A 243985-nucleotide genomic window follows, 5' to 3' on the forward strand; every position below is an offset into this window, starting at 1 on the left:
ATGGTGCGATTTTTACCCTTCTTTGCTGGGAGAGGGGAGAGGAACTCACCTGGCAAAAGGGAAGGTGGAAGTCCTGCCACTGCCACCCCCAGCGATTCTACTTGGAGAAAGCAACTTTAAGATTTAGCTGGAACTCCACAGCAGCCCTCCCATCCCGGCTGCTCAGAACAAGTACTGAATCAGTACATCTCCTGGCCAGTAGTCCTCGCCCTCTCTGGGCAACTCCATATAGTTCTGGCCAGTCAACAGCTAGCTCCAGGCCTGCTCAGGTGAATCTAATGTGGTGTCTTTCTCCATGTGTTCATGTGAGAACACTGTCAGATCTCAATAGACAACTAACAATAATACACCTCTACCCCGATATAGCGCGACCCGATATAACATGAATTCTGATATAATGCGGTAAAGCAGCGCTCCAGGGGGGTAGGGCTGCGCGCTCCAGTGGATCAAATCAAGTTTGAGATAACGCGGTTTCACCTATAACGCGGTAAGGTTTTTTGGCTTCCGAGGACAGTGTTATATTGCGGTAGAGGTGTATGTAGACTTTTCGTACCATACTCCTGAACTTATGGCATCACAGTTCCTTCCATCGCATGATTGGGATGAAAATGGAGTAGGCTCCTCAATGCAGGACCAACCAGACGAAAACAGGGCCTGCATGGAAGAAATGCTCTGAATAATAATTAATTAGTAACAGAGCTGGGGAATAACTCAAGATTATACTAAAAAACAACTGCTTCATTTCAATGTTCTTTTTACAGCTGTGCCCCAGTGTCAAAGTTACACTTTAAAAGATTCCCACAAGGCAATTATTTGTTAAAAGTAATCACTTCCATATATTGCCTTACTAACGCCTAGACCCAAAAGGGCTGAGATAACTAGTTCTGGAACAGCCTTGATACAGAAAGGCCTAACTGGGGTTTTACATCTGAAATCATAATGTCATGTTAATACAGTTATGTGTATTTAGGTTTCTTTTTATAATGTCATCTTAAGCATTGACATTTCATCTGACTGCTACAGTCTCAGCAGTAATCTGCACAGACAGTGTTTGGAGAAAGTCCTCTACCTAAACATTTTCTTTCTAAAAAAAAAGATTTTCCAAAAGCATCAAAATAAATAATATATCCCATTTGTGCAGCAGTTTTCATCCTTAGATCTCAGTGTTTTTTTACGAAGTAGGTTACCCTAGCAACATCAACCCCATTTTGTAAATGAAGAAACCAAGGCACTGGGTAGTTAAGTGACCACTCAAGGTCGGGCAGTTTGTACGAGTCAGGAGCAGAAGTCAGTTCTCCTCATACAAAGTCCTGTGATCAATCCATTAGATCACAACTATCCCAGAAATGCACCTTACTTACAAAACCCCCTGTTGTTACAAATTTTGCAACTGTGATTATGTTTCATATCAAGTATTTCCCGGCAATTATTTAAATCTCACATTACAATCTTATAGCTGAAAAGCAGAAAACAAGACAATACATGCACATGCATCTAATTATCTGATTTAACTGGTGTTGGGGGAAAAGAGATGTGTGCATTATTTTCATTATTTTTGTCAAAGCCAATGAATTCTCCAGTTAAGAGAAAGGTTTCCCAGCATTGCCTGAACTAGGATGTTGTGACTTGATAGAATTCAACATTTTATTACTTCAGCAGAAAATAGCACTTTGCATCATGTCTATTGGGCATAGTATTGCTTTTCCAGTCACAGCAGCATCAGAAAGCTCTAATGGGACTAAAGAGCATAGTAGCTGGGTCACAAACCAAGCTGGCTAATATATTATTACCAAGAGCTGCTATACCAGAGGATGGCCCACTTTGTACCTCCCCCCCTTTTTTTTAAGTTGCCTTGATGATTGTGACATCACAGACTTCAGACTGTAATAACCTCCAATCATTCCAGCAGGGGGAGAGACCAGGAATAGCATACAGGGATGGTTGTAGGCCTAAACTCCTCACCCACTCCAGAGATTACTGAGAGGGGGCTGTCTTCTTCTGCCTTAAATTGCTAGCTGGGGGTGCTATGTTTCTGACAGAGTGGGATATGTCTGTATCAAATTGTGAACTCCATTTTGTTTTGTGACCTCATTTTTGGACCCTGTCTTCCATTTTGCGTTTGGTGTTGAAAAGCCAACTTAACCTGGACAAGGTCAGTCAATTCCAGATACTGCCCTGCCAGGGAGGGGTGTGGGACACCTCAGAGAAGACCATCAAGAAGAGAGCTATCAAGGATCTTTGAATGACTCTCAAGCACTGACCCTCCTCAGGGGCACTACTCTTTTTTCCATGTGTGACTTGCATCGAGGGGTTTGGAATTTTCCAGCTGAGGTACAAGGCACACAGAGTCATAAAATGGATTTAAGGAGACAGCGTCTCCACTGTCACATACCAGATGATGGGGCTGGAGGGAGACAAGGCATGATGGACTCTACCTAGCCTAAAATGCTGATCAGCTCTTGGACTCACAGAACAGGTGAGATCAGATGGTGGAGGGGAATCTCAGGACTGTTATTTTACAGAAAACTGTAACCATCTAGTGCTTTCTTGAGAGTAACAGTGTCTGTAGGTAAGAAATCCCTTTACTAATCCTGGGTTCCTTGCTCGCTTGCCATGGCATCCATGCTGGGGTTAAGCAAGATGCTCAAAGCACCCACGATGAAGTGGGAATCTAAGGGAACACACATAAACCACTGGTGCTCGTGAGGGCAGAGGCACTGGTTTTGGGGTGTCAGGTGGCCAGGCTGGAGAGCCCCACATCCCAAAGAAGGCTGGTACCTGTGTGTGCCTTAGAGACCCAGAGTTAGGAACATGGATTTCCACTCCATATGGCTAAATTTAGTGCCTTGCGTGGGGTCAGACAGAGTTAGGAAAAGTGACCCAGCTCTCTTCCGACCCAACTGGGTTTACTCACAAACAACTGGTGTCAGACCAAAGGGGAATTGGGCCAAGCTGTGCCAATGCTGACTACAATAGGCCTCTATTCACCACAGCTTTGATCTGCATCCCCCTCACCTTCCCAAAACTATAGTTTCCCTTTAGTTTGTGCTGCTCTACTTTACTGCCAGATAGTGCGCAGGAATTTCAGGTGAAGCTGTGTAACTTGCATGACCCAGATCCCTTTGAGAAACGGTGAGCCTCTGATCTTTGCCCCCTTTCCTGACTGTTCAGCTCAGAACTAGGCATAAACTTCCTGCACGCTGCACTTCAGTTTCAATGATTGTCAGTCTGTTACTTTTCACCATCACTACATTCATTTTAAATTTTAATGTGGGCACATGTATGTGGCTAGTTTATAAAAAAGAACTAAATTGCAAAGACTTGGCATGTGCAATAAGTTCTATAGATACTCTTCTTATCTCTCTTCTGCCAGAGAGCCTGCCTCAACTGGGAGCACTTCTTTATGATGCCACACAGAAAATGAATCCTCCCCTCGGGGAACAAAAAGTATGAACTACAAAGGAGATGACAAAAAATATACTCCTTTATTACAACAGAATCAATATGTGTTAAGCTTACCTGGGTGTTTGGTACAGCACTGCCACTCATAACTTCATGTATTTAACACAGGCAAGAGAGAGACAGTGCAGAAGAAGTCAGTAATTATATAAGATTGAAAGGACTGACATATTCTACCTTTTGGAAAGTAATTACATTTAATGTAACCATTGTAATTCTCATGGTACACTACACATGTCAACATGCCAAAGAAAGCCACTAAGCGATGCAATCAACTATTTTAAACTTCCACAGTTTTAAAAACCCTCTAGGAAACCAGCAATTTAAAATTCCTCAATCTGCCAGCAGATGTACATAGTTTGTAGCCAGGCCAAACTTTTCAAAACATGGCCTCTCCGTGCATGTGCCTAATGTTGCACATGCAGTCTCTGGCGGGTAGACTATTTTGCATGCTACCACCTGTCTCTGTAAAGGATGGAACATGTGGACACAATTGATGTATAAGTTAAATGTGAGTGGGATATGTGCATACAGACCACCAATTTACTATTAAACTGCTAAGTTGTGGAATAACCTCACAAGAGAAGCAGTGGAAGCCCATTTGGTTGGGATATTTTAAAACAGACTGGGCAAACTACAAGAAAAATAACAGAGAACAATGCTTGGCAGTGGGATGGACTGTATGCTGTAACAGATCTTTTCTATCATAGATCAAGGAATTTCATGCTTTTTCATATCTTAATAGACAGCGTCTAATAGACTACTTTCTCTCCCATTTGTGATCACATCTGGCCCATGTGCTCACAACATCCCCGCTGCAGCTATATACATGCACAACTGACATTGGGAAATATTTAAGACATCAAACATCACTAAAAGTATGATAAAGCAAATGGAAAGAAGGAAGGGTCAGCACTATGTGACCAGCCAGTTCGACAAAGACCACCAGCAAGCACTCAGCAGACCACCAATGATCCATGGACCACAGTTTGGGAACATCTGCTCTACATATTATGGAGACAGTCATTCTGCAGGTCAACAATGAACTACAACAAGACAAAATATGTGCAATGGGCTCCTATTCTGATTTGGCAGCATTCTACACCCACTTTATACTGGTGGTGTCAATTACTATACAATGTGTAGGCCAGGACAAACTGGGCTTGCACACAGAGAAAGGCTGGATTGAGGCCTCTGTGAAAATCTGGCTTGTAATATTCAGAAGTGTTTTTAAGCACACGTTTAACACGTTTCTAGCTCAACAGTTTGAAAAAAATCAGTGAGTTAACAAAGGAGACTAATGTTTAAAAATATCAAAAGACCCACATTATATTTTAAAAAAATAAACCAAACCCAGTAAAACACTGTTCTTGGGGGAAAGGAAACTAAACTAATTTAAGAGAAAATGTAAATTCTCTGTTTTAAAGGGTAATGTAATTAAATTGTAACAAGAACCTACTGAGAAATAAAATTGTTAATGGCAAGAAAAGATGAGCAGTGAAATAAGGAATCTTAACAGAATCACTCTGAATTCCAGGCTAATTAATTATATAGGAAATTCAAGTGTCAAACGAATATTTGCCCAAACAAATTAACTTTCTAAAAAACACAGGAAGCCCTGCAATTTAAAGGTGTTTCAAAAAGAGAAATAAATGAAAGGAACTGCCCTGGTAGTTGTACAGTGCTGACTGTCCTGCCAGCTGATAAAGTATCTTGAACAACAGCACTAAACTAGCAGGAAATGCAGCACTATGCACACAGGGTGTCAGGTTCCTCTGTGGTTGGGCAAAAAGTAGAACTATTGCAGCCAGTGTTATGGCATGGTCTATTAGAATGTGGGCTGCTGGGAGCAAGTGGCTTCTGTTATGCAGGAGGCTGGGCTAGATCATCATAATAGTCAGTTCTGGCCATTAGAGTTATTCCTCTTAAATGTGATTTTCTTTCCCTAGGTCCCTGGGGCCTCATTCTCAAACCCCATCGCTGCTCCTGCTTTAACAAATCAGCCTGATGGACAGTTAGTTCCATCCACTGATTGTTCTGTGTGTAAAACAGTGATTCCTCATGCATCACTTCCCACTGATACAAATATATTTATTAATTTGATCATCTGATATGGTGTAAAATGACAAAAGTCCATGTTACCACTAGGATTCAACATGTGCTCAAAAGCGTCCTCCCCCTCTCCCAGTGTACAAAGATTTAGGTATGGGCTTTTATACCCACACTTCCGGTCGATCCTTGGACAGGACAGAGAACCTGTAATTACTGAGATCTCCCACAGGAACTGCTAGTGCTGAACACCCTCAGGATCATGCCTTTGAATTTTACCCCATTTATTCTGCAAGGAGTTTTAGGATACAGTTTATATGAAAGACTGGCTGAGAAATGTTACATTGTACAATGGAGAGCAGAGACACGGCATTGCTGCTCACTCAGGAGAGATGTTTGGAGCCTATTACTCATGTGAGGTGAAATTGTGATGAGTTACGATGCTCCTAACTCTTTGGCTGAAACAGTGATGATAAATATATCCACTGCCTGGCTTTTTGTGTGTTATTTATACTGCAGTTGTCAAGGGGAATGACAAAACCAGAGTTCTAGAAATCTTCCATTTTGTACCTCTTGAATATTGCTCACTAATAGCCAGATTCAGCTTCCAATGAAGTCAACCAAAAGATTCCCACTGACTTCAGTGGGAGCTGCATCAGCAGTAGGGTAGAAACTCAGCATCCAGCTTTGATTTAGTTAGTAACATCCTGTGCAATAAAAAGGGTCCCTGCTAACTGAAGTTTGTCACTAGCATGAATGTACATCATGTTCCCACCTTCCCTACTGTATCTTATCTTTCCTGATGGGGAGATGCTATAGTGGCATTTACAAGGCTCTTGCCAGAGTAAGCCCTCAGGAGATGGGATTGGCGTTAATTTTGATGTTTCCTATTCCCATGAAAGAAGCAGACAGGCATCACAGTGAAGGCAAATGCTATGTGAATATACATCCATACAACCTCTGCACTACCCCGCTTCTAGGACACCAGCTTTGTTTTTGTAGTGTTGTTTCCCAGGAAAGCCGTTTTAATTTAAACGACATTGCAGACATGATACCAAGATCAATAAATTCTCAAAAAGTATAGTAATATAGAGCAAAGCAGAACACTTCCAGTAAGGCACAGTAAGTAAAACACGGGCCCATCAGCCTCAGGAGTGCCATTTTGGAGTTTTGTCTCTGTATGGCAGTAGCCCTTAATTAAAAGTGATCAGGTGTTTCAGTGAAATCCTCTGCTCAAAATGGAATGGCAGTCAATAAAGCAAACAAAATGCTAGTATGGATAAAGCCCAGGGTGGAGATTAATACTGAAAACCAATGGACAGCCGCAATAGGAATGCTGTGTTTGGCTCTGATCACTCAGTGTAAAATCATGGCCCCAGTGAGAGTTTTGATATTTTTTCGCTGGGGACAGGATTTCAGACTTCTACATGAAGCGAGGCTGAAGAGACAGCCTATCTAGTTTAGAGAGGAGATATGAAAAAGGTATGTAGCTTATGTCCATGTAAAAGAGTTAATGTTTTCGGTGTATGTCTATGGGTACGTCTACACTGCAATAAAAACCCCACGGCACTGAGTCTCAGAGCTCTGGTTAGCAGACTCAGACTCGCAGGTCTCAGGCTCTGCGGCTATAAAACTGCAGTGCAGACATTCGGGCTTAGGCTGCAGCCCAGGCTCTGAGACCCTTCCCTCTCCAGCCCAAGCCTGAACGTTTACATTGCAATTTAATAGCCCTGCAGCCTCAGCCCTTTGAGCCAAAAGCCATGTCTACGCTAGCATTTATGTTGGCAAAACTTTTGTCACTCAGGAGCATGAAAAAACCACCACACTGAGCGATGTAAGTTTTGCCGGTATAAAGACGCTCTCCCGCCGACATAGCTACTGCCACTTATTGAGCTGGTTTTATGATGTTGACAGGAGAGCTCTCTCCTTTCAGCATAATGCGGCTACATGAGAGCTTACAGCTATGCTGCTGTGAGCTTGTAAGTGTAGACATGGCCCTAGTCAGCTGACTCTGGCCAGCTGCGACCATGCCACAGGTCTTTTATTGCAGTGGAGACATACCCTCAGTGTATGGAGCCTTCCTGCCTGCCTGCAAGGCCTGGTCCACACTACGCAGTTAAACCGATTTTAACAGCGTTAAATCGATTTAACGCTGTACCCGTCCACACTACAATGCACTTTATATCGATTTAAAGGGCTCTTTAAATCGATTTCTGTACTGCTCCCCAACGAGAGGAGTAACGCTAAAATCGATATTAACATATAGGTTTAGGGTTAGTGTGGTCGCAAATCGAAGTTATTGGCCTCTGGGCGGTATCCCACAGTGCACCAGTGACCGCTCTGGACAGGTGTCTGAACTCTGATGCACTGGCCAGCTATACAGGAAAAGCCCCACAAACTTTTGAATTGCATTTCCTGTTTGGCCAGCGTGGAGGTCTCATCAGCACAGGTGACCATGCAGAGCTCATCAGCACAGGTAACAATGCAGTCTCCTGAGAACAGAAAAAGAGCACCAGCATGGACCGCACGAGAGGTACTGGATCTTATCGCTATATGGGGAGAGGATTCAGTGCTAACAGAACTCCGTTCCAAAAGACGAAATGAAAAAATATTTGAAAAAATTTCCAAGGCTATGATGGGAAAAGGCCACACCAGGGACTCAGTGCAGTGCAGAGTGAAAGTTAAGGAGCTCAGACAAGCATGCCAGAAAACCAAAGCAGCAAACGGAAGATCCGGGTCAGGGCCAAAAACATGCCGCTTCTACGCTGAGCTGCATGCAATTTTAGGGGGCTACGCCACCACTACCCTCCCCTTGTCTGTGGATTCCGAGGTGGGGGTTATAATCTCAACCATGGCTGAGGATTCAGCGGAGGGGGAAGACGAGGAGGAGGATGAGGAAGAGGAGGACGACCTTGCAGTAAGCACACAGCACTCCGTTAGCCCCAACAGCCAGGAGCTTTTTGTGACCCAGACGGAATTACCCTCCCAGCCCTCCCAAGCCACTAAAGCCATGGAAGCGAACTCTGGTGAGCGTACCTTTGTAAATATAAAACATGGTTTAAAAGCATGCGTTTTTTAATGATTGATTTGCCATGAGGGCTTGGGATGCATTCACAGCCAGTAAAGTTACTGGAAAAGTTTGTTAACATGTCTGGGGATGGAGCGGAAATCCTCCAGGGACATCTCCATGAAGCGCTCCGGGAGGTACTCCAAAAGCCTTTGCAGAAGGTTTCTGGGCAAGGCAGCCTTGTTCCGTCCACCATAGTAGGACACTTTACCACGCCACGCATGTAGCAAGTAATCAGGTATCACTGCATGACAAAGCATAGCTGCGTATGGTCCCGGTGATTGCTGGCATTCAAGAAACATCCGTTCTTTATCTCGCTCTGTTATCCTCAGCAGAGTGATATCGTTCATGGTAACCTGGTTGAAATTAAGGAATTTAATTAAGGGGACAGAGATGGCCATTTTCCTACTGGGCTGTTGCTTAAAAGAAAGCCCTCCTTGCACGTAACAAAGTGGGGGGAGGGGTGGGGTAATGGCGCTGAACTTTTTAGCGTTTGGCCAGCAGGAATCTTCCCAGCTACCAGCCACGCGGTGGGGCGGGCGGGAGAAAGCGGAGTGATTAGCAGTGATCTTCCATGATACCAGCCATGTGGTGAGGGGAGGGGTAAAGCAATCCTAGAGAATTGGATTGGGGAGGGAAGGGGTTGGCATCTGCTGCTGCTTGTTAACAGGAAAGAAGCATCAGAGGGCACTGTGTATATGAAGGCTGGAGAAGCTGTGGCTTACTATGACCGCATGCAAGCTGAATTGTGATGCCTGGACCTGCGTCTCTGAGATCTGTAACACCAGAGCCGCAGGCACTCAATATTAAAAGTTTCCAAATGCGACCTTGTAGTGAAATCACATGTGCTATGTAAGGTGAATAGTGTTGTTCACTGTGAAAGAGAATAACCATTGTTCTGTAAAATGTATCTTTTTAAATCCTTCTCTCCCTATTTTCCCTCCCTCATGCAGCTGCACATTTTTCAAGCCTCCCTACTCCATCCTGAAGGCTAGCTCAGATAAGGCGGAGGAAGAACAGGACGCGAGATGAAATGTTCTCTGAAATCATGGAAGTAACCCGCAATGAAAGAGCTCATCTGAAGGAGTGGAAGGACGTGGTAGCAAAGTACAGGAAAGATGCCAGTGAACGTGAGGATAGGAGGGACGAACATGAGGACAGGAGAGATGCTCGAGATAAGAGGTGGCGGCAGGAAGATCAGAGGTGTAGGCAGGAAGATCAGCGGTGGTGAGATGCAACGCTGGAGCTGCTGCGTGACCAAACTGATATCCTCCGACGTCTGGTGGATCTTCAGGAAGAGCAGCGGGATCACAGAGTGCCGCTGCAGCCCACGTTTAACCACCCTCAGTACTCACCATGTTCCATATCTTCCTCACCCAGACGTGTAAGAACGCGTGGAGGAAGGCTTTGTGCACCCACCCACTCCACCTCCATGGACAGTCCAACTAAAAGGCTGTCATTACATTGAAATGTGTTTAATGGTCTTTTCCTTCCCTCCTATCCTCCTTCGAAACCACACCTGGGATACCTTGTTAATTCTCTTCCTCTTTTTATAATTACATGCTTTTTAAATGACAGTGACTTTATTTCCTTAAGCAAGCTGTAATCGAAGGGGGAGGGTGCTTTGCTTACAGGGAATGACTTTTAATAAAGAATACATGCTTTTTAAACGATAGTGACTTTATTTCCTTAAGCAAGCTGTAATTGAAGGGGGAGGGTGGGTTGCTTACAGGCAAGGAGTCAATAAAGTGGGGGAGGTTCATGAAGGGGAAACAAACACAGCAGTCACATCATACCCTGGCCCGTGATGAAACTCGTTTTCAAGGCTTCTCTGATGCGCACCGCTTCCTGGTGAGCTCTATTAATCGCCCTGGTGTCTGGCTGCGTGTAATCAGCGGCCAGGTGATTTGCCTCAGCCTCCCACCCCGCCATAAAGGTCTCCCCCTTACTTTCACAGAGACTGTGGAGCACACAGCAAGCAGCAATAACAAAGGGGACATTGGTTTGGCTGAGGTCTGAGCGAGTGAGTAATGTGCGCCATCACGCCTTTAAACGGCCAAATGCACATTCTACCACCATCCTGCACTTGCTCAGCCTGTAGTTGAACAGCTCCTGACCACTGTCCAGGCTGCTTGTGTTATGGCTTCATGAACCATGGCATCAAGGGGTAGGCTGGGTCACCCAGGATAACGACAGGCATTTCAACATCCCCAACTGTTATTTTCTGGTCCGGGAAGTAAGTCCCTTGCTGCAGCCGTTTAAACAGAACAGTGCTTCTGAAGACGCGAGCGTCATGAACCCTTCCTGGCCATCCCACGTGGATGTTGGTGAAACATCCCTTGTGATCCACCAGTGCTTGCAGCACCATTGAAAAGTACCCCTTGCGGTTTATGTACTGTGTGCCCTGGTGCTCTGGTGCCAAGATAGGGATATGGGTTCCATCTATCGCCACCCCACAGTTAGGGAATCCCATTGCAGCAAAGCCATCCACTATGACCTGCACATTTTCCAGTCACAACCTTTCGTAGCAGCAGCTTAATGATTGCTTTGGCTACTTGCAGCACAGCAGCCCCCACAGTAGATTTTCCCACTCCAAATTGATTCCCGACTGACCGGTAGCTATCTGGCGTTGCAAGCTTCCAGAGGGCTATCCCCACTCGCTTCTCCACTGTGAGGGCTGCTCTCATCTTGATATTCTGGCTTTTCAGGGCAGGGGAAAGCAAGTCACAAAGTTCAAAGAAAGTGCTCTTATGCATGCGAAAGTTTCGCAGCCACTGCGAATCGTCCCACACCTGCAAAACTATGCGGTCCCACCAGTCTGTGCTTGTTTCCCGGGCCCAAAATCGGCGTTCAATGGGTAGAACCTCCCTCATTACCAGCAGGAGATCCAAAGCACAGGGGCCCGCTGTTAGGGAGCATTCAGTGTCCTTGTCCTCATCACTCTCGTCGCCGCGCTGCCGTAGCTGCCTCCTCCTTGTCTGCCTTTGCAGTTCATGGTTCACCATAGACTGCACGAGAATGCACGAGGTGTTTACAACGTCCACGATTGCGCTATTGATCTGAGCAGGGTCCATGCTTGCTGTGCTATGGCATTTGCTCAGTTCACCCAGGAAAAAAGGCGCGAAATGGTTGTCTGCTGCTTTCAGGAAGGGAGGGGTGAGGCTGTACCCAGAACCACCCGCGACAATGATTTTTGCCCCATCAGGCACTGGGATCTCAACCCAGAATTCCAATGGGTGGGGGAGACTGCGGGAACTATGGGATAGCTACGGAATAGCTACCCACAGTGCAACGCTCCAGAACTCGATGCTAGGCTCGGACCATGGATGCACACCGCCGAATTAATGTGCCTAGTGTGGCCACGTGCAATCGACTTTATAATATCTGTTTTATAAAACCGGTTTATGTTAATTCGAAGTTATCCTGTAGTGTAGACTTAGCCCAAGGTGTGGTTAATTCAAATGGGCTATTACAAGGTGAGTAACTTGTACTGTCTCTTATTGAAACTTTATGGGCACGGTTTCCAAAGCACTCGGCATTGACCTAACTGCTCCCACTGAAGTCAATAAGCATTTTAGTAAGCATTTTTGAAAATCTCATCCTATAAAGGAAAATGAATAAACAGAGAAAAAACATATAACCTAACAGTCAGCTACACTGAGAACTATATGCTTTGCTCTTGCATGTGGAAATCATAACGCTTATGGTATAAATGCTCACAAGGGAGACCAAGGGAACATTTTAAAGAAACTCACATACTGGATTGGACAGCAGCGTAATATTGACACTAAGGCACATGGACGCAAATGGACTCACGCACACTAGAATGGCCAGTGGAACTATCTGCAAATGACCAGTAAATAACAGAGTGACGTTCTCACAAAAGAGCCACCACCATGACCACAAAGCGCAGCGCCGAAAGCATCTACACCCACCACGACATACGGTACAGAAGCCTCAGCAGCAATATGGCTGCCCATGCCTGTCGGAGGCCATTTTGGTTAACAAGCATGACTCAAGCCATCAAACCTGCATCATCTGTATTAGATGTGCAATGAAGGCTATCTTAAGCAATCGATTGGGGGTCTAACACAACCTGTTTGCTGAAGAGGGATAGTCTTCCAATATAGTTGGAGCAGAAATGTACTCCATTCATTCAGGGATCCTTTGAGACAGACAGTCTCTAAAGACAGGTAGCTGCCTATGGTAGAGGTTTTAGTATATTTGAATGAACTAAATGCCATTTACTGCTTGATGAGATGAAGAGGAGAATTATAAATTTACCACACCAATCCTGGGAATGACTATAGTTTGTACTCAAAATAAAATTCTGAGTCATTTGTTTATTGGAATTGCTGCTTATCTATCTAGCTGAAGACATTTTATCTCATTACCCTTTTAAGCTCTCGTGTTCCAGTTACAGTAAATCCTATTCAGTGTGTTCCTGAGGTTATTTGAGACACGTGAATTACCTTGCAAGTGCAAATGAAAACTAGCAAAATTAAGCAATTAACTTAGCTGGCCGCCTGTCTAGCTCATTTATTTATATTAAAACACAAACAACTTGCAGCTGTCGGAGTGCTTACTGACCTCTAGGGGAACAGACTCCATTCTTGCAAATAAGCTGACACAGCATTTTCTAAAAAGTATTTCCTAGAGGGAATGGGTTATAAATGAATCCTGTATTTGCAGTAAATCTCCTATCCTTCATTCCCTATAGCTTTTAACTAGAGCAGTTGTTTGTCATATAAAATCGCATCAAAGTATTTTTCAAAATCCAAATATTGTATATTAGTTTATATGAAATAGTTCAGGGGTTTGAGCATTGCCCTGCTAAACCCAGGGTTGGGAGTTCAATCCTTGAGGGGGCCGTTTAGGGATCTAAGGCAAAAATCTCTCTGGGGATTGGTCCTGCTTTGAGCAGGGGGTTGAACTAGATGACCTCCTGAGGTCCCTTCCAACCCTGATATTCTGTGATCGGCTATTGCCAATCTGGTTTCAAACTGACTCCAAAAATCAAGAACAGCAGCCAGATTTGTATAATTCAGTCTAGATCATTACTATATTCATTGATATACTGTACCATACACAATTATTTTGCTTATGAATTAGATGATTAAGATTGTAAATTCAGTAACAAAAATCCATAAATATTATAGGGGGAACTGGTAGTGACCCATATGTGTTGGTTGCCAGCAGTTTCCATTAAAAAAGATTCTTGGGGCCTCTGAGAAACTCTAACACCTACTCGATTTGCTACAGCCTCTTGAAAAGTGACAGGGGGAAAGCTCTTTGGCCAGAGGAGTACCTTTCTCTTTGTCCCATGAAATTCCACTCAGACTTTGTTGAGATATAAACATTTTTAAATCTCTATTTCCCTTATCTCACTCACAGCAGCACAGAATGACGTCCTGGGCAGAGAGACAGCCAGTGCAAAGGTACCTCAAGCTGGGGTGGGGACTCAGAATTTGCCTGAAGGGAACAGCTAGAAAAAGCTGTTAGAGGAGGAGGGAAGGAGAAGAACCTAGATGCTCAGCTAGCAGATAAACCACAGCTGGGGTAGGAGGTGAGGTGATAAAATAAAAGAACGGGGGAAGAAAAGCAGGGGACTTGGAAGTGAGATGGAGAAAAGAAGAAAAATAGGAAAGGTTTCAGGTCAAGAGAAGCAGAAAAACATAGACCTGGGAATGTGAGCAGACACTTTTAGGGAAGAGAAGTATTGGTAAATAAAATCTATGGATGTACTAGAGTATATCAAGGAAAAAACCAAAGGAAATATAACTGGTGAAAATGGTAATTTATCAAAAAGCTGAGAGAGATGAAAACAGATCCTGAAAAGAGAGAAGCCCACCCACAAAGGACCTAAAGTACATGAACTGAGAGAACAGTTGTGGGAACATCTATTCAAGGAATACAGTTCTAAGGTACTTAGTGTACAAGTGAGGGCCCACTAGATGAAGATAAACTTGGTGAAAAGAGGTACAGCCACAGGAACATTGAATCTAAGGCCTGGCCTAAGGCCTACAAAGTTACGCTGATATAAGCCACCTTGTGTCAACCTAGTTGCTCATGGTGCCTACACTTAAATTTGTCTCTAAGTGCCCTATTTTGCCGACATAGTAACACCAGCTTCCTGAGTGGCACTGAGCCAAAGTTGATGTACGAAGGTCAACACAGCACAAGTGCAGACACTGTGTTACCTATGTCAACCCTAACAATCTTCCAATAGCTGTCCCATAATGCCCAACACTGACCACTCTGGTAACAATTGTGAACTCCACTGCCGAGTTCATGGAGACTGGAAGACTTCCCTCCCTCACCACCAGCAGCGCTCTCTTTGCCTTTGTTACCCTCAGGAGTGAAATAAGAGATTATCTCACCATTATCTGTGGAGAACGGTGCCAGTATTCAGTGCCCCTGAATATTCAGTTTCTGGCAACGGAGCAATTCCCTGCTCATTCTCTGGTGCGTCATATTTACCTTGAGCCAAGAGTGGCACCAGGCACAAGCAGGCCAAAGCAGAAGTGTCAACAGCATGTCTTGTTTACCACTTGATGGGAGCAGAAGAAGGTGGAAGCCCTGAATCTTAAGTTTTCCCTTCCTACTATACTGACAGTGGTACCTCTGAGTGTTTTATCTATAGCTGTGGCTACTGTGGAGTTGAGGGATTCCCTCTCCACACCCAAACAACTGATCCAGATAAGGAGGAGAACAAAAAAAAGACAAAGAAGGACAGTGAAAAAAGCTAACAGGATGTTTGGAACCATTAGGAAAGGCACAGATAATAAGACAGAAAATATCACATTGCCTCTATATAAATCCATGGTGCGCCTCACCTTGAATACTGTGTACAGTTTTGGTCACACTATCTCAAAAAAATATGTTAGAACTGGAAAAGATACAGAGAAGGACAACAAAAATTATTAGGGATATGGAACAGCTTCCGTATGAGGAGAGATTTAAAAAGACTGGGGCTTTTCAGCTTGGAAAAGCGATGAGTAAGAGGTGATATGAGAGAAGTTTACAAAATCATAACTGATGTGGAGAAAGTAAAGGAGGAAGTGTTATTTACTCTTTCACATAACACAAGAATCAAAGGTCACCCAATGAAATTAATAGGCAGCAGGTTTGAAACAAATATAAAGAAGTATTTCTTCACACATTACACAATCAATCTGTGGAACTCACTGCCAGGGGATGTTGTGAAGGCCAAAACTATAAAGGTGTCATAACTATAAAGGGAAGGGAACAACCCTCCTGTGTACAATACTATAAAATCCCTCCTGGCATGAGATGCCAAAATCCTTTTACCTGTAAAGGGTTAAGAAGGTCAGGTAACCTGGCTGACACCTGAGCCAAAGGACCAATAAAGGGACAAGATACTTTCAAATCTTGGTGGGGGGGAGGCTTTTGTTTGGGTGCTCTTTGTTTTGGCGTTGTTGGCTCTTGGGACTAAGAGGGACCAGACATCAATCCATGCTCTCCAAATCTTTCTGAACCAGTCTCTCATATTTCAAACTTGTAACTAACAGCCAGGCAAGGCGTGTTAGTTTTATCTTTGTTTTCTCAACTTGTAAATGTTCCTTTTTGCTAAGAGGATTTATCTCTGTTTGCTGTAACTTTGAACCTAAGGCTAGAGAGGGTTCCTCCGGGCTCTATGAATCTGATTACCCTGTAAAGTTATTTTCCATTCTGATTTTACAGAGATGATTTTTACCTTTCCTTCTTTAATTAAAAGCCTTCTTTTTAAGAACCTGACTGATTTTTCCTTGTTGTAAGATCCAAAGGAGTTGGATCTGCACTCATCAGGAACTGGTGGGGTGAAAGGAGGGGGAATGGTTAATTTTTCCTTGTTTTAAGATCCAAGGGTTTGGATCTGTGTTCACCAGGAACTTGTGGAGAGGTCTCTCAAGGCTACTGGGAGGGAGATAGTCTGGGGGGAAGGTAGACAGAGTTTCCCAAATAACTTTTAAAGGATTTGGGTGGTGGCAGTAAAACCAGATCTAAGCTGGTAATTAAGCTTAGAGGTTCTCATGCAGGTCCCTACATCTGTACCCTAGAGTTCAGAGTGGGGAAGGAACCTTGACAAAAGGGTTAAAAAAGAACGGGATAAGTTCACGGAGGATAGGTCCATCTGGTGTATGGCTTCATGAGGCTGGATCCCCCAGAATGACTACTGGCATTTGAACATCGCCAATGGTAATTGGCTGGTTGGGACAGAATGTCATTGCTTGTAGCTTTCTGAACAGTCCAGCGTTCTTAAAGATTTGAGCGTCACTCACCTTCCCTGACTAGCCAACACAGATGTCAATGAAGTGTCCCCGGTGATCTACCATCACTTGCATAACCATGGAAAAGTAGCCCTTTCTGTTGATGCACTCTGGGGCAAGGTACTCTGGGTCCAAAATAGAGATATGCATGCCGTCTATTGCTCCACTGCAGTTCAGGAACCCAACAGCTGCAAAGTCATCGACTATGTCCTGCACATTGCTGAGAGTCACAGTCCAGCACAGCAGAAGATGATTAATGGCTCTGGATGCTTGCCTCACAATTGCCCCAATGTGGATTTTCCCACTCTAAAATGACTTCCCACTGACCAGTAGCAATCTGGCATTGCAAGTTTCCACGGTGTGATTGCCACTCGCTTCTCCACACTGTCAGTGCAGCTCTCATTTTGGTCTCCCTGTGTTGGATTGCTGGGATGAGCTCAGCACACAGATCCAGCAATGTAGCCTTGTGCATTCAAAAGTTCTGTAGCCACTGCTTGTCATCCCAAACCTACATAACAATGCAATGCAATCCCACCAATCAGTAGTTGTTTCTCGGGCCCAGAAGTGTCTGCAGCTACTCCATAAGTGCCAGTAACAACCTTGAATTGGTTCTCGCTACGTCTCACCACAAACTGACTGCCAGAAAATAATCATGTTCCCCGTGGTACTTCTTGCAGCTCTGCAAATACCAGAGGATCGTGCATCCTGTGTTTGTGATGCTCATGACAATCATGCAGAGCTGTGCAGGCTATATGCTTCTGTCAGAGATGGTGGACAGTGACAAATCCCATGTGAGTTTGTGGGAAAATGAAAATACGTGTGAAAACTACAAGATACAGATGATATTACGGGATGGAGAAATACTGCATTATGGGAAGTTGACTCCTTTTAGTCACCCTAGTGCGAGTCATTCCTGCCCCATCATGCACTGCCAAAACAATTCAGAAGTTAGTGAGCTGAATGGTGGCGGGTTGCATGCTGGGATACATACCCATTGTGCACCCAACTGTGCAGTGACATGCAGCGGCAATGCAAGGAGCAGGTATGCACATGCACAAGCGATATACTAACTTCAACGGCTGTGTGCCGACATCACTTGCATTGGTAAAACTTTGTAGAGTAGACAGCTTAAGGCTCATTTCAAGCTGAAGCAAAGAAAACAACAGGCCAGCAAGAGTGCAGCTGGACTTAAAGCCAAGGAGAGGAAAAGTTGATTCTTCTCTGAAGTGACACAGTGTATTGTTGAGTAATCATGTTTGTTCTTGGTAACAATGCATTCGGTATTAACTACACAGAGTAAGGAACAGTAGCAGGTACAAGCTCACAAAGGTTAATGTGTCAGTAACCCAGGGCACGTCTACACTACCCGCCGGATTGGCGGGTAGAGATCGATCTATCAGGATTGATTTATCGCGTGTAATGTAGACACGATAAATCGATCCCTGATCACTCTCCTGTCAACTGCTGACTCTAGCTTGGCGAGAGGCAGAAGCAAAGTCAACGGGGGAGCCATGGCGCGCCGCGAAGTAAGTAATTTTAATTCAATCTAATATATATCTACTTCAGCTACGCTATTCTCGTAGCTGAAGTTGCATATCTTAGATCGATTTCTCCCCCACCTCCCCCCAGTGTAGACCAGGCCCTAGAATCATGCATCAGACGAAGTGGGTATTCACCCACGAAAGCTTATGCTCCCATACATCTGTTAGTCTATAAGGTACCACAGGACTCTTTGGGTATGGCTACAATTGAAATTTCAAAGCGCTGCTGCGGCAGCGCTTTGAAGTGTGAGTGTGGTCGGAGCGCCAGCGCTGGGAAAGAGCTCTCCCAGCGCTGCACGTAAACCACATCCCTTACGGATGTAGCTTGCAGCGCTGGGAGCCACGCTCCCAGCGTTGCGGCACTGATTACACTGAGGCTTTACAGCGCTGAATCTTGCTGCGCTCAGGAGGGTGTTTTTTCACACCCCTGAGCGCGAAAGTTGCAGCGCTGTAAAGTGCCAGTGTAGCCAAAGCCTTTGTCACATTTTACAGATCCAGACTAACATGCTTACCCCTCTGACAATAGAATCACAGAATCATAGAACTGGAAGGGACCTCAAGAGGTAATCTAGTCCAGTCCCCTGCACTCAAGGCAGGACTAAGTATTATCTAGACCAAGGGTCAGCAACCTTTCAGAAGTGGTGTGCTGAGTCTTCATTTATTCACTCTAATTTAAGGTTTCACGTGCCAGTAATACATTTTAATGTTTTTAGAATGTCTCCCTCTATAAGTCTATAAACTATTGTTGTACGTAAATTAAACAAGTTTTTTTAAAATGTTTAAAAAGCTTCATTTAAAATTAAATTAAAATTCAGATCTTATCAGTTTAGTGCAGTGATTCTTAATCTGGGGTGCACGCACCCCTGGGGCAGGGCCACTGCAAGGATATTTTGTGCCCTAGGCGAAACTTCCACCTTGCGCCCCCATCCCTGCACATCGGTTCATTGAGGGGCAAATCCCAATGAGCCTTTATAGACTCCAGGGGCCAGCCTACCCAGGGCTTGCTTCCCAGACCAGGTCCCCCCTCCCCGCCCCTGAACTCCCCTAGAGGGTGCACAGCTCCCCCGTGAGCCCTCCGCACCCCACCTCGGTGGCCCCTGCCCTGAGTACACTCAGAGGCTTTGCTGGGCCTGGGCCGCTGCAGCAGCTTGGCAGGGAGGAGCCGCCTTCCGGAGGCAATGGAGAGCCAGAGCTTGCTACCTGCGGCAGCAGTGAGCCCCAGCCATGGAGGAGCCGGCGCAGTGCAGGGGGGCAACAGCCCAGCAAAGGCGGAGGTGGCGATAGCGGGCGGGGGTGGTGGTGCTCCCCTGCCCAGGCTGCAGCCCAGCACCCCACCCAGGGGCTCCTACAGGCTGCAGTGGATGTATGTGGGTGCCAGCCCCCATGTGCCCCCCGGCTTACCCCTCGCTTAGGGTTACCATATTTCAACAATCAAAAAAGAGGGGAGAGCCCTACCCTAGCCCGGCCCCCATCCACTCCCTCCCACTTCCCACCCCAACTGCCCCCGTCAGAACCCCCAACCCCCTCCTGCTCCTTGTCCCCTGACTGCACCCTCCTGGGACCCCTGCCCCTGACTGCCACCCAGAACCCCACTCCCTACCTAAGCCTCCCTGCTACTTGTCCCCTGACTGCCCCCTTCTGAGATTCCCCCCACATTAACTGCCCCCCTAGGACCCTACCCCCTTCCTGTCCCCTGACTACCCCAACCCTTATCCACACCCCCGCTCCCAGACAGGCCCCTGGGACTCCCACACCCCATCCAACTGCTCCCAGTGACCCATCCAACTCTTCTCCTGGATTCCTCGTACCATGCCCTGCCAGTCAGGCAAAACTCCACGTGGAGCACTAAGGCAGTGGGAGGGGACAGTGGTGGCTCACGCTTCCGGGAGCCACAGAACCCGAGAGCAGTGAGGAGGGTGCCAAGGGGTGCACCTGACTGGGCTACAGCCCAGTGCCCCCCCCTGGGGTGTCCCGCAGCGGATGCATGCGGGCGGTGGTCCCCGTGAGTCCCCCGGCTCGCCCCTTGCTGCGCTTGGCTCTGTGGCTCCCGGGAGTGTGAGGAGCCGCCGCCACCCCTCTCGCAGCTCACTCAGGGCCCTGCGCTCCAGCAGCTCACACTCCTGGGAGCTGCAGAACCTGAGCATGGTGAGGGGGGAACCGGGGGGCGTGCCTGCCGCTGGTCTGGGGTCCCGACTGCTGGCCCCACTCAGCCTCCTGCCGGCCTGGGTTTCCATTCACTCAATCAGCAGTGGGCTGAGTGGGGCCAGTGGCCGGGACCCCGGCAGGCAGCCGCATGCCAGGCAAAATCTGTTCATGTGCCACCTTTGGCACGCATGCCGTAGGTTGCCGACCCCTGATCTAGACCACCTCTGACAGGTGTTTGCCTAACCTGCTCTTAAAAATCCCCAATGATGGAGATTCCACAACCTCCCAAGGTAATTTATTCCAGTGCTTAACCACTCAGACAGGAAGTTTTTCCGAATGTCCAACCTAAACCGCCCTTGCTGAAATTTAAGCCCATTGCTTCTTGTCCTATCCTCAGAGGTTAAGAGGAACAAATTTTCTCTCTTCTCCTTGTAACAACCTTTTATGTACTTGAAAATGTTATCATGTCCCACCTCAGTCTTCTCTTCTCCAGACTAAACAAATACAGTGTTTTCAACCTTCCTTCAGAGGTCATGTTTTCTAGACCTTTAATCATTTTTGTTGCTCTTTGCTGGACTTTCTCCAATTTGTTCACACCTTTCCTGAAATGTGGCACCGAGAACTGGACACAATACTCCAGTTGAGGCCTAATCAGCGCGGAGCAGAGCAGAAGAATTACTTCGCTTTTGCATACAATACTCCTGCTAATACATCCCAAAATTATATTTGCTTTTTTTGCAAGAGCATTATACTGTTGACTCATATTTAGCTTGTGATCCACTATGACCCCCAGATCCATTTCTGCAGTACTCCTTCCTAGGCAGTCAGTTCCCATTTTGTTTGTGTGCAGCTTTTCGTTCCTTTCTAAGTGGCGTACTTTGCATTTGTCCTTATTGAATTTCATCCTATTTACTTCAGACCATTTCTCCAGTTTGTCCAGATCATTTTTAATTTTAATCCTATCCTCCAAAGCGCTTTCAAACCCCTCTCCCAAGCTTTGTATTGTCCGCAAACTTTATAAGTGTACTCTCTATGCCATTATCAAAATCACTGAAGAAGATATTGAACCAATCCCTGTGGGACCCCACTCGTTATGTTCTTCCAGCAGGACTGTGAACTACTAATAACTACTCCTTGGGAACAATTTTCCAACCAGTTATGCACCTACCTTATAGTAGCTCCATCTAGGTTGCATTTCCCTAGTATGTTTATAAGAAGGTCAAGCGAGACAGTATCAAAAGCCTTACTAAAGTCGAGATATACAACATCTACCACTTCCCCCATCCACAAGGCTTATTACCCTGTCAAAGAAAGCTATCAGGTTGGTTTGTCACGATTTGTTCTTGACAAATCCATGCTGACTTATTTATCACCTTACTATCTTCTAGATGTTTGCAAGCTGATTGCTTAATTAATTGCTCCATTATCTTTCTCGGTACAGAAGTTAAGCTGACTGGTCTGTAATTCCCCGGGTTGTTCTTATTTCCCTTTTTATAGATAGGCACGATATTTGCCCTTTTCCAGTCTTCTGGAATATCTCCTGTCTTCCATGACTTTTCAAAGATAACTGCTAATGGCTCAGATATCTCATAAGTCAGCTCCTTGAGTATTCTAGGATGCATTTCCTTTGGCCCCAGTGATTTGAAGACAGCTAACTTGCCTAAGTAATTTTTGACTTGTTCTTTCCATTTTAGACTCTGATCCTACCTCATTTACACTGGCATTCACTATGTCAGACATATAGTTTTTTTTTTATCATAAGTGAGTGAATACTTGGTAATGTTGTATAATATTTATAATCCTGGTACAATTTCCCTTATAAAGTTCTAAAAAATTGTAATTATTCCTTTTGTCTTGGTTTGCCTCTACCTCTCTTCCCAGTTAGCATATACTAGACTAGCCGGGTCACTGCACTTGTAACTGCAATCTGTGCTGAGGAGCTGACGGTTCAGGATTCAAATCCTGCTGTAAATGATGGAGGGATTGTTACGGTTGTACATAATAGAATTTGTTGTAAACATTTTCCTTTAAAAACCTCTAAGAAATAGTATTTTTTTTAAAACCCACACCATATGTTAAAAAGAAGGATATTTAAGTTGCAAAGTCACATGCTATAAATTTATAGTTGCCCATACAACCTTAATTCTGCTCCCCAAGTGCATATGATCACATATTAATTTTTCCACAAGATTCCGTGCCTTGTTCAGTACACAGAAATAGATGCATAAGGGAACAGAATTATGGTTGCAAGGGCAACACTGAATCTGACTTTTGACTGCTCGACTTTGCACTTAAACTGTAGACATACGAAATACACACACACTCACAGAAGTTCCACAAATGACCTTAACTCTTATTCCATTTTTCCATTCAGCCTCCACCTAATGAAGAAAGCCCACACATATTATAACAGGTTTAGAAATGTTTTACATCACTGACTGTAGGTGACCATGTAAAATTCTATGCATATATCATAACTGGCTTTGGCGATTATGGAACTGTAGTGTCAGTTTAGATCAGATGGAATAAAAGTACATTTCAAGCCATTTCCAGAAGATGAGATCTCAGAGCTTTATGAGGAAGATATAAACTGACTTCAGTGGTAGGGTTGCCAGTCGTCCAGTTTTCGATCGGCTGATGGCTCCGGTCAGCACCGCTGATCGGACTGTTACAAGTCTGGTCAGTGGCGCAGCTGGGCTAAGGCAGGCTCCGTGCTTGCTCTAGCTCCGTGCAGCTCCCGAAAGTGGTAACATGTCCGGCCCCTTGACACAGGAGACAAGGAGGCTCCGCGTGTCAGCTCTGCTCCCTCAGCTCCCATTGGTCTGGGAACCATGGACAATGGAAGCTGCAGGGGTGGCACCTGCGAGCACGAGCATTGTGCACCTCTCAGAGCTGCCTGGCCGTGCCTCTGCCTAGGGGCTGGGCATGCCGGCTGCTTCCAGGAGCAGCGCAGAGCCAGGGCAGGCAGGGAGCCTGCCTTAGCCCTGTTGCGCCACCGACCTGTAGCCACCTCAGGTAAGTGTCGCCTGGTCAGAGTCTGCACCCCCAACTGCACCACAGGTCAGAAATCCCTCCTGCACCCAAACTCCCTCCCAGAGCCCGTACCCTCTTCCACACCCCAACCCCCTGCCCTAACCCTGAGTCCCCTCCTGCACTCCAAACACCTTGGCCTAGTCCAGAGCCCCCTCCTGCAACCCAACCCCCTCATCCCCAGCCCCACCCCAGAGCCCACACCCCCTGCTGGATCCCTCATCCCCTTCCGCATCCCAATCCCCTGTCCCAGCGTGCAGCCTCCTTCTGCACCCTGAATCCCTCATTACTGGCTCCACCCCAGAGCCCACACTCCCAGTGACAGAGGGACGGGGGCTGGAGCGAGTGGGGGCAGAGCCTCAGAAAAGGGGCAAGACAGGGGTGGGGCTTTGGGTAAGGGTGTTCCGTTTTGTGCAGTTAGGAAGAACCCTATTCAGTGGCCTAACATGTTTATATATCTTGTTGAATCAGGGCCTTAATTCTCTGGAAAGTCTCTTTACGGTGAACTTTGCTTGATCAAAAGGGACACTGAGAACTTGTTTAGGTCTCCAGATTTACCCCTCTGTTAAAGAGAGGTAAACTCCATACGGTCTCTTTGGAGGACAACAGATGATATACTTTATTAAATATATTATGTATTTTCAAAAGACTAACAGCTTTCAGAAATGTCTCAGACAACTAAGGACTAAAAAAGTTTTATTTATACGTAAAAAAAATAAAGTCTCTCTCTCTAAACTTTAAACCCAAAATTAATTCTCTAGGGATGTCAGATGATTTTACTTAAGCCCCAGTCCTGAAACTGACTTTGCAGGGAACTGCACTGAAGTCTACGGGCTGCTCAGCAAGGGTGCCTGCTGGTGCCTATGTGGATTCCATTGTAGGATTAGAGCCTTTGATTGGAAGCCCTTGGGGGGCAAGCATGGCCTTTTTAGGATGCGCAATGTGGCTCTGTCACCCAGTGAGGCTGCAGGTGCTACCAAAATACAAATGCATAATTAAATGATGCATCCTGGGTTTAGAGAAGATAATTATTGGAGCATATACACATTGACATGGCCACTGAAATTATTTAGAGAAGATTAAAGAAATTGCTGCCTTGGAAATATTTTCTTTTAAAAGTCTAAAATCAGGCAAGCATAACTGCTGATTTAGTCAGCAGAAAAAAATAGTTATGAAGGCAAAAATTCTCCATGTAGCATTAATTCTTCGGGGGAGGGAGGCAGACACACATTTGTGGAGAGACCTCTTGGAAAAGATCAACTGTAAAAGGAAACTCAGATAATGTGCAGGCAGTCACTGCAAGATTAGTTAGCTGAGCCAACCGTGTTACTAATCTGCGGTGAGCTGATGCTGGTGAGCTGCCGGCAGACATGCTGAAGAACAGAAGCATGGAAGATGGATGGAGAGCTGCATGAATAACTGGTCTGTATTATGAGAGAACATAAACTGTTGAGCACCCACTTTTGGGCTCAAACCACAAATCCAGATACCAAACACTCCAATTTTGGAGATTGCTATGAGTTGGGGTTTTGGTATATATCATTATAAAAGAGCAGGAAGCCATGCGAAGAACGTGAGAGATATTTGTATTATTTTTAATAACTATTGTGTGTACCCCATCTATGGTTATACCTGCAGAACTGCTGGGAGGTGTAATTCCCAGTTCAGGTAGATGTAACATTAGTTCTCTTTGAGCTAGTACCTAAAAATAGCAGCATGCTTGCAGTGGCACGGATGTGCCTTGGACTAGCCACCGGAGTACAATCCCACCAGATCCCCTGGTGTCCTCAGGTGGCTAGCCCATACTGCCGTAGCCGCAGAGCTATTTTTAGCATGCCAGCTCAAGCAGAGCTGGTGTATGACTGTCCACTGGGCTGGGAATTAACACCTCCCAGTTGCAGTGTAGAGGTATCTTTAATGAATATGATCATGCTGTCTGTCTCTTTGGGTACAAAGAATTAACATAGTCCTGGGGGAGGGGACTAAACTCTTTTGCAGGATGGTAGACAATGACTAACTCAATAACTGGTGCTTAATAGACAATCCACTGCCAGAAGTCTACTTCCTACCCTAATGGGGTACATAAATGGCAGACCAGTGTCATGGTGCCAGGACAGCCAAGGGAACTTGGAATGGATAAAAGATGGCCTGTCAATTCAGAAGGGGGAAACGGTGAATGAAGATCAGACAGAGACAGAGGCTGCAGTGGTGCAGATTGTCTTGCCCTGCCCCAGTACTGGGGTGCCTGGGACAAGTGGAACCTACCTAAACTTGCAAAGAAGAGCTAAGATTTAGTTAAGATAATACACATCTGGGCCTTTTGTTGTTTTAACCCTTCCTCTCTATTTCTTATGTTCCAATGGATAAATTATACTTTGTTTTGAAGAGGCTGGTCCATGTCATTGTATTTTCCACTGATCACAAGCTCTCTAAGGGAAGTTTATAGCAGGGCCCAGATGGAGCTGCTAAGGACTTATGGTTAATGCTTAAACTATGTCATGGGGGTCACAAAATCCATGACTTCTAGAGACCTCCGTGACATCTTCCACTTCAGCCCCAGGGCAGAGCAGGGATGGAGCTGTCTGCTGGCAGGGTCCTGCAGCTCCCAGCCACCATGGACGGCGGAGAGATCCCAGAGCTCCCAGTCAACAAGGGCGACCCCTGCAGCTCCCAGCCATTGTGGGCAGCGGGGGGTCCCAGAGCTCCCAGCCCCCCCGGTCCAGCAGCTCTCAGCTGCCACAGGAGGTGGGAGACCCCAGAACTCTCAGCTACCACAGGCAGTGGAGAGACCCTGGCATTCTCAGCTGCCCCTGAGTGGTGGGGAGACCCCGAAGCTGCAGCAGCGGTTGGTGCTGGACCTCCCTTTCCCATTTCGTCAACTTGTTTTAAGTCAATGTCAGGGACTGGTCACGAGCTTCCGTGAATTTTTGTTTATTGCCCGAGATCTGTCTGTGACTTTTACTAAAAATAACCAAGACAAAATCTTTACTTTACTTATGATTAGCAAACAAGGCTTGTGACACAGAGACCCCTTGGCAAAGGATCCCCTGTTCTTTGCAAACAACTCACATCTCAGAGCTGACAAACTCTCTACACCAAAGACATGTCTAACAGGATATTTATCCACAAAGAGCAACAAGTAAGGTATCTACAGAAAGCACGTAACTTGGCATTGCAACATGTATGTACGGATAATATTTATGGAATAATGTATTTTATACTGAAAGTACACTATGTGGACTTGGAGTAAATATTAGGCACCACGGGTAACGTGTCTCAGCGATGACCCACTCCAGCAAGAGGGAGCTGTAACCCCTCCCTAGTCAGCAGGCAATGGTAATGCAAGGTTCTACAGCCTACCCTTGCCATAATCCCAGAATAGTCAATGGAAAACCATCAAAGACAAATGCAAACAATCAAAACCACTTGGAGGTGAAAAAAAACATTGCAGCAGGCAGGAAGTTGCCCTGGTTCTGAACAAAGACAAAATAGAGGTGCAGTCCTGTCACTTGAAAGGGGTGTGCACAGACAAGCTGAATGAGAGGTGGAAAATACAGTTCACCCTGGGACTGTAACAAGCCATTTACACAGTTTAGATCTGAATTTTGAATGCCCCCAAACTGGGAGGTGTTTGGATCTAGGATTCTGGTTCAGGCATGGGTCTGCTTGGAAACACTGGGGAATCAAGTGAAACCTCTCACTTGAATTCCTGGTTTGGCCGAAGGTGAGGGAGGGTGAAGATTCAGCCTTTATACTGAAAGATTGGCTGGCAGAAATTCTTCCAATTGCTCTGATGAGAACTCCTAAAAAAAAATCTTTAAAAAGTTCTTTCATGTTTCAGCTAGAAGTAAGGTCATACAGAAACTGACAAGTTATAAAGGTGACTGTTCTAAGCAGCAAAATACTCTCACAAACTAGGTTTTTTTGTGTGAAATCTTTCAGTCATATCTCTTGCCAGTAATCTGGAGGGTAGAATTGATGATAATGAGAAGAGAATGACACAGAGCTGAAAAAACTTTCAAACTTGTAATCGTGAAAGTGAGTACCTGGGTAACTTGTGCCTAAGTCTGCTATGGTTGAAAGCTTAGAAAACAATGAATGTGAATAATGCTAACTTCTTATATTTCAATAGCTCCTTTCCTCCTGAAGGATTCCAAAGCATTATTCCACCCTGTGAGGGGAAACACAGCTGGCTCTTTAGCAGTGAATAGCAGCATGCAGCCATTTAAAACAAAAGTGAATGACACTTTATCTAATGTAAATTTATGAGACTATTTTGCACTTACATAGCTGCTGGCCTCTAAAGATCTCCCAAAAGGTTTATAAATATTTGAACCTCACATCAGCCCTCTGAGGTAGGCAAGTATTATTATCCCCATGAAGCAGACGTCAGGAGATCAGGTGATTAGCCCAAGAACAAAGAAGGTGAAATGCACCCTTACCATTACAAGTTCACTACTTGTCTTACACTTTTGCATAGGCTAGGTCTACATTATGAGTGCTACAGCAGCACAGCTATGCCACTGTAAAGCGCCATAGTTTAGATGCTTCCTACATCAATGTAAGGAATTCTTCCATTGACCTAGCGGTGTCTACATCAGGGGTTAAGTTGGCTTAGCTATGAAGTTCAGGCATGTGAATTTCTTCACATCCCCGAGCTATGGAAGTAGGTCAGCCTACATTTTAAGTGTAGATGAGGCCATAATGCTGTTTACTGTTGAAGAGTTGCTGAGTTTCACCCCAGGGGTATAGTACTATGGACTAAAAATGGGACTTAAGTGATCCACAGGGTTTTGACATGACCTTTGCTCGGAGTGAACTTCACCCACAGTGGAGCCGTGCCAAAGCTGGGGGGACAGCCCAGGATTCTCCTTTTAGTTTTTCTCAATAGGCAGAATGTCAATGGCCAGGGCACTGGGTTTAACACTAATACAATGCACAGTATCAGACTTTGGGAATTATCTGAGGAGGACATAGGGATTTCAGTAGCTACTTATGGTAGGCCACTGCCTGGGAAAGACTTTGCATCTTAAGAAGAGCTTCTCCGAAGCAAGCAGAACAGCCTCAGACATCTCCCATACTGTTCTCTTTATCTCTGATCTCCTGTTTATTTCTATTGTTTGTGAACTTGACTCTGAGCTCTTCTTTGGCTCTCATGTCTGCACATCTGCCAGTTACCTTCTCCACAAATCTATCCAGTTCCAGTACTGCCTTAGACTATACCTCTGACACAATTCTTCATCCATGCATGCATCTCCTCTCAACTTGAATACTTACTCCTTTCTCAAGTTCCTACTCTCCAGCATTGGGCACGTACATAAATCTTGCTGCCTACTTTCTCACATGTATAAATACGATAATTGTATGATGAGTGGAACTGGAAACTAGCATTACATTTTAGGAGGGATATATTTTGGTGTGAGACTAGAAGCTTAGAGGAGTATGCCTAAGATGGGGCGGGCAACCCCTCATTCCCTGACGACCCCTTTGGGACCCCTGCCCCAATCCACACCCCCCAGCTCCCTGTCCCCTGACTGATCCCAGACCCCCGCCGCCCCATCCAACCCCTCCTCTCATTCCTAATGGCCTCCCAGGACCCCTGCCCCATCCAACCACCCCTTCTCCCTGTCCCCTGATTGTCCCTAGAACCCCTGCGCCTGACTACCCTCTGCTGCCCCATTGAACCCCCCGGGACCGCTGCCCCCATTCAAACCCTTTTCCCCCCGACCACTATCCACACCCCTGCCCCCTATCCAACCCCCCTACTCCCTTACCGCGCTGCCTGGAGCACTGGTGGCTGGCGGCGCTACAGCCACGCTGCCCAGCTGGAGCCAGGCCACACTGCCACCGCCACCACACAGCACAGAGCACTGGGTCAGGCTGGGCTCTGCAGCTGTGCTGCCCCAGGAGCTCACAGCCCAGAGGATTGCGCCGGTGGCAGAGTGAGCGAGCTAAGGCTGTGGGGGAGGAGGGACAGCAGGGGACGGGCCGAGGGCTGGGCAGGACGGTCCTATGGGTCTGATGTGGCCCATGGGACATAGTTTGCCCATCCCTGGCCTAAGAGCTACTCCTGATAGTGGCACAATAAAAAAACAGCAGAGCCTAAGTATAACACTAGCCTCAAAAGTATATTTAAAAAAGCATTGCTTCTTACAACTCAACAGTAAGAGATAAAGCAAGCAATGACCATGTTAATCACATCTTCAAACATCTTCATTGTTTCTTCACTCCTTCCACTCATGTGATGCTTGCTCTTCACCCATTCATATCATCTCATGAGAGCAGGTGAAAAAGCCTTCTCTTCCATTCCCATTTCCTCTTGCCAAATAAAGTAGCTTTCCTCCTTCTCTAAGCCTCATCATTTTCAAAAAGGACCTGAAAACTACTCTCCTTTCTCTTACTTTTGCCTCAATTTCTTTCTCTCTGTTAGCTTTGTAATACTATTTAACAAAACTCTATAAAGCAATCTGAGGATACAGTTTAATACAATGCATTAAAAAAGTTACATGAAATATTGTTATAAACACAAGAATGTCTAGAAAGATATACTAGGACATATTCTTTTCCCCAGTGAGCCAAGTGGCCATCTTCAAATTATCCAAGCCTAGATACAAAGATTGACGTCAGAAAGCAACACAATTTTTCAATCCAAGAGGATTTTCCTTTCCTGCTAACTATTGCCCTACAAGGTGAAGTGCTAGGCCCTGGTCCTAGTGGGTATCTCTACACAGCAAAGAAAAACCCACATCTGGCCCATGCCAGCTGACTCTGGCTCTCGGGGCTTGGGCTGCAAGGTTGTTTCATTGCTGGAGCCTATGCTCTGGGACCTTCCCACCCCTCAGTGTCTTATAACCGGGGCTCGAGCCCAAGCCTGGAATTCTACACAGCAATGAAACATCCCTGCAGCCCAAGTCTGAGTCAGCTAGCATGAGCCAGCCACGGGTTTTTCTTTGCTGTGCAGACATACCCACTCAAACACATAACGTAGAGGCAGTGATTCTTTTCCCAGCAAGACAATGAATTAAATAACTCTGCCTGTGAGTTTATTTATACTGGGGATGCAAGAAGGGGTAGAACCAGTGAAACACAATTTATAGAGAATTGAGAAATCAGAAAGAAAAAATGTGCCAGTTTTTTGGCACACTGAATGATGACTTAAAGACTCACCTGCCATTTCGTGGTAGGAGAAGCTTAGATTAACTTTGGTTTGACAGAGACATTTGATGTTATAATTAGCTTGGCCTCTGTCTTGTCTTCTAGTGATTATATACATCCTAATGCTATTGGGGATGTTTTGTGGAGTGTGCAGCAGCAGTACAAATACCACAGAAAAGCAGCACTGTTTAAAACTGCATGTCTCAGTTGCCTACTCAAACTCTAGGGAAGTTCCACTTTGGACCCAAAGTTGACAGCTGGACCAAGATAGCAGCATCTGGCTCAGAACCCTTTGAATCTTGGGGAAATTCACACCTGGACCCAAACTCTGCAGCTCAACACAATTTGAGATCTTTGCAATAGCCCCTCCTTCTCTTGCATCGTGGGATATCAGTAGGGATAGAACTCAAGATTTTCAGGGGCGATGGCATTAGCCTCTACCTTCTGGGCTGAAGGAATAACTCCTCAAACTATTAGTAGTAGTAGGCTCTGCTCTCTGCGTGCCAACCATTAAAAGGAAAAGGATGTGATCACACAGACTTACTAGCCAGTATGTTACGCACCTCTGGGGGATGCAATTTCATTAGTGGCCAATTCAGGAGATTCTAATAATATTTAGGTTTAAATACTGTAAATAATTTTTTACTGGATTTTAAAAATCATGTGGAATGCCATGTGCCTCCTTGTTGTTGTAAATATGAATACTAGTAATTATTATTATGCACCAGTACTGTCTACAGTCCAAAAATCAGGATCAAGGCCTCATTATGCTATGGATACGAGATATATGATAAGAGACAGTCCTGGACACAGAGTTTACAGTCTAATTCAGGATGAGATACAAGTGAGTGAAACACAAATGAAAGGGATGCATGCTAGCTTATTAAATATTTTTAGGAGCAGGCAGGGGAAAATAGTTTTCCCTTTTGTGTCAAATGTAGTTAAAATGTATAAAATGAAGTCAAATTATACTTTGGCTTCATTTAGTATAGGGAATCTACACTGATTTGGGTTCAACCTCTGTCTGCAGTAACTGACCGCTTCAACAACAGCAGCCTGTGCAGCTCCGAAGGCAGATAGAGACACACCTCACCCCTAGGAATATTGTAACTGGAGAAGCAAGAAGGGGGATCCCGAAAATGACTGCAGAATTAAAAGATGGGTTAGGTGATTTTATCTGTAGCATAGACAAGTGCTGTAGTGTGAGAGATTGATTGGTCTTGCAGTTAGAGCACAGGACTGGTAGGCAGGCATCCAAAGTTCTGTTCCCAGATCTGCCTGTACTATTTAAAAAGTGGGGATATTAATGCTTCCCTATCTCTCAAAAGTGCTGAGATGCTAAATTTGTTCTTCATGAAGCATGGAAGAGAGTCTCAAAACAGAGTTTTTTTTTTTCTAAAACTGCAAATATTATTTTAATTACACTCTTCTGCTACATTATTGCTGTTCAGAGCCCATGTCTCTGCCTTTTAAAATTCTTGCTTTCCAGTATTACAGATGCCCTTAGCTTCATTTCAAATGTATTTATGTTCACCTTGTTTTTCCTCTCCGTGAAAAGCATGTTACATCTCCTCTGGAGTCAAACATGTGAGAAGGCTTTGATTTGTGCTTTAACAAATCAAAAACAGCTGCTACATGGCATATACGTAGAAAGTGAGAACACTTTCTAATAAATGCTAGAGGAGCAAAAGGTGACGTATGATAATGCGTGCAATGAGAACACCTAGCAAAGCAATACGGCCTGCAACTGTGTAGAGGGAAAAGAACTGTTTGAAAATTGTGGTAGTAAGACCCTTTAAACACACGCACAAGACATTTTGGGACAGGAAATCTAGGTTCACCTCGAGATGGGAGTTCCTGCATAACCCACCCATGAGTTTGTGTGTAAATTCTTGCTGCTCTTCTTCCAGAAAGTTGAATCTTAAACTTCTGAAAATCCAGAAATACAAAGCTTTAGTACATACCAGCCCTGCACCTTAATTCTGCCCCCTGGAGCTGGCAAGAATTATACTGTATGTTTCAGCTAGGGTGGCCCTATAATAAGTGACTTGAAGAATAACTACAGCCTTGTCTACACTACACAGTTATGCCAACCTAATTATGTCAGTTATTACACTACAGCCTTGCTCCCACTGACATAAGTGCCCTACTACACCAGCATCATAACTGCACCGCCAAGAGAGGCATAGGGCTCATGTCAGCGCAGTTAGGGCAACAGTTTCTGTGTAAAGTATCAGAGGAGTAGCCGTGTCAGTCTGGATCTGTAAAAGCGGCAAAGAGTCCTGTGGCACCTTATAGACTAACAGACCTTAGTCTATAAGGTGCCACAGGACTCTTTGCTGCAGTTTCTGTGTAGACACTGCAGGTTACTTACATGACTGTTGGCTGTCATTATTGTCAATTTAATGGCTTTAGTGTCAATTTCACATGGTAGAGCCATGAAATTGACAAGAAAACCTGCTTCTGGCTCCCCATTGGACTGCTGCTCCAAGCTGAGCTGCTGCCCAGCCTCCACACTCAGAAGCCTGGGGTCGCAGCTCCTCACTGCAATCTGGGCTGCCTGCTTCCCACTGTCAGCCTGGCTGCACCTGGTGGGGAGATCCACACCCGGAGCCCTGGCAGCTGCCAAGCTCCTGGGAGGGAGTTGAGAGGTGGGCGGTGTCAGCCAGCCTCCTGGTGTAGAACCAGGCTTCCAATGAGGAGCCAAGTGCCCAGGGAAAGCTGGGCTCCCAGTAGGGAGATCTGCACCTGGAGCCCAGGTGGCTGCCGTGAGTCAAGAATCCAGGGGCATCTGGGCTGCAGCTGAGAGCCTGGGCTCTCAACCCCCCATGCTGCCCCTCTTAAGTCAGTGAAAACGCTCCGGGTGAGGATGTTCACCACCAACAGAAGGATGGTAAAGTGGACATGAACCACTGCAGTAATTACTGCAGTAGCTGTAACTCGACTTAACATAGGTCAACTTATGTTTGTAGCGTAGACATGCCCTAAGTAAAGTTCTGAGTTATATCCATCAGCATTGTGTTCCCCATTTGTGTTCATGCACTCGGACTGCTCTTCATAGTGGAAAGTGTGGCTGTACTGACTGGTACAGGGGTTACTTGTGGCAGGCTGTCACAGCTCATACTGCAATATGGAGAAGGGTGTATCTGCACCCAAATGGACCAGGGACACCATGTTTCTGTTTTGAGTTATGTCTATTGGGCAAGCAGAGGAACACAGTAGTTTATTCTTGCAATGGGACATTGTTATTGGGGCATTTAATTCATTGGACGAGGTAACCACATGTGACAGGCAAGTGTAGGACTCATGTGCGTTGTGGGGGTATTGATCATCGTAGCAGTGGCGACACATCTACAAGTTTTGCATCTGTTGTTCTGGCAGGGTCTGGTGCCACCTTTAGTTGGTGTGTCCTGGTCTGTGGGCAGCTTAGTTCTGCTGATGAGATTGGAGAAGTTGGGGGTTGTTTGAAGGCCAGAAGCGGGGGGGATCAAGAAAGATGGCCTATAGGTATATCTTCACTGCTTCAATAATCAACACCCCTCCCAACACACCTTTCAAGATCCATGTGTCCTATCACAACCTGTGGTGTTCCTCATCCAATGAATTAAATGCCCCAACAACAACTGGATAGGTAAAAGAAGACAATCACTATGCTCTTGAATGAACTTGCGCAGAAAGATGATAAAAGACAAAAACACCATATCACCTGTAGGTGAACACTTTTCACAATCACTTTATATCTGACCTCTCAGTTCTCATCCTCAAAGGAAACCTGCACAACACCTTCAAAATGTGCGCCTGGGAGGTTAAATTAATAACTTTGCTAGACACTAAGAATTCTGAACTGAATAGAGACACTGGATTTATGGCTTGTTACAACAATCTATGACTCATTTAAGCTCCCCCTCCGATTTTTTTTCCTTTGCCCCTTATGACTGGAGATGTGTTAATGGGCCACTTCACCTTGAACGATCCCTTTGAAATGTGTGTTAACTACTTATGCTAAACAATTCGTTCCATCTTGTGTTCCACATGTCACAGCTACATGCATTTCCCAGATCTGAAGAAGAGCTCTGTGTAAGCGCAACAGCTTGTCTCTCTCACCAACAGAAGTTGGTCCAATAAAAGATCTCACCTCCCCCACCTTTTCTCTAATATCCTGGGACCAACACGGCTACAACAAAACTGCCTACAACATATGGGGACTTGTAATAGTCTAGTGGCATATATGAGAGTGCACTGCAGAGCAAAGTGCAGGTAATATTACAGAAGGAAGCCCTGGAAGAAAGGGAATCTGTTTACCTCTGGCAACTCTGGTCTTGGTCTGTGCACAGTAGGAGGTGAAGTGGTCGAGTACAGGCCAGGCATAGTCAGTTTGGGTTCACTAAGTCCACCCTAAATTTGCTTTTTTAAGTGAGGACATGGTCTAATAGTTTCTCCGATTGCACCCAAGTCCTAGCTTTCTACAGAGCTCCATCCCATGTGGAGGGACAGAGTGCTACTGGATGGATGGCTGTGTAGGAGGGGTGGGGGAGAGCATAGCTTAAAGAGAGCAGAGTTAAAGTTGCAAGGTGGGGGCGGTGCGGACCTTAACTCTGTTTCCTGGTTTTCAGAGTTAGGTGCACTCAGTGTTCTAGAAGAGTAGAAGGAACTGCTGGTCAACCTGAACCCTGCATTAATCAAGTTTCGGAGCAGTGAATTTCCCTTGTTTTTTAAGAAAATTGAGGTAGTGCAAGGGACAGGATTGTGGAGCACAAGGAGGATTCCTGGCAACACCTCACTGCCAATCAGACACTAGCTCTGCCCCTCTAAGGCCCCAATAGAGCTGGAGGGACCATGGGGAGAAGAGAAGTGGTGAATGATCAGTTGCTACCTGAAAGGACCACATCTACCAGCTAGAGGCAGCAAGAGGGAGTGGAGTGGAGCCCCAGTCTTTGCACTTCACTTCAGGGGCTAATGCAGGGGGAAGGGGCTCTACACAAGCCACTACAACATAAGAGGACTGCATATGAATCAGAACATTCAATGGAGATGAATACAATCAGTCACAATAGCTCTGAGAGCTGTGAACTGGCCTATTTGTGTCAATGGGGGTTCTCATCCCCACTCTGCCTCAGCCCCTGTTGTACCATACCAATTTTCAAGATAACGTCATCATGTATGTGGATTTTACAGCAATCTGAATACACCTCTACCTCGACATAATGCTGTCCTCAGGAGCCAAAAAAATCCTATTGTGTTATAGGAGAAACCATGTTATATCGAACATGGTTTGATCCGCCGGAGTGTGCAGCCCCGCCCCCCAGAGCACTGCTTTACCGCATTATATCCGAATTCATATTATATCGGGGTAGAGGTGTATTAAAATCATTTCCTTATTGGGGGTGCTGTATCTGATGAACCCTGTTAGGATATAGATACTCAAGTCTGTCTGCAAAGGCTTATACTTCAAGAATTTAGGTGTATTCTTATCACTCAGCTAGTTATAGAGATATAAAAGAATCTAAATCATTGTCTATCTGTGTAAGGGCCTTCTCTCACTGTGACAGTCTGAGGCCTTGTTTAGTCATATTGAAATAAGGCAATCTGGGGCTTTTAGGAAGGTGATTCAATCTGTCACCTCCAGAGAAAGGGAAGAGCCTAAAACATGTAAAAGGAAATTTAGTTTGATAGTTTTCTGTCTGGTAAGAACTCACTTATCAATAGACACAGCAGGAGAACCCTTATGTCTGTATAGATGTAGGCCTGGTCCACACTACGCAGTTAAATCGATTTAAACAGCGTTAAATTGATTTAACGCTGTACCCGTCCACACTACAATGCACTTTAAATCGATTTTAAGGGCTCTTAAAATCGATTTCTGTACTCCTCCCCAACGAGAGGAGTAACGCTAAAATCGATATTACTATATCGATTTAGGGTTAGTGTGGACCCAAATCGACATTATTGGCCTCATTCTTTTACAGTAGCTACCCACAGTGCACCGCTCCAGAAATCGACGCTAGCCTAGGACCATGGACGCACACCGCCGAATTAATGTGCCCTAGTGTGGACGCATAAAATCGACTTTATAATATCGGTATTATAAAACCGGTTTTAGTTAATTCGAAATTATGCTGTAGTGTAGACATACCCCCAATTGTAAAACCCTTAGGTCTCTATAGATGTAGTTGTGAAATCCTCACTGTTGTATTGTTTTGTATGTTACTTGCATGGTCTCTGTCTGGTTCTGTGAGTGTTTCTCTCTGCTGTATAATTAATTTTGTTGGGTGTAAACCAATTAAGGTGGTGGGATATAATTGGTTAAATAACCATGTTACAGTATGTTAGGATTGGTTAGTTAAATTTCAGTAAAATGATTGGTTAAGGTATAGCTAAGCAGAATTCAAGTTTTACTATATAGTCTGCAGACAATCAGGAAGTGTGTGTGGGGGGGAAATGGGAACAGGGACTGGGGATGGGGATGGAGGAATTGGGATCATGTTTTGCTAAAGGGAAAAATGGGAACGGGGATGGGAACAGAAACAGGGACACAGGCAAGGCTCTGGTGTCAGAGCTGGGAAGGGGGACACTAAGGGAAGAAAACTGGAATCATGCTTGCTGGAAATTCACCCTAATAAACATCTAATTGTTTGCGCCTTTGGACTTCGGGTATTGTTGCTCTCTGTTCATGCGAGAAGGACCAGAGAAGTCAGAGGGTGAAGGAATAAGCCCCCTAACAAACCCCTTGACTAAATGACCTCAGCATGCCTCACCCCGGTTCTAATGTGGCAAAGCAATAGTACAGTGCGATGGTTACACTACTCCAGTGAAGGTTGCACCAGGATTTCCATTTTAAGGAGTGAAAAAAGACCTTTAAAAAAAACTCTCTCTTTTGGGGTACAGTATCACTTTGAAAATATTTACTGCAATTTGTGGACAGCTTGGTTTTTCTGTAGCAGTTTGTGGGGGGTGGGAATACCATTTGAGGGTTGTTTTACATGTTTTAAAAACAGCCATATTACCACATTTCTTTCAATGTCTAACACTTTCCTTGGATCCCTTTTTAACAGAAACAATAGCACTTTGAGGGGTGAAACTGATAGGCATGAATAACTTTTGAGACTATCCAACCAAGCAGGTGGATTTTAGAACACTTAGAAAAATTATCTGTTAAAGAGTAAAGTAGTCTCAACCTTAAGTACACCTCTACCCCGACATAATACTGTCCTCGAGAGCCAAAAAATCTTACCGTGTTATAAGTGAAGCCACGTTATATTGAACATGCTTTGATCCGCCAGAGTGTACAGCCCCCACCCCCACCCCAGAGCGCTGCTTTACCGCGTTATATCTGAATTCATGTTATATTGGGTCGCATTTTATTGGGGTGGTGGTGTATAATGGAGATAGAGAGAGAACATGTAAGAGCAGCTTGCGGGAAGAGAATGTTCTGATATTATTAACCATTTTTACTGAGGTAGCACTCATTGGCCACTAGCAGGATCAGGGTCTCGCTGAGCTAGTACTTAGACCTACGAAATAGTGGGGATGTACTTGGGAGTTGGACTGCTCTTAGTCACATTGTGTTGATGACCTGGTACTTTCCCTGCCTGTTTGACAACTAATGCTACAGAAAAAAAAAAGGAAGAAATTAAAGCCTACTCTACACTTATGTTTTGCCAACATAGCTATGTTGGGGTGTGACTTTTTGCTGAAAAGCCACAGTCTAGATGCAATTTATAGAGTTAAAAAAAAATTATTTGAGGCAGTTCCCCAAGCAAAAATATCAGCACATGGACTCTTTTGGCAGTATAAACTACACCTGCATTAGGAGGGTTTGGTAGAATAGTTATACCACCACAGCTACACCAACAAAACTTTTTAGGCGAAGACAAGGGCTAAATCCCTCTTGACCTTATGGTGGTAAGGAAAATCTTCCAAATGCAATCTGATGCAGTGATCCCTGCCAGAGTCTGCAGACATCCTGAAACAATAGCTCAAAGAGGGTGTGAACTTATATCACTAGTGTGTTGATTCTGAAGCCTAATAGTGGCAGTCTGTCACCACTTAACTTCTTCATGGCTGATCAAGCATATAAGAAAGAGGGACAGTGATATTATCAAAAGCTGTACAATCTAGATATTACAATTGGGCATAGTATTTTGGACAGTGTCATTGCTTACTCTCCCTCCAAGCCTTTATGTCAACCTGAGAAATGGGAGGCCAACTAATCAGGAGATAAATCCAACATGATATTCAGTTATGTTTTTATGGCGAATGATGATCAGTGCTCCTATGCTGATCACAGAGGAATGGCGCAGGGCAACAATTACAGAAAAGTACAGCAGTGAAAGCTCTATTCAGGTAATATCGAGATCTTGCTGAAGCCCCTTTGAAGCACAGGCAACATCATGATTTTTAGCAGAATTAGCCCTCTAACCTACATGGCCAGACCTGGATTTGAAGGCTGACAAGGTGTCTCCATTAGCCCAAGGTGTCATATCTGGTTCTTTAAACTAATCTGACCTATACTGAGACACGTGAACAGTTCTCTGTAGACCACAGTCGTCATATTTCAAGGTCCTAATGCTAACCAGTGACTAGCAATTTAAATTAAAAGATATCTGCATCTCCCAATGACTCACAAACCAACACAATATTTTCTATAAGACAGAGAGAAATTGACAAAACCTATCGAACACCAGATAAAATGACAAAAACTATTCAAAGGAAACTACTAAGTCAATACAAAGATTAAGAAATGACAATACAGTAACTACAAAAAGGAAAAAAGTCTTGGTATTGAGAACAAATGTCACGGTCAACATAACAGAGCTTACAGACAGGCAGCTTTCAAGATTGTTTTCCTATTAAAAGAGGCTAACCTGGGAATTTACTGTAGTTTGCGGGGGGGTTGCTTCCGTTTTATTAATAGAAAAACATATCCTGACAGCTTGGCAGGATGTGCTGGAGACAAGCCATAGTGGAGGAAGATTGAAAAGCAGCTTCTTCTCCTCCTCCCCCACACCTTCCAGATTCCCTGCTGCCTTTTCACTTTTTGAACTGCTGATTTTGGATCCGTTTACCAGCTCCTGATTCAGCTTTACCAAATATGAAGGATTCAAGCATTCTCACGATGAGGCAAGTGCTGTTCGAGACTGGCGCTCCAAGGCACTTTGCTTAGGAAGATGAGAGTGAAAGCACCTGGACCATCACAGAGGTGCTGCTGGATGCAGTGGCCAGGAGCAGATTTCAAAAGCAACTATGGCCCCACCATTCCCAGCTGCGACTCTCCGGGGGCTTCCTAGCTGGGTGGATATTTTGAATTTGGCTTCCTTTCTGAGAAGCTGAATCAGAACCCAGGCTGTTCAAGTTGGTATGTCCAGTACTGCCAACCGCAGGTGTATAAAGGACATGGGTTATGCCCCCACTTCAAAATCACGAGATAAGCACCCCAAATCTCATGACTTTTAAGCCTGTTAACAGCCTGCAGGTTTTTGAGCTTAAGAGTCATGTTTTCAAGTCTTTCCCCACAACAATGAAGGGTAGAAACTTAGTTTAGAAAACGATGACGTTCTTGTGGAATTGCTTGACTTCAAGAGCTTTAAATATGATCAAATATCACAAGACTTGCAACAGAATTCACAGGAACTGGCAACATTAACTGGGCTCCTGGAGGAATCTGGGAACTGACAGCTGGGTGGGAGAGATCTAGAGGATTTGGCATGCACCCACTGCAGGAAGGGAGCTTGCATGTCAGAGGGAGACTTCAGAGAGGCTGGTGAGCTAGGGTGACCAGGTGTCCAGTTTTGGAGCGGAACACCTGGTTGAAAAAGAATCCTGACAACTCCAATCAGCACCGCTGATCAGCCCATTGAATGTCCGGTTTGCAGCGCTGCAGTGGGGCTGACAGGCTCCTGGCAAGTGCCGCGGCACCTGGGTCTGGAAGCAGCCAGCATATCCAGTTCCTAGCCTTAGGTGCAGCCCCACCCCCTTGCCCTCAGACACAGCTCTCATTGGTTGGGTCAGGACAGGAGAGGAACTAGTGCCACTCATGAGCCCTCAGCAGGTGGCTGTTGAGGGGTTGCGTGACATGTGCTTCTCGCGCTGTAGCCTGGCCCTCTTCTCGTCTTGCTTCTCCTGTGGCTCGGCTCAAGCTGCGATGCATGCCCTGCTGCGAACCGTGGACTGTCGCCCCATCACCAGCACCCAGGAGGTATGTATATCCCTGTTTCTGAGTGATGGAGTTGGAGGTATGTGTATCCCTATCGCTGAGTGCTGGGAATGGGGCTGTACCCCCATCCCTCCCATCATTGCATCCCTCTGTGTCCCAACCCCCTCACACCCCCATCCCCCATCATTGCTTCCCTCCCCATCATACCCCCCCCACTCCCAGCCCCCTGTCATTGCATCCCCATCACTGCCCCCCCTGTGACTGCATCCCTCCCCATCCCAATCTCCCCTGCACCCCATCCCCCATCAGTGCATCCCCATCACTGCATTCCCCCCCACGACTGCATCCCTCCCCATCCCAATGTCCCCTGCACCCCCATCCCCCGTCATTGCATTCCTCCCCGTCCCAACCCCCCTTCCACTCCCATCACTCCCCGTCCCAACCCTTCCTTTTCCCCTGCAAGGAGTAGCTGGGGATGTGTCAGATCCGCCCCGAGAAACCTCTCCTGGCAGCAGAAACCTCAGCATCATTCCTGCAGGAAGGGTCACTGTATGAGGAGCTGCTTTCCCAATCCCTCTGCATGCAGACCTCCCATACCCAACCCCTATCCTCCACCAAACCTCACCCTGAACACTCAGACCCTTCCCCAGCCCTCCATACCCGAACTCCACCCCACTGAACCTCAACTCCTGCAGCTGGAGCCCGCCTGCAACCAGACTCCCTGCCCCAAGACCCCCACCTCTATATCCAGACCACCACCATTGTGCTCCCTGCACTCAAACTCCTATCCTGATGAGCCCCTACCCCCTCCACCACCCTGAGCTCCCACTGACTCCCACTTCTCCCTCCCTGGTGTTTACCCCCTAATGTATTTATAGAACACAACCAGATCTCCTCCCTACCTTCATTTTGCCAGAACAGTAGTTAGAAAAATAACACCATTTTACTGCCATACTGAGGAGATTTTCGCTAGAAATCGCTGACACGCAGTAAACATGGAGCCCGACTGCGCTATTTACACAAAGTCACTTTTCAGAGCCGGGCTACACTTTAAGCTGCAGCCCCATAACAGGCTGCACTGCAGCATTGCAATCAAGGTGATGAAGACATGAATAACTGTAGCACAGACTACACCTAGGAGAGAAAGATGCGCCCATCTCACCGAGCATAGGTAGGGAAAATGCTCTTCGATGAGGTTAGGAACACAAATGCCAAACCAGAAACTTCAGTACCAAGCACCATGCACACGGCATCAATCGAGGAGGCTAACAAAGACTGTCTACACTAGCACTTTTGTCGGTAAAACTTTTGTCCGTCAAGGGAGTGAAAAAAGACACCCCTGAGATAAGTTACATGGACAGAAGCACCCGTGTGGACAGCGCTAATTAAGTGGGAAATGTTCTCCTGCTGACATAGTACTACTGCTTGTTGGGTGGTGGTTTAATTATGCCGATGGGTGAGCTCTCCGGAGCCCTTTAGCATAGAGCAGCTACACGGGAGACCTTATGGCCTCCCAGTGAAGCAGTATGGTTGTGCCGCTGTAAGACCTCTAATGTAGACATTGCTATAGTCACTCATTTCTTCCAGCTGCTTCTGCCAGTTACCTCAATCTTGTTATTAACTTGCACTTAGGCATCAGGTCAGTGAACTAGGTGTGAAACTAAGTCTCCGTACAACAGTGTAGGGAATTAACTCTGCAAACTGTCAAATGTAGCACCAAGGAAGGTGCGTGCAAACACAGGGACGTATTAAATATTTTTATTCCAGTAGGGCTCTGAGGCCCCATTGGGTTAGCCACTGTTAAAACATACAAAAAGTTACCAAAACCCTTGACACTTATGTCTCATGGATGTGCCATAATCTGAGCTTTCCTTTCAAAACAAACAAACAAAAACGTCTATACTTCACTAGCAGAAAAGCTCTCTATATCCCAAAGGGGAAAAGGGTCAAAACCTCCAGGAAGTCCAGTAGGGCCCTTCATATTACCGGGACCAAACTTTAAGAAACATTGCTAGATAGTAATAATATCCTCTCTAATACACAATTTCAATTCAACCACACTACCACTCAGTGTGCACAAAGAACGGGGAAAAAAATCACACTGAAAAATACAACTGTTGCTGTTGTTATGACTCTAAAAATGACACAAAGTTTTGACAGTGCAGATTGTATAGTTGATTACTTTAAAGCAGTGGTTCCCAAACTGGGGTTCACGAAATTTTACAGGAGGTTCTCGGGGAAAATTCCCTAATGGCCGATAGAGCTGGCCCTAGGGACCTCAGGCAGCATGGGGCCAGCAGCCCAGAGCCCCTAGACTTCCAAGAACTAAGCAGATCAAAGCAAGTAGATCTATCACACAGGAGACTTCACTTCACTTTCCATTTCTTATAAGGAGTCTTTAAGGTTGATATTTTTTGCTGTTTTTAAAATTAAATAGGCAGCTAGTATTTTTTTTTAAATTATTATGAAGAACAAGTTTAAGCTGTGTTGTAATGTGCTTTCTTTGCCTGGACTACTCAAGACCTGAATGCTTATGTAGGAGGAACTCTTTGAGCTGGCTTCTTAAATACCTTTATGCTGTTTCACATCTGACACTCCTTGATGAAACATAGGAGCCTTGTCCTATAACAGGCTTATTCAAAGTGATACAAGCTACGAAAGTGAGATCTTGGAAAAGTGTTGCCGTTTTCATAATGCAATACAAATACTGTAATGATAAATAATTAATAAATAATACACAGTATGTAATAAGAATGTCACAAAAACAAATTTTATATATCCAAGATCACGGCTTTTATAATTTATACTCAGGTAAAGGAGAAAATCTCTGAAAATATTAATTTTTAAGAGGAGGTTCACAAGACTTGACATTTTAGTGAAAGGAGTTCACAGGTTGTTAAAGTTTGGGAACCATTGCTTTAAAGTCATCATGCAAAGGAGTCAAAGAGTGTATTTAAATAAGATAAGAAATTTTGAGTGTGTAATCAACTACATTTTTTTCTTGTCTGCTATGATAGTAATTAAAAAATATTATAATTATTATTAAATTATTAAATACTGCAGTACTGGAAAGTCTGTGTTCAGATTGTACAATGCACTGTGATTTTCAATTCTTCCGTTTGTGTACTGTTGTATTCTTTTCACAGTTGGAAAATAGTTCTCGCTTCTTTGGTCCCCCCACAAAGAGACCCGATGCCCAGGTCTGGAGAAGTTTACACAGCTACAGGTTGACATTTCTAATTGAAACTTGAATTAGATCCCTTGCATCCTCTCCTAAGTGCGTTGAAGAATTAACTTTTGTTGGGGCCAAAGGATGCCAAACAAGCTAGTTACTTCTCAGGACAAGGAAAAACCTCTCTCAGCTGATCCATGTCACGGTGCAGCTCCCAAAAGCCATTCGCTGCTCTCCCCTTACAGTGAGACCCCTCAATATCCCTCCTCCCTTCTCTGGTCATGGCTACTTGACCAATTCCAGCATTTTACTGATCTTGCTAGAAGTAACTTCTAGACTGAGGCCATGGCTACACTGGAGAGTTGCAGCGCTGGTGATGGGGTTACAGAGCTGCAACTCACTCTGTGTCCACATTTGCAAAGCACGTCCAGCGCTGCAACTCCCTGGTTGCAGCGCTGGCTGTACACCTGGTCAGCCTGGGGTGTAGCGATTCCAGCGCTGGTGATGCAGCGCTGGTCATCAAGTGTGGACACCAACAGCGCTTTTATTGGCCTCCAGGGTATTAGGAAGTATCTCAGCATACCTTTTCAGCCACTCTGCTCATCTTCTCATCTTTTCACACTCCACTGCCCTGGGCTCAGGTGACCCGCCCTTTAAATGCCCCAGGAATTTTAAAAATCCCCTTCTTGTTTGCTCAGCCAAGTGTGGAGTGCAATGAATCAATCAATCACTGACCATGCCTCCATGCCTCAAAACAAGCCCCAGCATGGAACACTTCCAAGCTGCAGGACCTCATCAGTGTTGGGGTGAGGAAGCTGTGCAATCACAGCTGCGCTCCAGCCATAGAAATTATGATACCTGTGGGCAGATATCAAAGTCCTTGCTGCTAAGGGGCCACGAACGGGACACGTTGCAGTGCAGGGTTAAAGTAAAGGAGCTGCGCAGTGCCTATTGCAAAGACCGTGAGGGAAACCGCTGCTCAGGAGCTGCCCCTACGACCTGCCGTTTTTACAAGGAGCTGGATGCCATACTTGGGTGTGACCCCACTGCCAATCCAAGGAGCACGATGGAGAGTTCAGAGCAGGGAGAAGTGGGGGTGGGTGTAGAGGAAGCCGAGAGTGAGGCTACTGGGGTGGAGGGAAACACCCCGGAGTCCCAGGAGGCATGCAGCCAGGAGCTCTTCTCAAGCCAGGAGGAGGCTAGCCAGTCGCAGCAACTGGAACTTGTTGGTGAAGAGGAAGCAGAGGAGCATGTTCCCGGTAAGCAGATTTTATTTTTTGGATGGCAATGTTTTGTGAGAGGAGGGTGGGGGTTATGGCTGCCTGCATGCATGCCTAAATGTGGAATAGCCCATTGATTTGGTCTATCACGTCTCTGTAATTGGCCTCGGTAATCTCTTCAAAAGTTGCAGCCAGAGCGTGGGCAATGTGCTTGCGCAAGTTTATAGAGAGAGCTACCGTGGTCCTTGTCCCGGTCAGGCTAACTCATCCGCGCCACTGTGCCGTGAGGGGTGGGGGGACCATTGCTGCACACAGGCAAGCTGCATAGGGTCCAGGGTGGAATCCACATTGCTGTAGTAGACCCTCCCTCTCTTCCCATCCCATTTTGGCGCTGTGGGTTGCGGGAAGGGGACGGAAGGGTGCGGGTCTTTCCGCTTCCTGTTCCAACGCCCCGTGGTGCTTTGCTACACATTCCAAGCAGTTTGGCACCATTCTGAGTCTGCAGCACGATTTCTGTTACAAATGGAGCCCGAGCTGCTGAGGACCTTGCTGATGAATGTTTCCAGCACATCATGCATGGCAGTTGAGCTATTCCTTCAGCTCCAAAGTGACAATGAGGAGTCAGACGATGATATTGATTCGCCTGACGCGCAAGACACTAAATTGTTTGTTGCAGTAATGGACGTGCTCAGCACCGTGGAACGCCACCTCTGGGCTCGGGAAACGAGCACTGAGTGGTGGGATCACATCGTCCTGCAAGCCTGAGATGATGAGCAGTGGCTGCAGAACTTTCGGATGAGAAAAGCCACTTTCATTGGACTCATGCTGAGCTCGCCCCTACCCTGCGGCGCAGGTACACGAGATTGAAAGCTGCCCTGCCGGTGGAGAAGGGGGTGGCTATTGCAATCTGGAAGCTGGCAACTGCAGACAGCTACCGATCGGTGGTGAACCAGTTTGGAGTGGGAAAGTGGACCATTGGAATAGTGTTGATGCAAGTTTGCACGGCCATTAATCGCACTCTGCTAAGAAGAACCATGACTCTGGGGAACGTGCAGGACTTGTGGATGGCTTTGCACAAATGGGTTTCCCTAACTGTGGAGGGGCAATAGATGGGACGCATATTCCTATTCTGGCACCACCCCACCTGGCATCAGAGTACATTAATCGCAAGGGGTATTTCTCTGTGGTTCTCCAAGTGCTTGTGGATCACTGTGGGCATTTCACTGACATTTATTCAGGATGGCCTGGAAAGGTGCATGATGCACGCATCTTTCGGAACAGTGCCCTGTTCAGGAAGCTGATGGCTGGGACTTTTTTCCCAGACCGCAAGATCACAGTAGGGGATGTCGAAATGCCCATTGTGATACTTGGAGACCCCGCTTATCCCGTAATGCCATGGCTCATGAAACCGTATATAGGGAAGCTTGACAGGAGCAAGGACCGGTTCAACTACAGGCTGAGCCTGTGCAGAATGACTGTGGAGTGTGCTTTTGGCCGTTTAAAGGTGCGCTGGAGGTGTCTCTACGGGAAGCTAGATTTGGGGGAAAGCAGTATCTCCGCTGTTATATCCGCGTCATGTACCCTCCATAATATTTGTGACGGGAAGGGTGAAAGACTCAGTGAAGAATGGGCCTCCGAGGTTTGACGCCTAGAGGCTGAATTTGCACAGCCAGAGAGCAGGGCTACTAGAGAGGCCCAGCAAAGGGCTTCAAGGATTAGGGATGCCTTAAGGGAGCAATCTGAGGCTGAAAGCCAACAGTAATGTTTGGTGCCTTTGCTGTGCGCGTTTTTCCCTTGGGGTACAGTATTTATCACTTTCTGCAATAATAAAAAATGTTTTAAAAGCCAAGAAATCATTTATTCAAAATACAGTACATAAAAGGGCAGGGGGGTAGGGTAGTGGACTGTACATTCAGAGGTTTGAATATGTCCTGCTTGGATTGCTGTTCAATGCCTGCTGCACTTCAGGATTAATATGCTGCATCATGATGGGGGTTGAATGCATAGGGTAAGGGTTGTAGTTCTCAGGGCTGGTAGGTGAACATACAGGTGTTGGGGGCAGCTGGTGGTGGTAAGAACCAGGCTGCTGGAGAAAGGTTTTTTGTGCAAACACTGGGGAAAAAGGGAAAGTGCTTTGGGAGGGGTGGGGTTGCCACGGTACTGATCTGCCTGCATGGCTCTGAGAGACTGCATACAGTCAGTTTGGCGAGCCAGGAGGCTTATCAGCTGCTTTGTGCTTTTTCTTCTTCCTTTCTCCTGCTCTGTGTTTGCCTTCACTCATGCATTTTCTCTCTCCAGTCCTGCAGCCTCTTACTGTCTCCGGCGTACTGATTCATAACTGCTTTGATCAAATCTTCTTTTGATTTTCGAGGATTTTTCCTCAAGTTCTGTAGTCTTCACGCAGGCGGTGACAGGGCTGGTGTATTCAAGGACACTTAAAATAACAGAAATAGAAACATTTAATACAGAGGCTACATTGTTTGTTATCACAGTGAAGGAGTTTGTAGACTTTTTGTAGCATCATTTCCACATACCAAACATAGCACAGAGAGGACACAGCAGTGAAGGCATGGCGAGCAATGGGGTGAGTGTTTCTCCCGCGACTTCAACCTGGGAAGGGTAACTGCCAGAGGGCTGGGGGTTCTGTGCACTGGGGAAAGCAGAGAGCAGGTACTTGGGGACCTGCACTGGGGAAAGCAGAAGGCAGCACATTGGGGACCTCCACTGGGGAAAGCAGAGGGCAGATACTTGGGGACCTGCACAGAACAGTCATCAATACATTTTCAACAGGATTTTCTACTGCCAGATATATCACTGCTGCGTGTTACCTGGGAAGAGAGGAAGGGTCTTGTGCAGCAATCTGGATTCCGCCCTGGTCCCTATGCAGCTTGCCTGTGTGCAGCAATGGTCCCCCCACCCCTCGCGGCACAGTGGCGTGGATGAGTTAGCCTGACCGAGACAAGGACCACGGTGGCTCTCCTTATAAACTTGCGCAAGCACATTGCCCACACTCTGGCTGCAACTTTTGAAGAGATTACCGAGGCCGATTACAGAGACGTGATAGACCAAATCAATGGGCTATTCCACATTTAGGCATGCATGCAGGCAGCCATAACCCCCACCCGCCTCTCACAAAACATTGCCATCCTAAAAATAAAATCTGCTTACCGGGAACATGCTCCTCTGCTTCTTCTTCACCAACAAGTTCCAGTTGCTGCGACTGGCTGGCCTCCTCCTGGCTTGAGAAAAGCTCCTGGCTGCATGCCTCCTGGGACTCCGGGGTGTCTCCCTCCACCTCAGTAGCCTCACTCTCGGCTTCCTCTACACCCTCCCCCACTTCCCCTGCTCTGAACTCTCCATCCTACTCCTTGGATTGGCAGTGGGGTCACACCCAAGTATGGCATCCAGCTCCTTGTAAAAACGGCAGGTCGTGGGGGCAGCACCTAAGCGGCGGTTTCCCTCACGGGCTTTGCAATAGGCCCTGCGCAGCTCCTTTACTTTTACCCTGCACTGCAACGCGTCCCCTTCATGGCCCCTTAGCAGCAAGGACTTTGATATCTGCCCACAGGTATCATAATTTCTACGGCTGGAGTGCAGCTGTGATTGCACAGCTTCCTCACCCCAACACTGATGAGGTCCTGCAGCTCGGAAGTGTTCCATGCTGGGGCTCGTTTGGGGCGTGGAGCATGGTCAGTGATTGATTGATTGATTGCACTCCACACCTGGCTGAGCAAACAGGAAGGGGATTTTTAAAATTCCTGGGGCATTTAAAGGGCGGGTCACTTGAGCCCAGGGCAGTGGAGTGTGAAACAATGAGCAGAGTGGCTGAAAAGGTATGCTGGGATACCTCCTAATACCCTGGAGGCCAATAAAAGCGCTTTTGGTGTCCATACTTGATGACCAGCACTGCATCACCAGTGCTGGAATCGCTACACCCCAGGCAGACCAGGTGTACAGTCAGCGCTGCAACCAGGGAGTTGCAGCACTGGCCGTGCTTTGCAAGTGTGGACACAGAGTGAGTTGCAGCGCTGTAACCCCATCACCAGCGCTGCAACACTCCAGTGTAGCCATGGCCAGAGAAATGTGTCTGCACACAGAGTTCAGGAGGCCTGAGCAAAGTTCCAGTCTGGTGATGAGTCTTGGGTGCTCCGGGTCGTCTTCGGCGCCAGTGAACTCTCCCCAGCAAACTCCTCCGGTGCCCTCTTCTGCCGCTGTCTGCAAAACCACACAGAGCAACCACCTCCCCACTTAACTATCTAGCAACATCCCTCCTTGTTCCCAGTGCAGAGTTACACGCCCCAGTACTCAAAGCCCCACGCAGCTCTGGGCAGCCGTGATACTGGGTCCAGCTCCGGCCTGTCCTTCTCGAGCGATTCCCACCTGGCACGGTGCTCCCCCTGGCTCCTCTCCTGAGCTGCCCCTGATTGGGCCTGTCCTCCTCAGGTCTCAGGCAGGTTCTCCCTGCTTCCTTCTCCCAGGGCCTGCAGACTGCCTCTCTACCTCCCTGGAGCTCCAGACCCACCCCCTGGAGTTTTCCTCCTTTTTTCTTACTCTCCCCCTCCCCCCTGGGAAAAAGATTTAAAGGGGCATGCTCTCTAAACCCCAAAGGGGTTACACAAGACTCCCAGTATGTCAGGTCAGTACAAGTTGTCTTCAAGCTCCGAAGTATTGTCTTCAGTCTTTGGGGAGGGCATGCACTGTGACCCAAAAACCTTTTAACCGCATATGTTTTCTCCCACTCACCCCCAAGGCAGTAACTGTGCAGTTATGTACCTATCACATTTCCCAAATCTAGATGGTTACTTTGTATTCAATTAAAATATATATTTAAATGATCTAAGACACATATAAAACTGTAAAAAGCGGCAACATTTGGAAGGAAGAGGAAGCTGCAGAAAGGTAACAGTGAGCCCCAAGATAGAGCAAGAGGTTTGTGTGGGCAGTGTAGCATGGGGTGACGGGGCAGAGATGCCTGTAAGTGGCCTTTCTATTTAGGAAAAGGGGACTTTGCAATGATCAACTAGGAGTGTCTGAGGCCTATCCAGCAGCTATTAGCCAGAGCCATCTGAACTGCTAAACACTGCCTGAACTAGCTAGACCTGTGGTGAACCAGCATGAACTGATAAACACCAGGAGGAGAGTCCTCAACCAAAGGTTTGCCGGAAACAAACACACAGTGATTAAAAAGAGATAATGACTGAAAACAGAGAACAGACTTTAGTGAACTAAACACAACGATCACATGATTAATAAGAGCTGTCTAAATAAGTCACCTAGTTATAAAGTTATACAAAGTAAGCTGAGTGGAATCAGACAGTTTTCTGTTTTTTACATATATTGATTTATAAAGGCAGGCAGTCGCTCTGCAGGGGCCCATCCTCCACTCTGGATGCTCTTACATCTGTTGTCCCAATCTAATATAAATATAATTGTAGCTCATCACCCCATGATGTTCCCAACAGAACTCTGAAAAAATTATACAAATTACTCCTTTCCACCATCCCCAAACGTCTTCTCCTCAAATTTCTGCTAGAAAAACTGGACCTTGCAGCATGTCCTGAAAGTTAAAGAAAGGCTCTGGGGGGAGGGGTGTCCAAATCCCAGGGCTAATGGGGCCTCAGAGATGCCAGCCACACTGTCCCATAGAATCACAGAAATGCAAGGCTGGAAGGGCCATGGAGGGGTCTTCAAGTCCAGCCCCGTGCACTGAGGCAGGTCAGGTGACCTGTCAGGGATGATCTAGGTGTTTGTCTAACTCATTCTTAAAATACTCTGGGGATGGGGATTCCACAGCCTCCCTCAGAAGCCAATTCCAGATCTTAACTATCCTTGTAGTTACAAAGATTTTCCTAATACCTAAGCTAAATCTCCCTTGCTGCATATTTAGCCCATTACTTCTTGTCCTACCTTCAGCGGACATAGGAACAATTGGTGCCTGTCCTCTTTATAACAGTCCTTAACATATTTGAAGACAGTTGTCAGATCCCTAGTTAGTCTCCAAAGCTATATGTAAGCGTGGGAATGGTCCCGCTTTTGTGGGGAACTTTCCTGGCTTCTGCACTACCCCAATGAAGTGAGCTAGTGAAAGGATCTGAATCCTCGCTCCCACTTCCTTTACCCAGAAGCCTCCCTGCCCTTGAGGACTCCCCTTTCACTTTCCCGTCTGGCAGATCCTCGTAACCCCGAGAAGGCTGGGCCCAGGATTGCTGGAGGGCTCGACCCCCAACCCTATTGTGGTCACCCAGGACAGGTGCTAGAGTGTTCCCACTCCAGGGTACTCTCTCTGCACTGGGCACCCGCCTGACCCACTGATCATTTCATACAATTTAAAGCAAATACAAGTTGTTGAATTAATAATTAATTTAAAAAAAGAATAAGGAAAAATGGGAAAAGTTAAAGGAAAACATCACCCTGCTCTGTGGCAGGGAACATCACAAACAGTGTCTCTGGTATGTCAGGGCCATTCACAGTCTGTTCCTTGTAGGTCCCAGGCCCCCTTCTCAGGCCCTGGCTGTGCTGCAGGGACGCTACGGGTTGGACACTTGCTCTGGCAGTGGCCACAGGCTCTCAGGCTCTAGGTGGCAGGACCGTTCTTCCCAGCATCGCCCCTGCCCTGTCAGGGTTACAATCCCCCTCCAAGTCTGGCCTGCAGAACCCCTTAGCTGAGGCGTCTCCCTGTGCTGGGCCCACTGCTCTCCCCAGCTGCTCACCATACCGGGCTCCACACTGCTCCAGCTCCAGCTCCAGCTCCACACTGCCTCAGCATGGCTGCTGCTGCTGCTGCTCTGCCTTCAGCTCCCTGGGTTGCTTCTCTGGCTCTGGTTGCTGCAGCTCTGCTCCCAGGGCAGGTCTGCTTTGCAGGCTGCTTCTGTGACTCTGCTCCCAGCTCTGACCTGCTTCTTGGGCTGCTTGTCTGGTCCCTCTGACTGGTTGCTGCAGCTCTGCTTCCAGCAGCTCAGCTTGGGCCCCTGCTCACTCCTTAGCTCGGTCCCACTCTGTCTGACTCAAGCAATTCTGGCTCACATGGAGGATGGGATGTCCTGGCCTCCTGACTCCTTTATTAGCCTGCCTGCCCTGTCAATCAGGCTGATCTGGAGCACTGGCCTCTCCGCATTGTTCCTGGGGGCTGTTACTCTCAGGCCCCTGATTTCCCATCGACCCTCCCCTTTTAGTGCCGGGAGCTAGCAACCAAAACACCCCTACCGAATGTTAGTAAGGGGGCAACAGTCTACATGCCCAGTTTTCCTAACCTGTCTTCACAGGTCAGGTTTCAAAACCATTTTTGCAGCTCTTCTCTGGACTCTCTCATTCATGCAGAGTACTGGGTCCAGTTCTGGATGCCACATTTTAAGAAGGATGTGGACAAATCAGAAAGTTTTTCAGCTCAAGAGCCTCCACTAATCTCAACTGGGAAGCGTGGCTTCCAGATAAGTAGGCCTCAAACCATCCAGGGCCTTGACGAGCAAAACCAGCACCTTGATTTCCATTTAGCCCAGGTTCTGAAGCACTGATGTAATATCCTTTTGATACACATGTGGGGCTGGTTTGGAAAGGGAATATATAAAGAAATAAAGACAGGAAAGGCAAACACAGTAAATATACAAATAAAGGTTCACAGGAGTTCATTCCTAGTTTGATAATGTCAGGTAACCTTTGCTACTCAGGAGTTAATCTTGTTTATCTCGATGAACTGAGAACTGCTATTTGCCATTTGCCTGTCCCCCTTTTTTGCAGTGTATTCTAGATTCTGAACCACAAAATAAATTCTGTGCTAGAACCTAGAATATAACCTCTGGGTTCTAACATAAACTATTTTTTCCTGATGGTTTGTCTCTCCGCCTTCTTTTCTTTTCAGCATGGAGAAAGATGTTTGGAAATGGGAAGCTACCACCAGGCCCTGTCCTTCTTCTCATCCTAGGGAACCTGCTGCACCTGACTACTAAGAACTTGCCCCCAAAGTATAGAGAAGATAAGCCGTAAGAGTCCTTCTTAGCTATTTTGTCGTAAGTGGGCATAAAATTAAGTCTGATGCAAGTAGAACTGAGACATTTCCAGCGTTTGCACAGTGGCAATCCCAGATAGTCCAGCTCATCGTATTTCAGGCTTTAAAAAAAACAAAACGGTTTTCACAAACATCCTTCATCTTGACTAAATAAACTGTTAATGCTAATATAATATTTGTATTACAAAAACATACGAGGAGTCTGGTGGCATCTTAAAGACTAACAGATTTATTTAGGCATAAGCTTTCATGGGTAAAAAACCCACATCTTCAGATGTATGGAGTGGAAATTACAGATACAGGCATAAATATACTGGCTCATGAAGAGAAGGGAGTTACTAACATGGCTACCCCCCTGATATTTTATATTTTATTCACAGTTAGCCCAGAATACACCCTCTCAGCTTTGCTCCAGAGTCTAAGACCTTATCTACATACGAAAGGTACATTGATTTACCTAGAAGTGGACTTTTCTTTTGAAACTGATTTAAGCTGGTGTAAAACCTGGAAGGTAGAGATCTATGGAGGGCGTGGGCCCAATTCCCTGTTGCATTCAAGCTGGTTTACACCCCCTGGGGTAGCATCAAGGGGGCTATAAAGGCAGCATGAACCCTTTGCATTGCCACAAGACTGTGAAGCACCCTTAGTAGTGAGTCAGGCACCTAATGTCTGTGTGCACCCAGCAGTCCTCAGTAAAGGATCCCTTTTGTGTTTATTAGCCATCAACAGCTTTAGGCTTGAAATTAGATGAAAGTTTCTAGCCACCAGAGGAGTGAAGTTCTGGAACAGCCTCCCAAGGGGACCAGTGGGGGCAAAAAAAAAAACCTAACTGGCTTCAAGACTGAGCTTGATAAGTTTATGGAGGAGATGGTACAATTGGACAGCTACAGTGGCATGTAGCCAATCTGTGACTGCTAGCAGCAAATATCTCCAATGGGGAGGGCTCTGAAGCATTACAGAGAATTCTTTCCCCAGCTGGTGAGTCTTGCCTACATGCTTAGGGTTTAACTGATCCATCATATTTGGAGTAAGGAAGGAATTTTCCCCCTGGTGAGATAGGCAGAGACCCTGGGGTTTTTTTGCCTTCATCTGCAGCGTGGGACACAGGACACTTGCAGGTTTAAACTAGTGTATATGGTGTATTCTCTGTAACTTGAAGTCTTTAAGCCATGATATGAGGCCTTCAGTAACTCAGCCAGAGGCCAGGGGTCTATTACAGCAGTAGGTGGGTGAGGTTCTGTGGCCTGCAATGTGCAGGAGGTCAAACTAGATGATCATAATGGTCCCTTCTGGCGTTAAAGTCTGTGAGTCTTATTACACTTGAGACTTGTCTTTTCTTCACAGCAAGGAACACTGCACTTCCTAGCTCCTACATCAATAACAATAGTAACAGTTCTGCCAACCCTAGTGGGTCCTCAGCAACACCTGTACGAATTCCTCCTTCTTCTAGTTGTGCCTTGTGCAGCCCAAGTGCTGTCCATGGAAAAGCACAAGTCACTCCGTGTAGCTCAGTAGACAAATCTTGCTCATAATGTTATTTGGAACAGACTGTAACTTAGGGTACATCTACACTACAGACCCTGCAACTGCAGCTAACTTGCTGTAGCAGAGCCTTGGGTATGTCTTAATTGCTTTGTAAACCTGGGTCTGTAGGACCCAGGCATGTGGACCTGGTGTTTCTACACCCACACTTGAGTGTCCACATTGAATGTAAACCTGCGCTTCCACCACTAGACTCAGGTATCTCAGCCATGCTAACGTGTCCATACTGAGCTCCGCAGACCTTCCAACTCAAGACTTATGGCTTGACCTGTGTCAGCAATTCCCATCAGCGTAACTGAGAGCCTTCTGGTGTTCAGTCCTTTTGCAAATCAGGTCTCTTATTTATGTGCTTGAATGGTGCACCAGTACTGGGGCTCCTCTACTACAAGCTAAAATCACTAAAAGAGCTAAATTTACTGAGCTGAGTGCTGTGTTAACTAGGGAGGGAGCCTGAAGATATATCACTAAGCGGCTGGCAAAGCGGAGCAGTTTGCAGGATGGTGGGAGTGGCCCAAGGAACAGGGAATCGAGCTGAGTGGAGTGGAGCTGAGCAGTTTGCAGGATGGTTGGAGCAGCCCACAGAACAGTGAGTGGAGCGGAGCTGAGCAGGTTGTGGGATGGCTGGAGCAGCCCACGGAAGAGCAAGCGGAGCAGAGCGGTTTGCGGGTACGGTTAGAGCAGCTCACGGGTCTGCTGGAGGAGCAGAGCGGCTGGTGCAGTGGAGCCGTTCGTGGTGAAGGCTGCAGCAGAACTCCACGGAGAGGCAGAGCATCGGCCTCAGACCACGTAAGGTGCCCCTTAACACCCTGTGTCCCCCCCACCATTTCCACCCAGGCTGACGGGGCGGTAAAACTCTGCAGGTAAACTTTTGAACTCTGGGTTGGCATTGACCAGGGACAGAGATTTTTGGGTTGTTGGACTTTGGGGTGATTGGACTTAAGACCCTAAGGGGCAAAGGACACTGCCAAAACTTACTTGGTGGGTCTTTTGCTCATGTTTTACGTTATGAATCTTGTTTGTGGTGTTTCCTCAATATGATGCCACATTGTTTCCCTCCTTTATTAAAAGGATTTTGCTGCACTCAGACTCTGTGCTTGCGAGAGGGGAAGTATTGCCTTCTAGAGGCGCCTGGGGGGGTGGTATGTAATTGTCCTAGGTCACTGGGTAGGGGCTCGAGCTGGTTTTGGATTGCATTATTTTTGTTTGGGAGATCTGAAATTGGTTTGGGTGCATGTCAGACATATTTTTTGGAGGGCTACTGAAGATATGTTTCTGGATTCTGTATATATCTAATTGCTAGCCCCAGCCCCATCATTTATTCTAAAAGCAGCAAAGAGTCCTGTGGCACCTTATAGACTAACAGACGTATTGCAGCATGAGCTTTCTTGGATGAATTCCATACTTCGTCAGATGCATGAGACGAAGTGGGTATTCACCCACGAAAGCTCATGCTCCAATACGTCCGTTAGTCTAGAAGGTGCCACAGGACCCTTCGCTGCTTTTACAAATCCAGACTAACACGGCTACCCCTCTGATACCTGACACTTATTCTAAGTATATGCTGCCGAAAATACCCACAATTCCCTCTCATGGTCCTCACTAGACTAAGCAGAACCCACAATGAACAAAGGGTTATTTTTAATATTATTTCACTTGGGGCCCTCAGGTTCTTAAAGGTCTTTAGAAAATACAGCAGAACCTCAAAGTTACAAACACCATGGGAATGGAGGTTGTTGGTAACTCTGAAACATTTGTAACTCTGAACAGAACTTTATGGTTGTTCTTTCCTTTTATTTAGCAGTTTACATTTAACACAGCACTGTACTGTAGTTGCTTCATTTGGGGTGGGAGGAGGGTCTCCGCTGCTGCCTGATTACATACTTTTGGTTCCAAATGAGGTATGTGGTCAGTTCATAATGCTGGTGTTTGAAACTCTGAGGTTCTACTCTATGGGAACATGATGTCCTTTTCATAGAGTCATTTATCTGACCAAGGTGTTTCCCTGCCGACTGTTTATAAAAATAAAATACACAGAACATCTTAAATGCAAAGCTTAAATGCAATAGGTCCCAGCAGGAGACTGACCACTTTACCTTCCAGAAGTTTGCCACCAGATGGCATTGCTATCATCTACGTTAATGAGATCATGTCCCAGGCAGGAACCAGCAGATATCCTCCCACATCTTAATCCTTCTAAGTAACTTGACATCATCCCACACTATCTTTGTTAGCAGTGTTGTCACTGTGTTGGTCCCAGGATATTAGAGACACAAGGTGGATGAGGTAAATAAATAATAAAGGTAAAAGATAATGAGACAGTAAACGATATTACCTCGCCTGCCTTGCCTCTACTTTTTTATATGTCACTGGTTGGGCACTGTAACCAACAGAATAAAAACCAAAGTTATTTTTTTCATGTACATCACCTCGGGATGATTTATACTGCTCCACAAAACACTTAGCTCAGAGTTAGTTTAATCAGAGGCATTCTTTATCAATGCAACTGGTAAAAATCAAGGAACTTACCAGTTGCAACATTCACATCCACACTCAGGGAAATTCAAATGCTTTAACTCCCAAGAAACAGAACAACAGAATAGGATCATGCAACAGGCTGCAGTATTGTATATAAAACCGAAAGGAAGACACTGTTCTTGCCCCAAGGAATTTACAATACAATGGCCAGGCCTCTTGGCCTCATTCATGTGAACACTGACAGTGGCTCTACTCCAGTGAATAAGCTGCACAGACCATAGCTCTAAAAGGACAATCCACACAAAACAGGCACCAAAAATTGTGGCCTGTGCCCACACCCACAGGTCAAACAATGACCACCTTCTTCAAGGGAAGCCCGGCCTGCTAATTCCCTGCAATATTTAGCAGCAACAACTTCAGCACAATAAGTAAACTAAACTGTTCACAGTCATTCTCCAATTCTCACCTGTTTTTTTTTAAAAAGATGGCAACACTGAGCAGTGCTCCAAAGCCCTGCAGAAATGCTCATGTAACCGCCAGATTTAGGTGGGTTTGAACAAGTTGCCATGCCATGGTACTCCTGAGTGAACACAAGGCAGCCCTGCAACCCAGGTCCATCTCCTCATCAAGGAGCTCCTGAGATGAACTCCACACAGGCTTTTTTCCTCTGTTAATGTCCTTCTCCCAGGGTCTTATTTAATGGCAAAAAACAAAAAACTCAGTTGCCAGGCTTCTCATCTCCCCCCAGTCTGCTCTCTACAGGAATTCCCTGCAGTCTCAGCCCCAGGACCCTCTGCTGGAGCCTACTCACTATTAGTAGCCTCTGATCCCCCTCAACAACCACCCACCCCTTCCTGCTGCTCTTTGTAGGGGACTCAGGGGACCTCTGCTCAAATGTGCTTCCTTAGTAATCAGGGTTCACTGACCCCAGGCCTCTAGCCTGCAAGGGGCAAGTCAGCCCGTTGAAGTGGGCTACATATTGCTGAGAAAATCAGACTTTCTTTTTTGCTCATGGGATTAAATTCCTGTAGGTTTAAACAGGGCCAGCTCTAGGCACCAGTGGCCCAAGCATGTGCTTTGAGCAGCACTTCACAAGGGGCGGCATTCCGGACTTTGGGGCGGCATCTTTGCTTCAGCAGCGGCAAAAAACCAAGAGCCGAACCTGGGTTTAAAGCCAACAATCACAAGGCTGTCCCATGCATTTCCACAGAACAGCCAGCTGGTCTTTTATGTCGATGACTTGGTGAGAAGCACATTAGACTTATTCCTCATGGGAACGGGGACAACCAGCCCCACCCTGAAATATGGACTCCTGATCCTCCTGAAATACCCAGGGACTGAAGGTTAACACACACACATACACACGCAGTCTGGCATCCACACCTAATTGTGAGTGCTGTGGAGATGTGGGTATTGCATGGTGCAAGAGATCATCTCCAGAGCAGTGTTCAAGGGGAGGGGATGTGTGTGCTCATGCAAGAGAAGCTTGCAGTGGCACTACCTGAGCTGTTCCTGTTCTGTAGATAACAGGTACCTTCACATTGTAGGGCTGGCAGATGGGCACCTTCACTTCAAATAAAGGCAAAGTCCATTCATCTTTGGATTTAATCAGCTTGTAGGTGTCAGGGTCATGAAAGGGTCTGAATCAAAGCTCTGCCCATGCTGGAGGCTATTCAAATTGCAGCAAATTCTCACCTCATAGGCTTCCTTCAATCTCAAGTTGATGTTTGGCTTTAAGACTCTTTTGCTTTGCAGTTAATGTGCACAGGCAATGACATCACATTGTGCTCTAGTCTGTAATATAACCAGGCATGAGTCATTTCACTGCCCCGTAATTGCATTATTGGCACTTTGTTCTAGGTATCATAGATAGTAGTTTCTATAACATAAAATTAGCCAGGTTTGTATTATTGCCTGTCTTAATCTGCCTAAGCAGATATTTTGCAGACAAAGTGGCAAAAATTTGGGCAATTTGCTTGGAAGTTTGTTCTTTACAAATTGTCTTAAATGTCATTAAGAGGTTGACCGTGTGTTTGGCCAAATGCAAATTCCGTGCATAGCAAAGCAAAGCCAAATAGCCTGCATGGACACCACGGTACATGAGATTGAGGTTCATCTCTGTTGCCCCCCTGGACATTCCATGTGCTTCAGTGAGAAACACCCAGTTCAGACAATACGTTATCCCCAAGGTCAGTTCTCCTTATTCTAGTAGTACCTAGGCACCTGTCATGGGTCAGGGCCCCATTGTGCTAGGTGCTGTACAATCATATAACAAAGGGAAGCACCTGGCTGAGAAGAATTTACAATCTGAATGTCTACATTATAGAGTCAATGTGGGCACAACTAATCCTGAACTGATGGTGTCAAATTTGCAGATGAACTGAAGCTCAGCAGTTTCTCTTTGAAGTCTGGTCCTGAAGTTTTTTCGCTGCAGGATGGCCACCTTAAGGTCTGCTATAGTGTGGCCAGGGAGGCTGAAGGGTTCTCCTACAGGTTTTTGTATATTGCCGTTCCTAATATCTGATTTGTGTCCGTTTATCCTTTTCCGTAGCGACTGTCCAATTTGGCTGATGTACATAGCAGAGGGGCATTGCTGCCATATGATGGCGTATATTACATTGGTGGACGTGCAGGTGAATGAACCAGTGATGGTTTGGCTGATCTGGTTAGGTCCTGTGATGGTGTCGCTGGTGTAGATATGTGGGCAGAGTTGGCATCGAGGTTTGTTGCATGGATTGGTTCCTGAGCTAGAGTTGCTCTGGTGCGGTGTGCAGTTACTGGTGAGAATATGTTTCAGGTTGACAGGTTGCCTGTGGGCGAGGACTGGCCTGCCACCCAAGGCCTGTGAAAGTGTGGGATCATTGTCCAGGATGGGTTGTAGGTCCCTGATGATGCTTTGGAGAGGTTTTAGCTGGGGACTGGATGTGATGGCCAGTGGAGCCCTATGGGTTTCTTTCTTGGGTTTCTCTTGCAGTAGGAGGCTTCTGGGTACACGTCTGGCTCTGTTGATCTGTTTCCTTATATCCTCATGCGGAAATTGTAGTTTTGAGAATGCTTGGTGAAGATTTTGTAGGTGTTGGACTTCAAAGAGAAACTGCTGGGCTTCAGTTCATCTGCAAATTTGACAACATCAGCTCAGGATTAAACAAAGACTGTGAATGGCTTGCCAATTACAGAACCAGTTTCTCCTCCCTTGGTTTTCACACCTCAACTGCTAGAACAGGGCCTCATCCTCCCTGATTCAACTATCTCATTATCTCTACCTTGCCTGCATATATATACATGCCCCTGGAAATTTCCACTACATGCATCTGACGAAGTTGGTATTCACCCACGAAAGCTCTTGCTCCAAAACGTCTGTTAGTCTATAAGGTGCCACAGGACTCTTTGCTGCTAAATCAGCATAGTTGCATCTGCACTGGAATTTTCGCTGGCATCACTGCGCCAACTAGGGCATGTGATTTTTTCACATCTGGCTGAAATAGCTATGCCAGCAAAATTTTGTAGGTAGACAAGTCTCAATCTCACTGGGTGGCAAGGGGACCCCCCTCCCACACACACACTGCAGCCCAGCCATGGCAGGCAGCATGGGAGGGTAGAGGGACCCCCCACAGCAGCCCAGCCACAGTGGGTGGCAAAGGACCCTGCAGCAGCCCAGGCATGACAGGGGGGACAGAGGGGCCCCCGTCACACAGCAGCCCAACCATGGCATGTGGCAGGAGCCCCCCCACCAACAGCCCAGCCATAGCGGGCAGTGGGGGAGGGCAGGGGGATCCCCCTGCAATAACCCAGCCACAGCTAGTGATCCCGCCCAGCAGCCCAGCCATGGCAGGTGGCAGGGAGACCTCCTGCAGCAGCCCTGTCACAGTGGGTGGCGGGGGAGGGCAGGGGCACCCCACAGCAGCCTAGCTGCTGTGGGTGCTGGACCCTCCTCCCTCCTCATTCTGTCAAGGATATTTTTAGTAAAAATCACGGACAGGTTATGGACTTCTGTGAATTTTTGTTGATTGCCCATGACCTGTCTGTGATTTTTATTAAAAATATCTGTGACAAAATCTGAGCCTTAGTTATCAGTGGTTCACAGTCAAGCTGGAAGGGCATAGCCAGTGGGGTCCAGTTCTGTTCAATATCCTCATCAATGATTTATATAATGGCATAGAGAGTACACTTATAAAGTTTGTTGATGATACGAAGCTTGGAGGGGTTGCGAGTTCTTTGGAGGATAGGATTATAATTCAAAATGACCTAGTGTGATGCAGTAGGGAGCGGGGCGGATTGACCTGGGAATGTTGTTTAGTTTTACTGGAACTGACTGCATGGGGGATGGGAGAGCAGGGGATGACTTTAAGTGAGAGACACTACCTGAGCCTGTAACCTGAGCTGCAAGGAGGGTGGGTCCAGGTGACACCTTGGCCCGGGAAACTGAACAAAGGAAGAGGAGGAGCCGGGGGGAGGCTAGTGAGTTGGCTGGAGGGAGTTTTGTTTTCAGTTTAGGCTGGCTGAGAAGAAGCAAGGAACTCCACGTCTGGGGTCTAAGCTCCCTGCCCCAGAGGTACCTGGCTGAGGGGTTCTGGTTGTACCTTCAAGCCCTGCTTGGGACCGTGTTCCTGTCATCTAATAAAACTTCTGCTTTACTGGCTGGCTGAGAGTCACAGTGAATCTCAGGAAGCCAGGGGTGCAAGGCCTGGTCTCCCCCACACTCCGTGACACCTGGACAAACTGGTAAAACGGTCTGAAGCAAACATGATGAAATTCAATTAGGACAAATGCAAAGTATTCCACTTAGGAAGGAACAATCTGCACACACACAAAATGGGAAATGATTGCCTAGGAAGGAGTACTGCGGAAAAGGATCTGGGGATCATAGTGGATCACAAGCTAAATATGAGCCAACAGTGTAATGCTGTTGCAAAAAAAGCAAACAACATTCTGGGATGTATTAGCAGGAGTGTTGTAAGCAAGACATAAGAAGTAATTCTTCCGCTCTACTCCACACTGATTAGGCCACAACTGGAGTGTTGTGTCCAGTTCTGGGTGCCACATTTCAGGAAAGTTGTGGACAAACTGAAGTAAGTCCAGAGATGGTCCAGAGAAGAGCAACAAAAATGATTAAAGGTCTAGAGAACATGACTTATGAGGGAAGACTGAAAAAATTGGGTTTGTTTAGTCTGGAGAAGAGAAGACTAAGGGGGGACCTGATAATAGTTTTCAAGTACATAAAAGGTTGTTCCAAGGAGGAGGGAGAAAAATTGTTCTCTTTAACCTCTGAGGATAGGACAAGAAGCAATGAGGTCCCCGCAAAGGTAAGTTGCTCAGGTTTGGTTTCAGCCCCAGATGGCAGGACTTCATATTTCTGCCCTGGGTCCCAGCAAGTCTAACACTGGCCCTGCTTGGCGGCCCCCCTGAAGCCTGCTCGTGGCCCCCTAGAGGGCCATGGACCTCTGTTTGAGAATCACTAACCTATCAGATAAAAGCCTGTGCATACAGAGATAGATAGAGAGATTTTTTGTATTTAGAGGGTTATATTCAGTTAAGTATAGCTAGCAGTAAGTTATAGTGTGTGTGCTTGAATTTTTTTTTTAGTATATATTTTCTTCATATATTTAATGTGTAAGCAGGGTCTGAATGAATTCTTCCCTGACAGCTCGCTGGAAGGGGAAGAGACTTCAGGAGCAAACTGTATTTACATGAACATATCTACTCTGCTTAGATATCCAGTAGATAGAGTGGTGTTGCTCAAAGTAATCAACTTTGGCTGGTGTTGGGTTACAAATTACTTTGGTACTGAATGCAATGGAAGTGAAATGCTGTTACAAATGTTGTTATTATTGTATGAATAAAGGGGAGCCGAATTGTGTTTAACCTGTCCCAAATGAGTGGGTCACCCTCAACTGAAAGAACCTCATTGAGGCCGGGGCTCAAGTAAAAGGGTGGGGATAGGTGCTCCAGCCAGTGAATGTGGACACGCCCCAAGGGTTGGTGGTCTAGGTATAACCTGTTTCTCCCCACTGCTCAAAAACAGAGCTAAATAGGTTTACATTGAGGAGACACTTTGTTATTTTAAATGCTCAATTAGAGTTGAAATCCGCTGTGGTGGGACTATGTATCTGCCCAGCCTGCTAAGAGCTAAAAATCATGAACAGACTGACCTGCAAAGGTCACAGCCAAGAAGAAGGTGACTGACAGGTCAGTGGGAGCAGCAGGCAGCCAGCAGGAGTGGCCAATGGGAGCAGTGAGCCAGCAGGACCATGGCCAGTGGAGTGACAAGCTGGCAGCCAGGGCAAACACTCAGATACCAGAGCAAGCAAGGTGTCTTCTTCCCTGGGTGGGAGGTGAACTCACAGAGATTTACCTCTGAACCCTGCATCCTCACTGACCAAGGACAACTCACTGTGAGTGGGGTCTGGTGAGGAAGCAGAAATGGGTACAGTAAAGAAACTTTTGGTTGTAGGATTCAAGAACATGAGGCAGAAGGCACTGCCCCACACACTCTGGGGTGAGTGTCCTGCTCACACTTTTATCTTTAATGAATCCTGCTTGTGGCACTTTCCCCAATTAATGTTGGGTGACTTCTCTCCTTTCATTAAGTTTCTTTTCTACACCCAAACTCTGTGCTTATGAGTGGGGAAGTATTGCCTCTCAGAGGCACCCAGAGATGATGTGTAATTTTTCTAGGTTACTGGGTGGGGACTCGAATCAATTTTGTGTTGTATTGTTGAAAAGGAACCCCTAGATATTGAACGTGGCCCTGGTTACTGCTGGCTCCACCTGGCAGAAGGGTTAAAATGTTATTCTAGGTAGGTGGAATCCAGTTCTCTTTGTTCCGGTTTTAATAGAATTCCTGTTATATTATTCTTTTTTTATAACCAGTTCTACTATCTTGCCTACCATTAAACAACCTTTTATCACAATGCAACCCGCTCTTCCCAGTTCTCAACTGCTGAGTAAATTATACCACCTCTGTGATGGACCATTACTAAATCTTGGTCAATGGTTTGGGGATAGGGTGCCCTTTGGATGTATTTCAAACTATAACAAGAAACCTACTCAGAGGTCAGTTTACACAAGGCGGGGGTTTCGGTGTCAGCGCCCCCTGTACTGGGAGGAGCAGGCACAAGCTAAGGGACATAAGCTGTTGAGTGGGGGCAGCAGGGGCTCTTGGGGAGAGAATGAGGGGTTAATGGGGGCAGGGGGGACTCTTGGGAAAGCAGAAGTTGAAATGCGGGGTTAGGCTTGGACAAGGAACTGAATTTAGAGGGTTGAGGTGCTGGAGGGGGCAGGCCCAGGCTATAGGGGTTGATTGGGGGAGACTAACAGGAAGCAGAACAATGGGGAAGACTCCATCAGACCCTACTCACCTCCAGGCTTCCCTGGGCCAGTTTTAGGGCAGGTGAATAAAGTGGTTGCCCTGGGCACCAATTTCTGAGGGTGGCAGCACCATACCTCTGTGCTGCTCAGCTGTTTTTTTTTTGCCCCTACCACAGCTGCTCTGAGTAGGGTTACCAGACATCCTGATTTCATCGGGACTGTCCTGATATTAGTCCCATCTTCCCATACCCTCTGTGTATAATGTAAGTGGGATTCTTTCCTTGCATTAATCCTGTGAAAAGGGGTTGATGAATCATCTCTCTCCAAAGTGATCTGTTCAGTGCCATATCCTCTATTACACCACATGCTAACATGCCTTCCTTTAGGACATCCCATGACTTCTTCTTGGGTCAGCTTCCTCTCTTTTCCTTTCAATCTTGATCTCTTGGACTTTCTTACCTATATAGTTGTCAGGACCAACCCATCAGAGCCTGAACTCCCTCATTTTTCATTCATGGATGTTATTTTGAGCATGTCTAACATACACATTCCTCGAGTGGTCTTTCTCACTTAGACCACTCATCCAGCTCAACATTTACATTTCTCTGGACTGGATCATTAGCTCATATTTCTTCTTTGTTGCCCAACACTCACAGCTGTGCAGTAAAAGTTGATGAACCAGTTTTAGACACCTTCTTTTTTAATCTTACTGGTATCTTCCAATTGCATATGATGCCCTTATCTCTCTCCATTTGAAATCTATATGTTGTAAAACTGGATTAAATAGTGACATAAAATAAATACTAGTAGCTGAAAGTCTGTGCTGTCGTACAGGTATAATTCCTAATGTCATGTGTGCAAAAAAGCCAAAAAAGTCTGAGAACTTAAAAACTGCACTGTATCAGGCTGCACATCCAAACAATGACTGAAAGTAGAGATACTCTAAACATCAAGAACTCTCAGCCATGCTTGTAGCTGTTTCCTTCACTTCACACTGACTCTACAGACATTCTGGGCTTGGATGTGATGTTTGCAGTTATTGTGTATGCTGGTTGTGTTGCTGTGTTGATTTGTGTGTGGTCGTGTTGTGTTGGGAGAGCTGTGTGGATTTGCACAGGGGGCATCTGGACCTTCGGGTGTGGCAGCTGGTCCAAGTAATCCACCCTCTATGCAGTCTTCCTCATACAACCAATGAATTTGTTGCATGCAAGTTAGCTGTAGAAAAAGGTGGTGACTGGTTGAGTTTCCCAGGATATTACAATGGTCTAGGATTCTGGGCAGGGCCTAAATACATGCCTTACTGTACCTGTGGGAGTAATTCATCAGTTCAAGATGGCTGAGAACTTAAAAACTGGATGGTAACAAACCAAAAAACCTAATGATTATTCCACCGGGTGATATTTTGAACAAAAGGAGCTCAACCATGCTTGTTGTCACTTCCCTCCCTTCCCACTGAGTGACACACAGACGGACATTCCTGGAATCTTATTTTATAGATTTAAGATGCCAGAGATGAGTTACAAAAATTATAGGAAGAATCTGTATGAAGAGTAAAAGATTAATCCTACTGAATTTATCTGAACCTGCTTGGATAAAGTGGGGAGTGGGAATTCCAGTTCAGTCCCCCTACCACAGAAACTCTCCCCATCGAAGCAGAACATCATCGTCATAATTCACTATCATTGGCTGAACAGACCTAAAATGCTGGACATTGTTACTAGCTCCTTGTGAACAGAGCAGCCTTTACAGCTGTCAAAGAAGCTTTCACGTTTGTCAACTACACCACAAATGAACTGAAAACATACCCAGCATACGTTGAGAATAAATTCACACCTGAGCCCATTTGAGAACACTGCAGGATTATTGTACCTGCCATACAGTTATTTTATGGTATAACACTTAATTTTGTTAAATCTTATTTACTTAAAAAGTTGACTAATTTGTCTGTGCATTTCACGGCAATTAGTTAATTTCTGTCACTGTATTAAGGAGTTCAAGATCACAGACCATCAAATTAATCACCTCAGGATATGGAGGTGACTTTTCAAGGTATTTACTGAGGAACAACAATGAGCTGGTAGGACACTGGGATATTTGAGGTGAAACTCATTGGAGTTATATCAATATCTTTGGGGTCAAGGGGAGACTTCAAGGTAAAGTTCTGCAAAATCGTTGTCAGTAGCAAAAATAGCTCCATCCGAGCCAGAGCCTCTCCCAAGCAACTCCGTTTCCCTGCAATGAAAATGGAATATTGAAGAGATATTGGAGATCTTTCTTTGCTGCACTTTACATGCTGTTTCTATGGATGGAGGATAATGGAAGTCACTCCGAGTTCAGGATGGTAGGAAAGCATTTTGAGCTTAAGAAGCCATTCAAAGATTGTTTTAAGGTTTGAGTTCCATATATAAAGCGGTCTTTTTAAATCCAGTTTAGGGAGAGGGTTGGGAACATGTTGGATTTGAGGAATAGCTTATGCGCTCCCCAAGTTGGCTAACAAGTATTAAAGGGAGAGTAACGTGGTGGTTATTGGGTAACAAGTAAGGAGGTGCAGGCAGGATCATGAATAGGTGGATGAAGGAATAATTGATCATGGATTCATTTATGCCAGACAGACACCAGAAAAGCATGAAGTTGCCAAGCAGAACAAAGAGAGGAGTATGTCGAGTGCATCCGAAAAGTCACTTCAGACAGCTAGTGGGAAGTAACACGGTTTAAAGACTGATAGATGTTTTACTAGCGTGAGAGACTCTGCTTCATGGACCACCTGAAAACCCTCTGCAGACAGTGTGAGCCAGCAGAATCATTGAGGCAAAGCTAGAAGATCTGAGATCTGAAATAAACATGGATATCTTTACCTATAGAAAACGGCATGAAGAAGTCACTCTTCTTGAAGGCACCATTTTCATCCAAGAAATGCCCTGGGTTAAATTGCTCTGGGTTTGGAAATTCCTTGCTGTCATATAGGACTGACCACAGCACAGGGAATATAGTGGTGCCCTAAATTAGTAAACATATAAACAGAGTTAAAGTGGATACTATCCAAAGCAGAGAAACCGTCAAAATTCAGAGCTGGACAGTGGGTCCCATCTTGATTTTTCTTCATTTCCTTGCAGTTCCTGAACTTCATGTCTTCAACCAGAAGCAGCAATATTAAAATTCCATGAGAAGAGCTAATCCCACTGAAATCCCATCCACAGGGAAATCCTCTTCAGAGAGGTTGATCCTATCTGATCATTATCCTGAATTCAACATAGTTTGGGGAGAGTTTGGCTAAGATCCAGAAGTTTCACTTGCACCTCTGAGCTGATGCTCCGAAGCAGCTGAGGTTTCCTGGTCAAGATACTGTATTCATCACACCAACAGTTTCCCTGTAATTCATAATTAAACTAAGAGCCCCATGCAATTTTACAGTCAAACTCACAGTCAGCAACCCCGCCCCTGAGTATGGTGAGTTCTGGTGCATTTTAACAGCTCAACAGGTTCAGAGTTTGGTGGAGATTAAAACTGGGTAAATTTTATCAGACAAATACAGTTTATCCAGCAGAAATGCAGTTTCAGCTGATCTGAAACTATCTGCAAATTTGACCCAATCAGTTTTGTCTGGGAAAAAGTGCAGAAAACACATAGGAGGAGGGGTGTGTGTCTTCCTATAACTTTTAGGCCAGAGGCTAAGGTACTTGGGATGTGAAAGATGCAAGTTTGAATCCCCAATTTGGAGCAACAATTTGAACTCAGATCTTCCCCCCATCCAAAATGAGGATTCTAACCTCCAAGCTCTCAGATATTCCAGGATAGGCTCCTTTCAATCTGTCCTTATGAAGCTGTTCCACTTTTTATTAATATTTAAATATCCACTGAGCCAGCGAGAATGAGAAAGGCACTCACCTGGGAGGCAGGAGATGTGGATTCAAATCCCTCCTCTGAATCAAGCAGAGGGAAGAATTTAATTCACATTTCTTAAATCCCAGATTTTTGGCCTAATGAAAATACAAAGTGGAACAGCTTGACCAGGAGGACTTGAGAACAAAATAACCTAAATGCTGGTGATTAGGGCACTCAGGGGGAAGAACTGCGCTTGAGTCCCTGCTTCACTGAATATTTAAGTATTGATATGAAACAGAATAGCTTCTGCAAGAGAGATTGAGGACTCACCCCAGCATAGTCTGTAGCCTGGTGCTTAGGCTAATCACTGGAGAAATCTGAGTTCAAGTCCTGGCTCCAGAGTGGAGGTACAAATCTAGGTCTCCCACATCCCAGGAAAGTGCCCAATCCACTAGGCTAAAGCATTAAAGAAGGGGGATAAAACCCACATCAAGATTCCTGAAGTAGACCAGATTTTTCCAACTTGCTGACAAATTGCGAATATTTTCAGAAGCTAAACGAATATTTTTCTGATTTTTTTTTGGCTTGCTGGCTGAACTGAGCTCAGTAACTGGCATCATACGACTAACAGTAAAAACCCGACTCAATTTTACAGAAACCTCAGCCTTGAAACGTGGTTTGTTTTGTGGTGTGTATTTATCTGTACTAGTTTGCATTCAATTCCAGAAACGGGCAAATGTGCGGGGAGCTCTGATCCTTTTTAAACCTATTCATTCATTACTCATTTTCATGCACTACTTTGTTTTGATTTGACCGAACAGTATCAAGAAGTTTCCCCAGAAACACCCCCCTTTGGCCCAAAAAAAGAGGGGAATGATTGCATGCATTGATGTGATACCAAAATCTTAGCTGCACATCACTGCTAAAGTTATTCGCTATTCCGTATCTTACTGCTATGCAACTAGGCCCTAAAACCTTCTTTTGGATGGAAACCCTAACCTGCAGACTATGAAAGTCTGTTCAGCTGCAAACAGAGGCTTAGAAAGTTTCAATATAATTGGTACATTCCTGGCAATTATTTAAAATTCCCACCACATAAAAACTGGCCACACTATTTCTATCACGAACGCAGAACTGGCTCTTTCACCGAGAACTGACCTTGGGGATAATGTATTGTCTGAAATGAGTGTCTTTAGTCACAGCACGTGGGACACCAAGAGGGGCAAAAGAGATGAATCTCTGCATGTCATGTACAATAGCATCTGTGTAGGGCATCTGGCTTCGATATGCCATGCAGGGGCTTCGGCTTCGGCCGATCACACGGTCAATCTCTACATGAACCTTCTCTGTCATCAAATTAATGAGATTTAACACCAAGACTAAAGAACAGGATTCCCATGGATTTGCCCAACAGTCGGTTGCTCGGCCCCCAAAACACAAGTCTCAGCAGATGGACACTGGGAATATAACAAAACAGGTAAAATTTTCTGTTACAGAAACTACTGTACTAGGTATCTATGACAAAGGGCCAACAATGTGATCACAGGGCAGTGATATTGTTTATACCTGGTTCTGTTACTAACTAGAGCACAATGTAAAATTATCACCAGTGCATCTAAATATCTACTAAGCAAGAGAGTCCCAAAGCATCTCCCCCAACAAGACCATTTGCTAATGTGCAGGGCTGTCCTTAACCATACACAAAGTATGCAGGTGTGTAGGGCACCAGAAAATTTGGGGCACCAAATTTCCTGGTGCCCTGCACAGCTGCGTGCTGCTCCATCCCCTGCTCTGGCTCTTCTCCAGGGCCCCTGCCTGTGCTCCGCCCCACCTCTTCCTGCCCCAGCCCCGCCCACACTCCCCGAGGACTCCAAAAATGGTCGGGGCCTGCACTCACCGGTGAGTGGAGTGACCCGGCCCCAACCTGCTCTGCTCCTCTGGCTCCCAGCTGTGCCACCGGCGAGTTCTGGGGGGCAGTTCCCCCCTCCCTCCAAGCCTGGGAACCAGGAGAGCAGAGCAGGCTGGGACCAGGTCACTCTACTTCCTGCAGGAAGTGGTCAGCCCCCCTCTCTCCCATCCCCCATGGAGGCCTGGGGCCAACCCACTCCCTCCCGTGGAGGCCTGTGGCAGGGCCCCACACAGCCTCCCCCCACCCCGCGGAGTCCTGGGGCCTCACACAGCCCCCCTCAGAGGGGCTGCATAGGGCACCAAAATAGCTAGGGACAGCCCTGCTAATATGAAGTTGGAATTAGCACTGGATACAGAATTTTTTTTAGCACTAACAGAGCTTTGATTTAAGCCCTTACATGATCCTGTCCTCTACAAGCCCACTAAATCCAAAGGCAAAACATCTTTGCCTTCATTCAGGGGGAAGGGGCCCGTTTGACAGCCCTGCAATGTGAAAGCATCTGTTACGCACAGAACAGACACACCCTGGTCAATGGCAGGGCCAGGAGCGGGGCCAAGGTGCTAGGGCGCCCTAGGTGGGGGTCCTGCGCTCCCGGTCGTTGGTGGCAATTCTGTGGCGGAGGGGTCCTTCCATGCTCCCGGTCTTCGGGGCACTTCGGCGGCGGGTCCTGGAGCGAGTGAAGGACCTGCCGCAGAATTGCTGCCGAAGATCCAGAGCGCGGAAGGAACCCCCGCTGCCGAATTGCAACCGAGGGCAGCAAAATGCCACCCCCCCAAATCATGGTGCCTTAAGCGACCGCCTAGGTCACCTACATGGAAGCGCCAGCCCTGGGCAGGGCAGGCTTCTCTTTTACAAACACTGCAATTAAACACCCATGGCTGGCCATGTCAGCTGACTCAGGCTCGCAGGACTCAGGCTACAGGGCTGTTTAGAAGTTAGGGCTCAGGCTGGAGCCAAGGCTCAGGGACCTCAGGAAGAGGGAGGGTCCCAGAGCCTGGGCTCCAGCCCAAGCGAAAACATCTACACAGCAGTTAAACAGCCCTGTAGCCCAAGTCCTGTGAGCCAGACCCAGTTGACCCGGGCCAGCCACGGATGTTTAATTGTAGTGTAGACATACACATGTACTTCCCTTATCAGAGAACCTGAACACTGATCTGGGTTTGGGAGAGGAATTCAATCACAACAGCCCCATTCAGCCTTTGGATCCTCTCCTCAGATGGCCAATATGGGGACAAGTAATACCCACTGTACTGGTGCTTTTTGGATGAGAACTTCTGCCTGCAGGGAACTGGAGTAAGAAAGTCCCCCAACAATCTTCAACTCACTTCACATGAACCAAAGAACATCCACCGCATGGCAGTCATGCAGGTCATGCAGGTCACTGCCAACCCAGGCCAGATGTGATCTGATGATTTAACGAAAGAGGCTCTGCCTACATGTACTGATCTATAGAGCCAGGTTCTCCTCACATCTCCCGAAGACTTAACATTTTGTGTGTGTGTGTCACTGTTACCTTCGATTTCTGGGTATTTCATAAGAAGCTTGAGTCCACGTTTCAGGGTGTCACTGGCTGAACCTGTTCCAGCAAAGAATAAGCCTAATGTTCTGTTTAACAAGCTCTCAGTGGTAAATTCCGACTGGCTGTTATGTTGCTCCTGTAAAAAGGTTTGGTACAGATGGTTGATAATTGATTGTAAAAGCATTCGATCTATTGTCACAAGCCAAAAAAGTCTCATTTTCTACCCAAAATGTGACCCACCTGGCATCGTTATACAAATCCTACAGTAATGGGCCATAGTACTGGAGATTACAGCAGTATTATTGCAGTGCTTTGGGCTATTTCTGTCCACTAATGTGCTTTTACATGAGTGAGGAGAATAGAGCTTCCCCGTTTATATTTCAATTTCCTTGTCTCCCTTTAGGGTCTTCTGAAAAGCCACGTACTCTGTTGTTCCTTGGCAAATAAATACCACTGATATGTATAACCCACTCCCTAGTAAAGGGGAAGGGCTGCGGCTAGCACCTACTTGTTTTACTTTGATGAGGAAAGCATCGATGAAGTCTGGAGGGCAGCTGGGCTCCAGGGACTCTCTGTGCATCTCCACTCTCTCCAGAGCAAACTTTCTCAAATCCTCAAAATGTTTAAAGATTCTCTGGTGAGGCCCAGGGATGTAATGCATGAGAGTCAGGAAAAAATTGTACAGCTGTAAAGATTGAAAGAAAAACACATCTTGGTTTTCCTGGGCAGAGAAGCTTCCTTCATAGTATTTACTCAAATGACTTAACTATGGCAGCACAGACTCTTCTGTGACATCTTATTTTCTAAATGGATTCTGAAGAACTTTGAAAACTTTACCAACTCCCATTACCCAATGCATATATATATCCCACAGAAAAACTTCAGGGACATTCAGTTACATTAGCTAAAAGGCTCTCCATTATTTTCAAAATAGACACATCTTGTTTTTGACAAATCACCCTCTGAACACAGATTTTCTTAGCAAGTGGTAGCACATTATAGATTTTCAAAGGGAAATTTACTTTAGTCGTGCTGAGGTTGAATTTAAAAGACTCACATTCTTTGCCAATGTAACTCCATTGATTTCGAATGAGTTATGCCAGCAGACAGTTTGGCCCTTCATTTGGTACATTTAGTGAGGTTTTCAGGAAGGGGCATGGAGGTAAGTGGCTGTGAGCTGGATTGAAAAAGAATTTATTTTGGAAGTGAGAAATGTGATCACATTCACTGTCATGTTGCTTATGTGATAAGGCATGTGACATGTGATTGGTGTGGACATTAACATTTTAACTGGCAACTTCCTTGATTTTTACCAATAATGTTGATAGTGAATATCTTTAAGCAAATTTAATTCTAAGCTAATGACGTGTTTTGTGTGGGAATTTAAACAATACTTAGAAACAAGTTTGAGGCTGGGTTTGGTAGTAGCTGCAACCTAGCCAGAAGGAGACCATTATGGGAATCTGAAATAACACTTGTTTATGGAAAATTAATAGTTAAAGAAAGAAATTTCTGTTCCCTCCCCCAATAGAAAGGAGAAGAATAGAATAAACCCCTGATCATACCACTGTCCTGGGAGAGCGCGGGAGCTTATTAAAGTCACAAACTTCTTATCTTCATAGTCAAAACGGTCCCCAAAGATGATCGAGCAGATGACATTGGAGACGGCATGGTTGAGGAAGAGAGTGGGGTCAAAGGGCCGCCCTGGAGAAAAACCAAACTTAAGAGTCAGTTTTAATTTAGTGTCTTCACCCTTCGCATCAGAGTCACTGGCAGCATGGAGATGTTGTGGATCTCCATCCATAGGGAAAGACTCAAGGTAGGGCTGACAGCAATATTCCCTGAGGAGGATGGGTTAGGGCTGCCCCAATCCCTCCCTCTTAGCTCTCACATGCTAAATTAAACACTTGCCACTTTTTTTTCTTGGCAATCAGTTTAAATCTGTCTGCTCTGCTGCTCTCTGCCTGGCACACTCTGGTCTGACCAAGGGCCATCAGTGCCTCTTTGACTGACACCCACCTGTCTGACTTGGATCCCATTTCACAGGAAAGATCCCAACCCTTTCACAACAGGATCGTGCTCAGAGGGCTCTGCCTGAGCCACTGCTTGTGTTGTTGTAGCATCATCACTAACTCCCAGAGCGCAGCAATCTCCCCTTGGCACTGCCAGCCTGGGCCATACAGTGCAAATACACAGTTGTTGTGCTAGGGAAGGAATAAAGGCTCCCAGTACAACAGCAGGGGGGATAGGTCTGCTTTCCACCTTCAGAGTGCACTAAGCAGGCCCCACAGCTCAGCTAATGCAGCTGGAGAGGCTGAATTTCCCACTGGCACACCAGTGACATCTTAGCTTCCGTTTCAGGTTCTCCCTTCCCCATAAGCCCAAGGAACACATGGGGCTGGTAACTGAGAGCTAACCTGGGGCTGCAGCGTCAGAGGGAGCAGCACAACATTCCTGGGAATTATCGGCAAGAGTTCACTCCTCTAACCTGAGAGCACAGTGCTCATGGGGAACATCCAGAAGCAGCATTTTCGTCATGCACCAGACTCCTGCTCGTGTCCCTCACCCATCGATTCTCTTTGACTCATTCCCAACAGCAATAGCTGCCCCTTGGCTCAGGGTGCACAAGCAGCAGCAGCAGCAGCAGCAGCACTAATGTAGTACCAATGGTGGGGAAGGGTCTCAATGCATTCTCCTCTTCCACTTACAATTCACCAGATGGGAAGAGCCAACTTCAGTTTAGCCCTTATTGTTGCATTAAATATTGCAAGAGGCAGGATGGTTTGCTGCTAAGGCCTGGGTCTCAGGAAATCTGGGAACAATTCCCAGCTCCGCTGCAGACGTCCCAGATGTGACCTCAAGCAAGTCACTTCATCTCTGTGTCTCAGCTTTCTATTTCTTAAATAGGGGAAACAATCCTTTAATTATTTGGGCTCCTTGGAGCTGGAGTACACCAAAGCCCCAAGGTACTAATAGTGCCCCAGGCATACTATGATTCGGAGGCAAGCACTTTAGGTCTTGTAGGCGCTAGCCCTAGTGGGGCTCAATAGCCACTCAGACACACGGCTCAGGGAAAGGGAATTGGGTCAGGGCTCGCAGCAAAGGGTTCAGATACAAGTATCAGAGGGGTAGTTGTGTTAGTCTGGATCTGCAAAAGCAGCAAAGAGTCCTGTGGCACCTTATAGACTAACAGACGTTTTGGAGCATGAGCTTTCATGAGTGAATACCGACTTCGTCAGATGCATGTAGTGGAAATTTCCAGGGGCAGGTATATATATGCAGGCAAGTTAGAGATAATGAGGTAGTTCAATCAGGGAGGATGAGGCCCTGTTCTAGCAGTTGAGGTGTGAAAACCAAGGGAGGAGAAACTGGTTTTGTAATTGGCAAGCCATTCACAGTCTTTGTTTAATCCTGAGCTGATGGTGTCAAATTTGCAGATGAACTGAAGCTCAGCAGTTTCTCTTTGAAGTCTGGTCCTGAAGTTTTTTCGCTGCAGGATGGCCACCTTAAGGTCTGCTATAGTGTGGCCAGGGAGGTTGAAGTGTTCTCCTAAAGGTTTTTGTATATTGCCATTCCTAATATCTGATTTGTGTCCGTTTATCCTTTTCCGTAATGACTGTCCAGTTTGGCTGATGTACATAGCAGTGTGGCATTGCTGGCATATGATGGCGTATATTACATTGGTGGACGTGCAGGTGAATGAACCGGTGATGGTGTGGCTGATCTTGTTAGGTCCTGTGATGGTGTCCCTGGTGTAGATATGTGGGCAGAGTTGGCATCGAGGTTTGTTGCATGGATTGGTTCCTGAGCTAGAGTTACTATGGTGTGGTGTGCAGTTACTGGTGAGAATATGTTTCAGGTTGGCAGGTTGCCTGTGGGCGAGGACTGGCCTGCCACCCAAGACCTGTGAAAGTGTGGGATCATTGTCCAGGATGGGTTGTAGGTCCCTGATGATGCATTGGAGAGGTTTTAGCTGGGGACTGTATGTGATGGCCAGTGGAGTCCTGTTGGTTTCTTTCTTGGGTTTGCCTTGCAGTAGGAGGCTTCTGGTACATGTCTGGCTCTATTGATCTGTTTCCTTATTTCCTCATGCGGGTATTGTAGTTTTGAGAATGCTTGGTGGAGATTTTGTAGGTTGTCGGTGTTGGTCTCTGTCTGAGGGGTTAGAGCAGATGCGGTTGTACCTCAGTGCTTGGCTTTAGACAATGGATCGTGTGATGTGCCCCGGGATGGAAGCTGGAGGCATGAAGATAGGCATAGCGGTCGGTAGGTTTTCTGTATAGGGTGGTGGTAATGTGACCATCACTTATTTGCACGGTGGTGTCTAGGAAGTGGACCTCCTGTGTAGATTGGTCCAGGCTGAGGTTGATGGTGGGGTGGAAGCTGTTGAAATCGTGGTGGAATTTTTCCAGAGACTCCTTCCCATGGGTCCAGATGATGAAGATGTCATCAATGTAGCGTAGGTAGAGAAGGGTCGTGAGTGGACGAGAGCTGAGGAAGTGTTGTTCCAGGTCGACTATAAAAATATTGGCATATTGTGGGGCCATGCAGGTACCCACAGCTGTGCCACTGATCTGGAGATATATATTGTCATCAAATTTGAAATAGTTGTGTGTTAGGATAAAGGCACGGATCTCAGCAGCCAGTTGTGCTGTAGCATCATCAGAGATACTGTTCCTGACAGCTTGAATTCCATCTGTGTGTGGGATGTTCGTGTAGAGAGCCTCTACGTCCATGGTGGCTAGGATGGTGTTTTCTGGAAGGTCACCAATGCATTGTAGTTTCCTCAGGAAATCAGTGGTGTCACGAAGATAGCTGGGAGTGCTGGTGGCATAGGGTCTGAGTAGAGAGTCCACATATCCAGACAGTCCTTCAGTGAGAGTGCCAATGCCCGAGATGATGTGGCGTCCAGGATTTCCGGGTGTGTGGATCTTGGGTAGTAGATAGAATAACCCTGGTCGGGGATCTAAGGGTATGTTGATTTGTTCCGGTGATAGTGTAGGGAGTGTCCTAAGTAGATGTTGTAGTTTCTTAGTGTATTCCTCAGTGGGATCTGAGGGAAGTGGCCTGTAGAATTTGGTGTTGGAGAGCTGTCTGGCAGCCTCCTTTTGGTAGTCAGACCACTATACACTATACACTAGATACACTAGATACACAGAGGCTTAAACAGTTACAAATCCCAGTGAGGCCTAGTGCTTGCTGTTTGGCCCTGGGGCAGTACAGGCGAGAGTCAGAGTCCTTCAGAGCTCATGCCTGGCTCACCCTCTCTAGCGCAGTCTCTGTGCAAGCAAATAGGAGCTTTCAGGTTTCCAGGCCAGGCTCCGTTAGTGTCTCTCCTTGGGTCCCTCTGCATTGGCTCCCTGCCCAGCTGCTGTGGCTCCCTCATCGACTAGGGTAGCCAACTTGCTAATCATACAAAAAAATGAACACCCCTGCCCCGAGGCCTCACCCCTGCTGGCTCCAACTCCCCCCCACACCCCTGTCGCTCACTCTTCCCCACTCTTACTCATTTTCACTGGGCTGGGGCAGGAGTTTGGGGTGTGGGAGGGGCATGAGGGCTCTGGTTCGGGGTGCGGGCTCTGAGGTGGGGCTATGGATGAGAAGTTTGAGCTGCAGGATGGGGATTAGGGCTGGGGCAGGAATGTGGGAGGGGTTTCGGGGTGCGGCGTCCCGGCAGCACTTACAGTGGCTCCCAGGAAGCGGCCAACAGGTCCTTGTGGCCCCTAGGTGCATGGGTGGCCAGGGAGACTCTGTGCACTGCCCTCGCCCCTAGTGCCATCTCCTACTTTTAATGGCCCAGTCAGCACCAGCTACCAGGGTCCCTTTTCGACTAGGAATTCCGGTTGAAAACTGGACGCCTGGCAATCCTACCAGTGACCTGCCCCCAAATGTAATGTCTGGCAGCTTGTTCCATATGGAACTCTGTCCACAGTTGCTGGGGGTTCCTCTCTGCATACAACCTCTCCACAGCTCCTTTCTTGCCATGTGGCTGCTGCTTTCCAACATAACCTGGCCACATCCTGGTTCAGGATCTTTCCCCCTACCTGACCAGGGGAAAGGAAACGTCAAGTGCAGTTGGGAGGTGGTCAATGGGACTTCTTGTTCCCTGCCTAGCAGACCCATCTCTAAGGAAGTATGCATCCTCACACATAGTGCTAGTCCATGTGGCAGTCTTGGTGCCAGCAGAGGGCTCTGTGCTCTTCCTGTGGCCTCAGGTCCTCCTATAACGCTGGGTCATTTGTGTTTTGCTCACTCATTGGCTCGCCTCAGCCCAGACTACAGAATTCCTTCCCTGGTACTGGTTCTACCATCTCTGTTATAAGTTCACCTCCCACTGTTGGTGGTTCTCTTTGTCATCCATTTCGGTTCCTTCTGATAAAGCCACACCTGGCTATGCCATATGATGGTTTGCCACTACTCAATGAGACACATGCTAATGTTCACCCTGGTCTGGTCCTCTCCACTGCTCTGGTAGTCAACCTCTTAGCTGACTGTGGCTCTCAATTATTCTATTGGCCCTGCTGTGGGAAGTTGATCATATCTTCAGCTGAGTAAGGACCCAAGTAGGTTTTAGCCTGTTGTAATGGAGGACAAAATTGTTTCCATTGAGGACAGTGGATTGTGCACAAAACACCTCTGACGCCTGGCCGACCACCCTGTATGAACGCCTGTACTTTTGCTGAAACTTAGCACTCAAACTCCTTTCCCTTTTGTGGACCCAAACCAGTTCATCCTCCTGGTATATCTGGGCACTCCCCCTTAAATCTCAGGGCTCCTTCTGTCTCTAGGTGGCCCTGGTGAGGCTTTATTGCTTGGGCAGCAGTGCTGAGGATGCCTGTCAAGTGCTAGGTACTCTGTGGGACTAGTATACTCATCTGTCTTGGCTATCTCATCCAGCAATTCTGCTAGAGGGTGGTCACATGCCCAAACATCACCTTATATGACGTGTACCCCAGGGACGACTGCACATTAGTCCTGTAGGCCATCATGACCTAGGGAAGAAAACTGTCCCACTTCTGTTGACTGGCATCTACAACATAGCTGCAAATGTACAGTTCAGACACTCCACCTGGCAGAAACCTGGGTGTGGCTGGTCATGCCAGAGCAGGAGTTGGTAGCCAGGATTAGGAGAGTAGGAGACCAGGGTCAGACCCAGAGGCCAGGTGCCAGAGCCAAAGTCAAAAGTCAAGAATTGGAGCCAAAGGTCAGAACCAGGTTACTTGGAATGAGGCAAGGCAGGAGCAGGAGCTATCACAACCATGGGCAAATGCTTTGAGCAGCCGCCAAACTGTTGCTGCAGCTGGGCTTAAGAGCTGGTCTGCTGTCTCTTCCCACCAGGCAGGTGGTGTAGCTAATCAGGCAGCCTACCACAGGCCAGCTGCCCTTGTTAGTTTTCCCAGAGACCGACTCTCCTGCAGCCCCTGATTCCTGACACCAACAGCCTGTCTGACCATGGGTAGTAAGGTGTAGTACAGGTCTTATTTATCTCAAGGAGGTCACATACCCCTTAGAATAAGTATGATTCAAAATTTTCACCATTGGTCGATATGCAAGGAGTGAGGTTAGCAACCATTTGTGCTTCTCGATCAGGCAGTTGATGAGCCTCTACCTACTCAGAGAAGTAGCCTGATCTCACAAGGGTGTACTGACTGACTCTCCCAGAATAATCATAGCTACCATTTACAGAGGGTGGCTTGTCTGAGTGGTAACCAGGGATACTCTAGGAGTAGGATGATCTGTCTTATGTCCCCATAGGTATAAGAAGACGTCCGTGGTCCCTAAGTGACCTGCACCATCCAGGCCAGTAGCATCAACTTCAAATCCTTTGGCTAAGCTTCTCCATCCCCAAATGTCCCTTTAATGGGGTCAGGAGTGCCCATTTTCTCACAAGTGCTCCCTTTTCTCTGGCCAATATGCCTGTGATCACAATCTTTTTTCGGAGCAGCACCCTCCTCTTGCAGGCGGCCCCCTTTGGTTGGTTGGTTGGTTGGTTTGTTGGGTGTGAGCCTGCTTTTGGCTTTTGTTCTTATCTCAGGGTGGCACCCGCCTCTCAACTGCCCTCCAGGCTCAGTCTCATGGACAGAGCATCAGCATCCATGTACTATTACCCTGGACGGTGTCTTGTCTGGTATGGAACTGAGCCAGTTGTCCCAATCACCAGCACAATTGTCCTTGGGCATCATGGAAATTATGAAGCCCCCTGCGGGAACCATGATCTGTTCTTCACAGGAATCCTTTCCACAGCAGGAAGTGGCAAACATATTTTGTGAAGGTCACCACTGCCAGCAACTCTGCATTAGCCACAGAATAGGTCTGCTCTGCTTTGTTCAGCATCCTGCTGACATATGCAACTACTCTTTCCTTGTCTCCATATGGCTGAGTCAAAACAGCACCAATACCAGCTTCACTGGCATCTGTATCTAGAATGGATGGTAGCTGGGGATCTCAGTAGGCCTGTATTGTTACAGACATGAGCCTCCACTTTAGTTCCAGAAAGGCTTCTTGGCAGGTCTAATCCACTCAAACATCCACCTCATCTCTGCCAGCTTGAACAGTGACTGTGCAGTTGTGGCAAAACAAATAATGACTCTCGAGTAGTATGAAACCAGACCAATGAAACGCTGCTCCTTAGTGACAGGACTCGGCACTGATCAGGATTGGACAGCTTCACCATCAACATCCCTTGAGATCAAATGCGCAGGTAATTTACTTTGTCACATACAAAAATTGCATTTTGCTGAATTCACCTTTAAGTTGGCTTGGAGTAGCCTCTCCAGTGCAGCTCCCAAGTTCTGCTGGTGCTTCTCAAATGACCTTCCAGTGATGATGCCATCAAAATACACCAGGCAAGATGTTTCCTGCATGTCTGCCAGAATGGCATCCATATAGTCCCCTGCTTAGCAGATCCATCACACTACCTTCCTCCACTTCTTATTTTTCATGTCTATTTCAGATGTATGCTGCTTGCAGCACAGAACAGTCCTTCCTATCTGTTACTATAGCATACACACAATAAAGCCCCAATTTTGGTATCTGTACTCACTACTGCAATATAAATAGTAATAATTAGTGGGTCACTTATAAAGCATTGTCCATTTACACGGTGGTTTCCAATCATTCCTGTGGGAGCCCATCATTATGGAATGTAGGTGTCAAATTTGTATCAGACGTGTAGCAGAGATGAAAATGAGAAGAAGCAACTCTAAGCTTGGGTGTCTCATTAACGCAGCAGACTGAAGATAAATGGATCCACTCTTACCTGGTTCACTGTCTTAGCTTCTGCCAACTCTAGACAAACCTTTTCCATTTGCTCACTGGCCATATATCAGTGGGTAGGGAACAACAGCCTGAAAAGTTCATCTTTAGACCTTTGCCCACCTACTTTTCTATTATATTAACACACTTAGTTTTATGTGCAGCTAAAGGCTTTAGTTAGAAGATGTTTGAACCAATATCAGTGTCTGAGCCACTGCTCAATATTCAATAGCATGAAAAACAGAAAGACTTTGACTCTTCAGTTGTAATTTCCAACAGACAAAGTTGATCCTCACCGTGAGTGTTTTTGAGCCTTTCCACCAGGAAATGGGCTTCCTCTAGGATTCGCTCTTCAGTGCTCTTCTTCCCCATCCCCAAATCCCTCAAGGTGGTGAGGGTAAATCGAAGTAGTTGCTTCCATGGCTCCCCACTGGCCATAGCAATACCTGAAAAAGGGAAGAGAATGGGAAAGAAAGGAGGGAGGGACCAGACTTTCAAACCCACTCAAATGTTGTTTATTCAAAGTTTCATAGGAACATAAGATTGGGAGACACTGAGTCCAGTCCCCTGCTATAGCAGTCAACCCTGTCATATAATCCTGTTCTCAAATTTTATTTGTATCTGTGTTCTGCTTGGGAGACTGTTACACGGTCATCACTCTGTACTTAATCTATTTGATATGTTTATTTACCACAATATCCTACATATTAAACTCATCGCAGTTTCAGAGCAATTATGAGGAAGAAAAATAATTCATTACTGTAATGAGGTGCAGCTAGGCCCCTCTAGCTTCTGCTCCTGCTGTGCCCACAAACCAGCCAGAGACCTCTGCATTGGTGTAATCACGGGTGCTCTTTATTTACAGTTTACTTTCCCACCACCTTGTAGCTACAAACAGCTTCTGTCTTGCAGCCAGCAGTGATGAGTTCTCCCTCTCTCTATTCTCTGGCTCCTACCCTTTCCTTCTCCCTTTGGCTTCCTTCCTGCCAGCCTTTATGCAGCCCTTAGCTAATGAGGCCAGCCAGGCCTGGGATTACTCAGCCCGTTCCAATTCCCCTTTCTTGATTCGAGTGGATATGACAGAGGCCTGGCTCTGAGTTTCTTAGCCAGGGTTTAGTGCGAGGGAGGTCAAACTAGGACCCGCAGGCCAGATCCGGCCTGTCAAGACTTTCAATCTGGTTTAGTGGCTAAAATAACGTAACATTTTGTCTTCTCAGCTCCTTGTGTTGACCATTCTATGCATGCGCCATGTTCACAAAGCAACTCAGTATGCTCTATTCCAGGATTAGAGGGGAAAGCCAGACTGTCCCTCTAATTGCAGCTGGGGCGGGAGGTGGAGTCAAGGAGACTGTAACTAAGAGCGGGCGAAGGCAGAGAAGCTTGGGTCTGATTGGGCCAGGAGACTGGGACAGAGAGCTGGGAGGAGTGACTGGGACTTGGAAATGGCCAGGGAAACAGGAGGGATTGGGACCCAGTTGGCAGGGATGGAAGGAGAACTCACTCAGATCAGATGAGGAACTGGGGGATGAGCAGGTGCTGTGCAAGGAGACTGGGACCATGAATCAGTGTGAGAGAGAAAAGGGGAGATGGGCAACCTATCTGAGAAGGAGGCAGGGTGCAGGGGGAGAACTGGGACTGGCTTGGCAAAGAAACTGGGAAAAGAGTCAGTGAAGGGGGAGACTAGGAGAAGGAACCTGGATGGATGGGAATGATGAGAAGCCAGAGGGGGACATTGGGACTGACTGGGCAAGGAGATGGGCTCTGGGAGTAGGGAGAAAGAGGAAGAGTTAGAATCAGGGCAGGGGGGAGACTGGGCCTCGGACAGGGAGCCCAGAGGGGAGAAATAGGATTATCTGGGCAAGGAGACTGGGGCTGGGCTGAGAAATCTGAGTAAGGAAGGCAAGGAGAACGGGACTGGGAAGAGGCGCCAGGGATGGGATGAGAAAGGACTGAGGACAGGAATATAGACTGGAAGGGACAGGGCAAAAGTGGTCAAGCTTGGGAAGAACAAGCAGAAGGGTCTGTAATTACTAGAGAACATGCCCCTTAGAGACTGGAAGGGAACCCGACATTCCTGAGAATGCAAGTAATGCAAAAAACCTACAGGCCTATATCCTGTATGACATTAGCTTCAGCAAGTTAATATAAGGTTTGAGGTCTGTAAACTTTGCACAGATAAACGGCCCAACAGAAAACCCGAAGTATTTGAGGAGTTGAAAATAGAGTTTAAAGGGAAGTTCTGATCTCAGGTAAATAATTCAACAACAGGAGTGTCCTGGCAATTAACCTGCATACATAACAGGTACACGAGATACACTTAAGGCTAGCCTGCTTGCTTGCCTATATATCTTTTCTTATACATTTCTCATTTCTTATGGGTTTGATTATTTGTTTTATTATAATAGGTGTATATTAGAGTATATTTTGGCTGTAACACAAGGGACCTGCAGGCCACATCCTGTATGTTGAGCTAGGGCAAACTTATCATACATATGTTTGGGATCTTTCACCTAGATAGATGGTGGTGAGCCAAAGCATAAGGTCTATATATGGCTTTGACCTTTAACATAGAGGATGCATTAAAGCAGGTTGGCAAAAGGGCTTTCCTAAGCCCAGAGTCTTTTAAACTTAAGAGGTACACCACAACTTAGAACTTGGAAAGAACCAAAATAACCAGTTAGGACAAAAACAACAAATGTGATACCTAACCACAAGAGGCCATGGTAATGAATGGACATATATGATAATAAGTTGAGATCATTGATGTACCAAGCTATACGAAAAAGTCACCCCAACATTAGTAAGATGAGGAAATACAAATAAGGAAAAGGGAAGAAATCCCCTAATGAAAATGCATCAAACATAGCGGCATCAGCGTAACATATTATAAAGGTGGCATCCCAGCCTAGGGGCAGTAAGAGAGAGAGCGAGATGTAGCCGTTGGGAGGTGCCAGAATGATGGTCACCGGTGATGATGAGGGAGGTGATGGTGAGGAGGAAGATGATAGCTAACATTTCAGGTTATTCTACAAGGGATGGTGTGAGTATATGGATGTGCAGATGTACATTCTGTAGTATCTATATCTACCTTACTGAGCTGGGGTGTTTGTGACAGGGCTAAATATATTAATAAACAATATTGGAAATATAGAAGAGTTCCTATTGTGTGAGTGTTGCAACTGTGCACATCAGGGTTCCCAGCTATATAATCTGGAGGATGGCATGGACTGCACCCTCAGCAAGTTTGCAGATAACACTAAACTGGGAGGAGTGGTAGATACACTGGAGGGTAGGGATAGGATGCAGAGGGACCTAGACAAATTAGAGGATTGGGCCAAAAGAAATCTGATGAGGTGAAGGTGAAGTAGGTGAAGGGCTGGAGGGCCAGTTGTTGAGGTGTTATAGGGTGAGTGGGGAGCAACAGTGAGCTTCAGGGTGAGGGATTGAGGGCAAATGGGGTGAGTTGTGAGAGGTGTGGGTGGAAATAGGCTATTTGGGGGGTGATGAGATGAGTTGTAGGCTGGGATGTTGCCAGGGAGGGAGGAAAGTTGTGGGCTATGGCCTGTGATTGGAAAAAGGGGCTCCTAATCTATTCTTGGACCAGGGCCCTCTGGGGCCTTGTTACACCACTGAGCAGGGGAAGAAGTGGATTGGCCTCTCCAGCTCTGGTCTCCTGGCTGTATTCTCGCCCTTCTACTGTGCAATGGCCTAGTCGCTGCCTCTCACTCACCTGTAGTGAGATGTTACGAGCATTCAGGTCAGGGAGCAAGTGGAGTAAGAGGGAATGGAACCAATCTTTGCTGCTGTTCTAAATGAAACTCCAGCTACTTCCCCTTTTGTTATCTCAGTTGTGTTCCCCACATACAGAGAATATCAGCTCTATATGCTGATGTTACTGGAAATTTACCTTTTTTGTTGGGCAACCTTTCAAATACTGGCATATGTCCTCTGTCACTGAACTCGTCCCCTTGATCAATCAGCGCTTCCTTCACAGCCTCCTGTCCATACAGCACCACAACTCACTCTGAGCCCAAATATATTGTGAAAATCGGGCCGTACTTTTCCCTGAGCTGTCAAAGTTAACACATAAAACCAGCAAGTTTTAACATAAATCCACTTAATTAAGAATAAGAATGTGAGCAGATCAAATTACAAATTAATGAAAGAGCTCATATGTGGCTAAGATAATACTAGTCAGATTTGGGAACTGCCTGACTTATGCTTCAGTTTCTAATCTTGATGTTCTGTTAACGCTGTGTTTTTCCTAAAAGGAAAGAGTGAGAGTGAAAGAAGGATCAATCTCTCTGTGTTATTTAATTTTCTCATCCTGCTAGCAGCTGGAATTAATGCAGGTCCTTTCATTTGTGAGCTCTAGCAATTTGCACTATTTAACTAATGACGATTCAGTTCTATTCTGAAAAATGACTGTGTACAAATGATACTTCTAACACCACAGAACTCCTGCCTCCATTTATTCATAGTAACATCTGCTGTCTTTATAATGACAAGACAGTTTTTCCTTATACCTGTCAGCCCTGCAGAGCCAGAGAGAGAGTGGAGTGAGAGTCTGTTTCCCCTTTTACATTACCAATAGACTTACTGCCTAATTTCCAATCCATTACACCTGTGCAAGTCAACCACAATGGTGTTACATATCTGTAACTCTTTATGGTAGGATTTGATAAGAATGAGGGTGAACAGATGTAACTGGGGGCAGAGTTTCTCCTGCTTAACTTTTATTATTTGCGATGGTGAGCCAGAAGGAAAGAAACCAACTTGGCTGTCAGATCCCAGGCTGTGGATTGCCATTCGCATGTGAGATGATGGTATTTGAGATGATAATTACAGTGAAACAATAGCATGGAACAGAACAAAGCCATTTTTTCAAAGCTGACCTACAGCTGACACCTTACCATCTCCTTGAGAAACAGGCACATATCATTACAGTAATTTTACAGATGGGGAAATTGAGGCAGAGAGCGCTTAGGTGACTTACTTGGATGCACCCATGGGCTACATCTGCACTTGGGGCTACGGGTTTGATTCCCAACTTGAGCAGACCTACTCATGCCAGCTCTCATTGAGCTAGCCCACTAAGAACCATAGCATAGCCCGAGAAGCACAGAGAGTGGCGTGGCTAGCTGTCCCAAATACATACCGAAGGGGTACAAGTAGGTTTATGCTTAGGGTGGCTAGGTCGTGCTTCCGCAGCTATTACTATTTTTAGCACACTAGCTTGATGGCATAAGTCTGTCCATGTGAGCTGGGAATCAGACTCCAAGCTCCAAATGTAGACGGAATCAAAGTCTGTTGCAGAGGTAGGAATAAAAACCAGGTCTGACTGCCCTTTCTTGACAGAGCCCACTAGACCACTCCCCCACAATGTGATTGTCTGTACATCTTGCTGTGAAGCTGGGCAGGTATATTCTGGATTTCCTGTGACTTAGACACCTATATTAAAAGGCATAGGTTAACATAAACAGTTTATATCTAGCATTCAAGATTGATTATTTTTGTGAGGGAAGAATTAAGATTGAAATATGAAGAGTTGAGTGACATGGGATTGGCACTGTGTAAACGCCAGACATTTCACGGAGTTCTGCTTGAGCTAGGCTCCGCTTAACCTCCACCTAGAACCAAACAATAGATGAGAAACAAATATTTTTACCTCACACATAGATTGGGACAAGTTCTTCATATTCAGCTGCAGTGCATTTCCGATGATGGGAAAAGCAACAGGGCCAGGTGGCAGCTTCCCACTTCCAGACATCTTTTTCCATGCTGAAAGGAAAAGAAGGCAAGAGATGCACACTGCCAGGAAAATAGTTGTTGCTCCCAGAGGCTCCATTACAGAGTGTAGCAATTATTCTGGGTATTAGCAGGGAGTTCACTAGTATTTCAGATTCCACACTTTATATATGGTGTGGTGGAACAGAGCATGCAAGCCAACAGCCTCACAGTTCTGATTGGTAAACTAGATTAGTCATTGTCCAGCAAAAGAGACCTGATATCAAACTAGGAATGATCTCCCTTGAATCGTTATTTATATATCATGTGTGTTTTCCCCTCCAGCCTTTGTTCCCTGTGTATTTGTCCATAGAGGATGAGAGTTAATCACTGATGGGGGCAAATTCTTTGTATTCAGCTGCAGTGCATTTCCTGTGATGGGAAAAGCAACAGGGCGAGGTGGCAGCTTCCCACTTCCAGACATCTTTTTCCATGCTGAAAGGAAAAGAAGGCAAGAGATGTACACTGCCAGGAAAATAGTTGTCGCTCCCAAAGGCTCAATTACAGACAGGGCCGGCTACAGACCACAGCGCGCCAAGTGCGTGCTTGGGGCGGCATGTCGCGGAGGGTGCTCTGCTGGTTGCCAGGAGGGCGGCAGGCGGCTCCGGTGGACCTCCCGCAGGCTTACCTGCGGAGAGTCTGCTGGTCCCGCTGCTTCGATGGAGCATCCGCAGGAACGCCTGCGGGAGGTCCACCAGAGCCACGGGACTGGCGAGCGGCAGAGCGCCCCCCACGGCATGCCGCCGTGCATGAGGCTGCGAAATTGCTAGAGCTGGCCCTGATTACAGAGTGTAGCAATTATTCTGGGTTTTAGCAGGGAGTTCACTGGTATTTCATATTCTACATTTTATAGATGATGTGGTGGAACAGAGCATGCAAGTCAATAGCCTCTCAGTTCTGTTTGGTAAACTAGATTAGTCATTGTTCTGCAACAGAGACCTGATATCAAACTAGGAATGATCTCCCTTGAACCTTTACTTGTATATCATGTGTGTTTGCCCCTCCAGCCTTTGTTCCCTGTGTATTTGTCCAGAGAGGATAAAAGTTAATCACTGATGGGGGCAAATTCTTTGTATTCAGCTGCAGTGCATTTCCTGCGATGGGAAAAGCAACAGGGCAGGTGGCAGCTTCCAACTTCCAGACATCTTTTTTCATGCTGAAAGGAAAAGAAGGCAAGAGATGCACACTGCCAGGAAAATAGTTGTTGCTCCCAAAGGCTCAGTTACGGAATGTAGCAATTATTCTGGGTTTTAGCAAGGAGTTCACCAGTATTTCAGATTCCACACTTTATATATTGTATGGTGGAACTGAGCATGAGAGCCAACAGCCTCTCTCAGTTCCATTTGGTAAACTAGATTAGTCACGGTCCATCAAAAGAGACCTAACATCAAACTAGAAATGATCTCCCTTGAAACTTTATTTGTATATCATGTGTTTGCCCCTCCAGTCTTTGTTCCCCATGTATTTGTCCAGAGAGGATAAAAGTTAATCATAAAGTGAATCTCTCTAAAGCTGTCTAGACTTCCATGGACTTCTTCAGTTTTGATAAATATTGCATGGAGGCAGGCTGTTAGCTGAAATATTACATATTTATACTGACAAAAAACTTGGTGAGCATATAGTTAAGGTTGTCCCAAAGTATATTGTTGGAGGCTATGTAATATGTAGCATGTATATTTTAGATGTTGGAACATGTGGAAAGATACCAACTTGTCTGGCAAGTAAAGAGAACAGCCAGGTGAAAAGCTGAGCTAGAAACCTGACCAGGTGACCACTCGCATCAGAAAAAAACGGAGTTTGCAAACTAATCATAGTGTTAGGCAAGAAAGTGGTTACAAATATGTAATGAATAGCTTTGTAACAATGTATGTAAGGGAAGCACCTGGAAATGGGATGCACTTGCATTTAACCCTCTGCTATGCCCTATTTCATGGACTGGTCACTAACTGAAGCAACAAATAAATGACATACTTTCTTCAGCTCAAGAGTCGGTCTATGTAGCTGTGCGGGCTGGATAGTGGGGAAAAGAACCAGTGACCAATTGTGTCCTTCTAGAACACTGAGTTCAGCGAAACTTAAACTTCTCAAAAACCAGGCACTGAAGGGTTAAGGTATTTTAGATGCAAACTTGTGAAAACCAGGTAATGTAGAGTTAAGGTATCACCCACACAATGGTAGCTGCCTCTCTGGAGCTGGGAATCATCTGTATTCGCTCCAGTTGCATTCGCTGAGGTGTATGGAATTGTGGAAGAGTTAGTTGGAGCAGCTGGCCAGAGCAGTGATTGTGGTATGAAGTGAATGGAGGGGGGCGTGCAAGCCCCATGTGGGTGTGATCAAAGCAAAGCAGTGCATGTGTACCTTGAGAGTGGCAGTATGCCTCATGTTAGCACTGCCTTGTGTAGACTGTGGCCATGTCTCTGCTACAAATTTTGCCAGTGTGAGTTACATTGGTGTACAGCTGAGAGTTGGTACGTTGATTATGCATGTGCGTACTTGGCTTCCTGTGTCAGCACAGTGTGTACTAGCCAAGAGTGCTTGTGCCAGTGTACAGGGTAATGAGCTATAGGCTGGTCTCCAGCTAAGCAATCTGCCACTGTTCAGCGCACTGTTGTTTGGGTAGTTTTTGCAATGCATGGTGGGGCATAAACAAGTCATATACAGGTGACTGGGCACAAGGCAACAACATCCCATAATGCTGTGATCTCCATCCCTTAATATCATCTCTATCCCTATAATTTTCATGCCTAGTTTCAATTTCCCACAAACTCGTGTGGGACTGGTCGCTGTCCACCAGCTCTGACAGAAGCATGGAGCCTGCACAGCTCTGAACGATTGTCACGCACGTTGAACGCACAGGACACACAATCCTCCAGTATTTGAAGAGCTGCGTGAAGTACTATGGGGAACTGGATGATTTTCTGGGAGTCAGTTTGCGGTGAAACATAGGGAGAACTAATTCACGGGGATTGTTAGTGTTCATTGAGCAGCTGCAGATGGTGGCGCACCACTTTTGGGCCCAAGCAGCGAACACTAGCTGGTGGGATTGCATGGCAATGCTGGTTTGGGATGACAAGCAGTGGCTGCAAAGCTTTCAGGTGTGCAAGGCCACATTCCTGGATCTGTGTGCCGAGCTCACCCCAGCAATCCAACACAGGGACACCAAACTGAGAGCCATAGACAATGGAGGAGCAAGTGGTAAGCACACTGTGGAAACTTGCAACACTGAATTGCTACCAGTCAGTGGGAAGTCATTGTGAAGTGGGAAAATACACTGTGGGGGCAGTTGTCATACAAGAGTGCAGGACCATTAATTGTGTCCTGCTATGCAATATGAAAATTGAGAGGTGGATAAGGAACTGGTTAAAGGGGAGACTCCAATGGGTCATACTGAAGGGTGAACTGTCAGGCTGGAAGGAGGTTACTAGTGGTGTTCCTCAAGGATCAGTTTTGGGACCAGTCTTATTTAACCTTTTCATTACTGACCTTGGCACAGAAAGCGGGAATGTGCTAATAAAGTTTGCGGATGACATAAAGCTGAGGAGTATTGCTAACACGGAGAAGAACCGGGATATCATACAGGAAGATCTGGATGACCTTGTAAACTGGAGTAATAGTAATAGGATGAAATTTAATAGTGAAAAGTGCAAGGTCATGCACTTAGGGATTAATAATAAGAATTTTAGATATACATAGGGGACACATCAGTTGGAAGCAACAGAGGAGGAGAATGACCTTGGAGTATTGGTTGATCACAGGATGACTATGAGCCGCCAATCTGATATGGCCGTTAAAAAAGCTAATGCGGTTTTAGGATGCATCAGGTGAGGTATTTCCAGCAAAGATAAGGAGGTGTTAGTACCGTTATATAAGGCACTGGTGAGACCTCATCTGGAATACTGTGTGCAGTTCTGGTCTCCCATGTTTAAGAAGGATGAATTCAAACTGGAACAGGTTCAGAGATGGGCTACTCGGATGATCAGAGGAATGGAAAACCTGCCTTATGAAAGGAGACTCAAAGAGCTTGGCTTGTTTAGTCTAGCCAAAGAAGGCTGAAGGGGGATATGCTTGCTCTTTATAAATATATCAGAGGGATTAATATTAGGGAGGGAGAGGAATTATTTAAGCTTAGTACCAATGTAGACACAAGAACAAATGGGTATAAACTGGACACTAGGAAATTTAGACTTGAAATTAGATGAAGGTTTATAACCATTAGAGGAGTGAAGTTCTGGAACAGCCTTCCAAGGGCAGTAGTGGGGGCAAAAGACATATCTGGCTTAAAGACTAAGCTTGATAAGTTTATGGAAGGGATGGTATGATGGGATAGCTTAATTTTGGCAATTGATCTTTGATTATCAGCAGATAAGTATGCCCAGTGGTCTGTGATGGGATGTTGGATGGGATGGGATCTGAGTTACTGCAGAGAATTCTTTCCTGAGTGCTGGCTGGTGAATCTTGCCCACATGCTCAGGGTTTAGCTGATTGCCATACTTGGGGTTGGGAAGGAATTTTCCTCCGGGGCAGATTGGCAGAAGCCCTAGAGGTTTGTCGCCTTCCTCTGCAGCGTGGGGCATGGGTCACCTGCTGGTGGATTCTCTGCAGCTTGAGGTCTTCAAACCACTATTTGAAGACTTCAATAACTCGGACATGGGTTAGGGGGTTGTTATAGAAGTGGATGGGTAGGGTTCTGTGGCCTGCTTTGTGCAGGAGGTTAGACTAGATGATCATATTGGTCCCTTCTGACCCTAAAGTCTATGAGTCTATGAGACTGTGACTCTCAGCAATGTGCAGGACATAGTGAATGGCTTTGCACTCTTGGGTTCCTGAAGTACAGTCAAGGCCACCCAGAGGATTCAGGGGGCCTGGGATAAAGCAATTTCAGGGGCCCCTTTCTTAAAAATAAGTTGCAATACTATAGTATCATGTATTTGGAAATGTCAAAAATAACCAGTGAAATACATTCAAAAATTAATTTTTACTGATTTGAAAATACACAAAATACATTATATAAAAAGATTAGATGCTTTAATGGTATGTATACATTTGCAGTTACATAATGGGCTGTAACTGGGTGATGGTTGGTGCCAATGGGCTGTTGCTGCCTGGGGGTGGTGCTGCTGTTGCCAAAGGCTGGGTGGGGAGCTGGGTTCTGGGTTGGGGGGTGCTCGGTTCACAGGGGCTGGGTTCAGAGCTGAGGGTCAGGGCTGTGGCGGGATGGGGTTGGAGGTTGCCCAGCTCAGAGAGACTGGGCTCGGAGCTGGGGGTCAGGGCTGGGTGAGGGGGAGGTCAGGGAGTCCGGCTCAGAGGTGTTTACCATGCTGCTTACTCCCGACTCCCCCCTCTCACAGAGCCTCAGCGTGCTGCAACCAGGAGCAGCCCTGGACAGTGCTGCAGTGGCCTGCCTCCATGGGACCTGAGCTCACAGACCCATCCCCTTACCATGCAGCTCTGAGCAGGAGGAGCTCAGGCCCTGCCCCCTTACCACGCGGCTCTGAGCGGAAGGCACTCAGGCCCTGCCTGAGCCAGGCTGCTTTAGCTCTGTCCAGAGCTGCTCCTGGACGTAGTGCACTGAGGCACCGGGGATGGGGGAAGGCGGAGGCAAGCCTTGGACATTCTCATGTGGGCCTGGGGAAAATTGCCCCATTTGCGCCCCCGGGCAGCCCTAACTACAGTGGAGTAATAGACAGCATGCATATCCCTATTTTGGCCCTAGAGCACCTTGCCACAGAGTACATCAACAGAAAGGGCTACTTTTCCATTATCATGCAAGTGCTGATGGATCACTGGGAATGCTTCACTGACATCTGTGTTGGCTAGTCAGGGAAGATGAGTGATGCTTGCCTCTTTAAGAACACAGGACTATTCAGAAAGCTACAAGCAGGGACATTCTGTCCTGACCAGCTGATAACCACTGACAATTTTGAAATTGCAGTAGAGATCCTGGGGGATCCAGTCTACGTCTTACTCCCCCGGTTCATGAAGACATACACTGGCCACCGTGAGAGCCTCAACAACAAGCTCAGCAGCTGCAGAATGACAGTTGAATGTGTGTTTGGTGTATGGAAAGGACGCTGGTGTTGTTTACTTATTGGATTGGATCTGAGCGCAAAAAATATCACAAAGGTTATAGCTGCCTGTTGCATCCTGCATAACACCTCTGAAGCAAAGAGGGAGAACTTGCCTCGGGGTGGAGGTGGAGCAGCTGTTTGCTGAGTTTAAACAGCCGGACACAGGAGCTACCAGACGAGCTCAATGCAGAGTTACATGACTTAGGGAGGCTTTGAAAGGGCACTTTAACAGCAAACCAGAGTAAAGTGCTGTGGTGCAGCACAACCTGACACTGCAGTCTGGGAGCCTGTTAGTCTGCAGCCTGGGAGCCTCCACCTCATCCTCAGTGCTTAACAGTCCCACTTCTTTTTTCCTTGTTTTCTAATTATTATTATGGCCAAAAAAACCTTTTACTATTGGTTTTAATTCCCTTTGCAAGGTACAACTCTGCTTAACTTTTGGCAGTTCTCACTTTATCCCTACAATTTCTGACCTCCAAGAGGTAGCTTTCCTTGCTGATCCAGCCTATCTTCCATTCCTTGTACGCTTTCTGCTTTCTCTTAATCACTTGTTTGAGATGCTTCCTCATCCAGCTTCGTCTGGAGCCCTTCCCAGCAATTTTTTCGCCCCTTTCTTGGGATGCAGCCTTCAGATAGTTTCTGTAACGTTGTCTTCTCCACATTCAAATCATAGAGTTCTTCAGTCCAGTCCACTTCCCTAACTAATTCTCTTAAGTTTTTAAAGTCAGCACTTTTGAAATCCAGGGCCCTAGTTGCAGATCAATTTTTGTTTTCCCATTCATTTAGTTTAAACTGAATTAGCTTATGATCACTAGAACCAAGATTGTCCCCTACAAACAGTTGTTCCATGAGGTCCTCAGTACCTCCCAATACCAAATCTAAATTGGCATCATGTCTTGTTGGTTCAGTGACTATTCGGTGAATGAATCTGCACCTCCCAGCTTGGTCCTAGCCCTGGAACATGTATCACAAAACTACATAAATATGAAAATATATGGAAGTGTTGAGATGAGTTGGAAAATTATGAGAAGCAACTTTATTAACACTGTGCTTAATTAACTTGCATGAACGAGCAGGGGAGGGAGAACTTTAGTTCAGTCCAATGCCACATAAACTCTGCCTATCAAAGTAGGCTATTGAGCCAAAAGCATTACATCATCACAATTTATTCTCATTGGTTCTTGTTAGAAAGCTTATTCCTTCACTTTCCCACTTCCCTGGCCCTTCTCGCATGAACAGAGAGCAACAATACCCGAAGTCCGAAGGTGAAAACAATTCGATGTTTATTGGGGTGAACTTCCAGCAAGCTTAAATCTAAGTTCCTTTTTCCTTATTTTCAAATTCCAACTTACTTCCTGTTTGTCCCTAGTTTATATAATAATATTCTCAGCTATACCTTAACCAATCATTCTACTAAAATTTACCTAACCAATCCTAACGTATTGTAACATGATTAGCTAACCAATTATATCACACCACCTTAATTAGCTTGCACCCAGCAAAATTAATTATACAGCAGACAAAAACAATCACAGAACCAGACAGAGATCATGCAAATAAACATAACAAAGTGGGAACTATAATGACAAAACAATACAGAAGTGAGGATTTCACAACCACATCTATACCGACATAACGGTTTCCCAGCTGTGTCTATTAAAAAGTGAGTTCTTACCAGACAGAAAAGTATCAAAGTAAATTTTCTTTTACATCTTCTTGGCTCTTCCCTTTCTGTGGAGGTGATAGATTGGATCACCTACCTAACAGCCCCAGATTGCCTTATTTCACTGTGCCTAGTTTAAAATGTAAGGATGTGACTGCACACTTCCCAGCTTATGGCTGCCTCTGCTGTTTAGCCAGAGCCTTTACAGCCAGGCTTAAATATCTATATCCTAAAAGCTGGACACAGTTACCAACTCTTTGTCAATAAAGAAGCCTTAGAGCTTCCTAACAAAGTTTCCATAGTTGTCAACCAACTCACAAATGAACTAAATCATACCCAGCTTCTGTTCCAACCTGAGCCTGTCTAGAAACTCTGCATGATTATTCTACGCGGCTTTTTGAGTCAATTGTACAGTTCTGCAAAATCGTTGTCAGTACCAAAAAGAGCTCCACCCGAGCCAGACCCTCTCCCACGCAAATCCGCTTCCCTGCAATGAAAAAGGAATTTTGAGTCGATGCTGGAGATCTTTCTTTGCAGCACATTTTAAATATGGTTATTATGGGAGCAAAATCTCAGGATTAAAGTTACATGCACAGAGTGATTCAGGGCAAGTGCATGGAGGATAATGGCTGTTTCTCAGAGTTCAGTAAGGTATGAAAGTATGAGGGTTTAAGAAGCCGCTTACAGATAATTTGAAGAACTGAGTTCCTTATATTGACGATTTAGAGGCAGTTTGGGGTGAAGGGTGGGAAGATGTGGGGGGCAGCAAGATGTGGGGTTTGAGGAATACATTATCCACATTCCAAATGAGCTAAACAGTTTTTTGGGGCAGTGACTATGGTGGTGATTGAGTAGAAGGGGAGAAGTAACAAGTACGGAGGTGTAGGTGTCCTGAGTAGCAGGATGGAGGAAGAAGGCTGAAAGGACACTGTTAACAGAGTGACAGGGAAGCTCGGTAACTTAGATTCAAGTAGAGAAGTTATGTAGCCCCTTGATGAGATCAAGAAGGCTGAGGTATTTAATGCCCCTTCTGCTTCAGTCTTCACTGGGAAGGTGAATGGTGACCACATATTCAACACATTTAATGTAAATAACAAGAGGAAAGAAATGCACTCCAAAATAGGGGGAGAACAGGTTAAAGAATATTTAGATAAGTTAGACATATTCAAGTCAGCAGAGGCCAATGAAATTAAGGGACTAGCTGAAGCAATCTCAGGACTGTTAGCAATTATCTTTGAGAACTCATGGAAGATGGGTGAGGTCCCAGAAGTCTGGAAATGGAAAAACATAGTACCTATCTCTAACAAGTGGAAGAAAGAGGACCTGGGGAATTATCGACCAGTCAGCCTGGAAAGATACTGGAACAAAGTATTAAATAATCGATTGGTAAATACCTAGAAGATAATAGGGGTTATAAGGAATAGCCAGCATGGATTTGTCAAGAGCAAATCACTGCCAAAACAACCAGATTTCCTTCTTTAACAGGGTTACTAACCTAGAGAACAGAGGGGAAGCAGTAGATGTGATATAACTTTGTTTTAATATGGCTTTTGACACAGATTCTCATGACATTCTCATTAGCAAACTAGGGAAATGTTTGCTAAAGATGAAATTACTATAAGATGGGTTCAGAACTGTTTGAAAAAAAAATGTACTCAGAGAAAAGCTATCAATGGTTTGCTTTCAGACTGCAAGGGTGTGTATATACTGGGGTCCAGGAAGGACCTTTCTTGCGTCCAGTACTAGTTAATATTTTCATTAATGACTTGGATAATGGACTGGAGAATATGCTTATAATATATGAACATTTATACTGCACAACTATAAAATGGGGACTAGCTAGCTAAGCAGTAGTACTGCTGAAAAGGATGCAGGTGGTGGAAGGGTTATAGTGGTTCACAAACTGAATATCAGTCAACCATGTGATGCAGCTGCAAAGAAGGCTAATAACATTCTGGGGTGTATTAACAAGAGTATTGTATATAAGACACGGAGGTAACTCTCCTACTCTGCTCAGCACTAGTGAGGTCTCAGCCGAAGTACCCTATCCAATTCTGGGCACCACGCTTTAGGAAAGATGTGGATAAATTAAAGAGAGTGCTGAAGAGAGCAACAAAAATGATCAAAGGTTTAGAAAACCTGATCACTAAGGAAAGGTTAACAAAACTGGGCATGTTTAGTCTTGATGAAAGAAGATTGAGGAGGGACCTGATAACAGTCTTCAAATATGTGAAGGACTGTTAGTAAAAGAACTGGGATCAATTGTTTTCCATGTCCACTGAAGGTAGGACAAGTAGTAATGGGCTTAATCTGCAAGAAGGGAGATTTAGGTTAGATATTAGGAAAACTTTTTTAACTATACAGAGAGTCAAACTGTGGAACAGGCTTCCAAGTGAGGTGATGGAATCCCCATCACTGGAAGGTTTTAAGAACAGGCTGGACAAATATCTGTCATGGATGGTCTAAATTTACATGGTCCTGTCGAGGTCCCTTCCAACCACGCATTTCTAGGATCTCTCTCCAGCTGTCTATGCAGTTGGCTTTGTCTTACTGTATGTTTGGTACCCCCTTCAATTTTAGTGTTATCTGCTTGTTTGATCATGGATTAATCTGTACCCAACAGACACCACACAAAGCAAGACACAAAGTTGCCAGGCAGAACGCAGAGAAGGGAGTGTGTAGTTAGTCAAAAAACTCATTTCAGACCAAGGAACGGAAAGTGACACTCTTTAAAGACGGATAGATGCTTTGCTAGCAGGACAGACTCTGCATCATAGGCCACGTGAAAAAAAAATGCACGAAATAGTCTGAGAGACACTAGGAAGTTCAAGGGAAAGCCAGAAGACAGTCTAGGATTTGAAATACAATGGCTTATTTTATGTACAGAAAAAGGCAGGAAGAAGTCACTCTTCTGAAAGGCATCATTTTCATCCAAGAAATGTCCCAGGTTAAATTGCTCTGGGTTTGGAAATTCCCTGCTGTTATATAGAACTGACTTGAGTGCAGGGAATATCATGGTGCCCTGAATTAGCAACTGCAGAAGAAAAGAGTTACAGTGGATACTATCCAAAAGAGAGAAGCCTCCAAAATTCACTGAGCTGGACTGCAGAATCCATCTTTGTTTTTCTTCATTTCCTTGTGTAAACAGAGTCAAGATGAGCTCTACCCTAACATCTGGTGGTGAATTATGGCGAGTGTGGAAAAGAATTTCAGGGGCTGATCATGTTTGCATAGGCACACCCATCCCGCATGGCATAGCCCACAGCAGCCTGGGATGGTTGCTTTGGCAGCTGTGGGATCCCCAGTTTCTTTGTTGTTGGGGCGGGAGGAGTGGAGTGTTGTCACCCTGATTGTGTGGATGAGGAACTGTGAAACTGCTTTGTGACAGGGAGTCTCACCATCAACTGAGTGGCACTCGCTAGACAAAGGAGTGGGCTCCTTGTGTGAGACAGAAGCATCAATTGCACCTCCTTCTCTCTCCACTGTTGAATACCAGAGCTGATTTTTGATCTCCTTAAGAATCTAAGTTACAGGTTCCTGAGCTGAACTCACTAAGAGCTGAAATCACTAAAGAGCTGTACTAACTAGTGATGGAGCCTAAAACTATATTGAGGAGCAGATCAGCTGGCGGAGCGCAGCAGTTTGAGGGACAATTAGAGTGCCCATGGAGCGAGCAGAGCTGAGCAGTTTGCGGGGACAGCTGGAGCAGATCACGGGATAGCTTGTGGAGCAGAGCAGCTGGCAGGGTGGAGTGGAGCAGAGCTGAGCAGTTCGTGGGGAAGGCAGAAGCAGAATCCCACAGAGAGGCAGGGCAGTTGGCCCCGGACCACGTAAGGTGCCCCTTTCTACCCAGGCTGGCAGGGGGAAAACCTCTGCAGATAGACTCTTGAACTCTGTGGCTGCACTGACCCGGGACAGAGACTTTTGGGTTGCTGGACTTTTGGGACTGTGGGTGATCTTTAGGTTGCTGGACTCTAGGGACATTTGGGGTATTGGACTTTGGAGTCTTGGGTTGATTTTGGGGTTGCTGGACTCAAGAGCCCAGGGAAGAGGACACGGCTCAATATCCTGGGGTGGGTCTTTGCTCATGGTTTGGTCTATGAATGCTAGTTGAGGTGTTTTCTCAATTTAATGCTATGTTGTTTATCTCATGTTATAAAACATTTTCTGCTACACCGAGACTCTGTGCTTGCGAGAGGGGAAGTATTGCCTCTTCGAGGCACCCAGGGGTGTGTAAGATTTTTCCAGGTCACTGGGTGGAGGCTTGAGCTGGTTCTGCATTACATTGTAGGGAAGGAACCTCTATGTATTGAACCCGGCCCTTGCTGCTATCAATTCGGCCTGGCAGAAGGGTTACACTTGCATCTCCTGATCATTATGCTTTCAACCAGAAGCAGAAATATTAAAATTTCATGAGCACAGTTATACCCACTGCACAGCAGTTCACCCTTTGTACTACTCACTGGCAGATCTAGAATACATTGAGTGACTTTGGGAAGTCACTTTTGGTGTCAGAGCTCCTGTTGCCCCCCTCTGTAAAATGGGGATAGCGATACTACCTCCTCTTGGTAAAGTGCTTTGAGATACAGCAGATAAGTATTATTATTCAGCATATCAGACCCAGCAAAATACCCCTGCCAGTGAGAGAGAAGCTACATCAAATAAATTATTTCTGGGAAGTCCTCTGGCCTATGTTATACAGGTCAGACTAGATGATCACAATCGTCCTTGCTGGCCTTGTATATCTGTCCACCAGTATCTTTGGAGGATGTTAAGCAGAAGCTACTAAAGTTAGATATTTTGAAATCAGCAGGTCCAGGTAACTTGCATTCGAGAGTTCTAAAAGAGCTGGTCGTGGCACTTGGTGGACCATGCTGATTTTCAATAAGTCTTGGGGTAGTGAGGAAGTTCCAGAAAACTGGAAGAAAGCCAATGCTGTGCCAATTTTTAAAAAGGGTCAGTGGGATCAGCTGGTTAATCACCGGTCTATCAGCCTGACATCGATCCCAGACAAGATAATAAAGCAGATATTGTGGGGCTAGATTAATAAATAACTAAAGGAGGATAGTGTAATTAATGCAAATCAATATGCGGTTATGGAAAATAGATTCTGTCAAACTAACTTGATATCCTTTTTTGATGAGATTAGAAGGGTGGTTGATAAGGGTAATAGAACGACATACTTAGGCTTTTGTAAGGCATGACTTGGTATCGTATGACATTTTGATTAAAAAAACAGAACAATAAAAAATTAATATGGCACATATTAAATGGATTAAAAACTGGCTAACTGATAAATCTCAAAATTTAATTGTAAATAGGAAATTGTTATTGAGCAGGTCTGTTTTCAGTGGGATCCTGCAGGGACTGGTTCTTGGCCCTATGCTATTTAACATTTTTAACAATGACGTAGAAGAAAACAGAAAATCATCACTGATAAAGTTTGCAGATGACACAAAACTTGTGGGAGTGGCAACTAGTGAAGACAGGTCACTGATTCAGAGCAATCTAGCTTGCTTGGTAAAATGGGTGCAAGCAAACAATATGTATTTCAATACAGCTAAATGTAAATATAGATATCTGGGAACAAAGAAGGCAGGCCAGATTTACAGGATGGGGCCTTTATCCTAGTAGAATAATGACTTTTCAAAAGATTTGGGGGTTGTGGTGCATAAACAGCTGAACGTGAGCTCCTACTGTAACGCTGTGGCCAAATAAGCTAGTGCTATCCTGGGATGCAAAACAGGGGAATTTCGACTATGTATTTGGCAGTGGTGAGACGCCTGCCGGAATACTGTGTCCAATTCTGGCGCCCACAACTCAAATGACTAAAGAATTAGAAAACATGTCTTATAGGGATATGTTCAAGGAGCTTAATCAGTGACTTGATAACAGTCCATAAGTATCTATAAGTGCATGGTGAACAAATATTTAATAATGGGCTCCCCAATCTATCAGAGAGAGGTGTAACATGATCTAGTCACTGGAAGCTGAAGCTAGACAATTTCAGACTAGAAATAAGGTGGAAGTTTTCAACAGTTAGAGTAATTACCCATCGGAACAATTTCTCAAGGGACGTGGTGGATTCTCCATCACTGACAATTTCTTAAAATCAAGATTGGATGTTTTTCTAAAAGATCTGCTCTTGGACAAGTCCCATGGCCCATGATATATAGGATATCAGACTAAAGAATCACAATGGTCCTTAGAATCTATTAGTCTATTTAATATAAATCTAAGTCTATTTTTCATTATTTAGTAAACAAAAACCAAGAATTAACTGTGTAAGCTTGGCTCACTATTAAAAATACCTTAAGCTTGAAGTGTAGTTTTTTGTTTTTGTATTTGTATTGATTGGCTTGCATTCAGTTCCAGAAATAAGGTTGGGAGGGCTCTAATACTTTTTAAATATATTCAGTCATTTCCATTTTCTATGATGTTCTGCGTGTGAACTAATTGTGCCAAGAAATTTCCCCAGAAACAAAATCCCTTCGGCCTCAAAAGAAGAGAATGTTTCTGCCTGCTAGTTTGATATCAAAACCTTAGTGATTACCATTGCTAAATGCATTTTCTATTCCATATCGAAATGCCACAGCTAGAATCTGAAACCCTTTCCTGGACTGAAAGCCCAGTCTGCAGACTGCAAACTGCTGATCTGATTCATGCAGAGGCTTGGAGGGATTCAATAATAATTGGTATAATATTGGTAAATCAGCAACAAAAAAACCACCACACAAAATCTAACTGAAGCATTTCCATTGCGAATTATTCAAAATTAAGAAGAGAAAAAGGTAAAAGAACTCGACCCTTCACAGACACATTGAGAACTGACCTTGGGAATAACATACTGTTTGAGATGAACATCTCTAGCCACAGCAAGTGAGACACTTAATGGGACAAGAGCGATGAATCTCTGGATTTCATGTACCACAGCATCTGTGTAGGGCATCTGGCTTCGATCCACCATGCAGGGGCTTCGACTTTGGCCAATCACACGGTCAATCTCTTTGTGAATTTTCTCTGTCATCAGATTAATGAGGCTTAATTACAATGGTAAAGAAGAGGATTCCCATAGATTTGCCCACCATTGTGTCACACTATCTGCAGTTTGGGATTATAACAAACCTGGTCAAACTTCACTGATCTGGACTGAGAGAGGAATTCAATCACAACGGCCTATTCAGCCTTTGGATCCTTTGCTCAGACTGTCAATACGGGGACAAGTAATATCCATTGTAATGGTGCTTTTTGGATGAGAACTCCTGCCTGCAGGAAACTGGAGTAGAAACGCCCCCCCCCCCAAACACATCTTCAACTCACTTCACATAAACTAATGAGCCACCACCATGTTACAGCAACAGGCCAGGCATGGTGCATTTTGGTGACTAAAGGGGAGATGTCTATATCCATTTACTGGTCCATGCATTCCTCACATCCCCCGAGGACCTAACATTTTGTGTGTTTCAGAAAGGAAGACTTTTACCTTCTATTTCGGGGTATTTCAGAAGAATAAGAGTCCATATATCAGAGTGATGCTGGTTGTCCCTGTTCCACCGACAAATAACTCTATTGTGCTTCGTGCCAAACTTTCCACATTAAATTCTGACTGGATAGTCTTTTGCTCCTGAAAAAAGATTTGGTGACAATCTTTGATTCTTGATGGTAAAACTGTAGGATATATTGAGATATTCAGATATATATCCTTCTACCCAGCAGGTGACCCACCTCTGATCATTATAAAAATCCCGCAAAAGTGGCCCATAGCACCTGATATTACAAATGTATTATCGTGGTGCATTGGGTCTTTTCTGTGCAATACGCTGACTTTTTTTTTTTTTTATACATGAAGGAGGAGAGCAGAGTTTGACCATTATAATGTATCTTCCTTGGGCAGAGAGCATGTCTTCCCTTTGGGCCTTCTTCAAAGCCATGTCCTATGTTGTTGCTTAACAAATTAATCCCGATGATATGTATAACCCACTCCACAGGAAAACAAAAGGGCTACTGCCTTCACATACCTCTCCCATTTTGACGAGGAAAACATCAATAAAGTCTTGAGGGTAGTTGGGATCCAGAGACTCTTTGTGCGTCTTCACTCTCTCCAGATCTTCTGAACTCCTGAGCATTTTTTAAATATCCTCCGATAAGGCCCAGGGATGTAATCCATGAGAGTCGGGAAAAAAGAGCGCAGCTATAAAGGATGAAAGAAAAACACAGTTTGATATATCTGGGCACAACAGTCATAGTGTTCACTCAAATGAATCAAGTACAGCAGAACGATACAACATTTCTTTGACACCTTCTTATGAAAATGGATTCCACAGATCATTGCAAACTCCACTAAGTAATACTATCAAACATACATAAATTCCTCACAAAAACAGCAGTGACCTTCAATCATATCAGCTAAGGTATGCTCCATTTTTTCCCCACATAAAACCAGCCCCAGTACACACATCCTTTTCTTGAAAAACAAAACAAAACAAAACACTCAAGTACCCAACCTTAGCTCTGATCACAAATTTTCTTAAGCAGTAATAAACCATGTAGCCTTTAAAAGGAAAATATATGTTAGACTTCCAGAGGTGGCAGTAAAAGGGTCACATTCTCTGCTGTGGTGTAACTCCCTTTATTTTAACTGAGTGATGCCAACAAAGAGTTTGGCCCTTCATTGCGCAATTAGCGAGGTTTTCAGGAATGAGGGTGTGTCTGGTGGCTGGCTGTGAGCTGGAAATGAAAGGAAGTTTGCTTTGGAGGTGAGAAATATCTTCAGATTCACTATCATGTTGCTTATATGATAAGGCATGTGACATGTCACTGGTGTGGATGTTAATATTTTAACTGGCAACTTGCTTGATTTTTACCAGTAATATTGACAGTGAAAGTCCATAAGCAAACTTAATTCTGGGCTAATGAAGTGTTTTGTGTGGGATTTTAAACAAGACTTAGAAACAAGTTTGAGGCTGGGTTTCGCAGTAGCTTCATCCTAATGAAGAGAATAAGACCATTATGGGAATCTGAATTAACACTTGCTTAAGGAAAATTAATAGTTAAAGAAAGAAATCTCTGTCCCCTCCCCCAGTATAAATAAGGAGAATGGAATAAACCCCTGAACATACCGCTGTCCAGAGAGAGCTCTGGAGCTTGTCATTTTCCTGTATGAGATTAATTAAAATAACAAATTTCTTATCTTCATAGTCAAACCGGTCCCAAAAGACAGTGGAGCAGATGACATTGGAGAGTGCGTGGGTAAGGAAGAGGGTGGCGTCAAAGGGCCACCCTGGAGCAAAATAAAACTACAAAGAGTCAGTCAGGACCGGCGCTAGGGTTTCACGCGCCCTAGGCGCACAGCCATTTCACTGCCCCCCGCACTGATTCCGTGGCTCCGGTGGAGCTGCCGCAGTCATTCCTGCGGGGTGTCCGTTAGTCCGTGGCTCTGGTGAAGCTGCCACAGGCATGCCTGTGGGAGATCTACCGGAGCTGCGCGAGCAACCAACTGTCCGCAGGCATGACTGCGACAGCTCCACCGGAGCCGCGGACCAACGGACCCTCCACAGGAATGCCTGCGGCAGGTCAACCGGAGCCGCCTGCCGCCCCCCCGACAAAATGCTGCCTCCCGAATAATTCTGGTGCCCTAGGTGATTGCCTAGGCTCAGGACCGGCGCTAGGGGTTTGAGCGCCCTAGGCGCACGGCAATTTCGCCGCCTCGCGCGCTAGTCCCACGGCTCCGCTGGAGCTGCCACAGTGGTGCCTGCAGAGGGTCCGGTGCTCCGTGGTTCCGGTGGAGCTGCCGCAGTGATGCCTGCGGGAGGTCCACCAGAGCCGTGGAGCACCGGACCCTCCGCAGGCACCACTGCGGCAGCTCCACCGGAGCCGCGGAGCACCGGACCCTCCTCAGGCTCCACTGCGGCAGCTCCACCGGAGCCGCCTGCCGCTTCCTCAGGCAAAACGGCGCCTACCAATTCTTCTGGTGCCTAGGCGATTGCCTAGGCTGCCTAAATGGTGGCGCCGGACCTGGAGTCAGTTTCAATTCAGTGTCTTCACCCCCGGCATCAGAGTCACTGGCAGCACGGGGACATTGTGGATCTCCCACCTCAGGGCAAGGTGGGGCTGACCGCAATAATCCCTGAGGAGGGTGGGTTAGGGCTGCCCCAATCACTACTCTTACCTCTCACATGCTAAATTAAACAAACACCACTTTTTCTGCTGGCAATCAATTTTCACTCTGCTCTGCTTCTTAGCACACTGTGGTCTGACCAGGGGCCATCATTTTTTGGTATTGCCACCCGTACTTCTGCACTGCTGCCTGCAGAGCTGGACCCTCAGTCAGCAGCTGCCACTCTCCGGCTGCCCAGCTTTGAATGCAGCAACGCGGAAGCAAGGATGGCATGGTATAGTACTGCCACTCTTACTTCTGTGCTGCTGCTGGCAGGGCGCTGCCTTCAAAGCTGAGCTCCTGGCCAACAACCACTGCTCTCCAGCCACCCAGTTAAGAAGGCAGTGCAGACGTAAGGGTGGCAATATGGTGACCCCCCCTTAAAATAACATTGCGCCTCCCCTGCAACTCCCTTTTTGGTCAGAGCCCCCACTTTGAGAAACACTGGCCTCCCCTGTGAAATCTGTATAGTATAGAGTAAAAGCACACAAAAGGCCAGATTTCAGGGGGGAGACCAGATTTCACGGTCCGTGATGGGTTTTTCATGGCCGTGAATTTGGTAGGGCCCTAATTATCACTAAATCCTAGAGCACAGCAATCTCCTCTTGGCGCTGCCAGCCCGGGCTGTGCAGTGTAAATACACAGTTGTTGTGCTAGGGAAGGAATAAAGGCTCCCAGCTCAACAGCAGGGGGGATAGGTCTTCTTTCCGCCTTCAGAGTGCGCTAAGCAGGCCCCACAGCTCAGCTCACACAGCTGGAGAGGCTGAATTTCCCACTGGCTCACCAGTGACATCTTAGCTTCCGTTTCAGGTTCTCCCTTCCCCATAAGCACAAGGAACACATGGGGCTGGTAACTGAGAGCTAACCTGGGGCTGCAGCGTCAGAGGGAGCAGCACAACATTCCTGGTAATTATCGGCAAGAGTTCACTCCTCTAACCTGAGAGCACAGTGCTCATGGGAACATCCAGAAGCAGCATTTTCGTCATGCACCAGACCCCTGCTCGTGTCCCTCACCCGTCCATTCTCTTTGACTCATTCCCAACAGCAATAGCTGCCCCTTGGCTCAGGGCGCACAAGTAGAAGTAGCAGCATTACTGTGGTACCAGGGGTGGGGAAGGGTCTCAGTGCATTCTCGTCTCCCACTTACAATTCACCAGATGGGCAGAGGCAACGTCAGTGTATCCCTTAGTGCTGCATTAAATATTGCAAGAGGCAGGTGAACTTATGGCTAAGTTCCCCGTCTCTAAAATAGCAGGGAAAATCATTCATTTCTTAAACTGGTTTCATTCATGTCTATTTAAGTTGTACGCTCCTTGGGGCAGTGATTGTCTCAAACTATTTCTTACAACAGTCCATACACAAATGAGCCCCAACATCAGCTGGGACTGTTAGATGTTACTGGAATATAAATAATAATTTAGGAGTGTAACTGGCACTGACATAGAAGAGCTCTGATAGTTCACATATCTTGGCAGCATCACACATACAACAGGTAGAACAGACAGACATTAAAGCCAGAATAGCAAAAGCCAGACATGCCCTTGTAACTCTAAATCTGATCTGGAGAAATACAAATCTTACCTTCCCAACCAAACTTGAAATATTTAGCATCATTATAAGGTCAGTCTTACTACATCGTGCTGAAACTAGGAAACGTGTTGAGACCTTATATCTATACTCCAAGTTCTTATAAACAGCTGCCATAGACAAATCCACAATATCAGATGGGTAGAAAAAAAAACAAAGGAAGATGAAACAAAAACTGATGGGACAGGAAATTCTGGAACAAAAATAGAGATGGCTAGAACATATGTGGGCAAAAGACTTGAATCACATAATAAGACAGGAGTTGGATTGGAACTCTCATGGCAAGAGGCAATAAGGTAGACCTTGGAGAACATGAAATGCACAACAGAAGCAGAATTGTTAGTTATCAAATTGAGATTGGAAGAACCTAAGACTGCAGGACGAAACCAGCAAAGATGGAAGACCCTGGGGAAGGCTCTATGTCGCACAAGGAACAGAGAGGAATAAGATAAATGAGAGTCATTTATGAAGTATTGTAAATTTACACCGTGATTCCAAACATTCCCATAGAGCCCATCACTACAGAAAAGTGGTTCTCAACTTGTTATCTGGGCTGTAGGGGCCTGGTGGCAGCGAAGCGGCAGCAGGGACCTGACCCCAACCCTGGACCCCTGCCATGCAGGGCCAGCCGCCTGCCTGCCCCAGACCCTGGACCCTCGCCGTGTGGCTTCCCCAGACCCCAGAGCTTGCAGGCCAGGTAGCTGCCTCTGACCCTGCTGGGCTGGCCAGGAGCCCCAGACCCCCAAAATCCGTGCCAGCAGCCCTGACCCCAACACACTGACTGACGGGGCAGCTCAGACCCCTCCGCTGGGCAACCAGGAACCTGGGGGACCTGGTACGTGGCCGACCTTTAGGAGACAGCTGAGCTGGGCTGCAGCTGTCCCCTAATTGGGCTGAATGCAGCCCGCGCTCCACGGGTCGAGAACCACTGCTATAGAAGGTAGGTGCCAAACACGTATCATAAGTCTAGCAGAGAAAAAAAGAAATGAGAAGAAGCAAACTGTAGGCATAGGTGTCTTTTTAACCCAGCACACTGGAACTAACCTGCTCTAATATGGCTCACTGTGTTTGCATCTACACACTCTAAACAAATATCTTCCATTTACTCATTGATCACAGATCAGAGGGGAGAAAATGTGAGAAAGAAACAGCCAGAAATGGTCATCTGTGGAACATTTCACCCATCCTTTCCCATTACATTAACACAGGTTGTTATATGTGCAGTTAATGGCTGGAGTAATAAGCCGTTTGAACCAAACAATTAATATAATGAAAAACAGAAAGACAAGAGTCTTTGACTCCTCTGTTTCCAACAGACGTGAAACAATCCCCACCATGTGTGTTTCTGAGCCTTTCCATCAGAAAACAAGTTTCCTCCTGGATACCCTCCTCAATGCTTTTCTTCCTCATCCCAAAATTTCTCAGATTAGTGAGGGCAAATCGACGGAGCTGCTTCCACTGCTCCCCATTACTGAAAATAATACCTGGAAATGGGAAGAGAACAGGAATGAAAGGAGGGAGGACCAGACTCAGTTCGCCTATTTGAAAAGATACCCAAACATTGATGAGTCAAAGGTTCAGCTTCAACATCATTGATATTGTGCCTGTTTTCTACTAGGGAGATGACATTACCGCTACATTGCAATTAGTTTACAGTATTGCTGTTGCCATGTTGGACTCTGGATATGGCTGAGACAAGGTAGGTGAGGTAATATGTTGGATCAACTTATGTTGGTGGAAGGGACAAGCTTTTGAGCTTTACCAAGTTCTTACTCAGGTCTGTAGCAGTTAATTAGCACCTCCAAGCTAAAAACAAGGTGGAACAGACTGCAAAAAAGGTTCTCTCTTAAAGAAACACTGTTTTTATGGCCTATTACAATATTTATTAGGCCTGGTCTACGCTGGGGTGGGGGGGGGGTGAATTGATCTAAGTTACATAACTTCAGCTAGACTAGATGCGATAGATCGATCCCCACTGGATCAATCACTGCCCGCTGATCCGGACGGTAGTGAAGACATACCCTAAGGCACCCTGGTGACTACTAACCCTCCATTATTCCACCACGGCAGAGGTTTTAATTGGCCATTATAGGCCACTTAATTTTCAGTGGTTTCCTACAATATGCCGAAGTTACAAGCCTTTGAAGAGACAAATCACAGTTCACACATGCTCAGGTGAGACTTCTTAGAATTTAGCAGCTAAAATCTCCAAAGGTTCTGTCTTCACTAGGCATGCACCAGCACCTCACAGATCCTAGCCATATGGTGCCAGTCCACATGCAGTCCCCTGGGTCAGGGTGCTGCCGGAGGGGATGGCAGGCAGCTCCTGTGGAACTGCCGCCGTGGTGCCTGCAGGTGTTCCGGTGCTCCGCGGCTTGGGTGGAGATGCCGCAGTCGTGCCTGCGGATGGTCGCCTCTCGTGTGGCTCCGGTGGACCTCTCACAGACACCACTACGGCAGCTCCATGGGAGCTGCCTGCCACTCCCTCCAGCAGCGCCCTGACCCAGGGGACTGCATGTGGACTGGCATCAGGATCTGTGAGGTGCTGGTGCATGCCTAGTGAAGACAGAACCTTTGGAGATTTTAGCTGCTAAATTCTAAGATGTCTCACCTGAGCATGTGTGAACTGTGATTTTTCTCTTCAAAGGTTTGTAACTTCGGAATATTGTTGCAGGGGGCAACAGTTGGGGTTCATTTGCCCGGTGTGTGTATCCCCAATGACCACACTGGAGTGGCGAAGCGAGTCTTTATTTGAATTCAAATAAGGTGCCGGGAGATATACAAATCTCAAATCCTGCACACCCCGTTATCTTTTGCCATGTCTTATATACCCTACTTGTTTACAAAGATGTTCACAGGTGCCACAATTGCTCATTTACAATTCATTAACTACCGGATTCTTTAATTAACTACATCCTCTTCCCACAATACAGAGCCCCCTTTGATTAATCACATTTTATACCATAAACAAAAGAACAAAAGAAAATGATAAATGATTACATGTACTCATGCTAGCTTCAAAGGAACATATTGATTAATCTAAGGGGCAATTCGAAGGCGATAGCAGGCCTGAGAATGTAAACTTTTAACCCCATGCCATATTGCCAGTTACTTGGGGCCTGGCCTCCCCCCAACAATCCCCCCTTTGAGAATACTCAAAGGCCTTCCGTTGAGTTTTCTCATATTCATTACTTAGAACAAGGTTGAAAGGTAGGCCACCCAATGTTGGCAGTGAGACTGCCCTAAGGGGGTACATTTCTGTTGGCTGACGGAGGGCAGAAAGACAACTTTTACAGCAAGGAACTCCTATCTGCAGACCACAGCAGAAGAGCAAACCAATCGCTATCACCACTAGCAGAGAGGTAAAAATGCTTTTAAGCCACCCAAACCAATTACCAAAACCCCAAGAACCCCACCAATCATTGTCACTATTTTGCGTTATGTGAATGACAATGTCATGCAACTTAGCCAGTCTATTTTCAATACTTTGGCTGTGATCAGAAAGGTTAAAGCAACAGAGACCCTTAAATTCCTCACAGCCATGATTATGCCTTAAGAGGAGGTAGTCTACTGCAGCGCGATTTTGGAGTACCCCTTCTCGGACCCCTGTGAGTTCCGAGGCCAAGTCAGAGATTAAAGTGGAAGTTAGGTTAATGGACTTGGCGAGGGCACAGGCCACTTTAGCAAGCTGGAGCTCTGCATCAAAGGCCAGGCTTGGGACTCCAACCAATGAGGTAGCAAGGGCTATGGCCTGAGATTTAGACACCAGATTTACCTTAGAATCACATGTTTCGTCCAGAGGCAGGCCACGCCGAGCCCTCTGGGCTCGGGTAGGTCCAGGTGTCCCTAAAACTAGAGCATAGCCAGGGACAACCCTCATGGTTAATTGTCCGAGAGAACAAGGGCCTCCCGAACTGTTAGCTGGGACATAGGTAAATGCGGTTAGTCCGCAGAGCAAAAACCACCCACGGGGAAGGTATAAGTGAGCATACAAATAAGAAGTTGGGGTTGGAGAAACAGAACAATTCATCTCATGGTTGGTTAAATTAGTACCAAACTTTTGTGCCCCTACAATAGTAAAACAGGAAGTAGCATTTGAGGACACGGCCATTAGTCTAATTTGAAGGCGATGCTGATTTGTATAGGGCTTAAGATTTGAGATAGAGCCAAACTTAGCCAGATGCCCAGCTGTCAATTTAATATTGAAACCAGCAAGTTCAGTATATTTGTGAATTTCTTGCAAGGGCGTAGCCACCCTCACAAAACAAGTAGTAAATACAGACCCTAAAACGTAACCACTCCCTACACAAAAGTGGGAAGAATTAGAGGCTGTGACAGCTAAAAGGGCCCACCAGTTATTTTCCGGGGAGCGGAAGGATGAAGGGGCCAGCTGTCCAGAAACAGGAAACACCCATACAAATATTAAAAACATGGCAAATTAGAGTTATTTGCATTTAAATAATAACTTGAGTCCCAAATTTTCCGATGCTCCAGTTCCGGTAGGCTGAACCGTCCACTGCTCAGGGTCTGGATTGTGCGGTGGAGGTACAGCTTTTAGTCAGGAATAGTGAATCCGCTCTTGTGTCCCTCTACCTTAGCCGCTGTGTGGGAAACCAGTAAGATGAGATAGTGTCCTTTCCACTTTTCCTGGGGTTTGTCCTTCCAGGTACGGATGAGGACGAAGTCACCAGGCTGTAGGGAATGGACAGGTGCATCCAAAGGGAGTGGCTGAGAGTCCCTCACGTACCTGTGAAGGGAACATAAAACAGCAGACAGAGAACACATACACTGAGACAAATGTCCACACCCAACCTCCCATTCCCCTAGCAGGACTGGAGTACCGTTCATAGGCCATGCCCTTCCAAACATAATCTCGAAGGGGCTTAAACCAGTTCTACCCTTAGGAAGAGCCCGAATGTGGAGTAAAACCAAAGGTAGGGCATCGGGCCACTTTAAAGACGCTTCCTGACATATTTTGGCTAGGTGCCTTTTCAGTGTCTGATTAGTGCGTTCTACCACTCCACTGGCCTGTGGCCTCCAAGGGGTGTGAAGTTTTCAGTTGAGCTGGAGGATGTCCGAGACATTCTGGACAATCTTTGAGGTGAAGTGTGTTCCCTGGTCAGACTCCATCCATCGAGGTAGGCCAAATCTAGGAAAAATCTCTTTAATAAGTTTAAGAGCCACAGTCTTAGAAGTGTTATTTCAGCAGGGAAAAGCTTCAGGCCACCCACTGAAACGATCCACCAGGACAAGGAGGTATCTATACCCCTGGGCTCGAGGAAGTTTGGTAAAATCGATTTGCCACACTAGCCTGGGGCCCGGAGTGGGTTCTAGGGTAGCTGGTATAACTGGATTCCCTGGTCGAGGATTATTTTTCTGGCAAGTAAGGCACTCAGCAGATATCTGGGACGCTAGGGGCCAAAGTCCTGAGGTGATGAAGTACTTTTGTGTGAGCTGGGTCAAAGCTTCCCTGCCCACATGAGAGGTCTGGTGTAGTTTTTGTAATACTGGTCATCTATAACCTCCAAGCAGTCATGTTCTTGGCCCTCTGTTTCTGGCAGCAGAGTGGCCGGGTTAAGGGAGGGGCAAGCCTGCAGGGTAACTTCGGGGTTCTCTAAGAGCTTAGCCTGATACTGGGCTACCCAAGCTTGGGTGAGCCAGAGACCCCCTTTTGTGTCCAGTAAGGCTTGAACCATATGAGAAGTAAAGACTTGCACAGCCCCTCCCCAAAGTCAGTTTTTCTGCTTCCTCTCACACCAGAGTTGTAGCAGCAACTGCCCGTAAGCATGCTGGCCACCCCTTAGCAACCTGATCCAATTGTTTGGAGAAATAACCAACTGGACATTTCCAAGAGCCCAATAACTGTGTAAGGAGTCCCAGGGCCACCCCTCTTCTTTCATGTCCATACAATTGAAAGGGCTTAGAAAGATCAGGAAGACCCAGGGCTGGGGCTTCCATCAGTTTTCTTTTTATTAAGGTAAAGGCATTATTTGCCTCTGTTGTCCAGTAAAATGGTTCCTGATCGGTCCCTTTAACACATTCATACAGTGGCTTAGCTGGCAATCCAAAATCTGGAATCCACATGCGGCAAAATCCTGCCATTCCCAGGAATGCTCTAAGCTGCTTGTGATTCCGGGGAGTAGAGACCTGACAGATAGCCTCAAGCCTCTCCCTTGAGAGCTGGCGTTCCCCTTGTCTGATCTGGAAGCCTAGGTAACGTACTTCAGGGAGGGCAATTTGGGCTTTATTTCTTGACACGCGATACCCCCGCAGCCCAAGAAAGTTTAAAGGACTTACGGTTGCCTGGAGACATACTTCTAGTCCCACTGCTGCTATTAATAAATCATCAACATATTGCAGGAGAAGGGCTTTGTTCTCATTTTCCCATTCTTCCAAGTCCCGAGATAAAGCTTGGCTGAAGAGAGTGGGGGAGTTCTTAAATCCTTGTACCAGCACCGTCCAACACAGCTGCCTTTTATTCCTGTTTGCGTCTTCCCATTCGAAGAAGAAGATTTCCTGGGACTGGGGGTCCACCGGAATCGTGAAGAAGGCATCCTTTTAATCAAGAACTGAGAAACATGAATACTGTCCCACCACAGAGGCTAGCAGCAGGTGGGGAACGGACAGAGAAAAGCGATTGCAGCAGTAGTGAGGTCTCAGCCTGTGCTTTAGCTAAAACCTGGTCCCGCTCCACCTCAGAGAGGAGAGTTCATAAAAGTACCTGGCAGTCATCCCAGTCAGGTTTATGACTAACCAGACAGCCTTCAAAAACTGAGATAAATTGGGAGAGGTTGGTTGAGAATTTCCCTGCCTGCACTTTAAAAGCCGCTAGATCCACAGGATTAAAAGGAACATGGGCGTACGCCTGCATAGTGGTTGCATCCTGAGTACCCGTAGCATTGCGAGTAATTTGGATTTCAGTAATCAAAGGGTACAAATCTGTGGAAGGCTCAGTTGGCGGGGCTGAGGGGACTTTGTCACCATACTGTGGGGGTGCTGTGGCTGAATGTGACCCCGCCCCTGCTATTACAGTGGATAATGAGTTTGGAACATTTTCACAACTCTTTCCTGAGCCTGTTGGAACCAAATTACACTGCTTCAAAATATGTGTTCTGTTCCATAACGACATAAATATCTGACCATACATATGCTCATTCCATTTACCAGTTCGCTGACAAATTAAAAGAAATTGGAGGATCGTATTATAATTAATCGAACCCTCCGGTAGCCACCGTTCCTGGTCCTCCAGCTGGTATTGAGGCCAGTCTATTGTACAGTATCTTTTTAGTTTACCTTTAGTTAGTGGATCCATTCCAAAGATTTTCCAATTAACCAGAATGCATTCTAAAGGCGTGCACGCCACCTTATCTTGTGACTGTCCCTGTCCCATTTCCTTACAGGGAGACCCTGGGCGTCCCCAGGTCCTAACAGGTGACAGATTAAACCCTTTAACTTATATCCTACCTTATCCCCGAGACTGGTTCCTCACTGTCACTCGGGACCAAAGCTTCTCCACTTTCTGGGGCGTTGCACCGTTGTGCCTCCCGGGATCGACTGTACCAGACTTCGCCGAGGCCGCCGGTGAAAGCACCGGTGCGCACTGGGCATCAGCGACTGTCTCAATCCATCGGCCACCAGAGAGGGTACGGGCAAAGCTAATTTTCAGCCTCGGACCTCCTGGCTAGCTCGCCAAAGCTGATGCAGGGGGCAATAGTTGGGGCTCGTTTGCCCGGTGTGCGTATCCCCAATGACCACACCGGAGTGGAGAAGCAAGTCTTTTACTTGAATTCAAATAAGGTGCCGGGAGATATACAAATCTCAAATCCTGCACACCCTGTTATCTTTTGCCATGTCTTATATACCCTACTTGTTTACAAAGATGTTCACAGGTGCCACAATTGATCATTTACAATTCATTAACTACCGGATTCTTTAATTAACTACATCCTCTTCCCACAATACAGAGCCTCCTTTGATTAATCACATTTTATACCATAAACAAAAGAACAAAAGAAAATGATAAATGATTACATGTACTCATGCTAGCTTCAAAGGAACATATTGATTAATCTAAGGGGCAATTCGAAGGCGATAGCAGGCCTGAGAATGTAAACTTTAAACCCCACGCCATATTGCCAGTTACCTGGGGCCTGGCCCCCCACAATATTGTAGGAAACCACTGAAAATTAAGTGGCCTATAATGGCCAATTAAAACCTCTGCCGTGGTGGAATAATGGAAGATTAGTAGTCACCAGGGTGCCTTAGGGTATGTCTTCACTACCGTCCGGATCAGCGGGCAGTGATTGATCCAGTGGGGATCGATCTATCGCATCTAGTCTAGCTGAAGTTATGTAACTTAGATCAATTCACCCCCCCCACCCCAGCGTAGACCAGGCCTAATAAATATTGTAATAGGCCATAAAAACAGTGTTTCTTTAAGAGTGAACCTTTTTTGCAGTCTGTTCCACCTTGTTTTTAGCTTGGAGGTGCTAATTAACTGCTACAGACCTGAGTAAGAACTTGGTACAGCTCAAAAGCTTGTCCCTTCCACCAATATAAGTTGATTCAACATATTACCTCACCTACCTTGTCTCAGCCATATCCAGAGTCCAACATGGCAACAGCAATACTGTAAACTAATTGCAATGTAGTGGTAATGTCATCTCCCTAGTAGAAAACAGGCACGATATCAATGATGTTGAAGCTGAACCTTTGACTCATCAGTGTTTGGGTATCTTTTCAAATAGGCGAACTGAGTCTGGTCCTCCCTCCTTTCATTCCTGTTCTCTTCCCATTTCCAGGTATTATTTTCAGCAACGGGGAGCAGTGGAAGCAGCTCCGTCGATTTGCCCTCACTAATCTGAGAAATTTTGGGATGAGGAAGAAAAGCATTGAGGAGGGTATCCAGGAGGAAACTTGTTTTCTGATGGAAAGGCTCAGAAACACACATGGTGGGGATTGTTTCACGTCTGTTGGAAACAGAGGAGTCAAAGACTCTTGTCTTTCTGTTTTTCATTATATTAATTGTTTGGTTCAAACGGCTTATTACTCCAGCCATTAACTGCACATATAACAACCTGTGTTAATGTAATGGGAAAGGATGGGTGAAATGTTCCACAGATGACCATTTCTGGCTGTTTCTTTCTCACATTTTCTCCCCTCTGATCTGTGATCAATGAGTAAATGGAAGATATTTGTTTAGAGTGTGTAGATGCAAACACAGTGAGCCATATTAGAGCAGGTTAGTTCCAGTGTGCTGGGTTAAAAAGACACCTATGCCTACAGTTTGCTTCTTCTCATTTCTTTTTTTCTCTGCTAGACTTATGATACGTGTTTGGCACCTACCTTCTATAGCAGTGGTTCTCGACCCGTGGAGCGCGGGCTGCATTCAGCCCAATTAGGGGACAGCTGCAGCCCAGCTCAGCTGTCTCCTAAAGGTCGGCCACGTACCAGGTCCCCCAGGTTCCTGGTTGCCCAGCGGAGGGGTCTGAGCTGCCCCGTCAGTCAGTGTGTTGGGGTCAGGGCTGCTGGCACGGATTTTGGGGGTCTGGGGCTCCTGGCCAGCCCAGCAGGGTCAGAGGCAGCTACCTGGCCTGCAAGCTCTGGGGTCTGGGGAAGCCACACGGCGAGGGTCCAGGGTCTGGGGCAGGCAGGCGGCTGGCCCTGCATGGCAGGGGTCCAGGGTTGGGGTCAGGTCCCTGCTGCCGCTTCGCTGCCACCAGGCTCCTACAGCCCAGATAACAAGTTGAGAACCACTTTTCTGTAGTGATGGGCTCTATGGGAATGTTTGGAATCACGGTGTAAATTTACAATACTTCATAAATGACTCTCATTTATCTTATTCCTCTCTGTTCCTTGTGCGACATAGAGCCTTCCCCAGGGTCTTCCATCTTTGCTGGTTTCGTCCTGCAGTCTTAGGTTCTTCCAATCTCAATTTGATAACTAACAATTCTGCTTCTGTTGTGCATTTCATGTTCTCCAAGGTCTACCTTATTGCCTCTTGCCATGAGAGTTCCAATCCAACTCCTGTCTTATTATGTGATTCAAGTCTTTTGCCCACATATGTTCTAGCCATCTCTATTTTTGTTCCAGAATTTCCTGTCCCATCAGTTTTTGTTTCATCTTCCTTTGTTTTTTTTTCTACCCATCTGATATTGTGGATTTGTCTATGGCAGCTGTTTATAAGAACTTGGAGTATAGATATAAGGTCTCAACACGTTTCCTAGTTTCAGCACGATGTAGTAAGACTGACCTTATAATGATGCTAAATATTTCAAGTTTGGTTGGGAAGGTAAGATTTGTATTTCTCCAGATCAGATTTAGAGTTACAAGGGCATGTCTGGCTTTTGCTATTCTGGCTTTAATGTCTGTCTGTTCTACCTGTTGTATGTGTGATGCTGCCAAGATATGTGAACTATCAGAGCTCTTCTATGTCAGTGCCAGTTACACTCCTAAATTATTATTTATATTCCAGTAACATCTAACAGTCCCAGCTGATGTTGGGGCTCATTTGTGTATGGACTGTTGTAAGAAATAGTTTGAGACAATCACTGCCCCAAGGAGCGTACAACTTAAATAGACATGAATGAAACCAGTTTAAGAAATGAATGATTTTCCCTGCTATTTTAGAGACGGGGAACTTAGCCATAAGTTCACCTGCCTCTTGCAATATTTAATGCAGCACTAAGGGATACACTGACGTTGCCTCTGCCCATCTGGTGAATTGTAAGTGGGAGACGAGAATGCACTGAGACCCTTCCCCACCCCTGGTACCACAGTAATGCTGCTACTTCTACTTGTGCGCCCTGAGCCAAGGGGCAGCTATTGCTGTTGGGAATGAGTCAAAGAGAATGGACGGGTGAGGGACACGAGCAGGGGTCTGGTGCATGACGAAAATGCTGCTTCTGGATGTTCCCATGAGCACTGTGCTCTCAGGTTAGAGGAGTGAACTCTTGCCGATAATTACCAGGAATGTTGTGCTGCTCCCTCTGACGCTGCAGCCCCAGGTTAGCTCTCAGTTACCAGCCCCATGTGTTCCTTGTGCTTATGGGGAAGGGAGAACCTGAAACGGAAGCTAAGATGTCACTGGTGAGCCAGTGGGAAATTCAGCCTCTCCAGCTGTGTGAGCTGAGCTGTGGGGCCTGCTTAGCGCACTCTGAAGGCGGAAAGAAGACCTATCCCCCCTGCTGTTGAGCTGGGAGCCTTTATTCCTTCCCTAGCACAACAACTGTGTATTTACACTGCACAGCCCGGGCTGGCAGCGCCAAGAGGAGATTGCTGTGCTCTAGGATTTAGTGATAATTAGGGCCCTACCAAATTCACGGCCATGAAAAACCCATCACGGACCGTGAAATCTGGTCTCCCCCCTGAAATCTGGCCTTTTGTGTGCTTTTACTCTATACTATACAGATTTCACAGGGGAGGCCAGTGTTTCTCAAAGTGGGGGCTCTGACCAAAAAGGGAGTTGCAGGGGAGGCGCAATGTTATTTTAAGGGGGGGTCACCATATTGCCACCCTTACGTCTGCACTGCCTTCTTAACTGGGTGGCTGGAGAGCAGTGGTTGTTGGCCAGGAGCTCAGCTTTGAAGGCAGCGCCCTGCCAGCAGCAGCACAGAAGTAAGAGTGGCAGTACTATACCATGCCATCCTTGCTTCCGCGTTGCTGCCTTCAAAGCTGGGCAGCCGGAGAGTGGCAGCTGCTGACTGAGGGTCCAGCTCTGCAGGCAGCAGTGCAGAAGTACGGGTGGCAATACCAAAAAATGATGGCCCCTGGTCAGACCACAGTGTGCTAAGAAGCAGAGCAGAGTGAAAATTGATTGCCAGCAGAAAAAGTGGTGTTTGTTTAATTTAGCATGTGAGAGGTAAGAGTAGTGATTGGGGCAGCCCTAACCCACCCTCCTCAGGGATTATTGCGGTCAGCCCCACCTTGCCCTGAGGTGGGAGATCCACAATGTCCCCGTGCTGCCAGTGACTCTGATGCCGGGGGTGAAGACACTGAATTGAAACTGACTCCAGGTCCGGCGCCACCATTTAGGCAGCCTAGGCAATCGCCTAGGCACCAGAAGAATTGGTAGGCGCCGTTTTGCCTGAGGAAGCGGCAGGCGGCTCCGGTGGAGCTGCCGCAGTGGAGCCTGAGGAGGGTCCGGTGCTCCGCGGCTCCGGTGGAGCTGCCGCAGTGGTGCCTGCGGAGGGTCCGGTGCTCCACGGCTCTGGTGGACCTCCCGCAGGCATCACTGCGGCAGCTCCACCGGAACCACGGAGCACCGGACCCTCTGCAGGCACCACTGTGGCAGCTCCAGCGGAGCCGTGGGACTAGCGCGCGAGGCGGCGAAATTGCCGTGCGCCTAGGGCGCTCAAACCCCTAGCGCCGGTCCTGAGCCTAGGCAATCACCTAGGGCACCAGAATTATTCGGGAGGCAGCATTTTGTCGGGGGGGCGGCAGGCGGCTCCGGTTGACCTGCCGCAGGCATTCCTGTGGAGGGTCCGTTGGTCCGCGGCTCCGGTGGAGCTGTCGCAGTCATGCCTGCGGACAGTTGGTTGCTCGCGCAGCTCCGGTAGATCTCCCACAGGCATGCCTGTGGCAGCTTCACCAGAGCCACGGACTAACGGACACCCCGCAGGAATGACTGCGGCAGCTCCACCGGAGCCACGGAATCAGTGCGGGGGGCAGTGAAATGGCTGTGCGCCTAGGGCGCGTGAAACCCTAGCGCCGGTCCTGACTGACTCTTTGTAGTTTTATTTTGCTCCAGGGTGGCCCTTTGACGCCACCCTCTTCCTTACCCACGCACTCTCCAATGTCATCTGCTCCACTGTCTTTTGGGACCGGTTTGACTATGAAGATAAGAAATTTGTTATTTTAATTAATCTCATACAGGAAAATGACAAGCTCCAGAGCTCTCTCTGGACAGCGGTATGTTCAGGGGTTTATTCCATTCTCCTTATTTATACTGGGGGAGGGGACAGAGATTTCTTTCTTTAACTATTAATTTTCCTTAAGCAAGTGTTAATTCAGATTCCCATAATGGTCTTATTCTCTTCATTAGGATGAAGCTACTGCGAAACCCAGCCTCAAACTTGTTTCTAAGTCTTGTTTAAAATCCCACACAAAACACTTCATTAGCCCAGAATTAAGTTTGCTTATGGACTTTCACTGTCAATATTACTGGTAAAAATCAAGCAAGTTGCCAGTTAAAATATTAACATCCACACCAGTGACATGTCACATGCCTTATCATATAAGCAACATGATAGTGAATCTGAAGATATTTCTCACCTCCAAAGCAAACTTCCTTTCATTTCCAGCTCACAGCCAGCCACCAGACACACCCTCATTCCTGAAAACCTCGCTAATTGCGCAATGAAGGGCCAAACTCTTTGTTGGCATCACTCAGTTAAAATAAAGGGAGTTACACCACAGCAGAGAATGTGACCCTTTTACTGCCACCTCTGGAAGTCTAACATATATTTTCCTTTTAAAGGCTACATGGTTTATTACTGCTTAAGAAAATTTGTGATCAGAGCTAAGGTTGGGTACTTGAGTGTTTTGTTTTGTTTTGTTTTTCAAGAAAAGGATGTGTGTACTGGGGCTGGTTTTATGTGGGGAAAAAATGGAGCATACCTTAGCTGATATGATTGAAGGTCACTGCTGTTTTTGTGAGGAATTTATGTATGTTTGATAGTATTACTTAGTGGAGTTTGCAATGATCTGTGGAATCCATTTTCATAAGAAGGTGTCAAAGAAATGTTGTATCGTTCTGCTGTACTTGATTCATTTGAGTGAACACTATGACTGTTGTGCCCAGATATATCAAACTGTGTTTTTCTTTCATCCTTTATAGCTGCGCTCTTTTTTCCCGACTCTCATGGATTACATCCCTGGGCCTTATCGGAGGATATTTAAAAAATGCTCAGGAGTTCAGAAGATCTGGAGAGAGTGAAGACGCACAAAGAGTCTCTGGATCCCAACTACCCTCAAGACTTTATTGATGTTTTCCTCGTCAAAATGGGGGAGGTATGTGAAGGCAGTAGCCCTTTTGTTTTCCTGTGGAGTGGGTTATACATATCATCGGGATTAATTTGTTAAGCAACAACATAGGACATGGCTTTGAAGAAGGCCCAAAGGGAAGACATGCTCTCTGCCCAAGGAAGATACATTATAATGGTCAAACTCTGCTCTCCTCCTTCATGTATAAAAAAAAAAAAAAGTCAGCGTATTGCACAGAAAAGACCCAATGCACCACGATAATACATTTGTAATATCAGGTGCTATGGGCCACTTTTGCGGGATTTTTATAATGATCAGAGGTGGGTCACCTGCTGGGTAGAAGGATATATATCTGAATATCTCAATATATCCTACAGTTTTACCATCAAGAATCAAAGATTGTCACCAAATCTTTTTTCAGGAGCAAAAGACTATCCAGTCAGAATTTAATGTGGAAAGTTTGGCACGAAGCACAATAGAGTTATTTGTCGGTGGAACAGGGACAACCAGCATCACTCTGATATATGGACTCTTATTCTTCTGAAATACCCCGAAATAGAAGGTAAAAGTCTTCCTTTCTGAAACACACAAAATGTTAGGTCCTCGGGGGATGTGAGGAATGCATGGACCAGTAAATGGATATAGACATCTCCCCTTTAGTCACCAAAATGCACCATGCCTGGCCTGTTGCTGTAACATGGTGGTGGCTCATTAGTTTATGTGAAGTGAGTTGAAGATGTGTTTGGGGGGGGGGCGTTTCTACTCCAGTTTCCTGCAGGCAGGAGTTCTCATCCAAAAAGCACCATTACAATGGATATTACTTGTCCCCGTATTGACAGTCTGAGCAAAGGATCCAAAGGCTGAATAGGCCGTTGTGATTGAATTCCTCTCTCAGTCCAGATCAGTGAAGTTTGACCAGGTTTGTTATAATCCCAAACTGCAGATAGTGTGACACAATGGTGGGCAAATCTATGGGAATCCTCTTCTTTACCATTGTAATTAAGCCTCATTAATCTGATGACAGAGAAAATTCACAAAGAGATTGACCGTGTGATTGGCCAAAGTCGAAGCCCCTGCATGGTGGATCGAAGCCAGATGCCCTACACAGATGCTGTGGTACATGAAATCCAGAGATTCATCGCTTTTGTCCCATAAGGTATCTCACTTGCTGTGGCTAGAGATGTTCATCTCAAACAGTATGTTATTCCCAAGGTCAGTTCTCAATGTGTCTGTGAAGGGTCGAGTTCTTTTACCTTTTTCTCTTCTTAATTTTGAATAATTCGCAATGGAAATGCTTCAGTTAGATTTTGTGTGGTGGTTTTTTTGTTGCTGATTTACCAATATTATACCAATTATTATTGAATCCCTCCAAGCCTCTGCATGAATCAGATCAGCAGTTTGCAGTCTGCAGACTGGGCTTTCAGTCCAGGAAAGGGTTTCAGATTCTAGCTGTGGCATTTCGATATGGAATAGAAAATGCATTTAGCAATGGTAATCACTAAGGTTTTGATATCAAACTAGCAGGCAGAAACATTCTCTTCTTTTGAGGCCGAAGGGATTTTGTTTCTGGGGAAATTTCTTGGCACAATTAGTTCACACGCAGAACATCATAGAAAATGGAAATGACTGAATATATTTAAAAAGTATTAGAGCCCTCCCAACCTTATTTCTGGAACTGAATGCAAGCCAATCAATACAAATACAAAAACAAAAAACTACACTTCAAGCTTAAGGTATTTTTAATAGTGAGCCAAGCTTACACAGTTAATTCTTGGTTTTTGTTTACTAAATAATGAAAAATAGACTTAGATTTATATTAAATAGACTAATAGATTCTAAGGACCATTGTGATTCTTTAGTCTGATATCCTATATATCATGGGCCATGGGACTTGTCCAAGAGCAGATCTTTTAGAAAAACATCCAATCTTGATTTTAAGAAATTGTCAGTGATGGAGAATCCACCACGTCCCTTGAGAAATTGTTCCGATGGGTAATTACTCTAACTGTTGAAAACTTCCACCTTATTTCTAGTCTGAAATTGTCTAGCTTCAGCTTCCAGTGACTAGATCATGTTACACCTCTCTCTGATAGATTGGGGAGCCCATTATTAAATATTTGTTCACCATGCACTTATAGATACTTATGGACTGTTATCAAGTCACTGATTAAGCTCCTTGAACATATCCCTATAAGACATGTTTTCTAATTCTTTAGTCATTTGAGTTGTGGGCGCCAGAATTGGACACAGTATTCCGGCAGGCGTCTCACCACTGCCAAATACATAGTCGAAATTCCCCTGTTTTGCATCCCAGGATAGCACTAGCTTATTTGGCCACAGCGTTACAGTAGGAGCTCACGTTCAGCTGTTTATGCACCACAACCCCCAAATCTTTTGAAAAGTCATTATTCTACTAGGATAAAGGCCCCATCCTGTAAATCTGGCCTGCCTTCTTTGTTCCCAGATATCTATATTTACATTTAGCTGTATTGAAATACATATTGTTTGCTTGCACCCATTTTACCAAGCAAGCTAGATTGCTCTGAATCAGTGACCTGTCTTCACTAGTTGCCACTCCCACAAGTTTTGTGTCATCTGCAAACTTTATCAGTGATGATTTTCTGTTTTCTTCTACGTCATTGTTAAAAATGTTAAATAGCATAGGGCCAAGAACCAGTCCCTGCAGGATCCCACTGAAAACAGACCTGCTCAATAACAATTTCCTATTTACAATTAAATTTTGAGATTTATCAGTTAGCCAGTTTTTAATCCATTTAATATGTGCCATATTAATTTTTTATTGTTCTGTTTTTTTAATCAAAATGTCATACGATACCAAGTCATGCCTTACAAAAGCCTAAGTATGTCGTTCTATTACCCTTATCAACCACCCTTCTAATCTCATCAAAAAAGGATATCAAGTTAGTTTGACAGAATCTATTTTCCATAACCGCATATTGATTTGCATTAATTACACTATCCTCCTTTAGTTATTTATTAATCTAGCCCCACAATATCTGCTTTATTATCTTGTCTGGGATCGATGTCAGGCTGATAGACCGGTGATTAACCAGCTGATCCCACTGACCCTTTTTAAAAATTGGCACAGCATTGGCTTTCTTCCAGTTTTCTGGAACTTCCTCACTACCCCAAGACTTATTGAAAATCAGCATGGTCCACCAAGTGCCACGACCAGCTCTTTTAGAACTCTCGAATGCAAGTTACCTGGACCTGCTGATTTCAAAATATCTAACTTTAGTAGCTTCTGCTTAACATCCTCCAAAGATACTGGTGGACAGATATACAAGGCCAGCAAGGACGATTGTGATCATCTAGTCTGACCTGTATAACATAGGCCAGAGGACTTCCCAGAAATAATTTATTTGATGTAGCTTCTCTCTCACTGGCAGGGGTATTTTGCTGGGTCTGATATGCTGAATAATAATACTTATCTGCTGTATCTCAAAGCACTTTACCAAGAGGAGGTAGTATCGCTATCCCCATTTTACAGAGGGGGGCAACAGGAGCTCTGACACCAAAAGTGACTTCCCAAAGTCACTCAATGTATTCTAGATCTGCCAGTGAGTAGTACAAAGGGTGAACTGCTGTGCAGTGGGTATAACTGTGCTCATGAAATTTTAATATTTCTGCTTCTGGTTGAAAGCATAATGATCAGGAGATGCAAGTGTAACCCTTCTGCCAGGCCGAATTGATAGCAGCAAGGGCCGGGTTCAATACATAGAGGTTCCTTCCCTACAATGTAATGCAGAACCAGCTCAAGCCTCCACCCAGTGACCTGGAAAAATCTTACACACCCCTGGGTGCCTCGAAGAGGCAATACTTCCCCTCTCGCAAGCACAGAGTCTCGGTGTAGCAGAAAATGTTTTATAACATGAGATAAACAACATAGCATTAAATTGAGAAAACACCTCAACTAGCATTCATAGACCAAACCATGAGCAAAGACCCACCCCAGGATATTGAGCCGTGTCCTCTTCCCTGGGCTCTTGAGTCCAGCAACCCCAAAATCAACCCAAGACTCCAAAGTCCAATACCCCAAATGTCCCTAGAGTCCAGCAACCTAAAGATCACCCACAGTCCCAAAAGTCCAGCAACCCAAAAGTCTCTGTCCCGGGTCAGTGCAGCCACAGAGTTCAAGAGTCTATCTGCAGAGGTTTTCCCCCTGCCAGCCTGGGTAGAAAGGGGCACCTTACGTGGTCCGGGGCCAACTGCCCTGCCTCTCTGTGGGATTCTGCTTCTGCCTTCCCCACGAACTGCTCAGCTCTGCTCCACTCCACCCTGCCAGCTGCTCTGCTCCACAAGCTATCCCGTGATCTGCTCCAGCTGTCCCCGCAAACTGCTCAGCTCTGCTCGCTCCATGGGCACTCTAATTGTCCCTCAAACTGCTGCGCTCCGCCAGCTGATCTGCTCCTCAATATAGTTTTAGGCTCCATCACTAGTTAGTACAGCTCTTTAGTGATTTCAGCTCTTAGTGAGTTCAGCTCAGGAACCTGTAACTTAGATTCTTAAGGAGATCAAAAATCAGCTCTGGTATTCAACAGTGGAGAGAGAAGGAGGTGCAATTGATGCTTCTGTCTCACACAAGGAGCCCACTCCTTTGTCTAGCGAGTGCCACTCAGTTGATGGTGAGACTCCCTGTCACAAAGCAGTTTCACAGTTCCTCATCCACACAATCAGGGTGACAACACTCCACTCCTCCCGCCCCAACAACAAAGAAACTGGGGATCCCACAGCTGCCAAAGCAACCATCCCAGGCTGCTGTGGGCTATGCCATGCGGGATGGGTGTGCCTATGCAAACATGATCAGCCCCTGAAATTCTTTTCCACACTCGCCATAATTCACCACCAGATGTTAGGGTAGAGCTCATCTTGACTCTGTTTACACAAGGAAATGAAGAAAAACAAAGATGGATTCTGCAGTCCAGCTCAGTGAATTTTGGAGGCTTCTCTCTTTTGGATAGTATCCACTGTAACTCTTTTCTTCTGCAGTTGCTAATTCAGGGCACCATGATATTCCCTGCACTCAAGTCAGTTCTATATAACAGCAGGGAATTTCCAAACCCAGAGCAATTTAACCTGGGACATTTCTTGGATGAAAATGATGCCTTTCAGAAGAGTGACTTCTTCCTGCCTTTTTCTGTACATAAAATAAGCCATTGTATTTCAAATCCTAGACTGTCTTCTGGCTTTCCCTTGAACTTCCTAGTGTCTCTCAGACTATTTCGTGCATTTTTTTTTCACGTGGCCTATGATGCAGAGTCTGTCCTGCTAGCAAAGCATCTATCCGTCTTTAAAGAGTGTCACTTTCCGTTCCTTGGTCTGAAATGAGTTTTTTGACTAACTACACACTCCCTTCTCTGCGTTCTGCCTGGCAACTTTGTGTCTTGCTTTGTGTGGTGTCTGTTGGGTACAGATTAATCCATGATCAAACAAGCAGATAACACTAAAATTGAAGGGGGTACCAAACATACAGTAAGACAAAGCCAACTGCATAGACAGCTGGAGAGAGATCCTAGAAATGCGTGGTTGGAAGGGACCTCGACAGGACCATGTAAATTTAGACCATCCATGACAGATATTTGTCCAGCCTGTTCTTAAAACCTTCCAGTGATGGGGATTCCATCACCTCACTTGGAAGCCTGTTCCACAGTTTGACTCTCTGTATAGTTAAAAAAGTTTTCCTAATATCTAACCTAAATCTCCCTTCTTGCAGATTAAGCCCATTACTACTTGTCCTACCTTCAGTGGACATGGAAAACAATTGATCCCAGTTCTTTTACTAACAGTCCTTCACATATTTGAAGACTGTTATCAGGTCCCTCCTCAATCTTCTTTCATCAAGACTAAACATGCCCAGTTTTGTTAACCTTTCCTTAGTGATCAGGTTTTCTAAACCTTTGATCATTTTTGTTGCTCTCTTCAGCACTCTCTTTAATTTATCCACATCTTTCCTAAAGCGTGGTGCCCAGAATTGGATAGGGTACTTCGGCTGAGACCTCACTAGTGCTGAGCAGAGTAGGAGAGTTACCTCCGTGTCTTATATACAATACTCTTGTTAATACACCCCAGAATGTTATTAGCCTTCTTTGCAGCTGCATCACATGGTTGACTGATATTCAGTTTGTGAACCACTATAACCCTTCCACCACCTGCATCCTTTTCAGCAGTACTACTGCTTAGCTAGCTAGTCCCCATTTTATAGTTGTGCAGTATAAATGTTCATATATTATAAGCATATTCTCCAGTCCATTATCCAAGTCATTAATGAAAATATTAACTAGTACTGGACGCAAGAAAGGTCCTTCCTGGACCCCAGTATATACACACCCTTGCAGTCTGAAAGCAAACCATTGATAGCTTTTCTCTGAGTACATTTTTTTTTCAAACAGTTCTGAACCCATCTTATAGTAATTTCATCTTTAGCAAACATTTCCCTAGTTTGCTAATGAGAATGTCATGAGAATCTGTGTCAAAAGCCATATTAAAACAAAGTTATATCACATCTACTGCTTCCCCTCTGTTCTCTAGGTTAGTAACCCTGTTAAAGAAGGAAATCTGGTTGTTTTGGCGTGATTTGCTCTTGACAAATCCATGCTGGCTATTCCTTATAACCCCATTATCTTCTAGGTATTTACCAATCGATTATTTAATACTTTGTTCCAGTATCTTTCCAGGCTGACTGGTCGATAATTCCCCAGGTCCTCTTTCTTCCACTTGTTAGAGATAGGTACTATGTTTTTCCATTTCCAGACTTCTGGGACCTCACCCATCTTCCATGAGTTCTCAAAGATAATTGCTAACAGTCCTGAGATTGCTTCAGCTAGTCCCTTAATTTCATTGGCCTCTGCTGACTTGAATATGTCTAACTTATCTAAATATTCTTTAACCTGTTCTCCCCCTATTTTGGAGTGCATTTCTTTCCTCTTGTTATTTACATTAAATGTGTTGAATATGTGGTCACCATTCACCTTCCCAGTGAAGACTGAAGCAGAAGGGGCATTAAATACCTCAGCCTTCTTGATCTCATCAAGGGGCTACATAACTTCTCTACTTGAATCTAAGTTACCGAGCTTCCCTGTCACTCTGTTAACAGTGTCTTTCAGCCTTCTTCCTCCATCCTGCTACTCAGGACACCTACACCTCCGTACTTGTTACTTCTCCCCTTCTACTCAATCACCACCATGTCACTGCCCCAAAAAACTGTTTAGCTCATTTGGAATGTGGATAATGTATTCCTCAAACCCCACATCTTGCTGCCCCCCACATCTTCCCACCCTTCACCCCAAACTGCCTCTAAATCGTCAATATAAGGAACTCAGTTCTTCAAATTATCTGTAAGCGGCTTCTTAAACCCTCATACTTTCATACCTTACTGAACTCTGAGAAACAGCCATTATCCTCCATGCACTTGCCCTGAATCACTCTGTGCATGTAACTTTAATCCTGAGATTTTGCTCCCATAATAACCATATTTAAAATGTGCTGCAAAGAAAGATCTCCAGCATCGACTCAAAATTCCTTTTTCATTGCAGGGAAGCGGATTTGCGTGGGAGAGGGTCTGGCTCGGGTGGAGCTCTTTTTGGTACTGACAACGATTTTGCAGAACTGTACAATTGACTCAAAAAGCCGCGTAGAATAATCATGCAGAGTTTCTAGACAGGCTCAGGTTGGAACAGAAGCTGGGTATGCTTTAGTTCATTTGTGAGTTGGTTGTAGGGGACAATCTTAGTTCTAGTGATCATAAGCTAATTCAGTTTAAACTAAATGAATGGAAAAACAAAAATTGATCTGCAAGTAGGGCCCTGGATTTCAAAAGTGCTAACTTTAAAAACTTAAGAGAATTAGTTAGGGAAGTGGACTGGACTGAAGAACTCAAGGATTTGAATGTGGAGAAGACAACATTACAGAAACTATCTGAAGGCTGCATCCCAAGAAAGGGGCGAAAAAATTGCTGGGAAGGGCTCCAGACGAAGCTGGATGAGGAAGCATCTCAAACAAGTGATTAAGAGAAAGCAGAAAGCCTACAAGGAATGGAAGATAGGCTGGATCAGCAAGGAAAGCTACCTCTTGGAGGTCAGAAATTGTAGGGATAAAGTGAGAACTGCCAAAAGTTAAGCAGAGTTGTACCTTGCAAAGGGAATTAAAACCAATAGTAAAAGGTTTTTTTGGCCATAATAATAATTAGAAAACAAAGAAAAAAAGAAGTGGGACTGTTAAGCACTGAGGATGAGGTGGAGGCTCCCAGACTGCAGACTAACAGGCTCCCAGACTGCAGTGTCAGGTTGTGCTGCACCACAGCACTTTACTCTGGTTCGCTGTTAAAGTGCCCTTTCAAAGCCTCCCTAAGTCGTGTAACTCTGCATTGAGCTTGTCTGATAGCTCCTGTGTCTGGCAGTTCAAACTCAGCAATCAGCTCCTCCACCTCCACCCCGAGGCAAGTTCTCCCTCTTTGCTTCAGAGGTGTTGTGCAGGACGCAACAGGCAGCTATAACCTTTGGGATATATTTTGCACTGAGTTCCAATTTGATAAGTAAACAACACCAGCGCCCTTTCAATCCACCAAACACACATTCAACTGTCATTCTGCAGCTGCTGAGCTTGTTGTTGAGGCTCTCACGGTGGCCAGTGTATGTCTTCATGAACCGGGGGAGTAAGACGTAGACTGGATCCTCCAGGATCATTACTGCAATTTCAAGATCGTCAATGGTTATCAGCTGGTCAGGACAGAATGTTCCTGCTTGTAGCTTTCTGAATACTCCTGTGTTCTTAAAGATGCAAGCTTCACTCATCTTCCCTGACTAGCCAACACAGATGTCAATGAATCATCCCCAGTGATCCATCAGCACTTGCATGATAATGGAAAAGTAGCCCTTTCTGTTGATGTACTCCGTGGCAAGATGCTCTGGAGCCAAAATAGGGATATGTATGCTGTCTATTACTCCACTGTAGTTAGGGCCGCCCGGGGAGGCAAATGGGGCAATTTTCCCCAGGCCCCCACGAGAATGTCCGAGGCTCGCCTCTGCCTTCCCCTATCCCCGGTGCCTCAGTGCACTACATCCGGGAGCAGCCCTGGACAGAGCTAAAGCGGCCTGGCTCAGGCAGGGCCTGAGCGCCTTCTGCTCAGAGCCGCGTGGTAAGGGGGCAGGGCCTGAGCTCCTCCGACTTGAAGCCGCATGGTAAGGGGGTGGGTCTGCGAGCTCAGGTCCCATGGAGGCAGACCACTGCAGCGCTGTCCAGGGCTGCTCCTGGATGCGGCACGCTGAGGCTCTGTGAGAGGGGGGAGGCGGGAGTAAGCAGCATGGTAAGCCCCTCTGAGCCGGACACCTCCCTGACCTCCGCCTCCCCCAGCCCTGACCCCCAGCTCCGAGCCCAGCCCCTATGAGCCGTGCAACCCCCAACCCCACCCCCCCTCACAGCCCTGACCTCCAGCTCTGAGCCCAGTCCCTCTGAGCCAGACACCCCCTGACCCCATCCCCCTGCAGCCTTGACCCTCAGCTCTGAACCCAGCCCCTGTGAACCGGGCACCCCCCAACCCAGAACCCAGCTCCCCACCCAGCCTTCGGCAACAGCAGCACCACTCTCAGGTAGCAACAGCCCATTGGCACCAACCATCACCATCACCCAGTGACAGCCCATTATGTAATTGCAAATGTATACATACCATTAAGGCATCTAATGTTTTTAAATAATGTATTTTGTGTATTTTCAAATTAGTAAAAATTAATTTTTGAATGTATTTCACTGGTTATTTTTGACATTTCCAAATATATGATACTATAGTATTGCAACTTATTTTTAAGGAAGGGACCCCTGAAATTGCTTTGCCCCAGGCCCCCTGAATCCTCTGGGTGGCCCTGACTGTACTTCAGGAACCTAAGAGTGCAAAGCCATTCACTATGTCCTGCACATTGCTGAGAGTCACAGTCCTGCATAGCAGGACACAATTAATGGTCCTGCACTCTTGCATGACAACTGCCCCCACAGTGTATTTTCCCACTTCATAATGACTTCCCACTGACTGGTAGCAATTCAGTGTTGCAAGTTTCCACAGTGTGCTTACCACTTGCTCCTCCACTGTCTATGGCTCTCAGTTTGGTGTCCCTGTGTTGGATTGCTGGGGCGAGCTCTGCACACAGATCCAGGAATGTGGCCTTGCACACCTGAAAGCTCTGCAGCCACTGCTTGTCATCCCAAACCAGCATTGCCATGCAATCCCACCAGCTAGTGTTCGCTGCTTGGGCCCAAAAGTGGTGGGCCATCATCTGCAGTTGCTCAATGAACACCAACAATCATCGTGAATTAGTTCTCCCTATGTCTCACCACAAACTAACTCACAGAAAATCATCAAGTTCCCCATAGTACTTCACACAGCTCTTCAAATACTGGAGGATTGTGTGTCCTGTGCATGCAACATGCATGACAATCGTTCAGAGCTGTGCAGGCTCCATGCTTCTGTCAGAGATGGTAGACAGCAACCAGTCCCACACGAGTTTGTGGGAAATTGAAAATAGGCATGAACATTATAGGGATAGAGATGATATTAAGGGATGGAGATCACAGCATTATGGGAGGTTGTTGCCTTGTGCCCAGTCACCTGTATATGACTTGTTTATGCCCCACCACACATTGCCAAAATTACCCAAACAACAGTGCGCTGAACAGTGACAGATTGCTTAGTTGGAGACCAGCCTATAGCTCATTTCCCTGTGCATTGGCACAAGCACTTTTGGCTAGTACACACTGTGCTGACACAGGAAGCCAAGTACGCACATGCATAATCAACGTACCAACTTTCACAGCTGTACATCAATGCAACTCACACTGGCAAAACTTTGTAGCGGAGATACGGCCACAGTCTACACAAGGCAGTGCTAACATGAGGCATACTGCCACTCTCAAGGTACACATGCACTGCTTTGCTTTGATCGCACCCATGTGGGGCTTGGTTACCCCCCTCCATTCACTTCATACCACAATCACTGCTCTGGCCAGCTGCTCCAACTAACTCTTCCACAATTCCATACACCTCAGCGAATGCAACTGGAGTGAATACAGATGATTCCCAGCTCCAGGGAGGCAGCTACCATTGTGCGGGTGATACTGTCACCGAAATATCGGGTCTGCCTAGCTGAGAGCCAATTAACAGCCTGACAGGGATAAGGAAAAATGCTTTATTCTGCAGAAAAAGGAGAGCCTGTACCTTGGTACAAAAGACTCTGTCTTACACAAATTTCACAAACCTTTTATACACATTCAGACAAAGACCCTTGCGTGTTAATACTTGATTGGTAAGTGTAAAATCTCATGTTCCCCTTGTTGGGGACGCACTTGGTATAACCCAGGTAATTCGGGAGAATGGAAGGCCATGAGAGCCGATGAAGTTCCCTTGTTCTGAGCCGTAGTGTACCAGCTCCTCCATTTTGAGTTTTACTCCTCCATGTTTGACCTCAGGTTGCCCTTGTTGGAAGGGGCTACTCTTACTCCCTCTGTTGTTGGGCAGTTTTAACCTTTGGGCGGAAAACTAGGCAGACTTGGCCTTGGGTGGGGACTGTGTGAGTGACAGATCATGTTATAATGTGTATCAGTTTTGGTTCCGGTATAAATAGTTAGGTTAGCTTTTTGTTTCGCGCGCTTGATCTGAGTCCTGTGTGGCTCCAGGCGTCTTATTTGAGCTCAAATAAAGTTGGTTACTTCTCCACCCTGGTGTGTTTAATTGGATGCGAAGCACACCGGGCAACGGACCCAACCATTGCCACCCTCGGGCACTCTGTGCCGGCAACACCGTTATCTGGCTAGTACTGACTGGTTTGGAGCAGGATCTTCCTGCTTTGAGGCAGAGGAAAAGAGATAGTGAAAAAGTTCAGGCTACTGTGTCCATGAGCAGTACTCACCCCTCCCACCTACTGGCCGCTTGTAATCTATTAAGGGGGGTCAGCCAGCTTTCACAATACCTTAACCCTAAATTGCCTGGTTTTCACACATTTGCATCTAAAATACCTTAACCCTTCAGTGCCTGGTTTTTGAGAAGTTTAAGTTTCGCTGAACTCAGTGTTCTAGAAGGACACAATTGGTCACTGGTTCTTTTCCCCACTATCCAGCCCGCACAGCTACATAGACCGACTCTTGAGCTGAAGAAAGTATGTCATTTATTTGTTGCTTCAGTTAGTGACCAGTCCATGAAATAGGGCATAGCAGAGGGTTAAATGCAAGTGCATCCCATTTCCAGGTGCTTCCCTTACATACATAGTTACAAAGCTATTCATTATATATTTGTAACCACTTTCTTGCCTAACACTATGATTAGTTTGCTAACTCCTTTTTTTTCTGATGCGAGTGGTCACCTGATCAGGTTGTTAGCTCAGCTTTTCACCTGGCTGTTCTCTTTACTTGCCAGACAAGTTGGTATCTTTTCACATGTTCCGACATCTAAAATATACATGCTACATATTACATAGCCTACAACAATATACTTTGGGACAACCTTAAGTATGTGTTTACTAAGTTTTTTATCAATATAAGTATGTAACATTTCAGCTAACAGCCTGCTTCCATGCAATATTTATCAAAACTGGAGAAGTCCATGGAAGTCGGGACAGCTTTAGAGAGATTCACTTTATGATTAACTTTTATCCTCTCTGGACAAATACACGGGGAACAAAGGCTGCAGGGGCAAACACATGATATACAAATAAAGTTTCAAGGGAGATCATTCCTAGTTTGATGTCAGGTCTCTTTTGCTGGACCATGACTAATCTAGTTTACCAAATGGAACTGAGAGAGGCTGTTGGCTCTCATGCTCACTTGCACCATACAATATATAAAGCGTGGAATCTGAAATACCAGTAAACTCCCTGCTAGAACCCAGAATAATTGCTACATTCTGTAATTGAGCCTTTGGGAGCAACAACTATTTTCCTGGAAGTGTGCATCTCTTGCCTTCTTTTCCTTTCAGCATGAAAAAAGATGTCTGGAAGTGGGAAGCTGCCACCTAGCCCTGTTGCTTTTCCCATCACAGGAAATGCACTGCAGCTGAATACAAAGAATTTGCCCCCATCAGTGATTAACTTTTATCCTCTGTGGACAAATACACAGGAAACAAAGGCTGGAAGGGCAAACACACATGATATACAAATAAAGGTTCAAGGGAGATCATTCCTAGTTTGATATCAGGTCTCTGTTGCAGAGCAATGACTAATCTAGTTTACCAAACAGAACTGAGAGGCTATTGACTTGCATGCATGACTTCCACCACACCATATATAAAGTGTAGAATCTGAAATACCAGTGAACTCCCTGCTAAAACCCAGAATAATTGCTACACTCTGTAATCAAGGCCAGCTCTAGCAATTTTGCCTCCCCAAGCATGGTGGCACGCCGTGGGGGGCGCTCTGCCACTTGCCGGTCCCGCGGCTCTGGTGGACCTCCCGCAAGCATGCTTGCGGATGCTCCACCGAAGCCACGGGACCAGCGGACTCTCCGCAGGTAAGCCTGCGGGAGGTCCACCAGAGCTGCCTGCTGCCCTCCTGGTAACCTGCAGAGCACCCTCCGCTGCATGCCGCCCCAAGCACGCACTTGGCGCGCTTTGGTCTGGAGCCGGCCCTGTCTGTAATTTAGCCTTTGGGAGCAACAATTATTTTCTTGGCAGTGTGCATCTCTTGCCTTCTTTTCCTTTCAGAATGGAAAAAGATGTCTGGAAGTGGGAAGTTGCCACCTGGCCCTGTTGTTTTCCCATCACAGGAAATGCACTGCAACTGAATATGAAGAATTTGCCCCCATCAGTGATTAACTTTTATCCTCTTAGGACAAATACACAGGGAACAAAGGCTGGAGGGGCAAACACACATGATATACAAATAAAGGTTCAAGGGAGATCATTCCTAGTTTGATATTAGGTTTCTTTTGCTGGACAATGACTAACCTAGTTTACCAATCAGAAATGTGAGGCTGTTGGCTTGCATGGTCTATTGCACCACACAATATATAAAGTGTGGAATCTGAAATACTAGTGAACTCCCTGCTAAAACCCAGAATAATTGCTACACTCTGTAATGGAGCCTCTGGGAGCAACAACTATTTTCCTGGCAGTGTGCATCTCTTGCCTTCTTTTCCTTTCAGCATGGAAAAAGATGTCTGGAAGTGGGAAGCTGCCACCTGGCCCTGTTGCTTTTCCCATCATCGGAAATGCACTGCAGCTGAATATGAAGAACTTGTTCCAATCAATATGTGAGGTAAAAATATTTGTTTCTCGTCTATTGTTCGGTTGTAGGTGGAGGTTAAGCGGAGCCTAGCTCAAGCAGAACTCTGTGAAATGTCTGGCGTTTACACAGTGCCAATCCCATGTCACTCAACTCTTCATATTTCAATCTTAATTTTTCCCCAACAAAAATAATCAGTCTTGAATGCTTGAAATAAACTGTTCATGTTAACCTATACCTTTTAATATAGGTGTCTAAGTCACAGGTAATCCAGAATATACCTGCCCAGCTTCACGGCAAGATGTACAGACAATCACATTGTGGAGGAGTGGTCTAGTGGGCTCTGTCGAGAAAGGGCAGTCAGATCTGGTTTTTATTCCTACCTCTGCAACAGACTCTGGTTCCGTCTACATTTGGAGCTTGTGATCTGATTCCCAGCTCACACGGACAGACTTATGCCATCAAGCTAGTGTGCTAAAAATAGTAATAGCTGCGGAAGCACGGCCTAACCACCCTAAGCATAAACCTACTTGTACCCCTTGGGTATGTATTTGGGGCAGCTAGCCATGCTACTGTCTGTGCTACCGGGGCTACGCTACGGTTCTTAGTGGGCTAGCTCAATGAGAGCTGGCATGAGTAGGTCTGCTCAAGTTGGGAATCAAACCCGTAGCCCCAAGTGCAGATGTAGCCCATGGGTGCATCCAAGTAAGTCACCTAAGCGCTCTCTGCCTCAATTTCCCCCTTTGTAAAATTGCTGTAATGATATTTGCCTGTTTCTCAAGCGGATGGTAAGGTGTCAGCTGTAGGTCAGCTTTGAAAAAATGGCTTTGTTCTGCTCCATGCTATTGTTTCACTATAATTATCATCTCAAATACCATCATCTCACATGCAAATGGCAATCCACAGCCTGGGATCTGACAGCCAAGTTGGTTTCTTTCCTTCTGGCTCACCATCGCAAATAATAACAGTTAAACGGGAGAAACTCTGCCCCCAGTTCCATCTGTTCACCCTCATTCTTATCAAATTCTACCATAAAGAGTTACAGATATGTTACCCCATTGTGGTTGATTTGCACAGATGTAATGGATTGGAAATTAGGCAGTAAGTCTATTGGTAATGTAAAAGGGGAAACAGACTCTCACTCCACTCTCTCTCTGGCTCTGCAGGGCTGACAGGAATAAGGAAAAACTGTCTTGTCATTATAAAGTCAGCAGATGTTACTATGAATAAATGGAGGCAGGAGTTCTGTGGTGTTAGAAGTATCATTTGTACACAGTCATTTTTCGGAATAGAACTGAATCGTCATTAGTTAAATTGTGCAAACTGCTAGAGCTCACAAATGAAAGGACCTGCATTAATTCCAACTGCTAGCAGGATGAGAAAATTAAATAACACAGATAGAATGATCCTTCTTTCACACTCACTATTTCCCGCTAGGAAAAACACAGCATTAACAGAACATCAAGATTAGAAAGTGAAGCATAATTCAGGCAGTTCCCAAGTCTGACTAGTATTATCTTAGTCACATATGAGCTCTTTCATTAATTTGTAATTTGATCTGCCCACATTCTTATTCTTAATTAAGTGGATTTATTTTAAAACGTGCTGGTTTTGTGTGTTAACTTTGACAGCTCAGGGAAAAGTACGGCCCGATTTTCACAATATATTTGGGCTCAGAGCGAGTTGTGGTGCTGTATGGACAGAAGGCTGTGAAGGAAGCGCTGATTGATCAAGGGGACGAGTTCAGTGACAGAGGACATATGCCAGTATTTGAAAGGTTGTCCAACAAAAAAGGTAAATTTCCAGTAACATCAGCATATAGAGCTGATATTCTCTGTATGTGGGGAACACAACTGAGATAACAAAAGGGGAAGTAGCTGGAGTTTCATTTAGAACAGTAGCAAAGATTGGTTCCATTCCCTGTTACTCCACTAGCTCCCTGACATGAATGGTCGTAACATCTCACTACAGGTGAGTGAGAGGCAGTGACTAGGCCATTGCACAGTAGAAGGGCAAGAATACAGTCAGGAGACCAGAGCTGGAGAGGCCAATCCCCTTCTTCCCCTGCTCAGTGGTGTAACAAGGCCCCAGAGGGCCCTGGTCCAAGAATAGATTAGGAGGCCCCTTTTTCCAATCACAGGCCATAGCCCACAGCTTTCCTCCCTCTCCAGCAACATCCCAGCCTACAACTCACCTCATCACCCCCCAAATCCCCTATTTCCACCCACACCTCTCATAACTCACTCCACTTGCCCTCAATCCCTCACCCTGAAGCTCACTGTTGCTCCCCACTCACCCTATAACACCTCAACAACTGGCCCTCCAGCCTTTCACCTACTTCACCTTCACCTCATCAGATTTCTTTTGACCCAATCCTCTAATTTGTCTAGGTTCCTCTGCATCCTATCCCTATCCTCCAGTGTATCTACCACTCCTCCCAGTTTAGTGTTATCTGCAAACTTGCTGAGGGTGCCATCCTCCAGATTATACAGCTGGGAACCCTGATATGCACAGTTGCAACACTCACACAATAGGAACTCTTCTATATTTACAAATATTGTTTATTAATATATTTAGCCCTGTCACAAACACCCCAGCTCAGTAAGGTAGATATAGATACTACAGAATGTACATCTGCACATCCATATACTCACACCATCCCTTGTAGAATAACCTGAAATGTTAGCTATCATCTTCCTCCTCACCATCTCCTCCCTCATCATCACCGGTGACCATCATTCTGGCACCTCCCAACGGCTACATCTCGCTCTCTCTCCTACTGCCCCTAGGCTGGGATGCCACCTTTATAATATGTTACGCTGATGCCGCTATGTTTGATGCATTTTTATTAGGGGATTTCTTCCCTTTTCCTTATTTGTATTTCCTCATCTTACTAATGTTGGGGTGACTTTTTCGTATGGCTTGGTACATCAATGATCTCAACTTATTATCATATATGTCCATTCATTACCATGGCCTCTTGTGGTTAGGTATCACATTTGTTGCTTTTGTCCTAACTGGTTATTTTGGTTCTTTCCAAGTTCTAAGTTGTGGTGTACCTCTTAAGTTTAAAAGACTCTGGGCTTAGGAAAGCCCCTTTGCCAACCTGCTTTAATGCATTCTCTATGTTAAAGCCATACATGGACCTTATGCTTTGGCTCACCACCATCTAGCTAGGTGAAAGATCCCAAACATATTTATGATAACTTTGCCTTAGCTCAACATACAGGATGTGGCCTGCAGGTCCCTTGTGTACAGCCAAAATATACTCTAATATAAACCTATTATAATAAAACAAATAATCAAACCCATAAGAAAATGAGAAATGTATAAGAAAAGATATATAGGCAAGCAAGCAGGCTAGCCTTAGATGTATCTCATATACCTGTTATGTATGCAGGTTAATTGCCAGGACACTTCTGTGGTTGAATTATTTACCTGAGGTCAGAACTTCCCTTTAAACTCTATTTTCAACTCCCCAAATACTTCGGGTTTTCTGTTGGGCCGTTTATCTGTGCAAAGTTTACAGGCCTCAAACCTTAAGTTAACTTGCTGAAGCTAATGTCATACAGGATATAGACCTGTAGGTTTTTTGCATTACTTGCATTCTCAGGAATGTCAGGTTCCGTTCCAGTCTCTAAGGGGCGTGATCTCTAGTAGTTACAGACCCTTCTGCTTGTTCTTCCCAAGCTTGACCACTTTTGCCCTGTCCCTTCCAGTCTATATCCCTGTCCCCAGTCCTTTCTCATCCCATCCCTGGCGCCTCTTCCCAGTCCCGTTCTCCTTGCCTTCCTTACTCAGATTTCTCAGCCCAGCCCCAGTCTCCTTGCCCAGATAATCCTATTTCTCCCCTCTAGGCTCCCTGTCCAAGGCCCAGTCTCCCCCCTGCCCTGATTCTAACTCTTCCTCTTTCTCCCTACCCCCAGAGCCCATCTCCTTGCCCAGTCAGTCCCAATGTCCCCCTCTGGCTTCTCATCATTCCCATCCATCCAGGCTCCTTCTCCTAGTCTCCGCCTTCGCTGACTCTTTTCCCAGTTTCTTTGCCAAGCCAGTCCCAGTTCTCCCCCTGCACCCTGCCTCCTTCTCAGATAAGTTGCCCAACTCCCCTTTTCCCCCTCACACTGATTCATGGTCCCAGTCTCCTTGCACAGCACCTGCTCATCCCCCAGTTCCTCATCCGATCTGAGTGAGTTCTCCTTCCATCCCTGCCAACTGGGTCCCAATCCCTCCTGTTTCCCTAGCCATTTCCCAGTCCCAGTCACTCCTCCCAGCTCTCTGTCCCAGTCTCCTGGCCCAATCAGACCCAGGCTCCTCTCCCTTCGCTCGCTCTTAGTTACAGTCTCCTTGACTCCACCCCCCGAGCTGCAATTAGAGGGACAGTCTGGCTTTCCCCTCTAGTCCTGGAATAGAGCATGCTCAGTTGCTTTGTGAGCATGGCGCATGCATAGAATGGTCAACACAAGGAGCTGAGAAGACAAAATGTTATGTTATTTTAGCCACTAAACCAGACTGAAAGTCTTGACAGGCCGGATCTGGCCTGCAGGTCCTAATTTGACCTCCCCTGCACTAAACTCTAAGGTCTCTACTGAGTATGTCCAAACCTTAATGTTCTTTTAACATAGTTTTTGGTGTGCAATTCTCTCGGCTTTTAAAATAGCAAATTGAAAAACCAGAATTTCCTTCATATGGCATCATATTGACACCTGCATGAGTCACCAGCAGGGCTGGAACCTTTAGATCCACTGCAAAGACCTCTGCCACTTGAGTTAATGGAGTAACTGATAACAGCAGTAGATTGTCATATTTATATGCGGCCCAGCACTAGGAGCTGAGTGGTGCTGGTGTATGTGCAGTGATGACAGTATCTTTGGAGACTTTAGCCACTAAATTCTAAGTCTCCACTGACAATGTGTGAAATGTGATTTTTCAAGGGCTTATAGCTTAGTGACATTTGGGTAGATTTTCATGGGAATAGCAAAGTCACACATTGACACACGGGCCAGCCCCTAGCCAAATTTCAAATCCCAGCTCTGACAAATGGGAGTGCTAGAGTTTCTCAAAGAAAAGGTCCCAGCATTTTTTATCATGGGCAGAAAATATATTTTTCCCTCACCTTGTTTGTGGAAATGGCTGAACACTTTGGCTGAAATATTCAAAAAACTTTCAGCTTGAGGTACAAAGATAGAAATTTTTTAGCCCAAATGGTTACAATTTGGCAAACTAATGTGTTTCCCAGTTTACTTCTAATTTGTAGTTTGTGCCAGTACATATACTTTGCGCTAGTTACTGTGACTGGAAGAATTCTCATTGCTGTGATGGGCCAAGCTCTGTTAGAGAACAAACTACAGGTATTGGACATGTTAATTGTGGCAGGGTGCTGGTTAAGAAACTCTGAGCCAGGCCTCTGTCACATCCACTCTAATCAAGAAAGGGGAATTGGAACGGGCTCAGTAAGCCCAGGCCTGGCTGGCCTCATTAGCTAAGGGCTACATAAAGGCTGGCAGGAAGGAAGCCAAAGGGAGGAGGAAAGGGTAGGAGCCAGAGAATAGAGAGAGGGAGAACTCATTGCTGCTGGCTGCAAGACTGAAGCTGTTTGTAGCTACAAGGTGGTGGGAAAGTAAACTGTAAATAAAGAGCACCCGTGATTACACCAATGCAGAGGTCTCTGGCTGGTTTGTGGGCACAGCAGGAGCAGAAGCTAGAGGGGCCCAGCTGCACCTCATTACAGTAATGAATAATTTTTCTTCCTCATAATTGCTCTGAAACTGTGATGAGTTTAATGTGTAGGATATTGTGGTAAATAAACATATCAAACAGATTAAGTACAGAGTGATGACGGTGTAACAGTCTCCCAAGCAGAACACAGATATAAATAAAATTTGAGAACAGGATTATACGACAGGGTTGACTGCTATAGCAGGGGACTGCACTCAGTCCCTCCCAATCTTATGTTCCTATGAAACTTTGAATAAACAACATGTGGGTGGGTTTGAAAGTCTGGCCCCTCCCTCCTTTCTTTCCCATTCTCTTCCCTTTTTCAGGTACTGCTATGGGCAGTGGGGAGCCATGGAAGCAGCTACGCCGATTTACCCTCACCACCTTGAGGGATTTTGGGATGGGGAAGAAGAGCACTGAAGAGCGAATCCTGGAGGAAGCCCATTTCCTGGTGGAAAGGCTCAAAAACACTCACGGTGAGGATCAACTTTGTCTGTTGGAAATTAGAACTGAAGAGTCAAAGTCTTTCTGTTTTTCATGCTATTGAATATTGAGCAGTGGCTCAGACACTCATATTGGTTCAAACATCTTCTAACTAAACCTTTTAGCTGCACATAAAATTAGCTGTGTTAATATAATATAAAAGTAGGTGGGCAAAGGTCTAAAAATGACCTTTTCTGGCTGTTGTTCCCTACCCACTGATATATGGCCAGTGAGCAAATGGAAAAGGTTTGTCTAGATTTGGCAGAAGCTAAGACAGTGAACCAGGTAAGAGTGGCTCCATTTATCTTCAGTCTGCTGCATTAATGAGACACTCAAGCTTAGAGTTGCTTATTCTCATTTTCATCTCTGCTACACGTCTGGTACAAATTTGGCACCTACATTCCATAATGATGGGCTCCCACAGGAATGATTGGAAACCACCGTGTAAATGGACAATGCTTTATAAGTGACCCACTAATTATTATTATTTATATTGCAGTAGTGAGTACAGATCCCAAGATTGGAGCTTTATTATGTGTGTGCTATAGTAACAGATAGGAAGGACTGTTCTGTGCTGCAAGCAGCATACATCTGAAATAGACATGAAAAATAAAAAGTGGAGGAAGGAAGTGTGATGGATCTGCTAAGCAGGGGACTATACGGATGCCATTCTGGCAGACATGCAGGAAACATCTTGCCTGGTGTATTTTGATGGCATCATCACTGGGAGGTCATTTGAGAAGCACCAGCAGAACTTGAGAGCTGCGCTGGAGAGGCTACTCCAAACCAACTTAAAGGTGAATTCAGCAAAATGCAATTTTTGTGTGTGACAAAGTAAATTACCTGGGGCATATGATCTCAAGGGATGTTGATGGTGAAGCTGTCCAATCCTGATCAGTGCCGAGTCCTGTCACTAAGGAGCAGCGTTTCATTGGTCTGGTTTCATACTACTGGAGAGTCATTATTTGTTTTGCCACAACTGCACAGCCACTATTCAAGCTGGCAGAGATGAGGTGGATGTTTGAGTGGATTAGCCCTGCCAAGAAGCCTTTCTGGAACTAAAGTGGAGGCTCATGTCTGTAACAATACAGGCCTACTGAGATCCCCAGCTCCATCCATTCTAGATACAGATGCCAGTGAAGATGGTATTGGTGCTGTTTTGACTCAGCCATATGGAGACAAGGAAAAAGTAGTTGCATATGTCAGCAGGATGCTGAACAAAGCAGAGCAGACCTATTCCGTGGCTAATGCAGAGTTGCTGGCAGTGGTGACCTTCACAAAATGTTTGCCACTTCCTGCTGTGGAAAGGATTCCTGTGAAGAACAGATCATGGTTCCCTCAGGGGGCTTCATAATTTCCATGATGCCCAAGGACAATTGTGCTGGTGGTTGAGACAGTTGGCTCAGTTCCAGTACCAGACAAGACACCGTCCAGGGTAACAGTACATGGATGCTGATGCTCTGTCCAGGAGACTGAACCTGGAGGGCAGTTGAGAGGCGGGTGCCACCCTGAGATAAGAACAAAAGCTAAAAGCAGGCTCACACTCAACAAACCAACCAACCAACCAACCCAAGGGGGGCCACCTGCAAGGGGAGGGTGCTGCTCCGAAAAAAGATTGTGATCACAGGCATATTGGCCAGAGAAAACGGGGCACTCGTGGGAGGCAGGTGCTGACCCCATTAAAGGGACATTTGGGGATGGAGAAGCTTAGCCAAAGGGTTTGAAGTTGATGCTACTGGCCTGGATGGTGCAGGTCACTTAGGGACCACGGACGTCTTCTTATAACTATGGGGACATAAGACAGATCATCCTACACGTAGAGTCTCCTCGTTACCACTCAGACAAACCACCCTCTGCAAATGGTAGCTATGGTTATTCTGGGAGAGTCAGTCAGTACACCCTTGTGAGAACAGGCTACTTCTCTGAGTAGGTAGAGGCTCATCAACTGCCTGATCGAGAAACACAAATGGTTGCTAACCTCACTCCTTGCATACCAACCAATGGTGAAAATTTTGAATCATGCTTATTCTAAGGGGTATGTGACCTCCTTGAGATAAATAAGACCTGTACTACACCTTACTACCCATGGTGAGACAGGCTGTTGGTGTCAGGAATCAGGGGCTGCAGCAGAGTCGGTCTCTGGGAAACCTAACAAGGGCAGCTGGCCTGTGATAGGCTGCCTGATTAGCTACACCACCTGCCTGGTGGGAAGAGACAGCAGACCAGCTCTTAAGCCCAGCTGCAGCAACAGTTTGGCGGCTGCTCAAAGCATTTGCCCATGGTTGTGATAGCTCCTGCTCCTGCCTTACCTCATTCCAAGTAACCTGGTTCTGACCTTTGGCTCCAATTCTTGACTTTTGACTTTGGCTCTGGCACCTGGCCTCTGGGTCTGACCCTGGTCTCCTACTCTCCTAATCCTGGCTACCAACTCCTGCTCTGAGCAGTAGGCATGACCAGCCACACCCAGATTTCTGCCAGGTGGAGCGTCTGAACTGTACATTTGCAGTTATGTTGTAGATGCCAATCAATAGAAGTGGGAAAGTTTTCTTCCCTAGGTCATGATGGCCTACAGGACTAATGTGCAGTCGTCCCTGGGGTACACATCATATAATGTGATGTTTGGGCATGTGACCACCCTCTAGGAGAATTGCTGGATGGGGTAACCAGGACAGATGAGTATACTAGTCCTACAGAGTACCTAGCACTTGATAGGCATCCTCAGCACTGCGGTCCAAGCAGTAAAGCCTCACCAGGGCCACCTAGAGACAGAAGGAGTCCTGAGATTTAAGGGGGAGTGCCCAGATATACCAGGAGGGTGAACTGGTTTGGGTCCACAGAAGGGAAAGGAGTTTGAGTGCTAAGTTGCAGTAAAAGTACAGGTGTTCATACAGGGTGGTCTGCCAGGCGTCAGAGGTGTTTTGTGCACAATCCACTGTCCTCAATGGAAACAATTTTGTCCTCCATTACAACAGGCTAAAACCTACTTGGGTCCTTACCCAGCTGAAGATATGATCAACTTCCCACAGCAGGGCCAATATAATAATTGAGAGCCACAGGCATCTAAGAGGTTGACTCCCAGAGCAGTGGAGAGGACCAGACCAGGGTGAACATTAGCATGTGTCTCATTGAGTAGTGGCAAACCATCATATGGCATAGCCAGGTGTGGTCTTATCAGAAGGAACCGAAATGAATGACAAAAAGAACCACCAACAGTGGGAGGTGAACCTATAACAGAGATGGTAGAACCAGTACCGGGGAAGGAATTCTGTAGTCTGGGCTGAGGCGAGCCAATGAGTGAGCAAAACACAAATGACCCAGCGATATAGGAGGACCTGAGGCTACAGAAAGAGCACAGAGCCCTCTGCTGGCACCAAGACTGCCACATGGACTAGCACTATGTGTGAGGATGCATCCTTCTTAGAGATGGGTCTGCTAGGCAGGGAACAACAAATCCCATTGACCACCTCCCAACTGCACTTGACACTTCCCTTTCCCCTGGTCAGGTAGGGGGAAAGATCCTGAACCAGGATGTGGCCAGGCTATGTTGGAAAGCAGCAGCCACATGGCAAGAAAGGAGCTGTGGAGAGGTTGTATGCAGAGAGGAACCCCCAGCAACTATGGACAGAATTCCATATGGAACAAGCTGCCAGACATTACATTTGGGGGCAGGTCACTGGTAGGATTGCCAGGCGTCCAGTTTTCAACCGGAATTCCCAGTGGAAAAGGGACCCTGGCAGCTGGTGCTGACTGGGCCATTAAAAGTAGGAGATGGCACTAGGGGCGAGGGCAGTGCACAGAGCCTCCCTAGCCACCCATGCACCTAGGGGCCACAAGGACCTGGTGGCCGCTTCCTGAGAGCCACAGTAAGTGCTACCGGGACCCCGCATCCCAAACCCCCTCCCACATTCCTGCCCCAGCCCTGATCCCCATCCTGCAGCTCGAACTTCTCATCCGTAGCCCCACCCCAGAACCCGCACCCCCAACCAGAGCCCTCATGCCCCTCCCACACCCCAACCCCCTGCCCCAACCCAGTGAAAATGAGTAAGAGTGGGGAAGAGTGAGCGACGGGGGTGTGTGGGGGAGTGGAGCCAGCAGGGGTGGGGCCTCGGGGCAGGGGTGTTCATTTTTCTGTATGATTAGCAAGTTGGCTACCCTAGTCAATGAGAGAACAGCAGCAGTTTGGCAGGGAGCCAGTGCAGAGGGGCCCAAGGAGAGACACTAACGGAGCCTAGCCTGGAAACCTGAAAGCTCCTATTTGCTTGCACAGAGACTGCGCTAGAGAGGGTGCACCAGGCATGAGCCCTGAAGGACTCTGACTCTCGCCTGTACTGCCCCAGGGCCAAACAGCAAGCACTAGGCCTCACTGGGATTTGTAACAGTTTAAGCCTCTGTGAATCTAGTGTATCTGAACCCTTTGCTGCCAGCCCTGATCCAATTCCCTTTCCCTGAGCCGTGTGTCTGAGTGGCTATTGAGCCCCACTAGAGCTAGCGCCTACAAGACCTAAAGTGCTTGCCTCCGAACCATAGTATGCCTGGGGCACTATTAGTACCTTGGGGCTTTGGTGTACTCCAGCTCCAAGGAGCCCAAATAATTACAGGATTGTTTCCCCTATTAAAGAAATAGAAAGCTGAGACACAGAGATGAAGTGACTTGCTTGAGGTCACATCTGGGACGTCTGCAGCGGAGCTGGGAATTGTTCCCAGATTTCCTGAGACCCAGGCCTTAGCCTCAAACCATCCTGCCTCTTGCAATATTTAATGCAACAACAAGGGCTAAACTGAAGTTGGCTCTTCCCATCTGGTGAATTGTAAGTGGAAGAGGAGAATGCATTGAGACCCTTCCCCACCATTGGTACTACATTAGTGCTGCTGCTGCTGCTGCTGCTGCTGCTTGTGCACCCTGAGCCAAGGGGCAGCTATTGCTGTTGGGAATGAGTCAAAGAGAATCGATGGGTTAGGGACACGAGCAGGGGTCTGGTGCATGACGAAAATGCTGCTTCTGGATGTTCCCATGAGCACTGTGCTCTCAGACTAGAGGGGTGAACCCTTGCCAATAATTCCCAGGAATGTTGTGCTGCTCCCTCTGACGCTGCAGCCCCAGGTTAGCTCTCAGTTACCAGCCCCATGTGTTCCTTGTGCTTATGGGGAAGGGAGAACCTGAAACGGAAGCTAAGATGTCACTGGTGAGCCAGTGGGAAATTCAGCCTCTCCAGCTGCATTAGCTGAGCTGTGGGACTTGCTTAGCGCACTCTGAAGGCGGAAAGCAGACCCATCCCCCCTGCTGTTGTGCTGGGAGCCTTTATTCCTTCCCTAGCACAACAACTGTGCATTTACACTGTGTGGCCCAGGCTGGCAGTGCCAAGGGGAGATTGCTGTGCTCTAGGATTTAGTGATGATGCTACAACAACACAAGCAGTGGCTCAGGCAGAGCCCTCTGAGCAGGATCCTGTTGTGAAAGGGTTGGGATCTTTTCTGTGAAATGGGATCCAAGTCAGACAGGCGGGTGTCAGTCAAAGAGGCACTGATGGCCTTTGGTCAGACCAGAGTGTGCCAGGCAGAGAGCAGCAGAGCAGACAGAGTTAAACTGATTGCCAAGAAAAAAAAGTGGCAAGTGTTTAATTTAGCATGTGAGAGGTAAGAGGGAGGGATTGAGGCAGCCCTAACCCACCCTCCTCAGAGAATATTGCTGACGGCCCTACCTTGAGTCTTTCCCTGTGGTTGGAGATCCACAACATCTCCATGCTGCCAGTGACTCTGATGCGGAGGGTGAAGACACTAAATTAAAACTGACTCTTTAGCTTTGTTTTGCTCCAGGGCGGCCCTTTGACCCCACCCTCTTCCTCAACCATGCCACCTCCAATGTCATCTGCTCGATTGTCTTTGGGGACCGGTTTAACTATGAAGATGAGAAGTTTGTGACTTTAATAAATCTCATAGATGAAATTAACAAGCTCCAGCTCTCTCCCTGGACAGCGGTATGTTCAGGGGTTAATTCTATTTTTCTCCTTTCTATTGGGGGAGGGAACAGAAATTTCTTTCTTTAACTATTAATTTTCCATAAACAAGTGTTATTTCAGATTCCCATAATGGTCTCCTTCTGGCTAGGCTGCAGCTACTACCAAACCCAGCCTCAAACTTGTTTCTAAGTATTGTTTAAATTCCCACACAAAACACGTCATTAGCTTAGAATTAAATTTGCTTAAAGATATTCACTATCAACATTATTGGTAAAAATCAAGGAAGTTGCCAGTTAAAATGTTAATGTCCACACCAATCACATGTCACATGCCTTATCACATAAGCAACATGACGGTGAATGTTATCACATTTCTCACCTCCAAAATAAACTCTTTTTCAATCCAGCTCACAGCCACTTACCTCCATGCCCCCTTCCTGAAAACCTCACTAAATGTACCAAATGAAGGGCCAAACTGTCTGCTGGCATAACTTATTCGAAATCAGTGGAGTTACATTGGCAAAAAATGAGAGTCTTTTAAATTCAACCTCAGCACGACTAAAGTAAATTTCCCTTTGAAAATCTATAATGTGCTACCACTTGCTAAGAAAATCTGTGTTCAGAAAGTGATTTTTCAAAAACATGATGTATCTATTGAAGATGGTTTTATTTTGAAAATAATGGAGAGCCTTTTAGCTAATGTAACTGAATGTCCCTTAAGTATTTGTGTGGGATATATATATGCATTGGGTAATGGGAGTTGGTAAAGTTTTCAAAGTTCTTCAGAATCCATTTAGAAAATAAGATGTCACAGAAGAGTCTGTGCTGCTGTAGTTAAGTCATTTGAGTAAATACTGTGAAGGAAGCTTTTCTGCCCAGGAAAACCAAGATGTGTTTTTCTTTTAATCTTTACAGCTGTACAATTTTTTCCCGACTCTCATGCATTATATCCCTGGGCCTCACCAGAGAAACTTTAAATATTTTGAGGATTTGAGAAAGTTTGTTCTGGAGAGAGTGGAGATGCACAGAGAGTCCCTGGAGCCCAGCTGCCCTCGAGACTTCATCGATGCTTTCCTCATCAAAGTAAAACAAGTAGGTGCTAGCCGCAGCCCTTCCCCTTTACTGAGGAGTGGGTTATACATATTAGTGCTATTTATTTGTCAAGGAACAAGAGAGTACGTGGCTTTTCAGAAGCCCCTAAAGGGAGACAAGGAAATTGTAATGTAAAGGGGGAAGCCCTATTCACCTCACTCATGTAAAAGCACATTAGTGAACAGAAATGACCCAAAGCACTGCAATAATACTGCTGTAATCTACAATACTATGGCCCATTTCTGTAGGATTTGTATAACGATACCAGGTGGGTCACATTTTGGGTAGAAAATGAGACTTTTTTGGCTTGTGATAATAGATCGAAGGCTTCTACAATCAATTATCAACCATCTGTACCAAACCTTTTTACAGGAGCAACATAACAGCCAGTCAGAATTTACCACTGAGAGCTTGTTAAACAGAACATTAAGCTTATTCTTTGCTGGAACAGGGACAATCAGTGTCACCCTGAAACATGGACTCAAGCTTCTTATGAAATACCCAGAAATCGAAGGTAACAGTGACACACACACAAAAAATGTTAAGTCTTTGGGAGATGTGAGGAGAGCCTGGCTCTATAGATCAGTAAATGTAGGCAGGGCCTCCTTCGTTAAACCATCAGATCACATCTGGCCTGGGTTGGCAGTGACCTGCATGATCTGCATGACTGCCATGCGGTGGATGTTCTTTGGTTCATGTGAAGTGAGTTGAAGATTGTTGGGGGACTTTCTTACTCCAGTTCCCTGCAGGCAGAAATTCTCATCCAAAAAGCACCAATACAGTGGGTATTACTTGTCCCCATATTGGCCATCTGAGGAGAGGATCCAAAGGCTGAATGGGGCTGTTGTGATTGAATTCCTCTCCCAAACCCAGATCAGTGTTCAGGTTCTCTGATAAGGGAAGTACATGTGTATGTCTACACTACAATTAAACATCCATGGCAGGCCCGGGTCAACTGGGTCTGGCTCACAGAACTTGGGCTACAGGACTGTTTAACTGCTGTGCAGATGTTTTGGCTTGGGCTGGAGCCCAGGTTCTGGGACTCTCCCTCTTCCTGGGGTCCCTGAGCCTTGGCTCCAGCCTGAGCCCTAACCTCTAAACAGCCCTGTAGCCTGAGTCCTGCGAGCCTGAGTCAGCTGACATGGCCAGCCGTGGGTGTTTAATTGCAGTGTTTGTAAAAGAGAAGCCTGCCCTGCCCAGGGCTGGTGCTTCCATTTAGGTGACCTAGGCGGTCGCCTAGGGCACCAGGATTTGGGGGGGCAGCATTTTGCTGCCCTTGGCGGCAATTCGGCAGAAGGGGGTCCTTCCGTTCTCCAGGTCTTCGGTGGCAATTTTGCGGCGGGTCCTTCACTTGCTCCAGGACCCACCACCAAAGTGCCCCATAGACTGGGAGCATGGAAGGACCCCCCCACCGCAGAATTGCCACCAACGACCGGGAGCGCAGGACCCCCACCTAGGGCGCCAAACACCCTGGCCCAGCTCCTGGCCCTGCCACTGACCAGGGTGTGTCTGTTCTGTGGGTAACAGATACTTTCACATTGCAGGGCTGCCAAACGGGCCCCTTCCCCCTGAATGAAGGCAAAGTTGTTTTGCCTTTGGATTTAATGGGCTTGTAGAGGACAGGATCATGTAAGGGCTTAAATCAAAGATCTGTTAGTGCTAAAAAAATTCTGTATCCAGTGCTAATTCCAACTTCATATTAACAGGGCTGTCCGTAGCTATTTTGGTGCCCTATGCAGCCCCTCGGGGGGAGTGGGGAGCTGTGTGGGGCCCTGCCACAGGCCTCTGCGGGAGGGAGTGGGTTGGCCCCAGGCCTCCATGGGGGACGGGAGAGAGGGGGGCTGGCCCTTCCTGCAGGAAGTAGAGTGACCTGATCCCAGCCTGCTCTGCTCCCCTGGTTCCCAGGCTTGGATGGGGGGGAACTGCCCCCCAGAACTCGCCGGTGGCACAGCTGGGAGCCAGAGGAGCAGAGCAGGTTGGGGCCGGGTCACTCCACTCACCGGTGAGTGCAGGCCCCAACCATTTTTGGAGTCCTCGGGGAGTGCGGACGGGGCTGGGGCAGGAAGAGGTGGGGCGGAGCAGAGGCAGGGGCCCTGGAGAAGAGCCAGAGCAGGGGATGGAGCAGCACGCAGCTGTGCAGGGCACCAGGAAATTTGGTGCCCCAAATTTTCTGGTGCCCTACACACCTCCATAATTTGTGTATGGTTAAGGACAGCCCTGCACATTAGCAAATGGCCTTGCTGGGGGAGATGCTTTGGGACTCTCTTGCTTAGTAGATATTTAGATGCACTGGTGATAATTTTACATTGTGCTCTAGTTAGTAACAGAACCAGGTATAAACAATATCACTGCCCTGTAATTACATTCTTGGCCCTTTGTCATAGATACCTAGTACAGTAGTTTCTGTAACAGAAAATTTTACCTGTTTTGTTATATTCCCAATGTCCATCTGCTGAGACTTGTGTTTTGAGGGCAGAGCAACAGACTGTTGGGCAAATCCATGGGAATCCTGTTCTTTAGTCTTGGTGTTAAATCTCATTAATTTGATGACAGAGAAGGTTCATGTAGAGATTGACTGTGTGATCGGCCGAAGCCGAAGCCCCTGCATGGCATATCGAAGCCAGATGCCCTACACAGATGCCGTTGTACATGAGATCCAGAGATTCATCTCTCTTGCCCCTCTTGGTGTCCCACGTGCTGTGACTAAAGACACTCGTTTCAGACAATACATTATCCCCAAGGTCAGTTCTCGGTGAAAGAGCCAGTTCTGTGTTCGCGATAGAAATAGTTTGGCCAGTTTTTATGTGGTGGGAATTTTAAATAATTGCCAGGAATGTACCAATTATATTGAAACTTTCTAAGCCTCTGTTTGCAGTTGAACAGACTTTCATAGTCTGCAGGTTAGGGTTTCCATCCAAAAGAAGATTTGAGAGCCTAGTTGCGTAGCAGTAAGATATGGAATAGCGAATAACTTTAGCAGTGATGTGCAGCTAAGATTTTGGTATCACATCAACGCGTGCAAGCATTCCCCTCTTTCTGGGGGCCAGAGGGGAGTGTTTCTGGGGAAACTTCTTGATACTGTTCAGTCAAATCAAAACAAAATCATGCATGCAAATGAGTAATGAATGAATAGGTTTTAAAAGGATCAGAGCTCCCCGCACATTTGCCCATTTCTGGAATTGAATGCAAATCAGTACAGATAAATACACACCACAAAACAAACCACGTTTCAAGGCTGAGGTTTCTGTAAGATTGAGTCGGGTTCTTACTGTTAGTCGGATGATGCCAGTTACTGAGCTCAGTTCAGCCAGTAAGCCAAAAAAAATCAGAAAAAATATTCGTTTAGCTTCTGAAAATATTTGCAATTTTTCAGCAAGTTGAAAAAATCTGGTCTACTTCAGAAATCTTGGTGTGGGTTTTATCCCCCTTCTTTAATGCTTTAGTCCAGTGGACAGGGCACTTTCCTGGGATGTGGGAGACCTAGATTTGTACCTCCACTCTGGAGCCAGGACTTGAACTCAGATTTCTCCAGTGAGTAGCCTAAGGACCAGGCTATAGACTATGCTGGGGTGAGTCCTCAATCTCTCTTGCAGAAGCTATTCTGTTTCGTATCAATACTTAAATATTCAGTGAAGCAGGGACTCAAGTGCAGTTCTTCCCCCTCCCAGCTGAGTGCCCTAATCACCAGCATTTAGGTTATTCTGTTCTCAAGTCCTCCTGGTCAAGCTGTTCCACTTTGTATTTTCATTAGGCCAAAAATCTGGGATGTAAGAAATGTGGATTAAATTCTTCCCTCTTCTTGATTCAGAGGAGGGATTTGAATCCACATCTCCTGCCTCCCAGGTGAGTGCCTTTCTCATTCTCGCTGGCTCAGTGGATATTTAAATATTAATAAAAAGTGGAACAGCTTCATAAGGACAGATTGAAAGGAGCCTATCCTGGAATATCTGAGAGCTTGGAGGTTAGAATCCTCATTTTGGATGGGGGGAAGATCTGAGTTCAAATTGTTGCTCCAAATTGGGGATTCAAACTTGCATCTCTCACATCCCAAGAACCTTAGTCTCTGGCCTAAAAGTTATAGGAAGACACACAGCCCTCCTCCTATGTGTTTTCTGAACTTTTTCCCAGACAAAACTGATTGGGTCAAATTTGCAGATAGTTTCGGATCAGCTGAAACTGCATTTCTGCTGGATAAACTGTATTTGTCTGATAAAATTTACCCAGTTTTAATCTCCACCAAACTCTGAACCTGTTGAGCTGTTAAAATGCACCAGAACTCACCATACTCAGGGGCGGGGGTTGCTGACTGTGAGTTTGACTGTAAAATTGAATACAGTATCTTGACCAGGAAACCTCAACTGCTTCGGAGCATCAGCTCAGAGGTGCAAGTGAAACTTCTGGATCTTAGCCAAACTCTCCCCAAACTATGTTGAATTCAGGATAATGATCAGATAGAAACAACCTCTCTGAAGAGGATTTCCCTGTGGATGGGATTTCAGTGGGATTAGCTCTTCTCATGGAATTTTAATATTGCTACTTCTGGCTGAAAACATGAAGTTCAGGAACTGCAAGGGAATGAAGAAAAATCAAGATGGGACCCACTGTCCAGCTCTGAATTTTGAAGGTTTCTCTGCTTTGGATAGTATCCACTTTAACTCTGTTTATATGTTTACTAATTTAGGGCACCACTATATTCCCTGTGCTTCAGTCAGTCCTATATGACAGCAAGGAATTTCCAAACCCAGAGCAATTTAACCCAGGGCATTTCTTGGATGAAAATGGTGCCTTCAAGAAGAGTGACTTCTTCATGCCGTTTTCTATAGGTAAAGTTATCCATGTTTATTTCAGATCTCAGATCTTCTAGCTTTGCCTCAATGATTCTGCTGGCTCACACTGTCTGCAGAGGGCTTTCAGGTGGTCCATGAAGCAGAGTCTCTCACGCTAGTAAAACATCTATCAGTCTTTAAACCGTGTTACTTCCCACTAGCTGTCTGAAGTGACTTTTCGGATGCACTCGACATACTCCTCTCTTTGCTCTGCTTGGCAAATTCATGGTTTTCTGGTATCTGTCTGGTGTAAATGAATCCATAATCAATTATTCCTTCATCCACCTGTTCATGATCCTGCCTGCACCTCCTTACTTGTTACCCAATAACCACCACATTACTCTCCCTTTAACACTTATTAGCTAACTTGGGAAGCGCATAAGCTATTCCTCAAATCCCACATCTTCCCAACCCTCTCCCTAAACTGGATTCAAAAAGACCACTTTATATATGGAACTCAAACCTTAAAACAATCTTTGAATGGCTTCTTAAGCCCAAATTGCTTTCCTACCATCCTGAACTCGGAGTGATTTCCATTATCCTCCATCCATAGAAACAGCATGTAAAGTGCAGCAAAGAAAGATCTCCAATATCTCTTCAATATTCCTTTTTCATTGTAGGGAAACGGAGTTGCTTGGGAGAGGCTCTGGCTCGGATGGAGCTATTTTTGCTACTGACAACGATTTTGCAGAACTTTACCTTGAAGTCTCCCATTGACCCCAAAGATATTGATATAACTCCAGTGAGTTTCACCTCAAATATCCCAGTGTCCTACCAGCTCATTGTTATTCCTCGGTAAATACCTTGAAAAGTCACCTCCATTTCCTGAGGTGATTAATTTGATGGTCTGTGATCTTGAACTCCTTAATACAGTGACAGAAATTAACTAATTGCCGTGAAATGCACAGACAAATTAGTCAACTTTTTAAGTAAATAGGATTTAACAAAATTAAGTGTTATACCATAAAATAACTGTATGGCAGGTACAATAATCCTGCAGTGTTCTCAAATGGGCTCAGGTGTGAATTTATTCTCAATATATGCTGGGTATGTTTTCAGTTCATTTGTGGTGTAGTTGACAAACGTGAAAGCTTCTTTGACAACTGTAAAGGCTGCTCTGTTCACAAGGAGCTAGTAACAATGTCCAGCATTTTAGGTCTGTTCAGCCAATGATAGTGAATAATGACAATGACATTCTGCTTCGATGGGGAGAGTTTCTGTGGTAGGGGGACTGAACTGGAATTCCCATTCCCCACTTTATCCAGTCAGGTTCAGATAAATTCAGTAGGATTAATCTTTTACTCTTCATACAGATTCTTTCTATAATTTTTGTAACTCATCTCTAGCATCTTAAATCTATAAAATAAGATTCCAGGAATGTCCATCTGTGTGTCACTCAGTGGGAAGGGAGGGAAGTGACAACAAGCATGGTTGAGCTCCTTTTGTTCAAAATATCACCTGGTGGAATAATCATTAGGTTTTGTGGTTTGTTACCATCCAGTTATTAAGTTCTCAGCCATTTTGAATTGATGAATTACTCCCACAGGTACAGTAAGGCATGTATTTAGGCCCTGCCCAGAATCCTAGACCATTGTAATATCCTGGGAAACTCAACCAGTTGCCATCTTTTTTCTACAGCTAACTTGCATGCAACAAATTCATTGGTTGTATGAGGAAGACTGCACAGAGGGTGGATTACTTGGACCAGCTGCCACACCCGAAGGTCCAGATGCTCCCTATGCAAATCCACACAGCTCTCCCAACACAACACTACCACACACAAATCAACACAGCAACACAACCAGCATACACAATAACCGCAAACATCACATCCAAGCCCAGAATGTCTGTAGAGTCAGTGTGAAGTGAAGGAAACAGCTACAAGAATGGCTGAGAGTTCTTGATGATTACAGTATCTCTACTTTCAGTCATCGATTGGATGTGCAGCCTGATACAGTGCAGTTTTTAAGTTCTCAGACTTTTTTGGCTTTTTTGCACACATGATATTAGGAATTATACCTGTGCGACAGCACAGACTTTCAGCTACTAGTATTTATTTTATGTCACTATTTAATCCAGTTTTACGACATATAGAACTCAGATGGAGAGAGATAAGGGCATCATATGCAATTGGAAGTTACCAGTAAGATTAAAAAAGAAGGTCTATAAAACTGGTTCATCAACTTTTACTGTACAGCAGTGAGTGTTGAGTAACAAAGAAGAAACATGAGCTAATAATCCAGTCCAGAAAAATGTCAATGTTGAGCTGGATGAGTGGTCTAAGTGAGAAAGGCCTCTCGAGGAATGTGTATGTTAGACATGCTCAAAATAAAATCCATGAATGAAAAATGAGGGAGTTCAGGCTCAGATGGGTTGGTCCTGACAACTATATGGGTAAGAAAGACCAAGAGATCAAGATTGAAGGGAAAAGAGAGGAAGCTGACCCAAGAAGAAGTCATGGGATGTCCTAAAGGAAGGCATGTAGCATGTGGTGTAATAGAGGATATGGCATTGAACAGATCACTTTGGAGAGAGATGATTCATCAACCCCTTTTCACAGGATTAATGCAAGGAAAGAATCCCACTTACATTATACACAGAGGGTATGGGAAGATGGGACTAATATCAGGACAGTCCCGATGAAATCAGGATGTCTGGTAACCCTATTCAGAGCAGCTGTGGTAGGGGGAAAAAAAAACAGCTGAGCAGCACAGAGGTATGGTGCTGCCACCCTCAGAAATTGGTGCCCAGGGCAACCACTTTATTCACCTGCCCTAAAACTGGCCCAGGGAAGCCTGGAGGTGAGTGGGGTCTGATGGAGTCTTCCCCATTGTTCTGCTTCCTGTTAGTCTCCCCCAATCAACCCCTATAGCCTGGGCCTGCCCCCTCCAGCGCCTCAACCCTCTAAATTCAGTTCCTGGCCCAAGCCTAACCCCACATTTCAACTTCTGCTTTCCCAAGAGTCCCCCCTGCCCCCATTAACCCCTCATTCTCTCCCCAAGAGCCCCTGCTGCCCCCACTCAACAGCTTATGTCCCTTAGCTTGTGCCTGCTCCTCCCAGTACAGGGGGCACTGACACCGAAACCCCCGCCTTGTGTAAACTGACCTCTGAGTAGGTTTCTTGTTATAGTTTGAAATACATCCAAAGGGCACCCTATCCCCAAACCATTGACCAAGATTTAATAATGCTCCATCACAGAGGTGGTATAATTTACTCAGCAGGTGAGAACTGGGAAGAGCGGGTTACATTGTGATAAAAGGTTGTTTAATGGTAGGCAAGATAGTAGAACAGTGATGCTAGCGAAACTTCCAGTGCAGATGCAGCTATGCTGGTTTAGCTAATCTCGTGCAGTGTAAATACAACTCTGGTGGCTGAAGAATTCCTTCAGCCAGTATACTCTGTGTCTGCATCAGGAACTCTGCTAATATAGTTGTGCCCACATTGACTCTATAGTGTAGACATTCAGAATGTAAATTCTTCTCAGCCAGGTGCTTCTCTTTGTTATATGATCGTACAGCACCTAGCACAATGGGGCCCTGACCCATGACAGGTGCCTAGGTACTACCAGAATAAGAAGAACTGACCTTGGGGATAACGTATTGTCTGAACTGGGTGTTTCTCACTGCAGCACATGGAATGTCCAGGGGGGCAACAGAGATGAACCTCAATCTCATGTACCGTGGTGTCCATGCAGGGTATTTGGCTTTGCTTTGTTATGCAGGGAATTTGCATATGGCCAATCACACGGTCAATCTCTTAATTAATTTTCTCTGTCATTAAATGAATGACATTTAAGACAATTTGTAAAGAACATGCTTCCAAGCAAATTGCCGAATTTTTTGCCACTTTGTCTGCAAAATATCTGCTTAGGCAGATTAAGACAGGCAATAATACAAACCTGGCTAATTTTATGTTATAGAAGCTACTATCTACGATACCTAGAACAAAGTGCCAATAATGCAATTACAGCGCAATGAAATGACTCATGCCTGGTTATATTACAGAATAGAGCACAATGTGATGTCATTGCCTGTGCACATTAACTGCAAAGCAAAAGTCTCGTAAAGCCCCTTCCTCAAAGCCAAATATCAGCTTGAGATTGAAGGAAGCCCATGAGGTGAGAATTTGCTGCAATTTGAATAGCTTCCGGCATGGGCATAGCTTTGATTCAGACCCTTTCATGACCTTGACACCTACAAGCTGATTAAATCCAAAGATGAAAGGACTTTGCCTTTATTTGAGGTGAAGGTGCCCATCTGCCAGCCCTACAATGTGAAGGTACCTGTTATCTACAGAACAGGAACAGCTCAGGTAGTGCCACTGCAAGCTTCTCTTGCACGAGCACACACGTCCCTTCCCCTTGAACACTGCTCTGGAGATGATCTCTTGCGCCATGCAATACCCACATCTCCACAACACTCACAATTAGGTGTGGGTGCCAGACTGCGTGTGTATGTGTGTGTGTTAACCTTCAGTCCCTGGGTATTCCAGGAGGATCAGGAGTCCATATTTCAGGGTGGGGCTGGTTATCCCCGTTCCCATGAGGAATAAGTCTAATGTGCTTCTTACCAAGTCATCGACATAAAACACCAGCTGGCTGTTCTGTGGAAATGCATGGGACAGCCTTGTGATTGTTGGCTTTAAACCCAGGTTCAGCTCTTGTTTTTTGCCGCTGCTGAAGCAAAGATGCCGCCCCAAAGGCCGGAATGCCGCCCCTTCAGAAGTGCTGCTCAAAGCACATGCTTGGGCCACTGGTGCCTAGAGCTGGCCGTGTTTAAACCTACAGGAATTTAATCCCATGAGCCAAAAAAAAGTCTGATTTTCTCAGCAATATGTAGCCCACTTCAACGGGCTGGCTTGCCCCTTGCAAGCTAGAGGCCTGAGGCCAGTGAACTCTGATTACTAAGGAAGCACACCTGAGCAGAGGTCCCCTGAGTCCCCTACAAATAGCAGCAGGAAGGGGTGGGTAGTTGTTGAGGGGGATCAGAGGCTACTAATAGTGAGTAGGCTCCAGCAGAGGGTCCTGGGGCTGAGACTGCAGGGAATTCCTGTAGAGAACAGACTGGAGGGGGATGAGAAGCCCGGCAACTGAGTTTTTTGTTTTCTACCACTAAATTAGACCCTGGGAGAAGGACATTAACAGAGGAAAAAAGCCTGTGTGGAGTTTATCTCAGGAGCTCCTTGAAGGGGAGATGGACCTGGGTTGCAGGGCTGCCTTGTGTTCACTCAGGGGTGCCATGGCATGGCAACTTGTTCAAACCCACCTAAATCTGGCGGTTACATAAGCATTTCTGCAGGGCTTTGGAGCACTGCTCAGTGTTGCCATCTTTTTAAAAAAAAACAGGTGAGAATTGGAGAATGACTGTGAACTGTTTAGTTTACCTATCGTGCTGAAGTTGTTGCTGCTAAATATTGCAGGGAATTAGCAGGCAGGGCTTCCCTTGAAGAAGGTGGTCATTGTTTGACCTGTGGGTGTGGGCACAGGCCACAATTTTTGGTGCCTGTTTTTTGTGGACTGTCCTTTTAGAGCTATGGTCTGTGCAGCTTATTCACTGGAGTAGAGCCACTGTCACTGTTCACATGAATGAGGCCAAGGGGCCTGGCCATTGTATTGTAAATTCCTTGGGGCAAGAACAGTGTCTTCCTTTCGGTTTTATTTACAATACTGCAGACTGTTGCATGAGCCTATTCTGTTGTTCTGTTTCTTGGGAGTTAAAGCATTTGAATTTCCCTGGGTGTGGATGTGAATGTTGCAACTGGTAAGTTCCTTGATTTTTACCAGTTGCATTGATAAAGAATGCCTCTGATTAAACTAACTCTGAGCTAAGTGTTTTGTGGAGCAGTATAAATCATCCCGAGGTGATGTACATGAAAAAAATAACTTTGGTTTTTATTCTATTAGTTACAGTGCCCAACCAGTGACATATAAAAAAGGAGAGACAAGGTAGGCGAGGTAATATCGTTTACTGTCTCATTATCTTTTACCTTCTATTATTTATTTACCTCACCCACCTTGTGTCTCTAATATCCTGGGACCAACACAGTGACAACACTGCTAACAAAAATAGTGTGGGATGATGTCAAGTTACTTAGGCCTGGTCCACACTATACAGTTAAATCGATTTAAACAGCGTTAAATCGATTTAACGCTGTACCCGTCTATACTACAAGGCACTTTAAATCGATTTTAAGGGCTCTTAAAATCGATTTCTGTACTCCTCCCCAACGAGAGGAGTAACCCTAAAATCGATATTACTATATCGATTTAGGGTTAGTGTGGACGGAAATCGAAGTTATTGGTCTCATTCTTTTACTGTAGCTACCCAGAGTGCACTGCTCCGGAAATCGATAGTAGCCTAGGACCATGGACGCACACCACCGAATTAATGTGCCCTAGTGTGGACGTATAAAATCGATTTTATAATATCGTTTTTATAAAACCGGTTTTAGTAATTTCGATTTTATGCTGTAGTGTAGACGTAGCCTTAGAAGGATTAAGATGTGGGAGGATATCTGCTGGTTCCTGCCTGGGACATGATCTCATTAAAGTAGATGATAGCAATGCCATCTGGTGGCAAACTTTTGGAAGGTAAAGTGGTCAGTCTCCTGCTGGGACCTATTGCATTTAAGTTTTGCATTTAAGATGTTCTGAGTATTTTATTTTTATAAACAGTCGGCAGGGAAACACCTTGGTCAGATAAATGACTCTATGAAAAGGACATCATGTTCCCATAGAGTAGAACCTCAGAGTTTCAAACACCAGCATTATGAACTGACCACATACCTCATTTGGAATCAAAAGTATGTAATCAGGCAGCAGCGGAGACCCTCCTCCCACCCCAAATGAAGCAACTACAGTACAGCGCTGTGTTAAATGTAAACTGCTAAATAAAAGGAAAGATCAAGGAAAGAACAACCATAAAGTTCTGTTCAGAGTTACGAATGTTTCAGAGTTACCAACAACCTCCATTCCCATGGTGTTTGTAACTTTGAGGTTCTGCTGTATTTGCTAAAGACCTTTAAGAACCTGAGGGCCCCAAGTGAAATAATATTAAAAATAACCCTTTGTTCATTGTGGGTTCTGCTTAGTCTAGTGAGGACCATGAGAGGGAATTGTGGGTATTTTCGGCAGCATATACTTAGAATAAGTGTCAGGTATCAGAGGAGTTGCCGTGTTAGTCTGGATCTGTAAAAGCAGCGAAGGGTCCTGTGGTACCTTCTAGACTAACAGACGTATTGGAGCATGAGCTTTTGTGGGTGAATACCCACTTCTTCTCTTGCATCCGACGAAGTGGGTATTCATTCAAGAAAGCTCACGCTCCAATACGTCTGTTAGTCTATAAGGTGCCACAGGACTCTTTGCTGCTTTTAGAATAAATGATGGGGCTGGGGCTAGCAATTAGATATATACAGAATCCAGAAACATATCTTCAGTAGCCCTCCAAAAAATATGTCTGACATGCACCCAAACCAATTTCAGATCTCCCAAACAAAATCAACCAACAAGCCAGTTTGAAGTGGTTCCGCACCCCACAATAGCTCCTCTCTCTGTCCATGTGTAACCCTTCTGCCCCTCTGAGTCGGCAGCAACAAGGGCCGGGTTCAGTATCCAGGGGTTCTGTTTTAATAACGCAATGCAAAACCGGCTCGATTCCGCACCCAGTGACCTAGGACAATTACATACCACCCTCCCAGGCGCCTCTAGAAGGCGATACTTCCCCTTTCGCAAGCACAGAGTCTGAGTGCAGCAAAATCCTTTTATTAAAGGAGGGAAACAATGTGGCATCATATTGAGGAAACACCACAAACAAGATTCATAACGTAAAACATGAGCAAAAGACCCACCAAGTAAGTTTTGGCAGTGTCCTTTGCCACTTAGGGTCTTAAGTCCAATCACTCCAAAGTCCAACAACCCAAAAATCTCTGTCCCTGGTCAATGTCACCCCAGAGTTCAAAAGTTTATCTACAGAGTTTTACTGCCCCGCTAGCCTGGGTGGAAATGGTGGGGTGGACACAGGGTGTTAAGGGGCACCTTACGTGGTCTGAGGCCAATGCTCTACCTCTCCGTGGAGTTCTGCTGCAGCCTTCACCACGAACGGCTCCACTCCACCAGCCGCTCTGCTCCTCCAGCCGACCCATGAGCCGCTCTAACCGTACCCGCAAACCGCTCTGCTCCGCTTGCTCTTCCGTGGGCTGCTCCAGCCATCCCACAATCTGCTCAGCTCCGCTCCACTCACTGTTCTTTGGGCTGCTCCAACCATCCTGCAAACTGCTCAGCTCCACTCCGCTCAGCTCGATTCCCTGTTCCTTGGGCCACTCCCACCATCCTGCAAACTGCTCCGCTCTGCCAGCCGCTTAGTGATATATCTTCAGGCTCCCTCCCTAGTTAACACAGCACTCAGCTCAGTAAATTTAGCTCTTTTAGTTATTTCAGCTTGTAGTAGGGGAACCCCAGTACTAGTGCACCATTCAGGCACATAAATAAGAGATCTGATTTACAAAAGGACTGAACACCAGAAGGTTCTCAGTTAAGCTGACAGGAGTTGCTGACACAGGTCAAGCCATAAGTCTTGAGTTGGAAGGTCTGCGGAGCTCAGTATGGACACGTTAGCATGGCTGAGAGACCTGAGTCTAGTGGTAGAAGCGCAGGTTTACATTCAATGTGGACACTGAAGTGTGGGTGTAGAAATACCAGGTCCACATGCCTGGGTCCCCAGACCCAGGTTTACAAAGCAATTAAGACATATCCAGGGTCTCTGCTACAGCAAGTTGTAGGGCCTGTAGTGTAGATGTACCCTAAGTGACAGTCTGTTCCAAATAACATTATGAGCAAGATTTGTCTACTGAGCTACACGGAGTGACTTGTGCTTTTCCATGGACAGCACTTGGGTTGCACAAGGCACAACTAGAAGAAGGAGGAATTCATACAGGTGTTGCTGAGGACCCACGAGGGCTGGCAGAACTTTTACTATTGTTATTGATGTAGGAGCTAGGAAGTGCAGCACTCCTTGCTGTGAAGCAAAGACAAGGCTCAAGTGTAATAAGACTCATAGACTTTAAGGCCAGAAGGGACCATTATGATCATCTAGTTTGACCTCCTGCACATTGCAGGTCACAGAACCTCACCCACCTACTGCTGTAATAGACCCCTGGCCTCTGGCTGAGTTACTGAAGGCCTCATATCATGGCTTAAAGACTTCAAGTTACAGAGAATCCACCATTTACACTAGTTTAAACCTGCAAGTGACCTGTGTCCCACTCTGCAGATGAAGGCAAAAAAAACCCAGGGTCTCTGCCAATCTCACCAGGGGGAAAATTCCTTCCTTACTCCAAATAGGATGGATCAGTTAAACCCTAAGCATGTAGGCAAGACTCACCAGCCGGGGAAATAATTCTCTGTAATGCTTCAGAGCCCTCCCCATTGGAGATATTTGCTGCTAGCAGTCACAGACTCACTACATGCCACTGTAGCAGTCCAATTGTACCATCTCTTCCGTAAACTTATCAAGCTCAGTCTTGAAGCCAGTTAGGTTTCTTTTTTTTGCCCCCACTGGTCCGCTTGGGAGGCTGTTCCAGAACTTCACTCCTCTGATGGCTAGAAACTTTCATCTAATTTCAAGCCTAAACCTGTTGATGGCTAATAAACACAAAAGGGATCCTTTGCTGAGGACTGCTGGGTGCACACAGACATTAGGTGCCTGACTCACTACTAAGGGTGCTTCACAGTCTTTTGGCAATGCAAAGGGTTCATGCTGCCTTTATAGCCCCCTTGATGCTACCCCAGGGCATGTAAAGCAGCTTGGATGCAACAGGGAATTGGGCCCAGGCCCTCCATAGATCTCTACCTTCCAGGTTTTACACTAGCTTAAATCAGTTTCAAAAGAAAAGTCCACTTCTAGGTAAATCAGTGTGACTTGGTATGTAGATAAGGTCTTAGACTCTGGAGCAAAGCTGAGAGAGTGTATTCTGGGCTAACTGTGAATAAAATATAAAATATCAGGGGGGTAGCCATGTTAGTAACTCCCTTCTCTTCATGAGCCAGTATATTTATGCCTGTATCTGTAATTTTCACTCCATGCATCCAAAGATGTGGGTTTTTTAACCCATGAAAGCTTATGCCCAAATAAATATGTTAGTCTTCAAGGTGCCACCAGACTCCTCGTTTGTTTTTGTAATACAAATATTATATTAGCATTAACAGTTTATTTAGTCAAGATGAAGGATGTTTGTGAAAACCGTTTTGTTTTTTTTTTTAAAGCCTGAAATACGATGAGTTGGACTATCTGGGATTGCCACTGTGCAAACGCTGGAAATGTCTCAGTTCTACTTGCATCAGACTTAATTTTATGCCCACCTACGACAAAATAGCTAAGAAGGACTCTTATGGCTTATCTTCTCTATACTTTGGGGGCAAGTTCTTAGTAGTCAGGTGCAGCAGGTTCCCTAGGATGAGAAGAGTGACAGGGCCTTGTGGTAGCTTCCCATTTCCAAACATCTTTCTCCATGCTGAAAAGAAAAGAAGGCAGAGAGACAAACCACCAGGAAAACAGTTTTTGTTAGAACCCAGAGTTATATTCTGGGTTCTAGCACAGAATTTATTTTGTTGTTCAGAATCCAGAATACAGTGCAAAAAAGGGGCACAGGCAAACGGCAAATAGCAGTTCTCCGTTCATTGAGATAAACAAGATTAACTCCTGAGTAGCAAAGGTTACCTGACATTATCAAACTGGGAACAAACTCCTGTGAACCTTTATTTGTATATTTACTGTGTTTGCCTTTCCTGTCTTTATTTCTTTATGTATTCCCTTTCCAAACCAGCCCCACACGTGTATCAAAAGGATATTACATCAGTGCTTCAGAACCTGGGCTAAATGGAAATCAAGGTGCTGGTTTTGCTCATCAAAGCCCTGGATGGTTTGAGGCCTAGTTATCTGGAAGACACGCTTCCCAGTTGAGATCAGTGGAGGCTCTTGAGCTGAAAAACTTTCTGATTTGTCCACATCCTTCTTAAAATGTGGCACCCAGAACTGGACCCAGTACTCTGCATGAATGAGAGAGTCCAAAGAAGAGCTGCAAAAATGGTTTTGAAACCTGACCTGTGAGGACAGGTTAGGAAAACTGGGCATGTATATGTAAGGGGGACTGTTGTCCCCTTACTAACATTTGGTGGGGGTGTTTTGGTTGCTAGCTCCTAGCACTAAAAGGGGAGAGGTTGATGGGAAATCAGGGGCCTGAGACTAACAGCCCCCAGGAACAATGGGAGAGGCCAGTGCTCCAGATCAGCCTGATTGACAGGGCAGGCAGGCTAATAAAGGAGTTAGGAGGCCAAGGGGTCCGGTCCTCCATGTGAGCCGGAATTGCCTGAGTCAGACAGAGTGGGGCCGAGCTAAGGAGAGAGCAGGGGCCCAAGCTGAGATGCTGGAAGCAGGGCTGCAGCAACCAATCAGAGGGACCAGACAAGCAGCCCAAGAAGCAGGTCAGAGCTGGGAGCAGAGTCACAGAAGCAGCCTGCAAAGCAGACCTCCCCTAGGAGCAGAGCTGCAGCAACCAGAGCCAGAGAAGCAACCCAGGGAGCTGAAGGCAGAGCAGCAGCAGCAGCCATGCTGAGGCAGTGTGGAGCTGGAGCTGGAGCAGTCCGGAGCTGGGTATGGGACCAGCTGGGGATAGCAGTGGGCCCAGCACAGGGAGACGCCTCAGTTAAGGGTTCTGCAGGCCTGACTTGGAGGAGGATTGTAACCCTGACAGGGCGGGGGCTATGCTGGGAAGAACGGTCCTGCCACCTAGAGCCTGAGAGCCTCTGGCCACCGCCAGAGCAAGTGTCCAACTGGCAGCGTCCCTGCAGCACAGCCAGAGCCTGAGAAGGAGGCCTGGGACCTACAAGGAACAGACTGTGAATGGCCCTGACATTCCAGAAACACTGTTTGTGATGTTCCCTGCCACAGAGCAGGGTGATGTTTTCCTTTAACCTTTCCCATTTTTCCTTATTCTTTTTTAAAATTAATTATTAATTAAACAACTTGTATTTGCTTTAAATTGTATGAAATGATCAGTGGGTCAGGGAGGTGCCCAGTGCAGAGAGAGTACCTTGGAGTGGGAACATTCTAGCCCCTGTCCTGAGTGACCACAGCAGGGTTGGGGGTCAAGCCCCCCAGGAATCCTGGCCCCAGCCTTGTCGGGGTTATGAGGACTCTGCCAGACAGGAAAGTGAAAGAGGAGTCCTCAAGGGCAGAGAGGCCTCTGGGTAAAGGAAGTGGGAGCGAGGACTCAGATCCTTTCACTAGCTCACTTCATCGGGGTAGTGCAGAAGCCAGGAAAGTTCCCCACAATACCAGGACCATTCTCACACTTACATATAGCTTTGGAGACTAACTGGGGATCTGACAACTGTCTTCAAATATGTTAAAGACTGTTCTAAAGAGTACAGGCACCAATTGTTCCTATGTCCGCTGAAGATAGGACAAGAAGTAATGGGCTAAATATGCAGCAAGGGAGATTTAGCTTAGGTATTAGGAAAATCTTTGTAACTACAAGGATAGTTAAGATCTGGAATTGGCTTCTGAGGGAGGTTGTGGAATGCCCATCCCCAGAGTATTTTAAGAATGAGTTAGACAAACACCAAGATCATCCTTGACAGGTCACTTGACCTGCCTCAGTGCACGGGGCTGGACTTGAAGACCCCTCCACGGCTCTTCCAGCCTTGCATTTCTGTGATTCTATGGGACAGTGTGGCTGGCATCTCTGAGGCCCCATTAGCCCTGGGATTTGGACCCCCCTCCAGCCTTTCTTTAACTTTCAAGACATGCTGCAAGGCCCAGTTTTTCTAGCAGGAATATGCAGAGAAGACTATTTGGGGATGGTGGAAAGGAGTAATTTGTATCATTTTTTTCAGGTTTCTATTGGGAACATCATGGGGTGATAAGCTACAATTACATTTATATTAGATTGGGACAACAGATGTAAGAACATCCAGAGTGGAGGATGGGCCCCTGCAGAGTGACTGCCTGCCTTTATAAATCAGTATACTTAAAAAACAGAAAACTGTCTGATTCCACTCAGCTTAATTTGTATAACTTTATAACTAAGTGACTTATTTAGACAGCTCTTATTAATCATGTGACCGTTGTGTTTAGTTCACTAAAGTCTGTTCTCTGTTTTCAGTCATTATCTCTTTTTAATCATTGTGTATTTGTTTCCTGCAAACCTTTGGTTGAGGACTGTCCCTGCTGGTGTTTATCATTTCATGTTGGTTCACCACAGGTCAAACCAGTTCAGGCAGTGAAAGCTGTTTAGCAGTTCAGATGGGTCTGGCTAATAGCTGCTGGATAGGCTGCTGGATAGGCCTCAGACACTCCTAGTTGATCATTGCAAAGTCCCCTTTTCCTAAACAGAAAGGCCACTTACAGGCATCTCTGCCCCATCACCCCATGCTACACCGCCCACACAAATCTCTTGCTCTATCTTGGGGCTCACTGTTACCTTTCTGCAGCTTCCTTTTCCTTCCAAATGTTGCCGCTATTTACAGTTTTATCTGTGTCTTAGATCATTTAAATATATATTTTAATTGAATACAAAGTAACCATCTAGATTTGGGAAATATGATAGGTACATAACTGCACACTTACTGCCTTGAGGGTGAGTGGGAGAAAACGTATGCGGTTAAAAGGTTTTTGGGTCACAGTGCATGCCCTCCCCAAAGACTGAAGACAATATTTCGGAGCTTGAAGACAATTTGTTCTGACCTGACATACTGGGATTCTTGTGTAACTCCTTTGGGGTTTAGAGAGCATGGCCCCTTTAAATCTTTTTCCCAGGGGGGAGGGGGAGAGTAAGAAAAAAGGAGGAAAACTCCAGGGGGTGGGTCTGGAGCTCCAGGGAGGTAGAGAGGCAGTCTGCAGGCCCTGGGGGAAGGAAGCAGGGAGAACCTGCCTGCGGCCTTACGAGGACAGGCCCAATCAGGGACAGCCCAGGAGAGGAGCCAGGAGGAGCACCGTGCCAGTGGGGAATCGCCAGAGAAGAACAGACCTTAGCTGGACCCAGTATCACGGCTGCCCAGAGCTGCGTGGGGCTTTGAGTACTGGGGCGTGTAACTCTGCACTGGGAACAAGGAGGGAGGTTGCTAGATAGTTAAGTGGGGAGGTGGTTGCTCTGTGCCGTTTTGAAGAGAGCGGCAGAAGAGAGCACTGGCGGGGTTTGCTGGGGAGAGTTCACTGGTGCCGAAGACGACCAGGAGCACCCAAGACTCACCACCAGACTGGAACTTTGCTCAGGCCTCCTGAACTCTGTGTGCAGACACATTTCTCAGTGTCTGCCCTTCCAGACTGTGCTACCACTGGGCCTATGGGGCCTTGGTTTGGATGAAACCCTGTTCTACTGCTCCCCTTATATTTCCTCTTGTTGTATTTCTTCTCTCATCCCTCTGTAAATAAATATCTCCCTTTGTTATATCCATTATACTTTTCCTGTGGGTGGGTGTGTTCACTCTGGGGGGTTTGGAACAGGTGCCTCTGGGGTGGAAGGGATTTCTCCTGCTGCATTCCTGAGCGTGCCTTCTCTTGGCCAGAGCTGCCTGCAGAGCAGACTCCATCTTGGCCACAAGTGCGCTAAAGTTACATTTGTGACTTTCCAGGAAAGCAGGGCCAGTGGTTGGGGTACTAGTCTAGCTTAGGTTCAGTTCTGTTCTGCCACAGACTTCTATGATGATCAGGAAATCACTTGGACTCGCTCTCTGCCTCAGTTTTCCATCTGTAAAATTAGGATAATCCCTATATCACAGGGGTGGTGATGAGAACACATATGTTAAAGGCTGGGAGATGCTCAGTAATAGGACCCATATAAACTGCTTTAGATTTAGACATTTATTTATTTCTCCCCTTTCTGTCTTATATTTCTTTATAGTTTTTTCTTATTGACAATAAATTTAGATTACAGTTCAGAGAAATTATATGGCTCCAAATTGTTTCCATAGCATTAGTGTGCAGTATAAAGTTATGTCTACACTGCAATAAAACGCCCATGGACCTGGGCCTGAATGTTTACCCTGCAGTTTGATAGCCATGTAGTCTGAGCCCCACAAGCTCAAGTCAGCTGACCCTGGCAAGCTTGGGTCACTTCGCAAGAACTTCCCGTGTTCCTGGCAGGAATCAGGAGAATGATGTCACAGGCTACGTTGCTTAGAGCTGTCTAAATCCTGCCTCAAGCTTTTAACCTGTTCTCTTTCTAGGGACACGCTACCTACGATTCACTGAAGTCATAAAGCCTGACAAGGAACATACAATTCGTGTTCGTTGGGTTAATTTTTTTAAATGGCCACCATGGTTTTTGGTGAAGGCCTGTCCAACTTGTTTGACAGTAGCAATAAAAAGTATCCATTTATCATTAGCTGTGGTGAATCGTGGGCCTGGGAAGATCTGTGTACAATTATTGGTTCTGCCACAAAGCAACCTGCACGTCTTGGAATGCCACTTAATCTCTCTGTGCCTTTGTTCCCATTCTGTGAAACACATTTCCTATCTTATAGAGCTGGAAGGAACCCTAAAGGGTTACCAAGTCCAGCCCCCTGCCTTCACTAGCAGGACCAAGTACTGATTTTGCCCCAGATCCCTAAGTGACCTCCTCAAGGAGTGAGCTCACAATCCTGGATTTAGCAGGCCAATGCTCAAACCCCTGAGCTATTTCCTTGTCTGTCTCATTTGTAAGAGCATGCCTGCCCCAAAGAACTTAGTCTCTTACTAGGTCTCTGTACAGTGCCTAGCATGTCTCAGTGGGGGCTTTTAGGGCCTACTGCAGTACAAATGATTATCTTATCGTGCTTTTTATTCCATAGATTCCCAATGCACTTCATATACTGGGATCCTAGTATTTACTGCTCCACTTCCCCATTTGGAAGTCTTGGAAGTTCATGATTTATAGATCTTGCTAATGCACGATGAGTAAAGGTTGTGTGGCGTTTTTTGTTTGTTTTTTTGCAGCCCCTATTCTGGGTCATCCAAGCTGTTTTCTGGGTCATCTGTATCCATTTAGTTCAATTCCACCAAGTCACTGGCACTGGCAAATGGAGTTTCTATCTTGCCAAGCTTTTGGCCTTGCAGTATGTTTGTATTAGTGTCCTGTCACTAAGCCTCTCTGTTTCTTGCTGATGATAGTGTTATCTGAAATATTGAATGCTGAGACATCTATTGAACTGCATTACCTTGCACCTGAGTACTGCTGGAAGCTAGGGAAAGGGTTTGTTCATTGTTGTCTTCCTATATGTGAGTGAGTAGGGTCCCTTCTGAAGGACGGTGCTGAATATCTGTGAGGCTTTAGGTGGCGGAGTCTCTGAAGCCAAAGTAGAACTGGATGACTTTTTTCAAATCTTGCTTCTTTTTTTTTAATTAAAATTTCTCAAAATGTCAAACTTTCTCTCAAAAATGAGAAAAAAATCAACAGTTTGCATGAAATTCTCGCTCCTGCCCGAAGCCCACACCCCGTAGTTCAACCACCTCTAGGACAAGGATTGGGGGGACTTGCCACAGCTACCAATGCTGCCAAATTTCTAGGCCCCTCTGCTCACGTAGGGTTAGGTCTATGCAAGACAAAGTTGTGGCATGAATGGGGAGCAGGGAGTTCTCGGTGGTGTCCTCATCCAGAGGAGCAGTTGCCTGTTATGTATGTAGGAAGCAGAGCAGGGGGTTTTGCAGAAAGGGCTTTGGCAAGTCACCTGCAGGCATTGTCCCCAGAGTGGAATAGCTGTCAGAAGAGGGCAAAGAGTGTGTCTGGCTATTAGCACCCTGGAATCAGCAGATGGAGACAACAGACCTTTCACATCCCCAGTGCCAGGGGGAGATAGGAGTCCCACTGTACGAAATGGAAAAAGTAAACTGGTAAGAGGCTGTAGGAGAAGCATCTTTAGATTTTCTCCCTTCCAGGAGCCTTGGGGAAAAGGGTGCTGCAGCATCACGCAAGCACTGTCCAAAGCTTAAAGTTGCCAGTTCAAGGGATGAACTAAATTCTGGCTGGGAATGGGGTGTAGTGGTGGTTCTCGTTTAACCCAACCTGATTCATTTATCTTTATCCTACAGGGAGGGATCAAATACCATTTACGTTCCCACTGAGATCCAAGTAACCGTCAGTCCTTTTCTTGTTGGATTCCAGTATGGTGGAATCTGTCAGCCACCTGGAGCAGAGAATTCCAAAGGCAAACTACCTTCTAGGAGGAAAAGTTCTTGAGAAATTTTGTCAAAAAAAAATTAATTCCAGGATATGACTCTGCCTACCCAGGAGCCAGCTCAAATCAAAGGCACAGGCCCATTCACCTGTCAGAATAGAACAAAGGGGGGATGTTATCACATTACATGTACATGGCATTTGCCCTAAATGCTTGAAAACTAGTGAAAAGCTAATGGTGGTGCTGTTGTCTGTAACTTGTTGATTCTGTATGTATTATGTATGCCTTATGATTAGATAACCCTAGATCAAAAGCCGTGCTAGCATTTGGATGATAATTTGTTTAATATATACAATCATCTGAATGGCCGGCAATTGCATTATGTAAATCACGGTAACTGAATTACTTATGTATGCGTAGGAAGTAGAATGTTAACTTCAAAGCAAGAGTCATCGAGTGATCTGGAGCCATGCTGTGCAAAAACACTTGTCAGACTGTTTTCAATTATAAGAAGGAATCTTGGAAGAAATTCTGCATCTCTGATCTATCTGGATGTGGTCAGGGAATATACCAAACACAATCCCCAGAGCCAATTTGGAGAGTCCTGAGAGACTTATGGAAAACTAACAAATTACTACATCTTTGCCATTATATTGGATTTACAAACTCTGATTCATCTGTAATGTATTTTACATACTTTAATAACTCTCTTTTCTTATCTAATAAATCTTTAGTATAGTTTACTAAAGCGTTGACTGCAGCATTGTTTTTGGTGAGATCTGAAATATACCTTGACCTGGGATAAGTGACTGGCTGGTACAATGTGATATTTGGTTTCTGTGACCAATATCATTAAGTCCAGTTTGTCTGGGTGGCAAGCTTGGCTGGGGTCCCCTAAGATAACTGTCTGTGGCTCCATGGTGAGACTAATATAGTAGTCCAGGAACACACATTTGTTACTGACTTGGTGAAATCTAACACTAGAACATAGAACCAGACTGCGGTGTGTGCCCTGTTTTCTCATAGTCTGACCCGAGGTTGGCATGCTTAGTTGTGAGACATTCCAGACATGGTGACACTGAAGCTACCATATTTTCTTCTGTCTCAAATGTTCTTTCCCCTTCCCAAGGATGCCAGGTGACTGGGGTCTTTCATCCTTTGTCCAAGGACCCAGGCTACTTGTGCAGGACACAAACACAAGAGCTTTAATGGAGAAAGGATGCATCAATGACTCTGACACCTGTGTAATGATGGCTCCCAAAGAAAAGAGGCAATATAGGCCCCTTGGACCAGAAAATTTAAATTATCTATTACTTTGTATTTGGTAGCACTTAGGAGCCCCAGTCATGGACCACAACTCCCTTGCCCTAGGCACTGTACAAACACAGAACAAAAAGACAGTCCCTGCCCTAAAGAGGTTACAGTCTCAGTATAAGACAAGAGCCAACCGGATGAGCACAAGGCAACAATTAGGCAATGCTGGTCAGCAGTTGCAGCACACTCGCTGCCTAACGACTGTCAAGTGTTTTGTAGGCATCTTGGCGGACAATGACCTTTAAACTAGCCTTAGGGGACAGAGATCCATTTTTTAAAATGTTTCAAGCACCCAAGTTAAGTTTTAATCAGGCTTGGAAGGATTCCATTTTATTTTCTGTCACTTGTGAGGGATAACACCAATACTTCTTTCCAAATGGTTTTCTTTATCTTTATTTCCTGTGGCTTAGATTCCTTTGTGTGCGCGACTGTGAGTAAGTACAAAAAGTTTAAAAACAAAACCCAGTTCAAATACTAACCCGCGACTTTCCCCAAAGTGTTTGAATTTGATGATTAAAGAGGCAACGGCTGCGGTGGAATGAGGGAAGTGAACCTCACAAAGTTACTGGACGCAATAGCGGACAATGACCCAGCAAGGGACAATGACCAGGTTAAAGCTTTATTGGCAGCATGAAATGTAGGCCCCGGGAGGGTTCTTTCCACCAGGTATCATCTACTTGATCTCAGTGATGAGGAAACACTAATCATGAATCTTATGTGGACTTGGACTCAGTTCAATTAACACAGTGTTTACAGACAGATGTGACAGTCAGCCACTGCCAGTAATATACAGAGATTAACAAATGGCTTCAAGCTCTTAGCTCTTTGTGTTAAATCTTCCTGTCTTATGAAGATTTTCTACCAGGCTTAGCTACTGGCTTTTTCCCCTGCTACACCGATAGTTATCCCCAGAGGGCTTTGGCTGCACTCATTCTGCCCCACTGTGGCCAGAGTTTCTTGTCCATCGAGGTACATTTACACCACTGCAGCTGCCTAAAAGGGCTCTACCCCCAGCAGAAATGGCCTCCCAGGAAATCTTCCTGCATAAGAGTGTTTCGTGGGGGAGCGGGAAGGGGTGTAAAGCAGCAACACAGCTCTACACCACCTCTGGTGTAAGACAGAGCAGCCTCGAGGTTGCTCTAACTTACACCCAGCTGCAACAACCCCCCCCAATGGAATAGACACTAGCTGAGAATGGACAGAGTGCAGTGCACTTGCTTATGTCCCATACCCCATTGGTCTGGTAGCTGTGAGAGTTGGCCTAGGGCCACCCTTCACCCTCTTCCTTTTCTGAAACAAACACGGCTCTGGAGGAATGGGGAATCTGGCCCCTGAACTGCAAATCAGTGCCCATCACAGTTCTTTGCCTCTTCCCTAGCATAGAACTGACTATGATTCAAGCCTTCTAGTGCAGATCCTGGTCATCCTCATCTGTGGTCTCCACAGCTCTAGCTGCCCTAGGAGGGCCCACTGTCACCTCCCACAGCTTGCCAGCCACCCTCTTGCTTTGTATTTCCTTCTCAGCCACAATAGCTGCTTAGTATCTCTTCCCAGCCCACAGTCAATCAACCAAAACAGGGGAGGCTGGAAGAAACTGTGAGGAGGCCAAAAATATAAAAAGTGTTTGGCTTTAAGGGCCTTGCCTTGGAAATTTTGGAAAAAATGGTTTAAATTTCCTGCATTTTAGAAAATTAAGCCTGTTGAAAAAATATATGTCAAATATGCCACCCCAGTGTGTGTTTGTATCTGAACTACTTGCCACTGGGCCAAATTTTGTTCCGTTAAATTGCTAACAATCGTGCACCAGAACCTCGGGGCACTCCGCATACTCACACTTACCTCTTAGGTTATGTCTGCACAACAAAGAAAAACTCATGGCTGGCCAGTGCTCGGGCTGCGGGGCTGTTTCATTGCTGTGTAGATATCTAGGCTTGGGCTGGAGTCCTGGCTCTAGGACACTGTGAGGTGGGAGGGTCTAAGAGCCTCGGCTCCAGCCCAAGCCCTAAAGTCTAAACAGCAATGAAATAGCCCTGCAGCCCGAGCCCCAGTCGCCTGAGTCGGCTGGCACAGGCCAGCTGCGGGTTTCTAGCTGTTGTGTAGAGATACCCTCAGTCTGCCAATGTCCAGTCATGGGGCACAATGTGTACCATGAGCTCAAAGGTGGAACACACAAAAAAGCTTCCATACAAAAAAACTTCACTAAAAGACCATTTAGGTTGGGGAAGGTCAAGCCTCTACAGTTGGGAAATGCTAATTTACAGCCGCCCATGCAATTGAATTTGACTTTCTTGTGAGTTCATCCTTTGTACTAATGGAGCCAAGCATCTGGTGGAAGAAATAGTATGTGATCATGTAAATAAAGACTATCATAATGCACGTGCGCTAGGGGGCTGAATTAAGGTTGCACAGGCAACTAAATCTGGCATTTCCAGATAATGTTCATTTAATGTAGCTGTCTTCTACATAATCAGTTTGTGTGTGCTTGACTCTGCAACCTATATAATGTTTTAAACCTAATTTTTATGTTTTATAAATTGTAATGTACTGTGTCTTTAATTCTGCACTTTATCAGTTGTCCATGTTTTTTCTTCTCTTCTCTCGCTGTATGTCTGTGCTTGTTTCTCTTCTAATTAATGTTTCTGCCCTTCTGTTTCTTATCCCCTCTTCCAGACTCTCTCCTCCACTCTTCCACACCTTGTTGATTCTCTCCACTGAAAATCTCCCCTTCTGGGTCTCATCCCTCCCACTGGGAGTATTTGTTTATTTTTTAAACAGTGGTGCAAGTAGCATTCAGTTCTTACCGGTACACTGCACCAGCTAAAGGGGGGGCACGGGACCCCCCCATGACCGTGCCCCCACCCCAGGATCCAGCATGGATTCACCAAGGGTGAGTCATGCCTGACTAACCTAATTGCCTTCTATGAGGAGATAACTGGCTCTGTGGATGAGGGGAAAGCAGTGGATGTGTTATTCCTTGACTAGCAAAGCTTTTGATACGGTCTCCCACAGTATTCTTGCCAGCAAGTTAAAGAAGTAAGGGCTGAATGAATGGACGATAGGGTGCATAGAAAGCTGGCTAGATTGTCAGGCTCAACAGGTAGTGATCAATGGCTCCATATCTAGTTGGCAAATGATTTCAAGCGGAGTGCCCCAAGGGTCGGTGCTGGGACTGGTTTTGTTCAATATCTTCATTAATGATCTGGAGGATGGCGTGGACTGCACTCTCAGCAAGTTTGCAGATGACACTAAACTTGGAGGAGTGGTAGATATACTGGAGGGTAGGGATAGCATACAGAGGGACCTAGACAAATTAGAGGACTGGGCCAAAAGAAACCTGATGAGGTTCAACAAGGACAAGTGCAGAGTCCTGCACTTAGGACAGAAGAATCCCATTCACTGTTACAGACTAGGGACCGAATGGCTAGGAAGCAGTTCTACAGAAGAGGGCCTAGGGGTTACAGTGGATGAGAAGCTGGATATGAGTCAACAGTGTGCCCTTGTTACCAAGAAGGCTAACAGCATTTTGGGCTGTATAAGTAGGGGCATTGCCAGCAGATCAAGGTACGTGATCATTCCCCTCTATTCAACATTGGTGAGGCCTTATCTGGAATACTGTGTCCAGTTTTGGGCCCCACACTACAAGAAGGATGTGGAAAAACTGGAAAGAGTCCAGCGAAGGGCAACAAAAATGATTAGGGGGTTGGAGCACATGACTTATGAGGAGAAGCTGAGGGAACTGAGATTGTTTAGTCTGCAGAAGAGAAGAATGAGGGGGTATTTGAAAGCTGCTTTCAACAAGGAAACTGAGACACAGAGAGAGGAAGTGGCTTGAAAAAGGATCACACAGTGACAGAGGTAAGAGTTAAACTCAAGTGTCCTGGTTCCCATCCCCTTGCCAACTCCACTATACCATGGGCATATTGACCTTAGGTGCCTACAACTGGGAGGTGTAAGGACTTGATATGTTCATGTGGACAATCACTGGCTCTGTAATCTCTGTCCTCTTCTGAGGGAACCAGCACTGTGGAAGTTTGACAGCTTTATCCAGATTTTGAGTGTTCTGTTCTCGCCTCCCACTTCTGTGAACACAGTGAAGCCAGCTGAACTGATATTACAAAGCAGGATCCTTTTGTGGTGGCAGGTCCTGACAGTGCTAGCGATGCCTTTCAAGATTCCTACCATATTGGACAGCGTGAGCTGATTCCTCTTTTTCTGCAGGAAGGCCAGCATGCGAAAGGGAGACCTGTACAGCAGTGGGACTTCTGCAGGCTCACACAGCTCCACTGTTCTGGTTACCTCTTGAAAGCTGTTGCAGTCCCTGTTGGCAGAGCTAGCCTACAGGCTGTCGGTTCGGGTTTGTAGATCCGCACATCACCAGAAGGAGCCATTTCCCCAGACGATCATGCTTTTGGAGTTTGCCTGCAAATGTATCTTAATGGTTAGATCTGGGGACGTGACCTTTAACTGCCTCCATGAGTCTGGATCATCCGAGACCAACTTGTTTCCCAGCTGGATAACACTGATACATGTGCCATGGGTGCTGAAAAGCAGAGGTGCCATGCAACTCCTAGCCTCACTTAGCAGGTGGTAGAACAGCTTTTGGAAGAACTGATGTAGGACAGTAATCACCAAACGCTCCTTTCCTTTTGTGCCAGCACTTGCACAGCATTTCCCTGGGCTTGGGAGAAGCCCCAGACATGCTGCATCTCGGCTAGAATGTTCTGATGTTAACATAGCTCCTTTCATCCCAAAGGATCCCAGTGCATTTCACAAACTGCAGGAACCGCTTTGGACACCACGTCAGGGCACGGTGACTGTTTAACAGAGCACAGTAACATTATACAATGATTTGAGACTCCAGCGAAGAATCACAGAAATGTGGAGCTGGAAGAGACCTCAAGAAGTCAACAGTTCCAGCCCGCTGCACAAGTAAACCTAGATGATGGTATCCCACTGAAACTGCAGCAGTGTTTAAACAAGCTGAATGTAGCTGGCCAAGTCTTCAGAAGTAACAGCCACATCCTTGCAGAAAAGGGCCATGGCAGCCTTAATGGCCATGACTGATCATTGCTCAGGGTGGCAAGCCCATGCACAAACCTACCCGTACCCAGTGGATATGTACTTGCAGCTAGCCCGTGCCACCACTCGCTGCTGCTCATGTTACTGCAGTTACACCATTTTTAGCATGCTAGCTCAATGAGCGTTACCGTGAGAATGTCTACGTGAGCTGTGAATCACACCCCTAACTCCAAGTGTAGTCGTCAGTGCCGGTGCAAGCACTGGGCAAACTAGGCGGCTGCCAAAGGCGCCGAGATTTGGGGGGCACAATAGGACCAGATAGCAATCAAGATGCAGGCTGCAGATCGCAGACTGTAGGGAGGATGTAGATAAGAACCACACACTCAATAAATTGCTCTCCTGCCATTTAGACAGCCAGCGATTAGGCAAGTCCTTTGGTTAAAGTGCAGACTATAGGGAGGTGATAAGAATCACGCTCCCAATGAATTGCTCTCCCACTCCTGCCATTTAGAAAACCAGTGAAGTCCTTTGAATGTGAATTGATAATTATACAGATTGCTGTGTTGGTAGGTACATTGTTATAGTACTAGCTCCTCTGTCTTGTAGATTGCACAGCAGCAGCCAGAAGGAGAGTGGAGCAGCTTGCGGCGGGAAGTGTAAGACCCCTCCACGGGGGCTGAGATGTGCTGTCAGTGTGGTGCAAGCGGGGCTGGCTTGCACATGGTGTGCTCGCTCGGAGAGCGGGCTTCAGGATTTCCAGGGCAGAGGCTCTGCTCCCTGGGGAGAGAAGGGAAGGGGGCTGCACCTGGCAGCTCTGCGGGCTCTCTTGCGTGGAGGGGCGGCTAAGCCGCTTTAACCCACCCCCTTGCACCCTAGCTTTCTACCCTGCTGTGGTGTGAGGGAGGCGCACTTTCTGCCTTCACAATCCTGCCTGCCCCCCATGCTCCCCTGCTGGAGCAAGAGCGGGACAGACTTGTGAAGGTAAAGCAGGCCACATGCTCCCATTCCCCTGTTGCAAGTGCACTTGGCCCACTGCTGCTACATGCGAGGGACTGGAGAGGATAGTGCCCATTTCACCTTACGGCTCTTTGAATCCTACCCTGCCCACTGCCCCCTCCACACCCAAACCTGGTCAGCTTCCCTTCCCCTCCCCAGCCAAACCCGATCCTCCCAGAGACCGAACCCGGTATGTTCCCATTGCACTCCCCAGCCAAACCTGAACCCCCACTGATCGAACGCTGTCTGCTTCCCTTCCCCATGGAAAAATACATTCTAAATTATAACGTGTTACTCTGTGACAGTGTATTGTGTATAACAATGTCAGCACTGTCAGGTTATTCATTTATTTTCATTAATTATGTAGACTAAATAGTTAAATTAATCAACTTTCAAGCCGAACATGTATCAATTGTAATGAACAAACCCAGGGGAGGTGGAACCTCTAGAGTAAACCAGTCGCTGGTCGCTTGGTTTGTTACCCATCTTCTCAGTAATAACCAGAATAAAGATATACCTGATCACCCGGCGTATTCTGAGTAGCTGCTTCTGGATCGGATGGAACTACAGGACTCTCTCTGCTCCAGTGTCCTAAGAAACCTTTCCAGGTGCTTCAGCTCTGTCTCCATGAAATCAGGCCAGGTTTGGGCTTTCTTGGCAGCAATGCAGACTGAGGTTGTGATTGGCTGGTAGGCCTAGAAGCACAGATGCTCATAAGTTCTGTCCTCCAAGAGGACCTTGTACTTTGTAAAGTCCAGGCCCCTCAGCTGAGTCTTAGCCTCATGTCATTCATTCTGGAGACGTGAATGAAAGTTGTCATCAGGATCCAACAGTAGATTTGCTCTAGGTTAGATGTGAACTAGTTATTTTTGATGAGAATTCTCACTCTCTGCTCAAAGCCTTCCAAGCCCAAAGGCAGACTGGAGAAGTCAGAATGCTCTTGATGGTCATGGTCAGCCCCCAGCTGATGGGCTGTCTGGCCAGGTCACTACCATCTTCACAGTGGCTTGCAGTTATGTATGGGCATAAATGCTTCACGGGATTAGGACCTCAGTAATGTCTCGATCCAGTTGGTTCATTGTACAGGTCACAAGAGAGCACTGCCAACTCACCATGGGACCTGAAGACCCAGCTGGTTTACTTTTCCTCTTGCTGTATCAGCGCGCAAAGTCCTGCCTGTTTGAAATTAGTGAACTGTTCTAATGCTGAGCTAGAATTCAGTCCAGCTCCTGCTCCCATAGCTGTATTGGCTCCACAGGGCTAACAGGAATGCAGATGTAGGGTGTGAAGATATCCAGAACCAGTAAAAATGGCACCATTTGCTAAATGATAGTCACACTGTAGCACAGATCTTGGTGTGTTTTGTGTTTCAAACCTGTAAAATCTGGATGTGACACCAAAGTCTGGGGAGTTCTGGTTTGAGCCCCCCTTCTGTGAACTTTAGTTTCCAAGGTACATTCCTGCTAGAGAAAAGGGTACTGTGGCACTTCCCTCCTGTCCTCAATCTATCTGAGCTCCTGATAGGGGTTGTAAAACAAATGTGATGTACAGACAGGACCAGTGCTAGGGTTTTGAGCACCCTAGGTAGACGGCAATTTCTACGCCCCGCAAGCTGGTCCCATGGCTCCGGTGGAGCTGCTGCAGTGGTGTCTGCGGGAGGTCCACTGGAGCCACGCAAGCAGCCGACCATCCGCAGGCACGACTGCAGCATCTCCACCCGATCCACGGAGCACCGGACCGCCCACAGGCACCACTGCGGCAGCTCCATGGGAGCTGCCTGCCGCCCCCTCCGGCGGCGCCCTGACCCAGGGGACACCCTGGGCTGCAGGCTGCCGCGGAGGCGCCCTGACCCAGAGGACACCCTGGACTGCCGGCTGCCGTGGAGGCGCCCTCACCCAGGGGACACCATGGGCTGCCGGCTGCTGCCAGCAGGTCAGACTCCCTCTCTGTCCCAGCAGCAGTGGCTGCTCAACCATTTAAAAAAAATGGTTGCACTGGCCCTGTATAAGAAATAAAAAAGTAGTAATAGGCATAAGTAGCCAAACAATGTTGTTTACTATTATCTTTTGTTTTATTATGGTATTTACAATAAATGTGACAAATGTCTTGTCCCCTTTAATAAGATCCTGGTTTTTAGTGGTTATCACGTTTACCTGACATGCAAAAGGTCCCTGGTTCAAAACCAGGCAGAAACACCAGCAAACTGGAATCCACCCCACCACCTCAAAGGAAGGAAAAACAAACATCTGACAACATGGAGCCAGCCATCTGCTGATTGATTTAACAGCAGCAGAATGAAGCAACTCTCATGGACTGACCTAGGGATAAAATCCTATAAAACTGGACTCTGAAGAATAAGGACTTTGAGTCTCTGGTTCTGCTACCACCCTCCAGGAGCATCAGGTGCGCACCTGACCTGGACTCGGCTCCACTCTTGTGTACAGGATACCTGGCCAGTATTCTGTCACAAGCAACGTTTAGGCTGGTAACTATAACATCTATACAGAACTTGTATGAATGATTGTGCGAATGAGTATATATATATATAAAAGTGTATAAGAAATAAGTAGTAATAGAAGTAAGTAGTAATAGGAATAAGTAGCCAAACAATGTTTTTTACTGTTATCGTTTGTTTTATTATAGTATTTACATTAAATGTGACAAATGTCTTGTCCCCTTTAATAAGATTCTGCTGGTTTATATTGGTCTAATATAATTGGTATAACATTTTGGTGGAGGATAGCGAAAGGGGAATTATTGGTATTTTTGTCTCACTTATTGTAAACCAATCTGTGTGCACACAAGCGGCTCTACAGAGCACAGTTCTATTCTTGGTTAAACAAACCTGCTGGCCTCTGGATAGGTAGCAGGAAAATAAAGAGCTCATAAAATTGTTAACAAAACCTGCTGGCCTCTGGATAGGTAGCAGGAAAAGAAAGAAAAATCAGTTGCAGCAAGAGGGTCTCAGGGCCAGACAGTGCTGCTCACTGAACAAAATTAAAAATGTTTAAGAAAAGGCAAGGGAAAACAGTTTCAGAGGTAGGAATGGAGTCAAAAGTAGCTTCTACCGCACCTTTTATTAAAGAGATAATGCCTTTTAAACAAATCCTTCAGAGATATGGAAGTAGTAATAAGCTCGATAGTATTCATCACCATACAAATTTTGACAGGTTTCCACGCCCCTTTTAGGGCTTATGTCTCGCCTTCCCACCCCCCGTTTCCGTTGGCGCAAGAGTGTGGCACCATCGGCCATTTTGAAAAAAGTGTGCATGTATGTGTTTGACTATGGGGGAGTGTTGTGTATGTTTGTGCTTGGTGACACGAAGAGGAAAAGAGAGAGTTATGAAAGAATAGGAAGATAAAACTTAAAGAAAAAGGAAATATATTAAAAACTAGGTTGAAAAAGGGAAAGGCAAAACCTGTCTGGGAGGCCCAGGGTAAAAAAGGGAGTGAAAACTATTTAATACCAAGGTAGGTTAAAAATTTGCTAAAAAAGGCATTAAAAGTATTCAATACCAATGTAGGTTAAGAAAAAATGAGGTTTAAAAGGAAAATTGATGAAGGCAAAGCCTGTTTGGGAGGCCCTGGGTAAAAACTATTGACTACCCGTGTAGGTTAAGAAAAAAGCTTTTAATATTATTAAATTTAAAAGAAAAATTGCCTGTGCAGTAAGCACAGGGTAAAAACTCTATAAAAATGTGGCTAAGAAAAATACAATAAAGCTCAGGGTAAAATAAAAAAAAAAGAGAAAATTTTTACCTTTGCAGTCTTTTTGTAAATGAGGCAGCTTTTCTGGTTTAACCCTAGTAAATAAAACACATTAAAACTAGTTAATACCAATGTAGGTTAAGAAAAAAATGAGGTTTAAAAGAAAAATTGATTGATAAGCACAGGATAAAAAAGCATTGACTACCCATGTAGGTTAAAAAAAAACATTAAAAACTAGGTTTAAAAGGAAAATTGACTGTGTAGTAAGCACATGGCCAAAAACTATAAAGGGGTACTAAAAAAAAGCATTTAAAAAAGTAGGTTTAAAAAAAGAATTGACAAAGGCAAAAACCTGTTTGGTAAGCACAGCATAAAAACTCTATAAAAAAGTGGCTAAGAAAAATACAATAAAGCTTAGGGTAAAATCAAAAAAATGTTTACCTTTGCAGTCTTTTTGTAAAACGAGGTAGCTTTTTTGGTTTAACCCTAGTAAATAAAACACATTAAAACTAGTTAGGTTAAAAAAACATTTTAAAACTAGGTTTAAAAGGGAAATTAGCTAAAGCAAAACCTGTTTAGTAAGCACATGGTCAAAAACTATAAAGGGGGTACTAAAAAAGAAAATTGACAAAGGCAAAGCCTGTTTGGTAAGCACGGGGTAAAAAAGCATTGAAACTATTCAATATCAGTGTAGATTAAGAAAAAAGAGAGGTGAAAAGAAAAAAGAGCACATGGTAAAATCAGAAGGAGAGAGAATTTTTACCTTTGCAGTTTTTCTGTAAAATGAGGCAGCTTTCCTGGTTCAAACCCTCTCAGGCTTGTTATCACAGCCTTTGGATCGGACCAATCAGAGGTGGTTTTACAACAGCGTCATAGAATTCATTTTCCTGAACCAATCCTAGTGTCCCAAGATTTTAAGCAAGAGCCTTTTAAAAACCGGCTATTGTCTACCAATGAGCACATGTTTTTGTGTATAAAAACACGTGGTTTTGCGAGCGGGTTTTTTAACACAGAGAAACTAAACACAAAGGCATGTCCCTGTACAAAACACCTACAGAAGCCAAGAAGCCGGAATTGCCCCTGGGTGCACCAGTCCGTGTTCAGAAGAGAAGGCCCCTTTACAGTTATTTTTCCAACGAGAAAGGGTTGTTGCCGAGCCCTGCATTTTATTCTGAAATAGAACTGAAAAAAGAGGAGCCACAGCCGTTTGTAAAAGAGAAAAAAGATCAAGTGCGAAAAAAATTGTTGTCAGATTTGGAAAAAACAGAATTAAAGGCGGAGGCAAACCATTTTTTTTTATAACTAATTACAAAATGTTTTATAAAAATAAAGGGTTAAATATTTTTGTTTTTATAGGGGGGAATGGAAGAAGAGCCTATATATGAGGACATGGCAACCGAGAACCACCACAGGATAGCGATGTTGAAAACCAGCCGATAGACCCCGAGTTATGGAAAGATGGCGATATTGTTACGGTAAAAGCTTTACCCGTTGTAAAAAAATAAAATAAAAAATTATTGTATTTACACTTTTAAAAAAAATGACTTTTGATTTTTTAACAGATAACCAAGCCGGGGCCATACAAGATTACTGCTTTGGTGTGTGACAAATGGCCAACAGTTGCAGAGACAGAAACACCCGAGGAGGTAAAGACAGCTTAACTTATTTGAAATATATATATATATATATTTGTGTATGACACTAATTAAGCGTTACTATATGGTTGGTTTAATAATAGGCTGCTGAAATTATGATTGACGGAGCCCTTGCCTGAGGTGATTCAGAAACGAAGGACACAAACGGGGTGTCAATGGTAAAACCCAAAGAACATGGCGAGGTAAAAGTTACTTAAATAATTTTTAAAAAATATAAATATAAACATATATAAGAGCGGTAAAATAAAACTATATGTTTTGTGTTTAATAACAGGAAGGTGCTACGGGGTCCGACGGTGCGTCAGCTGAGGATGATGATAATTCAGAATCAGACGAGGGTACGACTGAGGTAGCACAAATAAACTGTAGGCTTTTTTATTTTAAAATTTTTGCAACAAAAAATTTAAAATATGTTTTTACAATGTTTTTAACAGACATCTTCAGAGACTGAAGAGAGGCGGCCTTTAAGCAGAACAACCGTAATATGTACCTGTTGTTTTTGTGTGAAGCAAGATGTTAAAAAAAAGTCTGTAAAAAGTAAGGAGAGTGACCAGAAAAGCTGTGAAGAAGAAGATGCCGTTATGGTTGATATTATTAGAGCTGTTGTAGTAAAAGCCTTTTACCACTGTTTGAAAAAACAACTTTTGGAAAACTGTGCAGCCTGCGCTGTAAATAAGTCCAACCCTTTTAGTCACCCTTGTATTTTTTGGGATCGCTCAGAAGAATTTTACCAGCTTAGATGTATTTCTTCTAAACTGAATGCGGCCAGCTTGTAAATATAATTATAGCTGAAGGCTACAAACTGAAAAAGCTTAACATAACCACTGAAACTATAACCAAAGTTGTTAAAATGATTAGGGAGGTTGCAAAAACTTCTGACCCGGTGGCCTTGCTGATAGCCCTTTTCAAAAGTGCCCTTCGTTTTAGATACTCTTACGTGATCCCCTTTTTTAAAAATTACATGTTGCGTCTTTATTTTAAAACTACCCCCGTAGACGGTTTTCCACACGCTTAGCGCATTAGCTTGTGTCACGTCAATTGGGCGCCCTCTGACAGTTCTGTGATAACTTCTGTTGTAACCGTCTGTGAAGGCCTGCAGCACATCAATGTAGCGAAAGGTGTTACAGGTGGTAAAATACCTCCACATTTTTGATTTTAAAGTTCTGTTAAACCTCTCCACGATTCCCGCTTTAACTTCGTTATTGGTAACAAAATGGTGTACCCCATATTGCTTAAACAAATTCTTTAAAGCTTTGTTTAAAAACTCTTTTCCTCGGTCTGTTTGTAATTTTTGAGGCACACGCCCCTTTGTAAAAATAGCTTTAAACGCCTCTGCCACCTCTTTTCCTGTTTTATTTTTTAGGGTTACTGCCCAGGCGTATTTAGACAAAATATCTATCACCGTTAAAATATATTTACAGTCGTCATTGTGTTTAGAATAGGCGGCCATATCAACCAAATCTGCCTGCCATTGCGTATCCACTTTAGACACCACTGTTTTATTTCTTTTAAATTTAAGCCTTGCTGGTTTATGTAAAGCGTAAGCATCTTGATCCGCAAGCCAAGCGGAAACCTGCTTTCTGCTTAAGGTTTTACAGTGTCTTTTAGCGGTCTGAAATAAGGGTGTTATGCCCCCAGTTGCTCTTGCTCGGGGGAATACAAGAGGTTTATTTTAGTCTTTTCCAATTCACCACGCTTGGCCAATACCAGGTATCTTTGCAGGACCCCCTCGTAGAGTTTAGCCTTTTCGTAGTCGGATAAACCGGTTCTTTGAAGAATGTCTTTCATTTCTGAATCCAATTGGTGAGTGGTTGTGGTTCTGATATTTTCTTCACCGCTAGAAGCCCGCTTTATTTGTTCTAACTGGTGGCTAGGAACGAGGTACATTTTTTCAGCGTGTTCCATTATCTGTTAATTAAAAGGCTTGACAGCAGGGGGAGTGCAAAGCTTAACAAAGGGCCAATAAAGCCACTGGTTTGTTTTACAATAAGCTTTTTTCTTTTCAGGGATAGCTTTTTATCGCTTAGCTTTTTAATAATTTTTCGGGTTTTTTTAAGGATGCTTATTTGTCGAGGTTTTAGAGGAACGTTTCCTTTTAAAGTGTTAAGCGCTATTTCTGAGATGGCCGCTACTAGGTCGTCGAAGCTGTACAGAGAATAGCCTTTCTTTGAGGCGGCTTGGCTTTGATAAGAAATTTTAAAAGAGCCAGGTTTTTTTGCACACGGTTAGACATGTTTGTTCGGGTGGCGATTTTTTTTAAAATGGAAGATTAATAAAAAATAACTATTTTTATGGGTTTTTTAAAGGTGTATGCACAGAGCCAGTCTTGGGGGAAAAGACCTGTTCTTAACCTGAGGTTTTCAGGCGTTGAAGCGTTTAAATCCACCAGCAGATACCCGTAGGGGTTTTTGGTAGCGTCCTCAAAAGCCTCCAAAAAAAACTGTGTTTTACCAGGGTACATTTGCCGGGCCAAAGTGGTAATTTGTAGTTTATCGCGGGGGGGTTTAAAAAGAACCATATATTTAGTATTTAAATTAATTGTACAGCTTTTTTTCCCTGACAAACATATTTTGCACAATGTACATAATACTTAAGTTTTTGTGGTGTACGTATTTTGTAAAGGCTTTTTCAATTTCACCACTTTCAGAAGCAGACTCCATTAGATCATCTATAATAACCATATTCACTTTATTACTAGGAAATAAATGTTCATCATTAAAAGTATTAGGTAAACCTTCCAAAAATGTAATACATGAAAAATTTTGCAGCAACTCTGTATACAGTGGTTGCCAACAGCTATAACACCACACAATATTTTCAGGCATACATGATAACAGTTTATGACCATTTTCTAACAACTGCTTTATAAAATATGATTTTCCAGAATTTGAAGGACCACAAAGCAAACAGGAAAAGGGATGAACAAACTGAACATGGTTTTTCATAATAATTAATACCCGTACGGCAAAGTTTTAAAAGCCTCCTCGAGGGCTTTTTTGTCGTAAATGACTTTTTGGGGTTTTTTTAGAGTTCTTGTTTCTATTAACCAGTGTTTTTTTACCCTTACGATTCCTGGCTGCTGTATTATGATTTCTTTTGGGTCCTCTCCCGCGGGGTAACCCCAGACGAGTTCTTTTAAGCTTTCAAAATTAATTTTTTCACTGTTTCCTGAGTTAAGTGTGATTCTTTTTAATTTCATACAGGTTTTACCGCTGGACAGTTTGTACCCGTATGTTTTAGGTCCCATGGACACAAACTCCACAATGTGTTCACCTGGGGGTATTTCGCTAGTTAAATGTCCTAAATAATCCCCTAGGGGTGGATTCCACTCCCCTTCTTTACTTACAAAAATTACAAAATCCGTATCATGATAAAGACACCGCTGCTGTAAACGATCTAACAAGCGGTAGAGCTCTAGCCGGGCATAAGCGGTGGTAAAGCACGCTATAAACACGTTAGTGTTGCTGGAATGGGTGCAGTGTTCTTTTGCGTACTTCCAAGACACTACAGCTGTGTCATCATCGATAAACTCGCACGATGACACATCGTAATAAGGTACAAAAACGTACTTGAAGAGTTCGTCGGGGTCCGTTACTATACTGGTGTTAGTCAAATTTGTTCGCTGACCAAATTTTCCCCACAAGGAATTTAAAAACAGCTTTGAGATATGTCTTTTTGCAGGGTTTACCTTAATTTTGTTTAGACGCAGAGACCTTCTTTTTCACGGTACTCTTTAACGTACTGTTCTTTTTTAAACTTGTCTGTACACCAGTGAGGGAACCCCGAGGCCTCTTGTTTTGTCTTAGGTGTGTTTTAATGTAGTCTGAAAACAGGGCATCTGAAGAGCGGTTAAAATGCCAGACTTCATAAATTTCAGCGATTTTGTACCCTTTGTTTAAAGCCTCCACCAACTCTATTGTGCACCAAGTCCCTGTTAAAGCCCTCTCCTCCTGACTGTGCCTGTAGGGGTCCTTTTGTTTTGTTTCTGCACAAAGGGCGCACAGGGGAAACATTAGTTTACCATCAACCCTGTATGGTAACACGGGAAAATACAAACCTCTTGGAGGGTACACTTTAACCTTGGCAATGCCAAAGTACTGGCAGAAATCCCCAAAACCCTCATACACAATAACGGGGTGTCCCACAGGGTATTGTTTAGTTTTGTTAACAAAAGGGTAGAGGCTGGTAAAATCGTAGTAATGAACCTGCTCCCCGGGCTGTGATTTGTAATAAAGGCAAATGGCGTTTGTTCTACCACCGTAAAGGGCGTCTCTAGGAATCAAAGGCTGTGGCAGCTTTTTTTCTCGTAAAAAATTTTCCACCCGGTTATCGTTTGCTAGCATAGCCTGCCACTCGTGTTCCCACACGGTCCTTACCTCAAACCCCTGGCTTTTTAAAAATTCAGCCTTAATGATGGTTCGGTTGTACAGCTGTCCGTAGGTTGCCTTAAGCAACGGGTTGTAATCATTTTCGCAATAGCAGATGGGGCACCCGTGAAAAAAACACCCGTTAAATTCAAAGGCCGTGGGTTTACCAGCTATAACGGCATAACTGTCCAAAAAATAGGACCCCGTTTTAAACTCGCCACCCTGCAAAGCATGTTGAATGTAAATATTCTCAGTGTGGGCTACGTACATCAACCACTGAATGGCCGGCATGGAATATCTCTTCTGCTGTTTGTGGTAATTGTCTAACGGCAAAAGGGCTATGGTTTGCGGTTTTAAAAAATTAAACCGGTACATGGCCATGCAAATCGAGGCTAATGTGAGGTGCTGAAAGGGATCTATACACTTAGTAACCACCTTCTCATTATCCTTTCCAGGGTTTTTAACAATTTGCTTTTCTGTCATTTTTATAACTTCGTTTCTGAACCGGTCGCAAGCCTCTCGCAAAATTTCAACATCTTTTTGACAATAATAGCGTAGTTCTTTTTGAAGATCAAAGTTGTTTTGGTGATTGTGCTGGTACCAGTTTAAAAATTCCTTTTTTTCTTCAGGCATCATGTAGTCTACTCCAAAGTACTCTATTTCGGGCATAGGTCCCACATAGTTTTGATTTTTAACGGTGTTAAAAAAGTGCGGAAAGTACCCCTTCGCTTCCTCAAACCCCATAGCTTTGGGTAACTTGCTAAGTTTCATGGGTAGAAAATTTAAAGAATCTATAAATTTAATGTCTAAGTTTACCACCGTCATGCAAATAAGTTTTCCCCCTTGCGTTACGGTGCTAACAGCCATTTTTTCTTTAATTAACTGCCTAAGAATAAAATAACTATCGTAACCTTTAGCGTTATGAGCAATAAAAGTGTATCCCTTAAAGCGCTTGTCTACAAAGGTTAAAACAAACTCGCTAATGCATTCTTCCCCCTTAAATTCCCAGCCAGATTTTTATTTAAATGCAAAGCATAAACATAATTTGGCACGTGTACCCCCGTTTCTTGCATACATTCAAAATCATAAAACACATAATCCTTTCCCTCTTCTGGAGACCAAATATTACGCATATAACACTCGTGACCCTCTATGTTGTCGGTTTTTTGATAGCACTGGGGACACTTTTTGCTTGTACACTTGTGATTTTTAACCATGTAGAAGCCGCACTTATCGCAAAAACTTCTGTTTTTACAATCAACTTTACCGCTGGTCGCCAAAACGCTGTGCCTTTCTAAACAGGCGTCAGACCTGCAAAATAGCTTACAGCTGGGGCATCTCTTTTTTTCACCGGCCACTTCGAGGCACTCGGCGCTATTACACGTACGGCAGTGGTTTTTTACACGCGTGCTGGTGTTTGTGGCTATAGGGAGCGTAACAGTAGTTGCACAAATACGGGGCGCCTATAAAGGCTTTAATATTTAAAATGCCGTAATAATGTTTGTTATGTAACAAAACAAAAACAGTTTGGGAACGCTGTACACCCCTCATTGTAAAAAACCACCAATTTCCATTTTCATAATACATAACGGTAATAGCTACCCCCAAGCGCTCTTCGAAAGAGCTCACTTCTGTCAAGCTAATCATTTTTTGGTCTGAAAACCCCAACTCCTGATGAAGATGTTTGCCCCCTCTAACAGCTGGGCATCTGTAAGTTTTTTATCTGATAAAAGACCCAGCACGCTACCGGCAAAACACAGGTTGTTACCCTGGTTATTTAAATCAATTAAATGTTTTCTTTTTTTTTCAATAATTTTACTGTACGTAATAGTTTTTAGGGGTCTTACAGACCCAACTCCACCAACCCTGTTTCTAATAATTGTAACAACCAGGCGTAAAGTTCCGGACCCCACAATCTCTGCGTTACTTTGCAACCCATTAATGATGTTATTTAAAAAATCTACAGCGTTTAAATTTTCCCAAGGCCTCCGTAAAGAAAAGAGCGGGTGATTTAGCCCCGGGGCATCTAAGCGTAGCTGTACAAAATCTTCAGGGCCCACCTGATTATTAATATCATCTAGCAAATTTTGAATAGCGATGTCGATGGCCGCCATGGCTTCTGTGAACCCCGTTACTCTGTCCAAATTAGCAAAACGAAATTCTTGAAAATATTCATAAGCGTTAAACTCTCTTCGGGGTCTTATCCAGTGTCTTACACGCTCCAAATACACCTGTGGTGGTGTATCAGGAGCGGGGGAATCTGGACCTTCAGAAGAAGAAGGGGTGGGAGAGTCTATTTCCCTTTCTTGGTTGGGGTTTTTTTTTTTAAATAGCTTTGGCTTTTTTTATTTTTTTGGCCAAAAGCCTTCTTAATATTTTAGATTTTTTCCATTTTTTTTCCAACCCCTCTTTACATTTTTAGGTTTCATGTTTAGTCATACTCTTCCTTCCCCCTTCAACGCGCTTTCCACCTTTTCAATTAGTGCCCAGGTATCTGCTATTTTTTGGTCTAAAACTACCCTTTCTTCTGGAAAATTTTGTTTTTGAAACACCTCAAGAATTAGCTTTGAAAACTTTTTATTTATTAAATGCTTTAGAGATGTACAAACACTAAACAGCTCGTTACAAGCAGCCACTGATGCGGTCAGCTCCACAGGAAGATTGTTATTTGTAGCAAGGGTTTTGCGGGTTCCAAAAGCCAGGGGGTTAACTTCTTCACCCCTAAACACGGTTGCTTCTACAGAGTTGTTTGTCTTTACCTTTTTTAAAGCTAATTTATTTTGGGTCGGGGAGGCATAGGTCTGTTGAAAACTAGGGGCTTTAACTCCTCTGCCTCACTTACCATGGTTCCTGGAAGTTGTAGAGGTAGCTTTGGGCGGTTCAAAAGTGGGGGGCCTGAGCCCCTTTCCCCCCGCCCTGAAAAAGGATGCTGTTTTAGAGGTAGACTTTTTGGCCTTTTTTAAGGCCGGCTGGTTTTGTGCAATAAGGGATTTGGACGTGCAGGGCTGTTCAAAATCGGTGTGCTTAATACTCTTGCTTCCAACTGCAGCTGCCTCAGAGGGAAATTTTTTGCCCCTCTTTAAAGGTTGCTGGTTTTGTGCAATAAGGGATTTGGATGTGCAGGGCTTGTGGTTTAAAATTAGCTCTATTAAGGCTCTGTAAGAGTAACAATTGTTGCTCTGGCTAATAAGACGATCGCCTAAAGTAACATCCAGCTGGTTAAAAAGAGTGGCGATGGGGTAGTTTGTTAGGGCCACACGGGCATCATCATCAATGTCTGACCCGTCTTCTTTTATCACCTTGCAGCACACATACAGCAGAGTGTTGTTAAGGTCTAAGTAATGATCCCCATGTCCCGAAATAAAAAATTCAAGAGGTGCGTTTACCGTTAAAGCGGCCAAAGGAGGCACCTCTACATAAAAGCTATTTTCGATACTGGTTAGTGTGGGGGCTATTTGAAATAAATCCAGTTCCGATTTGGTGCATTCGTCAGAGCCACAATGAATAAAAGCCATTTTAAAATGTATCCCTTTTACCGCGGGTAACACGACGCTTCCTCTTCTTAGGACGCCTTTTAGGTATATGACTAAGACGTCTTCTTTTTTTTTTTTTAAAGGGTCTAGGTGGTCCTTTAAATGGCTGGCGCAACACTGCTCTTTTTCTTCTCATTACCACTAAACCAGAACCTTCCTGTGGCATGTGTGCTCCTATTTTGTTTATAACTGTGCTAGACATGTGGTTTACGACGTCTTTGGTTATATTTTTTGCGGCTGTTTTCATGTGGGGTTTAATAATGTCAAAACCTCTTTTTAAAAATGGCACGGCTTTTCTAAAAAGACTGCGAAATATCCCTCCTAAACCTGCCCCGTACATAATGGGTAATCCTTGATATCCTGGTAAGCCATAGCCAGCCTGAGCCTCGTAGTAGTTTCTATACAAAAAGGGGTCCCCGTAGTTTTTCATAGTCACCATTCTTCAGCTTTTTTGGGGTGCAGTTGTAGTTTAACAATTACCTTTCCAAAACTAAATGAAACGTGTTTATTCTGATCCGTCTTTATTTCAATAGTAATGGTTCCGATATGCTGCTTACTTACGGGGACGTAATGCGGTTTGTCATACGTTATGGTAACAAATTCGTTGTTGCTACCGCGGATGGGAATGCAGCGCAACAGCGGCACATAGTAGTCCTCCACTAACTGATGTTCCACTATGTCCGTGTACACGTATAAAGAGTTAAAACCCCCCGTAATGTCTGCGGGGTACGGTGCAATCCTACACGGATGATTTGAAAGCATTCCCAATATTGTTGCCAATTTACCCCCTGTGGAAAAAAAGTACTTTCCATCGTTTGGTTTTAACTGAACCCTTCTAGTCACAGGGTTGTAAATAACGTAGGCACTTGGTTTTTCGGCATCTTTCTCTATATTCTTGTTGATGATTTCTATTAAATGGTGAATGCTTGAATAATAGCCGGCATCCATGTTGTAGGTTCGAATTTTTTTTTCCGATGCTAACGTAAATGCTGTATCGTAAAGAAGCGTGTTCCAAGAGTGACAATAATGAATTTCCGATAAAGCGACATCCCACCGCTCTATTAAATTTAAAGGCTTGGCTAGTTGTATTGTAAAATTAGAACTAGTATTTTGAGGAAAAGCCCCCACTCAAGGGTTGCTTGGTAAGGTCATGTAAAAACTTTGTTCAGTCATTTTTTTTTTATTAAAGGTCGTGCACTTGAGACGCTTTAACCCAACTATTAAATTTTTTAGGCCAGTCTTTCCATTTTACAAAAAAATATTTGTTTCTTCCTCGACCTTTTTTTGCTAAAATTTTTTCTACCCTGTAAACGCTGTCCTGGTTAGGGTTTACTTTTTGTAATTCTTCAGGGTAAAAAGACCCCGCGACTTCCTCCCCTTCATAATCTTGTAATGCATACACCGGTCTTTGTCCTCTTAATAAAACCCCTGACACGATAAATACTTCATTGGTAAAGGTTTGCTGATAGCCCTTTTCAAAAGTGCCCTTCGTTTTAGATACTCTTACATGATCCCCTTTTTTAAAAATTACACGTTGCATCTTTATTTTAAAACTACCCCCGTAGACGGTTTTCCACATGCTTAGCGCATTAGCTTGTGTCACGTCAATTGGGCGCCCTCTGATAGTTCTGTGATAACTTCTGTTGTAACCGTCTGTGAAGGCCTGCAGCACATCAATGTAGCGAAAGGTGTTACAGGTGGTAAAATACCTCCACATCTTTGATTTTAAAGTTCTGTTAAACCTCTCCACGATTCCCGCTTTAAGTTCGTTATTGGTAACAAAATGGTGTACCCCATATTGCTTAAACAAATTCTTTAAAGCTTTGTTTAAAAACTCTTTTCCTCAGTCTGTTTGTAATTTTTGAGGCACGCACCCCTTTGTAAAAATAGCTTTAAACGCCTCTGCCACCTCTTTTCCTGTTTTATTTTTTAGGGTTACTGCCCAGGCGTATTTAGACAAAATATCTATCACTGTTAAAATATATTTACGGTCGTCATTGTCTTTAGAATAGGCGGCCATATCAACCAAATCTGCCTGCCATTGCGTATCCACATTAGACCCCACTGTTTTATTTCTTTTAAATTTAAGCCTTGCTGGTTTATGTAAAGCGTAAGCATCTTGATCCGCAAGCCAAGCGGAAACCTGCTTTCTGCTTAAGGTTTTACGGTGTCTTTTAGCGGCCTGAAATAAGGGTGTTCTGCCCCCAAAACTACCAACTTTTTCAGGTGAGTAATAAATTTTCTGTAGCAACTTTGCCATGCTTACCCCGTCTTGCTTTAAAACACACGTATACACAAAAGTTTGTTTCTGCTTTTGTTTTTATTTAACACAACAACGTCTATACACATTTGACTTTTAAAGCAGCAGCAAAGTAATATACGGTACAATTACATACATTTTTTAACGCATAAGCAAAATAATATAAAAACTGTGATACAATTTTTTTTACAATGCATCTTAATAAATATATATTTTTTAAGCCTCTAGGGTCACAAGCTTGTATGTAAAAACTTTTATAATCCATTTTACAAACCCTGCTACACACCAATCGGCCAAGTAATATACGGTACAATCACATACATTTTTAACGCATAAGCAAAATAATATAAAAACTGTAATACAAATTTTTACAATGCATCTTAATTAATATATATATTTTTAAGCCTCTAGGGTCACAAGCTTGCATGTAAAAAGTTTTATAATCCATTTGACGAACCCTGCTACACACCAATCGGCCAATATCGGGGGCCACCTCTTTTGACAGGTCTATCAGCAAGGCCACCGGGTCAGATGTATTTGCAACCTCCCTAATCATTTTAACAACTTTGGTTATAGTTTCAGTGGCTATGTTAAGCTTTTTCAGTTTGTAGCCTTCAGCTATAATTATATTTACAAGCTGGGCCGCATTCAGTTTAGAAGAAATACGTCTAAGCTGGTAAAATACTTCTGAGCGATCCCAAAAAATACAAGGGTGACTAAAAGGGTTGGACTTATTTACAGCGCAGGCTGCACAGTTTTCCAAAAGTTGTTTTTTCAAACAGTGGTAAAAGGCTTTTACTACAACAGCTCTAATAATATCAACCATAACGGCATCTTCTTCTTCACAGCTTTTCTGGTCACTCTCCTTACTTTTTACAGACTTTTTTTTAACATCTTGCTTCACACAAAAACAACAGGTACATATTACGGTTGTTCTGCTTAAAGGCCGCCTCTCTTCAGCCTCTGAAGATGTCTGTTAAAAACATTGTAAAAACATATTTTAAATTTTTTGTTGCAAAAATTTTAAAATAAAAAAGCCTACAGTTTATTTGTGCTACCTCAGTTGTACCCTCGTCTGATTCTGAATTATCATCATCCTCAGCTGACGCACCGTCGGACCCCGTAGCACCTTCCTGTTATTAAACACAAAACATATAGTTTTATTTTACCGCTCTTATATATGTTTATATTTATATTTTTTAAAAATTATTTAAGTAACTTTTACCTCGCCATGTTCTTTGGGTTTTACCATTGACACCCCGTTTGTGTCCTTCGTTTCTGAATCACCTCCGGCAAGGGCTCCGTCAATCATAGTTTCAGCAGCCTATTAATAAACCAACCGTATAGTAACGCTTAATTAGTGTCATACACAAATATATATATATATATATTTCAAATAAGTTAAGCTGTCTTTACCTCCTCGGGTGTTTCTGTCTCTGCAACTGTTGGCCATTTGTCACACACCAAAGCAGTAATCTTGTATGGCCCCGGCTTGGTTATCTGTTAAAAAATCAAAAGTCATTTTTTTAAAAGTGTAAATACAATAATTTTTTATTTTATTTTTTTACAACGGGTAAAGCTTTTACCGTAACAATATCGCCATCTTTCCATAACTCGGGGTCTATCGGCTGGTTTTCAACATCGCTATCCTGCGGCGGTTCTCGGTTGCCATGTCCTCATATATAGGCTCTTCTTCCATTCCCCCCTATAAACACAAAAATATTTAACCCTTTATTTTTATAAAACATTTTGTAATTTGTTATAAAAAAAATGGTTTACCTCCGCCTTTAATTCTGTTTTTTCCAAATCTGACAACAATTTTTTTCGCACTTGATCTTTTTTCTCTTTTACAAACGGCTGTGGCTCCTCTTTTTTCAGTTCTATTTCAGAATAAAACGCAGGGCTCGGCAACAACCCTTTCTCATTGGAAAAATAACTGTAAAGGGGCCTTCTCTTCTGAACATGGACTGGTGCACCCAGGGGCAATTCCGGCTTCTTGGCTTCTGTAGGTGTTTTGTACAGGGACATGCCTTTGTGTTTAGTTTCTCTGTGTTAAAAAACCCGCTCGCAAAACCACGTGTTTTTATACACAAAAACGTGTGCTCATTGGTAGACAATAGCCGGTTTTTAAAAGGCTCTTGCTTAAAATCTTGGGACACTAGGATTGGTTCAGGAAAATGAATTCTATGACGCTGTTGTAAAACCACCTCTGATTGGTCCGATCCAAAGGCTGTAATAAAAAGCCTGAGAGGGTTTGAACCAGGAAAGCTGCTTCATTTTACAGAAAAACTGCAAAGGTAAAAATTCTCTCTCCTTCTGATTTTACCATGTGCTCTTTTTTCTTTTCACCTCTCTTTTTTCTTAATCTACACTGATATTGAATAGTTTCAATGCTTTTTTACCCCGTGCTTACCAAACAGGCTTTGCCTTTGTCAATTTTCTTTTTTAGTACCCCCTTTATAGTTTTTGACCATGTGCTTACTAAACAAGTTTTGCTTTAGCTAATTTCCCTTTTAAACCTAGTTTTAAAATGTTTTTTTAACCTAACTAGTTTTAATGTGTTTTATTTACTAGGGTTAAACCAAAAAAGCTACCTCGTTTTACAAAAAGACTGCAAAGGTAAACATTTTTTTGATTTTACTCTAAGCTTTATTGTATTTTTCTTAGCCACCTTTTTATAGAGTTTTTATGCTATGCTTACCAAACAGGTTTTTGCCTTTGTCAATTCTTTTTTTAAACCTACTTTTTTAAATGCTTTTTTTTAGTACCCCTTTATAGTTTTTGGCCATGTGCTTACTACACAGTCAATTTTCCTTTTAAACCTAGTTTTTAATGGTTTTTTTAACCTACATGGGTAGTCAATGCTTTTTTATCCTGTGCTTATCAATCAATTTTTCTTTTAAACCTCATTTTTTTCTTAACCTACATTGGTATTAACTAGTTTTAATGTGTTTTATTTACTAGGGTTAAACCAGAAAAGCTGCCTCATTTACAAAAAGACTGCAAAGGTAAAAATTTTCTCTTTTTTTTTTATTTTACCCTGAGCTTTATTGTATTTTTCTTAGCCACTTTTTTATAGAGTTTTTACCCTGTGCTTACTGCACAGGCAATTTTTCTTTTAAATTTAATAATATTAAAAGCTTTTTTCTTAACCTACACGGGTAGTCAATAGTTTTTACCCAGGGCCTCCCAAACAGGCTTTGCCTTCATCAATTTTCCTTTTAAACATCGTTTTTTCTTTATCTACATTGGTATTGAATACTTTTAATGCCTTTTTTAGCAAATTTTTAACCTACCTTGATATTAAATAGTTTTCACTCCTTTTTTTACCCTGGGCCTCCCAGACAGGTTTTGCCTTTCCCTTTTTCAACCTAGTTTTTAATATATTTCCTTTTTCTTTAAGTTTTATCTTCCTATTCTTTCATAACTCTCTCTTTTCCTCTTCGTGTCACCAAGCACAAACATACACAACACTCCCCCATAGTCAAACACATACACGCACACTTTTTTCAAAATGGCCGATGGCGCCACACTCTTGCGCCAACAGAAACGGGGGGTGGGAAGGCGAGACATAAGCCCTAAAAGGGGCATGGAAACCTGTCAAAATTTGTATGGTGATGAATACTATCGAGCTTATTACTACTTATGGGCACAGCCCTTGGACTGAACAAGCCCTTGCAGATATCTGAACCATTTCAGACCTAAAGGATAGATTGGCCCAATATATCCTCATATGCAAACTCCTAACTGCAGCAAAAAGAGATGCCGCAGGAATCTGGCTGCTGTGGGAGGCATGTAATGACAGCTACCTCCGCCTCACAGCCTGTAAAGAGGAGAAAATATTTCTAAAAGAAAAAATATCCCAATTAGAAAAAGGGGTAGAAAATTGCAAAGTGATGGCAACAAATTCTCATAACCAAATGGAAATAATAAAACAAGCTTTACAGGAAAGTATAGGTAAAGAAAGATTCCTGATGGACCAAATGACAGCCTTCACAGAATTAGAGAAAGAAAATCAGGCTTTGATCAAAGAAAACTAGGTCCTACAAAGCATGGTTAAGAAATTAACATTAGAACAGGGCAAAGTCCCAGGAAGCCATACCCACTGCGATTCTATTATTAAGCAGTTGAAACACAAATTAGGTTTTGCAACCCGCCAAGTAGCGGCTGTCACATCAGCAGAATGGAACCCAACCGAATGTAAAATAAAATCGGATTGGGAGACAGATATTTGGGACCCCCGGGAAATTGGAGAAAGAGATATCTGGCATGACCCACAAGAGGGTCTTGTGGCTCCAGTGGCAGCCATAGAACGGCGCACTGTGACCACCCCAGTAGACGGTGGGGAGAGTCAACAGGTCACCACCGTTCCAGCCTCAGCCTCAGCCTTAAAAGCAAGGGCTGACCATTTGGGAACACTAAATAGAGAAACTTTTTCCCAATGGTGTACCAATGCCATCCTGTTGGCAGGAAGAGAAGCACTCACCACTCAGGAAGTTTATCGCCTCATGGGCATATGTGTGGCACCAGAAATACAAGCAGCCCTGGACTGCATAAGAATTGGCGCTGGTGATAGTGAACTGGCCCTAATAGCCACCTTTGGAGAACAGATAGGCAAGCGAAATTTTATTGCCCGAGCCGTGGCTTCTACTCAGGACACTAACAAAGATCCTGAAAATTATCTCATCTGGTGGGCCCTAATGCAGCTTATGGCCGGTATAGTAACCATACCCGCTAATACAGATTTAGATTTAATTCCCTTCTTCGTACCATCTCTCAGGGATTGCGTTGCCTCACTACTTCCCTATTATTCAGGCAAGCTTGCCGTTTGGCAGGACGGGCACCCTGCCACCTTAAGAGAATTAAAAGGGATGGTACAACAAATAACTACCCATGCTGGACCAAAATCTAATATTAAAAAGGAAAGGGTGGCAGCAATAGAGCCAACAGTCACCTATTCAAATGAAAGTGGAACAAAGGGATTTGCAGGATCCCGCAGAGGGCACTCAAAAGTCAGATTCAGGGGAAGGGGGAATAACCAGTCTGGGGGTCGGCTGTACCCAGATCTTCAAAGATCTCAGTCAGCCGAAGGCAGTAAACAGCCGGAAAAACCCGTCGCTGATGTGTGCCGCATGGCATGAAGGCTATTATAACAGCTGGGAGGAGATAGAGAAAAACGGTATAAGGCCCCCTTGGCTGATATTATGACAGAGATTCTTAGATTGCAGGACCAGCAAGGAGGCGTATAGGGGTAACCACCCCAAGTTCTCCTTTCAATTATCAGGAATACTCCTAGGGAAGCCCACTGGACGTGGAACCCCCACTTGGCATAGGAGCCCAACAGTGGAGGTTTATAGGAGAATTAACCTGGGATCCAGGAGGAAGACCCTATATCTACATCCAGCAGGGAAATCAAGCTCCTTTGATGGCTCTAATTGATACTGGAGCTTCAGTCTCTCTAATTAAAATTGCTCCTCTAGCAGGAACAAAAGGGCAAAATATGATATTACACTCATTTCAGGGAAAACCCAGCACCGGACAAGAATGGGTGCAGGTACCATTCTCTGTCCAAGGATTCCACACCACTGGGAATCTGATTCAGACAAAACATATGACCGATGCTGTGATCCTGGGCACAGACTGGTTGTTCAAAAATAACATTATTATTGATCTCTCCAGAAGCGCTCTGTGGAGACTGGAAACCCTTCCCCCGTATCTCCCTACAGCAAGCCATGATAAGTTTGTCACTAACCGAAGTGATAAACTCGTTACTGCGCTCACGGCAGAACAGCAGGAGAAGTGATGTTCTAAATTCCCCACGGTCTGGACCCAGAAGAAAACAGATTGTGGTAGAACTAACGCTTGTGTTAAAATTGTAGGTGAACTGGAGTGCCCACAGAAGCAATATCGGTAACCCAGGGAAGCAGAGACACAGCTCGTCCAAATTATTCAGGACCTGGAAGAGCAGGGAGTAATTAGAAAAACTAACTCTCCTTTTAACTCTCCTGTCTGGCCAATCATGAAGGCAGACGGGCAATTCTGGAGACTAACAATTGATTATAGAAGAATCAACAAAGGAAGTATACCCATGGCCCCCATCGTGGCAGATATGGCACAGGTCATCCAAAAGGTGCAAGCCACCTCCAGGTATTTTTCAGTTATCGATCTGGCTGTTTCTTTACCATCCCATTACATCCTGATTCACAGGACTGGTTTGCCTTCACCGTCAGAGACCAGCAGTACACATGTCAGCACCTACCCCAAGGATTCCAAGACTCTCTAACTATCGCCCACAGACATGTGGTAGATATGCTGGACCAGTTAAGTCCCTCTGACTGACCACTTCTCTATTCCTATGTGGATGATATTTTGGTTTTTGGCCAACTCGAGGCACAAGTGCAAAGACTTACAGAGGACGTCCTTGCATTGATCCAGGACATTGGCTTCAAGATAAGCCTGGAAAAAGCACAATTGGTGCAAACCCAGGTCGTCTACCTAGGTATTATCATTGGCCAGGAGGGAAGGCAGGTAGATCAAAGCAAGGTACGGGCTTTAATTGAAACGCCAGCCCCTACCGATGTGCACTCCTTAAGGGTTTTGCTGGGCGGATTTAACTTTCTACGACCCCATATTTATAAATATGCAGAGATTACGCTTCCTTTATGGAAACTGCTAAAAAAGAAGATGCATTGGGAATGGGGTCCAGACCAGGAGAACGCTTTAAATATCCTGAAGCATAAAGCCCTAACAGCCCCTGATTTACGCTTCCCTGATGAATCTAAACCATTTGTCATCCAGGTAGCAGCTAATGAGGTGTCTATGGCAGCTACTCTCTTGCAACAAAATGAAAACCAAACATTGGTACCTGTGGCTTATGAGTCTAAAAAAACTACACGGAGCTGAACTAAATTTTGACGCCTGTGAACATGAATGCCTAACAGCCATATGGGCCGTTCAGTCTTTCAAGCCACTTACCGGCAGTGCCCCAATTACTATACAAAGTACACATACGCCTCTAAAATACATCCTATCTGGAAAACTAATAAGAGGCAGAGTGTCCAACACCCGAATGACACAATGGACTCTAACACTGGTAAACAGAGGAGTCCAGGCTGACACAGTATCCAAACCTAACATACTGACACATGCTCTTTTTGAAAAGGGGACTAAGCATATATGTCCAGCAGTCACACTAGAACAGAGAAAGCACAAGCCCAAGCACTCCCTGTCATGGTATAAACCCCCACTCTGAACCTTAGCGTCCAAAATATGGGTTACCAGCATGAATTCCTCTAAGCTCAATTACCAGCTTAGTACTTGTAGCGCTGCCACCAACCAGGAATTCCAGTGCCTGGTACACTCCGGTTCGCCCCCACCCCCAAAACCTTGCCCGGGGACCCCCAAGACCCAGTCCCTCTGGATCTTAACATAAGGAAAGTAAACCCTTTCCCTCACCGTTGCCTCTCCCAGACTTCCCCTCCCTGGGTTACCCTGGAAGATCACTGTGATTCAAATTCCTTGAATCTTAAAACAGAGAGGAAAATTCACCTTCCCCTCTCCTTCTGACTCTCCCTCCCAGACTCTCCCTGAGAGAGAAAGTAATTCTAACACAGAGAGAACATTAATCTTTCTCTTCCCCTTCCCTCCTTTCTCCCCACCAATTCCCTGGTGGATCCAGACCCAGTCCCCTGGGGTCTCACCAGAATAAAAAAAAAAACAATCAGGTTCTTAGTCTAGCCAAAAGAAGGCTAAGGGGGGATATGCTTGTTCTTTATAAATATATCAAAGGGATTAATGTTAGGGAGGGAGAGGAATTATTTAAGCTTAGTACCAATGTAGACACAAAAACAAATGGGTATAAGCTGGACACTAGGAAGTTTAGACTTGAAATTAGACGAAGGTTTCTAACCATTAGAGGAGTGAAGTTCTGGAACAGCTTTCCAAGGGGAGTAGTGGGGGCAAAAGACATATCTGGCTTTAAGACTAAGCTTGATAAGTTTATGGAAGGGATGGTATGATGTGATAGCTTAATTTTGGCAATTGATCTTTGATTATCAGCAGATAAGTATGCCCAGTGGTCGGTGATGGGATGTTGGATGGGATGGGATCTGAGTTACTGCAGAGAATTTTTTCCTGAGTGCTGGCTGGTGAGTCTTGCCCACATGCTCAGGGTTTAGCTGAAAGCCATATTTGGGGTCGGGAAGGAATTTTCCTCCGGGGCAGATTGGCAGAGACCCTGGAGGTTTTTCACCTTCCTCTGCAGCATAGGGCACGGGTCACTTGCTGGTGAATTCTCTGCAGCTTGAGGTCTTCAAACCACAATTTGAAGACTTCAATAACTCGGACATAGGTTAGGGGTTTGTTATAGAAGTGGATGGGTAGGGTTCTGTGGCCTGCTTTGTGCAGGAGGTCAGACTAGATGATCACATTGGTCCCTTCTGACCCTAAAGTCTATGAGTCTATAAAAAAAACTGCTGCTAATATTAGCAGCCATTCGCAGCAGCAACAAGCTGAGAGCTAAGATCCAGCCATACCAGATCCTCTTCGGACAGGCAATGAGGTTGGTCATCAACCCAGAACAAGCAGCAGACACAGAGCCGAACAATCCGCTTGCAACTCATGAGCACTTGCAGTGGTTAAAACAGTTGCAGGAAGACAAAGCCACCCTGCAGCATAGGATAAGCCAAGCCATTGAGCTCATGAATACAAAAATGGATCAGAATAAGAATGGGGATTCCCTACTGTGGGAACCAGGGGATCAGGTAATGTATTTGAAGTTGGGCAAAAAGGATCACACACTGGAGTCAAAATGTACCGGTCTTTAATAAAAGGTGAGGTAGAAGCTACTTTTGACTCCATTCCTACCTCTGAGACCGGTCCCTACTCCATAGTGGATCGCCTCAGCCCTCTCATTTACCGCATAGACAAAAATGGTAAATTAAAGTGGGTTCACATTTCACAAATGAAGTTGTTTGCACAAACTAATTTTAATCTGTTGCAACTATATTTCCAGATACCACACACTGCCGTGGACACGGTGTATCTTTATCCCTGCAGAACTATCGGGCATGAAATGCAGTTGCTGAGACCGCCGGTTCTAACCTTACTTCCGCTTTATTTTAATTTTTTTAAGGGCAGTGGGAAACCAGATAAAACGATGACTCCAGCAAAACGGAACACACAGCAGCAGCAGTTCTTGGTTTGGATCACAACATTTGCCCTAATCCCGATGATAATGATGCTACCTATCTCCAAAGAACACACTCGGGCACACCCACGCCAAACCCTAACAAAGCTATCCATGCTCCAGTATACCTGGGACAAGGTAAAACAATCCTCACTGCATTACTAGTACACAACAACTCACACATAGACAACATATCATGGACCCCAACACACCCACCAGATATACACCTAAAACGGGTTGATTTGAACACTAATCTGACAATAACACCTTTAGGGGAAACTCAGGTATATGCTGAGGAAGGGGAACTGGGGCTACAAGCAAATATCTCAGTCCCTGTAGGCCGGGAAAAACATTGGATGGTAGGGGTGCGAACAGAAGGGTATGCAGGAGATACCACGATGCTTTCAGACTACCCCTCACTCCCCTATGTATGGGAAGGATTCGTCACATCAGGAACCCTTATAACAGTAATCATAGTCTACTGCCCAAACCACGCACATACAATGCTCTTCCCTGATGGGTGTGATTGGACATGGGAAAAAGAGCATGTGTTTATAAGAAACACCCCGTTAAAAGTGGTAAAACCAGCTTTATTTAATATCCAGACTGCTCCTGTAAAAGTTTTAGTGAGCCCCCTGCTGGTAGAAGTGAAGATTGAAATGGACTGGACAAGATTAAATGTCTCAAAAGTAGAACCAAAGTGCAAGAAGCCTTTTTCACTCCCTATACTGCAAGCCTGGATGAGGACACACAAACTGTCCCCCCCTCAAGATACACCACATCCCAGAACTAAAAGAGATATTATGGACACTATGCTAGGTGGATTTGGAGCAGGAGCAGGACTTGCCAACTCTATGGACTTGGAAACTATTAAGAACAAATTAAGCTCCCTGGCTCAACTGCAGGACAGTCTTATACAAACACTAGTACACGCCAATGTAGGCCTGGTCCAAATTGGTCTAGGTAACCTAATAGCCAGATGGAATCTGTGGCAATGGCTTAATACTACCACCTGGCTACTACATAAGAAATTTAGAAATATGAAATTACACTGCCATAACTATGGGCTGCACTGAAATGCAGATACTTGCCCTATCTACTTTGGAACACAAAATGTTCTGGGTAATATCGGGTGATATTAAGGTTTTCATGCATTTGTTAAAACAAAGGAAAAAAATCTCTGTTCAATACTTACCAATACGATTGGATGCAATGTTTCTAGCACTGTGAAACCAGACTTGTTAATTGGGGAAATAATTGTAAAAATAGCACATCAACAGTCTCTAGAGGCAAAGGTGTGGAAGGTTAACCCACTCCCCATATTACACATGGGATCATTCTGACTGCCTTGGACGTCGAGCTAGTGGGCCGGAGAGGGAGGAAAACTATTGGACACTAGAGGTTGTACCAAATGGACTCCTCAAAAGTGGGTATGCCTCACCTTACCTGTTGCCCCAGAGCCTTGTAGTAAAAATGTTTCATTGGGATCATGTATGTGGGATGAATTGGATAATGACACCAAAGTACTGTACAATGGACAATGTGTATGTATCCACATATTTTGGAAAGATGGGAGTGTTAGCAGCCTCGTAGTAAATGGATGTAAATGCAATGTTAGTACTGTTTTTACTAAAAATCACACTATTTACCACGGCCAAAAAAGTCTCAGCTAACACTAACAGCTGAGCTGGCCTACTTCTCAATTGACCTTGGAATTAGATGGCAAGACCTTACTAATAGCCTAACTAAAAGCAAAGAAGTAACCAGATTTTTAGAACAGACAAATGACCAAGTAGGAAATCGGACTATTCATATTATACATGACAATGGGGACATGTTAAGGATTGCCACTGCAGAGAAACAAACAACAACTTATCACTGGTATAATATATTCTCTGGATGGTCCCCAGCCACCACTGGCATCCTATCAGTAATGCTACATCCCTTGATAGTTGTCTTGGTATTGAATTGTATTTGTATTATTGGAATGTTTAGCATGTGCTTTTGGATAAAAAGGATGTACAATAGATTGGAATCACAAACCCATGTTGCCTCACAGTACCTTCTTTTAAACAAGTTACACAGAATGTGACACTAACGAGTATATGTATATCGTAGTGTCAAAAGAGGGATTATGTAGGGATATTAAAGAAGGTTTATATTAGACGTGGTTTATATGAAAAATGATTTATTGTTAGAAATGATTTATTGTTAATTGATACTTTATAACTAAAGGTTTATATTAGAAATAAATGTGATTCCTGAGATTTAACCTCTAACCTGCAAGCCACCAGCTGTGTCTGTGTGAAGCCTGCTCAAAGAAATACTTTCTATAAAACTGGTTAAACGTTAATTGACTCTAAGTGCCCGTTCTCTAAGTGACACTTTGTAGTCCCTACTTTACTTTGTAACGGCCGCTGTAAGCTGTTAATTGGTTAATTGACTCAGCACGGGAGCCGTCAATTGACTCTGTGCCTCAGGCAAAACTGTGTAATTACTACTTTGTAATCACCGTGGTAAGCCAAAACAGTAGCTGTTCTAGTACATAGATAGAGACCCCCACCCTCTGTAAGTTTTCATCTCACTTAATTTTTGAATGATAAAAGACAGGGAGTCTCACATAAATTGGTAACACCCCGAAAGGTAAAGAGACCGCGAAATAGATGGGATTAAGATAAAGAATGTATGTGAATGAGTGCCTAGTTTAAAGAATGAATGAATGAATGAATGCGTAGGGAGTTACCAGCCTGAAGAATTCAGTGTCTGCCAAAGAAGGTGTCAAGTGGGATCAACCTGATGACCTGGGGAGGGCAAACTGGAATCCATCCCACCACCTCAAAGGAAGGAAAAACAAACATCTGACAACATGGAGCCAGCCATCTGCTGATTGATTTAACAGCAGCAGAATGAAGCAACTCTCATGGACTGACCTAGGGATAAAATCCTATAAAACTGGACTCTGAAGAATAAGGACTTTGAGTCTCTGGTTCTGCTACCACCCTCCAGGAGCATCAGGTGCGCACCTGACCTGGACTCGGCTCCACTCTTGTGTACAGGATACCTGGCCAGTATTCTGTCACAAGCAATGTTTAGGCTGGTAACTATAACATCTATACAGAACTTGTATGAATGATCGTGCGAATGAGTATATATATATATAAAAGTGTATAAGAAATAAGTAGTAATAGAAGTAGTAATAGGAATAAGTAGCCAAACAACATTGTTTACTGTTATCGTTTGTTTTATTATGGTATTTACAATAAATATGACAAATGTCTTGTCCCTTTTAATAAGATCCTTCTGGTTTTTATTGGTCTAATATAATTGGTATAACAAGATGACAAGCTGCTACTGCTGCTCTCAGTTACTCCATTAACTCAGATGTCTGTGCAGTTGCATAGGGAATCTTAATTCTAGCACCTCCTAACTTCTGAGCGCTTGACTTTACAACCTCAGTAATGTTCAAGTGTCATTTTTCCAGTGTAATCAAGCAACTATACTGAAGGATGTTTTCACAGTCACTGTGATTCTTATGTAACTACACTTCACTTAATGCAGAAATAAGATAAAAGACTTCCTGAAAAAGACCTCTTGGCACTTCCATATTTATTTTTTCCTCACTACTAAAAAATCTTAAAAACTGAGACACCTAAATAAAATAATAATACAAATAATCTTTCACTGCTTATGGGATATACCTAATTAGTGAGGACAGGGGAGGAACAGGATAGAAATTCATGGTTTGTTCTGACCCTCTTGGCCTCTCCAGCCCTGCTTTCCTGGCTGTATTCTGGGCCTACTAAAGTAGATTGGCCTGACCATTACCGGTCATAAACCTGTAGTGACATGCTCGGAACCATTCATGTCAGTGAACCAGTGGTGTTACCCAAGGTTTTCAGAACCCAAAACTGTGGTAACTTAACTGTTTCACTCCAGGCAGTGTCAGGAATAAATCAATGAGAACACAGCAATTCCATCTGATAAATTATTGATATAAGCATGCTCTTATCTAAATCTATGATTTATTAGATATTAAGCGCACAGACATAAGCAACAGGTTTGGAACATCCAAGATATAGTTACCCACAATCTGAGATGATTTTGAGTAATCACCAGCCAGACTTCCAGGGGCCCTCTTTCCATCCAGATGATAAGGAGTTTAGATGTCAACTCCTTTCCCAGAGGAAAGCTCCCACGAACTGATCTGAGGTATTTACTTTTACCAAATCTTTTATAACTAACTATAACAAAGCACACAACCTATAGTAACTCCTAGTAGGTCAACATAAAAACCTCTGCTGGGTCCTCAGTTCTTCTAATTTCAACAAACTACTCATTAGCTCAAAACATTTCTGATTATTTCTAGCCATAGCAACAATATGTCAGGGACACCTAAAACCAAGGCATTCACTTTCCTCTGTAACTTTCTATCCCATTCTCCCATTCTGATTAGCAAACTGCAAGTATGCAGCTGTCTGCCCTTGTCTCACAGAGGCCTGAGATTATTCCTATCTATGTGATATTTGGTTTTCAACTAGCGATGGCTGAACATACAACATAGCTGACTGCTGTACTGTCAAGTTCTGGGGTACACACATGAATGTCAAATTCTGAGCAACAGTAGCGCAATAGGGAACGGGCTCTTTCCTGAAACCAAGACTATTTATCCAATTTTTATTACTGTATGAATGAAACTCCAGCTGTTTCCCTTTTGTCGTTGCAACTCTGTTCTCCTCTATATGCTGAAGTTAGTTGAAAGGTACCTCTTCCCTTGGCTGATTTTTCGAATATTAGCATACTTCCTCTTCCACTGAACTTGTCTCTGAAACCGATCAGAGCTTCCTTCACAATCTCATATCCACACAGCACCACAACCCATTCTGAGCCTAAGTGTATTGTGAAAATTGGGCCATACTTTGCACTGAGCTGTAAAAGTTTAACACAAAAGACCACTAAGTTTTAATTTAGATCCACTTAATTATAAATAAGAATGTGTGTAGATCAGATTACAAACTGATGAAAGCGCTCTCATGCCACTGATCATGCCACTGAGTTAATACTAGACAAGTTATACTACTGATCATTGTCCAGACTTGGCTATTTCAGCCCAGACCCTCCAAGGTATAGTATTTAGGAGACTAACTCCATTGATTTCTATAAGAGTTAGAGGCCAACATATCTTGGAGGCTCTGGGACCTCCTGACTTTTCAGTTCTTCACTTTATCTTAATATATTTTTAACATTGTCCCCTATAGATATGTTTATGCCTTCCCAAGATAATTGTAAAACACAGATTGAATTATTTCATTATGAGAGCAGACTACATTAATATGGGGCCTTTCAATGGTGACCTTGAGCGCTATATAAAAATGACTCTTTAACTCCACAGAAATGCTGCCTGTGTTTATTCAGTCATGGCAGCTGATTTTATGATGACAGGACAGAGTTTCCCCTTTGTTTTACTCTTGTTCGCCTTGCAAAGCCAAAGAGAGAAAAGTGAGATTCTGTTTCCCCTTTGATATCACCAGCAGAATTACTGTTCAATTTCCAATTGATTACACCTGTGCAAATCAACAGACAAACACATCTGTATCTCAGGGCATGATGAGAAGAGAATGAAGGTGAACAGCTGTGATTGGGGGCAGAATTTTCCCTGTACAACCCTCATTATTTGTGATGATTTGCGAGAAGGAAAGAATCCAACCTGTCTATCCAATCCCAGGCTGTGTTTGCAGAGCTCATTAAAATGCCAGAACATGCAGCACTACAATGTTAGCGAACAGGAGCTGCTAACAGGGAGTTTTGCAAGGGAGTTTTGGAAGGGGAGTAGGAAGGGAGGGGGGGTCCCTTGTTGGTCTCATCTGTGACCCATTGGTCCCCTGAACCTGTAAACTGAGCCACATCGAAAACCTTTCTGTTTACAGCAGAGCAGAGCGGACAGGGAGCTGTAGACGGGAATTTGAGAGAGTTTGACAGAGGGAGGCTTACAATGGTGAGGAGGACCCGCAACACCTGTGCCAGCACTGCTTCTGTCTCCTCCACCTGCGCCTGTAGCCAGACAGAGTACCAAAGCATGGATGCTTTTACCCAGATTCTGGTGTGGGCTTGCAAAGACTGTAATTTGCAATTTCCACTTACTGATATCCAGGCTGGGAGTGGCATACAATGTGAAAGGTGCCTACTGGTGGAATCTCTCAGGCAGCAGGTGGGAGAGCTACAGGAGGAGGTGGCTAGGCTGAGGAACATCCATATTCATGAACAATTCCTGGACAGTATCCATGTGGAGACAGCTGACGGTGCTGTCCCAGTTGACAGGACTACCGACACTCCAGTGGAGGAGGAAATGCCTCAGGGTGTATCTGACACACCAGTGGAAGAGGAGGCTCAGGGTGGACACAGCCAGCTGGTTACTTCTAGCAGCAGGCAGTGCTCCACCGCTGCTGCGAACCCTCCTGCTGTGGTAAAAGATAACCATTATGCTCTTCTTGATACAGGAGAGAAGAAATCACCCCCAACAGTTAAGGGGGTGAAGCCTCGTACCCCTAAGGCTGGGAGATCTGCTGCCACCACTGATAAGAAACGTAGGGTAGTGGTGGTTGGAGACTCTCTGCTGAGGGGGACGGAGACACCCATCTGTCGCCCTGACCGTTCATCCCGGGAGGTATGCTGCCTGCCAAGGGCCCGTATCCGAGATGTTACAGAGGCATTGTCGAGGATTATCCGGCCTTCTGACTACTACCCCATGCTACTCATCAATGTGGGCACAAATGATACTGCAAGGTGTGACGCTGAGCAGATCAAGAGTGACTACAGGGCTCTGGGAGTACGGGTTAAGGAGTTTGGAGTGCAGGTGGTATTCTCTTCAATTCTTCCTGTTGAAGGTAGGGGTCCAGGCAGAGACAGATGCATCGTGGAGGTGAATGCCTGGCCCCGAAGATGGTGTCACCAGGAGGGCTTTGGCTTCCTCGACCACGGGATGCTATTTGAGGAAGGACTGCTAGGAACAGATGGCGTTCACCTTTCGAAGAGGGGAAAGGCCTTATTTGCGCACAGACTGGCTAACCTAGTAAGGAGGGCTTTAAACTAGGTTCGACGGGGACAGGTGAGCAAAGCCCACAGGTAAGTGGGGAACAAGACCTGGGAGATGGGTTGGAAACAGGAGGGAGCACGGGCTATAATGGCAGAGAGGAAGGAGGGTCAGGGCAAAGCTGGGAGGCAAGATCAAACCAGTATCTTAGATGCCTTTATACAAATGCAAGAAGTATGGGTAATAAGCAGGAAGAACTGGAAGTGCTAATAAATAAATACAACTATGACATTATTGGCATTACTGAAACTTAGTGGGATAATACACACGACTGGAATGTTGGTGTGGATGGGTATAGTTTGCTCAGGAAGGATAGACAGGGGAAAAAGGGAGGAGGTGTTGCCTTATATATTAAAAATGAACACACTTGGACTGAGGTGGAGATGGACACAGGAGACGGAAGGGTGGAGAGTCTCTGGGTTAGGCTAAAAGGGGTAAAAAACACAGGTGATGTCGTGCTGGGAGTCTACTACAGGTCACCTAATCAGGCAGAAGAGGTGGATGAGGCTTTTTTCAAACAACTAACAAAATCATCCAAAACCCAAGATTTGGTGGTGATGGGGGACTTCAACTATCCAGATATATGTTGGGAAAATAACACCGCGGGGCACAGACTATTCAATAAGTTCCTGGACTGCATTGCAGACAACTTTTTATTTCAGAAAGTTGAAAAAGCTACTAGGGGGAAAGCTGTTCTAGACTTGATTTTAACAAATAGGGAGGAACTTGTTGAGAATTTGAAAGTAGAAGGAAGCTTGGGTGAAAGTGATCATGAAATCATAGAATTTGCAGTTCTAAGGAAGGGTAGAAGGGAGTACAGCAGAATAGAGACAATGGATTTCAGGAAGGCGGATTTTGGTAAGCTCAGAGAGCTGATAGGCAAGGTCCCATGGGAATTAAGACTGAGGGGAAAAACAACTGAGGAAAGCTGGCAGTTTTTCAAAGGGACGCTATTAAGGGCCCAAAAGCAAGTTATTCCGATGGTTAGGAAAGATAGAAAATGTGGCAAAAGACCACCTTGGCTTACCCTTGAGATCTTGCGTGACCTACAAAATAAAAAGGCGTCATATAAAAAATGGAAACTAGGTCAGATCACGAAGGATGAATATAGGCAAATAACACAGGAATGCAGAGGCAAGATTAGAAAAGCAAAGGCACAAAATGAACTCAAACTAGCTATGGGAATAAAGGGAAACAAGAAGACATTTTATCAATACATTAGAAGCAAGAGGAAGACTAAGGACAGGGTAGGCCCACTGCTCAATGAGGAGGGGGAAACAGTAACGGGAGACTTGGAAATGGCAGAGATGCTTAATGACTTCTTTGTTTCGGTCTTCACTGAGAAGTCTGAAGGAATGTCTAGTATAGTGAATGCTTACGGGAAGAGGGTAGGTTTAGAAGAGAAAATAAGGAAAGAGCAAATAAAAAATCACTTAGAAAAGTTAGATGCCTGCAAGTCACCAGGGCCTGATGAAATGCATCCTAGAATACTCAAGGAGTTAATAGAAGAGGTATCTGAGCCTCTAGCTATTATCTTTGGGAAATCATGGGAGACGGGGGAGATTCCAGAAGACTGGAAGGGGGCAAATATCGTGCCCATCTATAAAAAGGGAAATAAAAATAACCCAGGAAACTACAGACCAGTTAGTTTAACTTCTGTGCCAGGGAAGATAATGGAGCAGGTAATCAAAGAAATCATCTGCAAACACTTGGAAGGTGGTAAGGTGATAGGGAATAGCCAGCATGGATTTGTAAAGAACAAATCGTGTCAAACTAATCTGATAACATTCTTTGATAGGATAACGAGCCTTGTGGATAAGGGAGAAGCGGTGGATGTGATATATCTAGACTTCAGTAAGGCATTTGATACAGTCTCGCATGATATTCTTATAGATAAGCTAGGAAAGTACAATTTAGATGGGGCTACTATAAGGTGGGTGCATAACTGGCTGGATAACCGTACTCAGAGAGTAGTTGTTAATGGCTCCCAATCCTGCTGGAAAGGTATAACAAGTGGGGTTCCGCAGGGGTCTGTTTTGGGACCGGTTCTGTTCAATATCTTCATCAACGATGTAGATGTTGGCATAGAAAGTACGCTTATTAAGTTTGCGGACGATACCAAACTGGGAGGGATTGCAACTGCTTTGGAGGACAGGGTCAAAATTCAAAATGATCTGGACAAATTGGAGAAATGGTCTGAGGTAAACAGGATGAAGTTCAATAAAGATAAATGCAAAGTGCTCCACTTAGGAAGGAACAATCAGTTTCACACATATAGAATGGGAAGAGACTGTCTAGGAAGGAGTATGGCAGAAAGAGATCTAGGGGTCATAGTGGACCACAAGCTTAATATGAGTCAACAGTGTGATACTGTTGCAAAAAAAGCAAACATGATTCTGGGATGCATTAACAGGTGTGTTGTAAACAAGACACATGAAGTCATTCTTCCGCTTTACTCTGCGCTGGTTAGGCCTCAACTGGAGTATTGTGTCCAGGTCTGGGCACCGCATTTCAAGAAAGATGTGGAGAAATTGGAGAGGGTCCAGAGAAGAGCAACAAGAATGATTAAAGGTCTTGAGAACATGACCTATGAAGGAAGGCTGAAGGAATTGGGTTTGTTTAGTTTGGAAAAGAGAAGACTGAGAGGGGACATGATAGCAGTTTTCAGGTATCTAAAAGGGTGTCATCAGGAGGAGGGAGAAAACTTGTTCACCTTAGCCTCCAATGATAGAACAAGAAGCAATGGGCTTAAACTGCAGCAAGGGAGATTTAGATTGGACATTAGGAAAAAGTTCCTAACTGTCAGGGTAGTTAAACACTGGAATAGATTGCCTAGGGAAGTTGTGGAATCTCCATCTCTGGAGATATTTAAGAGTAGGTTAGATAAATGTCTATTAGGGATGGTCTAGACAGTATTTGGTCCTGCCATGAGGGCAGGGGACTGGACTCGATGACCTCTCGAGGTCCCTTCCAGTCCTAGAGTCTATGAGTCTGTGAGTCATTTCTTCAAAGCTGAGCCGCAGTTTCTGCCTTACCATCATTTTGTAAGGCAGGCAAATATCATTAGAGCAATTTTACAGATGGAAAAATTAAGGAACAAGGGGGTTAAGTGATATGGCCAAGAGCATACCTGGAGTCTATAGCAGAGGTAGGAAGAGAACCCAAGGCTCACCACTGCCATTTCCTTACATAACCCACCAGAGTGCTGTCCCCACCCTGTGATCACTTGTATCCACTGCAGTGCAGCTGCGAGGGGCACTCTGGATTAGAGGTCAATAAGATCCCCTTTAATATGAGCAGTACCTTATCCCGAACAGTTTACATCTAGCACCCAAGATAAATTGTTTAGTTAAAAAATAAGTTGAAATTTGAGTTGATGTGGAATTGCCAACAGGCTAGGCTTGAGCCAGGCTCTGCTTAATGTCCACCTACAACCCAACAACTGATACCGAAAAAACACCCTTACCTCCTCTACATGTTGGGCAAGTTCTTCATATTCAGCTGCAGCATGCCCTCTATGATGGGAAAAGCAACAGGCCCAGGAGGCAGCTTCCCACTTCCAGACATCTTTCTCCATGCTGAAAGGAAAAGAAGGGAAGAGATACAAATCACCAGGAAAACCACCAGGTTCTGTTGCTCACAGAGCTTCCATTGCAGAGTGTAGCAATTATTCTGGATTCTGGCAAGATAAAAGAAAGGAAAAGTGGATCCTCGCCTTTTATATTGTATACAGTAAAAGTGGGTACAAGCAAATAGCCAATAGGAGCTGTCAGTTCCTCTGAGTTAACAAGATAAACTCTGGACTAACAAAGGTGACTGGAGTCATCACACTTGGAATAGAATGTTGTAGATGTGCAGACTCACCCCTGCGGCGCCTCCTGCTGGTGACTTCTAGGAATTAGCTCATTCCAGCTCCAGAGCACTCTCTGCAGGCAGGTGAAATTTCCATCCAACACATTACTGGCGTGAAATCCCCAATGATGAGAAAAAGCAGAGAGGCCATGGCTCATGTACTCAAAAACGCAGAATGCTGCATATGAGTTTTGCTGCAAACTCTTCCAGCCTAGTGTTCCAGCCACATTGGGTTCTACAGGAACAAAGGACTGGAAAAATCTGGTTAGACATCTGGCATGCCATGAGAATGCAGCAAATCACCAGAGAGCATTTCATAGGTGGAAAAAGCATGATATGTGACTCAGGTTAAAGGCCACCATAGATGAGCAGCATCAGGAGAAGATTGCGTTTACTGGCAAAATGTTCTGAAAAGGCTCATTGCCATTGTGAGAATGCTTGCTACCGAAAACCTAGCACTGCGTGGCACTTCAGATCAGCTACATGTGCCAAACAATGGAAACTTCCTTAAAATTATGGAGCTGATGGCTGCGTTTGATGCTGTACTCCAGGAGCATCTAAGAAGAGTCACCACCCAAGAAATGTACACAGACCACTATCTTGGAAAAACAATTCAAAATGAGATCATACAGTTACTGGCAATAAAGCCAAACAGAAGGTTGTGGCAGATCTGAAGTCAGCAAGATATTACTCTGCTATTCTGCACTGCACACCTGACATCAGCCACATGGAACAAATGACTTTAATGGTGTGTTTTGTAACAACAACAGAACCCAGTGAAAATGTCCCTGCAATGGTGACTGTCAGAGAGCATTTTCTAGAATTTATTGATATTGATACTACAGGAGCTGGTATGACAAATGTGCTTCTTAAAAAACTGGAAGATACAGACATTGCAATAGCTGACATGAGAGGTCAGGGCTATGATAATAGTGCCAACGTGAGAGGAAAGAACAGGGGAGTGCAGACATGGATCCAAGAGTTAAACCCTCAAGCTTCTTTTGTTCCATGCAGTTCTCATTCACTGAACTTGGTGGTCGGTGATACAGCATCAGCTTCCAGTGAGACTGCTGAATTTTTTAAATGTAATTCAAAGCATCTATGTATTTTTCTCTGCATCAACTCATCAATGGCAAATTTTGAAGCAACATCTGGGAACATCCTCTCTGACCCTGAAACCACTGAGTGCCACATGCTCGGAAAGTTGAGTGGAGGTAATAAAGCCTATCAAAAACAAAATTGGGAAGACAGATGCCATTATGGAGGACAGTGCTATGACAGGAACTGTTCATGGGAGAACAGTGGCAGATGGAAATGGAATCACAAGAAACATACATAATTTCAAATTTCTGTGTGGCTTAGTGTTGTGGCATGACATACTGTTTGAAATAAATGTTGTAAGCAAGAGACTCCAAGGTGTTGACCTTGATATATCTGGAGCAATGGAACAACTGGACAAAACAAAGTCATCCTTACAGTCTTACCAGTCAGATGAGGGATTTCAAAACATTCTGAAGAAAGCACAGACATTGGCAGAGGAACGTCACACTGAAGCTATTTTCCAAGCCATTCAAGAATACAAGAGTCACCAAAGAAGATGACATTTTGATTACGAGGCACAGGATAATCCCATAAGAGAACCCAAACAAAAATTCAAAGTTGAATTCTTTAACCAGGTGCTAGATTGTGCAATACAGTCAGTTGAAGAATGTTTCATGCAGCTCAAAGAACACAGCAGTATATTTGGGATGTTGTATGATATTCCAAAATTCATCGCTATACATGAAGAAGACCTACACCAGCAATGCAGGGCACTAGAGACAGTGTTGACACATGATGACATGCGCGATATTGATGCGACTGATGTAGGTGATGAACTGAAAGCCCTTTCAAGATACATTTCAGCAGGATCAACTCCAAAGGCTATTCTGGAATATATGTGCACAAATAAGATGACCACCCTCTTTCCAAATGCTTTTGTTGCTCTGCACATACTTCTAACACCTCCTGTAACAGTTACCAGTGTAGGACACAGCTTCTCCAAGCTGAGGTTAATAAAAACACATCTACGCTCCACAATGACACAGGAGAGGCTGGTCGGCCTTGCAACCATCTCAATAGAGCATGAGCTGGCCCAGACTGTGGACCTTCAGCAGGAAGAAGTTCAAATATTTGCAACCAAGAAGTCACAGAAAGCACTACTTTGATTATTCAAACAGATAATAATGCCAGTGTTTACTATGCAGACAAGAAAAGTTACATTTGCTGCTCAGTCATTTGAAAGTTAAGCTTCAGAGTAGCAGCTGTGTTAGTCTGTATCCGCAAAAAGAACAGGAGTACTTGTGGCACCTTAGAGACTAACAAATTTATTTGAGCATAAGCTTTCGTGGGCTACAGCCCACTTCTTCAGATGCATGGAATGGAACACATATTGAGGAGATATATATGCACACATACAGAGAGCATGAAAAGGTGGGAGTTTCCTTACCAACTCCAAGAGGCCAATTAAGTAAGGGAAAAAAAAACTTTTGAAGTGATAATCAAGATAGCCCAGTACAGACAGTTTGATAAGAAGTGTGAGAATACATACAAAGGGAGATAGATTCAATGTTTGTAATGGCTCAGACATTCCCAGTCCTTATTTAAACCTAAGGTGATTGTATCTAGTATGCATATCAATTCCAGCTCAGCAGTTTCTTGTTGGAGTCTGTTTTTGAAGCTTTTCTGTTGCAAAATTGCCCTGCAGGTCTGTCATTGAATGACCAGAAAGGTTAAAGTGTTCTCCTACTGGTTTTTGAGTGTTATGATTCCTGATGTCAGACTTGTGTCCATTAATTCTCTTGCGTAGAGACTGTCCGGTTTGGCCAATGTACATGGCAGAGGGGCATTGATGGCACATGATGGCATATACCACATTGGTAGATGTGCAGGTGAATGAGCCCCTGATGGTATGGCTGATGTAATTAGGTCCTATGATGATGTCACTTGAATAGATATGTGGACAGAGTTGGCATCGGGCTTTGTTGCAAGGGTAGGTTCCTGGGTTAGTGTTTTTGTTCAGTGATGTGTGGTTGCTGGTGAGTATTTGCTTCAGGTTAGGGGGTTGTCTGTAAGCGAGGACAGGTCTGTCCCCCAAGATCTGTGAGAGTGAGAGATCATCTTTCAGGATAGGTTGTAGATCTTTGATGATGCGCTGGAGAGGTTTTAGTTGGGGGCTGAAGGTGACAGCTAGTGGTGTTCTGTTATTTTCTTTGTTGTGCCTGTCTTCTAGGAGGTGACTTCTGGGTACTCGTCTGGCTCTGGCAATCTTTTTTTTTCACTTCAGCAGGTGGGTATTGTAGTTTTAAGAATGCTTGTTAGAGATCTTGTAGGTGCTTGTCTCTGTCTGAGGGATAGGAGCAAATGTGATTGTATCTTAGGGTACGGCTACAGTTGAAGTGTGAGTGTGGTCACAGCACCAGCACTGGGAGAGAGCTCTCCCAGTGCTGCACGTAAACCACATCCTCTTTTGTTTTTTTCCCTTACTTAATTGGCCTCATGGAGTTAGTAAGGCAAGTTAAGCATAATTTAAAATTTTTGAACAAGGCATTTTAAGTTGTTAGTTCTCCTTTATTGGGGTAGGCAACAGAGCAGTACCATTAGAGGAGTAGAACAGGAAGAAGGCAAAATTGAGATCTTTCAAAGTTCTGGCCCAAGCGTACTGGGGTGTGGCAGGGCAACAACTCACTGGCACGGCACCTCCTGCTATTTGTCCTGGGAATTAGCTCTTCCAGCCCGGAGAGCCCTCTGTAGGCCCATGTCACCTGCCGATGGCCCCTGGGTCCTTCCTGAACCCTGGTGCCCCTCTATGTCAGGGTTCTGCCCCAGCAGTAACCCACAATCTGGGTCTCCCCACCCAGGGGAACCCCAACCTTGCCTCAGTCAGTCACCATCTAGCCCCCGCTCCCCGGGGCAGAGTACAGTCTATAAACCACTCACCATCAGCAAGGGGGGATGGATCAGCTGCCTCTGCTAATCTCTGTGCTGCTCCTTTGCAGCCCCAGTACCCTTTCAAAGGCTTCTAACTAGACCTGCAGCCTGGGGTTTTGCTAGACTGGAGTTCCCCAGCTCCCTCTGCCCTTCCCCAGAACTGCTCCACTTCAGGTACACTACTCAGCTTCCAGGCAGCCAAGCCCTTCTCTCTCAGAAGCTAGAGAGCAACTCCTCCAGCCTCTGGCCCTCAACCTTCTTATAGGGCCAGCTATGGCTGCTTCCCCCAATCAGCCTAGCTTTTCCGCACCACAGCTCTCTGCAGGGCTCCTTCAGGACCGGAGCAGGGTGACCACCCCGCTACATGGGGCTACACTCCTCCGAACTCAGTGGGTTCTGTGGCCCTGTGGTTCCTCCCCTTAGGCTGAGGGAGGATCCTTTAGCAGTGGGCCCACTTCCCAGACACCCAATAGATACATGGGGCTACACCTTTAAGTCACCCAAAGTCTGAAGCTGGTGTCAAATGCTTTAGCCTGATAAATGGGAGAATCTTGATTCTGAGACCATATTGCACTAGCGCTCCAAGACCGGACTAGCTGTATTATTTTACTGCCTGGTATCAGGCTAAATCCTTTGTTATGAACAGAACTAGGTACAGAAATGAGGTGGCGAAACTTCCCACTGTTCTGAGTAGCTGCAGCCTGCCCTGCCCATGGCTGCTCTGTTTCTGGCCCAGCAGGAGACATGTCACAGGAAAGCAGAGACAGCAGCTAGAGGGCAAAGGTAGTGTGTCACCTGTACACTTCCTGGAGAAATTACTCTACAGCACAGCAGCTGCCTGCACAAGAGCTTCCAGGTGGAATTCAAGGGGCCGGTTTTGGCCTCTAAAGGCCTAGCTGGTCTGAGCCCTGGTGACCAAGAGTCCTGCCTCCCTCCCTGACCATTCACCTGCAGCTTAGATCAATGGAGGCGCTCAGCCTGAAGTGCCCGTGATATAACCGGGATGGCAGTGCTGACAAGGGCCTTCTCTGTGCAGCTTTTACTGTCCCAAATGAAGAGGCTTCTATCACTTCCCTTGGGAGACAATTCTACTGTCAGTAGAACTCGCTTTTTAGCATTGTTGTATGAGATTCAGCCAAAATGTGTTGGTTTTACTGGGCTGTATCTCCTATCATGGCTCCTAGTTATACCCTGAGCTCTCAGGAGCTGCTCTCCCTCCTTGCTGGTTAAACCCTTCAGTTATTTGCCATGGCTTTCACAGCCCAGTTAGCTGAGTTACAACTATCTAGTGATTTTAATCTCTCCTCCTGTATCAATTCCTCCAGGCACTTCTCTGTTTAGTCTTCTCCCCTCTGAATTGTTGTTGGTTTGGTGATATCTTTCTGACACCAAACTGTCTCTCCTGGTGGGCAGTGATCTAACTGTGGTCTCACAGAGCCTTCTAGAATTCCCTCTTTGCTAATTCATAAGGTCTCTGTGCACACAGCCCAATATTACATTGGCTTTATAGCCTCTGCTACCAATTTGTTTCACACAAAAGGTGCTCTGACACTTCAGTGATACGTGGCAATGCAAAATCCTAAAAAGAAGAGATTGCTATAGCCATAGTAATCAAACCTATTATTGATGAGTAGAGCCCAAAACACCATTGTTAATTTCTGCAGGTGGAGAACTGCCTGTTCATCACAGGCTCACAAAGAGTGGGGGCTAGCTACAACGTGACTCTCCCTGAGCTGCTCTGGTTTTCAGGGGTTGGCATTTCCTTCTGGAGGTCACACCAACCTCCAGAGGCTAAATCACTCCTATAAAGAGCTGCTGCAGTAAAATGGGCACCTGTTGCTTCATCGGTCCTGATCTCCCTTTGAAAACAGGATGACAATGTTGTACTTGCAGTTCCCAGCACACCTCAGATGCAGCACAGAGAACATCCCTCCTGGGAATTTCCTCCTGAATCCAAATATGGTGATCAATTAGATCCTGAACAGGTGGGCAGGACTCAGCAGCCAGACACATGAGAAAGAATTATCTGTAGTAATTCAAATCCCTCCCCAGCTACTGTCATGTCACTTTCTGTTGGAGATATTTGCTGCTAGCAGTCACAAATCAGCTACATGCCATCGTAGGAGCCCCATCGTACCATCCCCTCCATAAATTTATCAAGTTCAGTCTCAAAGCTGGTTAGATTTTTTATCCCCATTGCTCCCCGTGGAAGGCTGTTCCAGAACTTCACTCCTCTGAGTGTTAAAAATCTTTGTCTACTTTCAAGCCTAAATTTGTTGCTGGCCAGTTTATATGCATTTGTTCCTGTGTCCACATTGGTGCTTAACTTAAGTAAATCCTCTCCCTCTCTGGTATCTATGCCTGTTATGTATGTATAGAGAGCAATCATATCTCCTCTCAGCCTTCTTTTAGTTAGGCTAAACAAGCCAATCTCTCTGAGTCTCCTGTCATAAACTAGGTTTTCCATTCCTCTGATTCTCCCAGTAGCCCTTCTCCACACCTGTTCCAGTTTGAATTCATCTTTCTTAAACATGGGAGATCAGAATTGCACACAGTATTCCAGATGAGGTCTCACCCGTGCTTTGTATAATGGTACTAACACTTCCCTCCCTCTACTGGAAATACCGTGCCTGATGCATCCTAGGATTGCTTTTGCTTTTTGCATGGCCACACCACACTGACAGTTCATAGTCAACCTGTGATCAACCACTACACCCAGGTCTTCCTCCTCCTCTGTCACGTCCAACTGACACATCCTTAGTTTATAGCAAAAATTCTTGTTCTAGTTCCTAAATGCATGACCCTGCACTATTCAATTTCATTCCATTTCTATTACTCCAGTTGTGAAAGTGATCAAAATCTTCTTGTATGATATTCTGGTCCTCCTCTGTATTGGTAATACCTCTCATCTTCGTATCATCTGCAAATTTTATTAGCACACTCCCATATTTTGTGCAATGGTCATTAATAAAATGTTAACTAAGATTTTTCCCAAGACCAATCCCTGAGGAACTCCACTAGTATCCTCCCTCCATTATAGGGTGACCAGCTGTCTTGATTTTATAGGGACAGTCCTGATATTCAGGGATTTGTCTTATATAGCGACCTGTTACTCCCCACCCCATCCTGAATTTTCACACTTGCTATCTTGTCATCCTACTGCAGCCTGACATTTCACCTTTCGGTATGACCCATTGTAGTCTCCCTTTTCACCAGTTCCTTATCCACCTTCATGTCTCATATTAATCCTCATTTTCTCCATTTTAACTAAAAATTTCCCATGTGGAACTGTAGCAAATGCCTTACTGAAATCCAGGTAAATTAGATCTACAGCATTTCCTTTGTAAAAAAGTCAAATATCTTCTCAATGAAGGAGATCGGGTTTGCATGGCACCATTTACCTTTGGTAAAATCATGTTGTATTTTATCCCAATTACCATTTACCTCTATTTCCTTAACAACTTTCTCTTTCAAAATTTGTTCCAAGACCTTGTATACAATTGAGATCAAAGTAATAGGTCTGTAGTTTCCCAAATCACTTTTCTTCAAGTTTCTGAAAAATAGGTTGTCATAAACAGATAAGTAAGAGTCAATAGAACAAAAGTACTTCATATCTCTTTTGCCTGTAAAGGGTTAACAAGATCAGTGATCCTGGCTGTCACCTGACCAGAGGACCAATCAGGGGACAGGATACTTTCAAATCTTGAGGGAGGGAAGTTTTTGTGTGTGCTGTTAGTGTTTTTGGTTGTTGTTCTCTCTGGGTTCTGAGAGCGACCTGACGTGCAACCAGGTTTCTCTCCAATCTCTCTGATACAGTTTCTTACGTGCTCAGAATTGTAAGTACTAGATAGATAAGGTGAGTTAGGCTTCTGTTTGTTTTCTTTATTTGCAAATGTGTATTTGGCTGGAAGCAGTTCAAATTTGTATTTTGCTGAAAGGATTTTAATTTGTACTTGTATACTTAGGCTGGGACAGTATTCCCAGTACCTATAGCTGAAAGACCCTGTAACATATTCCATCTTACATTTACAAAGATAATTTTTACTGTTTTTTCTTTCTTTAATTAAAAGCTTTTCTTGTTTAAGAACCTGATTGTTTTTTTCATTCTGGTGAGATCCCAGGAGTCTGAGTCTGGATCCACCAGGGAATTGGTGGGGAGAAAGGAGGGAAGGGAGAGAGAGAGGCTAATTTCTCTCTGTGTTAGGATTACTTTCTCTCCCAGGGAGAGTCTGGGAGGGGGAGAGAGAAGGAGGGGGGAAGGTGCATTTTCCTCTCTGTTTTAAGATTCAAGGAGTTTGAATCACAGTGATCTTCCAGGGTAACCCAGGGAGGGGAAGTCTGGGAGAGGCAACGATGAGGGAAAGGGTTTACTTTCCTTGTGTTAAGATTCAGAGGGTCTGGGTCTTGGGGGTCCCCGGGCAAGGTTGTGGGGGGACCAGAGTGTACCAGGCACTGGAATTCCTGGTTGATGGCAGCACTACAAGTACTAAGCTGGTAATTGAGCTTAGAGGAATTCATGCTGGTAATCCATCTTTTGGACGCTAAGGTTCAGAGTGGGGAATTATACCATGACATAAGTACTTTATTAACAATTGCCCAGTCCTAGGATATGACTTCTGAGTTTACAGAATCATTAAAAATCCTTGTTATTGGGCTTGCAATTTCATGTGCCAGTGCCTTTAATATTCTTGGATGAAAATTATCTGGGTGCCCTGATTAATCCCAGTAAGTTGTCTGAGTTTGACTTCCACCTCGGTTGTGGTAATTTCTACTTCCATATCCTCATTCCCATTCGCTACCCTGCCACTACCCCTTAGCTTTTCATCACACTTATTAAAAACTGAGGCACAATAATTGTATAAATTCTGGACTATGCCTAGATTATCTTCATTCGCCACCCGATCCTCAGTGCTTAGCGGTCCCACTCCTCCTTTCCTAATTATTTATATAGATGAAAAAAAATGTTTAGTATTGGTTTTAATTTTCTTTGCAAGCTACAACGCTGATTAGCTTTTGGCAGTTCTCACTTTATCCCTACACTTTCTGACCTCCAAGAGGTAGCTTTCCTTGCTGATCTATATCTTTCATTCCTTGCAGGCTTTCTGCTTTCTCTGAATCACCAGTTTGAGATGCCTGTTCAGCCAGCTTCATCTGGAGCCCTTCCCAGCAATTTTTCCCCCCTTGCTTGGCATGCAGACTTCAGATACATTAAGTCAAAGTTGCAGAAACTAATTCCAAGCTTTCTCCACATTCAAATCCTTGAGTTCTTCAGTACAATCCACCTCCCTAACTAATTCTCTTATGCTTTTAAATATAGCTCTTTTGAAATCAAGGGCCTTACTTGCAAAGATTTGTTTTTGTTTCTCTGCCCATTTAGTTTACACTGAATTAGCTCATGATCACTAGAACCAAGGTTGTCCGCTACAACCAGTTGTTCCATGAGGTCCTCACTACCACGTCCTGCCTAATAACAAATTTTAAATGGCGCCGTGTCTTGTTGACTCAACGACTATTTGGTGAAGAAATCTGCACCTCCTGGCTTGACCCCAGGTCTGGAATATGCATCACAAAGCTACATAAATATACAGAAGTGTTGAGGTGAGCTGGAAAATTAACGAGGACCAACTTTATTAACAGTGTGCTTAGTTTAAATTCCATGAACAAGCAGGGGAGGGAGAACCCTAGTTCAGTCTGAAGCCACAGAAACTCTGCCTATCAAAGTAGGATATTGAGCCAAAAGCATTACATCATCACAATTTATTCTCATTGGCTGGTCAGAGAACAAGGGCTGGATACTGTTACTAACTGTCAATAAAGCCTTACAGCTGCCTAAAGAAATTTCTATAATTGTCAGCTACACCACAAATGAATTGAAAACATACCCAGCTTCTCTTCACACCTGAGCCTGTATGAGACCAGTACACAGTTATTCTGCATGGGTTTTGAGTCAATTTTATGGTTAATTTTTGATACAACATATAATTGTTAAATTGAAGTTACATAAAAAACTAGGAGTTGATCTTTCTCTTTGAAGACAAAGAGTTCATTTCTGTCCCCGTATTAATGAGTTCAGAATAAAAAACAATCAAACAAATGCACAGGTCTAAGGTATTGAGGTGACTTTTCATTGTCTTTATCGAGGAAGAACACAGAGCTGGAATGATTTTGGTGCATTTGACACAAAACTCGACTCTGGAGTTATATCAATGTCTTTGGGGTCAATGACAGGTTTCAAGGTAAAGTTCTGCAAAATCGTTGTCAGTACCAAAAATAGCTCCATCCGAGCCAGACCCTCTCCTACGCAAATCCGCTTCCCTGCAATGAAAAAGGAATTTTGAGTTGATGGTGGAGATCTTTCTTTGCAGCACATTTTAAATACGGTTATTATGGAAGCAAAATCTCAGTATTAAAATTAGATACACAGAGTAATTCAAGATAAGTGCATGGAGGATAATGGCTGTGTCTCAGAGTTCAGGACAGTAAGAAAGTTTGCGAGCATTTAAGAAGCAATTCACAGATCATTTGAAGAACTGAGTTCCTTATATTGCCATTTTAAAAAGGCAGTTGGGGATGAAGGGTGGGAAGATGGATAATTTGTTTCTCAAACCCCACATTTCCCAAATGAGCTAAACAGTATTCTGGGGGAGAGACGTGGTGGTGACAGAGTAGCAGGGGAGAAGTAACACAGAGGTGTGGATGTCCTGAATAGCAGGATGGAAGAAGAAGGCTGAAAGGCACTGTTAACAGAGTGGCAGAGAGAGGCCTAGTTGCTTGGAGTCAAGTAGAGAAGTTAAGTAGCCCCTGGATGACATCAAGACAGCTGAGGTACTTAATGCCCATTCTGCTTCAGTCTTCAATGGAAAGGTAAAAGGTGACCAGATACTCAACACAATTAATACTAACAACAAAGGGAAAGGAACACACTCCAAATTAGGGGGAGAACAGGTTAAAGAATATTCAGATCAGTTAGATGTAGTCAAGTCAGCAAGGCCCAATGAATTTAAGGAACTAGGTGAAGCAAACTCTTAGCAATTAACTTCGAGAACTCATGGAGGATGGGTGAGGTCCCAGAAGACTGGCAATGGAAAAACATAGTACCTAGCTTTAACAAGGGGAACAAAGAGGACCTGAGGAATTGTCAACCAGTCAGCCTGGAAAAATACAGGAACAAATTAAACAATCAATTGGTAAGTACCCAGAAGAGAATAGGATTACGAGGAATAGCCAGCATGGATTTGTCAAGAGCAAATCATGCCAAACCATCCTGATTTCCTTTTTTAACAGGGTTACTGGCCTAGAAAACAGAGGAGGAGCAGTAGATGTGATATATTTTGGCTTTTGGCACAGACTCACATGACATTCTCATAAGCGAGCTAGGGAAATATGGTCTAGATAAATTACTTTAAGGTGGGTTCAGAACTGGTTGAAAAAAAAAAAAAAAAAACATATTCAGAGAGTAGCCAGCAGTGGTTTGCTTTCAACTGTGAGGGTGTATAAAATGGGGTCGCAGAAGGCCCTTTCCTGTGTTTAATACTAGTCAATATTTTGATTAATGACTTAGATAATGGAGTGGAGAGTATGCTTATATTTGCACTATTATAATGCACAACTGTAAAATAGGGGATAGCTGGCTAAGCAGCAGAACTGCTGAAAACAATCCAGTGCATCTCAAATTCAATACAAGTCAACCAGGTGATACAGTTGCAAAAAAAGGCTAAAATTCAGGGCCGGTGCAAGGATGTTTTGCGCCCTAGGCAAAACTTCTACCTCGTTCCCTCCGTCCCACTCCCTCCCCTGGAGCATCGCTTATTATAAACTTTCAAAAATGAATACAGTGGAGTTACGTCTTATGCAGGGGTTAGGTTCTAAGGTAAGCACGTAAGAGGAAAATCATGTATAGTGAAAATTACCATAAAGTACAGTACACACAGTATACACTAGAACAGGGATCTTCAACCTATGGCAAATGAACCAAAGGTGGCACGTGAGCTGATTCTTTTTTAATGGCAGGCTGCTGGTCCCAGCCACCGCTGAGCCCGCTGCTGGCCTGGGATCCATTCACTCAGCTGGCAGCGGGCTGAGCAGGGCTGGCAGAGGGCTGAGTGGAGCTGCCTGCTGGGACCCCGGCTGGCAGCGGGCTGAGTGAGCTGAGTGGGGCCGGCGGCTGGGACTCTGGCTAGCAGCAGGCTGAGCAAGGCCAGCAGCTGGGACCCCAGTTGGCAGGAACTAGCGGATGGATCCCCAGACCCCACTGCCAGTCTAGGGTTACCAGCCACACACCTGCTCAGCCTGCTGCCAGCCCCACTCAGCCTGCTGCCAGCTGAGTGAACAGAACACTAGGCTGGCAGCGGGCTCAGCAGCGGCTAGGACCCGCAGCCTGCCATTGAAATAAAAATTGGCACACATGCCGTAGGTTGAGGATCCCTGTTCTAGTGTATACAGTGCATACTGTACTTTATGGTAATTTTCACTATGTGTGATTTTCCTCTTACGTGCTGGCCTTAGACCCTAACCCCATGTAAGATGTGACTCCACTGTAGCATAAAAAAAATTGTGGGTCACTGCTTTTTGGCACCTCCAAATCTTAGCGCCCTAGGTGGCTGCCTTGTTTGCCTAGTGGTTACTCCAGCCCTGTCTTGGGTGTATTAACAGGAGTGTTATATATAAAAGACACGGTGGCAATTATCGCACTCTGCTCAGCACTGGTGAGGTCTCAGCTGGAGTACCCTCTCCAATTCTGTGATTCAGTTTAGGAAACGTGGATAAATTAGAGTGTGTCCTGAGGACAGCAACAAAAACGATCAAAGGTTTAGAAAACCTGACCTCTGAACTGGCAATGTTTAGTTTTGAGAAAGATGTTTGAGGGGGGACCTGATAACAGTCTTCAAATATGTTAAGGGCTGTTGAAAGAGGACAGGAATCAATTGTTCTCCTTGTCCGCTGAAGGTATGACAAGTAATATGCTTAATATACAGCAAGGGAGAGTTAGCTAGCATATTAGCAAAATTTTCTAACTCTAATGGTAGTTAAAAACTCTGGAACAGGCTTCCAAGGGAAATTGCGAAATCTCCATTCTTGGAAGATTTTAAGAACACGCTGAACAAACACCTGTCAGGGATGGTGTAGATTTATGTGATCCTACATCAGTGCAGGGGGCTGGACTTGATGGCCTCTCGAGGTCCTTCCAGCCCTGCATTTCTACAATATCTCTCCAGCGAAGAGCAGGGATTGTATACCTCGTAAAAAATTTCACTTCAGATGAGCAGGAAGTGACACTCTTTAAAGATTGATAGATGCTTGGCTAGCGTGAGAGACTCTGCTTCATGGGACACCTGATAACACTCTGCACTAAACAGTCTGAGAGCCACTAGAAAGTTGAAGGCAAAGCTAGAAGACAGTCTGGGACCTGAAATAAAAACAACTTTTTACCTGCAGAAAAAGGCATGAAGAAGTCACTTTTCTTAAAGGCACCATTTTCATCCAAGAAATGTCCTGGGTTAAATTGCTCTGGGTTTGGGAATTCCCTTCTGTCATACAGAACTGACTTCAGTGCAGGGAATATCGTGGTGCCCCAAATTAGCAAATGCAGGAAAAACAAAAACAAAAGAGTTAAAGTGGATACTATCCAAAAGAGAGAAGCCCCCAAAATTCACTGAGCTGGACTGTGGGATCCCTCTTTGTTTTTCTTCATTTCCTTGCATGCCCTGAATGTCATGCTTTCAACCAGAAGCAGAAATCTTAAAATTTTATGAGCACAGTTATGCTCACTGAACTACAGTCCACCCCTTTGTACTACTCACTGGCAGAGCTAGGATACATTGAGTGACTTTAGGAAAATCACTTTCAGTCTCAGACCTCTTGTTACTGCATCTGTAAATTGGGGATAGTGATACTATCTCCTCTTCGTAAAGTGCTCTGAGATACAGGAGCTAAATTTAATTATTATTCAGTATATTAGACCTTGTAACATACCCCTGCAAGTGAGAGAGAAGCTACATCAAAGGAATTATTTTGGGAAAGTTCTACAGCCTACGTTATATAGGAGGTCAGACTAAATGATCACAATGGTCCCTTTTGGCCTTATATCTCTGTCCACTAGTATCTTTGGAGGATATTAAGCAGAAGCTACTAAGGTTAGACATTTTGAAACCAGTGGGTTCAAATAACTTGCATTTGAGAGTTTTTAAAGAATTGGCCGAGGAGCTTGCTGTACCATTAATGTTCATTTACAATAAGTTTTCAAACAGTGATGAAGTTCCTGAAGACTGGAAGAAAACTAATGCTGTGCCCATTTAAACAAAAAGGATCAACAGGATGACCTGGGTAATCACTGGCTTATCAGCCTCACATTGATCTCAGGCAAGATAATGGAATGGATTTTATGGGACTAGATTAACAAAGAACAAAAGAAGGGTAATGTTATTAATGCAAATCAACATGGGGTTACGGAAAATAAATTCTGTCACACAAACTCATTATCATTCTTCGATTAAATTAGAAGGGTGGTTAATAAGGGTAGTAGTGACAACCTAATATACTTTGGCTTCTGTAAGGCATGACTTGGTATCACATGACACTGATTAAAAACAGAACAATACAAAATTAATATGGCACAAATTAAATGGATTGAAAACTGGCTAACTGATAGGGTTCAACATTTAATTGTCAATAGGAAATTGTCAGTGAGTGGGTCTGTTTTTGGTGGGGTCTGCAGGGACTGGCTGTTGGCCCTATGTTATTAAATATTTTTATCAATGACTTGAAGGAAAAAAAAACAAAAATCATCGATAAAGTTTGCAGAAGACACAGAAATAGGAGGCATGGTACATAATGAAGAGAACAGGTCATGGATTCAGAGCAATATAGCTAGCTTGGTAAAATGGGTGCAAGCACACAATATGTATTTTAATAACAGCTAAATGTAAGTGTACACATCTGGGAAGAAAGAAGTTAAGCGAAACTTACAGGATGTGGCCTCTACCCAAGTAGAGTAATGATTCTTAAAAAGAGTTGCAGGTTGTGGTGGATAATCAGCTAAACATGAGCTCCTAGTGTAATGCTGTAGCCAAATAAGCTAATACTATGCTGGGATGCAGAAACAGGGGAATCTCGAGTAGGTGTAGCAAGGTTATTTTACCTCTGTATTTGGCACTGGGGAGACTGCTGTCGGAATACTGTGTTTAGTTCTGGTACCCACAACTCAAATGATTAGAAAGCATGCCTTATGGTGTGTCAGGGTTCCCTCCGCACTCTGAGCTCTAGGGTACAGATGTGGGGACCCGCATGAAAGACCCCCTAAGCTTACTCTACCAGTTTAGGTTAAAAACTTCCCCAAGCACAAATTCTTCCTTGTCCTTGGAACAGCATCGCTGCCACCAAGTGAGTTAGATAAATATTTAGGAAAAGGATCACTTGGAGTTCCTGTTTACCCAAAATATCCCCCCAAGCTCCTTCACCCCCTTTGCTGGGGAGGCTTGAGAGCAAACAAGGTGAGCACAGACCAGCCCTTTGGGTTTCCAGGACACTAAAAAACAATCAGGTTCTTAAAAGCAGAACTTTATTATAAAGAGAAAGTAAAAGAATCACCTCTGTAAAATCAGGATGGAAGGTAATTTTATACGGTAATCAGATTCAAGAATACAGAGGATTTCCCTCTAGACAAAACTTTAAAGTTATCACAAACAAAAAAGGAATAAACGTCCCTCTTAGCCTAGGGAAAATTCACAAACATAAAATAATCTAATGCATTTCCATCCTATTACTTACAATGTGTAATCTTAGATGCTTAGTTCAAGTATGGCTTTACTAAATGTATTTTCCCTGCCCTGGTTCCTTGCTGTCCCAGAAAGAACACACAAGGAGAGCACAAAACAAAAACCTTACCCCACAGATTTGAAAGGACCTTCTCCCCTTATTGGTCCTTTTGGCCAGGTGCCAACCAGGTTATTTGAACTTCTTAACCCTTTACAGGAAAAGGAGGGATTTTATGCTACCCTTAGCTGTATGTTCATGACATGGTGATATGCTCAAGGAGCTCAATCCATTTAGTTTAACAAAGAGAAAGTTAAGGGGTGACTTGATCACAGTCTGTAAATACCTACATGGGGAACAAATATTTAATAATGGGCTCTTCAGCCTAGCAGAGAGAGATGTATCATCCACTGGCTGGAAGCCAAAGCTAGACAATTTCATAGTAGAAATAAGGTGGAACTTTTTAACAGCCAGAGTAATTACCCATCAGAACAATTTACCCAGTGACGTGAAAGATTCTCCATCACTGACAATTTTTTAAAATCAAAATTGGATGTTTTTTGTTTTTATTTCAAAAAGATCTGCTCTTGAACAAGTTCCATGGCCCGTGTTAAATAGGAGGTCAGACTAAACTATCAGAATGATCCTTCCGACCTTAGAACCTGTTAGTCTGTTTAATATAAATCCAAGTCTAATTCAGTTCAGAACTAAGCAGAGGTGAAGAGGGTTCCAAAACTTTTTGAACTTATTCAGTCATTGCTCATTCACATTTGCTATGTTGTTTTGTTTTTGAACTAACTGTGCCAAGAAATTTCCCAAGAAACAAAATCTCTTTGGCCTCAAAATAGAAAGAAGAATTTTTGCACACACTAGTTTGATATCAAAAGCTTAGCTGAGTACCATTGTAAAAGTTATTCCCTATTTCTCATCTACAATCTGAAACCCTGTCCTGGAATGAAAGGCCAGCCTGCAGATTGCAAACTGCTCTTCTGTTCATGCAAAGGTTTGAAAAGATTCAGTAATAACTGGTACATTATTGATAAATCAGCAAAAACAGCCAGCCACCACACACAATCTAGTTGAAGCATTTTTATAGTGAATAACTCAACATTAAAAAGAGAAAAAGGTAAAAGAACTTGACCCTTCACAGACACATTGAGAACTGACCTTGGGAATAAGGTACTGTTTGAGATAAACATCTCTAGTCACGGCATGTGGCAAACCTAATGGGACAAGATTGATGTATCTCTGGATTTCATGTATCACAGCATCTGTGTAGGGCATCTGGCTTCGATCCGCCATGCAGGGGCTTTGGCTTCGGCCAATCACAAGGTCAATCTCTTCATGAACTTTCTCTGTCATCAGATTAATGAGGTTTAACAATAATGATAAAGAACAGGATTCACAGAGATTTGCCCACCATTGCGTCACACTGTATGCAAATTGGGATTATAACCAAACTGGTCAGTTTGGTGTTACAGAAGCTACTGATCATGGCAGCTATGACAAAATGCAATAATATAATTCCAATGCAGTGGTTTTACTCATACCCAGTTATGATACAAACTAGACATAGTGGGATGTTACCACAAGTGCATATAACCAACTGCTCAGCAAGAGATTGGTCCTAAACCTTTCCCCACCAAAGTCAATCATCATTGTGCAGATGGAGGAAGCTCATGAGGTGGGAATTTACCCTGCACCTGACTGCTCTGTGCATAGTAGTCTCTAGCACTGGCAGAGCTTCGATTTAGAACCTTACACAATCCTGACACTGACAAACTGACTAAATCTGAAGACACAATGATATTGCCATTTCACATGCCTGAAGTGTGAAAGTATCTGTGACTCACAGCACAGGAACTGCACGGTCAGTGACAGCAGAGGCTCCCACGGCATTAATTCCTCCCCCCCTGCATGGGAGCCTCAATACAGATCTGGATTTGAGAGATGAATTCAATCAGAATGGCCCATTCAGCCTTTTGGACCCTTTGCTCAGACTGTCAATATGGGGACAAGTAATGTCCATTGTAATGGTGGTACCTTCTATTTCTGGGTATTTCAGAAGAATCAGGAGCCCAAATGTCATGGTGATGCTGGTTGTCCCCGTTCCAGCAACAATAACTCTACTGTGCTTCATACCAAACTTCCCACACTAAAGTCTGACTGGCCATTCTTTCACTCCTGTAAATAGATTTGGTGAAGATTTTTGATTCTTGACAGTGAAACTGTAGAATATATTCAGATATTCATATACATTTTCTTCTACCCAACAGATGACCCACCTCTGATCATTATAAAGATCCCACCCGTATGGCTGATTGCACTTGAGATTTCAGCATCATTACTGTGGTGCATTGGGTCTTTTCTGTCCAATAAGGTGATTTTTTTTCTTTACATGAAGGTGGAGAGCAGAGCTTAACCATTATAATGGATGTTCCTTGGGCAGAGACCGTGTGTCCCCCTCAGGTCTTCTCCAAAGCCATGTACTCTGTTATTGCTTAACAAATTAATCCCAACGATACATACAACCCACTCCACAGTAAAGGGGAAGGGCTACTTCCCTCACATACCTCTTCCATTTTGATGAAGAAAGCATCGATAAAGTCTCGAGGGCAGCTGGGATCCAGAGACTCTTTGTGCATATTCACTCTCTCCAGAACAAATCTTCTGAACTCCTGATCATTTTTAAATAGCTTGTGGTGAGGCCCAGCTATGTAATCCATGAGAGTCGGGAAAAAATTGTACAGCTATAAAGGGTGAAAGAAAAACACAGCTGGATTTATCTGGACCCAACAGATAATCATAGCGTTCACTCAAATGACTCCCTACAGCAGCACAATAAAATACTTCTGTGGCACCTTTTTATCAAAATTAATTCAACAGAACATTGCAAACTCTACTAAATCAGACTACCCAACATACATAAATTCCTCACAAACACTGCAGTGACATTGTGGCACTCTGTACCCCTAAGTAAAACCCTGGAACCCCATATTCACCACTCTCATATAATTATAATATGTTTAATGCAAAGCATACCCTGCAAGATATATGAAAAATCACGATCTGCTGAAAAACATTTTTCTGTTCAAATGTGCATGTCATTAGTGTGGATCAAGTTATGAGATTTTGCTGTACGGTTGTTACTGAAATATATACAAAGAAAGAAAACCACTCACAGGAGGGTACTTGAGGACAGAGTGTACCCAGTGACCATTAATAAGCAGGAGACTTGTAATCAAGGCATTTACTCTTCAAGGACAGTTGCACAAGCACCACACAACGGGGACTACTAGACCCCGTTACCCCATTACACAATACCACTCCAGCGAGATTCTCAACTAAGGGATTCTGGAAGCTGCCCAGGACATGCTGAGACAAGTGTCTTCTAAGCACAGGGACTAAGGATATAAAAGAGGGAACAGTGGCCACATATTTTGGCCCCTTTCCTCCCACAACTCAACATCTGGAAACACATCTGGAGGACAAAGACTTTGAACTGGGGAGGTGGCCCTGGGCTGGAGGAGAATTCCAAACTGTGTATTGAAGATCTCTAACCTGCTTGGACTATCTATCAGGATGAGACCCTGCTTAATTCAACTCCTGATTAGTTTCTAGAACTTAGATTGTGGGCTCATTTTTACATTTTTGGTAACCATCTCTATCCTTTATGCCTACCATTTATAATCGCTTAAAATCCATCTTTCTGAAGTTAATAAATCTGTTTTATATTTTACCTAAAACAGTGGGTTTTGGTTGAAGTGCTTGAGAAATCTGCTCAGAAACAAAAACTCGTGCATATCCTCTGCACATTGAGGGAGGTGCACACTAGCTTATAAACGTATATTGGTCAGGCTTCTGACCAGGGCAAGGAGAAAGAAAGGCTGGGGAGCTGGTGGGAATTGGATGGAGCCTTGCTATTGTTAGTTCATGAGTGGCTGGGAGAAGCATTCATGTAACTCAGCTAGATATGTCCTTGTCTGTGGATTGCTGTGTAAGTACCTGCCATAGGTTTGCAGCTTCTCATGGCATCACAGGTGAGAGGGATCTCAGCTTGGAGGGATAGAGGTTTGGTAGTACCACAGTTCCAGGTTGCACCCCAGGGACCCCATCAAAGACATACAGTTATATCAGCTAAGACACACTTCATTTCTTCCAACATAAAACCACCCCTACTATACACATCCTTTTCTTGGGGGAAAAAAACAAAACAAAAAAACCCACTCAAGCAGGGCCGGCTCCAGGCACCTGCTTATCAAGCAGGTGCTTGGGGCGGCCCCTCCACAGTGGGGCGTCACTTTCAGCTTTTCGGCGACGGGTCCCTCACTCCCGCTTGGAGCAAAGGACCTCCCGCTGAATTGCCGCAGATCATGATTGTGGTTTTTTTGTTTTTTTTTTGGTTGCTTGGGGTGGCAAAATCCCTGGAGCCGGCCCTGCACTCAAGTGTCCTACCTTAGCTCTGAACACAGATTTTCTTAGGCAGCAATAAACCATTATAGACTTTAAAAGGAAAATACACTTTAGACTTCCTGAAGTGATAGTTAAGCGGTTAAATTCTCTCTTGTGGTGTAACTCCATTTATTTTGACTGGGATATGCCAGCCGAGAGTTTAACCCTTCATTGTGCAATTGGTGAGGTTTTTGGGAAAGGTGTGTGTGGTGGTGTGAACTGGAAGTGAAAGGAAGTTTACTTTGGAGGTGAAGAATGTGATCACATTCACCTATCACATTGCAAAACTGCTAGGGCATGTTTTGATACTGATGTTGATATCAGTGTTTTTATTGGTGATTTCCTTGATTTTTACCAATTGTGTTGATAGAGAATGTCCTCAAGCAAACTTAATTCTGAGTTAATGAAGTGTTTTGTGAGGGAATTTAAACAACCCATGGAAAGAAGCTGGAGGATCAGTTTGGTAGTAGCAGAAGCCTAATGAGGAGAAGGAGACCATTTTGGGAATCTGAAATAATTGTTTAATGAAAATTAATACACCTCCACCCTGATATAACGCGACCTGATATAACACAAATTCAGATATAACATGGTAAAACAGCACTCCGGGGGGCGGAGCTGTGTGCTCTGGCGGATCATAGCAAGTTTGATATAACACAGTAAGATGTTTTGGCTCACAAGGACAGGGTTATATCGGGGTAGAGGTGTAGTTAAAGAAACAAAATCTCTGCCCCTGCCCAGTATAAAGGAGAAGAATGGAATAACCCCCTGATCATACCGCTGTCCGGGGAGAGCGCTGGCGCTTGCCATTTTCCTCTATGATATTTATTAAAGTCACAAACTTCTTATCTTCATAGTCAAACCGGTCCCCAAAGATGATCGAGCAGATGACATTGGAGACGGCATGGGTGAGGAAGAGGGTGGGGTCAAAGGGTTGCCCTGGAGCAAAACAAAACTAAAAAGAGTCAGTTTTAATTTAGTGTCTTCAGCCTCCGCATCAGAGTAATTGGCAGCATGGAGATGTTGTGGATCTCCAACCACAGGGAAAGACTCAAGGTGGGGCTGACAGCAATATTCCCTGGGGAGGATGGGTTAGGTCTGCCCCAATCCCCCCTTCTTACCTCTCACACTCTAAATTAAACACTTGCCACTTTTTCTGCTGCTGATCAGTTTTCACTCTGTCTGCTCTCTGCCTGGCACACTCTGATCTGACCAGGGAGCATCAGTACCTCTCTGAGTGACGCCTGCATGTCTGTCTTGGGGTCCATTTCACAGAAACGATCTCAAACCTTTCACAACAGGATCCTGCTCAGAGGGCTCTGCCTGAGCCACTGCTTCTGTTGTTGTAGCATCATCCCTAACTCCCAGAGCACAGCCAATCTCCCCTTGGCACTGCCAGCCAGGGCCATACAGTGAAAATACACAGTTGTTGTGCTAGGGAAGGAATAAAGGCTCCCAGCACAACAGCAGGGGGGATGGTCTGCTTTCCACCTTCAGAGGACGCTAAGCAGGTCCCCACAGCTCAGCTAACGCAGCTAGAGAGACTGAATTTCCCACTGGTTCACCAGTAACATCTTGAGAACCTGAAACGGAAGCTCTTTCCTCAAAAGCACAAGGAACACACACGGCTGGTAACTGAGAGCTAACCTGGGGCTGCAGCATCAGAGAGACCAGCACAACATTCCTGGGAATTATGGGCAAGAGTTCACCTCTCTGACCTGAGAGTACCGTGTCAAGGATTTTTCCCCCACTTTGAACTTTAGAGTACAAGAAGTGGGGACCTGCATGAACACTTCTAAGCATAATTACTAGCTTAGGTCTTGGTGTCTGGCACACTTTCTGTTCCCTCAAAACCCTCCCTGGGGAACCTAGACCCAAACCCTTGGGTCTTAAAACAAGGAGAAATTAACCATCCCCCTCCTTTTCCCTCCCAGGACTTTCCCCTCCCTGGGTTGCCTTGAGAGGCTTTACAGCGATTCAAACTCCTTGGATCTTAAAACAAGGAGGAATTAACCATCCCCATCCTTTCCCCCCCACCAATCCCTGGTGAGTTTCAGACCCAATTCCTTGGATCTTAAAACAAGAAAAAATCAATCAGGTTCTTAAAGAGAAAGCTTTTAATTTAAGAAAGAAAAGGTAAAAATTATATCTGTAAAATCAGGATGGAAAATGCTTTACAGGGACTCGGATTCATATAGACTAGAGGGACACCCCCCCACCAGCCTTAGATTCAAAGTTACAGCAAACAGAGGTAAAAAAATCCTTCCAGCAAAAGAAACCTTTACAAGTTGAGAAAAAAAAATATCAGACTAATCCGCTTTGCCTGGCTATTACTTACAATTTTGAAACATGAAAGACTGATTCAGAAAGATTGGGAAAGCCTGGAACGATGTCCCATCCCTCGCAGTCCTGAGAGCGAACAATGAACAAAACAAAAAGCACAAACAAAGACTTCCCTCCACCAAGATTTAAAAGTATTTTGTCCCCCTATTGGTCCTCTGGTCAGGCGTCAGCCAGATTTACTGAGCTTCTTAACCCTTTACAGGTAAAGAGATATTAACCCTTAACCATCTGTTTATGACAACAGTGCTCATGGGGAACATCCAGAAGCAGCATTTTCTTCATGCACCAGATCCCTGCTCGAACGTCCCCCAACGTTGATTCTCTTTGACTCATTCCCAACAGCAATAGCTGCCCCTTGGCTCAAAGGCGCACAAGCAGCAGAACCAGAAGTAAAGTGGCTCTCTCTTCTGCCTGTACCAAGGGTCGGGAAGGGTCTCAGTGCATTCTCCTCTCCCACTCACAATTTTCCCAGATGGGCAGAGCCGACTTTAATTAGCCTCTTAATGTTGCATTAAATATTGCAAGAGGCAGATGATCTTGTGGCTAAGACACTGGCATAGGTCTCAGTTTCCTATCTCTAAAATAGCAGGGAAAATTATTCATTTCTTCCACTGGTTTCATTCATGTCCATTTAAGATGTACGCTGCTTGGGGCAGGGATTGTCTAAAACCATTTGTTCCAAAAATCCATACACAAAGGATCCCCAATATCACCTGAGAATGTTTAGACTTTACTGGAATATAAATAATTATTTAAGAGAGTCACTGGTATTGACACAGAAAAGCTCTAAGATTCTGCTGAGAAATATGAAATATCAAATACAACTGGTGCAACAGACAAAGACATTAAAGACAGAACAGCAAAAGCCAGACATGGTCCTTGTATCTCTAAATCCAATCTGGAGAAATACAAATCTTACCTTCCCAACTAAACTTCAAATATTTAGCACCATTGTAAAGAACAGTGTTACTATATCATGCTGAAATGTGGAGACGTATTGAAACCTTATTACCTATACTCCAAGTTCTTATAAACAGCTGCTGTAGACAAGTCCTCAATATCACAAATGAACTATGGAGAAAGATTAAACAAAAACTGATGGAACAGGAAATTCTGGAATGCAGCTGGCTAGAACATACATGGACAAAAGACTGGAATAATATAATAAGACAGGCATTGGACTGGAACCCCCACGGCAAGAAGCAATAAGGTAGACCATGAATAACATGAAACATGCACAATATACGCAGAATTGTTAGTTATCAAATTGACACTGGAAGAAGCTAAGACTGCAGTAAGAGACTGGCAAAGATGGAAGCCCCCAGGGAAGGCCCTATTTTCCGCAAGGAATGAAGAGGAATAACGTAAGAAAGAATGAGCGTCATGTAAATGTTCACAGTGATTTCAAACATTCCTGTGGGAGTCCATCACTTTAGAAGGGAGGTGCCAAATGTGTATCAGATGTCTAGTTGAGAAAAAAAAATGAGAAGCCACAAACTGAAAGGCCTGGGTGTCTTGTTAATCCAACACACTGGAACTAACCCGCTATAACATGGCTCACTGTGTTTGCATCTACACACTCTAAACAAATATCTTCCATTTGCTCATTGATCATAGATAACGGGAGAAAAATGTGAGAAAGAAACAGCCAGAAATGGTCATCTCTGGAACATTTCACCATCCTTTCCCATTACATTAACACAGGTTGTTATATATGCAATTAAATGACTTGAGTTATAAGATGTTTGAACTAAACGTCATGAAAAATAGAAAGACAAGAGTCTTTGACTCCTCAATTTCCAACAGACATGAAACAATCCCCACCGTGTGTTTCTGAGCCTTTCCACCAAAAAATGGGTTTCCTCCTGGATACGCGCCTCAATGCTTTTCTTCCCCATCCCAAAATTTCTCAGATTAGTGAGGGCAAATCGACGGAGCTTCTTCACCTCTCCCCATTACTGAAGACAATACCTGGAAAATGGAAGAGAACAGAAATGAAAGGAGGGAGGGTCAGATTCAGTTTGCCTATTTGAAAAATACCCAAACATTGGTGAGCCAAAGGTTCAACTTCAGTTTAACTGATATTGTGCCCGTTTTCTACTATGGAGATGACATTACGGCTACATTGTAATTACTGTTCTCAGCATTGCTGTCGCCTCGCTGGACCCCGGACATGACATAGACAAGGTAGGTGAGGTAATATCTTTTATTGGATCAACTTATGGTGGTGGAAGGGACAAGCTTTTGAGCTGCACCGAGTTCTTCCTCTGGTCTGCAGCAGTTAATTATAGTGTCCAAGCTAAAAACAAGGTGGCACAGACTACAAAAGAGTTTCACACTTAACAGAGACACTGTTTTTATACGGCCCACTGCAACAATTTATAAGACATCCTACTGACTACTAACCCCCCGCCCCCATTATCCTACCACTGCAAAGGTGTTAATTGACCATTATATCACATCTTTTCATGTATTTATACTGCTCCTGTATTTTCCACTTCATGCATCTGATCAAGTGGGTTCTAGCCCAAATAAATTTGTTAGTCTCCAAGGTGCCACAAGGACTCCTTGTTGTTTTTGCTGATACAATCTAACATGGCTACTGCTCTGAAATCTTAATTCTAGCATTTCCTAACTTCTGAGTGCTTGACTTTACAACCTTAATAATGTTCCTTTCACATAGTTCTTTTCTGTGTAATCAAATAACTACGCTGAAGGTTGTTTTCACAGTCACTGTGATAGTAAGATAACTATACTTCACTTAATGAATAAAGGAGATAAAGGACTTCCTGAAAAGAACATCTTGGCATTTCCATATTTATTACTCCCTCACTTTTTATCATGAAAGGATAAAAAAAAATCCTTCTCTGCTCATGGACTCTACCTAGTTAGTGAGGGCAGGGGAGGAAGAGGATAGGAATTCATGGTTTGTTCTGACCCTTTTTGCCAGTCCAGCCCTCCTCTTGGTTTTAGTCTGCACCTTGTAAAGTAGATTGGCCTGGTTGTTACCTCTCAAAAACCTGTAGTGATATGCTAGGAACCATTCAGGTCAGTAAACCAGTGGTGCAATGGAGAAAAGGCTCTTTCCTGCACCAAGACTATTTATCCAATTTTTACTACTGCATTATTGAAACTTTTCTCAACTGTGTTTTCCCCATACATAGAACATCAGCTCTATATGCTGTAAGTTATTCAAAATGTACCTGGTTCCTGGGCCATTTTTTCAAATAATGGCATACTTCCTCTTCCACTGAACTCCTCCCCGAGACCAATCAGAGATTCCTTCATAATCTCATATCCATATAGCACAACAACCCGTTCTGAGCCTAAGTATATTGAGAAAATGAGCCGTACTTTTCACTGAGCTGTAAAAGATTAGCACAAAGACCAATAAATTTTAACTTAGATCCACTTATTTAGGATAAGAATTTGAGAAGATCAAATTATAAACTGACGAATTGCTCTCATGCCACTGAGCTAATACTAGGCAGGTTTTACTACTGATCATCATCCAGAGTTGGCCATTTCAGCCCAGATCCTCCAAGGTATTTAGGAGCCTAACTCCATACATTTCAATGAGTTACATACCTACATATCTTGGAGGATCTGGGACTTCCTGACTTTTCAATGCTTCACTTTGTTATCCTCATATTTTAAAAACATTTTTCCCTACAGATGTGTGTCTGAGTGCTCCCAAGATAATTCTGTCTGTGTTATACAAGTATCTCATTATAAGAGCAGACTGCATTAATACAGGGGCCTTTCAATGTTGATCTTGAGCTATGTGTAAAAATGACACTTTTAACTGCACAGAAATGCTGCCTGTTTATTCAGTCATGGCAGCTGATCTGACAATAGCAAGAGAGCGTTTCCCTTCATTTTACTTCTGTTGCCCTGCAGAGCCAAAGACAGACAGAAGTGAGATTCTGTTTCCCCTTTTATATCACCAACAGAATTATTATTCAAGTTCCAATTGATTACACCTATGCAAATCAACGGACAAACACATCTGTATCTCAGGCATGATGTGAAGACAATGAGGTGAACAGCTGTAACTGGGGGAAGAATTTTCCCTGTACAATCCTCATTATTTGAGATGATTTGCGAGAAGGAACAAATCAAACCTGTCTGTCCAATCCCAGGCTGCGTTTGCAGAGCTCGCTAAAATGCCAGAACATGCAACACTACAATACCATTTCTTCAAACCTGAGCTGCAGTTTCTGCCTTACCATCCTTTTGTGATGCAGGCAAATATCATTAGAGCAATTTTACAGATGGGAAAATTAAGGCACAGATGGGGTTAAGTGACACGCCCAAGAGCACACCTGGAGTCTGTAGCAGAGATAAGAATAGAACGCAAGGCACCTGATTGCCATTTCCTTACTTAACCTACTAGACCACTTTCTGCACCCTGTGATAACTCATAATCATTGCAGTGCAGCTGCAGGGGTGGGGGAGCACTCTGGATTAGCTGTGAATAAGACCCCCTCTAATATGAGCAATATATTATCACCAGCCATTTACATCTAGCACAGGGGTCGGCAGCCTTTCAGAAGTGGTGTGCCGAGTCTTCATTTATTCACTCTAATTTAAGGTTTCGCGTGCCAGTCATACATTTTAATGTTTTTTAGAATATCTCTCTACAAGTCTATATATTATATAACTAAACTAGTGTTGTATTGTAAAGAAAGTTTTAAAAATTTTAAGAAGCTTCATTTAAAATTAAATTAAAATGTTGATCTTACGCCACCGACCCACTCAGCGCGCTGCTGGTCTGGGGTTCTGTTCACCTGGGCCAGTAGTGGGCTAAGTGGGGCCTGCGACCGGGACCCCAGCTGGGAAGGGTCTGGCAGCCAGAACCCAGACCGGCAGCGGGCTGTGTGGGGCTGGTGGCCGGGACCCTAGACCAGCAGTGGGCTGAGCAGCTCAGCTCACTGCCGCTCAGGGGTTCCACCCTCCAGCTCCTGCCAGCCGGGATCCTGGCTGCCGGACCCGCTCAGCCCACTACCGGTCTGGGGTCCCAGCCCTGCCCACATACAGTGGGTACCTTCCTTCTCCCTGGTTCTGGCCCATTCTCTTCCTCTCTCTGCACTGAGCTGAGAATTGGAGTGGATCGAGCACAGGGCTGGGGGTGATGGGTCTGGCCAGGAGCTAAAATGAAGGAGGGGGCTCAGGGTTGGGGCAGGAGGTTTGGGTGTGGGAGCACTTACCTGGGCAGCTACCATGTGGTGTGAGGGGTGCAGGTGGGAATGTGAGTGAGAGTGCAGGGGCTCCAGTTTGGTGCTCAGGGGGGGGTGGGGATGTGTAGGGTGCATGGGATGTGGGGGGGCTGGGGATGTGGGGGGTGCAAGAGTCAGGGCAGAGGGCTGGGGGCATGTGAGGGGGGTGCAGGTGTCAGGGCAGGGGGGCTGGGTATGTGTGGGGTGCCAGTCAGGGCTGGGGTCATGGGGGGGTCAAGGAGTCAACAGAGGGCTGGGTGGTACAGGGCTCAGGGCAGGGGCCTGGGGGTGTGCAGGACTCACGGCAGAGGGCTAGGGGTGTGGGGGGTGGGATCAGGGCAGAGGGCTGGGTGACTGCACCCCCAGAACCCTCAACCCCCCCCGCTCCTTGTCCCAACTATCCCCTCCTGGGACCCCATCCCTATCTAAGCCTCCCTACCCCTTATCTCCAGGACCTTACCCCCTACCTGTCCCCTGACTGCCCCAACCCTTATCCACACCCCCACACTCAGACAGACCCCCTGGACTCCCATGCCTATCTAATCGCTCCCCGCCCCCTGACAGGATCCCCAGAACTCTGGACCCATACAACACTCCCCTGCTCCCTGCCTGCCCCAACCCCTCTCCACACCCCCACCTCCTGGCAGTCCACCCAGAACTCTCGACTCATCCAACCCCCCCAGCTCCTTGTCCCCTGACCATCCCCTCCAGAGACCCCCCCACCCTAACTGCTCCCCCAGGACCCTCTTTGCTCCCTGTCCCTGACTGCCCTGACCCCTATCCACCCCCCAAACAGACCCCGGGACTCATATGCCCCATCCAACCCCCCTGCTCCCTGACTGCCCCCTCCAGAGACCCCCCACCCTATCCCCCCATCCTGCTCCCTGTCCCGTGACCCCCCCCTTCAGTATGAGGCTCCTCGCCAGGGCCGGTTCTAGCAATTTCGCCGCCCCAAGCACTGCCGGACGCCGCGGGGGCGCTCTGCCGCTCGCCGGTCCCGCGGCTCCGGTGGGAGCCGGCAGAGCGCCCCGCGCGGCGCGCCGCCCCAAGCACGTGCTTTGCGCGCCATGGCCTGGAGCCGGCCCTGCTCCTCGCTCATCCGGAGCCCTGCCGCTGCCGCTGACCCGGGGCGCATCCCTGCTCCGCTCCGCCCCTCAGAGCGCTAAGCGCGCGGCAGCCGGGCTCCGGGTGAGCGGGGAGCGTCTTTCCCTCCCCACGGAGCCAAACGCTGCCCCGCGGGAGCGCGCAGCCCCAGCCCCTAGAACGCTGCGCGGGCGGCGGCAGCGCCCTGGGGAAGGCGGGGGACGGGCCGGCTGCTAGCTGCGCTAGGCCAGCGCTCCGGCGCGGGACCACGGACCCCGCGGCTTGCCGCGTCGGCACGATTTTTAATGACACGCGGAGTCCCAGCAGGCAGCCGCGTGCCCTTAAAAATTGGCTCGCGTGCCATCGGTTGCCGACCTCTGATCTAGCATCTAAGATTGATTGTTTTGTGAAATAATCCGTCAGAAATTTGAGTTGATGTGGAATTGTCACCAGCCTAGGCTTAAGCCAGGCTCTGCTTAATGTCCACCTACAACCAAGCAACTGATACCATGAAAGCACCTTTACCTCATCTATATGTTGGGGTAAATTCTTCGCATGCAGTTGCAGCGTGTTCCTATGATGGGAAAAGCAACAGGGCCAGGAGGCAGCTTCCCGCTTCCAGACATCTTTCTCCATGCTGAAAGGAAAAGAAGGCAAGAAACACAAATAACCAAGAAAACAGTTGTTACTCCCAGAGGTTCCATTGCAGAGTGCAGCAATTATTCTGGGTTCTAACAGGGGGTTACTTTGTATTTCAGACTCCTCAGTTTTTATAGTCTACACAGCAAAAGGGGGTGCAAGCAATTAGCCATAGGAGCTCTGAGTTCCTCTGAGTTAAGATAAACTCTGAACTAACAATGGTGACTGGAGCTGTCACACTAGGAATGAATTCCTTTGAACCTTTATTGGTATATAATCTCTGTTTGCTCTTGTATACCCACTGACAGAGCATGACAATTAATCATAAACTGAAGCCCTGTCAAACTGCCCAAACTATCATGAAATCATCCTCTCTCTAGACCCATCAGTTAAACGTTCCTCATCAGCTTGGTGCCAGCTGAAACATTATATACATATAATGATGATTCCTTTTCATGTTGCTCTCTAAGATTTAGCATATAGATCGAAGAGCAGCAGACACTTAAGAAAAACACCAAGCTGAATGTTTGATAAAAATTGAAACTGAATCCTGAACCTTTTTGGAGATTTCTCAAAGTCTGGTTAACATTTAAAAAATGGTGTGACCCTCCCTTCCCCCTTATATTGAACCTGTTCAATTCTTGGTTTCAAACTGAAACATAAAGACTCTGAGAGGCAAGACTTGACGTGACCTGGAAGTCAATGGAAATATTCCCATTTATTTTAATGGGATTTGATCAGGATCCATGAGAAGTTATTGAAACAGGATGTGAAGGGACCAACTCCTCAGGTCATAGTGGAGCTTAAAAGAAAACAAGTGGTTTCCAAGTTTTGAAATGCAGAGCTAACATTGAGTCAAAATATTTTCAGGCAGAAGAATCTAGAATCTCTATTCTGACATCCTGGGTATAAGCAATAGCCAGATCTTCTAGAAAGGCACCAAATCTCAATGTGAAGACCTCAAGAGATGGACAATTCACCACTCGGTAGTCTGTTCAGTGGTTAATCACTCTCAGGGTATGTCTACACTACAGGATTATTCCAATTTTACATAAACCGTTTTGTAAAAAGGATTGTATAAAGTCGAGTGCACGCGGCCACACAAAGAACAATAATTCAATGGTGTGCGTCCATGTACCGAGGCTAGCATCGATTTCTGGAGTGTTGCACTGTGGGTAGCTATCCTGTAGCTATCCCATAGTTCCCTCAGTCTCCCCCACTCATTGGAATTCTGGGTGAGATATCAATGCATGATGGTGCAAAAACAGTGTCGCGGGTGATTCTGAGTAAATGTCATCACTCATTCCTTCCTCCGTGAAAGCAACGGCAGACAATCATTTCGCGCCCTTTTTCCCTGGATTGCCCTGGCAGACACCCATAGCATGGCAACCATGGAGCCTGTTTTGCCTTTTGTCACTGTCACTGTATATGTACAGGATGCCGCTGACAGAGGTGGTACTGCAGCGCTACACAGCAGCATTCATTTGCCTTTCAAGGTAGCAGAGACGGTTACCAGTCGTTCTGTACCGTCTGCTGTGCCATTGTAAATTGGCGGTGAGATGATGGTTATCAGTTATCTGTACCGTCTCCTGCTGTCATGGGTGCTCCTGGCTGACCTTCGCTGAGGATGGCCAGGGAGTGCAAGGACAAAAATTGGAATGACTCCCCGAGTCAATCCCTACTTTATGTTGTATCTAAAAATAGAGTCAGTCCTGCCTAGAATGTGGGGCAAGTGTATTAGAGAACCAGTGTACTAGAGAGCACAGCCGCTCCGTGTCA

General features: G+C 45.0%; 1 protein-coding gene, 1 long non-coding RNA gene and 3 pseudogenes across 3 annotated transcripts; 1 reads left to right on the plus strand and 4 right to left on the minus strand.

Moving 5' to 3' along the window:
- Positions 1 to 66641: 66641 nt before the first annotated feature.
- LOC127054208 (cytochrome P450 2H2-like) lies at positions 66642 to 86941 on the minus strand (annotated as a pseudogene).
- An 8050-nt stretch (positions 86942 to 94991) lies between these two features.
- LOC127053885 (cytochrome P450 2H2-like) lies at positions 94992 to 219474 on the minus strand (annotated as a pseudogene).
- On the plus strand, positions 134407 to 153595 carry LOC127054201 (cytochrome P450 2H2-like). 2 transcript variants are annotated; one of them, XM_050960215.1, is made up of 9 exons: positions 134407 to 134586; positions 136185 to 136347; positions 140595 to 140744; positions 146566 to 146726; positions 147623 to 147799; positions 148172 to 148313; positions 150353 to 150540; positions 152481 to 152622; positions 153246 to 153595. In XM_050960215.1, the coding sequence occupies exons 1-9, from the start codon at positions 134407 to 134409 to the stop codon at positions 153422 to 153424; spliced, it is 1482 nt and encodes a 493-aa protein (XP_050816172.1). In that variant the 3' UTR covers positions 153425 to 153595. The 2 variants fall into 2 exon arrangements, with proteins under 2 accessions (XP_050816172.1, XP_050816173.1); XM_050960216.1 differs by lacking the exon at positions 147623 to 147799.
- Positions 193220 to 194317, minus strand: LOC127054318 (uncharacterized). Its single transcript, XR_007775208.1, has 5 exons — positions 194211 to 194317; positions 194041 to 194124; positions 193850 to 193948; positions 193694 to 193757; positions 193220 to 193597 (listed from the first exon to the last, which is right to left on the minus strand). It is a non-coding gene; the product is annotated as an uncharacterized LOC127054318 (long non-coding RNA).
- Positions 219475 to 222828: 3354 nt separating the features above from the next.
- LOC127054210 (cytochrome P450 2H2-like) lies at positions 222829 to 242271 on the minus strand (annotated as a pseudogene).
- Positions 242272 to 243985: the final 1714 nt, after the last annotated feature.

The sequence above is a fragment of the Gopherus flavomarginatus genome, chromosome 6 (assembly GCF_025201925.1).
Source record: "Gopherus flavomarginatus isolate rGopFla2 chromosome 6, rGopFla2.mat.asm, whole genome shotgun sequence".
Classification (NCBI taxonomy): Eukaryota; Metazoa; Chordata; order Testudines; family Testudinidae; genus Gopherus; species Gopherus flavomarginatus.

Coding starts and splice junctions, on each gene's coding strand:
- LOC127054201 (XM_050960215.1), top strand. CDS start 134,407: ATGGAGCCTCTGGGAGCAACAACTATTTTCCTGGCAGTGTGCATCTCT. Junction 134,587..136,184: donor TGTTCCAATCAATATGTGAG/GTAAAAATATTT, acceptor TAACTTTGACAG/CTCAGGGAAAAGTACGGCCC. Junction 147,800..148,171: donor TCCTCATCAAAGTAAAACAA/GTAGGTGCTAGC, acceptor ACCTTTTTACAG/GAGCAACATAACAGCCAGTC.